This window comes from Lonchura striata, chromosome 11 (assembly GCF_050655825.1).
Source record: "Lonchura striata isolate lonStrDom1 chromosome 11, ASM5065582v1, whole genome shotgun sequence".
NCBI lineage: Eukaryota > Metazoa > Chordata > Aves > Passeriformes > Estrildidae > Lonchura > Lonchura striata.
Window position 1 is genome coordinate 22,090,056 of NC_140713.1, and position 283,243 is coordinate 22,373,298.

The 283,243-nt window shown below is 44.5% G+C and overlaps 8 protein-coding genes and 1 long non-coding RNA gene across 21 annotated transcripts; 6 read left to right on the plus strand and 3 right to left on the minus strand.

The window, feature by feature from the left end:
- The first annotated feature begins 34,769 nt into the window (after nucleotides 1–34,769).
- Nucleotides 34,770–54,033, plus strand: WFDC1 (WAP four-disulfide core domain 1). Its single transcript, XM_021541075.4, has 7 exons — nucleotides 34,770–36,240; nucleotides 43,362–43,557; nucleotides 45,207–45,290; nucleotides 47,662–47,802; nucleotides 49,692–49,733; nucleotides 51,040–51,114; nucleotides 51,919–54,033. The coding sequence occupies exons 1-6, from the start codon at nucleotides 36,121–36,123 to the stop codon at nucleotides 51,096–51,098; spliced, it is 642 nt and encodes a 213-aa protein (XP_021396750.1). The 5' UTR covers nucleotides 34,770–36,120; the 3' UTR covers nucleotides 51,099–51,114; nucleotides 51,919–54,033.
- Nucleotides 53,989–56,523, minus strand: LOC146766445 (uncharacterized). Its single transcript, XR_014957994.1, has 2 exons — nucleotides 56,377–56,523; nucleotides 53,989–56,244 (listed from the first exon to the last, which is right to left on the minus strand). It is a non-coding gene; the product is annotated as an uncharacterized LOC146766445 (long non-coding RNA).
- Nucleotides 56,524–59,326: 2,803 nt separating this feature from the next.
- Nucleotides 59,327–87,085, plus strand: ATP2C2 (ATPase secretory pathway Ca2+ transporting 2). Of its 2 annotated transcripts, XM_021541046.4 has the most exons (27): nucleotides 59,338–59,676; nucleotides 65,132–65,242; nucleotides 65,897–66,013; nucleotides 68,509–68,598; nucleotides 69,263–69,298; nucleotides 69,390–69,451; nucleotides 70,591–70,699; nucleotides 70,777–70,926; nucleotides 71,523–71,591; nucleotides 71,869–71,944; nucleotides 72,165–72,231; nucleotides 73,422–73,546; nucleotides 75,274–75,371; nucleotides 76,385–76,486; nucleotides 77,323–77,412; nucleotides 78,816–78,917; nucleotides 79,479–79,635; nucleotides 81,251–81,421; nucleotides 81,691–81,788; nucleotides 81,880–81,930; nucleotides 83,330–83,496; nucleotides 84,118–84,186; nucleotides 84,267–84,383; nucleotides 84,993–85,140; nucleotides 85,720–85,815; nucleotides 86,116–86,257; nucleotides 86,923–87,085. In XM_021541046.4, the coding sequence occupies exons 1-27, from the start codon at nucleotides 59,578–59,580 to the stop codon at nucleotides 87,033–87,035; spliced, it is 2,832 nt and encodes a 943-aa protein (XP_021396721.2). In that variant the 5' UTR covers nucleotides 59,338–59,577; the 3' UTR covers nucleotides 87,036–87,085. The 2 variants fall into 2 exon arrangements, with proteins under 2 accessions (XP_085446020.1, XP_021396721.2); XM_085589894.1 differs by lacking the exons at nucleotides 85,720–85,815; nucleotides 86,116–86,257; nucleotides 86,923–87,085 and having other exon boundaries at nucleotides 59,327–59,676; nucleotides 84,989–85,139.
- Nucleotides 87,086–87,324: 239 nt separating this feature from the next.
- On the minus strand, nucleotides 87,325–100,161 carry MEAK7 (MTOR associated protein MEAK7). Of its 5 annotated transcripts, none has more exons than XM_021541243.4 (9): nucleotides 99,862–100,161; nucleotides 99,520–99,576; nucleotides 98,217–98,393; nucleotides 95,492–95,722; nucleotides 94,881–95,025; nucleotides 93,808–94,248; nucleotides 92,477–92,595; nucleotides 91,474–91,653; nucleotides 87,325–90,471 (listed from the first exon to the last, which is right to left on the minus strand). In XM_021541243.4, exons 1-9 carry the CDS (start codon nucleotides 100,156–100,158, stop codon nucleotides 90,337–90,339), a joined length of 1,782 nt encoding a protein of 593 aa, XP_021396918.2. In that variant the 5' UTR covers nucleotides 100,159–100,161; the 3' UTR covers nucleotides 87,325–90,336. The 5 variants fall into 5 exon arrangements, with proteins under 5 accessions (XP_021396918.2, XP_085446022.1, XP_085446021.1 ...); XM_085589896.1 differs by having other exon boundaries at nucleotides 99,511–99,576; nucleotides 99,862–100,018; XM_085589895.1 differs by having other exon boundaries at nucleotides 99,511–99,618; nucleotides 99,862–100,018.
- LOC110476365 (uncharacterized) lies at nucleotides 100,134–171,546 on the plus strand. 3 transcript variants are annotated; one of them, XM_085589911.1, is made up of 8 exons: nucleotides 100,134–100,269; nucleotides 106,803–106,977; nucleotides 110,865–115,768; nucleotides 116,580–116,631; nucleotides 118,982–119,086; nucleotides 145,476–145,541; nucleotides 156,243–156,324; nucleotides 162,849–171,546. In XM_085589911.1, exons 3-8 carry the CDS (start codon nucleotides 115,734–115,736, stop codon nucleotides 163,049–163,051), a joined length of 543 nt encoding a protein of 180 aa, XP_085446037.1. In that variant the 5' UTR covers nucleotides 100,134–100,269; nucleotides 106,803–106,977; nucleotides 110,865–115,733; the 3' UTR covers nucleotides 163,052–171,546. The 3 variants fall into 3 exon arrangements, 1 of the variants encoding a protein (XP_085446037.1); XR_014957992.1 differs by lacking the exon at nucleotides 116,580–116,631; XR_014957993.1 differs by lacking the exons at nucleotides 110,865–115,768; nucleotides 116,580–116,631.
- On the minus strand, nucleotides 152,560–172,553 carry COTL1 (coactosin like F-actin binding protein 1). Its single transcript, XM_021541245.3, has 4 exons — nucleotides 172,392–172,553; nucleotides 171,996–172,078; nucleotides 161,786–161,943; nucleotides 152,560–153,901 (listed from the first exon to the last, which is right to left on the minus strand). The coding sequence occupies exons 1-4, from the start codon at nucleotides 172,466–172,468 to the stop codon at nucleotides 153,791–153,793; spliced, it is 429 nt and encodes a 142-aa protein (XP_021396920.1). The 5' UTR covers nucleotides 172,469–172,553; the 3' UTR covers nucleotides 152,560–153,790.
- Nucleotides 172,554–172,765: 212 nt separating this feature from the next.
- KLHL36 (kelch like family member 36) lies at nucleotides 172,766–191,267 on the plus strand. 4 transcript variants are annotated; one of them, XM_077786382.2, is made up of 5 exons: nucleotides 172,766–172,923; nucleotides 177,169–177,250; nucleotides 180,851–181,924; nucleotides 182,804–182,961; nucleotides 189,251–191,267. In XM_077786382.2, exons 2-5 carry the CDS (start codon nucleotides 177,191–177,193, stop codon nucleotides 189,804–189,806), a joined length of 1,848 nt encoding a protein of 615 aa, XP_077642508.1. In that variant the 5' UTR covers nucleotides 172,766–172,923; nucleotides 177,169–177,190; the 3' UTR covers nucleotides 189,807–191,267. The 4 variants fall into 4 exon arrangements, with proteins under 4 accessions (XP_077642508.1, XP_085446024.1, XP_085446025.1 ...); XM_085589898.1 differs by lacking the exon at nucleotides 172,766–172,923 and adding an exon at nucleotides 176,780–177,058; XM_085589899.1 differs by lacking the exon at nucleotides 172,766–172,923 and adding an exon at nucleotides 176,853–177,048.
- A 5,555-nt stretch (nucleotides 191,268–196,822) lies between these two features.
- USP10 (ubiquitin specific peptidase 10) lies at nucleotides 196,823–244,388 on the plus strand. Its single transcript, XM_021541248.3, has 14 exons — nucleotides 196,823–196,938; nucleotides 216,182–216,250; nucleotides 219,295–219,340; nucleotides 223,869–224,894; nucleotides 230,394–230,485; nucleotides 231,996–232,105; nucleotides 232,537–232,592; nucleotides 233,762–233,865; nucleotides 234,580–234,679; nucleotides 235,872–236,052; nucleotides 238,349–238,514; nucleotides 240,296–240,440; nucleotides 241,379–241,444; nucleotides 243,302–244,388. The coding sequence occupies exons 1-14, from the start codon at nucleotides 196,918–196,920 to the stop codon at nucleotides 243,487–243,489; spliced, it is 2,370 nt and encodes a 789-aa protein (XP_021396923.1). The 5' UTR covers nucleotides 196,823–196,917; the 3' UTR covers nucleotides 243,490–244,388.
- Nucleotides 244,389–249,720: 5,332 nt separating this feature from the next.
- On the plus strand, nucleotides 249,721–280,821 carry CRISPLD2 (cysteine rich secretory protein LCCL domain containing 2). 3 transcript variants are annotated; one of them, XM_085589901.1, is made up of 16 exons: nucleotides 249,721–249,851; nucleotides 250,682–250,728; nucleotides 254,922–255,232; nucleotides 260,526–260,644; nucleotides 262,691–262,823; nucleotides 262,923–263,038; nucleotides 264,349–264,449; nucleotides 265,617–265,775; nucleotides 267,042–267,102; nucleotides 267,776–267,842; nucleotides 268,794–268,924; nucleotides 269,081–269,124; nucleotides 270,006–270,078; nucleotides 270,748–270,823; nucleotides 275,405–275,538; nucleotides 277,462–280,821. In XM_085589901.1, the coding sequence occupies exons 3-16, from the start codon at nucleotides 254,990–254,992 to the stop codon at nucleotides 277,514–277,516; spliced, it is 1,512 nt and encodes a 503-aa protein (XP_085446027.1). In that variant the 5' UTR covers nucleotides 249,721–249,851; nucleotides 250,682–250,728; nucleotides 254,922–254,989; the 3' UTR covers nucleotides 277,517–280,821. The 3 variants fall into 3 exon arrangements, with proteins under 3 accessions (XP_085446027.1, XP_021396722.1, XP_085446028.1); XM_021541047.4 differs by lacking the exon at nucleotides 249,721–249,851 and having other exon boundaries at nucleotides 250,354–250,728; XM_085589902.1 differs by lacking the exons at nucleotides 249,721–249,851; nucleotides 250,682–250,728 and adding an exon at nucleotides 250,750–252,218.
- Nucleotides 280,822–283,243: the final 2,422 nt, after the last annotated feature.

Below are 283,243 nucleotides of genomic sequence, written 5' to 3' on the forward strand. Positions count from 1 at the left end.
CCTTCCCTCTGCTCCTCTGCCGTGGTGTTGGAGCCCGAGCTGAGCTGATCACCAGAGCTGCAGAGATTTCAGTGGCTGGAGCACTGGAGATGTGAACACTTTATGTGATCTCCCTGCCTGGTGCTGTGAAGTCTTTGCAGCTGGATTCACATCCAGGGTGTGCAAATGGAAGGGGAGCAGGTGTTGCAGTAGGGTAGAAATATCATCAAGAAAAGCTTCATAAAATCAGGCCTGCTCTCCTAGAATCAGTGTCTTTGCAAGCTCCCCTGTGAAAGCAATCCTGGTGTGAGCAGTTTGTTAACATCACAATCTATTCCTGGGTAAAAAACAGCCAGCACCTCTATAAACTGGTTTTACACCATTAGATAATTTTCATTTTTCTATCTCTCACAAACTGAGAGTTTGAGTGACCAATCAATACAGAATAAAAATTTGTTACTGACCAATAAAGTAATTGGCAAGAAAGCTCCTGACCAACTGGAGTCCCACACCAGGTCTGTAAAACTGTATAAAAAGGAGTTGTGTGAATAAAGAATGGGCTTTTTCCACCATGAAGAAAATGGAGTCTGTGGGATTTATTCACATAAGCAGGGAGTTACAGGTTCATTTCTTTGAAGAAAATCAGGATATGTGGGATGGACTGAGAGTGGTGGATGCAATTCAGAGTTTTATTTTAGAATAAACAAGTCAGAGGACTCCACACTGTAGTTCCCACAGAAATGACAGTGTGTAAAAATCTGACAAGAAAACCCTTGCTTTTCTTGTTACTAGTTCCTCTTTGTTCTTATTTTCAGAATTGTTCTGTTTTGCAAGAAAACACTTAGCAAATATTGAGGGGGAGCAATAGATTTCTGTTCAGGACCAGGAAAAAGATACACTTTTTTGAGGCAAAACAAGCAGCTTGGATTACCAAAGGTAAATGTTCATGACAACCCATTTTCCTTGGTTTGCTGAGACAATGATAGAACAAACAATTTAAAATAATGAGCACATTCAGAAGCATTGCAACATGTGCTGTCTGCCAAGGGGGGAAAGTCTCATCCATCAAAGGAATGATTACAGGTAGTTTGCCCAGATCCTGCTAATTCCAATATCTACCACAATTTCCTCCTAACTCCCTCTTTGTGTATTTCCTGATGGTGAATGAATATTCTGTTGAATCATCTGAGCACTGGGCTTTCAGCTGGCCATTAAGTTAACTGCTGAGAAATTAGAGCTGGACCTCAGAAATGCAGATTCATGGGGGTTATTTGGGAATTCTTTCATCAACTTCTCCTGCTGAATTGCCACATGAATTTTGTTTTACCTTGGGCTGTGTCATCCATAGTTACTGTTCAGATTAACCTGTCAGGTCAAGTAAATGTACTTTTCTAATTAGATTCTTAATGTTTCCTTCTGTGGCTAGGACAAAATATTTCAAGATCCTTTCCCACCTTGGTTCAGAAACTCTCTCCTGGGAGGGGAATTGCTGAAAAAAAGCCAAGCCATCCCCAGCAGCCAATTCCCCCATGCAGATGTGGGTGGATTCAGTGGGGATTCACATCTTGGAGCAGAGATAATGAAAGAGAAGCCCATAAACCCAGTTATTGAAGCCCTGACAGGCAGCAGCACTTCCTAAGCCTAATGGCAGCAGCCAGCGTGTGCTTTGGAGACAATCTCACTCAGTGCTTCCCCTGTAAATAATCATAAGATACAATGGATCTGTGGGAATTAAGTTCTTAGGAGGCGGTGATGTCATGTCCACAGATTCAGGGCACTATTCACTTGCTTTTGGGAAACATTTGATTGTTACATAATATTCCTCAATCCATGTTCTGGATCAGCTTTGTTCCATCAGGCTTTTCCCATTACTTTAATAACTTCTGGCCCCAGCTTCACAAGTTGTTATTTTTTGAAATGTGCCACCATATTTAAAAAGAAAAAAAAAAAAAAAGAAAAAAAAAAAAAAGAAAAATAAAAAAAGCCAGGGAATCCAGCAACTTCTAATTTGTGGTTGTTGCTCACACGGATATAAATAATAGGGGTTGTTTAACTGAGGGCAGCTTATTTCTTATCTGAGGAAATATTAATGCCCTCCCTGTTATCTAATTCAGCATAATGTAAGGGGATTTAGTGGAGATTAAGAGAGAAAGTGGGAGAAGGATTTATATTCTTTAGGGCCGTGCTGGTGCTCCCAGGAGTTTTGGCATCACTTCCATTAGAAGAGGTGATTGCTCTCTGAGGAGTTAAAATAATTGGAAGGAGAGACAAGTTCTTACACTGGAATGAAAAGTCCTGAAGAAAAAAAGAAGCAATTGTTCAAGTTTCAGACTCCCTGCCCTGCTGCTGGAGGGAAACATCTTTGTTCTCAGACCTGGAGCCTGAGCAAAGGGCAGCACCCCAGCAGCAGTTGAATTTTTACAGCTCTGCTCCTCTGCAGAGATTTGCTCCCTCGGGGTGCTCCAGGCTGGCCAGACAGTGACAGAGCACAGTTCTATAATTTAGTGTTATCAATCTCTCCAGTTATTGTGCAGCTCCTCGGGGAGAGCTCTGGGAGAGGCTGCAACACCTCCAGGTGATGGATCCAGCATTCCCCCACTCAATGCATCGAGCTTTATGGATATCTATTGGTTCTAAACAGGAATAATAATAATAATAATAAAATATCAGAAGTCTACTTCTGTTTGCCCTGAATGAATTGATTTGATTGCATCACTAAATTTACCATTGCAGTCAAGAATTCAAGGAATGCTCTGTAGCAGAGTGCCTCTTTCTAGTGACAACATGAAAGACTTGTATATATGTCACCCTGATTCTTAAGATTTTCTAAAGCCTTCTGAGTTTACATTCTGTTAGAAAACTTTCCCACACATTTTCTATAAACAACATATTGTTTTGCATTCCTTTGTGGGGGTGGAGGAAATTGATGTACTGGTGGTTTGTCCAATGTCTTTGGAGAGGTGGCCCATTCACTCTCCAATCCACTGTCACCTTTGGGAAAGTATAAAAGTCGGAGTCAGAAAATAAACCTTCTTCTTTTTTACCTTGCCATCACAGTGGCTCGTGTTGTGCTTTCTCGTGTCCTGTAGCAACATATATATATATATAAGTATATTTATATTCTTTATATTTATATTATTATTATATTGGGCTCCAAGACTGAGGAGCAATAATATTTGCTCCTCAGTCTTGGAGCCCAAAGCATCACCTTATTTCCTGAAGGTCACATATATCCACAAGCATTTTGGAGAAGTGAGATGAATCTATTCATTGCAAACTTACTCTTGATATATACTTTTTAAGCAGGGAAAGGCTTATGTAAAGTCAACCACTTTTGTGATGTTTTATGAGATTCCAGCTGATGCCAATAACAGATTCAAGTCAATTTTGTGGGAGCCTGGTTGTGTTAAGCAGCCAAGTGACAGAAGTTTTCTTCAGCATCTCAATTTGTGTGCAAAATGCAAAGTTGACTTTTCCCCGTGGAGGTGACATTGGCAGATATGTACAACTATACCTTGATGAGGATGAAAATGGGATCCCTCCAGGGCAGTGGGAAGGCACCAGACTATTTATGACATTTGATCTTACAGTTCTGCTGAATGTAATTGCTCCTTTTGGTGCTAACTGAGCAAAGGCAGGTCAGAAACTCAATACATCCAGGCTGTGCAGTGAAACAAACACCACCTTTCCACACAAAGGAGGCTTGAAGGGCAGGAACAATATTGAAATGTGGATTTGAGCTAAGGAAAGTTACATCTGCAGTCATCCTTCATGGAGTGTGGAAATCTGTGTCTGTCCTTCCTGGGACTGCAGGAAACTTCTGGCCATGGACAGATCATGGATATTTGCTGTTTGAAGCAGGTTGAAGGCAATTCCATCCAGACCATTGGGTTTTACAGCCTGCTCATTTTTATTGCTCATTTTTCCAAGCAAAAGGAGTCATCCTCTGGGAAGGGAGAGAGAAAAAAATCCTGGATATAATCATACAGCTGTAACCATCCTGTCCAGTCATTTGCATCCACAAATGGAAACTCTTTGTGAAAGTGAAGGTTGGAACCATTCTCTGGCCAGCTTAATCCAGCCAGTGATCCCATAATCCATGTTCCATTTACTGGCTTCCCCTCCTAACTGGTTTGGAGTCAGCATGATTTCTTCCAAATGCTAATGAAAACCAGGGAGCAACTTAGGCAAGCAAATGGAAATAAAATACATAATTCCAGCCATTATTACAGCTCAGGTCTGACTTTGGCTTCATGTCACAGCATTCAGTTGAGCTCAGCTTCCAGCCTTTGTTCTTTTCTGACCTGGAATATTGAAGGAGTTTGAGATGACCAAGAAAATTTTTGCTTAAGAAATCAAAGAAATAGCTTCCTATTGAATTCTCAAACGTGGACAAACTTGTCCTGTTTGTTTGTTTTGGTTTTTTTTTCCCCAAGAAATAAGAAAATTACATTCCAGATTTCTGAACAACTTCTGTTCATCACCCCACGTGTGCAAACTTTTTGTTGAGCTTCTCCCACGAGCAATTTTGATACCAGCCATGCCTCCCACTCTGCTGTGATTTATACATCCCCCAGCCCTTGGACATTGCTGCATGGATTCTCAGCAGAATCCTTTTTCTGGAACAGCCACTGCTGTTTCTCCCATTGAACAACTCCTCTGGGTGTGTGTTTGTTCGTGTTCACTGCAGCTCAGAGAAAAGGGTGACACAACACAAGGGTGACCAAAACAGGGTGAGGCTGCACTCTCTCCTCAGTCTGTAATGCCTGGAGGTGCTCAGAGGAAAGCTTTGGCTGATCCATTAAACTCAGAGGGAATCCAGAGCTGTGATAAATGAATCCAGAGCTCAAAAATACACATCAGCCACTCCATGCCTTGGTCCAAGACAGCAGTGCTGGCACATAGCACTGAGGACACTCCTGTGTCCATTAACCTGGTGGAAGAGCTGGTTCACTTTTTGCCTCGTTTCCTCTTGATTTGTTTTCCATCTGTTCTGAGGTGATTTATGGTTAATTTGCAACTTTTCTCTGAAATAGTCAGAAATCATGAATAGTGAAATATAATGATCAAAATGAAATCATTTATCAGGATTCCCCTCAAATCTGAAATGGGGCCCCTAAATCAGGCCCCCATGTCAGGAGCTGCAGCAGCTTTCCTCACCACCACCTCACGTCAGCCCTTCCTCACTCAGCTACGTGTGGAGACGCTGAGTTTAATTGTGTTATTCCTGGCAAAGAAGGAGAAAAAAAGCAGAGGAGAACTAGTTCTAACAATCCTATTTGTGAATTATAACTGTACACTCTAATCTAATCATGTTTCTCTTTCCCCAGATGTGGAGAATTTTAAGAGTGCCTCATTACCAACCACTAATTAAATCTACTGTGAAAGAAATGTTGGGTGAAATCCTGCCAGCTTGGAGCTGCTGGCAAAGCTCCCACTGACTTCAGTGGCACTCAAGTGTTGCTTTTTGGGTTTTGGTCTAATCAGAAGATGATCATTGCAATTATATATTATCTGGTAACATCTGGGATCTCCAATTAAATCTCAGGCCTCATGGCACTGGGCAAGTAAAGAGGTTTATTTGGGTTTTAGGTCATTCATCATGGGTAAAATCCTGCAAGTGCCTGCCTAGAACCAAAGGATTTTTTTTTTTTTTTTCCTGGGGGCCCACAGCCCCCTTTGAAGCCAGAGTTTTTCCAGAGTGTGTGTTTGGGTCTAGCAGGATTACCAGCCCCAAACAAGGAGGGCTCAGGGGTTCGTGTAGGAGCCAGACATCCTGGGGAAGGCTGGCTGGAGTTCCAATGAGGTGTTACCCACTCACACAGAGTGTGGCAGCAGAGCAGGAGGGACCAGAACAACACCCAAAGCACAGGAGAAAGGAGAGGAGGGTGTGGGGTCTGCCTTGAGGGGGCTGTGAGAGCTGCTGTGAGCCAGAAATGTGAAAATCCAGCGTATCAGGGTCCTCACATATTTACAGCTGGGGCCTGGCTTGATGGTGACTTTCCGAATTCCTCCCTAAAACTCATTTAAATTCCTTGCTGGTTTGTTTTTCCCTTGCCCGTGGCACTCCTTGATCTATGTAGTTCAATTAAAAGGCAGCATGAGGGCAGTGTCTGCAAGAATTTGTTTATTTCCACATTTTGCCTCCAACAGAAGTTCTCTAAATGCTCCACTTCTACAGCAACATATTTTCCACTTCGTTTTATTTCCCTCTTCTCTAAGCTGCTAAATCTTTGCTTTAAAACTGCGGTGTGAGTTAACAAGTGTGTGCCCAAATCCCTGCCTGTTGGTATAAACTGAATTTCCCATTTGTGACCACTCACCCGATGTGTCAGGCTAAAAGAAAGAGGCTCAAATTTGGTTTCCCGATTTCCATCTTTGCTCACAGAAGCACTGCAATGAAAGGAGACTTTTCTGGCTGTGTTTTACCCTTGTCTTTCAGCAGCACTTTTGTGCTAGATGCCTTCCTGTTTAATCTGTAAGGTTAATTGTGGATGAAAAAAGACAGAATTAGGTCTCTAATTCTGTCTAACACACCACAGTGTGTTTGCCTCCTTGGGGATGCTGCAAATCAGACACCTCCAACCAGCAGGTGTCTGAGAATGAGTAAATAAATACTTTATCTTGTACAAGCTTTCTGAGGAGTTTTTCCCATATTTAGTGCACACCATGATTTTTTCTGAAGATGATTTAATACTGTGAAGTGCTTGTTTACATCAGCAGCTGAAGGGGGGTGTGTGCCCTTAACCTGTAGTGCTTCCTTTGGATAATTACAAACCTAATCAGTAATTCCTTTTACATTTCCACTGAGTTTGCATCTCTGAGGACAGATTTTAAGGTGAAGGGGCTTGAAACACTTGGCTGTGGAACATCAGAGCACAGTCAAAGCACCACAGTCCTTTCATTTCAGCTGGGGCTGCTCTGTGGGAAAGGGATCTCATGGAAATTTATCCTAAGTAGTTTTTAATGATGTAGTGTTAATACAGTGGATGTGCTTCTCCAGGTTACGACTGAAAGATGTTCCTTTTAACATGGCAGAGATTTTTGGGAGAAAGTCCTTTGTCCTAAGCAGCTGCCACATGCAGCTGAAGTGAACAGGGCTCTGTGCAGGGTCTTCTGCTCCCAGATGAATACTCAGTGGTAAAAATGGCCAGATGTGGGAATCCAGGGCTTCCCTCTGGCTGCCCTGGCAGCTCTGGGACCCTGACAGGGGTCAGGAACCCCCTGGACAAAGCCCCCAGAGACACTGGCTGTGATCTCTGGCCATGGAAAAGAGTTTTCAATCTTACAGGATTAATTACCAGCTCTGAGTGTTTGATATCAGTAATAATTAAGTGTGGCACGGGTGCAAAAGTAAAATTTTAGGATTCTAGATTAGGGGTCCAAAGGGGACAAGATGGAGGAAATTGGGTGTGCCTTGTCCTTTTTCTCCTTCTTCATGCCCTCCATGTCTCACTGTGGTGTTGGCATTTTTCTGTTGGTTCAGGCTGGGGACACACTGTCCAACGTAGGTGACAGATATTGGCACGTTCTTGTAAATCCAGCCCAGGGAGTTTCTGGTATTTAATGTTTGTCACATCCCACTGAGGGCAGAGCCCCACACGCTGCCCTGCAGGACAGAGCTGGGCAGGGCAGCAGAACATGTGAGAGATAAACAGAATAAACAACCTGGAAACCAGCACAGACCAATTATGGCTTCTGCTTTGGCAGCGGGAAAAAAGACAGAGACTTTCTACAATCTCAGAATCATCAATACCTCAGATTCTGACAGCCATACATCAATAACAGGCTATACATTTAGAAGAACCAGTATGCCATAAAAAAAAAAAAAATATTCCTTTGCTTTTCATCCGTGCCACTCTGCTGTGGAAGGTGCAGTTTCTGTCTGCAGGGAGGAATCTGAACCAGGGGCTGCCAAGGCAGAGCAAAGGCAGAGCAAAGCCCTGGGCTGGCATTAATCAATGCTGTGAAAGGGCAGGAAAAAAAGCGTTGCTGCCCCTTGTAACTCACAGAGGCTGCACCAGGGGGAATTGCAGGAAAACAGCCTGGAGGGCTGAGCTGTGGCTGCACAGCCCAGGTGCTGCTGAGGGCCCAGTCTCCTCTTTATTGTCAATTAACCTATAGTAAAAATGTGGCAAACCCTGACTCGGGGAAGAAATGATGATGTCTGGCTTCAGATCAGGAGGCTGAAGGATTGCTTTATTAAAACTAGACTATATTACATTAATATACTATTTAAAGATATGCTATCCTATTCTACATACTCACTTCTCACTCACCTATCTAACTCAAATTGTGACTCTGCTGAGAGCCCAAGCCACAGCTGGATCCCACTGGTCACTGACCCCAAACAACTTCACCAGAACCCAACCCAGCCATCACTGCAGGTGAACAATCCCCACACCACATCCCACATGGGCAAAACAAAGGAGCAGAGATAAAGATTGTTTTCTCATCTTCTCTCTGTGCTGAGACAGAATTACATCTCTCTGTCCAGAGAATGTGAATGCCACATTAACCTCTCAAAGCAAAACTTTCCTGCTCTCAGTTTGTTCACCCAGATGTTTCACAACTCAGGCCATGGACAAGTGTACTCAGCCATCAAAGACTCTCCATCCCCTTCCTCCTGTTAAAAAATCATTACATGCATGAACATCACACTGTCATAGCTTAACTGGGACAGCTGAATTCTTTAAAAATGTCCAAAACACCCTGAAAAGTCTCAGCAAAGGCATCTACCAGTGTAAATCTAGAGTGGATCTGACCCCCAGCCCAGTTCCAGTTTCCATGCTGTGCTTTCAGATCCTTCAGCTCTGGATGCTTCTATTGTGACATTTTCTGCACCATAAAAACACTCACACTTTCAAGTTAAATCAACAGTTGTGGCAGAATGGGTACCAGAATTGCAGTCAGATCCTCAATTGCCTTTAAAAGAAGGGAAAACGCTGTATGACATTTGAGGATGACACTAACAGCATCACTAAAATAAATTAAATGAATGTTATCTCTTTTTCTGAGTGGCTTTTAGAGGCTTTATAATGCTTTTTGGATTGTTACTGCAGAGTAGCATTAACAAAGTAGCAAACATCTATTTCCATGTAATTCATCTTTTGTAATATTTGATAGTCCTGGAGTAATGGAGGAGCCATTCTTAACTGGAAATGGAAGAAATGGAGCATCAGAAGAGATAGGATGCTATCAAATAAGAAAGCAAACAAGTCTCTGAAATTAGGAAATGTGAGTTTTCAGCTTTCAGTACCTTCTCAAACAGAACTGATAATGCCATGTGGGGTTACAGGAGGTTTATCCACGGCTGTTAAGCTGCAAAGAGCATCTGTAAATAGATTTAATTTCCAAACAAAATCAGACCCCACTGGAAATGAGCACTTCTCTTTATATTCATTTTCAAATGGCAAATTTCTTAAGAAAGTTTGAGCCCTGACTTCTAAAACTCCACAACTCTGAGATTTACACTTGCATGAGGCAAGCCTGAGTTTGAAGGCAAGGCTTTAAGGCAAGGCTGTGAGTTTAAAGCAAGAATCTCAGAGCAGCTGGGATTCAATGAGTCTGAGGGTTTATTTTGAACTTAGTGTGACTACCTAGGGTACTCTGAAAAAAAGAGAAAACTCTGTGTTTTGACTTATGAGGAGGATTAAAAGCTCAAGGTGCCATAAATCACAGATAAGTGTTTTGAGGAGGAGTTTGGCTCTCCAGATGTGCTGTTCTCAGTTTGCAGGGGCAGAGTTAAAGAATTTCAGTGACCTCCTTTGACTAGAAGCTCACAAGCCCTTGCCCTTGGCCACTTGTCAGACCAGAGCATCATGGAGCTGTCCCAGCGATGGTTCAGGCCATGTTTGTGCCTGTCTGGATGTTCCTTTTGTGTGTTCAGCAGCAAAACAACCAGGAGCTCAAGGCCAGGGTGCCAAGATCCTGTCTCAGCTCACTAACCCAAACCGCAGTGGTTGCTTTCACCCCATTTTCTATATTATCTTGTAAAACAACTCTTTTCAGCTTTTGGTGAAGTCTCAGAAGGCCCTGAATGAACCTTCAGTGAAGGGCCAATTCCCCCAAAGCAAAGGAGTCCCCCAGAGGAGCCTGTTTGTGGGATCACTGAGTTACAATTAGCTCTGCACAATCCTTCTGTGTGGAATTACAGGACCTTACTTGCAGCATCTGTCAAAATAATTGCACCTCTCAGTGATTTTTATCCCTCCATTCCTTGTTTTAAATATGTTCATTAATTAAGTGGCTCAGCTCATTTCAAAGTGGCCCTGAACTGAAATGAGCAGTACATCTTCCTCATTATCCTGGGAGCAGATTGGGAGCTCCAGCAAACTGAAACCCTTTCTGTCAGCTCTTGGAGCCTTCTCTGGTCCCCTGCTTGTTCTGACTATGGAGACAACACATAAAGACAGCACTGTAAAGGGAAAGGATGTAATTTTGGAGCTGTAGGTGACAGGTGGCACACAGAGAATTGGTGTGGTTTTCCTTCTGGAGGCAGAATGATGGCACAGGGCGAGTCAGGGAGCTTGGGTGTGCTGGTTTGGGCTGGACAGAGCTCATCTTCTTCACTGGCATGTGGTTTGGATTTGTGCTGGAAGCTGTTGATAATTCAGGGATGTTTTGGTTCAGCCAAAGGCCTCTCCTCATGGCAGCCTGGCAGCGAGGAGGAGCTGGGCAGGGACACAGCCAGGCCAAAGGGTTAATTATTCCAGCCGACCAAGGGGTTAATTATTCATTTGTAGGGGGAGGGTGAGGATGGGAGGGTGCAGAGCTCTTGCTCCAGGTGTGGCACACATGGCAGGACCTGCAAATGCCAATTCTCTGCGGTGAGGTTCAGGTTTTACAGCCTGCTCATTTTTATTGCTCGTTATTCTAAGCAAAAAGAGTCATCCTCTGGAAAGGGAGAGAGAAAAAAATCCTGGATTAATCATACATCTGTAACCATAATAATAATCATTAATCATACAGCTGTAACCATGCTGTCCAGTCATTTGCCTCCACAAATGGAAACTCTTTGTGAAAGTGAAGGTTGGAGCCATTCTCTGGCCAGCTTAATCCAGCCAGCGATCCCATAATCCACGTTCCATTTACTGGCTTCCCTGTGCTGCTCCTTGTCACTGCAAGCCCCCAGCCAGGTAATAATTGGCACTGACTCCATAATTGCAGAAGGCTAATTAATTGTTTTATTATATCATCTTATACTATATTATATTATCTTTACTAAGAAACCCAGCAACCCTTACAGCCAGTTCGACACAGCTTTGACCTGACTGGTCAATCCATCCAAACACCATCCATTATCCAATTAAGAAATCACCTTGTGGTAAACAAATCTCCATGAACAGCAGGTGCAACAAGTGGAGATAAGAATTGTTGCTCGTTCTTTTCTCTGTTCTTCTCACAGAAAATGCCTGGGAAAGTCTGTGCCTGCTCTCTGTGGGCAGACAGCTGCTGCCACAGCTCCTCAAGCATCTCTGCTGCATCCACTCCCAGGGAAATGTGCATGAGGCAGGTTGGAATCACTGCAAAGAAGCAGTAGCTGAGGGGTATTTTAATTTTTTAGTGCAGTAGTTCTAATGGCTCCCCATTTCCTGCCAGGGAAACGTGGATCTATTTAAGTCTATGATATTCGTTTAACTCAAACAATAAAACGTGTTCCTGTCATCAGAATTATTTACTAAACACACATTTTCCTGGAGGGAGAAGGGGAGAGTTTGCAATCAAAAGGTTAAAATACGGGTTTCTCACCTTTCTGAATCCCAGGTGAAGTTGTCAACACACTGAGGACTTGGGGCATTAATTAATATTTATTTTATAATTAATAATAATTTTAAATTATTGATAAAATTAATAGATTGTTATTTATTTGTTATTAATAGTAATTATAATATTATTTCTTATTAATATAGGAAATAATAATTGTCTGAAGGTTAAAACTCAGAAATATTTACTAAGTACACATTTTACTAAATACTACTAGTGTTTACTAAACACTACATTAATAGTAATTATAATATTGTTGATTATTAATATATGAAATAACACTTGTTTGATGGTTAAAACTCAGCCTCTGTGCTGGGCACTACATGATTTCTGTCTGCCTTCCCAGCAGAATCTGTTGTGTCCAATTGGAGATTATCCCAAGTATCACAACACAGCCCAAATCTGACAGTTCAGCTGAGCACTGGAGTAATGAGTTAAATAATGCACCTTGGAAAAGTTAATCCTTAAAAATCCATTAGACACATCTTGCTTTCCAGGTCAAAGCAGAGCTATATTTAACCTTTCAGAGGAATTCAGGAATTTGGGGATGGGGGACAAAGAGAGGACTAAGCAGTTATTCTGTGGGCTGCACAATCTCATCTCATGGTGCAAAACAAACTTGTTCATTCCGTGGAGGTGCAACAAAAATTGGATTTTGTTCCACTCCTCCCAGATCTTGTCCCAGCAGATGACAGCCAGGCACGGAAATAAAATAAAGCACCATATCAAAAAGATATTAAATCCTGCTGCCAACAATTGGCTTCATTTTTCTAGTTATTGATTGCTGTCAAGGTCCTGTCTGGGGAAGGCTGCAGAGCCCTGGTTTATGACAGCTCACAGAAACAAGGGATCTTCAAATCCTTGCTCTGGGAACATTTCTATTTTGCCACTTAAATTCCCCCACGAACTCTGATATTTTATTCCTTGGATGAAGTGGCCCAGAAAGGCACCAGAAGTTTTCCCTGTCTCCTGTGGGAGGAGGAGGGAGAGGCTGATGGAATCATCCTGCAGGTCAGGCATTGTCACCCAGGGCTGCACAGAGAGCTCTGGCTGTGACCCCTCTGTGCCAGGAGCACTGCAGCACAGCACAGACACTCCCAGCATGTCAGAACTCTCAAAAACAGCTTCATTTTTCATTTCAACAGCAGCCTTGGAGAGCCACACAGCTTAAACCCCAAGCCCTTTGGATTGTTCTCTAAGTGTCATAAGGATGCTGTGAGTATAAAAGTATAAAGTGAGTATAAGAGTACAAAAGCCATCTCATCCTCTCCAGGCTGGAACCATATCTGCCTAACCATTTCCCCCAGAAGGCTGAAAGAATGAATTTTCTCCAAGGAGGTGAAAGAAGTTGGCAGCAAACCACCCAGGCCAGTAGCTGGAACAATTTTGGGGTTTGTCTGAAGCACTCACAGGACAGCAACAAAATTCCTGCATTGCCCTCTCCTTCCTCCCAGGGTTTCTTAACCAAATGTAGGGGATTTATCATACATTGAAGCCCCATTCACAGTTTCCTTCCTTCTGCTCATTTTTCCCCATCAATTTCCCACATGGGGACTCAGGCCAGCCCAGCGTGCAGAGCTCTCTTTGATCTGTGCACCAGAAAATCTGTATCAAGTCAGCTGCACATTTCTAAGCAGATTAAATTTGCCCTTGTGGTTCATCTGAAGCCTGACAGATCTCTCCTTTGTGTGCTTTGAGGTCCAAGATCCCAAACCAGCAAAACCCTACAGCCCATCTGGAAGTTTAAACATACGAGGCCTCCTTCAATGGGAATTATTTAAAGTGCTTAAAGCCTCGTGCTGCCAAAATCCTCTGCTTTTCTACCCTTACCAGTGACCTTCACCTGAAGATTGCTGAAGTGTTCTGGGCTTGTAATTTGGGGGGTTTTTGGAAGATGGTTTTGGAAAAGTGATAAAAGCTCACAGTCTTCATGTGGGGAGGTGAAGGCCCTTTGGTTTGGGGTGTGATGGAGATGTAGGGCCAAAGGTGGGACATTAGTTTGAAAGATAAGCCAATAGTTTTGGAGGAAAATGTAAGAACTGGTGTGGCTCCATGAGGTTACAGGTTTATTTTCTCTCTCTCAGCCCATATTCAAGGGAAGGCGTGCTCCCAAGAACCTGAGGTGTGGCAAAGTGCAAGGACCTGAGGGAAAAGGTTACCAAGGGTTGACATGATGTGGGACCTGTGCTGGCAAAAAAAAAAAAGCCTGTTTTTCCCAGCAGGAGCAGGAGAAGCTCCATCCTGGGGATCTGACATCTACCCCAAGCTCCAGGAATCACTTTTACTACAAAGACAAATCTGAGAGAAATAAAAACCCTGAACCAACTCCAGGCTCAGCTCCCTCCTCTAAGTAAAACCAGAAATTCAGTTTCTCAACTGCCAAACAAAGCTGAAAGGCTGTCATGCCTGGGGAAATTGATGTATTAGTACTTTTTAATACAAATGCCCTTTTTTTGGCAGCTATTCAGCCCAATATATCCTGGGAGCTATATCTGAGTGCCATGCACAGGGGAAAATAGCCCTGTGAGGTCAGGAGCCAAACCCAGAGGGAACAAGCCTCCCAAGTATTCTCCTGGATGGTGCACATCCTCCCTCATCTATGGAAATATTCCCATTTTGGTGCAAATCATTTATCTGGTAAATTGCATATGTCAAGGTAAAATGTAATGAAACAAGTGGGAACATGAGGAAACTCTGCCCAGTTTTCCTGTCCTTGTGCACCACCCTGTAACCTTTTTGAAATGTGAAACTGTTTTCCAAAATATGCTTCTTTGGAATAAACTGCATGTTATTTATGGCTTCTGACAAGATTCTAAGCTACTGATACCCTTGATTTGTGTGTTTAATTTGGGTTTTTTGCAAGAAAAACAGAGAGCAGTTGCTTGTGTGAACCTGAAATCTATTGCAGACATCCCAGTTCTCGACCAAGGAAGTTCAGGGAAATACTTTATCTGAAAAAAAAATTAATTGCTCCTTTTAATCTTTTCAATCTGCAAGGTAAAAAAAAAAAAAAAGGAGAAAAAAAGAAAAATTAAATTAAAAACAACAAACCACTTTTTGATTCAAATAGGACTGAAAGAAATCTAAAATGAGGGGGAAGAATCCTGACTGGTGTTTTTTGTGGGATCTTGGGAAGGCTGAGGGAGGGAATGTCAAGGAGTCATCTCTGATTTAGGTCCTGGGGCGGAGGGGATAAAGGGATCTCCCTGCTTACACAGAGCAGGGATGAGCAGGGATTTTACACCATTTTGTTGACCCTGATAAAGCCATTTTGGCTGCTTCTGGAAGTGACTTTAATGGCTGGGGTGGGACAGCCCTGTGGGTAATGCTGACACAGAGCCTTCAGCATGGATCCCGGCCTGATGCTCCCAGCCCAGGTGCAACAACCTCCTCCTCCTCCTCCTCCTCATGCTCCTGCTCATCCTCATCCTCCTCATCAGCTTCCTCATCCTCTTCATCATCATCATCCTCCTCATCACCCTCCTCATCCTCCTCCTTATCATCCTCATCATCATCCTCCTCCTCCTTCTCCTCATCATCCTCCTGCTCATCATCCTCCTCCTCATCAGCTTCCTTATCCTCCTCCTCATCGTCATCCTCCTCATCATCCTCCTCTTCATTCTCAGCTTCCTTCTCCTCATCCTCCTCATGCTCCTCCTCATCTTCATCATCTTCATCATCCTCATCATTATCATGCTCCTCATCCTCCTTCTCCTCATGCTCCTCCTCATTCTTATCCTCCTCATCATCTTCTTCATCCTCATCCTACTCCTCCTCATCCTTATCCTTCTCCTCCTCATCGTTATCCTCCTCATCCTTCTCCTCCTCATCATCCTCCTTCTCATTCTCCTCATCCTCCTCCTCCTCCTCCTCTTCCTCATCCTCCTCCTCCTCATGCTCCTCCTTCTCCTCATCATCCTCATCTTCATCCTCATCTTCATCCTCCTCCTCCCTCGTGCTCCTGCCCTGCCCCATTAATCTGCTGCAGGGGCTCGGTGGCAGCTGCAGCTCTGCGGAATCAGGAGATTTGTGTTTGCTGCCATCGAGGCCACACCGGCTATTTCATTTCAGCCATAAAAGCTGCAGCCTGTTCCTCTCAAATACTCTGACAGCCCATGGAGCCGTGGCTGCAGCACATGGCTGGGAAGGAAGAGAGGCAACCTGCCATGTTTTTTCCATCCTTGCTCATAAATAAATAGCCTTTGCTTTGATGTTTCAGATGACCTCAGCATCCATCAACAGTTGCAGCCCTCAGCAGCTCATGCAGTGAGCTGATGTTTGTAAATAAAGTGGAGATTTTAATCCACGGTAGCAAAAGGTCAGTTGGAAAAGGGGAATGATTTACCCGTGGGTCTGTCTGCTCTGTCACAGAACTGGGCTGTAACAGTCACAAACTGTTTTTTGTGCAAATCAGAGAGGAATTGATTTAGTTAGACAGTGAAATATCAAGGTAGCAATGACCGCGAGTAATTTCTGTCGATTTGAGTTCTCTTTTTAGTAAAGCATTATTTGTAAACCACTCCCATGGCCCCTGTTCACAAACCTTTAACTCTCTGGGAGCAGATTCATTCCCAAGCATCTCTGCCATCCCTGTTCTCACTGCCCTCCTACTCTGACATCCCATTCTTCCTCACTGATCCCCTGCCAGAGGTGGAGGTCACTGCAGGGGCCCCGTGGGGAGAGGTGCTCCCAGCAGCTGCCTTTCCTTGCCCTGAACCACAAGCTCTTTGCTGGAAGTTTTCTAGCTTTTGTGATCTCTGGAATTCATCATTTTCAGCACCAAAACAAAAAACAAAACAAAACAAAAAAAAAAATCCCCAACATCTGTGCAGGGAAATGTCCTTGGTACTCAGCACCCGAGGGCTGTGTGCACATAACCACAGCAAGCAGCACAGAACTTTCCTCCAGCTCCAGCTCTGGTGACAGGAAAGGGAAATCTCTTATAAATTACAGCTGTGCTTTTAAAAGTTTGCAAGCAAACAGCCATGCATCCCCTTTGTCCTTCACAAGGGCTGTTTGTGCAAGATGCAAGCTGAGGGCAGGCCTTGGGCAAAGCAGGGTGCCCCTGTTCAAGGTCTCCCAGGATTGCCACAGCTGTGGGGCAAGCTGGAAACAAATATTGTGAGGAAAAGGGAGCGGGCAAACTTTCCTAAACCTGATTGCTTAAGAAAGACGCCTGGAGTTTACAAGATGTGAGGGGAGCAGTGAGGCTGGTGCCTTGCTGGCAGACTCAGCCAGTTTGGATGGTTTGTGGAGCTGGTGAAGGAGCTCCCTGTGAGCTGCTCCATCCGACCTCAGTGCCACAGGTTTTACAGCAGCGATGTCCCCTCTAACCCTGACAAGGCAGTGTCCCCAAACCCAGAGCAGCTGCTGGTGCAGCAGGAACCCAGCAGCGCCCGGCTGCTTCTTCCCTCTTATCCCTCAGAAACCATTTCACCGCAGCTTGAGGAGCAGCACGGAGCTCTCTCCCTCCCACAGACTCCATGCATGGTTTAGGGACAGACCCACAGCACCTGCCTGCATGGACGTGGCAACACATCCCTGTAGTTGTATTCACCGCCAGAGCAGAAAATGCTCCAGCTCTGCCTGCAAAGCCCATCACAAAAATACCATTATTTTAAGCAGCGGTGATTTCATTACCGTGGTAAAAGAGATTGTGGCCATTTAAAGGAGCAGGATAGAGTCTGTAATATAATTAGATGATCCTGAAAAAGCAATAGTGGAATTCAATCAATGAGCCATCCACATGCACTTCCTGGAGGTAATCAATCCCGGTGGCAAAGGAAGCCCATTGTTCTCGTCCCCCAGGGTCTCCTGCTCCCACAATGTACAAAGGGCTTCCTTGTCAAGACCAACAAATCTACTTCCCCAGCTTAGTCAGAGATAAGAAAACAATGTCTGGACTATCCAGACAATTTGTCTATCTTTAGGCACTTTGCTTTTCTCTTTCTAAGTTTCACTGTTTCCCTGTTTGGGCCACTGCTGACGTACAGCTGATCATTCTTTCCCTGGGGTAAGGCTCTGCCTGCCTTTGCACAATGTTAAACTGAAAATCCCTGAAGGTCCTTTTGCATTTGGAACAAGACACTGAAATTGGTGTTTGCATCCCGAACTGGCTCACACACAACAGGAAAAAAAAAATTATTCAAAATATAAACCAGCTTCCAAGCTCCTCCTTCAGTGGCCCTAATTTAGAATTAGACTTTTTATTGTCCCTTGCCACCTGTGTACTGTGAGATTTGATTTGTAAACACTGGCTCAGAAACTCGGCATTCATTCATTAATTCTACCAAAAATGTTCTGGTTTATAAGCAGAAAATTGAATTACTTGCTACTTAATTTTAGTACTTCCCACCTTTTGTCTAGGAAATTGAATTATTCTGGTTAGTTTTCGTTCTCCAGTGTATAATAACTCACACATATACAGTTAATATATGTGTATATTAATATATACACTATATATATAGTGTATATAATAATATATATAATATATATAGTTAATATATATATTAACCCCTCTGAGTTAATATATATACTATATATATAGTGTTCTTCTAGCAGGTAAAATTCCATCTCAAAAAGCATCCCTGTCTGAGCTTGTTGAGCGCAATAGCAGTTAACTGAACCAGAATTGAGCCAGTGTCTCTCTTTTGTGGGAGCCCTTGGGGGGCTCAGCCAACGTGGGGCACATAAAAACCAAGTGTCTGCCTCCATGAAGCTGCCATTAGCTAATGGTTCTCGATTGCAGCTGCTGCAGTTTTCTAAAGAGAAAAACTTTCCCCCAGAATCCCATCCCTGGCAGCAGCGGGAGCCCAGCGGGGACCCCGCAGTCAGGGGAGATGAAGGGCATTCCCCCAGGGCTGCCCAGTGCAATCCATGCCTGCTAATCTTTAGAAAATTACACTAACAAGCTCCAGGCAGGAGCTGCAGGAGCCCTGCACAGCAGCCCCTGAAATCACGCACAGCCCATTAATGAATCAGGGCTTTAATGAACTGGAAAATCTCTCCTCAGCAGAGGCCAGAGGATGCTTGAAGGCTCCCACCTCTCCTGGGCTGCTGGGAAGGCAGCTCTGGCAGCAAAAATGCTGCTCTGGGGGATGATCCAGCACCTCGAGTGATGATCAGCAGCTCCTGAAAAACCCTGAGCTCAGAAAGCCCCAAATGGCAGCTCAAGGAAAGCTGCTGCTGCTGTGCTCTAGGTGTGTTCACTGGGTTTTCAGGAAATACCCTTTTTTCCTTCTCTTTCAAACCACCAGGCAGATCTAGGAGGTGCAGTTGGCCAAAATACAATTGCTGGCAAGGCAGATTATTTCAAAATGAATGAAATCTTGCTACAACCAGCATTAAAAAAAAAAAAAAATCTTTTTTCTCCTATCAGTCATAAAATCTAGTTATTTCCTGAGCAATGTTACAATTTGCCTGATGCTTATGAAAGAGATTGCCTGCTTTCTACTCTGTTTCCTATTGGGCAGTCTGCAAGGTTGTCTAATCTCTAAAAGAAATAAGCATCTGTTTCCTTCATGGTCCATGCCTGATTTAAGGTAATTATACTCCTATTATACCTATACATTAAAAATCCTAGGGAAAATAAGAACTGATTTATTTTTTCCCTCAGAAGATATTTTAACTTGTAATCCAAGTGGAATAAACATTGCATCACTCTTTAAAAGAAGTAGCCTCCAAATTTTTTTCTTCTCTCTGGGTAAGTTTGGTGCATTTCCAGTTTCTCCTCATCACTGATGTGTCTTTGCAGAATCTGAGCCCAAGGAACTCCTCCCTTCAAAGATCTCCCAGCTGGCAATCCTGCTCCTCCTGATACACCAACAATCTGAACATCCCAGGAACCATGAAAATAAAAATAAGAAATCTGATTTTTCTCCAATAGAGAGGAGAAAGAGTGACCAAAATGCAGAAGGAAAAAGCAAATTGTTGGGAAAAGGACAGAGCACAGGAGGCAAAGTCTTGGAGTTGATCACATCACCCTGTGGAGGCAGGGGAGATATTTTTTTCTCACTGTATTTTCCTCTCACTCCTCCATATTTTAAAGCAGCTCCCTGGAAGTGTTGGCACTGACAGGAATGGCCCATCAGGGATTTGTGCAGGGATAACAGAGTGACTCCCATGTCACCTCACCAAGAAAGCCACGTGAATCTCCATCTTTATATCTGTTTTTTTAGATTTTCATTAATAAAAAAATGTTTAAATATTTAAAAACCCAACCCAAACCATCTTTACGCTTGTTCTTTGGAGTCAAATATTGAATTTTTGAATCCCTCGGGGTCAGCTCCTCCAAAACAAAAGGTACTTGGTGTCTCCACTGCCCCGAGATGGAGTTTCAGTTCCATTTCCATCCTCAGAGGTTGGGCTTGACTTAATCTCTGTCAGCAGACACTTCAAAGGCTCAAACAAAGCAACTTTCCCATTCACAGAAAAACAACCAGACGTGCTCCTTAAGGATTTCTGTTTTCCAGAGCTCCTTGACCCCTGGCCTCACTTCTCAGGTTTTAATAAAAAATCTTTCTATAACTGGTTTTCATATTTCTGATTCTGACATGGGGAAAGGATAACCACTACCTTAAATCTGGCTCTGAATTAAAGGCCTTGCAGAATCAGCATTTTTTAAATGCAGCCTTTGAACAACTGGAATGTTTCCTTCCATAAAATCCTCAATGAAAACTGTGTCTGGAAGCCAATATTTGCCCCCCCTGCAGAGTGTGAAACCCACAGATTTCAGCACAGATGCTGCAATCCCTGGGCTGTGAGAATGAAGAGCAGCTTCACTTGAAATGGGAACAGGATTTCATCCCAAAATACAATGGTCCCAGAGCAGCTTATTCCAGCTGAGGGGATAAGATGCCATTAAGTGGTGAAATTCAAAGCAGGAGGGACATACCTTGAAAAATTTAATTAGAAACAGTTTCAGGTTCTTCTCTGCCTGTTGTCAGTTTGCTGACTTTACACCTCCCACACTCCTACTTTGTAGGGTCAGGGTTTTGCTTTGCAGCATGCACCCAAACACCAGGGGCAGAATATAATAATATAATAATAAAAATATAATAATAATTATTATTAATAATAATAATAATAGTAATAGTAATAATAATAATAATAATAATAATTATAATAATAATAGTAGTAGTAGTAGTAGTAGTAGTAGTAATTAATGTCAAAATATTCCCCATGTGCAGAGGGAGGCCACACACAGACTGATGCAGAGCCCTCTCATGAAGGTTGGTTTTTTTCAAACCCAGAATCTCAGTCATCCTTTGTAAGCCCTTATTCCCTGTCTGGGCTGGGATGGGGTGAGGCTGTGTCAAATTTCAGAGTGCCCTGACCCAGAGGAGCCCTCAGAGGCTGCAGACACAGCCCTGCTCATCCCTGCCTCTTGGAAGCACTCAGCTGCTGTCAGCACTGCTCTGCTCTCCACCATCACTTGGAAAATTGCAATTCCAAGTGTTAGCTGTGCTTTGGGGTGGGGACCAGAGCTGTGTTCATTTTTTACAGCAGCTGGGGCAGCAAAGTCTGGCTCTGCAATGAGTTACACAGATCCTTGTGATGGCAGCAGGTAAAACCCCCTCAGGGACAGATTTTGGGGTGCACCTTGGCACTGCCCCCATAAAACCTCAAGGCTGGCTCAAACACCAAACCCTGCTGGGATTTGAAGCACTCACGTTGTTTTCCCTTGCCTCATTCCAGACCTCCTCGTAAAACCTTCTCTCCTTTTTGCTTCTTTCCATAAATAGGAGTTCCATCCCCTCGAGGCATGGCTGTGGATTCCAGGGTTTGCCCTGGAGTTCCTGCCCGGGGCTCTCAGTGCGTGTGGTGGGGCAGGATGAGGACAAACAGGGGCAGCAGTGGGGCTGCTCCAGCCCCTCTCTGCTCCATGGGCAGGCTCCAGAGGCAGCTGGATCCATCCCAGGTGGGAAGGGTGATGATCCAGGCTGGCATTTGTGAGCCCAGAGCAGGAGCAGGGCTGCAGACATTACTCACGTCCCGAGATATGCGCGGCCGAGGCCAAGATTCCTCATGGATCTCCAGCTCCGTGGGGCTCCTGGGGCCCTTTCCAGGTCTCTGTGGCTTTGCCAGTAACTCCTCATCTCCTGGGCTCCCAGCTCAGGCCAGCAAGTGCCTCTCTGCATGGTGGCCCCAAAGCTCTGAGCTGGAAGGAGCTCGTTTACAAAGCCCCGTGTCAGAAATGTGTCAGAGAAACCAGGAGTTATTCCCTGCATCCCTTCTGTGGGAACACAAACGCGGCAGAGAGAGAGGACGGAGGGACAGAATGAGGAGGAATGGAGAGAATGAGAGGAAGGAGGGGCAGAATGAGGAGAAAAGGAGAAAGAGAGGAAGGAGGGGCAGAATGAGGAGGAATGGCAAGAATGAGTATTGTAAATGCAGGCGAGCCCAATGGGAAGAAATGCTGATGTCTGACTCAATTCAGAAGGCTGAATGATTTCTTTATTATAACTATGCTAAAATACATCAATATACTATGTAAAAGGAGGATACTAAATCTACACACTACTTTCTCTGACTCTATCGCCAACTCTAACACAACTTGTGACCCTCTCTGAGAGTCCAGCCCCAGGTGGGTTGGATTGGATTGGATTGGATTGGATTGGATTGGATTGGATTGGATTGGTCATCAGGCTCAAATAATTCTCACCAGAATCCAACCAAGCAATCACCCCAGCTAAACAATTCTCCAAGCACATTCCACATGGGAAAAACAAGGAGCAGAAATAGAAATTGTTTTCTCTTTCATTTCTCTCTGTGCACCTCTATGAAAAATCCTGAGAGGGAGAGAAATGTGCTTGCCACAAATGAGAGGAAAGAGGGGCAGGATGAGGAGGAATGGAGAGAATGAGAGAAGGTGGAGCAGGGTGAAATGCCCCAGGGTGACTGGTGGGCACAGCTTCAGCCTTTCAATTCAGAATTCCCATTCCCCGAAAACCATGTCGGAGTCAGATTTGGGTCTGCACCCCTGATTCCCAGAGCTCTCAATAAAAGCACCTGCATAGAATCATATCCCGTGATGATGTGTGTTCCTGAACACTAACATTGGTGCAGTTATTGACGTGAAGGGAGTCACTTTAGTCTCAGTTTTTATCTCTTCGGGTATTCCAGCAAACAATTACTTGCAAAGAAAGCAGAATCAGGCTGTGTTGCACACAATTATAAATCCAAATTGGCGTGGAGGGGGGAGAGCAGCGCGTTTTCTTCCTCAGAGAGAGAGGAAAACTGTAGGAGCTGGGCTGCTGTGCCAGGTCATGTGTGACCTGTGTGTAGGTTATGGAATTTCTGACCTAAATTCCAGTGATTTCTGCTGGATATAATGCTGCCTTCCTATCACATAGACTGATGTTTTATTAGTCTTCATTCTCCCTTAATTTAAGATGCCTTCTATTCATTCAAATAATGTTTAAATCTGTTTTCCTTGCTACTTTGAGTGAGGTGTTGCTCTGTAGTAATTCACAGTTACTGTATATAAACTGATTGTTGAGAGGTCTAAATCTGCCAGTTTAGGTGTGAAAAACTTCCTCTGTGGGAATTCCAGACTAAAGCTTCAAAGAAAACCTCTCCTTGGGGCAGCTCAGCTAAAAATTCTAAGAAATTAGTTGGGAAGAACCTACTCCAGCCCAGCTTTGCAACTTGATTTTTCAACATTGACACGGGGCTGACTATGGAGAATGAAGGGTCGTCTGCTCAAGGAATTGTTGTGAAAATGTTTCAGAGAGGGAGGGAGTTTATTTTAAATTTCTAGAAGCAGAACTACCCAGTGATCCAGTGTTGCCCTGATTTTTAGAAGTGTTTTCTTTTATAGTTCTTTTGAAAGTTTTAAAGTTCTCATAAAACTTCTTTAGCCTTCTGATAATGTTTACATATTTAAGAGTCAGAGTTCCCACACAATTTCATGTCTAAATAGAATAGTTTACATATTTTTCTGTAGGTAGAGAGAAATGATTGATTGACCTTTAAACCAGTGTAGTTAGAGAGGTGGTAATTCCATCCTCCAATCCACAGTCACCTTTGTAATTCTATAAATACCAGATGTTTGAATAAAACTGGGTCTTTTTCTCTTTTGAACTTACCAAACTTCTGTGTACGCATTTCGTGTCCAACAGTGACAATCCAGCTGGTAATTGTCCAAGCAATAGCTCTGCAGAGGGTGCTGATTGTTACTCACCCTTATGTCCAAATTAAAAGTTGTTTTTATTTGCAAAGGCTGCCTGGGATTCATGGCTGGCAGCAAAACCCTGAGGAATGGGGAGCTGGATGGGACTGGGTAGGACTTCTCCAAAGGGGAAGTGGGATTTCATCCCTAGAGCCAAAGGCAGGCCTCCCACCTGAGGAGCAGGGATGAAGAGACACCACTCACACTTCCACAGCTCCATTTCAGGGCAGAGTCTGGAAAAGCTCAGCTGCAAATGCCACAGCTTCTCAGTCACAGTCTGAAACAGCTGCTTCAGTCAGCACGGCAAAGTAAATCTGCCCTGCTGCAAACAGCGTGCCCAGGGCTCCTCTGGCAGAAGTGTTGAGTTAATTGAGACAAAGTTGGTAATAGCTGCCAGCTCTGCAGACACCGAGCCCCAGATGAAAGAGGTCGTACCCCATTTGTCTCCATTACCTTGTCATGAGAAGGATTTTCCCTCCACACAGCCTCAGCAAAATATGGATGTGGGGCTCAGTGCCTCAAAAACCTCCAGCAGAGTCATTGCTCCGATGCTGGGTTTTGGCATTTTTGGAATCCTTCAAATAAGGGCTCTTCCCGTGCCTGCAGCTGCTCATGGGAGCTGTGGGGCAGTCACTCAGCCATCAGCTAAATCAGCTTTGTCACTTTGGCCCTGGAGGATTTGATGGAATAAGAAAGGCTCTGAGTCCTCTGCTCCAGCTACTGAATCCCCAACACATGGACTTTAATGTGGATCACTCCTTTAAATAAAGTCTGAAGGGAAAAAATACACAGAGGAAGAGCCTTCCACCCTGGGTGGAAGAGCTGAAGTTCAGAGCACCCAAAGGTGTGGGTGGACAATAAAGGAGCTGGTCTTTAACCACACAAGCAGCTATGATTAAATTAATCCACCATTCTCCTTTTTGCAGCTCTTTGGGGGAATTAGATCAAGAAAGTAACAAAGGAATGCCACAGTCTGCCAATAATGTAATTAAAGAACCAAGCCTCATCTGAGCTTTTTCTTGCCAAACAGCTTGCTGGATTTGAGTTGGAAAAAAACCTCAAATTCAGGACTTTAAAGAGAAGACAGAGAGATATTGTGAAAAAGTATTTGAATACCCAGCTATTCACTTCCTCCCATTAACACCCTCAGAATACAGAAAACATGGATGATGAAATTATGCACTTAGTCAGGAAGACAAGGCAGGAAAAAAGTGATTTCTTAGGTCTGGTTGCACTCTAGAACAGGATGATGACTTTAAAAGAGAGGTGGAGTTGAAGGGGACCTGAAACTCGTACCAAATCAACTGCAAATGTTTATCCCATCCTATGGAGATGTCTAAAAACCAGCCCAGGGGACCAGTGCACTGCTTTTAGGTTGCTCTTCTGCTCTTAATAATTAAATACAAATCACAGAGGCCTGAGGTTGCCAGGATCCAGGCTGGACAAAATATACAACTGCTTGTTCTGTAGACATAATTTACATTGAAACATGTCCAGCATTGCTGGGCACTGCAAAACTCAGATAAATGCACCCTGAAGAAAGAAAAAAAAAAAAAATTGCCAACTGGTGCAAAACATGAGTGTAAATCTGAGCTCAAACTCTGGCAAGCCCTGGAGCTGCCCTGCAGGTATTAAGTAGACAGTATTAGGAAAAGCTATGACATACTAAGCAGAGAGATTTGATAATTAGCTTGGGATTGGATTTTGAGAATAAATTCCTCCCTGTGATGGTGGGGAGGCCCTGTCTCAGGTGCCCAGAGCAGCTGTGGCTTCCCCTGGATCCCTGGGAGTGTCCAAAGCCAGGCTGGACAGGGCTTGGAGCAACCTGGGACAGTAGAAGGTGTCCTTGCCATGGCTGGGGTGGGGCTGAATGGGTTTTAAGTCTTTTTCAAAACAAACCAGTCTTGGATTCTATGATACTCCTCAATTATTTTTTGAGGGACAGGCTAGAGAGGCATAACACATGAGAAACATGCTGAAGATTTAAGTTTATGGATATGTAAACAAACATAACTACATAGAAATATAAAAATATTTATCTTCATATAACATAAACATAACACTATATAGCATAGTTATACAGTACATAAAGTTTAAAAGGAACATCGAACCAAAGCTGAAATAAACATTTTCCAGCGGTATAAAATTCACAAGGGGAGCAGCAAAGGCAGCTGTGCCCTGCCAAGCAGGGTGTGAAAAACTCATGGGCGTGCTCCCATGAGGGGCACAGGTTTGATTGTCCTCTGCTGCCCCATTCAGTGTCGATTTCTCTCGGGGTTCTGATGGTCAGGGTGACCCCAAGAGATGGAAAAGAGTCTTTGCCTCCCTAGCCCGACACAGCCAGTGAGGGAGTCTGGAATGCTTCCAGTTGTGTTTTCAAGGTTGTTTATTTCTTCTTGTCTAAACATTCTTTCTCTGACCTGCTGAGCTCTGCCTAGCAAGTCCACCATAGCATTCTGTCCTGCCCTGTTGGGCAGTGTGTATCTTTTATATCAAAATTTACCTATAGTCTGTTTATAACAATGCACCAATATCTATCATTTATGTCAGACAGTGTGCCCCTACCTTAAACCAATAGAAAAGTGTCACCATCAAACCAAGACATGGAGGGCAAGAAGAATAAGGTCAGGACATGCCCAAATCTGTCCATCTTCTCCCCCTGAATCCCATTCTAAAAACCCCAAAATTCTACTTTTTCACCCTGTGTTAATTCAACTGCCACACTACTCAAACCCTTGTGGTTTGTAATTCCTCATATAAAGTTGCCATTTTTTTCCACAGGCTAAAATCGAAGCCACAGGTGTTTTTGAGTTTGTGCCAAGGTCTCCGAGCCCCCTGCCAGGGTCTGGAGGCAGCCAGGGCAGCCAGAGGGATGTGCTGGGCTCTGACAATTCAGCTCTGAGTAAGGCCAGAAGCAGGTCTGAAATAATCCTGGTTTGAGCGCTGCTCTTAATCTCTGCCGGGTGCTAACAGCGTGTTCAGGGATCTCCTGCTTTGTGCTCTGCTAACAACATCCAGATTGTTTTGCTGCTCGAGCAGGGGCTCCAAATGCTGCAGTAATCAAACCATGGCTTTGTGACAGAGTTATCCCCATGCCCTCGTTGTATCACATGTGCTTGTCCTGCCCAGGTGATTTAGAGAGCAGAACATGGCAGAGAGTGCCAAGCACTGGGAGAGGTTGCAGTTCCCTTTTATTTCAGGATTGGGAAAAGCTGCAATAGGCAACATTTGTGGCAAAATGCAAGTTACTGCCACCTGAAAAGTGGCTCACTGAAGTGATGTGATCAAAATGATCACAAAATGCACAACCACTCATAGGGTCTAACACTTCTATAAATTCTGCTCCATTGGCACCTTGGAGTTCATTGTCCCATTCCAGCTCCAGCCCAGGCAGTCCCACCCTGCTTGTTTTTCTCTCTCCAGCCCACGCTGTTTGTGCTCCTGGGCTGAGATTTGGATCATTTGTCCTTGGTGCCCAGCTGGAGCAGGAATTGTTTTGTCTCCCTGCTCTGTGCACAGAGCTCACCATCCCTCATATGGAGCCCAGACTCACACACTAAAGCAGCACGGAATGTGAAAAATATAAAAGCTAAAACCTGAGGCATCAGGAGAACAGCAATCCTCCCAATAAAGACACGCTGTTCAGATGGAAAGTTCTGTGCTGAGATAAAAGGTGGAAACTCTCCATGTGTCTGTCCCAGCCTGCTGAACAAGTCAGAAGGAATTCAGCTGGATACTGAATGTGCTGCTCAGGACCTCACACAGAGACACCAGGGGAGGAAACCCCTTCCACTGTACTTCTTCCAGCACCTTCAAAAAATTAAGCTGTGTCTGACTGCTGAAAGAAGTCCCTTGATGAGCTGAGGAGTGAAAGTGGCCAGTATAGAAGATTTATTCTCTAAATTAGGGCTCCAAGCATTAAAAAAAAAAAAAATTACTTGAGTTTTCTTGTTTTTTCTGCCACTCTGATGCTTGTAATATCTGCTCAGAGGCAGGTGTGGATGTCATCAGGCAGTTTTGGGAAGTTTCTTACAGGATGTTTTTGCTTTACAATGCCAGCTTGGCATCTTTTAATTTCTGATTTTGAAATGGGATCTCATTATATCTAATGCCCAAGCCAAGAGAGGATTCCAAACAATGCAAGGATGGAAGCCAGAGCCTGATCTCTGTCTGGGCACCAGGAGCCAGTGGCGAATGAGATCCAGCCCACTTAGCAGAGATTTGGGGTAGGAGAGAGCCTGGATGTCCCCTTCAGGCTGGGTGGGTGATGGAAGCACGTGCACTGACTTCCAGACACTGCTGAGTCCTGTGTGAAATCTGGGATTTGCACATGCCTTTTAGGGAGTTTTCTTGGTGTCCACGCTGCCATGTCTGTGTGGTCCCTGGCTCTGACTCTGCCATGCTCCAAGCAGGATGTGCCGTGCCCCACAATTTCTGGGAACCCCCAGAGCACAGCTCAGCTCTTCCAGGGCTCTGTTACTGCCAGGAATCCAGCCTGGCTGAAGGCAGAGCATGCTAAAGGCTGAGGATTTGTTGTGAAATCCATGTGGATCTGTGGGAAATGAATTTGTAGAAAATTCTCAAAGCCTGGCAGAAGGCTCACATGGTATGCTTCTGTATGCAAACCTTGAGATAAGAAATGCTCCCACCTCTGGGTCAGAAAAGAGCTTAGTCCAACATGGATCCACAGCCAAATTCTCTTGTATTTAATTTTTGGGTGAATCTGCCCACTGGGGAGATTTCTCTGAGGTTTCCAGACTGGGACTCGTCTCCTCTCAGCAGTCCCAGTGTGAGAGCTGCAGTGCACATCCTCCCCTCCCAAAACATGTACCAGTTCCTGCTGGCCTGAGAGGGACAGCTGTCCTCTCCTGGGGACACCAGCAGCTGACAGAAGCCTTTTTGGAGACAAAAGGCTCTGGGACAGCCGTGGTGCCCCGGGGGGAGCTGGCACAGGGGAGGAAGCAGGGGGGCAGTCCCGCCCAGAGGAATTGTTTGGGATTGTCCCCAGGGCACAGGGCTGTGCCCCAAAATGGAGCCTCTCCCCACACTGACAGCCTCTCTGCCTCCTAATTAATGGGATCGTGCGTTTGGAGGCTTCCTGGGAATTTTGTCAGTGGGATGCAGCACTCAGCGAGCGCTTCCCTAATAACTTTCATCTGCTTCCTTTAGACCTCATATCCAGCAAAGCTGGCTAAAAGCAGAGGCTTTATATTCTTTTTTACAGGCCTTCCCAAATGGTCAGGGGCCACTTAACACTGACCTCTGCCAGGCTCTGTGAGGGCTTGGGGCCACATGCTAAAAGGGAATCACCTGTCTGTGTTTTGAATTGCTTTTGATCTTTTATTTCACTCTATAAATTCCCTGAGGAGCTCGCTGGTAGCAAACATCTGGCACAGCTTGTCCTGCTCAGGGAAGGAATGAACCCAATATTGAAACCCCAGGTTTGGTGTCTTCCTGCAGAGCTGGCCAGAAATAAACCCGTGGGGAAGGGGGTGAACCATTCTGCATCCAGGGTCGCCCCTCCAGAGGTGCTGCAGGTTTGGTGATTTTTGTATTCACCCCTCAGGACTGGCACACCTAAGGGACTCCTTTTTCTGATAATCTCTTGTAGATGCAGGTGAATGCAATGGGAAGAAATGCTGATGTCTGACTCAATTCAGAAGGCTGAATGATTTCTTTATTATAACTATGCTAAAATACATTAATATACTATATAAAAGGAGGATACTTAAACTACACACTACTTTCTCTGACTCTAACTCAACTCATGACCCTCTCTGAGAGTCCAGCCCCAGGTGGGTTGGATTGGATTGGATTGGATTGGATTGGATTGGATTGGATTGGATTGGATTGGATTGGATTGGCAATCAGGCTCAAACAATCCTCACCAGAATCCAACCAAGCAATCACCCCAGCTAAACAATTCTCCAAGCACATTCCACATGGGAAAAACAAGGAGCAGAAATAGAAATTGTTTTCTCTTTCATTTCTCTCTGTGTACCTCTATAAAAAATCCTGAGAGGGAGAGAAATGTGCTTGCCACACTAGTCCATGCAGGGAGCAACCCCAATTGCTGGATTAGGAAGGAAAAAAAAGGAACAATTATAATATTTCTGCTTTAGGATACCTTTCACACAGCACTCAGGGACAAATGATGCTGTCCATCCCTGCTGGGGAGCCCAGCACCCCTGGGGCTCTCCCTGCTCTTCATGGGGCAGCTTCAGCTGAGGGAAGCTGAACCAGGGCTGTGATTTCTTTATGTTCATATTCACAATTTCACATATTCATATTCAGAACAAAACCACTCTGGATTTACTTGGGTTTTTTTCTGATTTCCTAAGAGTGAATGGAAGTGGGGCAGAGTCTCCCCTCTTGAGGCAGCCTAGCAAGGAGGAACATTGAATTATTTTTTAGGGGGGATACAAAGCAGATGTAACCTTCCCACCACATTAGGTAACATAAAAAAATCTTTAATAACCCCCAGAAAACCACTGCCCTTTGCTGCCGGCAGCAGAACCTGTGCAGAGCTGGCAAGGAAACAGCCCCTGGAAAAGGAATTGCAGCAACCCCTGGCATGAAGGTGCTGGGACTGTGTCCAGCTAAAATGAGTCACCTCGTGCTGCTGCAGTGGTGCGCTCTGAGGAAACTCTCTCTGATAAAATCTTTCTTTAAAAGTCAGATCTTTCCTCTGGGAAAAGGCAAGTCTTGATTTAGGCTGACCTACCTTGTTTTTGGCTAGAAAATGATACTTTCCCTTGGCTGCCCCCCATGACTTTCACTCACGTCCCTGAGAACATTTTTTTAAATTATTATTTAAGTCATCCCAATCAGGCAGCATGAATGCTGGTTCCAAAAGATGGTTTTATTCCCCTAAGCTGATACAATGCCCATCCTTTCACTGAGACACCTCCTCCTGCCTGTACCAAATGATGCTGAGGGTTTCTCAGGCCCGGGGAGGTGCTCAAGTCTCTCCCATGTCCTTGCACTTCGTGGTACTGCAGAATTTGCCTTATTGACACCATTTGTGGGATGGAAATTCACAGAGATCCGTGCACTTCCACAGACTCAAGAGAGTTGGATCTGCAACCTTAAAAAGAGCTTTGATGCAAAAATTAAGTACGCAGACATTAAGTAGAAAAATCGCAAACTTGTGTTTCTATGGGTGTAAATAGAAATATACCTTAAGCAAATAAGAAATTATATTGAGTAAAATAGTAGAGTCTATAGTATAGTAATATATATGCTATATGTCATATATAGTCATATAGAATAGAATAGAATAGAATAGAATATATAACAAATAGCATATAACATATAGCATATATCATATATAATGTATAATATCCTATATCATATATTTTATGTCATATGTCATATGTCATATATGATCTATGATCTATGATCTATGATCTATGATCTATGATCTATTATACATTATACATTATATATTATATATTATATATTATATATTATATATTATATATTATATATTATATGTTATATGTTATATGTTATATGTTATATGTTATATGTTATATATTTATTATATATTATATATTGAGAGTCATTTAAGAGTTTAAAAGCTATAATAAAAACATGTGTATACAGACAACAACAGTCTATTAAGCAAAATTATCCACAGTACATCAGAAGTAGGCAAAAGCAATAAGTTAGAAAAACAAAATAACTATCCACTTAATTTAAAAGTTATACTTCTTAATTAAATTGTTATTAAAAACTTATAACTACTTTGTACTATAACTTATAGTTATTAAAATCTTACAGTTATTAACTATAGTTAACTTATAGTTAAACTTATAGTTGTTAACTTACAGTTATTAAAAACTTATAGTTAATTTATCATTAAACTTATAGTTATTAACTTATAGTTATTAAAATCTTTTTTAATTAAGAAGATGCGCTTTTTAATTAAATGGATAATAATTAAAAACTTGTAACTACTGAATAGTTATTAGAAACTAAAATATAACTAATGGATCGTTATTAAAAACTTACAACTATTTTGTGCTGTAACCAACTACCTACTCCTCTAAATTCTCCCAGCCTCTCAGACTAATGTTTATGGAAACAATAAATCATTCTTAAGCCAACAATAGTCCCATCCCTTTATTAGAAACAACCCAATCAGCAGCAGCCTTGTGGGTGACTCTGCCCAGGGGTGAAGGATGGGGCAATCTCACTCAGCATCCTTGCAGGCAGCAGGGGTTTGGTGTGAGGAGCTGCCCCACAAATCTCACCGCAGAGAAACCTTGACCTAGTGATGTCAAGATAAAAATGATTTTAACTGCTGGCCTGCTGGCTGCTCAAGATTTCACATAAACTGGAGTCAAATCCAGACAAGGCATTGCAATAATTCCATTATTTCTTATACCAGCATCACTTATTGCCCTGTGCATAGGATGGCCATGCACTCACTCCCTATGGAAGTGCAAACTCCACTTGGAGTAAACCATTTTTGCCCTCCTGTTGTGTGTGGATAAGATGTATTGAAGAGAAAATGGAAGTTATTTTTTAATGGAAGTTATTTTTTACTTTCTTGTGACAATTGCTTTTAAATCACCATTCATCATCAAACACCTGGCATTTGAATTACACAACTCACACACCTGCTTAGCAATCAATTTGAAATTTTTGATTATTGTCAGTGGTTGGGTTTGTACAGATTTGTGCCTAGAATTTCTGCACAAGCTGCTCAGAATGCTTACACTAATAGTGGAGACATAAACCTGCCAGTGTTAAACAAGGAATTCTTCAGAAAGTCAAGGCTGTTCCTTCTCTTTTTTGTCTAAATGGGCCATTCAAAACTGCATTTGGTAGGGCAGGAACTGCTCTGCAGTGGAGGAAAAATGCCTCCATAAGTGAGTGGACTGAGGTCTCTCGTGTTTTAGGTTTCACTGAGCTCCAAATGAGAAGAAAATGTGGCTCTGAATGGCATAAATGATGTCCTGGAGTTGTGCTGTGCCAACACAGCCCAGCCAGGGACTGCCAAGAAGATGAATGTCCAGCAAAGGGGAGAAAAATATTTTTTCCAGTATTGCCAGGGAAGTTTTTTTTTAATCTTGAAAAAAAAAGATACAATCTCTTTTCTAGCTTCCAACAGAGAATGGAGATAGAAGCAGGTGAGGAATGGAGATGGGTGGCAGGAAGAATTCATGAAAGAGTTGTGTGCAGGATGAGTTACAGTTCCATAAGTGTTATGACATCCACTTTCATTTGGATGTAAAGACTGTGACCGGCTGTTGAATTTTGGTCCTGCAGAATTCTCATTTCTTCAGTGCACAATCCACGGACTGCAAGGCACAGACTCTTGTTTTTTCCCAGATAAATGTCAAAGCTGTGTATCTGCAAAAATAAAGGCCAGTAAATGGTGTCTGAAGTAGCTATTCATCTTTGGAATTAGTTGCTCCAAGTCCAGATTGCAAGTATATGAAACAACAAAAAATGGAATTAAATTAGGGAGATTTATCGTGAGCAGTTGGTTTGGGTTTCAGAGCGAGCACAGAGCAGTGAAAGATCAGCACAAGGACATAAATTAAAGTAGGAATACTCCAAGGAAAAATCTTGTTTACTCTGTGCAAGCAGCCATGTCATTTGTCACCTCACAGCACAGGAGCCAGGGCAGGGGTGGATGTGCCTGAGAGGTGCTGGGTCCAGGTGCAGGTATTAATATTGGAACAGCATTTGTGAAAGGAATTGGAGAATCCTGTGGTGCCAGACAAAGCCCTGTGAGCAGTCAAAAATCAAGACAGAGGTGGAAGAGATGGCAGTGGTTCATTCCCCTATGGATGCACTGAAGCTGAGTGAGCCTTTCAGTAATTGCAGCAGAGATTCCAGATGGTTTTGGATGAGATCTGGGTGGAGGTGACAGTGACCTGCAGGTGCTGAGCTCTGCCAGCATCCCAAGGTGACACTTCTGTCCTTAGGGAGTCACTTTTCCATGGGCTGGCCTGTGAGCTGTCCACAGTTACCACTGAATCAAGGGAGAAGCCTGAGGAAAATGGCCTGTTTGGAGGATAAATTCTGCTTTAAATGCAGGGCTGCAGCTCTGGGGGAGAGGAGAGCTGCTGAAAGGGGGCAGAGCAGGTGACAGGGACCTGGAGCTGTGCTCCTGCAGGGACAGCCTTCTCAGCAGCCAGCTGCAGGGGAAGCCTCTGTGACACAAAAGGCTCTCCAGCCCAAATGCTGTGCCCGAAAGGGCTGTACCATGGGGCCACCTCAAACCCTGCCACCCCCCAAAACCCAGCTTGCACCTGTGGGGATGGCTCTATGGACCAAGCAGGGTTTACAGAAATGCAGCAATGCAGGCTCATTGCATCTGCACAGCTCCTTTGGGAATCCCAGACCATGCAGAGTCACAGCATTTGTGCTGTCCCACTGGGATCCCCCACCCTGTTCCTCTGCAGCTGTGAGGGAGGTGACCCTTTCCAGTTTAACTCTTCATTCCCTTTCTCCCCATAAGAGGAATCCCTGGTTTTACTTCCCAGCAAAATTCCCTGGCATGAACTGAGAAGATTGTGTTCCAAATAACATTTTAATAGCAGTAGAGATATACAGAGAACTGCCCAAAGCACAGTTACTGCTAGAAAAACTTTAGGAACCTCAACTCTAAATAAATCAAATATATTCCCTTCAATACTAAGCTTTTTAAGGCACACCTTGCTCTTTTTTCAGGTTCCCATTATCATATTCTGGCAAGCTTCTAGACAAAATCCTTTGGCTTCCACCAGCGTGCAGCTATTGACATTTGGGCATGGATCAAAGTGAATTTCCACAGCTTTCAGGTATAAGGAGTAATTGGAAGTGGTTTTTTTTTTTTTTTTTTTTTGTGTATCCACAGGGTATAACTCCTTCACTCCTCTGCAGACCCATTTTAGAGTGGATATAAAATAAATGAAGGCATCTAGCAGGGCTCCTCTCTGCTCAGCAGAGCTAAAGTGAAGGCAATCAGGGCTTAATGTCTGTATCTTGATGACTTTTGTGGTTCTGTTTCCTCCTTCATTCAGGTGGAGGCTGGACAAGCTGCTGGAGGAGAAACTCAGGGGAATTATAAAACAAACAGCCCCCACATTTGGTTCATAAAAATAATATAAAAATAGTCTAAAAATAATCTGTCCAAGTAATCTTCCTGTCCATCACTCAAGGAGAGCGTGAGCTTTGTGCGAACACGCGAGCCTGAGCAGCCCTCCTGATGTTTCTACAGTCAGATACAAGCAGATATACATATTTATACACAAGAATGTAACAGCTGCCTCTGTCTCCATCCCAGGCAGGATGCTGGGCAGCTTTCAGCCTGACTCCACGAGCATTCCCATCCTCCAGGCCCTGGATGTCCATGGAGATGTCCAAAACCCCACGTCCACTCCTTCCGTCGCTCCCATTGTCAGGCACAGCCTGACTCATGTCCCCTTCCTTGCTTTCTCTGCGTGCTCATGTCATTTCCAAACCACCTTCCTTCCCTATTCCACACCCCAATTTATTTTTTCCTAGCGGTCTTTCCCTTCCCAAAATCGTTTTCAGCAAACCAGCGTCACCTTGGTTTAAGGAAAGCCCCTGGATGTTTATCATGTTGTTAAATCGTTTCCCCCAAGCGGGCTCCAGATGAAGTTCTCACTTTGTCGAGACAAAGTGATGCAAACCCACAGCAGGGAGCGCACAAAGGGAGAGCCCGGCCTCTTGGGAAGTTTGGGTGAACTATTTGCAAAAATCCGCCGAGCCCACCCCTCCGAGACCTTTATTTCCCCCTGCGGCAGCTGTCATCTGATCCCACGCTTCGGCTCTGAATGGGGCTCTCGGAGGATGCCAGATGTTGAGAACAAAGGTCTAAAAATAATCTTTCCAAGTAATCTTCCCGTCCATCACCCGAGGAGAGGGTGAGCTTTGTGCGAACCTGCGAGCCGAGAACCTGATCGAACCGAGAGAAGTTCAACGGCACCTCCCGGATTCTGCCTCTGGTCTCCTTTTTTTCTTTCTTTTTTTTTTTTTTTTTTTTTTTCCCTTCCCTTTTCCCTTCCCAGAAGCCGCTCAGGGAAAAGCGGCTCAGAGCGCTCAGCCCTCGCTCCCCGCCTCCCTCCCTCCCTCCCTGCCGAGCCTGGGAGCCGCCCGCATCCCGAGAGCTGCCGGGCTCCTTCTTCTCCTTCTCGCACCTCTCCCTGCCAAAATCGGGCTCGGGGCTGCTGCCGGAGATGCGTTTGTGTGCAGAGATCCTCGCCGCAGCCCTGTGCGCCCTGGCGGTGCTGCCCGGGCCGGGCTGTGCCAGGGCTCTCTGGAAACGCGCTCTGCTGAAAATGACGGAGAAATACGATGTGAGTACGGCCCGGGGGGCTCGGGGGATGCTCGCGGAGAAAAGGGGGAGTTATCCTGACGTGTTTGGGGATGAGGAGTGTCTGGAGCGGCGGGCTGGCGCTGTGTCACAGCGATGCGGGAAGTTTTCCCAGGCTGTGCGAAACTTTTGCCACCTAGCTGCTGTATGGGGAAGCTTGGGAAGAGCGCTGGGAGCAGGGACGGAGCTTTGGGATGGCACCGGCACTGCTGCCCAGGGAAAAGGGACCGGGGAGAAGGGGGATGCAAACCCTGCGGCTCCGGGGAGACGTTTCGTGGCAGGAAGATAATGGGATTTATTGCTTGGAGCAGGGAGAGTTCCTTGCGCAGCTCCTGCGCTGCCTTTTGGGGTAACTTTGGGTAAAAGTGTGCTGGGGGGAGGGATGGTGGCATCCATCCATCCATGTAAATCCCAGGAGCACACAGAGAGCTCGGCCCCACGCTGCCAGACCGGCGTGCCCATCACCCTGAAGTGGGCGATCCCAGAAATCCATCCCCGAGGCTGTGCCCGGCACATCCCCTGCGAGCAGGGCTGCTGCCCACGCCCTGGCACACCCTGGGTGCCACCCTCTGTGCCTGCCAGGGCAGCCTGCAGCTCCACAGGGCACTGAGCACAGCCTCCAAACCCACTTTGCAGGAGGCTGGGACTGGAACTGGAACTGGAACTGGAACTGGGACAGCAGCGAGTGGAGGGGATGGTGCTGGGTCTTGCCCTGGTGTGTCTGGGCCAAACCACTGCCAGAGATGGCCACAGAGGAAATTGCATTTAAAAAAAAATAATAATAAAATAAGGAAAAGAATTTGATAGTTTGAGGTTTGGGACCTGCTGTTTATAAAAGAAAAAAAAAAGTTATAAATTTGAAATTTTTACTTGATCCATATAAGTTCCTTTAGAAACCAGCACTAAGCCAAGGTTTTTCTGCCCCTTGAATTGCTTGGGTGCAAGCCCCAAACAATTTATTTTCTTATGCTCAGGTCTGATTGCATCTTCCAACCATTGCATGTGTGTAAACAGCACCCTGGTGTCACAGGCAAATCCCTCCATCTGTTTTCTGCAGCTTTTAATTCAAAAAGGATGTTTTTGTGCCCATGACTTTTAGAGTGATGTTTATGCATGGCAACATTTGGTTTGTGCAATTGCTGACTCAGAATTGTGACACACATCCTTTGCCCCCGATGAGCAAACCAAATTCTGTCATGTCTCCTTGAAATAGTGCAGAAAACATTGTGCTGATTTTTGAAAGGCACCTCAGGATTTTTTAAGTAATCTTCTCCATTATAGCCTCTCTTGGGATAGGGTATCCTCTGGTTTGCACTTTAATTGGAAAATGGTGATGTAAAGAGCTGCATTTCCTGCAAAATCACTCACTGGCAAGTGCATTTATATGGATGTTCTTCTGCCATATTTCAATGTGAAGCTCAAAATTAATAGGAACTATGAGATGAATGACCCAGAGAGACAGGATAGGAGCAGAAGAGGAATTTACATGTTGATTTTCAGATAAGGAGCCCTGCCAAGGCACAGCCAGATCCCCTGGGGGATATATCCTCTCCTTTCAACCTGCACTTCTCCAAAGGGCTGTTTTTCCTGGCAGCCCTGAATCCAGGTGCTACTGATCTGGCAAGTTCAGCTAGAATTGCTCATATTGATAAAAACATTGATCCAGGGAAAACAGAAAACACTTTTCGTTCTCCTCCTCAAAGCCTTGTCAGGGGGAAGGCGTCTGCTCTCCATCCTCTCCTGCAGCAGGAGGCAGCTCTGGCAGCCCCTCTGGTTCCTCAGAGGGGTGTTTTTATTCCTACCAAATGCTGTGTGTTCCCTGCAGTTGGAAAAGCAAAGTCTGGGGGCAGAGCAGCTGATTTGTGACTCACTTGGACAGAGGGATGGCAGATGGAGGTGCTGATGGCAACGTGCAGCCAGGTGGGACATGGGCCACAGGCACCCCAAAGGACACGGCTTTGTGTGGGCTGAGCCCAGAAAATCTCAGCCTACAGCTGGAGGAGTGCATCCAGAAAAATGCAGGATGCAGAATGATGGGGAGGCGTGAGGATGAGGAGCTGACAGGGGGTTCTCATTCACCCTGAGGAAGGTGCTGGTTGGCAAGGAGGGGTCAAATGGGACTGGAGAAGGGAGAAAGAAGGATGGCAACGAGGAGAAAAACCTGTCCGACACAGTGAGATGCAAGAGCTGGGCTTTAAAACAAATCCATATATTTTCCAGAGGGATACTTGTCAAGTTTAGTGATTTGCAGCTGGTGTTTGCAGCCCCCAACCTCCAGGGGCTGTTCCCAAGGGGCAGAAGGAGGGTGCTACCTGGGAATGGGTTCAGTTCATCATAAAACACCCATCATGTCTGTTGGGAAAAACTGGGCCAGTCTGGATTTCATTCCACTGTCAACTACAGCAAGTGTTTTAGAAAAATCCCAGCCTTCTTCTAAAGTTTTCCAGAAATGAAGAATTCCTCACAGCTGCTGTAATGTTCTTCCAACAATTTATTTACCCCCCAGCAGCCAGCTGCCATAAATCATCACCCTCTTTGAGTTCTGGCCCCCACATCCTCGGAGTAACCTGTGAGCAGAGCAGCCTCAGCCTCCCCTTTGGAACCTGCACATGCACATACACCTTTTTCTGTATTTCCTTCTGAATGCACCTTTTTCTGCATTTCCTTCTGAATATACCTTTTCCTGTATTTCCTTCTGAATACACCTTTTTCTGTATTTCCTGCTTTCCAGCCTTTTACTCATTATTGTGCATCTTCTTGGAGCCCACCCCAGTTCTGCAGTGTCCTTCTAACTGCAAACAGCAGAACCAAAATGACAAATCCTGAGCTAACAACAGGAGAATATTATCCCTATTGCTTTGGTCTTGTCCTTCAGAGTCTTTAAGCTGCTCTCAGTCTGATATTTGCCACTTTGATCATCACTGGTGGATGGTTTTCCAGGTCGTTAATGAAAATAGTGGAGGATTCAAAATTCCCTCTGACTGTGGGGTTTTATTTTTGTTTGTTTGTTTGATTGATGTTTTTTGGGGTTTTTTTTTGTTTGTTTGCTTTTATGTTTTTTTGTTTTTGTTTTATGGCCAGTGTTTGGGAACACCTGGGCCAGAGCTGGTGTTGGGAGGCTGGAATAAACCTCATGTGTCACCTCGAGGGGCACCATGCAGAACATGAATTAGCAGAGAACTGGGCTTTGACACAAGCTCAGGGACCAGTCCCAGACACAAATAACAGAATAGATCTGGGATTTTTGGGAGGTAGACTGCATCCCTCAGTTACTGTTGAAATTATGGCTGAGACTGGGTGATTCCATCCAGGTTTTTCCTCATCTTTGTTGACTTTCAGAGTTCCTCAGCTGAACTCTGAACCTTTTCCCTTACTTTGTTTCTATCTCCAAGGCAGATATTGTCATTAAATTATTAAATAAGTCGCCCTGGGAAACACAAATTTACCTCCTGCACTGAAAAACATTTGCAAAGAAATTCTGACTGTCGTCACAATCTGCAAAAATAATAAATCAGAGCCAAACTGTGAATTCTGGGAGAGCTTTTAAAAAACCTTATAACTCAAACCTGGAGACATCCTTACCCAGGTTATTTTGGGGGAGGAGGGAATCCTGTCTTATGCACCCATAAACAAGGGGGTTTATTGAACCAAATAAGCAAAATATTCTTATTTTGAAAACAATGAGTTGGGAGCAATAGGTGACCAGAGAAAATGAGCAGGGAGGTCAGGAGGTACAAAGTTATTTGGCTACAACTGTTATATTGTTCCCCAGCGGAAATTTCATTCATGGAGCCAGCTGTTCATTGCAGTTTTGGCTTCTTGGTTTCTGAATCATCTGTGAAGCAACTGCAGTAATTGTTTGGTGGTTTTTTTGTGTATCCATTATTTGCCAGTATGATTTTGGTCCCATTTCCGTCTGCAGATGACCTTTCAAATAGAATAGTAAACTGTGAGCTTCCAGGATGAACACTCCCTCCAGCAAGGAGACCTGTTCAGTGTTTGGAACTGTACAGATTTATTATTCAGTGATCCCTTATATCCCAAAATGATAGCACAGTGATCCCTTATATCCCTATATATATATATGTATATATATGTATATATATGTATATATAAATAGTTATATATATAAAACTATATATACAGTTTGGTGCTCCCTTATATCCCAAAATTATAGCTGGTATGACATTTTTCTCTATTTAAAATCCAGCAACCCCAGGAAAAAAAAAAAAAAAAGTATATTTTAAATATCTTTGATTTTAAAGCATGTTTCAAATTTGGAGTGTTTGCAGCTGTTGAGGAATGGACAAATATGAGAGCTTGCACCTTCAGCATGGACAACATCATCAAAATTGAGTTTTTCCAAACCTTTTTAGTGGTTTAAACAGCCTATCAGTTCATGGGAAAACAATGCCACAGAAGAGTTTTAAAGGAAAAAGCAGGAATTTTTTATTGATATTGGGAACAGGGCAGGAGACTGCCATTAGTGAAAACATCAGGAATTCTCTGTTCCTCTGACACTCCTCTCCTTGGGCAGCTTTTGGGAGAATCCATGTGGGAACAGGCTGTTGTCAAAGGACAGATGCCCCAAAGCATTGGGAGTTACAGCATAAGGATGGAGCAGGATGTAGAGAGGGATGTCAACCTTGATAGTAAAAGGGTTTTAAAATTATGGGGATTTAGGGTTAAAAGGAAAATTAAGCTTAGTAGGCCCTGAAAAAAAAAAATAAAATAAATACCCTAGGTACATGAAGGCCTTGTACCTTGCTAGAACTGCACTGTGTAGCTAGTACATGATAAATTATATAATTGTTAGATGTGATGATTGTTTAGTAATTAAATATAATTACTGTTTAATCATAAGAAAAATAATGAGAAACTGTGATCAGGGGCCTAAGATAGATCACGAGAAACTCATGCTTGAATAAAGTCAATGTATACAATAGAACAATATAAGCTTAATAATTAATATGTAAGTTATATAAGGATAGAATATAAAATACGTTCAGCTTGAAAACCATGTCGGAATCAGATTTGGGTCTGTACCCCTGATTCCCAGAGCTCTCAATAAAAGCACCTGCAGATAATCATATCCTGTGATTATGTGTGTTCCTGAACACTAACAACCTCACCTCAAATTTCTCCATGGTCTGGTGGTGAAATTTCTTAGAAACCCCTAGAGACTGTTGTACCATGTTTATTCTTGGAATAACAACCCCAGTTTCTCATCACTGATTTTGTAACAGACCAATGATTTGGCCAAGTGTATATTTACACATATTTTTATGTATTTGTGACTTTACCAGCCTGCTTGTGAGGCCATGGCAGAGCTCACTTCACACCCCTGGCTTGATGCTGATCTCTTTTAAAAGTGCAAATCCAGAATCCACTTGTGATTTTATGAGAACTTATAAAGGGTTGTTAATAAATCTGAGACCTGAGTGCCCTGAGCACTTTCTGCAGCCCAGAGGTGAGGGAGTGGATGAGACACAGGTGAGAAAAGAATAGGCTGGGGTAATTCCCCTTTCTGCTGGAGGGATTTGGCTTCTTGCTAAAACAGCCCCAGAGTGAAAAATATCTGAATGCTGCCTCTTAAATGTTCCTGGGCCTGTTAATGCACCCTACACCTCCCTTGTCCTGTCAGTGTGCAGGGAGAAGCTCAGCTTCTTTCCACTGCAGAGAAACATGGGCTCATTTTCTCTGGGACCAAGCTGGCATCACTCTCACGGATCTCACCCAGAATGTCCCATGGTTTAGAAACAGTCTCTAATTTAACAGCCCAGAGCTCCACTGTGGATAAACTTGAAAGGCTCCCCTATAAATTCTGGTCCAGACAAAGTGATGGAGATGGAGGGAGCTCACTGAGGAGAGAGGTGCTACCAAGGACATTAATCCCATGCCCCAAAACAGCACAGTGCCCTCATTTCCACTGCTTCCCCAACAAAGTGTTTTGGTGTCCTTATCATGAGGATGCCTGGGATTTTCTCTCAGTTTCCCAGGCAAGTATAAAAGACTTTAAAGGATTTGTTTTTTTAAACCTCCTATTTTTCAATGCAATAACCTCAATTATAAATTGGGAGATTGCAATGACAATGACTTAGTGCTTGTTTGGTGTTTCCAAAGCGCTCCACTGAGGGGATCTGTTGGAGAATGGTTGCAGGAGAGGGGTCATGGATCAATGGAACAGTTATTCATTGATAACTCTGTCTAGGACCCCAGAATCAGAACCAGGCTGTGTCTGGCCTGGGAACAGAGCTTGGGAAATAGGCTCTGTGTCCAGGCCTGGGAAACTGTACAGGGTCTGTCTAGGCCCAGGAAATAGTACAAGGTTGGAATGAGATAATAAGGACGAGCATATCCTTGGAGATTTGCTTGTACAAGAATAGGCTGTGTGACAAGATGTGCCCAGAGAAGATGGGATGTACCAGGACAATGTGACTATGGAGATGAGAAACTTGGCTTAAGAAACCTGGCTATAGTTGTAAATGCACGTAGGCTAAACAGAACAAACACCTTAAATTGACCAATGAGAGCTGTTGCTGACTTTGCTTGTAGCAAACCCTATATAAACTGACAGGATTTTTGAATAAATGAGGCTTGCTTATCAATCATACTGATTGTGCTTGTCTTCCCTCTGCCTGTGGCTTAATTTTGTTTCTTAAGCCAAGTTTCTCATCTCTAGTCACGTTGTTCTGGTACATCCCATCTTCTCTGGGCACATCTTGTCACACAGCCTATTCTTGTACAAGCAAATCTCCAAGGATATGCTCGTCCTTATTATCTCATTCCGACCTTGTACAGTTTCCCAGACCTAGACACAGAGCCTATTTCCCAAGCTCTGTTCCCAGGCCAGACACAGCCTGGTTCTGATTCTGGGGTCTTAGACAGAGTTATCAATGTATAACTGTTCCATTGATCCATGACCCCTCTCCTGCAACCATTCTCCAACAGGGATCCCACAGTGCAGGGGGAGCTGCACACTTATCTCCCCTCTCCGAGAGGAGAACCGAACGCTCAAAAACCCCCTTTGAAACCATCCTCCGGCGGGATGCTCCGTAACTCACCTCACGCCCAACCTGACTTCCTTTTCTTCTCTTTGCAAAGGATTATGAGTACCCTCTTCATTCTCACAGCTCCCAGCAGCAGAAGAACGACCGGTGCCCGCCGCCGCCGCAGAGCCTGCCCGAGCGCGCCTGCGAGGTGCCCAGCTGCCGCTCCGACGCCGAGTGCCAGCGCCACAAGCGCTGCTGCTACAACGGCTGCATCTACGCCTGCCTCGAGTCCGTGCAGCCCCCGCCAGGTACAGGGGGCCCTGGGGCAGCCGGGGGACAGAGGGGCTCGTGGAGGGGATGCTGGAGATCTTCACGCGCCTTGGGTGCGGGGCGGGAGCTTTGAGTGCGAGTGGGGGTCGGGATCTTCCGACAGAACAAGAGGACACAGTCCCAAGCTACGTCAGGGAAGGTTTAGGTTGGATATTAGGAAAAAAATTTTCACTGAAAGGATAATAAAGTACTGGAATTGTCTTCACAGGGAGGTGGTAGAATCACCATCACTGGATGTGCTTAAAAAAAGGCTGGACTTGGCACTTGGTGCTATGGTCTGGTTGTGGTGTTAGGGCGTAGGTTGGACTTGATGATCTTAGAGGTCTCTTCCAACCGCGTTATTCTGTGATTCTGTGATTGATTCTGTGATTCTGTGATTCTGAGTTCTTTTCAGCCCTTGTGGTTTCTGGCAGGTTGATGAGTGATAAAGGTGTCCGAGGCAAGCTGGTGTGGCAAAATTTCTGCTTGGATGAATTGTGGAAGTCACTCAAAGCCAGTTGTTTTCCTGGGATGGCATTTTCCATGCTCCATTCCTAGAAGTGTCCAAGGACAGGCAAACTGGTGTGTCAAAATTTCTACCTGGATGAATTGTAGAAGTCACTCAAGGCCAGTTGTTTTCCTGGGATGGTATTTTCCATGCCCCATCCCTGGAAGTGTCCAAGGAGAGGTGTGGCAGGCACATTTTTCTCTCAGGATTTTTTCATAGAGGAGCACAGAGGGAAGAAAGATAAAACAATTTCTACTTCTGCTCCTTGTTTTCCCATGGGGAATGTGTTTGGAGAATTGTTTACCTGGGGTGAGTGCTTGGTTGGATTCTGGTGAGGATTGTTTGAGCCTGGTGGCCAAACCAACCCACGTGGGGCTGGACTCTCAGAGAGGGTCACGAGTTGTGAGTTAGATGTGGTAGTTAGAAAAAGTAGGTTTGTAGTTTTAGTATCTCCTTTAAGTAGTATATTAATGTATTATAGTATAGTTATAATAAAGAAATCATTCAACCTTCTGAGCTGGAGTCAGACATCAGCATTTCTTCCCACCAGGTTCACCTGCATTTACAATAGTCAGGCAAACTGGTGTGGCAAAATTCCCACTTGGATGAATTGTGGAAGTCACTCAAGGCCAGTTGTTTTCCTGGGATGGCATTTTCCATGGAAGTGTCCAAGGACAGGTTGGATGAGTCTTGGAGCATCCTGGGATAGTGGAAGGTGTCCCTGCCCATGGCAAAGGATTGGAGTGAAGTGATCCTTAAGGTCCTTTCCAACCCAAACCCCACATTCTGTGCTCCTGTGTTTCTAGATTCAGGAAAAGAGGCAAAAGAGGCAATCCTGGCCTGAATTAGTGCTGACAGAGGTGAGGCAGCCAGCTCACCATCCCCTGCTGTGGGAATGAGAATGGGCAGCAGCCATTCTCAGAGCTTGGGCCTCTAGGACAGCAGCTTCTTGTGGCCCTGGATAACATCCATGTCTCCCTTTCCACTGGGACAACCAAAACATGAATATAAATCCAAATCAGATCAATCCATCAGGCAGCCTCCTCACAGGCCCATAGAGGAAATCCATGACTTTTCCATAACTCTGCCCTGTGGCTGCCACATCATGACACTGTGGTCTCTTCTTTCTCTCTTCTGCAGTCTTGGACTGGCTGGTTCAGCCCAAACCCCGCTGGCTGGGAGGCAATGGGTGGCTTTTGGATGGCCCAGAGGAAGTCTTACAAGGTACGGGACATTTTTCTGTCTTCTCTGCAGTGTCCACGATCACACAAATACCTGGAGAATAAATCCCTCATAGACAGAGCTTGCCTGGGATCTTGGGCTGCTGGGGCTGCTGGTATTTGTCTGGAGTTTCCACAGGAATAACTCAGTGTGGTGCTGGGAGCTGCTTTCTGGTACAGTAAATACTTTTTATGGATATGGATTATCTAGCAGAGCACTAGGAATGCTGCAGGGGACTGGGCTTGTACCCATTCTTCAAATAATTAGAGATATATCTTTGTTTTTGAAAAAGGCTTTGTCATCACACACATAATTTTCTGCCAGCTTCCTAATAGACCGTGGGTGGACTTGGAATGGGAGATCCTTTAATCCAGAGTGGCCTCATCACCCAGATGCCTTGGGCTGGGGCTGTGGCTTTTGGATCTGAAGTTAATTTGGACAGGAGCCCTGGCAAAGTGCAGCAGAGCTGTGCCAAGCTGACGTGAACCTGGGGCATCTAAGCTTGGAGACTGACAATGAGATTGAGCTTCTCAGGTTCATCCCATAGGGAAAGGGGTTTTAATTTACTTTTTTCCAACACCTAAAACTGAATTAAGGAAGGAATGGGGAGGTGGGAAGAGAAGTTTTCTTCCATGAGGCATTCCCAGATGTATGGACACCTGAAGTTTTTGGGTTTTACATGGAAAAGTTAACCCAGCTTTTGATCAGCTTTAGTCAGATCCAGGTAGTGCCAATAAATTCCTCTCTTTGGTCTCACACAGATGATTTTAGACTCGCTGAGCTTCAACTCTCATCTATTATGGAAACTCCAAGTTCTTGAAGAGAAAATTCTGCCTCCAGCTCACTTGAGCTGCACAGCTAGAAATAAGATAAAATAGGTTCCTCCTCATCCATCCTTGTCACACTTATATTATTTGTTCTTATCTGAACACCTTCATCTGAGCTTGAGGGAGTAATTATGGAAGTAAGAACCATCAGTCATGGCATGAGAATTATAGCAGAGCTACTTGAAATTAAAAATGAGAGGGAGGAGTGGCCCTGCAGAGTCTGTACATGTAATGGCCACAAACACTTGGCCCAAATCTGCTTTGCCTTCCCGTTCTGAGCTGCACTTGCTGCCTGTCCCAGGTCAAAGTGGTGAAACCTCTCTTTGGGACAGGGGTGGCACTGCCTGACCCTGCAGTGAGTCACACCTGAGGTTTGGATTCAGCAACAGGTTATGGGTGTGGAGCAGAGCACAGAGCAGCACACTGCCAGCTTCCTGCTCACATTCCCAATCCTCACCCAGCCCAGAGTGGGACACACTTACCCCTGATGATCCCATGGGGGATCATACTGCATGGTGGGCAGTGCTGGATGGCTTCTGGGTTACCTAAGAACAGAGGTCAGACAAAATTAAGGGGATAAAAATCAGTTTATTTATATTTATTGAAGGGTCTTCAGGTACATTTAGGGCACCCCAGGGGCTACACCCAAAAATGAACAGCAGATCACAGGGTTTTCACTCTTTTATAACTTTGGTCCATTTGCATATTGGGGGTTAATCTTCCAATTACATCTTCAGGTATGAAGTCTTTTACCCCAAGTTTGCTCCCCCGAACTCACTTTTGTTTCCATCTCTCAGGGCTGAGGCAGTGAGGTGTCCTTGATTTCCAGGGCTGGAGAGGAATTTTGTCTGCCCAAAATGGGAAAGCAGCAGCTCACCCTGGACATGGAGTTCAGAGTTACACACTTGATGCCTAATGAGGCGACCTGGAACAGAGGCTGGCCAGAGTTAAAGGAATAAAATAGGATTTATTAAAAGGCCTCAATGGATACATCTTGGGCAGTACAACAGCCAAGATGGATGATGGGTTTCATACAGTTTTCACACTTTTATAAGTTTTGGTCCATTTCCATATTGGGGTTATTTGTCCAATTACAGCTGCAGGTTATGCAGTCCCATCCTCCCAGTTTGCTCTCCTCAATTCCCTGGTGTTTATACCTTTTGGGCTTGAAACTACAACGGTGTCCTTGGTCCTTGGGCTGGAAGAGGATTGCTGTGTCTGACTAAACTGTGAACAGAACTCTCTAACAATTTCTACGAAGCTCAGAGTCTCACACCAATGCAGTACAGAACCTGCAAAATACAGAAGCTAAAACTTAAGGCATCACACTAAAGACTTGCAGGATTACAAATACATGGCAAACATACAAGCTGAAACCCTACAGCAGGGGTGGCACAGCGGGCTGTGGGGTGGGATGTGCAGGGAACAGGGCTGAGCTGTGCCAGGAGGGACCAGCCCCGTGCTGCCCTCGTGCCAAGGAGCCTCAGAGGGGGTGGTGGCCGTGCTGGGGTCCCCACGGGGGTCACAACTGCAGGTTTCTCTTGCAGCTGAGGCCTGCAGCACCACGGAGGATGGGGACGAGCCCCTGCACTGCCCCACGGGCTACGAGTGCCACATCATCAACCCGGGCAACACGGCCGAGGGCATCCCCAACAGGGGCCAGTGCATCAAGCTCCGGGGCAATCCAGGTAGGAACCCTCCCTCTGGGGGATTATGCCTTTTCCCAGGTAAATCCCTGCAGGAAACCTCCCTTTTTGGGATTATGCCTTTTCCCAGGTAGATCCCTGCAGGAATCCTCCCTCTGGGGGATTATGCCTTCTTCCAGGTAGTAACTGCAGGAAACTTCCCTTTGTGGGATTATGCCTTTTTGCAGTTAAATCCCTGCAGGAACTCTCCCTTTGTGGGATTATGCTTTTTCCCAGGTGGGTCCCTGCAGGAACTCTCCCTTTGTGGGATTATGCTTTTTCCCAGGTGGGTCCCTGCAGGAAACCTCCCTTTGGGGGACTATGCATTTTTTTCAGGTAAATCAGTGCAGGAAACTTCCCTTTGTGGGATTATGCCTTTTCTTCAGGTAGGTTCCTGCAGGAACCCTCCCTCTGTTGGATTATGCCTTTTTCTAACTCAGGCATGGGGTAGCTGAGAGGTGTTTTAAAAACTTTTATTCCATTTTCAGTCTCATCAGAAGGAATACTTCAATACAGATGTTATAATTCGTGCCATCACAATCAGAAGCCAACTATTTTATTTATTACAATACATTATAAGCGTTTCTTGGCCTATCAGCTTTAACCACACCATGCTGTAAATGCCTTAAAGCAAATAATCTAAAACTACCCCTCGTGGGTCCTACTCCAATGCATCTTTCATAGTTCTATTTCTCTAAAGTATCCAGTCTTATTTGCAAGGCCACACTTTGAAACTTGTTTCTGGCTTCATTTCTCTCTCAGCAGTGCCTGTCCTGCTCCATGGCATTTCTAAGTCAGCATTTCTTGTCTCAAAGTCTGCATACAGATGCACACTGTGTGAGCCTTCTGTCAGGCTTGGAGAATTCTCTACAAGTCCATTTCCCACATTTCCCCCCCTCTCTTGGATGGAAAAAAACTTCTCCTGCATGCTGATGTTTGCAGGGCAGAGCCAGGAAGGAAGGGACCAGGACACCAATACACTTGTGCCAGTGTCCTCTGGGACTGTGTCTGCATGTGCTGTTACTACACAGCACAAAAACTAAAAATATTTATAAGTTACTGCACACTTCAGTGAGAAATCTGAGTTTTAAATTCCAGTTTTGTCTTCTGTCTTTGCTTTCTGCATCCAAAACTTTGTTGCCTTTATCCTGCTGACGCATTTGCCCGAAAAATAATTTCATACATGCCAAAATATTTTCCAGGAAAGCTTATAACATGTTTAGATATTCATTGAATGGTAGGATATGTACACTGGCACTGGGCTACAAATTACCTCAATGCAGAGACATGAGACATTAGTTTTGTTGTTTGGTCACTGTAAAAACCAGGGGAAGCATCAAACCAGGTCTCTGAGCTGCTTCCAAAACAGATGGAGAGTTTTTTTTTTCCAGGGCTTTTGAATCCTCTCTTTTATAACCTTTTATTTTATAACATTTATAGTAACCAACATAATGTAGAACTGTGGGGATCCTAGACATGAAGTATTTCTAAGGGCTTAGATAATTATATAAGTGGCAAACAGAAGAAAATAGCTAGAACTTGAATTATGTAAAATACTAATAGATGGTCTGAACTGTTACCCAAATTTTATTTCATTTGGGAAAGCCTCTGGCTCTTTGACTTGTAGCTATTGAAAAGGTTATAAAATGCTAGTGACAATTCCCACTCTTATGGCAAATGGGTTGTGCCCGCAGAGCTCAGTAATCTCAGCAGTTTATAAGAGTTTTACAGCAACCCAAATTACTTCAGCTACAGAGGACTTTTATTTCCCTCATTGTGAGGTTATTATTTCCCTATCTCTAATTTCTCTGTGCTGTACACCGAAGGCCAGAGTTTAACACAAAAAATAAAAGCTGGCTGGGTATGTTCTCACCATGTACCTTCTTTTCCAGATGGACACAACCTGAGGCATAAGTATTACAAGGAATATTTTGGTAAGCTGCTGGCATGAAGTGTTTGTTGTTGTTGTTGTTGTGGTTGTGGTTGTTGTTGTTATTAAGCTTTATCATTTTTGCAATGCTTACAGGGAATTTGCTCCTTGTGAAATTAAGGTTTGTACATAGAAAAAAAGAGATTCTTTATGTTCAACTCTCTATGCCTTGGTCAGAAGATCTTATTTGAAAATCTACAATGTCCTGACTGTGGAGTTGTGAGAACCAGAATTTTCAGCCTTGACAGAATGAGTTAAAAGGTCTTCTGCCAGGGGAACCACCCAGTCCAATAATCTATTTTTATTTTTAAGCATATTTTTAGAGCTTTGCTCTTGGCCCCAGGGCTCCTTGCAGCTGAACACAGAGTTCTGTCAAAAGCAGGTCTTGGGCTGTGGTAAGAGATAAGGGATGGCTGGAGCCAGTGAATTCCCTCAGAGGTGTCAGGTCCCTCTCACAAATCTGGGGCTCACAGAAAGCAGGAGCATCTCCCACATCTTTGTCACAGTTCCAAAGCTCCTGGTTCCTCCCTCTTGGATGTGGATCAGAATGGAAGTGACATTCAGGTATAACCAAACAGCATCTTTGACATAAAATTTACAAACAGCCAAATTCGGCCACTTTGGCTGATAAAACCATGAGAGGATTTCTTTGCTCTCTTCCAGTGTGGGCTAGCCCAGCTCTCTGATAAATAATGATACCATAGGTTGGAATCCTGGATGCTAAGGATTTTAGACAGTACAGTTCTGAATTTTCAGTACAGTTCTGTACTGAAAGGCACAGACCCACAAGAGAACAATACATTTGACCTGAAGCTGTGGAGAAGACTTTAAAAATGGATTTATTGTACTGAGATTACTGAGTATATAGTTAGTTAGAAATGTGTGATATCACAGAGTGAAAAACTTAGGGTTTGGGGTTTTAGAATATAGAAATAAATATGAAGCAAGATAGAAGTTTTAGATTAGAGACAAGTTGTTCTTTACCTTCTTTCTCCTTCTTCTTCATGAGTTTAAGTAATGTTTTGGGATTGGACAGAAAAGTCTGCATTGTGGGCTTCAAAGGATCAGTTATTAGGTTAAATGGAAAAATAATCTAAGTGTCCTTTCTTAATTAAATAATTTTGTTTTAAAAGACCTTGCAACAAGAGTTAGTTAACCATTTTGTGCCTTGCTAATAAAAAGCTACCAAACTCATAATTGTGAGATTATTTCACTAACAAGAAATTATAAACTGCACTGCTGAGAGAACCTCTAGAAACCACTGCCACAGCCCAGCCCAAAACCTGACTTTGCTGATGTTTGTTTTACAGGGAGCAATTCCAACAATTTGGTCGGCTATGTGAAAAACCAGCAGAAGCATTTAGGCTAATTGAAGATGTGCCTGGGTAAGTGCCCTGTGAATAAAGGGAAAGCTGGCTGGAAATTAGAATGCAATTAGAATGCTGCTTAGAATGCAATTATTCAAAGAAACGATTGTGTGAGGGTGATATTTCCTTTAAGCAAAATGCTGGAGTAAGGACAGCACCTTAAAATCCTGTATAGGTGCATGAAACACTCTCATTCCACCACCTGATCTCTTTGCAGAACCTTTGCCTTGCGGGTGTTTATAGAGGATGGAGTGATTTTTAGGATGAAAAATAATTGGTGCTCCTTAAGACTTTAAACTTTGTGTTTAGGGGCTTCTTCTAATGCAGGTGTAACTGGGCCTGCCAGACAAATTAAAAAGCTGTTTATTCCAGCCTGACTGCAAAAAGGGTCAGTATTGCAAATACTTCAGCACAAGGGGGGTTTTGTGGGATAATTTTCTGTGTGTGAACGCTTGTGCTGAGCAGTGGCACCCAGTCATGTGAGCAAAGGAACATTTATCTGGCCAGAGCCAAGCCAACTGCAAAAGCTCTGTCTGTTTTATCAGCCTTGCAATAGGCAAGAATGGAAATATTTATTACACCAAAAGTTCTGTCCCAAGATGGTTTTCTCAACACTTTCAGCTTCACTTTAAAATCAACTTGGTTTAGATGGGAGTTTTGAAAACAAAGCAGCTCAGTGTCGTTCTGCACCTACGTCAGGCTGGTGTTAAGATTACTCAGCTACTTAAAGACAAGTTCAGTGCAAACATCCTAGGAAGGATAAATATTTTAATTCCTCTTTTTTTTTTTTCTTTTTTCTTTTGCTGTTTGGTTTTTACCCAGCTGGACCACTCTGTCTTTACCCAGCAGCTTTCTGGTCCCAGATCTCCACATCTCCAGCACCCCGTGATCCCTGCCCATCACTGACCAAAAAATTCATTATCCAAGGAACAGGATGAGTCCAGATTTTAAGACCACCAGGAAGGGGTGAAATGCAATCCCCTGAAGGAAACCACACTGCTTATCAGCTGCCCTTCTACAAATGAAATGCAAACACCTCCAAGGGATCCCTGCAAGCCACAGTGCCATGGTCAGGCTGCTGACAGAGCTGCCCTTCATGTGCTTGTCGTGTGACCAATTCAGATTTCAGGCCTGTGAACACAACCCAGCAATGTCAGAATTCTGCCTAAATATCATACCTTAGTTGCTTTAAAATAGGTGAGACTAAAGAGGTTCTCTGGACCAAATCCAGTGCCTGACTGTCTTGAACAACCCCTTTAAAGGAGCCTTTTCATCAGCTTAAAATTCAAAGAAACCTGCAAGTTTCTTCTTTTCCTATTTACACCCAGATAAAAACCAGGCTTGACACCCATTCTAAATGGCCAAACCTGAAGTCTTAAGAATTTGAGGAAGTTTAAGCTAGGAGCAAAAATAGCTTTATAAACGTTTTTAGGTTACTTTCCTCTCCTCAGTCTGCTGAGTTGCAGATTGAGAGTTAATAATGGAACAGATTCCTTCCTACAATATCCAGGCAGACACACAAATGCATGCCAGGTTTTGTAATGTGCTGTTTTTAGCCAGCACAGTTAATACTCACTAAATCTGTGGGCTTGTACCTGCAAAACCTCAGCAAGAGGCCTGAAGTCTGGATAATTTGTTAAATGTGTTCGAAAATCAAATCCAGGATAAATCTGTGTGCTGAAAAGGATTGTCTGGGAGGTGGGCCACTGCTCCTCAGGAGTCCTGTACCTTTGTGTTGATTTCCCTAAATCTTTAATGTTGGATGTTGGTATTTGGGCCTCACAGCTTCTTTTAGCTGTTTACCATTATACAATGGAAAACAGGTTTTCTATTAAGGTTTTCCTTTCCTGTGGCAGTCCTGAAGGGACAGTTGCATTTATTGTGATAAACCAGCCAGAACTGTTTGGCAGAAAAGCCACGTTTGCTCCATGTCCCCATCTGCATGCATGAAATTAGCATTTTGATTTGCACAGTAGTAGCACTGCATATAAATGCCCAATTCACAAATACAAGTGCCTGCTTCCACTCACAAGATACAGGATTTTTTTTCCACTCACTAAACAATTTAAGCCAAATCCAAGACACCTATAAAACTCTTGATATTTTGCACATCACATTTGCAGCTGGAGAGAGGGAAGGTGCCAAACTGCACTTTTGTTTCCTATTCTAAACACAGTCCTGGCTGCTTTTCAGAGCAAAGGAACAGCTGAAGGGCTCCACGTATTCTTACATATCTTCATTTGCTGAACTCACTTTTTTCCAAAGATATTAAATGCAGCACCATGTTTGGACAGAGCTATTTCTAGAATTTTATCCTATACACCTTCCTACAGTGAGATCTTAATTCCTGCTTGGACTCAGGAGCCACAGAAGCAGAGAATTGTGGAATGGTTTGGCGTGGAAGGGAGTTTGAAGCTCATCACCTTCCACTAGACCAGGTTATCCAGGCTCCAATCTATATTTTATAGTTCCAATCTGTGTTCAGACCAGAAAAATTGTCACTTATCCTACTGCAGCCTCGCTCCTCAGCGCTGCTGAGTGAAATGGATTGATTTTGTTCAGCATTACTTCCTGCAGGAAAAAATTAAATTCTGATTAAATGAGCAAAACCCTCCAGTGATCACTGCTGGCCCCGAAGGGTGAATGCCAAAATGTTCTATTTTAAACTAAAAAATTCCTAAAACCTTGTGAGGAGCTAGTGGAGAAACTGGTGGTGTGCATTTAGAAATTTGAAAGATTAAAACTTCAGATCTCAACCTAATCTCTCAAAGCAGCCCAAAGTGGACACATTCACTTCAGTGTCTGTTTTCTTTGTAGCTGCAGAAGCTACAAACCACCTGACCTCCTGGGTGGGACAGGTATTTTCTGCTTGCAAAAGGAATTAAAACAAAACAAAACAAAACAAAACAAAACAAAAAAAAAAAAAAAAAAAGAAAATTGACAAATTAATAATTTGATGATGAATTTCCGTTTTACTGGGTGTTTCACAGCCATCACCCTTCTTTGTGGTGCTATAATTCTCAGGGGGCTTTTTCCAAGTTAATTCAAGTTATTAATTGTCAAACTCAGAAAGAAAAGCCACAGAAGGGACTTGACAAAGTGTTGTGTTTTCAACAGCGAAACACTGAAATGTGAAACTCAGCCACTGCAATGAAAACACAGAGCAAGTGAGCTGTCCTCAGCTGCTCTTCTCTCCAAAAACAGGTGCTTTATCAGCAGCACAGTAGGAATGCCTGGTGTAGGACGTTTTTAACATTTTCATGACCACTTTGCAGCGTGTTTGGTGCTCTGATAACCCTCCTGTGTGCCTCTGAGTGCTGCAATGCCCACGGCCTCCCACAGCCCCGAGGATCTGGGCAGCCCTCCCTGGTTTGTGCCGTTCAGGTTCCGATTTGGTGCTCAATAAAAAGTGACCAGTCTATTTTTCAACCCTGCTGAGTTTCTGTCGTGTCTTCTTGGTGTGCTTCCAGCTTTGAATTATGGAAAGAAAAAAAAAAAAAAAAAAGGAGAAAACTTCTAAATTTTAGTTGTTGGGAGAACATAACGCAAGGGTAGGGAGACAAAAGTCATTTTGTCCATGGGAAGGGAGGTGATAGACCCCAAAACACACCAACACCCTGTCCCCTTCCAGAGGGGCCCCTGTTTTGGGTCAGACCCTCAGTTCTTGGCATTTGCACTGCCCACAGAGGGGCAGGTGCAGCCCTGTATAGTAAAAATGCAGCAAACCCTGACTCAGGGAAGAAATGATGATGTCTGCTCCAGATCAGGAGGCTGAAGGATTGATTTATTAAAACTAGACTATATTACATTAATATATTATTTAAAGAGATACTATCCTATTCTACATACTTCTCACTCACCTTTCTAACTCCAACTGTGACTCTGCTGAGAGCCCGAGCCACAGCTGGATCCCACTGGTCACTGACCCCAAACAACTTCACCAGAACCCAACCCAGCCATCACTGCAGGTGAACAATCCCCACACCACATCCCACATGGGCAAAACAAAGGAGCAGAGATAAAGATTGTTTCCTCTTCTTCTCTCTGTGCTTCTCCTGAGAGACAGAATGATGTCTCTGTCCAAAGGATGTGACTGGCACAGCCCTGGGCAGGCTGGGGGTGGTGCCCCAGGAGAAGTGACCTTTCTTTGAGCTGGGCAGTGCTGGTGCTGCCAGCTCAGGTGCTTTGGGCTGCACCAGCAGCTGCTCAGGCAGCTCAGAGGAGCCTCAGAGGGTGGAGAAGCCAAGCAAGGCGAAGGTCAGAGCTGAGCTGTGCCCACTGCAGGACAGAGCTGGCACAGGAGAGGTTGGGCCATTCCCAGCCTCCACCATCCCACCTGCTCCACCCACCCAGTCCTGCTCTACCTGCTCATCAGGAGGGGCAGGAGTCCTGCACAGCAGGGAGAGGAACTGCCTGCAGCTGAGCCACAGGGGACAGCAGCTGTGACATTTTGGGAAGGTCTGGGGTGGCTGAGATGGCCCCAGGCAGCACCAGCTGTCAGGGTAGCTCCTCACTGTGCCAGTGACGTTGTCCTTGGGATCACTTGGACCTCTCATGGTCCTTTAGGATCACTTGGAACTCTCATGGTCCTTTAGGATCACTTGGAACGCTCAGGGTCCTTGGGATCACTTCGATGTCTCATGGTCTTTGGAATCCTTGGGATCACTTGGACCTCTCATGGTCCTTGGGATCACTTGGATCACTTGGAACTCTCATGGTTCTTTAGGATCACTTGGAATGCTCATGGTCCTTGGGATCACTTGGAACGCTCAGGGTCCTTGCAATCACCTGGACCTCTCATGGTCCTTTAGGATCACTTGGAATGCTCATGGTCCTTGGGATAATTTGGACCTCTTGTGGTCCTTGGGATCCTTGGGATCACTTGGACCTCTCATGGTCCTCTGGTTCCTTGGTATTGGAGTGTCTTGGTCACCTTCAGGAGATTTTCCATAGTTTGCTGAGCAGTGAAGGAGCCTCTGAGGTTTGGACAAGCCATAAAAGAGTTTTTGGAGGCTGGAGGTTTCTCTTTGCTCGTGACACAGCCGGGGTTGGCTCATACACGGGGTTATTTTCTTCTCCCACCTCACCCTGGCTGCACAGGCTGGATTCCCCTCTGGAGGTGGGGTTGCATGAGCATTGATTTTCTCTCTATAGCAAAAGGATTTACTGCATCATTTATGTCCTTTAATGGTAAATTAAAAAAAAAAAAAAACAACAAAAAACCCACAACCCAAAAACAAACAAAAAACCCAAAATAAATAAAGAAACCCCAAAACCTACCTTTTTCTGGTGAATTTTCAGAGGCAAATCCTATTTCTTCCCATTATTTTCTCCTTGTTATTTTGCCATACAGACAAAATAGCAAGAACATGAGAAGCTGTGTAAAACAAAAAAGATCTTTAGAGAGTTTCCAGACAGAGCTGTGGATGGTGGGGCTTGCTCCACTCATCCTGAGTTGCCCCCACCTAGTGAGTCTCTCAATTTAAGCAATGGAAACTGTGCAAAAAGAAACCAAAAGCTTTCATTAAATTCCCTCTTCCTTCCCCATTACATACCTGGGGTCAGACTTAAGGATTTTACTCCACCTTTATGAGACAAGATGGAAAAGAACCGTGGCTCTAAACTTTGTTCTTTGGTTTAAAAAGAAATTCTGCCCAGGGAAACCCCAACCCAAAAATGAAGTGTTTGGATTTTTGGGTAGCAGCAAACTCCATTCTACCTGTGCAGAAGAGATTTTTTCCCTCAAGGTGGCACAAGAGGAACAAAAGTGCAACAAGCCCCAGTTCTGGGTGGGGAGCAGGTGAAGGAGCTGTGAGTTTTGAGCTCACAGCATCATATTTTGGGCTCAGGAGGTCTCAGAGAATGGCTCCTTTGCTGTATGTGTCTTCATAACAGATATTTTCTACTTAAAAGAAAAGACAAAAAAAAAAAAAAAGGTTTTCCAAATAATCTCCTTAGAATTGGAGTGTTATTATCCAATTAAATAGGAAATACTGTAAGGGCACTGTAATTGGGCTGTGTGTTGTTTTTAGAGTGTGAAAATGATAGAGGGAAGAAATACAACTTATATTAGTGTTGTTTTCTTAACATTATAGTCCTGATTCAGTCTATTCCCAGCGTTTTCATGGAATAGCAAAATACAATCATTTTTCATTCGATTTCCTAACATGCAGAAAGAAAATGAAAAAACTTGAGTCCATTCAGCAGTTTCTCAGAGTGAGGGGCAAACAGCAACACCTTTTTCCTTCATTTATTCCATGCCATCAAGTATAATTTCATAACAGAACTGAGGGAACACAACGATGAGAGAGGGCCGTGGTCCTGAGCCCAAACCACGCTGTTCCTCCCCAGTGTGCTGGGTAACCAACCACCCTGCACCGATTGTTATGGTGCATTATTACACTCATCAAGGTGTTTTTCTCCTTCCCTGTGTCCTTTTTGTCTTGGAATTTCTGCCAGTCCCACTCAGGGCATGGTTCCCCCTCCCTAAGGCAGGGTGTGGCCTCTTGGCCGTGGTGCAGATTGTGGATTTTGCTCTCACAGCTCCATGAGTCTCTACGAGCAGCAGGGTTGTGCCAAGGGGGTGATGCTAAATAAGGAAAGGATCAGCCTGTTGCTCAATTAGCCACGGTGGCTAATGAGGGCCACACTGGGGCTGCCCAGCCCATGGGGACACCGTGCACAGCACAGCCCCAGGATGCTCCTCGTGGGCAGCAGCTTCATGGATGATGGGTGAGGATTTGGGGTGAGGAAAGCAAAACCAAAGGGAAATTTTCTTCCTACCTGCCTAGAAAGAGGGAAGATATTTTCCACCACTTTTCTGGCAGGATTTGGAGTGATCTTAAGATTGTGGTGGCCACAAAAACAGTCAGGTGGGCGCAGGGAGGGACTCCCTGGCAGGCAGAGCTGCTGTGCCTTGCCAGGAGCTGGCAGAGCCAGCTGGATGTGCTCCAGCTCTTTGGAAAAGATGCACAGGGAGGGGGGGACCACTTCAAGAGCACAGATGAGCTCAGAGAGGTTTCACCTCCTGATTGCCATAGGATAAAGTCCAAATCTCTCTGTATCTGCTCCAAGCCCTGGCTAAGCACCTTACCTAAACCCTGGGCAGGGCCTGGATGTGAGATTCCCGAAAATCAGAGCCCAGCATCAGCCCTGGCTCCGTTCCCATGGGAAGGAGCTCTGTTGGGTGTGCAGGAGCTCCCTCCCTCTGCCTGACGCATCCTGCTCGGATCCTTGCGAAAGCGTTGCACAACCCAGGGAGCCGGGAAGCCTCGGCTGTGGTTTCCAAGGTCCCAGCTCCTTGCAGCGTTTCCCAATCGCTGTGTTTTCTCCTGGGAAGAAGCCCCTCCCTCCCCCCACAGCACCTGGGTGGGTGCTCTCTGTAGCTGCGTGGGACGTCCTCAGCTTTTCCTGGGATGCAAACAGGATACACGCAGGTGCTCCATGGAAAAGCTGCGTTTTGGTGAGGGGTTTTGGCCAGGTTCTGGGTACCACAGGTTGTCACAGAGGTCTAGGGGCTTGGCTTCATCATGGTCCAGAGCAAAATAAATTTGCAGTTTTCTGGACATCGTCCTTGGAGGAAACTTTTCTCCTGCAGAAAACTGCACATCCATTTTTCTCTGGCTGGGAATGACTTTTATTCCCTCGGTGCAGCTTTTACTGTCAAAGGAGGATGTTAATCTCCCAGTTTACACCTCCGGGACAGTTTAAGGGTAAGTGCATCCCGCAGTCACGGTGCCTGGGGGAGGATGTCGCTCTCGTGGGGCAAACCAGAGCGTGATGCTCCCTGACAGGCAGCCATAAATCTTTGGGAATGATGTAACCAGTGCACTTTTATCAATCCTAGAATCACAGAACCGAGCTGGAAGGGACCCACAGGGATTCTTGAAATCCAGCTCTGGACACCGAAGCCCAACCTTAGCTGTGTGTTGGGCTTCACCAGGAAAGCACAAATGAAACTGTGGGTTTTATAAATGACCATTAGAAATCCCCACATGATGTAAACACTTCTAAATCCCGGCGTGGTGCTGACTGGAACATTTGCTAAGGAGAACCATCCCAACCTGGAAGTTTACAAACAAGCTCAGCCGTGCTCGTAACCTGTCCCGGGCGAAACACCTTCCCTATCACCCCGCCGCCGCTCCTCCCGCAAAAATCCTTCGGAGGGCGGAGGAAAAAAACCCAACCTGCTCTTCAGGTGCACATCGAGGTGTGCCTGGTGTCGCAGCCCGGTGTCACACACAGCCAGGCTTCCCGGCCGGCTTTTATGGGCGCAGCTCGGAGGGCGCGCACCTCCGGGGGAAGGCGTGACTTGGCAGCTCCAGGTGCCTCTGTGTCCCTGCAGGTAACCCCGAGCTCCCGGGGAGCCGGAGCCAGCCCTGCCGCTGGTCCCAGCCTGCTTATCCCGCTGTTTCCAAGCTGCTCGCCCCGGTGGTCCCAAGCTCCCGGCCCCGGGGCTCTCCGCAGCGCGGCGCGGCGAAGATGGGCGAAGGGAGCATCACCAAATTCTTCCAGAAAAGGTCGCTCCTCCGCTTCGTGCAGAAATATCAGCCCCTGGGAAGCGGCGAGCCGGAAGAGGAGGTGAGGATTGCCTGGACCTGCTGCAATAGCTGGTGTGGTTGGGGTTGGCTCGGTGCGCTTCTCCTGCTCTGTCCCGCCCGTAACTCGAGATCGCTGCGCTGGCCCCGCTCCGTGCGAGCCCCCGGCAGCGCGGGGATGAGGTGGGTGCTGCTTACCAGGGTCTGCAGTCATGGGGAGCCTTGTTTCTACGCAGGGATCCAAGAGCTGAGGCCCGAATCCTGCCCAGGAGCTTTGCTGCCTGCTCTGGGGAGCTTCTGAACTGAGGAAGAGTGTGGGAGAGCCCTGGAGTGCTGTGGGAGCTCTCTGGAGTGTGGGAACAACAGGGGAAATGGAGAGCAGGGCTCCCCTGTCCCCAGGGCACCCCTGCCACCAGAGCTGGCCACTGGCAGAGGGGCTGTGACCCTGGGGCTGTGACCCTGGGATTTGTGACCCTCAGGCTGTTACCCTGGGTTTTGTGACCCTGGGGTTTGTGACCCTGGGGCTGTGACCCTGGGTTTTGTGACCCTGGGGTTTGTGACCCTGGGGCTGTGACCCTGGGTTTTGTGACCCTGGGGTTTGTGACCCTGGGGCTGTGACCCTGGGTTTTGTGACCCTGGGGTTTGTGACCCTGGGGCTGTGACCCTGGGATTTGTGACCCTGGGGTTTGTGACCCTGGGGCTGTGACCCTGGGACTGTGACCCTGGGGTTTGTGACCCTCAGGCTGTGACCCTGGGGCTGTTAACCTCAGGCTCTGACCCTTGGGCTCTGACCCTCAGTCTCTGACCTTGGGCTCTGACCCCTGGGCTATTCCTGCACCCCTCAGTGCTGTTCCTGCACTCAGGGCTGGTAGCCAGTGGCCAAGGAGAGTTTTGGCTCAGAGCTGCAGGGTCCACTTGGAAATACTGCTCTCCTTTCCTGAAAAATGCTGCACCAATGTCCCCTCCCTGTCCTCGGTGCAGATGGAGTGGCCAGTGGTGGTTTGGGTGACATATTTGCTGTTCTCCTTGGGTTTTCACCACAAAATCCTCCAGGCTGGGATTATCTGCTTATTTGCTCGGCACAAGGTTCCCATGGCTCAAGCCCCACTTTTAATGCCACATGGCAGATGGGTTGGGTGCTCTGCCACGTGAACCCCATTTGTCTAATTCCTTCAGCATGTGGGGTTAACCCTTACTTCCACTCCCAACAAGCTCCATCCACACAATTGGAGAGATTCATGAGCTTTTCCTGAGTGACTGAGGCCTTTACCAGATATCATTTCAGCTAATCCCCTTTTTGAGTCTGGTCTGTCCAGTGTGGGGTGGGTCAGTGTCACAGGGAGAGAAATGAGACACTGAACTCTCACCCTGTGTAGTGCATCGGGTGATGCTGCTCTGCACTGCTCACCCAGAGCTCAAAACCCCAGGAGAAGAAGATCTTGGTGAGGTTACAGAAAGTCCCTGTGGCCTGGCTGGGTGGGAAGCTGAGATTTCTGGTTGCACGTAGGCAGGAGGCCACTGGCAATTAGGCTGGCTTGTTCTTAGGCTGCACATTTGTGCTGTGCCAAAATAAATAGTGACATGTATTTGCTTCCAAAGCTAAACCCCTCTTGAATTTTAGCTCTGGTCCTTGCAGAGAGTGGCCTGTGTGTAACAGGAGAGGGAGGTGAGGAGAGCTTTGGCACGGGCTAGGAGGCAGACAGCAGTGTAAAATAAAAATAAGAACTTGGTAAATCAAGAACATATTCCCAGAGTATGATTTAGGCTGGTAAATGGCTCATTTTTTCCCTACTCGATGGCATTTTGCTTCTTTACTTGCAAACAGTTGTGGAGCACTTTCAATCTTATAAATATTTTAGTCAAAGCACTGTGCTGGGCCATCAAGGTGTGATTCCAGGTGATGTGATGGGACTCCAGGCAGGATAAATGCCCAAGTGATTGTGAGGAAATGCCTTCACAAGTGTCTCCTGTGAAGGAAAGCCCCGGTGCTGCCCTGGCACACACCCAGCCTGTGTTCAGGCTCTGCTGTGCATGGTTTAACTCCCTTCCTGCAGTGCCCCATTCAGAACCAGGGGAATTCTGATTTACAGTGTATGAGAATTGTGTGTTTGCTGCAGAGATTTGAGGAACAGTCAAAGATTTCTCTTCTGAGTATCCCAGTGTGTGTGAAAGTGGGAGAAAATCCTTGGCACTGCTTCTTTACATCCTCCTTTCCCTCTGCCCATGTACCAGGGGCACAGCCCAGGGCAGGCATCTCAAGGGGCTGCAGCTGGGAGCTTTAAATCAGCTTTACTGGAAAACCTGGGGCCTCTTGAACAATCAAAGGCACAATTTTGAGGTTTGTGTCTGCGAGCAGGGGCACCAGATCTTTGCTTCACGTAAGAAATATCGGAATTCTGTTGACAGATGTACAACAGAGGAGTGGGAAATTGTGTGGGAGGTGCAGAAATCATGGTGGTGGTGGTGGTGGTGGTGGTGGTGGGAAAGGACTGGGAGCTTGGAGAGGGAAGCCCAGCAAGGCAGCTCCTCATCTGAGGGTTGCTCTAGGCTGGATTCTGCATTCTGCCTGCACCCTTGGAAGATGGGTCTTTTTTGCCTGCCATGTCTACCCAAAAAAAAGAAACATAAAAGGCTTTGGAGAGAATGGTTTGATTGATTTATTGGATTTTTGGCAGGGATAAAGTTTAATATTTGGAAGGGCTTCATGTAGACTAATCCAGCCCACTCTGGATTGCAGTCCATTAACTGGTCCAATGTAACCCAAGGCAGGGAAAAGAATATGCAGAGGCAGAGGTGGGGGAAAATCCCGAGAACTGATATTTTGGGCTGTTTGCCAGGGTACACAAAAAGGGCTGTGTGCTCTGCAGAAATCCCCGTGCTCTCTTTCTTCCACACGGGCTGCTCAGTGGCACAATTGATGGATTGTTTTGGGATGAGGGATGCTCAGGTACCTCCAAGGTGGCTCCCAGCCACACCAGCTGCTCTTTACAGCCTCCAATATCTCCTGATCTCACAAAACAATAGATAAACTGATCATTCCCCTGTTGTTATTTCTTCCTGTCCTGCTGCGTGGAGCCTGTGCTCCTGTGCCAAAAGGATAAAGGTTGTAAGTGGAAATGGATACTGGGGGTAACCCACATCTGCTTTGCAGGGTAAATGCAAAAGCCAGCAATGCTCCAGGAGAGGTTTGTTTGAGCAGGGATTTGCACAGGACACTGCCTGCTGCCCCACATCCACGGGCTGGGATGGGACTGGGGCACAGGGGCTCTGCAGAGGCAGCACGTGCAGAGGAGGAGGGAGATGGGAGAACAGCCATTCCAGGGGCTGTTCTGGTGGGAAAAGCTGTGCCATGCTCATGAGGGAAAAGCCCTTTCAGGTGTAGGCTCAGCAGTGCACGTGAGCTCACCCCAATACAGCTGTTCCTGTCACAGCAGCCCTGGCTGCCAGGAGCAGGGAGCTGCCAGCGTTTCTGGAGGAGCCACAGAGGGCTCAGACACATCCAGGGCCTTCATTCATTTCCTCCACACCTTTCTGAAGGTAAATATTGCTGATAGAGCCGGGCCCTGCTTCCCTTGGGGACTGCAGGCATGTTATCTGCATGTCCAGGTCTCCCTGCCTTCCAGCTGCTTTCATTAAAATTTAAACCCCTCCAGGGCAGAGCTGTACCTTGATACCTGTGTCACCTGCAGCACAGAGGAGCCTGGAGAGGCCACATTAATCTGTGAATTCCAGGATGTGTCTATCCATGGCCGCCTTGTGTTTTCTTCCCACCAAACCCTTCCATCTTCAGAAGTAGCTCCTGGGGTTTCAGTGTCTGGATGTCAACAAAGTTACAGGGACCTGATGGATTTGTCCAACCAGGACACCCAAGCAGGGATATAAATCATGAGTTTCAAACATGGAAGGGGTATTTTTGTCCCTTCTCAAGAGGTCTGTTAAGGAGATGTGGAAATAAGGGTGATGTCCAGTGCTAGGATGGCTCAAAAATGGGAGCAGTGCTGCAGCTTCTTTGGGCAGAACGGGATCAGCAGTTTGAGGGAAATGTGGGAGCTGGAAAATCCATGGAGATCTTGGGCAAGGTGCTGGGGGTTTGGAAAGGCAGGCTGTTCTTGGGACAAAAAGGTTTCTAAGTGAGCCCTGCCCAAACCAAGGGGTCCCAGGGAGCTGCTCCACTGGGAGCAGGGGGGTGCTGGCATCCCTCGTGTTGGCAGCTGAGAAAATGGCCATAAAAAGGGGCTGCAACAGATGGATATGGCTAAAACCTGGTCCAGGAGCAGGGCTAAGAGATGCTCCGAGCTCTCCAGAAACACCAAGGCTGAAACCAACTCCACGGGAGAAGAGCCAAGGACATTTTCTGCATTTGTGATTTTCTGCATTTGTGATTTTCTGCATTAATAATTTTCTGCATTTATGATTTTCTGCATTGATGATTTTCTGCATTTATCTCGGGCTCTGGATGTTCCTAGAAAGTTCCTGAATATTCAAGGGAGGGCCAAGTTCTCAAATAACCCTGCAGGAGGATGAGTGCATCCCACAGCAAATATTCCAGGGTGCTGGGAGCTGCTGCCAAATGCCTGCCACGCTCTCTGGGGCTTCTTTTGTTAATGAGCACACACTCCTGTGCTTGGTGGATGTAGGGAAAAGGGAATGGAGCTCCTGTCCCTTGGGAAGGGGGAGATTTCTCCCTCTCTGTACTTAGCCTGATCACAGTGCCTCCATCATGGGCCTGGCAGAGATTTTGGGGATGCTGCTGCTCTGGGAAGTGCATTTGAGAGAAGGGAATGGAGGGAATTGAAAGGAGAGGTTGGGATGCTGAGGGTTTGGGCTGCCTGGATGGGGCAGGAAGGTTTTACCCTGCTTGGAGGCATCTGCAGAGTCTGTGGTGGAGCAAAACAACCCTGGACACAGGAGAGGAAATTTTGCTTCTCACTTCACATTTCCAGCTCACTTTTTCACTTCATTTGTTATATTTTTAGAAGGGGAAAGGTGTTTTCCTTGCTCTGAGCATCGAGTCTGGGCTGTGAGACACTGGCAGGGGACAGAGCTCCTCTGGGGCAGGACACCTCAACCAGCACAAACCTTTCCTGATCAGCACAAACCTTTCCTAATCAACACCAAGAGCTTCTCTTTGTGGTTCCCCAGCTCCTCACAGCCTCTCCCCCAGTGAGAACCTGCCCCTGCCTTTAAGGCTGTGGTCAGGGTTAATTAGAGCTGGTATTAAAGCACTGAGATTCTGGACGTGGTGCAGTGACTGAAGGAGCCCTTGTGATTCAGCTAAGGAAGATCGGTCAAACCACTGGTTGGAAAAGAAAAATAAAAACAAACAAACAAAAGGCTTTTCTTGTCTGGTTAAAAGCTCTCAAAGAGAGGTGAAAGACGTATTAAATACGGGCAAGGGGAGGGAGGGGGATGAAGATGAAGGGAAGAAGCAAGGAGGTGCTGGAAAGCTTTAATTCTCACTATTCTCACCCAACACTTGCTTTGCTGTGTTCCCTCAGCCCCAGGAGGAGTGTGAGCTGAAAATCATCCAGCAGGAGAAGGAGGTGGCAGTCCTGCCCCCCAAGGATGCCTGCAAATGCCACAAGGAGGACTTGGCCAGAGCTCTGAACGTAAGGATTTGCCCTTGGGAATGTGGGATCTGCCTGTGGGAAGGGCCTGAGCTGCAAAATCAGCCTCTAAGTGACTTGCAGACTCCTGGGGTGCCCAATTCCTCTGTCTTTTTGTGGGGTGAATCCTCTGAGGGTGCCCACCATCAGGGAAAACTTTAGTGCTTGGTTGTATTTTGGGTTCTGACCTCAGTATTTTTCTAAATCCAGGCAGAAAAGGATTTATCCCTTCTCATTTTGTTCCCTTTGAGTTTTGTCAGGGCATATTTATTTTTATTTTCTCTTTAAATACACAGTGCAAACAGAAATTCCTTCTTTATTTTACTATTTTACATTTCTAATTTGTCATCTATAATATAATTTCTCCCTTTTAGAAATGTCCTTTTTTTTTTAATTAACTTGTGCTTACTTTATGAGCTTCTGTGTTTAACAAAGCACAGTAAAACACACTATAAAAAACTGTGGTTTATAGTTTAACAAAAATACATATTTAAGCAGAAAAATAACAGACAGCTTCATTTTTTTTCATGTGGGACTGAGCCATGAAGATCTTGCCTAGTCTGCTAATGGGTTTTTAATATAAATTTGACATAAGAAGTTTTCTGTAGCTATACTAGGAAATGTTTGGGTTGGGTTTGGGGTTTTTTTCCCCTCTAGGTTGACTTACAGACTGGACTCTCTGAGATTTCCGTGCTCCAGCGCCGGTCAAAACACGGCTGGAATGAATTCTCAGTAGAGAACACGGAGCCAATATGGAAGAAATATCTGGACCAGGTAAGGATTTTCTGATTTTCTGCACAGATCCTCATTTCTTGGCAGAAACAAAGCCTGGCTGGCTTGCTCTGAGCGTGTGCCTGCATTGAAATATTCAGGGTTTCAACTTCCAGAGGCTGAGCCTTGGAACAAGCTGTGCCCTGGGCACAGAACTGCTCCTTCTCCTGGGAAAAAAACCACTGTGAGGCTCCTCTGCAGCTCACCCAGGGTGCAGATAACATCTGCAAACAGAAATGAACCTTTTTATTTTGCACAAACGCTGTAGATCAGGGGCCTGATTGCTGGAGCATGTTTATTCCCTTTGAGGCAAGTGAGAAATTCGTGAAAGGTTTGAGGAGAGCCAGTGGTGGCTGGAGGATGCTCTGATTTTGGCTGTCCCGCCAGAAAAGGGGCAGCTCTGGAGCTCAGGGGGAGTTTTAGGGTTGGTGCCTGGTGAAGGCTGGCCTAGAACAGAGACTAGATGGAGATAAAGAATAAAGTAGGGGTTTATTAGAATGCCTCCATGGATCCACCTTGGACAGCACAACCCAAAATGGCCTCAAAAAAAAAAAAAAAAAAAAGGATGATTGGTCATGGGGTTTCTCACTTTTATAAATTCTGCTCCATTTGCATCTTGGAGTTCATTGTCCCATTCCAGCTCCAGCCCAGGCAGTCCCATCCTGCTTGTTTTTCTCTCTCCAGCCCACGCTGTTTGTGCTCCTGGGCTGAGGTTTGGATCATTTGTCCTTGGTGCCCAGCTGGAGCAGGAATTGTTTTGTCTCCCTGCTCTGTGCACAGAGCTCAGCATCCCCTCATGTGACGCTCAGACCCACACACTAAAGCAGCACAGAATGTGAAAAATATAAAGTCTAAAACCTGAGGCATCAGGGTCTCTGTCAGTGACACACCAGTGACAGGTACATTCAGCAATGGTGCCACGTGCTGTTGACATCCACAATTTCACACCAACTGCCCCCAAAAGCCAGGCAGAAAGTGATATTTGTTATCTTCTCTTTCCCCAGCTGAGTTATCCTTGAGTTTTGCTTTTATTAACTGTTTCTCATCAGTATTTAATATGTTTTTCACCTCTCTTTGAGAGCTTTTAATCAGACAAGAAGAGCCTTTTTTTGTTTGTTTCTATTTTTCATTTCCAACCAGTGATTTGACCAATCTTCCTTAGTTGAATCACAAGGATTTGAGCTGCTTTGAAAGACTTCATTTTTATTTCACGGTTTATCCCTTTTTTGTATGATTGACATTCTTTAAGATTTTGGTAAGGATCACTAAATCTCTCCAAGGATTCTCTTATTCCTGATAAAAAGTGAGATGGTGGGGTTTTTTTGCTCAGCTTTAAGAGCCAGTTTCTCCTACAGGGACACCAAAGGGATTTGTTGGTACATCTCTGATCCTTCTCAATCTCTTGGTGCCTCTGCTCCTGCACCATTCACACCCTGCATTGAGCATCAGCCCTCAGCAGCCCCTTGCTGTGGCTTTTTCCAGCTGCTATTTTTGTAATCATCCCCTTTGCCTCGGTTTTCTAAAGAGAAAGGGAGGGACTTTCACCTTTGGATCCAGCCAGGAATAAAGTTAAACCCTGGCTTTCCTGCTGAGCATCACCACACAATCTGTTGCACAAAGCAGGCAGATTTATCTTTATCCATTTAATTCCTTTCCATCAATTCCCACATCAGTTAAACAGAGCTGTAATTTTCTCAGGTAGAAAAAAGGGCCTCAAAAATCTCTGTTTAAAGGTGAAACAACTGAGCACCTGACTCCCACAGCTCTCAGTCCAGTGGAGATTTGAGCAGATTAATTAAAGAAAAAATGAAAAAGAGAAGATAGAGGATTTTTGGTTTCAGATTCTAAAAAGACAGTAAAGGTTTTGTTTGTCCTTATTGTGCATCTAAGAAGCTTTTAGAATCAGCTCTGTGTCTGCAAAGGGGAGCAAAAAGGAGAAAAGTGGGGGGATTCATGGGGTTTGGTGTGAACTTCACAGAATCACAAGGTCAGAAGCAGCCTTCAAGATCATCAAGTCCAACTCGGCCCCAACACCTGAACTAAACCCTGGCACCCAGTGCCACATCCAGGCTTGTTTAAACCCATCCAGGGATGGGGACTGCACCACCGCCCTGGGAAGCCATTCCAGAATTTTATCACTCTTTCCATGAAAAACTTTTTCCTAATATACCACATATATTTCCCTTGATGCAGCTTGAGACTGCAGCAGATTTCATCCTGCTGCTCCCCAAGGCCACCCATTCTCTGTGGGGCAGGAACTGCAGAACCTGACCACGATGCAAGGAGGGTCCTGCAGCAAAATCACCCAGGGACCCTTCGTGCTGGGACCCTTCGTGCTGGGACCCTTCCCTTCCTGCTGGGACCCTTCCCTTCCTGCTGGGACCCTTCCTGCTGGGACCCTTCGTGCTGGGACCCTTCCCTTCGTGCTGGGACCCTTCCCTTCCTGCTGGGTCTGCAGCCAGCTCAGCTTCAATTCCATGTTTCCCTTGTGTTCTCAGTTCAAAAACCCCCTCATCCTCCTGCTGCTGGCCTCAGCTCTAGTGAGTGTCATCACCAAGGAGTACGAGGATGCCGCCAGCATCACCATGGTACGTGTCACCTGTCCCCCACCACCATCGAAGGTGTCACCTGTCCCCCACCACCATGGAAGGTGTCACCTGTCCCCCATCACCATGGAAAGTGTCATCTGTCCTCTATCACCATGGAAGGTGTCACCTGTCCCCCATCACCATGGAAGGTGTCATGTGTCCCCCATCACCATGGTACGTGTCACCCGTCCCCCATCACCATGGGATATATCACCTGTCCCCAATCACCATGGAAGGTGTCACCTGTCCTGCATCACCCTGCTATGTGACATCTGTCCCCCATCCCCACGGTGGGTGTCACTTCCCCTATATCACCATGGTGGGTGGCCCCTGTCCCCTACCTCCACAGTGGGTGTCACCTCCCCTGTATCACCATGGTGGGTGGCCCCTGTCCCCTACCTCCACGGTGGGTGTCACCTGTCCTTTATCCCCATAGTGGTGGCCCATCACCTAGGTGACAGCTGTCCTTTGTCCCCGTGATGGTGGCCCCTGTCCTTCATCCCCATGGTGGGTGTCACCTGTCCCCCCAACACCATGGCAAGGTGTCGCCTGTCCTTTATCCCTCATGGTGGGTGTCGCCTGTCCTTTGTCCCCACGGTGGTGGCCCCTGTCCTGTCCCCACCCCGTCTCTGTGCCCTCACCTGTCACACCCCTCTGTTCCCAGGCCGTGCTCATCGTGGTCACCGTGGCCTTCATCCAGGTGGGTTGTGCAGAGCTCTGCTCCGTGGCCATGGCCAGCAGGACAGAGCCCTCCCTGTAACTCAGCTTTCTCCTCCCTTCTCCTTTGAAAGGAATATCGCTCGGAAAAGTCTCTGGAAGAGCTCAACAAGCTGGTGCCCCCCGAGTGCAACTGGTGAGACGTGGCTGCAGCAGGGGCTGGGGCTGACAGGGCAGCACCAACAGGAGAAGAGAATCGTTCCATGTTCTTGTGCACACAGTGAGAGCCTGGTCTCTGGAGGCACCATGAATAGGTGCAGCTCCATGTCATAGGGAAATGGGATGAAATAATTGGCATTGGTCAGAAGTTATTAGAATTTTTGTATAACTATAAGGAAAAAATTAGAAATAAGGAGTAGGCACCCTGTGGAATTGAATAAATGCTAAGAGACAGGAGGTCCCAGAAAAACCCTGCTCCACATCCCTGCAGCATCCTGCATGTCACTGTCTCCCCAGGCAGGAAGAACCTCACCTGTGTATTTATTTTTTTTGCTTTAGGGTAGTTTTTGCCCACAAGAGCTGGGCACAGAGAGCAGGTGCAGGAGGGGTGGGGGTCCTGTCCCACCTGGTGTGCACACACGTGTTGGGCACAGGCACAGCCAGGTCACAGCCCATGGGGCAGCTGCAGGGTGGATCAGGCACCGCTTTCCCCACGGCTTTGATGTTTGTTATCAGTGCTGGAAATGACAGGAAACATTTTTCCTATTGATGTCTTTGCAAATCACTTTTGTCATGGCCAGCAGATAAGTTGTGAGGCTCAGGGAAGCCTTGCCCTGCCAAAGAGGTGTGGGGTTTTCTTCTGGTCCAAAGTTCACCCTGGAGCTTACAAACCCCACTGTTGGTTCTTTATTTATTTATGATATGACACCAGAAGCATCCAGCTGCCTGGAAGGCTCCACTTTGAATGCAACAGTGGAATGTCAGGGGTAATTCTAGCTTTAAAAAGCCTCTTTTTAGGTTCAAGAATCTGCAATTCATTATTTAAAGCATGAAAGCACAACTTCTTATTGCTCCTCTACTGTATAAATAATGTTTAAGTCACTTCTGAAATGTAAATCATCCATAACCTGCCCATCTATTTACAAATTAAAACCGAGCCCAAGCTGAACATAATCCTCTGCTCATTGTTATGAATATTTTCTGTTCTTATTTACATTGGAAGCTCTCTGGGGCAAGGCTTCTTGCTTTGTTGCCAGCCACATTCCCAATCTTGCAGAACGAATAAAACCCTCAGAGCCTGGTTCCCTTTCTTTTTTCTCCGTTTGCCTCGTGTAGCCTAAGGGAAGGAAAACTGCAGCACCTTCTAGCACGAGAGCTGGTGCCTGGAGATATCATCTACCTGTCTGTGGGTGACAGGGTTCCTGCAGACCTCAGGCTCATCGAGGTAAATACAGCTGGAAATGAGCCTGGCTGGGAAAGTCCTTGTCTTAAACAGTGCCAGAAATGCAGCTTGTTAATTAGGTTACAGATCTGCTGGTGGATGAATCCAGTTTCACTGGAGAAGCTGAGCCTTGCAACAAGACTGAGGGTGTCCTGCTGGAAGCTGGGGACATCACCACGCTGAGCAATGTGGTTTTCATGGGGACCCTGGTGCGATACGGGAAGGGCAAAGTGAGTTCTGACATCACTGATCTTTTCCAGGGCGTTCATTGCAGATTCTTTTGGTGTGGGCATTGTGTCTCACTGTGGTTTTCTGGAACTGGTGGGGGAGGAGGAATGTTTTGGAAGGTTTTAATTTGGATTTTGTGTGTGCTTTTCTTTTTCTTTTTCTTTTATAGTAGTATGGTAGTAGTAGCTTAATAAAGTTTTTTCCCTTGTTATTAAGCTTGGGCCTGCTCTGCTCTTTTTCCTGATCACGTTTCACAGCATTCAATTGAGGGGCTGCATTTTCATGGGGGTGCTGGCATGGTGCCAGTGTCAAACCATGACAAGTGACAGGAAAAGGTGAATGACAGAGGTTAGGCTGGATATTGGGAATTAATTCCTCCCTGTGCAGGTGGTGAGGCACACAGAGAAGCTGTGGCAGCCTCTGGGTCCCTGGAAATGCCCAAGGCCAGGTTGGACAGGGCTTGGAGCAACCTGGGACAGTGGAAGCTGTCCTTGCCCATGGCAGGGTGGAACAAGAGGCTTCAGGTCCCTTCCAACCCAAACCAGTCTGGGATTCTCTAGGCTTTTCCACCTCTACCTCTCCTTTTTCCCTTTTTCAGGGCGTGGTTATTGGCACAGGTGAAAATTCCCAGTTTGGCGAGGTGTTCAAGATGATGCAGGCTGAGGAGGTAACACAGTCCCTGTCTGGGGAAATTTTGGGTGTCCTGGGTGAAAGTTTGTGAGCAGGAGCAGTCCCAGGAGGCAATGCACTGGGTTCAGTTCTGCTTTTGCCAGAACAAGTGACAGAAAAGCACAGGAGAGGCTCTGCCTGTTGGAGGGTGGGAAAAGCACAAGGGACCAGGGATTGCCAACCAGGACTGTGTGGGACACTTCTTCTGGGCTGACCATCACCTCCTCATCCCACACAACAACCAAAGGAAAACCAGTCATCTCTGATTTTTCCAGACTCCCAAGACACCTCTGCAGAAGAGCATGGACAGGCTGGGGAAGCAGCTCACCCTGTTCTCCTTTGGGATAATTGGTGAGTGGGATGCAGGGCTGTGGGACCCCTCTGTGCTCCAGAGCTGCTCTTCCAAAAGCACTGCTGGGTCTGGGTTACCTGGACTTTGGGGGTTCCAGCAGAGACACTGAAGGAGAGATTCAGGGTGCTTCATTGCCTTTTTAGTTCTGCAACATCAGCTAAAACAGATTAAAGATTTTTGATATTCTTTTTTTAATCATATCCTTTCCTACCCCCCAAGGTTTGATAATGCTCATTGGCTGGCTGCAAGGGAAGCGTCTCCTCAGCATGTTCACCATTGGAGTCAGGTGAGGACTGGAGAGCCCCTTTCCCTTTGATTTCTAATGAAATATCCCAAGGAATTCCCTGTTCGAACCAATGGACCTTTCACATAAGACAACTTGAGTTAAACCTTTCATAAATTACGTATTTCTCATGCACTGGAAAAATTAACGTGAGGTTTAAACAGAGTGCAGAAATACAAAACCAAGCTTGAGGGTTTGTTTAATTTTATAAACTGGTATCCTGAAAATCTTCACTGGCATCTCTGCCTCATCCTGCTGTGAATGCCCTTTTCTATCTGTGCTGTGAATTTAGTGGGAGTGTACAAACAGCAAATATTACTCTTTGCTGTTCCTACTGGATTTACATCTAAAGAAAGGAATGCATACCTCATACAGCATAAAGAAGCATGCATAGCTTCTTAATCAAACACAATAAAAAATGTGGTTTTCAGCAGTGCCCATAAAACCTGATAACATGGTGTTGTCATGGTTCTAAAATCAATTCTTAAAAAATAAAAAAGTGTTCTATGGAAAGAAAAACAAAATCCCAGGTGAAGAGACAACAGAGAAGCCAAACTGAGTCAGTGCCACCCTCCTGTCCCCCAGGGGATGTGCTGGCAAAGGAAAGTGGTTCATTCTGAGTTTTGGAGGGCAGATTATGGTTTTGTAAGGTCTCCTGGGTTACATTTCGCACATACCTAGAAGCATTGAGAGTTTCCTAAGGAATATCTAATGCCCAATATACAGACTGGGGATGGATTTTTCCTGCATATCAGGTGTTGCAGGTTTTGATGGTGGGGACATTTGAGGAGCTGGTTCTGTCCCCCACATTGTGGGGTAAGAGAGGAGGCGAGGGGCTGCACGTGGCCAGGAGCCAGTGGCTAATGTGTGAGCCCTGATGCCAAGGAATATTCAACTCCCATCCTCAGAAAGTTAAATAAATGAAATTAAATCCAGCCTCTGCATCCCTGCTTAGCCAGAAATTACTGCTCTTTGCCAATGTAAAGAATAAAAATAACTGCTCTGTCGAAATCATCCAGGAAGAGGTCAAAGGGCTGGATAAAAATCCTGCTTTTGTATTTCCAGCGTGCCAGGAGTCCCAGTGGTTTTCCCCTTAGGAAAACCCAGCCCTGGGAATGTCCCTTTGGCACCTTTGGGTCAGGAGTTGTGGTCTGGGCCCCGTGTTGAGGCTGTTGTGTCTCTGCTGTCCCCAGCCTGGCCGTGGCTGCCATCCCCGAGGGCCTGCCCATCGTGGTCACCGTCACCCTGGTGCTGGGAGTGCTGCGCATGGCCAAGAGAAAGGTGATTGTGAAGAAGCTGCCCATTGTAGAAACCTTAGGTAAGGCTGCAGGGGGCTTGGTCACCTGCCAGGCTCCAAAATCTGAGCTGGACAGCCACGGGCTGGCCTCGGGAGCATTGGTGTGGTCCAGAAAAAATACATTTGGAATAGGCTTAGTGGGACAGAGCACCCCACTCAGAATTAAATATATTTTCTGCCCTGTGTTTCTCACCCTTCTGCCTTAGTTTGGTGGTATGAACGCAGGCACATGCTTGGAATGGTGCAACACAGAAACACATTGGGTTAATATCTTGGTTTCTCTTTGCTCTCTGTGCTGTGGGATCCTCCTGCAGATCCACCCATCCACTTCTCCAGTGTCTGGCTAAAAAAACCTCCCCAGCCCCTTCCTGACAGCAGAAACAAAGCCATTTTTCCTTCTGCAGGCTGGATGGCCTTCTCCTTGATATCCAAAAAGTCATGGAGAGAGGGACAGAGAGGACCTTGAGAAGGTGTTCAGCGCATCCTCACAGCTGCAGGGCACAACACACCGGGATGGAATTGTTCTTCCTCCTCCCCTTATCTTTAATTTGTCCCTCACTCCCAGGTGGCTTCACCCCAGGCTTTGCTGCTCTGCCCTGGGCCAGGGTGGCAGGGATATGAAGGAGGAGACACGGTGTCTCCTTAGCACCACTCATTAAAGGCACAACAAACACCAAGGCTGCTCCATGCAGCTCCCAAAATCTGCTGCAGCAAAAACCTGTTCTCTTAGGAAACACTGCTATTGTTTGAGCTGCCCTTGTTTGTTCTGCAGTTAAGGAATCTTATCACCCTGATTTTATTGTCTCTGCCCTGACCCAGGACATCTGAAACAGCTTTTCCCTCCTGAGGGAATTTGCTCTGCTAGGGCTGCGCCCACGGAGGCGGAACTGCGGGGCACAGCCAAAACTGCCTGTGAAACTTCTGAAAAGGAGAAAAACAATCCCTCTTCTTTAATTATCAGTCACTGAAAATGAGGTATTGGAGGTCACAGCTTTGCTGTCTGCTAATCCTTCAAAAGTGTGATTCATTTAATTGCAGCCCAATCTGCTTTATTTTCTCCCCAGGCTTTTACCTGGAGGTCATTGTGCTCATGGGGTCTGTGCCTGAGCACTGTGATCACCTCCAGAGCCAGGAAAGATATTCACACTCAGAAGGGAGCTGGAGCCTGATGCTTGTTTTGTATTAATTTCCTCCCTTCTTGGGAGCAGAAACTATCTGGAAAGTGGTTCCTCTGCTAATTGACCCTTTTGTGGTATTTTGTAAATGGGCTCTGGAAAAATGTGCTTTGCTGGATCAGGATTGGCACAAAGCAGAGCAAAGGGGCAGTTTATGCTCTAACATATGCTCTCTGAGTATTTTTTGTGACAGTCTTTACCCTACCTCCCCTCACAGTCCCTTGGTGAGGCAGGGAAGGGCTGCTCTTCCTGATTTAGAGAAGCAAGGCTTAATTGGCAGGGTGGGAATTGGGTCTTTTTGGATTAGAGCAGCTGTTCTGTTGAGAGATAGTGAAACTCAGAAACACTGACTGAGACAATGTGACCCTCCTCAGGTGTCCCCCAGCCCATCTCACACCCAAATGATGCTCACAGTGTGCCCTCAAACCCTTCCCTTCCCTGTTAGGAACCTCACCCACTTCCCCCTTTCACCGGCGCAGTTTAAACACCACGAGTGCACCTTGTTCTCCCTCTCTTCAATCTCTGCTGGGCTGCACCATTTACCAGCTCTGACTCGAGCCATCCCTGCCCCAGGTTGCTGCAATGTCATCTGCTCGGATAAGACGGGCACCCTGACTGCCAACGAGATGACGGTGACGCGGCTGCTGAGCTCGGACGGCTGCCAGGCTGAGGTAGGGCTGAGCAGCTTCCCCAGCCTCTCCTGTGGAATTCAGCAGCACTGAATCTACCTCTGGTTCACTCAGAGCCCAGCCAGGGAGGCTGGCCAGCTCCAAACCCAGCAGTTTCTCTCCCATTCCCTACAGAGAAGGGATTTTCGCAGCCCTGGGGACAAGCAGAGGTGGGGCTGAGGGTCCAGAAGGGCTCAGGTGCCACAGAGATGTCCACTGGCATAAGCTGCTGTTCCCTGCAGTTATTGCAAATATTGAAATCTGGCACTGACCTGTGGATGTGACAGTCTGCTCAGAGAGAGAAAGCCAGATAAACTTTCCCAGGAATTGCTCTGGGGAGTTTTGAGAAAGAATTAAAACAATCTTGCAGCTGGTGCTTTGGACAGTTGTTTTCTCATAAGATGTTTACCAGAGTGTCTTCTTAATTAGCCAGGGGTGTTGATTAAATGACCAATCAGGCCCACCTGTATTGGAATGGTGTATAAAAGAATAGGTTTTCAATAAAACTCAATGTAACTTCCTGAAGAAACCTAGAATCTGTGTCACCTCACTCCTGTTCCTGACTCGAGGTGGACACTGAGCCTTGCTGGTCCATCTCCTGGAGGAATATTTCTTATAAGAGCAGCTCCATTTTCTGCTTGGTTCATTCCTCTCTGTGCAAAATGAGGGAAAATGCAAAATGTGAGGCAGAGGAGGGACAGACAGTCAAGAAGGCAGGGCTTGAACAAACCCAGAGATAACACTGCTGCCAGAGGTCTGCATCTCTCCCCTGAGCTGCAGGAGACCTCTGGAATAACAGCAAACAAGTTCCCCATAGGACAAATGGACTCCTTTTGTCCCTAAAAAGCCATTTTAATGTGATATTGTCACTGTCTGCCTTGCTTTGAGAGAGAAAGAAGAACCCCTGCACTCCTTCAAAATGAGAATTTTCTTGAGTGCAGCCCCCTGCACACATCTGCAGTCCAGTCCTGCCTGGCAAAGGGGAAATTTCCCATCTCTCTCTCTCCCTCGCCCAGGTCAGTGGGGTGGGCTACAATGGAGAAGGAAATGTTTATCTTCTGCCATCCAAGGAGATCCTTAAAGAATTTTCCAACGTCTCCATTGGGAAACTCGTGGAGGTAAGTATAAATAATGAACCAGCTTATCCTAGTTACATTCAGTTTTCAGTTGCACAAATAACTTTGATAATTAGTGTGGAAAAAAACTCCCACTTTTGTAATTCTAAAATGGGCCTGTCTTGCTAAAACATTCCATGGAAAACATTCTCATGGAAAGACTGAGTGTGATGTAATTCCTGAAGTTAGGGGTGAAAAGCAGTGATCATAAGGCATGCAGGGAGAGACCAGAGCCATCAGCTTCATGAGTCAATGATGTTCTGGATAAAAATACAATTCTGTCAGAGGAGAAACCAATAGTTTTCACCCTGTTCAGGTTTTTAATATGCACAGTTTCTAGACATTAGCCAGCTACACAGTCAGTTTATAAATTTATTGTGATGTTCTCTGGGTTTCATGTCAGCTTTATATAAAATTTTGAACATTCAGCTGTAAGCTAAAGTGGAGTGTTTGGGTGGTGAAACAATTGGAGCTGAATCTCAAATGGAGATGGGGTCCTGTTTTATTCATACTGCACATGAGAAACAGTGGTAGGAGAGACTGAGCTTTCATTTTCATGATCTATGAAGCTCACTGGATGTATCTTATGTTTTCTTGATGTTAATTTCTCCAAAGCATAGTATTTTACCAAAATAATGGTGTATGTTATGCATTAAGTATCTTTAGAAGACACAAGAACTGATCTCATGTGATGCTGCTGAGGGGAAACCTTTTCCCAAAACTTTTGGGATGTGGCTCCTTTCATTCCCCAACCTTCCATCAATTTATTTAAACAGATGAAAAAGCTTTGACTTCAGAAATGACAAAACTGTCTCATGTAAACCTATCCCTTTCTCCAGGCTGGCTGTGTAGTCAATAATGCTGTTATCAGGAAAAACAGTGTGATAGGACAGCCCACAGAAGGAGCTCTCATTGCCCTGGCAATGAAGGTAAGACCCTCAGAGTTTAAAATTTCCCTGCAATTCAAATCAATCAATCAAGCAATCAATAAAAGCTGGATTTGTGAGGTCTGGCAGCAGAGTGAGATTGTTTTAAATCCCCCAGACTGGTTTTAAGTACTCCCTTGTCCCCTCTGCCCAAGATCACAGGTGTTGCCTCTCCCAGTCATGCTTTAGTCATGGTCCAACACTTTCCTTGAGCTGCTGACAGCAATCACTGCTTGGCTTGGTAAATCCTGCAGTTAGGCTGGGAACTGCATTTCTTTTGGGCTCAGACAGCACAGCCTTTTTTATATTTCCTGCATGTGCCAATTAAGAGTCCAGGAGGAAGAGAAGAGTTAAAAATTGGTAGAAACAGGCTAGGCCAGATTGCATGGCAGAGGGTCACCTTCATTTTGGGTTATCTGCTGGCTTTTACTTTTTCCTAGTCATGGTTATGTAAAACAAGATGTTTTTATGAATGTTGCATTCACACTGCTGGGCAGAGCTGTGAAACACCCCAAGGTGTCACCTCATCAGTGCCACCCAGGCTGTGGGCTCAGCCCTCAGGTGAAGCACAGGAGGTCCCTGATGGAATGATGCCCCAGAAAACCCCTGACCTTACCTCCTGCTTTTAAAGCTTGTAAGTCTAGCAGTGAAATAGGGATTTGGGATTTTTTTTTTTTTTTGTTTTAAACAATGGCATTTCCTTTCCCCACACGCTGAGTTAAAACCTTCCTCCTGCTCTGGAATTCAGTAGCCAAGCAATAGCAGAATATCAGGGAGGGTGTGTCTCCTATTTTTATTTTTTAATGTTTTGGTTTGGTAGGAGCTGGGGACAAAGGTGATCAAAAGCAGCTTCCAGTGTCTCCCACCTGGAGCACCCACACACTCTGCTGGAGCAGGAGTGTATTGATTTGGACTGAAAGGTTTTGTTGTGAATTGCTTTTTGAATGTAATTCATCAGGAAATAATTCAAAACCACATCCACAACTGACCATTCTATTATTTGCTATTTCCCTTCTTCTTTCCAGTAGAATTGCTGGGAAATAACCCAGAAAAGAAACCCAGAAATCTGCTCAGCCCATTGCTTGGCCATAGGTTTAGGGAATGGACTTGATCCTCCTTTGACCCAAAGCCTCACAAAAAGGCAGAACAGTTCCTTAATTCTTTAAAAGTATCAGGAATCAAGCTCCAAACTCCAGTTTAATTTATCCCATATCAGGCACATCAAAAGGGAATAAATGTTTTGAAATATGAATTTAGCTCTCCTCATGTTATTTTCTCTTGAGCCCTGTGGTATCTGACAGCCTGGAAGGACGCAGTCAACAGTCAATCCCTGTGATATGGGAAATACATCCAGCTTCTGGCAATGCCCACCCTTACAGTGCTCTTTTTGTTTCACCTGGCTGCAGATGGAATTAGCTGACATAAAGGACATTTATGTAAGAAAGAAGGAAATTCCATTCAGCTCTGAGCAGAAGTGGATGGCTGTGAAATGCACACTGAAAAATCAGGTAAAGCAAACAGAGGCAGGGGCTGGTTTCATGTTTCTGATTGTGTACCTCAACAATGGGCATGAAATTGTATATCTTCAGCAAATAATGTTTTCAGGAGTTAACTATGTCGGGAGAAAATGGAACAAACCTCAACCTGTAAAACTGAGTTTGAATGGGAAGGGATAATACTTTTCATATAGTGGTTCGAGCAGGAAAACAAAAACTTTTTCAGAGATAACTGACAGGGAGAGAGAGGTCTGGTGTTTGGGAGAAAAGGTTGGCCCTTTATCCCTTACTGGGTTAAGGAGCTCATTTTGACTGACATTATGCTCTGGTTTAAAAACTCACCAACCTTTTCATTACCATGCTGTCTGTGAGGGCTGAACATGAAAAATGACCAGAGCAAAAAATATCCCATCCTATCCATAATATATAATATAATATATCCTGGACATCTCTTGAAACAGGTAAAAGAGGAAACAGAATTTTTCTACCTAAAGACTTGCTCATTTAAAATGTGCTCCTTTTTTTTTTTTTTTTTTTTTTTTTGATAACATGTATTTTCTCCTTCCTTTCAAGGATCAGGAGGATATTTACTTTATGAAAGGAGCATTTGAAGAAGTTATCCAGCACTGCACTCTGTACAACAGTGGTGGCATCTCATTGTCACTCACACCCCAGCAAAAAGCCCTCTACCAGCAGGAAGAAAAGAAAATGGGCTCCTCAGGACTTCGAGGTCAGTCCTTACTGCCCCTCACAGCTTATCTGGCCTAAAACTTTCCTGCTCTGTTATGGTTAGGATAGGCAGAGGCTCAGTCCTCACAAAATCACAGAATGGTTTGGCTTGAAGGGACTTTAAAGCTCATCTCATCCCACCCCTGCCACGGGCAGGGACACCTTCCACTAGCCCAGGTTGCTCCAATGTCCAGCCTGGCCTTGGACATTCCCCAGGGGCAGCCACAGCTGCTCTGGACAACCTTTGCCAGAGCCTCCTCACCCTTACAGAGAAGAATTTATTCCCAATTCCAATCTAAATCTCCCATTTCACCTTAAAGCCCTCAGTTCTTAGCATCACTTTCATGATCTCTTCCCAGCATTTGTCAGAGTGCCAAGGGCCGTGTCTTACTTAGTTCTGCTAGCTGATTTTTTTTCTTTTTTTTTTTTTTTTTTTTTTGGGCTGGGTTTAAATTGGTGAGTTGGAAAGGAATTGGAAATAAGCACTGGAAATGTGAGTGTTTCTCTTCCATGGAGGGCTGTGGTGTCTGGGACACGCTCTGGGTGCTGCACTGCAGAGCTTTGGGCTGGGCCTGATCTAAGCCCTGCTCTGCCACGTTTTGGTTTTGGAGAAGGCAGCAACAAAAAGCAACTTTGGAAGGAGTTCCAAACATGGATTTGGGCGCTGAGATTTCTGTTTGAAGCTCGGTTCAAGCCTTTGTTAGGCCCAAATCTCTCGATCTGCTGATCCCAGCTGCCTGTCAGTGCACTGCCCACAGGAGCTTTAGCCACGTGTCACCTCCTTCATCACCAGGAACATCCCCTGAGCAACACCTCAGATTTTCATACAGTGACACAGACACCATTCCCAGCCTCTAAGGAGATGAGGAAAAGCCTTGGCAGCTGGATCTTGGAGGATGGTGGAGTTATAATGCACAGATTCTCCCACTCTGTGTCCTGTGGTTAGGAGCTCCTGTGCAGTGCTTGATTTACAATATCCAAATTGTCTGCCCTTGTGGCAATGGCAAATTACTGCTCTGAGGGGAAGGGATTAACTCAGGCAGCTGCTGCAGCTTTTGATTCCATCATCAAAGCAACGCTGACATGAACCCCTGGCAAAATATCCTTGAGTGATTTAAGAATGATTGAATGATAAGGGGTGTGCAGCAGGAAGAGAGACAGAGTGTTCAGAGCCTGGATGTTTACATGGAGGGAGTTTTACTGCTTTAACTGAATTTACATTTCACATTTTTAGGTTTTATAAAAAGTGTAAGTTTTTGCAGGAATACTATTGTTTAACTTAGTAGTTTAACAGTGTCTGGTTTAACATGACACTGTCCAGATTTAATCTAGCTGCATTTAGGGAAGACGTGGTAGACAGCTTAAAATTAGGAAGAAAGAAATCTTAAGAGAAACATGTCAAACAGAAATGCTCTCATTCCAATAAACTACTACTTAGTGGACTGAATTTTTGTGTCCATACAAAATCTGATTGTAATAACTAAAGATCTGGTTTTAATGCCTTTTTCTGCTGGGTAACAGGCAACTTAATATCTTCTCTAAATATTCCTTTTAAAGAACAGAAATACGTAATTAACAATTTACTCTTGTCCTCTTTTTTCCCCTTCTGTTACTAGTACTTGCTTTGGCTTCAGGTCCAGAACTTGGCAAACTAACATTTCTAGGTCTGGTTGGAATAATTGATCCTCCAAGGGCTGGGGTGAAAGAAGCTGTTCAAATCCTGTTTGAGTCTGGAGTGTCAGTGAAGATGATCACTGGAGATGCCCTGGAAACAGCTGTAGCTATAGGTACCAAAGGTTTATCCCTTAATAATCACCTTTGTAATTGCGGTAGAGACTTTAAAGGTCACTGAGTTTTTGCTTTTCCATTTAAATAAACATTAAATGAAGTATAGAGCTGCTACAAACTCTGAGCCAAAATCCAGTAAATTAATTCCACTATTTTAGCACCAGAAATGGCAAAATCTCAGTGTAAGCCTCTTAAAAGACACAGATAGCATTGTTAGGATTATAGAATCCACTAATATTTAGAGTGTGAGTATCTCTTTTCTTTGCAGGACAAAATATTGGTCTCTGCAATGGGAAGTTGAAAGCCATGTCTGGGGAGGAGCTGGACCAACTGGCAGAGGCAGAGCTCTCCTCCACTGTCCAAAATGTAATGGCTTTGATTACATTTAAAAAAGCCCATTTCCAATAGCTTCCATTCTAATATGAGATTATATTTTGTCTTTTTTTTGGTTTTTCAGGTTTCCATTTTCTTCAGAACAAGTCCAAAGCACAAACTAAAAATAATAAAGGTACTGAGAGCCTCTGAAATTCATTGTACACCTCACAAAAATAAGGGGGAGGGAGCATCAGTTCTCTGGATTATCTGGTTTTCCCCAGCAGCATCAGATCAAACTAAAGGATTGTAAAACCCCAGCTAGAGCACTGGCACTGTTTCTCTGAAGGTATTAGCTGTGGAATTGGACTTGATGATCCTTGTGGGTCTTTTCTACCTCAGGAAAGGATTGTACGATTTTATGATTTTTCTTGCAAGTCTGGGCCTGGGCATACAAAAAAAAAAAAAAACCAAACAAAAAAACCCTAGTGAGGTATTAGCAACTACAACATCAGGAGAATGATTTCTGAGGGTTTTACTCTTCTAACTTCTGCTGGAATTGTGAGATTCCCTGAAAAAACAGCCTCCTAATTTTTGGTCTGAGTTTTGTCCTCAGTGTGGTGCCGAATCCGTTTCACCTTTAGAGTCCAACAGACCTTGTGATCTTTCAATACAAAAAGAGAGCAAAGCAAATAGTCCAGAGTCTGAAATTGCCAGCATGGCTCATTCATGTTCTGGTTGAGTGCCAGAGCTCACCTCTAGGTCAGGGGTGGCTCCGTGTGGTGGAAAAATTTCTCCAACCCGAGCTTTCAAAGAAAGGCTCAGCAGTTTTCTGTTGTCCGGTCTCAAGGCAGTTTATTGCAAATTATCTAAAAGATTTTCTTCTGGGGCTGCTGTGGTTTGCTCAGAGCTCAGGCAGAGGCACACACACACCCTGACATCCTCTCTGACTCCCGACTGCTTCTTCTCTCCCACCCAGGGCTGCTGCTGTCTTTTATATGGGACATTACGTGTTACATGGGTACAGTTTCCCCCAATGCCTATTACCTATATTAAATGCTGCTTTTCTATCTTTTATATGGTACATTACGTGTTACATGGTTACAGTTTTCCCAATGCCTATTACCTATATTAAATGGTGCTTTTCTATCTTTTATATGGTACATTACATGTTACATGTTTGCAGTTTTTTCCCAATGCCTATTACCTATATTAAATGGTGCTTTTCTACTCTAAACCAATCTGTGAGTGCCAACGTCACCAAGAACATGGAGGTAAGGAAGAAGGAAGAGGGAGGACAGGGCAGGCCCAAATCCCAAATCCATCTTAAAATCTCTGACCCCCCTGTACAGCACTCAAAAATTCTTCCCTCTACTTTGTGACTACTTCTACTATACTATCTAAACTTTTGTGACTTCTTGTTCTCCCTGCAAGGTTGGTAAATCATTCCATGGTTCAAACCCAAAATCACAGCTGTTTGCAGCTGCCTGCCAGGGTCTCAAATGCTTCTGACCAGGGCCCGGAATATCCAAAAATGTCTGAGGGACAATTTGAGTTCCAACAGTTGAGGGTCTCAGAGCTGTCCCCTCCCGCAGGCCTTGCAGAGGGCTGGTGCCGTGGTGTCAATGACAGGGGACGGTGTCAACGACGCCGTGGCCCTGAAATCCGCCGACATCGGGATCGCCATGGGACGAGCAGGGACAGACGTCAGCAAAGAGGCTGCCAACATGATCCTCGTGGATGATGACTTCTCAAAAGTCATGTAGGTTTGGAGATTTTCTTACTCTTCAGCTCTTTTCTGGCTGGCTGCTGCAGCAAGCCTGTTGTGTGAGGAGGGATGGGAATGGAAGCGGAGAGCCCCAGGGTGGCTCTGACTCGTCTTTAGTTGCATACATGGTGGTGACTTTTCCTTCCAAGCCACCTTTCACCTGAAAGCCCTGGCTCCCCATTGCTGTAGCTAACTGGGGATCTGAAAGCACGTAGGAGTCTGGGTAGATCAGAACATTTTTGGTGATAATTTGAAGCTGAAGGTGATCCTGGAGGTGTTTTCCAACCTTTGTGATTCTACCTCATCCAGGAAGCTCAGAGGAAAAACATAATTTGCAATGCTCTGTTGGTTCATAACAACAGAGAGAGTGGGCAGGGTACAGTGAGTATATAAATAGGTCCTAGGCCTGCTTTATGAACCAAAACCTGCCCATGTGACCCAGGTTTTCAGATCTACTTGTTGATAAAGGAATTGTAATTGAAGAGCTGCATTGACAACCTCCTCCTGAGCTGGGCTCTGAATTTCCATTGAAAAAGACAGTTTGTGTTTTGAGTGTCACAGGGAGTAAAACAGTATGAGTGCTCTTGAGTTAACAAAATTCCCTCTCCATTCCAGGAATGCAATAGAAGAGGGAAAGGGAATATTTTACAACATAAAAAATTTTGTCCGGTTCCAGTTGAGCACGTAAGTTCCTGTTCGCTTCAGCTCCTGTGAAAAGCACCTTCAGGGTGAAGCCCTGCAGAATAATGTTCTGTGCTTTGCAGGAGTATTTCAGCTCTGAGCCTAATTACCCTGTCAACAGTGCTCAACCTACCCAACCCACTCAATGCTATGCAGATCTTATGGATCAACATCATCATGGATGGGCCACCAGCACAGAGGTATGGAAGGGTCCAATGAGAAAAATAATCTTGGGTTTAATATTTGGCCTAGGAACACAAACTGTTGCGATTCTTCATCAATCATCATCAGTGGTTCAACAAACTGTACTTCTGCTCCCTTCTGGTCTTTCAAAAATCACTTTACATTTACATGAGGTTTTCTGTATTTTCCTGGTTTATGGTGGAATCACTTAAATATTCCATTTTTTGACCAGGAATGGCCTGTTATCATGAAAATACCACCTGCTGGTGGAATGGGCAGGGAATAGTGGGGATATGCCCCAAAATCACAAGACTTAGGAACCTCATCCAACTGCTAATTACAACTACAGCTAAATACAATTACAGCTTCCTCATTATGCTTAGTCTCACAGTCAGCTCTCACTTTGGGATGGTGTGATGATATGATGTTATTTTAGCAGCTCAATATGCAGAAAAGACCTTTGGTATCAGTGTCTTGGACAAATTTGGGCCTTATGTCACCTTGCTAGAATATTCACGCTATGTTCCAAAGAATTGCATCCTCCAGCTCCATCCTGGTTTCTCAGGATGAACATTTTGGGATGCCCTGCATTAATTAACACATCCCTCTGCTTCTCTTGGAGGCAGCTTGGGGGTTGAACCTGTTGACAGGGACACCATCAAGCAGCCCCCCCGCTGCATCACGGACACCATCCTCAGCAAATCCCTGATCCTGAAAATCTTCATGTCAGCAATCATCATCATCAGTGGAACTCTCTTTGTCTTCTGGAAGGAGGTGAGGGAAATCTGCACTCGGATCTTGTTTCCATCAGGGTGTGTGGAGCACAAAGTGAGGGCAGTTTCTGAAGGACGTGACAAGGACTTTCTGGAATCTATCTCATGGGAAGGATCAGTGTGGGCAGAGGGGCTGAGAAAGCAGGGTCAGCTCCCAGCTCTGCTCCTGCCTCCCTCTCTCACCTCTAATTTGGTCTTTCCAATCCACAATGGGAAACCTACTACTTGATTTGACATCAATACTTCAAGAGCCTTTTCACCTCTAGCTTTCCATTTTCCCAGCAGAAAATAGCAAGTACAATGGATTCCTGTTGGCACTTTAAGTCTCAGTAATTTAATTTAGAAAGTTCTTTACTCAAAGTCCACCTCAGTTTAAGAATTTAAAACATGGTTGATAAGATCATAAACTTTAAAATTAGCAGAGAAAACTGAATGTTATCTATAACAGAAATAGATTTACTCCTTTGTCTTACTACCCTTTGGTTTGACTAGGCACATTAAAGGGAACATTTAATTCTTCTATTGAATTGGCATATTTTTGTAAGCTTAAACTAACTCCTGATTTTTTGTGTGCTTCCAGAATCCAAAAGGGGGCATAACTCCTCGAACAACAACTATGACTTTCACCTGTTTTGTGTTTTTTGACCTCTTCAACGCCCTGACATGTCGCTCTCAGGTGAGATGGCTCTGTCAGCAGTAATTTCTTGTCTCAAATCACAAACATAAACATTAAAATACCAGCATTTTGCATAGTAAGGGTTTTTTTTTAATGTTATTTAAAGCAGTGTTATTTTTATCAACTTTTTATACAGATAAAATTATCCATCACAAGTGCAACTGCACTTTCACTTACGTAGCTCTAAGTGTTTATGCAACTTAAAAGGTAATGGAGATGAAATGTAAAGAAACAAGGTGACATTTAGCTCCAACAGAGTTTGGGAAAAACTACTTTTTAAATTCTCTTTCCCTTTTCTAGACAAAGTTGATATTTGAAATTGGCTTTTTCCGAAACCGCATGTTCTTGTATTCTGTGCTTGGGTCATTTTTGGGACAGCTGGCTGTTATTTACATCCCTCCACTACAAAAGATCTTCCAGACAGAGAATTTAGGAGTGTTAGGTAAGTTGCAAAATAAATAATGGTTTGTTTTGTTGTGTTTGGTTTTTTTTTTCCTTAAAGTGACTGTAGAAAGCAGATGCTGTTCCCAGTTTGCTGTTAGCTCCCAACAGAAGGGAAGCTAACAGAGCAAGGGGAAGGGGAAATCAACCAACAGCTCCAATCTTTGTGTATTTACACAGAGCTGTACCCAAACAGTAGCAGTATTTCATATTATCCCAGCTTAGATTCTGAATTTTGATTTACTGCACATAAATACAAGTAAATGGAGACATGCCAAGACTTTCCAGCTCTGTATGATGACATTTCTCAGGTCGTTATGCAGACACTCCCTTTGGAAAGAGCTGAGTTAAAACTTCAGTTTCCCCACTGAAATGGAACACAGATTTTAATTTAAATCAGCAAATTGCACCCTACCACACCGTGTTCCATCTTCATTAGGCTGTGTCATAAGCAGGGGGCAGAGATTCCCGTTTCCACCCTCCAAGGGGACAATCCCAGCTGTGGGTGGCCCTTACCTGCTGCAGGGATGTCCCTAATTCTCAGCTGGCAATGGCACAAGGAGGGCACACATACCCCTGGGCTCAGCAGCCCAATTCCCAGCTGCAGGAAAGCCCTGGGTGGGATTCCTGCCTGGCTGAGCTCACCTGCACTCTCTCCTCCCCCAGACCTGCTGTTCCTCACCAGCCTGGCTTCCTCAGTGTTCGTGGTGTCCGAGCTGCTCAAACTCTGTGAAAAGCGCTGCTGCCCCCCAAAGCACACAAAGGGACGTCACAACTGACTGACACTGCCCTAAAGCACACCTGGAACACAGCTGTGATCCTGGAGAATCCCAATCCACGGCTTTGTGACCCACACATCCTTCCTGAAGGTACTCAAGTGCAGCTGTACCAGCAGTGCTTACACCAGAGACTCTGCTACCCCTTCATGTGAGCTGTCTGCAGATACCTCGAGTGGCTCCTGGTTTAAACCAAGAGCAGGTATATTTTTATAACACTGCTCTGTGTTCCAGAAGGCTGAGCTAGTCCCACACAAAAAAAAAAAGTTTCAAACCTGTACAGAAAAATCTATTGTGCATAAACTGAAATTTTATTTATTTAAATCAAAATAATTTTTATTAATAAAATCTACATTTTAAAATGTTACTGACAAGTATCTGAGTGAGACTCATGATTGAGACATGTCCTTAAATGTTTCATTAGAAGAGTGGAAAAGACCTGCTTTGAAACATTTATTTTCCTTCCATCTGTAGTGTTTGTGGGTTCCCAGATATGCAAGCTTGACTCAACAAGACTTTCAAGGAAACTCCGGGGAGCTGCCAAACAGAGCAGGGAGCTGAAGTGCCAACCCTCAGCTGTCAGGTTTTGTACCTGTGTGACTGACAGGAGAAGGGAAGGCTGATCAGACCCAACACTCAGCAGTGGATGGATTTAATGGGAAAGGGACTCACTTCCAGACAGCCTGAGAATAAAAAGCAGGAACAGGAGCAGGACCAGAGCACAGATGTTGGGCTCAACATCTCTGTTGAGTCAGGAACAGAGTAGAGATCTGGGCTTTGCAGCTGGGCCAAAAATGCACAAAAGGAACGGAGCTGTTCAGATCACAGCTATGCCCACTGCTGACAAAAGCTTTCTGGACATTTTGAGGTTCATGAGCATGAAGCCCAGATGTCTTAAAAATTAGGTTCAGGTTAAAATAAAAACGGAGTCTTTCCCAAGCCCATTTTTTGAAGAACAGTTTGGAATAATCCTATCTGCTGGTTGGATCAGTAGTGTCCTAGTAAATAATGCTTCACTGAGACATTTGCTGAAGTGCCAGTGTCAGTTTTCTTCTTGTCCCAGCTTAACATCTTCAAATGAAGAGTCTCAGACACAAACTTGTCAAAAAACTACAATTTCAGAGGTCACAGTGCTATGCTGATAGTCACAAGAAGAAGTTCAAATAGGATTATATTTTGGATTCATAATCTAGAAAGAAATAGCTATACTGATACTCACTAAAAATCAAAGAAAACTTGGCCACTGAAACATTTTTGGTGGAGAGTAGCTTTGTAAAATTTTTTTATACCCTTGCAGGTGGTTTCAGTTCTCAAAAACAAGCTTCTGTCTTGTAATGGGAGGAAAATAAAGCCTAGCAGTTTATTTTATGTTTAATTGCAGAAATTCAACTGTCTCATCCTGTGTGCCACCTACATGGGAGTGTTTAATAGGCTTAGTCACTGCTCAGTGAAAATGACCTCTGAGACTCATGGTGGGAGTTTGAGAATGTTCAAACAAAAGCTGCTATCACCACACTCATAGACAACATCATGTACTTACTACTTCTTACATTGTAAAATTTAATATTTTTAATATTATTTATATATATAGAGAAGAAAACTATACAAAAGTATCAGTGCAATTATTCTGATGCTTATTTTTTTCTCTGTGTTACAAGACTATCTGGTTTCTCTAAGCAAATACAACATAAAAGGAATTCTCCCAGGCTTTTCACAGCCCTTTCTGTACTGGAACAAACAGCACATAAATGCCCCAAGCATTAGCTCAGGTACTCCACAAAACACACAGTTGAGTCCTAGGATACCTGGCTGGAGTGATTTCTTCATGCTCTCCTTTCAAGGCTAAATTAATGTTTAATATAATTTATAAAAGGAGATCTAATTTAAGGCACAAGTGCAGATTGTTCAGAATATTCAAATCTGGCTCCCTATGAAAAACAGGTGGGGGAAAAAATCTCATACAAGAAAACACCAAGGAAAATAATTTGAAGGAAGGCCACATGAGCAGAAATTATATAATTCTATTGTTTTTCTCTAAGCTGCAAAGAAGACATGCCGGGACTGGACACAGCCCTTTTCCTCAGGAGAAGGAAGACTGACAATCAGAGACACTGATAACCAAACACTCATTGCCGAGTTAGAAATTGCAGCCCCTGGTAGAAATCAGGGTTCTTTTTGACAAATTAATTACACTTAGAATTAGCAAGTTAAAACTAATAATTACTGAGAGATGGGAACTTATGCAAGAAGTAGTTCTGAGTATAAGAGACCTGACAAAATTGGTGAACAGTCACAAAAGAGAGCACAAACCCCAACAACGACATTTTACAGTTTTCCACAACAGAGTAATGATTCATTATGTGGAAATAAAGTGTACAGCAATCTTCTTTAAACATTTTACAGATATAACCCTGTTTTTTATTTCTTTCACAAGGTATCTCTAGATCCTGTTCTCAATTAAGTATGGCTGCTTCTTACTCAACCTTTTTTACAGCCTGATCTTTTACTCCAGACTCATGAGGCTTCTAAAGAATGTACCTTCTCTAGAGAATTCTGCTGGAGGTATTTTTAGGATAAATATGGCTCCAATGATTCTGGTCTAAGTTTAAAAAGCAACAGACAAGTTTCTGCAGAAACAGATGAAGTGAGATGCACCAGGGATAGTGTAGTACTATACAACTTGTTGTTGTGTAACATCCTACAGCTCACATGGAATCACTGAAAATCTGACTTAGGAAGCTTGAAATTTAATGCTTTAACTGTAGCAATGCAAACTTATAGCACCCTTCACATGTCATCATGTGGACTATTCTATGTTCACCAGTGTAAGACATTGTTACAGTTTGTAAGCTTTGCTAACTAATTTCATTGCATGCAAATAAATATGTGCAGTTGAGGTATAAGAGCTTTAATCAGTGCCTTAACCAGGCTTTATATGTACATATAACTATGTACATATCAATTCTCCAGGACAGAAAGCCATACTGTCAATAAGTTCTGCTGCTTTTAATTCAGTGTGCAGACATGATCTATGGGGAATGAAAGCAGATTCATATTCAGCTGGAGCTCAGCCATGCCTAATGATTTTGTCCCCAGGTAATTTTTCTGCCCTCCCCAAACAAAACGCTTCAGGCAGAATAGTGCTTTAGACCTAAATATTACACAAGCACAAGGCTTAAGCTTTGTCCCAGACAATTAGGTACATTCAAGGGGAAAAAAAAAAGGAAAAAATATCTTGTCCAAGGAACATCATCACCACTTGAAGCAAATAAAAGTGAAGTTTTTACATGTTTCTGTGGCTCCTTTAGTTCTCATCATCATCACCTTCTTCCTCTTCCATGGGCTCCCGCAGACCTTCGCTCTGACGGCTTTTCCCAGCCATTTCCAGCAAGGCCTGAGCCTGAGGATCCACATCCAGGATACTCTTCTTACCTTTTCTCTTCAAAACAAAATAAAATACAGTCAATTTAAAATGTCAACATCAGGCTACAGGGAAGGGACACACTCAGACGTCTGTAAGTGATGTGGTCTGCAAGCTTGGCACAACGGAGAAGATGTATTCCCAATCTCAAAATTCACAACTACATCAAATGATTTTTACTGCTGCACCTACATAAAATAGCCATAAACTTTTCCTAAGATGGCAGTGAGATATTTCAAGTTTATTCAGGTTATAAGGATCCAGGACATCCTGGTTAACCCCACCTCAGTCTGATGTGCTGATGTGAGGTTTTAAAGAGATCCAGTTACAATTCAACAATTTCTGTCAACAGTTCTGCTTCTACTTAAGAGCTATGTGTCCAGTCAGGGTACATTAATTTAGTATGACAAGAAGTAAAAATTGAAAAGAAATCATTTTTAAAACCCCACCAAACTGTACAGACTAAACAGACAGTTTAATGAGAGAATAAATTGCAGGGATAGAGGAGACTGGAGAGAGGGCTCCTACTCATTCCCAAAAATAAACCAAGTGCAGAAAGACTGGCATAAACCTATTCACACAAATTTATGGTAAAACAATAGTAAATTTAGTTACTGATAAAGAAAGATTTTGGGTCTCTTCTTGAACTACAGCTTAGACTTGAGAATTTCCAGTGCTTTTAGAAACTCTGGGTTTTACTGAGTCCCTCTAAGGAGGTTCCTCCTGGAGGATATTCCTCAATATCGAAAAGGCCTTTTGAAATTCAAAATACTGCTATTCTGACTCTATTACCTCATGGCTCCTGATGTTCTTTCTTGTTGGCAACCTCAATAATTCCACTAGAGTTTTGCTATTTGGTCCTATAAAACACATGGCATCACAGGGCCAGGTAAAGAAAATATTATTCAGTACAATCAAAGACAGTGTTTAAACAGAAAACTTCAACTGTGAGCTTTGCATTCACATCTTCTGTTCCAACCAGCACACAATTTCACAGATTCAATTCACAATTTCACCTACCCCTGCACTCTCAGGGGTGTCTCCCACTGCCCAAACTTCCAAGGCATCCAGTGTAAAATCCTCTTTGGCTGACAGCTGGGGGCTGTTGTAGGTGGTGCAGCGAGGTTTGGCTTTGCTGTGGCCCTTCCCGTAGTCACTGTCTATCCAGAGCCCAAAGTAGCCATGCTGTCCCCCCATACCCTGTGGAGAAAGCCAGCACATGAAACACATCCTGCACAGGGAAAACAGGCTGGGAAAGTTAGGAAACCTGAGAGTAAGCTGCTGTGGTCAGTATTTATGCCACACTTTAAAAAGGTAAGTTAAAAAAGGAGATACCCACATCTGCTATTTCTGAATACTAAAAGTTTACCTGAGTAATACGCCCTACCTCTGTGCTTCACAGAATACAAATATCTATGACTTGTGCCAGAAATTAAGCTCCTGGCTTTTGTTTATTGACTACTAAAAGTTCAATTTCAAAGAGAGTGGCAGTGCTCGGGTTTGCTGCCTCCTTTCCATTTAGGAACGTATCTAGAGAAACCAATAATGTCCAATTTGATGTTGTTCACTTTTTCTTGAGCAAATTAATTCCAGCCTGCTGCAATTCCCAAATTTATGGGCACATAATGCTCCAAAACTGTAAAGCATTTCACAAGTGGTGTGTTGTAGCTCTGTAGAAACTCCTCTGCATCTGGAGAGCTCATTTGTGAATTTGAGTAGGAGTAGCTCCTGCCACTGTCATCACACAGCAGCAGCAGCAGCTACTTGCAATGTCTGCACTCTCATCCTGCTGGGCTTTCTCCTCCGTAATTCCAAAAGCAGTTGCTGTGGCAGGGAGAGCAGCCAGTGGAAGAATCATCAGTTACACAGATCACTGTTTTGTGCTGCTTCAGGCATGCAAATTTCCTCAGAGAATAACAATTGAAATAAATTTGCTCTCAGAAAGAAAAAAAAAAAAAAACAGAAAACACTTCCAAACATCAGCCACAAATACAAATTCTAATCATCATTTGTGAATACTCACAAGTCCATTTGGCATAGTCTGCTGGCCATGGTTTAAATACATGTAGTGCTCATTGTACCCTGTGTATGTGTACACAGCCAGAGTGGGGAAAACAGAAAACAGAAAGCATCTGTTGTCACCTGCAAATAGAGAAGCATCTCAGGTCAGACAAGAGATGAAGCAATAACTTGTCTACATATAGATTAGAAAAAATAATTTAAGATGAAATTCAAAGACAGCAGCTGCCATCTCAGAAAGCCAGTTCATCTCCCATCAAGATTTAGATCTACTTTTTATTTTAAGTGAACTCTGTGCAGTCACAAAAATCAATGCAATTACAGGCTGTGATCAAGGGCAGTCAGAAGCACCACTAGGACATTATGTCACTATGTCACCTACCAGACTGCATTATATCATCTAAAACTGGCCAGCTGACAGATCTGTACAAACTGAATGCAGACATCCCTGGTTCTGACTACACTGATAGATAAATCAGCTCAGTGTCAAAGATTTAGAGTAATTTTCACAATGCTCAGTTCAGGATTCAGAGGTACCTATGGTGTGCTTGCCCTGTAGACTTTGTATGTCTCTCTATAAGGGAAAAATACAAGTAAAGCGATGTGTAATCAAGTGTAAAATAATATATTACCAACTGTCTGAAGTGGTAGATTTCAAATACTCATTTAGAACATGAATTGAGTTTCTAATGTAGCCAGAGTGAGGATTCCCAGCAACACCAAATACCCATAGCCCATGTTTTTTTCTTCACATATCCATCACAAACATTCTTTCCAAAGAGTTCTTCAAAAACCCTCTCTTCTCCCTCAAAATTTTAAGGGAACAAGAAGTTTAGCTTGTCCAAAGAATCCTCTGGCTGCTGGATTTTAGAAGGGGAACAAAGACAGTGTACAAACGGCAAGAGGAGGCTCAGGTGTTCCTGATGGAGGACTGCCATCCTGTGGACAAATTATTCAGACACTAATTCATCATCTGTGCTCTACTTCATTCATTTTCATTTAATTTTCAACCTAAGCAGCTACACGGCTTGATAGATTTCCCTGAAAACTCCTTCTGTGGTCAGTAAGTCCTGCAATTTTAAAAGTCCTATCAAATAACAAGCTATAAAGATTAATCAGCAACATGCCTGACTGCCATGCTAAGAATAACTTTGCATGTGTTTTATATTATTTTTAAAGTAGTGTTATTTTTTGCCACAGAGCAATTCACTTAGAAGTGTAGGAAACACTTTTTGTCATTAAAGGGCCAGTGCCCATTAAAGGGACAGGATTCTTGTACCTGTACAAAAACCAGGGAAATTACCAAAGATAGTAAAGCAAGAAAATGAGTTTTACCTTGAAATTGTGGCTTCACCTCCCAGGAGTGAGATGCAAACCCACCAAAGAGGAAACCATCCAAGTCCCTTATGATCACTAGGCAAGGCCCTTTGTTCACTATGTGGGCACACAGCTGTGAGAAGCTTTCCCCGTGGAGCCTGGAGGAAAATAAAAGCTGCCACTTGTGCTGCATCTCTGCAGGCAGGTGGGAGTTGATGTAGATGATGGCTGGGATGTCAAAGAGACTGACAACTCCTCTTCCTTTGATGCCTTTGCAGTGAGGAACCAGGTTGAGGATGTCGTTGGTTTGGTCTGGGAGGGAATGCAGGACGTGGAGGCCTTGCCTGATGACAACACTGAGGAAAACTGAGATCTGGGGAACTCGGTACACCCAATCCTCAATCACACTTTGGTCAAAATTTGCCTCCAGCAGCTGAGAACCCACAGGTTTTGTCCCATCTAAAGAATAAGACATGAAGGGACAAGTAAGTCTCCCCATATGGAAAGTAATCAGGTGATTTTTAAGTGTAAACATAAACATTATTGTAATGTACAGAAAACCACATATGAGAGGAGCCTGGAACAGTAAAGTGTCAACTACATTAAACAAATGCAACCATAGAACTGAGAAACCTCTACCTGTGGCATGCTTTGCCTGGCTGGGCTGTCATGATTTAGAAACACAGACTTCAAGTTACAACTCATGAAGTGTTCTTTACAAGACAGCAAAATCTGTTATTACAACAGTGAAAAGATACATCTATGCTTTATAAAAGGACATCGTCAAAAATGCATGAGAAATTTTATTTAAATAAATATTATTTAGATGCCCATTCCTATCATTTGCAAGTTAGGTATTTGTAAAATAGACATGCTCCATGACAAACTAAGACTTCAGATCAAATCTCACCCCAATTTAGGGGAGAAAGATGGTAAGGTTAAATAAATAAAATTCCAATGTCATTTTCTAAGCTCTAGGTTTGAAATTTTGGTCTTGCCCTTAAAATTCAAAGATGAGACATAAAGAGAGAAATTCTCATGAGATCACTGATTACACAAGCTCTGGGATAAGCTGAATCAGGGCTGCTTACCTGGAAGCTTCAATTCCGAGAGCAGCTCAGAAGCCAAAGCTTTGACACCACTTGAAGAATCCCTCGTGTTCTCCAAACTCCAACCTTTCAGCTCCTTCCTGTAGCTCAGTACATGGACTACAGATGTGATCAGATCCTCTGTGAACTTAAAAGATTAAAACATCACCATTTTGGTATTTCTTAAGTGAAATTTCCAAGAGTTTCAAAGGACTGTCTGAAGATAAAGTCAAGCAGTAGTGACGCTGTAATCCCAAAGCCAGAAACATCTCTTGCCATGACAAGTCAGGAACTACAGAAATGCTATTTCAGTGTCATAGGCCGAGAAAAGGATCCTTTTTCAAGACATTTCATACATGTCACTTCACAAAGCACCTCCATAAAATAGGGAATGAAAGAGGGAAGGAAAGGTCAAGTTTTGCAGTGTAGGAGCTGCTAGTGAATTACTGTTCTGTGACATCTCAAAAGCTACACAGATGATCCTGCAACTAAAGCTCTAGAAAGCATTTTTCTCAGTTCCCTGAAGCACCAGCCACATCACAGCCCTTGCTGGCTCTTAACTATAGCCCTGCTCTCTTACGGTCCCTCCCAACACACTTTAACTGCTTGTTTACCTCTCGGATTTGTTTGCCCTTCAGAGGCCCTCCGGTCTTGTCGATCATTCTCATTATTATGCTAATCTTCTCATCTGCATTCCCTTTCAAGAGATTTGACATAAAAATTACAAACTGCTCCTTAGCAATCTGTTCACTGAGCCCGGACGATTTGCCAGGCAGGTCAATGCTTTTCATTCCATTGTACAAACGAGCCGTCATTGGCTGTGGCAGGGGCTCCCGGGTGTGTGCCTGCAGTGAGAGAAACAGCAAAGAGCAAGTTTTACAAATGAAGAATAACTCATGTGTTCCAGTTTATCTGTGCTGACATGCAGTATGTAGTATCAGAAATAAATTTTTGTCAGAGAACTGCTAAAAATCTCTATTTTTATAGCGATTTTTTTTTAGTGATTTAGGTTGGTACTGTTTTTCAAGAAGCACCACGGGCTTCAGAAAAATCAACACTGTAAAGTCTTAATAGGATATTAGCAAAGGGCTTCTGGGTGATAACTCTGGTGCAAAGGTTTACAGCTCTGCCAGCAAAACATTCAAAATTGTGTTTTAATTCTGCTTTCAACAGTGCAGCTCACTTCAAAACAAAGTGGAGTGTTTTCAATATCTCAGTTTTGGCCTCAAGGTAGTGTTTAACCCCACATGCATGTGCAGAAACAATCCTGGAAAATTTCCCCCTGCATAGCAGCTAATTGAAGCACAGATCACCTGATTTTTAAAAAGCATCCCTGGTGTTAAGAGAGTCAAAATCAGCACTTACTCATCTGGATTGCATGCTTGGCCCTTTTGAGTTGAAATCTAGCTGTAATATATCATCACTTATCACAGCTCTGTGGGAAAGATCTGACTCTGGATTCAACTTTCAGAGCGTTCAAGTTAATTACACAGTTTAAAAATAAATCATCTCGAGTACATGACAGAGGAGGACGTGATTACCCCGTGTCCTCACTGTGCACAGAGGTGTGCTGAAGACCTGATTTGACTCTTCCACACAGGGTGTAGCTCAGTGGGGACTATGCTGAAATCAGTGGAGCCCCACGTGCCTAAAAGCCCAACTGCAGCTCCACTCAGGGGAGCTGCTATTGCTGATTCCACTCTTGGGAAGCCACCTGGGCTGCTCCTATTTGCTGTAAATGGCTGTTGCTGGGCATGAGAGATCCAACATCCTGAGCTCTGTGCTGCTTGCACTGACGTCAGTGCTACAGCTCCCATTGATTCCAGCAGCAGCAGGAAGAGCAGCCACAGCCTTTCCCATCAGAGTGCTCCACAGCGAGGGAGGGATGCTCACAGGGGGTACAGCTGTCTTTGAGAGGCTTTCTGAAAATCCTGAAGTGGGAGAGGCAGCAGGGGACACAACTAAAACATTATACTCCACACTGCTGAATTCTTTTTACTTCACACTGCTGAATTACCTACTCCCTACCTAATCCCACCACTTCACTGGGATGTTTCATTTTTAGCTATTTCAAAGAGAGGGCCTAGGGTGCAAAAAAATAGGTGTGTAAAAAAGGAATCCTTAATAACCATCTAACTCACACCTCTGACAGCTTAGAACTCCTGTTTTAAAAAGGCTTCATGAAATTATCAAGAGGTTCCTGCTCCACTTGTTTCCCAAGATATGCAGTGCTGTCCTAGCCCAGATGCTTGGGGCCTCACCAGTGGTACCAGATTATTGTTGGATCAAATCTGTCACATCTCAGTCCAGGTCATGAGCATTGTCACCTACAAGGCAGAAATACCACTGCCATTCTCCTTGCACCTACAGGAAGTCTTCCAAAAGATTTTAATTTAAGCTGGTAAACAAAAAGGCAGGAAGGGAAAAGGCAAATGTTCATCAAAAATCACACTGATCTGGGGTAAACCTAGAAAAAACTTCTGCCAGGTCCCAAACAATTAACTGGCACCAAGGACGATGGATGAACTAGTGCTGAAAAACCAGGCAGCAGGAACATCATTTCCAAACTTGGTGTTCCAAAAACTGGTGACAGCTCACAAACAGCCAGGCTGCAGGAAGGCTGAAGCTGGTCTGTATGCACAGGCATTGCTGAACACCTTAAAATAACCTGCTGCTTTCAATGAGTTTTAATTTGACTCCATTATCTCTGTAATATATATCAAACTGCACTTTACCACTACATTCATTTGGCCATTTAGTTCCTGACTAGCTGAAGTTATTAAGGATCCCAATGACTCATTTTTCTCTTTTCTTGATTAGAAAATGAATGCAAAGTTAATCAGAATCATCATGCATGTTAATTAGCTAAAACAGCAAGCCATGGCTTAATCAAGTCAAATTTAATTCTCTCCTTTTAGTACAAGTGAAGAGATTAGAGACACTGATATGTCAAGGGAGACAGGCACAACCAAATAAAAACTGACTTTGTGACAGCTTCTCAAGACAATCTCTAAATGATCCCACACCATAGACTCCAGAGGTAAAAATATTCTTCCCATTTTTCAGGTCTCTGTGAAAATATTTCCATACACCCTAACTTACTTCAAAATTAGGAAAGCTGAAAATTGATCCAAAAGTGCAATTTAAGAGATAACCACAAACCTGAAAGTCACTACTTTGGTTAAACTGCAAGAAAAAGTCAAATAACCATCTTGCCCCAAAATATGAAAAATTAAATTGAGATTAGCAATTTAAAACCACCACATCTTTATAGTTTATTTCTGGAACTCTGTTCAATGCATTCCACCCAGATATATCATGAATAACAGACTGTCTTGCCTGTAGTGCTGCCAGAGTCACAGTTTTCTTTGCAGCTTTGGCATTTTTTGCTCCAGATGAGCCACTGGATCCTGATAAGGTATCGAAGAGTCCATCAATGTCAGACTGCTCCTCAGGAAGAAATCTGGAAAGGTGATTCTGATAGGCATTGCTTTCAGCATTCCCCATCTTTTCAACCTGAAGCAAAGAGAAAAAAAAAATCAAAAGAAACATTAAACACAGAAAGATATCGCAAGGGCCACAAAAGACACATCAAACAGACTAACAGCAGTGCAAGCTTTACAAGAAGAGCAAATTAGTAATCTTACAGGAAATTATTAAAAGTACTGTTTAGTCTCTGTATTCACCAAGGCTTAATGAACCTGGAGAATATCTGTGAATAGTAACTGTGCTTTAAAAGCTGACAGTCTGACAGCTCTTGGCTGAAACTACCCTGGCCACCAATGCCAACCTCAGTCAAGCCTCTATCAAATGGAAAAACCAATATGATCTAACAGGAAAATTAGTTTTACACAAAGTGACCGTGAGTTTGACAGCTGGAACACATCCTTAATATGAAGGGAAAAGCCTGATAATGGATTAGTTATGACAGATTATGCTGCACCTTTCTGGTGCATTAATAGACTGAACCTAAGTTTGCCAATATGATGTGGCACTAAAACATCATCACTGCAAAGTCTCTGAAAAATCACACGAGAGGGGGTTTTTTCATGGACACACTATAAAAATAATTTGAAACAAAGGGACAAAAACATTTAGGAACACAACTCAAGACCCATTAAAACACACAGATTTATACAAAACCAATCAATCAATCATTGGGAGTTGGTACCCACAGAACTAAAGCTGGCAGTGGGGGGTTGGTCTGGGGTTTGTCTGTTTTACACTTTGAGTAGTTTAACTATTTCTATCAATGTCCCAAGATTCACCTGCATTACAGATTAATTTTTAGTGCTGTCTGGGCCATCCAGACAGATTAATTTTTAGAGTTGTCTGGGCCATGTGCTCTGCCCTTCTGGAGCAGCACAGCACAGACCGAACACGCCTGAAACCCCAAATCCCACCATGACCCCAGTGACAGCCACCACTGCCAACAGCCTTCCCACATGTCTGGGGAAGACACAAACCTGGGGTGACAAAATGAAAAATATCAGATATGGAACAAAAACATCATTTTGCAGGGATTTTTCCTGCAAATTCCCTGTCCTTCCTGACACTTCTCTTTTGTAGGCGAGCCCATCGCGCAACCCAACAGCGCCTCTCTTGAGCCCAATGCAGAATTTCTGTCCTTAACTTTGTTTACCGTAGACAAAAGGCCGGGTTGTGGCTGCTTCACCGTCAGGCCTAAATCCTTGCTTGCCTGAGGAAGAAACACGGAAAGGTGAATGGAAACCACTGTAACCTAGAAGACAGACCGTGGAGACGTTGTTAATTTAAACAGAGAACCGCTGGAGAACCGGGGTCCATCAAAGCTTTATTTCAAAGAATAATATTCAACAATAAACCCTGAAAGGTTTACTTCAAGGAATAATATTCAACAATACACCTTGAAAGGTTCATTTCAAGCCCAGCTCGGCAGCAGCTCCCCGGCCCATCCCGTCATGAGGCGGAGGCTGGGGCGAGCCCCCGCCCGCCCCTCGCTTACCGGCAGGGCGGGCCGGCCCCGATGGGCCCGGGCTGCGGCACCGGCCCTCGGTAACCCCGATGGGCCCCGGGCTGCGGCACCGGCCCTCGGTAACCCCCGATGGCCCCGGGCTGCGGCACCGGCCCTCGGTAGCCCCGATGGGCCCCGGGCTGCGGCACCGGCCCTCGGTAACCCCCGATGGCCCCGGGCTGCGGCACCGGCCCTCGGTAACCCCGATGGCCCCGGGCTGCGGCACCGGCCCTCGGTAGCCCCGATGGCCCCGCGCTGTGACAGCGGCCCCGGCCCGGCCGGCGCCATGCGCGCACGGCCGGGGCGGAGCGCGGGGCCGGCCCTCGGCCACGGGGAGGGACGGGCGGAGCGAGGCAAGCAAGGAAGGGATGGAGGGAGTGGAGGAAGGCGTGGAGGAAGGTAGGGGAAGCGAGGAGCGGCGGTGTTGTCCCCGCGGTGCGGAGGGGACAGGCGGGCGGTGCCGCAGCGGAGGCGGTGAGGAGGAGCTCCGGGCGGCAGGAGAGCGCGGCCAGCCGCCTCCATCACGGCTTCCTCAGCCTCCAGGGGACCCTTCCCTCTAAGGGAAGGCTTCTCCCTGAGGAAACCCTCCTTTTTGACCGGACCCTTCCATCCTTTTTGGGGGAAACCTCCACCTTGAGGAAAGGCTCCACTTTGAGGGGACCATTTTCCCTAGAGAGATTTTCCTTTAGGGAACCGCCCTCCCTGAGGAAACCCTATTTTTCCAGGAAAACCTCCCTGAGGAAACCCTGCTTTTCCAGGAAAACCTCCCTGAGGAAACCCTGCTTTTCCAGGAAAGCCTTCTCCTTGAGGAGACCCTGCTTTTCCAGGAGCCCTCTTCCCTGAGCAGACCCTGCTTTTCCAGGAAAACCTCTTCCCTGAGGAGACCCTGTTTTTCCAGAAACCCTCCTCCTTGAGAGACCTTTCTTCCTGAGGCATCCCTTTTCCCTGAAGAGACCCTGCTTTTCCAGAGCATCCCTTTTCCCTGAGGAGACCGTTTCCAGGAGCGCTTTTCTTGAGGACACCCTGCGTTTCCAGAAACCCTCCTTGAGGAGACCTTTCTTCCTGAGGCATCCCTTTTCCCTGAGGAAACTTTGCTTTTCCAGAAATCCTCCCTTCTTCCTGAGGCATCCCTTTTCCCTCAGCCTTCCTGGCCCTAAAACGCGTTTTAAAAACAGTAAAAATTCAGAGTTGTAGCTGGGGCACAGCAACGAGCCTTCGCAGTTCCTGTCAGGAGTGAGGTGCTCTGTGCTGAGGTGTTTCAAAAAGCTTCACCAAAAAGTATCCTGGGAAGGTCCCAGAAAGGTCTGCGGGAGAAGGTGCTGCTGGCCCTGATCTGTGCTGGAAACAGCCTTTGGGAAGGGAAAAGCTGGGTGTGCCTGTGTGTAGTAAATACACACACACGGGTCACTGTCAGGGTAAACGCTCAGGCTCTGGTGAATTTCAATGGCAGTGAGGAGTGGAGGGAAAGCACAACAATTTCTCAATGAATAGGTTCCATTTCTGTCTCCTCCTGACTGGAAAAAGCAGGCTGCTGTGAGCTTGAGAGGTAAAAACGCTGTACATGGGCTAAGGGACAAATGCAAGGTCACAGGGACTGGCCATGCCTTCAGTCAGACATGTGAAGACTTGGTAGAAAAATTATAACCTCAGTGGTTGCAAAAGTCTGGTCCCACAATTCACTTTTTTAATTTTTTTTTTCCAGGCAAATTTTCATCCCATTTGCATTATTCTCCTTGTTCTTTCAGCTCCAGGGTTTGGTTCCTGCAACATACCAAGGCGTTCACATTCAGAGCAGTAACACCATTTTTGCCCATGCTTTGTGTGACTATGGTTGATTTTCTTGCAGCCTGAGCTCAGTGTGAAGCCTACTTCTTCCAGATGGGGGGAGATGGGCAAATTCACATAAATCTGGTGTTGTGAGTGTTCCTGCAACAAGGTACCATGGAACAGGTTAACAGCTTTGGCATTTAACTTTGAATGATAGTCTGATCAGTGTTTTCAACAAAAAGCAGAAATGTACAAAATAAGATAATTTAGGGGAAAAAAATAGTTTCCCAGAGAAGTTACTAATGTCCCATTCCTGGAAATTTTCAAGATCAGGTTGGATTAGGCTCAGGGCATCCTGGGCTAGTGGAAGGTGTCCTTGCCCATGTCAGGGGTTGGAATGAGATGAGCTTTAAAGTCCTTTCCAATACAACCCAATCTGTGATTCTGTCTGTATTAACCATAGCAGAGCCTCACTGCTCTTTTTCAAGAATGAGTAAAAATCTTGATAAAGTTAAACCACACTTTTGAATTGTGGGGTATTTTTTTGTAACCTTCATGGATTCAAAATTTCATAAAATCCTGACGAATAGTCTTCCTGTTGCTGGCTCAGACGTAGAAACAGATTGACCAGAATTCCAGGGTGGATGCTGTTTCAGCTTCTCTTTGATCACCACGAGAGGCACAGGACTTACCCAGCTTCTGTCAGCAGCGTCAGGACATAGCAAGTAAAAATGAAGGAATTAATGGCATGTTCATATGATGTGAATATAACCTGGGCTAGTGGATGGTGTCCCTGCCCGTAGCAGGGTCGAGATGACCATTTTAAAACAGCTCGAAACAGCCCAGGATTCAATGACATTCCTCTGGAAACTGCTGGAGATGTCTTTGCCCACACGATGGCATCGCATGTTTAGGAAGTTCCTCACGCTGCGGGCTTCAGCACCGCTCCGAGCAGTTTTGGATTCCCCCGTTTACACACCGTGTGTTAGAAGTAAAACCTGGTGTAATAAATTAGTTCATCCCTTTCCTAACAACTCTACGTAAATACTGTGAGGGTAAAACTCGGTTCTTGGTGGAAATCCTTCCTTCCAGGTCCTGGAAAAATTCCAGTGTGTTTGTTTCCCATCAGTGTTCATGAACTTCCAGCTGATGCCCAAGGAGAAGAGTGAAACATGCATAATGAGAAAAACTTTTTTTCATTCAAGTTAACTTTTTCTTCTTTAATTTATTTTTAAAGGTTAGTGTTTCTGTGGATATATTGCTTCACATGCAATTGGATTTTTACATTTGTTTGTTTTATTTTTGTGTTTCATTTTTTATCTATTTCTGTAGGACCTCTTTTCAGTCTGGAAATACAATATTTGAGATTCTAGGCTTACTGACCTTGCACTAAGACTGACAACCAGCCAGCTAATTCTGATTGACCAGTATCATCTTCACAAAGAAATTATTATTTCAATACCCTTTTTCTCCAGCTACTGAGCTCAGAATCAGTCAAAAGCTGCTGAAAGCTACTGGCCTGGCTTAGCTCAAATTTATCCTCTCAAGCCTTGGCCGTTTGTGACAGAGCTGACTGTGAGCTGTGGGTTTGTTTGCCCTGCCATCAATCTAACCCGAGCTTCCTGCTGCTCCTGGATGGAGTTTTGTCACTTGCCTGTGACATTAGGCTGTAAACTGCAGGGTAACCAGCTCTTACAGCCACAAGATACTCACACTAAATCGCACAGATTATGCTCCCGCTGCGAGGGAATTTCCAGGTCAGAGGCTAACCACCTTTTCAACTGGTTTTTTTGCACCGAGAGTGTAAAAAGTCAAGCTGGAAACCTGGTGCATAAGGGCAGCAGTTCGCAGCTCTCCTTTAATGAGTCGTCACTTCCTCTTGTGTATTTTCAGCTACTCAGCAGAGCTGGTGAAGTGTCTCGACTGCTTTGCTTCTGCCAGTCAGAAAGAGAGAATACACTAAGATGCCTTTTAAGGACATTCTTAGAGAATGTCTGAATATACTGGTGTTAGAAAAAAAAAAAAAGGAAACATACAAAAAGGTTCTATAAACAATTGTGACTAATTTTGTGAACTGGTGTTAGACATGTGTTTAATTGCAGAGTGAAAAAACCAAAACCACAAAACTTTCTTTAAAAGACTATATACTTTTGACTTTAATAAAATGGAGTAGATTTGGTTTTATTAGTTTGCCAAGACCACAGAAAATTTAGATGACCTTAGTTCCAGGTAATCCTCATTTCATCTCGAGTCTCTCAGTTCAGGTAAGTCTTCTTTAGTTAAAATAAATTATCTCAAGATAACAAAATAGAATATAAATGATGAGCTAAGCAGCTGTGCGTTTACACACACACAGAATCACAGAATAACGCAGTTGGAAGAGACCTCTAAGATCATCAAGTCCAACCTATGCCCTAACACCTCAACTAGGCTATAGCACCAAGTGCCACGTCCAGTCTTTTTTTAAACATATCCAGAGATGGTGATTCCACCACCTCCCTAGGAAGACAATTCCAGTATTTTATTATTCTTTCAGTGAAAATTTTTTTCCTGATATCCAACCTAAACCTTCCCTGACGTAGCTGAGGCTGTGTCCTCTTGTTCTGCCAGTTGCTGCCCGGTGTTTATATCAAGCACATCTGGTTTACCTCAGTTATCTTTTAGTTTCTTTAAAATTATTTTTTTCTCCTCTCTTGAGTTGGAACAGAGAAATTTTGCACCTCATTAGTCTTGTATACATATGTTAAAGTTGTTACTCTCTGCTGTCAGTGACTCAGAATCGTTCTGATTCACCTTTGATATGATTCATACCTCAAACTGAGTTCTCACTGAAGGCCAGCTGAGAAAGGGACCCTGCTGTGCCAAGGACTGTGCAGACAGAGACAGGATTTCTGCTCCAGAGAGCTTATAATTAGCTGCATTCACACATGCAATGAACAGACTCCAGCCTGCTCAGCCACAGGCATCTGAATACTCCAAAAATGGTGATATCACACCAGAGACACTTTTCAGCAGGGTATTTTGGGGCTATGTTCACCTCCTGGGAAAGGGAGATTGGGCCTAGAGGTCAAAATAAGCCGTTCAGTTCCGAGCCTCTTGCAGCCTGGAGTGTAGATAAGCTCTGCTGTTATGTCACGTGGAGGAGACACGGCTGATGCTTTTCACTTCCCAAATATTTTACTCAACATTTCAGTTACATTATTCTGCAGAACTCTGGCCTTTGCAAAAGAGGTTACATTGGAGTTAAAAGAGTTAAATTCTAAAAACCCCCTTCCATGTTTTAGGGTCTGAGCACAAAAGTCATTTCAACTCTTTTAATGCCATTAGGCTCAGTGTTTCCTGTCTTGATGGGCACATGAAGTTTCACAAGCCATCTGCCGGTGAAATCCTGCAATAATGTTACTTGATGAAATTAGTGGGAGGCCCAGCCCCACTGATCATCTGTAGGGTGACCTCATCACAAAATTTCTTTGACTTTAAAAGGTATAGTCCAAACCTACCCCTGATGCCCTTTGTTCAGCTCTGCCTGTAGGAGCTGTAACTCCACAGCTTCTCACCTGATTTGTCATCAGGTTTTTGTGGGATTGCCATATTAGGGTAAAAGAAAGTCTGATTCTCACCCGAACTGAGTCCTTAGGTAGTCACAAAGGAAGTTCTGGGTTTTGCAAGTCTTTGTACTTCCCTTTACAAACCCTTCTGCCTTCTGGTAAGCAACTCTTCTATAAAAGGAGAAGGGGAGCAGTGAACTGGTTAATCTGATTATTGGGGTTGGAACTAGGTGATATTTAAGGTCACCTCCGAACCGTTCTCTTGTTCTGTGATTATCGGTAGAGATTAGAACATGCAATATTTTAGAAAATGTACTTACAGGTGGGATAACATTAATATAAATCACAGCCAATTCAACAAGGCAAACAATACTTAACAAGAGAACCCTTTCCACCAAATATGCAACCTCTGATGCTGAGAAACCCTATACGGCCCCTTTTGTTAATTTTCTGCTTAGCCTAGGCCTAGTTTGAATTAAATTCCAGATTACTTACTGCATTACCCAACTCTTTTGTTTTGTTTGCAAAGGTTTGTAATCTGTGTTTAGTGAAAACTGTAGAGTACAATAAGCCTGTAACTGAGTAAAGGAGTCAAATGGTAGGATTCTGAGTATCAACAGTCTTTGGGTTTGCTTCTTTTTTGTTGTCTGATTGGTTTAATTTTGTGTTTTTTTTTTTTTTATTTACAGTCTGCTTTCTATGAAGGAATTTTAGAATTTATTGAGGGTATTTTTGCCAATGAGGAAATCTTCCATAGAAAATATATAACTTTAGCTGTTTCCATATATCGTACTGCAGGACAGAAAGCAGAGGATCCTTTTGCTGCAGATGGAAACAGAAGGTCTCATTTCCTCAGAACACAGCTCAATTCCATCTCTTTCAGTTGTACTGTGGGCAGCACTACACACAGTAACACTGGCCCAGACTTTTTGTTCTGTTTGTGAGCGTGGATCACCTCACAGGGTGTTATCACAATCGTGTCCTTGGGGTCGGAGTGTTTGGTCTGCCGACCCCAAACCCTGGAAGTGCTACCGCCATCAGAAACAATGAGGTGGAAACAGTGAAAAACATCAAACAGTTTCAGAGCACTCTGTGTGGCTAACAAAAACATGTTTGTGAGATGGGAAAGTTCTGGTAACATTCCTGAACTCATTTTCCCTCCTGTTCACCTCTTTTAATGCATGCAAACTCTTTCTCCAAACAGTGGGAGAAAACCCCTTGAAACATCCTAGATTTGTGAGGGAAGACTTTTTCAGCAGGGCAGCTGTGTTTCTTGGCACTGTGCGCTATTGACACCCACCATGTAACAAGAAACTAGTGTTTTGTCCTCTGTTGTATGGAAAACCCTTAAGTTTTGAAAATAAGTGATGGAAACATGATCCTGGCTTGTGATGTCAAGAGCCATTGAGTAAACAAATAAATTTCTTGCAGTTTCAGGGGTTTGTACAAGTGTCATTGCCCTACTTTGTTACTTGCAGCTCCTTTTCCCATACAGCTTCTTCCCTTCCACCTGGGCTGGATTTGAGCTATTCATTCTTTGTTTGTTCTTGTTTGTGCAGCACAGTTTATTTTCCATTGTAACTCATCTTTTTGACTGCTTCCCATATTTCTGTCCAGGTGTGGAGCATGTCTCTCGGAGTCCAAAGCCTTTGGTTTACCTTTCACAGAGCAACCCAGAGCCCACAATGGCATGGATATTGCCCAAAACAAAACCAGTGCAGGTTGTGGGAGCACCCAGTTGTTTCTGACTGCTTAGTGCTGGGATCTCTGCTCCAAGAGTATCCAGGAAAAGGTGAGACACCGGATTAAAGTGTGGGAGAGGAAGCTGTTCCTGCCTCATGCCTTTCCCAGGGGTGTATGTATATATATACACTATATATAGAATGCAGTCACGTCCTTGTACATCTCAGCATTGCCAAATTGGTCCAGTAAGTTCCAGGTTGTTTTTTTCCTAAACTTTGGGCTATAAAAGCCTGGTTCTGGAGCAGCTTCCTGTGTGATCCAGCAGCACTGCCTGCTGGAGCCATGAGCTGTGGGATAAAATTAGGGCAATAAACTGCTTGTATCTCTGTTTATTCCACATGTGGGTACTCCAGTGCTGTCATAAAACACGTGTGGAAGATGTGTCCCCCACAGATGCTCTCCAGAGCAGAACACAGCAGCTTTCTCTGTGTTTTCTGTTTTCAAGTTGCACTTTATCACAGGAGAGTGAAACCATCATTATCAACAAGCAGTCTTAAACTGCAAAACTCTTCTCCCCAGTACAAAGAGCTGTTAAAGGTCAGTCTGGCTCTTTACATCTTGGGCCTCATTAGGCATTGCAAACAAGCAAGAGGATAACCTGTGCTTTTAAACTGAGTGAGGTAGCAGTGAGAGAGAGATAGTAACAGAGAGCTGGGGCAGCTTTGAAGGGCTGTCTGCAAATCATCTGCTGCTGGAGGTGACTCAGAGTGTGTGTCCCCAGACAGGGCTCAAGTTGCAGTTTAAAGCAGCAATTTCCAGCACTAAACAGAAAATATGTCACAAGGAGATCAGAGTCCAAGCCAAGCTCTACCTTTAGGTGGGGCTCCATGCTGGCAGCTGATGTGGGGAAGGGGAGATTCAAGGTGGTGGAAGAAGGTGAAATGGTGAAATGCTTTATGTAAATGATTGAGATTGAAAAATGAAAAAAACCTTTTTTTTTCTCCCCCCAAGGTCTGTCCTTGTCTTGCTCTATGGCCTCAGGCAGGTTTGTTGTTCACTTGTACATCTGTCCACACAAATACTGAAAGAGTACATGGTGTAATGGCCCTGATTTTATTGCAGTGCTGTAGCAACATGCTTTCTAACAACACAGCAAGGAAAAATAACAGCATTGTTTCTACAAGCACCCCTGGAGCCACGCTTTATTCCCATCCTGGGGAAAGAATCTCCCTCCCTTAGGTCCCTCCTCTCAGAAGCAGTGCCGAGCTGTGAAGCTGAACAGAATAAAACTGGCTCAAGTGGCTTGAGGTGCATCAAAAAACCCCTCACACTCAAAAGCAGCCACAAATCTGGCAGAGTGTGAGGCCACCACCAAAAGTGGGTGTCACACGATGCCTTCTGCCACTCAGGAAGAGCAGGCTGTTTCTATGGCTACTACTGCCTTTCTCTCAAATGCATGAACCACTGGTGCTGATGAGATCATATTGTATTATAGAAAAAAAAATTACTCACATACTGCTTTACACTGCAGCATTTGTTGAGTTAGTAAATATCTGACATCCTATGATAAAGACATTTTCCACTTAACGTATTTTTATAAAAGGGTGGGATTTTCCTCATCTCTGATTTATAAATGCATCCATTTTGGCCTCAAAAATCCTTGTTCTGGTTTCCATGACAACAGGTCTGATTTTTGAGACTATTTCTTCCCCTTATTTCATCTCGGGTGGGGAAGAGTTGCTGTTCCCTTCCAGTAGCCCTGCAAGGGGCAAACAAAATGGTTGTCTTGGAGGAAAATCTGCAGGCTTGAAACCAGAAACTTCAGCCAGTTTTTTGAAACGCAAGTGAGAAATGCATGAGAAGAATGGCACTGCTAACCTAGCACAAGTTTGAGTCAGATTTTTTGTACATGAAAAGTCAATAGCATATGTAATTCCAGGAAATTTTAGTCATATACCACCCAGTCACGTACTTAACAAACTGCTCTGGTATCCCTGAATAGCTCTGTGTTGGCACACAGCAAAATAACCAGACAAAGAGGATCCAGCCAGTCTGTTCATATTGTCACTTTACAGTTAATTAGTACTGAATGCACTTTATTATTTGAAATACACTCTCACCAGCTCTATTTTTTCCCTCAAGACATCCTGTTTTCAGTACTGAACTGCTGGGGCTGTCTGTTTCACAGATCACTCATGGCTAAGGCATATTCCTTCAATGTGGAACAGTGCATTTGAGACCATGGCTAGTAAAGGCACCATAAATAATCCACAGCTGCTCTGCAAGGAGCTTTCCAGTGGATTTTGCACTTTTAACATTTCCAAGAAAAAATTAAGATAGACAGCTGCTGCTATTCTATGGCTGAAGTGGGTTAGTAATTGCTCTTCTAAAGTGATAAAAAGGCCTTTTTTGCAAACTCCTCAGAAAATCCCTGGAGAAATCTTGGTTCCTTTTCCCTGCAGAGAAGAAATTTTTACCTTATTACCTTTTGGGTAATAAGTATCTTCAGATGTGCTGTCCACTCAGCTTTCAGATGAAACTTCTCTCTTTTACTTACTTTACTTCGTTTTCTTAATTTATGTGGGTAAAAGGCATTATTACCAAAGTGTTTAAGGTATTGTATTATGGCATTATAATCTCATTTGACCTGACAGCAGCTTGGTATATCATCTACTCATTCCTTAAACTAGTAAGGGATTGCTCCCAGGGTCTAATCCAAGAGCTGGGGATTCTAGCTCATCTTTTGAAGCAGAAATCCAAGAGTAGGTCAAGTATTCTCCATTAAGACAGAAGGCAGGAGTATCTCATTCAGGATGTTTTATCCACTCCATTGTAACCTGTCTGTTATTTATGTTAGGAGCCGCTCTGTGACTCTGCTGTCCCCACCTGTGCAGTCCCTGGCACATCTTGGGGTAAAGTGAGATTATTGCTGAAAGCCAAGAGCACTTAGGAGTGAATCAATACCAGGGACAACACAGAAGTGATTCAGTGATTGCCTTGAATAACCAGGCACAGGTTTTGCTTTCTGTCATGACTAAAACATGCTGCCCATGCTGAGTCCCTTGGGGTCAATGAAGTCACAGCAGCACCATTTCAGCTGTGCAGCCAGCTAGAGACAACATAAGCACCCTCCTTTTCTGTGCCCTACCATGACATGCAAGGGATTAAAATGTGAGTCATCTGCTGAGAAAATACTGATCCTGAGGCAGTAGGATGGCTCTTAAGAAAGGTTTTGCATTCTGTAAATATTAATTATGAGTGGTAGAGAAAGCAGACACGACTGAAAACAATGAAACTTATGCAATTCCATCTGCACTTTTAACTTTTCAGATATCAACGTTTTCATCTAAATTGCTCTCACACTTAAAACGTTTCAGTGGTTTTATAACCCATTGGAAAATTAATTTTTACCTTTCTGGGTTTTTTTTCATTTCTTGTGGCACAACTTCATGTGATATTGCTCCCACAAAAGTGTTGTGTTGAAATCCTAAATTTTGTTTGTAGTGCTGTCTGAATGGTCCTGCAAATAATTAATTGATTCCTGCTTTTCATATAGCCCAGAGCAAATTTAGAGGAAATAAATGTAACATGAGTTAGTCATCCTTAAATAATCTCAAAGCAGGAGCCCTACATTAACAGCAGGCTGATAATAAGCTGTGCAGTGCTATCTCCAGTGAAGCTTTGCTCGTGACTTCAAATGAATTGATGGCCTGTCATTTATTTGTTTGTTTGCTTTTTCTCAGTGGGTGAATTTACTGTCTTCTTGCTGAAGTATAATTGTAGAATTGAATACTACTGGTTTAGGATTATGCATGTAGAGGCTAAGGTGGTTTGAGACATGATGCAAATTAATAATACACCAACTCTGTTAAGACACCTGTGATAGGTAGTTTTTTTTGTGATAGAGATAAATATTATATTACAGGAACAGCAAAGAATGGGATTAAAAAGAATCAGCAGACCTGATCTCCCCATTTAATTTTTTCTTTTTTGCAGGCTTCTGCTGCTGACCATCTGCAGCTGCTGTCGGTCAGGCATTGATCTGGCCTCTGAGGGACAGAAATCCATTCTGTCCCCTGCCTGGTGGTTCAAGGCTTTTTATCCTGGCATTTAAATTGGATTTTATTCAATTTTATTTAAATCCACTGTATCAACACTTAATGAACAGAAGCCCTCCCACTCTGCTCTGTGGCATCCCATTGTATACCAGCTTTTTATTCTTGTGTGTGTGTTATACATATTCATGTCCCTTAATCTTTCACGCTAATGTACATTTCCCTTTCCTATTCGTTTTCTCTTCTTGATTATCATTAAATACCTGGATGATACTTAAATGTCAGAAAAGCCCTGAGAAATGCCACATACTGGAGAAAAAATAGTTTATGTTTAAAAAGCCCTGAGCATGGGAATATCTCCTTTCCAGGCTGTTCTGGCCAGATCTGAAAAAAAAAGAGATCTCTTGAGAGAAATAGATTTATGTTGCTGGTGGTGTTTTGATTTTGAACTTTGATATTGAAATTGGAGGTTCAGAAATGAGTCCTGTCTTCTCTCTAGTTCATCTCTGCCCTGACATGATAATGGGTCACTTGGAACAATCACCTGGCTTCATTAATTATTAATCCTAACACATGGCAAAAGCAATCTGGAGATTTGCAGGACGTGTGGGGGTCTGTTGATGGAAATGTAAAGGGGACAATTACCAGTCTGAAAATAAATGAAGGTGGCAAGTGCCAACAAGGAGGGGGAATCAAGAGGCTTAAGTATAGCTGGAAGAATTAAAAGATATTTATCTTTCAGTCAGATTTATGTCTTAAGTTACATTAAAGTGAAAATTCCTACAGCAGGGCATGTAGTTCACATGAGGATTGGGTTACTTGGCTGAGCTGTGGTCTAGGCAGATAGGCATTTATAAACGTCCATAAGAGTTTTGATACTTGCTGAGTGCATAGGAAAAGCAGTGAGCTGTTCACTTTTAGGAACTGATACCCAGTTGAGCAAGAATACAACTCTCATCCATACACTGTAGTAGCTTCTTAGGCATTTATGCTGAGGGGAGAAAACAGAAGTCTTGAGACATGGAGTAAGAGCTGCTACCTAACATGAATGCTGTTTGAAGGTGACTTTTTATCTACACAGACCTAGGCAGCCTAATGAATAACAACACTCATTGCCACTGCAGGAGGGGAAATGTGTGTATTTGCCCCAAAGTGTGATGAAATTAGAGAGTTTTTTTCCCTATGGCCTCTCCCTCTGTTTGCTGCACCAGAACGGGAGCCTGTGTCCTGCTGGTTTCAAAGGGGCTCTCTGTACACTTCCTTTCTGTCAATAATACATTGAGGAGGTTTGTACACAATAACATCCTACTTTAATATCTTAAAGAACACTTCCTGGGCGAGTGGTGTGTTCCAAAGCTGCGTGATGCATTGCTGAGGTCTCTCCTCTGGATATTGTCTGGATTAAGCTCCCAGGTGAGCTCTCCCTCCCAACAGCCACAGGCCCCCATGGCAGTGGAGCCGTCTGTGACATCTCCAGATACCTCATCCCAGGTTTTCCTGCATTATCCAGCTGCAGTGGCAGTGGAAGGCAAGGATAGAAAGGTTAACAACTTCCCTTTTCACCCCCAGATTGCTGAGGAGGGCTGACAAACCACAAAGGGCTTTCTCCTGCTTAGACTGCCACAGCTCAAGCAGTGCCAGGGATTAATGGAGCTCCAGACTGTCTGATGGAGTTTTTCCCACAGAGCAAAATATTAACTAAATCAATTGATTGCATTTTCATTTCTTGAGGGAGGTGCAGCCCACACATCCCATTGTGTGTGAGCACAGACAGTCTGCTGAAGCAATACTGTGTTATCTCACGGGCGCTTTGTGCTGCGTCTCCAATCCTTCTTCTGCTGTAAGAGGAAATGGAAATTCTTGCTCACAAGACCTATCTGACAAAGAAATAAATTCAGTGTCCCAAACTTAGGAAATTACAGTATCTGCTACAGCAAAACGCTGTGATAAACCCCCATCCATCTGGAATGTTTCCATAATCCACTACAGATTGCCAATTAATTGCATACTTAGTTCTGTGTAAATAGGACAGATAATAGGCTGTATTAGTGGAAGTCCCTCAGGGGCAGTGAAAATACATCACAATATTCCTAAATAGTGTATTTTTATTAAAGCTGTGCCTGCAAGCTTCTGTTTGGTACTAGAAACCTATTGTGTGGGGAGCTGTACATGTAATGAAAGGCCAGATTTACAGCACACACTCCTATTAAGTGAAGCACTTAATTGCTTACTTCAAGTACCAGTTCAAATAAACTGATCTCATCTATTTTCTAATTAAATGGGGGAAATTATAGTTTGGCTGGTTGGGACACAAGGTTTTTAAACCCTCTTCAAGAGCAGGAGGAACTGTAAACAGTGTCTTATGCTGTTAAGATTAAAATGAGACTGAAATCACAGAAAGATCCTTTGAACAATGGTGTGTGAAATATTTAGGATTTTGCACACATAAATAAATCACTTTTTTTTTTGTTTGCTAGATTACAAAGAATCTTTTGTAGCCATTTTGGATTTAGACTAAAATTCCTATTAATTAAACCAAGTACATAATGAGAAGTCATAGCTTTTAAATAAACTTATATAATTCATTTTATTTGGATGAATTGAGTTTTTCTGTGCTCCACTGAACAACATTACCTTTTTCTGCTCACAGGAGATTTAATGTTTTACAGCAGTGTTTCTGAGAAGCAACTTGGTAAACAGCAATTGTTCTCCAGAGGATAAAAAATGGGAAAATTGGTTTTGAAATTGAGTCAGATTGTTACAGAATTATTAGGGCCAAAGGAAATTATGCATCTTTATTTCATTTATTGCTACACTTAGTTAATCTTGCATATCTGTGACAACCACAAGAGAGTTGTGTACTTTTTCAGTTTAAAATTTTCTGAGCATTTTGAGTGTGTGTTGTATACCTTCAATATTTTAATACCCAAAGTCCTGCTGCTGGGTATAGCTCTGTACCTCCATGTGAAAATCACTGCTGTAGAACCAGGGATGGATACAGAGCATTCATTTTAACTGGATTTACCTCAGGAAAGTCTTGGATTGCTCTGGAATGCCTGGGAGGGCTCCCACTGAAATGCCTGTGCCTGTCACCTGTCCCAAAAACTACCTGATGGTTTTCATGTTGTCTTTTAACACGTTCTCCTGTGCGTGAGTTCTTCAGAAAGGAGAAAGCTGAGCATGTTTAGAACAGTTTGCTGCTATCAAGAACCATTTTGTCTTTGCCGTTTGCTTCTCCTGAAGCAAAAATTCACTCATGAACCACTGCTTGTAAGAAGAGGCAGAATGAAGCTGAGCCTCCCTGCCTCCTCATGTATTATACATGTGAAAGTCATGATAATTTCATAGGATTTCACACTCTAAAAATAATGTCCCCATGACCCAGTGCCTCTGGATCTTCTTTGTAGCAGGCACCACATGAATTAATCACTCAGCTCCACTTTGGTGCCATAGACTCAGTTTAGCCTAATTCCCAGGAGTGCCAGGCATTGCATTTGCTGGTTCCACCAAGGGATATGTTATTTATTACCCCTTGAAACATGTCCACAGGGAGGGTCAGCTTCCATTTAGCCTCCCCCAAGCCCATGTGCAACAGACATTATTATTTTAGACTAATTTAGCTTTGTTATGCTGCTAGGGAGAAATTACTTCAGTAGATTACAAATAGATTAAAACTAGATGTTTTCCTCTCTTAAATGCAAGGTTTGGGGTTTTTTGCTCTTCTCAAATGGATTTGATACTATCAAACTAGAGAATCTCATTCCTGTAATCTAATCAAAGATGTTAATATGGACAGCAGTTGTTACTAACCAAATAGAAATCTGCCACTGTCTCTTTTCAGTCCTGATAAGACTCTTTCCTTTTAGCTGAAAACCATCTGGGAAGTGTTGGTGTCACGTACAGGCACTTGCCTGCCTTGATAAAAGGTTGAGAAAATACTGATTGGAGCCATTTGATCTGGCGTGGAATTAAAGTGCCTATAGAAACTCCCTCCCACAGTGCAAGATAAAACTACTGCTAACATGTAACAGATACCAGGAGGCTTCTTGCACCTTCAAATAGGAGGGAAAGGCTTCCTGAATCTAAAATCTGAATTTTACAACAGAATTTACAGCACAGTTTCTCTGTGCTAGAGATAACTTGTTCCTAGTTAGTATTTTTTTTTTTCTAATTAACAAAAACTTTTTTGTTTTTCTGCCCCAACTGAGCAATACTAAGAACTGACAAACCTTGTTTTGTTTCTTTGGGTTTGGTTTTTTTTTTTTTTTTTTTGTGTGTGTGTGTAGATCTGCTCTGTATTTAACAAACAGCACTTTTCTCGCCCCAGCTCTGCAAACACACTCTTGTAAATTGAATCAAAACCCATTCAGGACGTTTCATCTTAAGTGGTTTCATCTTACTGTAATTACCAAGTCGTGTGAGGAGTAGAGAAACAATTGTCTGCACAACAATGGAGATGAAATAAAGATAGCCTCTAATTAATTCCATCTAGGTTATAATTAATTTTGACTGAGTTGCCCAGGACAATATCCTTACTAAAAGGGGGCTGATCACCAGCTGCTGCTCTTTGATTTTCAGAGCAGATGGGGCTATTTCCAGCTAGTGCTTAAAAGGAAATGATGAGGAGGAGGGTGGGGAGTGATTGATTAGCTTTGAGTAGGCCTTGGGGTGAGACTGCTGAAGGAAATGCTGTGTCTGAAAAGTAGACTCTGATAAGGTCTTTTGAAGATTTTAGAGGTGCTTTGGTTTAATTTATCTTTGGTTTCCTATGAGCCACTTTTTTCTTTATTAACAAAAGCTATGATCGGTGATGGGATGCCGTGTCAGTAAATATTTCATTATATGGTGTGTATTAAGTAGCAGACAAGCATATTAATTAAGCATATTAATAAGTATATAAGACTTTGGGTCAGAGTGTTGATAAAGGTGATGACGGATACAAATATGAATGTTTCTAGTCCTTGCCAATTTGTAGAAACAGAAGATGAAAAATATCTGTTTAGATTGTTACTCTAGTTCTGTCAGCTGAGAAATTGTTCCCTACCTCATTATATAAGAAGCTTTGGTAAATAATGCATTAAAATTAATTTGCGAAATTCTGCCACTTCCTTTGTTTGCTGCCAAACTGCAAAATTCTCAGATGGATTTGTTGTTAGAAATTATTCATAATGTATGAAATAAATAAGTCCTAGTTTGCTAGGAGACTGTACTCATTAGGAGCAATGGATTTGCCAGTCTTGCACTTTCTCGAACACCACAATATGCTGGGTTTCTGACTGGAGAGCATCTAGAGCTCCCTAATACCTGGCATGGGCTCAGTTCTAAATGCAGAAGGTGAAAATGAAGGTTAGAAACCAACGTTGTCTGACTACTTCTAGTAAAACACTTGTGTAAAAAGAGAGCAGATATGTGGCAGCTCCAGAGCTAGTTTTCAAAGCTCAGAAGCACCACCTGTAATTGATAGTGGGGAGGGAAAAGTAAAAATTATTTTCACATTATACATTTCAACAGGAATTAATAGGAAGGTTGGGGATTTAAGTGTTAAATAGTGGTGTATCAAATGTGTTTTCTAGGAATATCATGTTCAATTTGTATTTTCTTGTGCTAAATCTTCTGCTTGCTGTCATTTTGTTTTGTTGCATTTTCATTGTTGTAGTGTACACACCATCTTACTGATTCCTAAAGACCAGTGCCATGTGCTTTTCCAGGTGAGAACCCCACAGAAAGCAGTGTTTAAAATCTTATATGAAGTTCATATGCAAGAAAAGAAATTAGATGAGCAATCTCTGTCTTATACTGGTGTCATGGTTTGACACTGGCATCATGCCAGCGCCCCCATGGAAATGCAGCCTCAATTGAATGCTGCGAAATGCGATCGAGAACAGAGCAAAGCAGGCCAAACTTAATAACAAGGGGAAAGCTTTATTACACTACTACTACTATAAAAGAAAAAAGGGAGGAAAAAAAACACACACAAAATTCAAAATGAAAACCTTTCAAAACATTCCTCCTCCCACCACCCAACTCCAACAAACTACAGCAAGACACATCTGGACCCTTAATCAAGTCTTCACCCCTCCACATAATCAATACTGAGTCCATCAGGGGAGAGAGGAGTTCCCTTGCACCATAGACCCCAATGGAAACACAGCTGCCACCTCTTGTGTTTCCATGTCACACATGGCACCGCCCAGTGTGACACTCTCCTCTCCATGTCACAGTGCTCTCACCACCGTGCATGGACAGAGACTGCTCATAGGGCTCCTTTAAGGATGCTTTGCCAAGGACCAACAGTCCAGTGTCTCATTTTGGGATTACAGTCCCCCCCATTTCCCTGGGGCCAGGGGTCCAAGAACAGAGATCGTCTTTTCTTCTTTGAAGATGGAGGGCATCCTCACACCCTCCTCCACTGACCTCTGTTCATCCCTGAACTGGTAGTTGCTGGAGGAGTTTCTTGGCTCACCATTACATCCCCCTAGAATGCAGTCCCTCTTGGAAGAAGGAGTGGTTCAGTCTATGGTTAACAAGAGTCCAGCCAAAAGCCACTCCATCATCTCCCTACAACTTTCTTTTCCTAACATATGAGGTCCCAGGCTGTCTCTCTTTCCTTCAAATTGAGGAGGAGCAATATTTCACAAAGCCTTCATTTCCCAGGAAAGGGTTAAAAGTCTTGGACTCCCGGACGGCTGAAATTTCTGGCCCAGGACACTGTGCTGTCTCCCACCTCCCATGCTGGGCATCTTCCTCCCCTTCTCCTTCTCCTCTGCAGGCAAACTCCCGGGTGTCTGCAGGCTCTCTCTTTCCCTCTAGGTTAGGGGGGGATCAAAGACATCTCAGACGTTCTCCACCCTTCCGTCTGCAGGAACTGGCCCAGCTCGGTTCCAGACCCTTCACCCCCTGGCCTACCTCTGCAGGCCACATGGCTTTTCCTCTCCCCCACCCAGCTCATGGCTGGGCAGGGGAGGTCTGTACCCTCCACTGACCGGAACCAAAGAGAGCGAGTTCTCCTGGGAGTCCTGCTTTTAACCCCTCTGTGTTCTCAGAGGGGTTAAAATTGGTCCTTCAATTAGTCACCCCAAGTGTCAATATCCAAACCTGACCCCTGACTGGATTGACCTCTTCCTTCTGAAAAAAATCTTTTTCCATGTCAAGCCACAACAACTGGGGTTTGAAACTGGTACAAAATGCTTTCACCAGTAATAATTTTACTGTGAATGTGTGGCTCCAGTCCAAACCAGTTCTTGTTTTCTGTTTAGTCTGAGGGAGACAAGTCATAGCTCTGGTTTTGGGAAAGCACTGGTGGGATGTGTGGAAACACTGCCTTTGTTATCTGTTTGTGTTACCTTGAATGTGATGGTTGTTGAATCATTTTGTACTTTTCTTTTATCCTTTCATTCTTTTGTTTGCCCTGCAAGTAATTTTCTGAACCCAGTGAGTTCATTATAATGCTTTAATCTGCCTTTTCCATAATAGAAGCCATGAAGTTTCACCTAATAATCCTTGTACTGAACCAAATAATCATGTTCCAATTGTAAATTCTCTTTTTTTGCCCTTTAACACAGGTGCCCTTAAACTCCTTGGTTTTTTCAAGTGTATTTTATTAATTGTAGGCATGTCAAGGTAACCCTTGACACTGGCTATGTGGTTCACTTACTCAGTATCACTGGTGATTTCTCAGGGAAGAGGCATGACCCATCTCCTCTAGAAAGCTGCTAAAATCCAGATGAATCTATGTCTGTGTTTTGAAATAAATTAAGACTGAAATAAGTTTTTTTTTTTCCCCACTTCAGTTCTGTCTCTTAAGCAAAATTCTGCGTTCCATGCTTGCAGTTTTAGGGCCTATAAAGCACTGCAGGGCAGCTTCCCTGCTCTCCTGCAATTCCCAGCCTGCCTGGACAACGGGAACATTTTGTCTCCTGAGACACCAATGTGCTGAATCAGTGGAGTCATGGTTTTCAGCTTAATATCTGTCCCTATTAGATTGGGCAAGTAATTCAGCTTTTTGTCTCAAATGAGAACTTTTTAAGTGACTCACGCATTTGTTCCCTTGCTTCAAAGGATTGTTCCATGCTGCCAAAATCTCCCATGGAAAGTCCAAGAGAAAAATTCAAGGAAGATCTGCAGTTTTCAGAGTTTTGCATTGTCTGCTTCTGGCTTACTCAGGTATGTTGTTCAATTCTTAATTCCTTTTTCTTTATTCTTGGAGGAGAAATCTCTCTCCATGTACTAACAAATGGTCAGACATGTCCATGACTCATTACTGAACAGACACAGGAGGCCTGTCCTTTCCAAGGTTTCCAAGATCTTTCCTTGTTAACCTCTTTTGCAGAAAAAAAGAGGGATAAAACCCTGAAATGCCTCCCTGACAGTTCTCAGTGCTAATACAGTTTGTGCATTGGCATATGAAACTTTAGTTTAAAGGGGTTTATGGAGATGTGTTAATGTTCTAAATATTATGTTGAGAAATATGTGTTTGTGCTGGTTCAAGGCAGGTGGGGATTCTCTAACTGAACCTTGTGAGGGTACAACAGCTTTCCACAGCCACCCATCATCAGTATTGGTACATAATTCTGCCTAAAGATTGTGATTTCTGTAGTGATGTTATGACTTTAATACTTTATTCAGTAATAATGCTGGATTGATGTGTTCTTTCCTTCTAGTTTCTTCCCCCAGTTTCACTTTTTTTCTGGTTTTGTCTTGCTCTCAGTTTTATCAAAGGAATTTTTTATAGAGCAAAGTGGATCAGGGAATTGATCAGCTTAAAAATCACCTGCTGTTTAAAGCCAGATCAGGCTCCTGACAGGTTCACATCGTGGCCTCCTGGGTACCCATGAGGAACAAAAGGGTGGTACTGAGCTGGTGATGTTCTGTGCCATCTTTAACCATGTAAATCCATTCTGAGGGTCATGTTTGTGATGTTGGCTGGGCTCTCTGCCCTGGAGAGGGGAAAATACTGCAGCTCTTGTGAAATCTGTGCTAACAGCTGAGCAAGAGGCCAGTCACCCAAAGAGGGAGCACAGCCCTGAGATCAGTCTAGGAAGGGTTGTTTGGTGGGAAGGTGCAACTCTGTTATTGGGAAGAGAGTAAATGTAAAATGTCCACCCCCCTCATTTCCATTGAGCTTCTTCTTCTGATTTGTAGCAATGCCAAATGCATGTGGTGCTGGGAGTGGGGTGTGGGAGCATCTCTTCTCAGGAATGGGTGGTGTGGATTTCTTCTGGGATGACTTTGCTCTAAGCTTGGTAAGGAGCTTGGGCTGGAGTATTGCACTGGGATGCTCACTGAGCGCTGGTTATGGATCCAGCTTGGGATTTCTTTGGTACTGTTCACACAGACTTGCTCTCTCAAAAAAAAAATTCTTGGAAGGTGATAAACTGCTGGTATGAAGGCAATGATCCCTTTCTGCAGTTCCTGCACTGAGGAAATTCTTTTTTGGTTCAATAAGACAAAGTTCTTATTCTCATTTCTGTTCATTGTTTCCCCCACATTTACATTTTTAAGATCTTATGTTCATCTGAACCACTTTTGCCTGCTCTGTTGTTAGAACCACAGAAATGTGGATATAATTCTGGCCTAAATTTCCAACTTTTCTCCTTTCTAGACCTTGAACTATTCACAGCCAGTGGTGGAGCTTGGCCTCCAGAGCTGTAGCATTAGGTTGGTGTGGTGAGGGATCCACTAAATTTCACTTTTAAGCAGGTCTCCATCACAAAAGGCATGGATTCAGGTGTGGGAATGGCTAGCTGTAGGACAGTGGTGAATTCCCTCTGTCACCCAGCTGCTTGTCCTGCATCTACCCTGGGAGCTTCACAGAAATGCTGGGTTTGACCATGAAGCTTCTAAGGGGAATAGCAGTAATTAATAAGAAATAATAATAATAAAGCTTTCGTTTCTAGTCCTACCAGGATCAGTTTTAAGTGCTTAGGCCAGAATCTTCCAAGGTGATCTTAGTGTGGCTAATAATGAGACATTATTTACCTTCTGACTTCTTATTCTGGGGGAGTGTGGGGTGTTTAAGGGGAAACTGAGGCACACTGAAGTGACCAAGTTTGCTTGAAATGTTGTAGCCAAGAGGAACAGACCAGCAGGACTGAGCAACAGCATGCAGTCTCTTAATGTCTTGCTTAGCTCTTATTTTTTCACTCTTTTTTTGTTTCTGAACACTTGATTAATAAGTTTAGCAAAACAATGGGCTTGCTTTCTTTAGTTCCCTTCTCACTCCCTTTGGAGTAATCTACAGAGCCCTAGTGCTTTATGCACTGCAGTTTAAAAATGCACCAGGAAATCTCATATCCTGTTCTCTGACTTTCTTCAACTTTCCTTTGAACTGCAGCTCAGATATAATTACAACAGAAATAAGCTGTGTGCGTGTCTCTAGAAATGTTTTAGTACCAATGAGACAGTTTCAAAATTACTGGCTATGGAAATGATTGCAGTTGATTCTTCTATAGTCAAGATCTTGACCAGTTTGTAAGTTTTGAGTATTGATGAAAGATACAGAATGGATTTTTTGTGTTTTCCCTGTGATTAATTTTTCACAGTTTCCAGTTAGGCTTGAAAAGGAACTTAGCCTGATCTCCAAATGCAGAAAGGAGAAGCAGAAAGCCCACACCCTGTTCATGCTCCTTGCAATCAGTGTTGGTTAGTTCCCTCTTGGACACAGAAAACGAGACCAGGGTGGTGTTTCAAGTTGCAGACACTGAAACCAAAGCCTTTTTATGGTGTGCCACTTCTGTCTCCTTTGTCCACTTGAAACAGGTTTTTCCAATATAAGAAGCTTACTTGACTCAGGGTTTAAGGCTATTTTTATCCAGTGTGAAATGTGCATGTAAAGAAAGCCTTTGGAGATAGAGGACAGCACTGTTTGTTTTTCCTCAAGGTCTCCTGTATGTTCCAGAAAGGTGTAACCATTTTCTGGAAATATAATATTCAGATGTCCTGCACACTCATAGTGCTTGGGTCAATTCTTTGAGGGGTGAAGCAGCAGTTAAATCTGTAAAATCCCACTGGTGCAGTAATTTAAATGAAGTGTAATGTCATTGCTTTGCATGATCCTGATTTCTATGGAGATTCTGGATCCTTATATCTGAGATCTTACTGAATCCTGTCAAATACATGTGGAAATTTCTCCTTCCCTGTTCTGTTTGAAATAATAAATAAGGACCCTCCTGTGTTCACCTCACGCTAGCTACTAAAATTGCCACTATTTCATTATATATTCAAGTGGAGGATCTTTTTAAAACACAGCTCCTCAGCACAGCTTGGGGGTCAGCACATCCTTTTGTGCTGCTGCTCCCCAGCTTGTCTTGGAGGTGTTTATATAGGTGCCAACTGGTGGGGTCAAGGCTCCAGAATTTAAAATATTGGTGCAGAGATGACAGAATTCCACAGAGTTTCCCAGAGCATTGTTACAGGACAGTTTCACTCCACCTTAAATGCAAAAGCATTCTGTAACCACTGTGAGCTTTTAATCGCTCCAATTACCCTGCTTTCCCCATCCTGACAGCTGGCATGCACACCAGGCCCTTGTTAAGGCTTGCATGAGAGGTGGATTTCTTTTTTTCAGTCCAGGATATGACCACAGTCCCAACAGCACCCAGCAATTTGCTCAGCTGGAGTTTTCTGATTTTTCACAGAAGCTGCTTAATGCAGAAACCATTATAATGTGCAACATCACTGCTCTTGCAGAGGATGCAGTAACACAGAGCAAACTGAATCCAGGGGGCTATCAAATAAATAAATAAAATCAATGATGCCAGAGTTATCACTAAACTAGAGGTTGGTTTAAAAAGCTGTGCTAGTAGCTGGAGGTTTAGCAACACAGTCTGTTTGGCATTTGGAGCAAAAAATGAGTAAACTCTATGGTACCAGATTAAAAATGTAAATATATTGAAGAAAACATACTCTGCCATCCACAGAAGCCATAGAAGCCTTATTGCCATGGAATATTCGGAGTTGGAAAGGATCCACAAGGATCATGAGTCCAACCCTTAGGTTCTCAGCTTTGCTTTCTTGCAGCCCCTGCTGAGTGGCCACTCTGTGCTGACTGGTCAAGCAAGATTATTGTGGGTTTTTTGACTAATGGAGGTGTGGACTCTTTCCTTTTTCTCCCATCATGAAAAATCCTGCCATGCTCATTCAAAGTGTTCCTTCTCAAGTACCTGATGAGCAAAGAGACAAAACCCAATCCTGGCTGCACTGAATTCTCCCAGCAATCATAACCTGCCTCTTTAACACCTAAATCCCACAAGCAGCTCCTGTTACTCTTACACAAACTGAGTACCAAAGCCTGAAGGAGAGCTGTGGATTTCACCCTCTGGGAGGCCTGTCCTGACTTGGGATGGGTCAAAGATGTAGTAACTTGGCAAAGACCAGAGCTGGGCATGTGTTTTTGTCTTAGCAGCAATGCCAGCTCTTGCCACTCTCTAATTGACCATCCAGCATCCTGAGCTGTGGAACTGGTTAGGCTGAGAACTTGCTTTCTAAAGAAAAATGTGGGGTTGTTGGGTTTTTGTTTCCTTGTTTTTTTTTTCCCTAAATGTCCTGCTCCTTTCCTTCACTTGGCTTATCCAAAGTCTGACAGGTAGTTGTTGCACAGGGATGGAGATGGTTCTAGGTCATGCTTAGTAGTTGGTTCCTGCTACTGTATTGTACAAGATCTTACAAATGCTGCAATGTCACCAAATTTCTTCAGAAATGTGCTCTCTGCAAAGCCTCTCCAAAAAGCACTGAGTTGAGAACCCCCACTTCAAACACCCTGTCAAAACTGGATGCAAAAACCCTATTTGAGAGGAAACACTTGAATTCATTTGCCAACCTGGCCCATTAACATGAATTATTTATGCTCCAAAAGCAGCTGCACTGCCAAGTTCTCCAATGGTTTAACAGACAGCTGCTTCTTCTCTGTGCTGAGCTCGAGCTGTGGCTGCTGGTGCCTTCTCCAGTGATAGAAAGGCTGGCAAAAGTCTTGGCTTCAACTCCTTTACAAAAAACAGTGAAACCAGGAGCCAGGAAATGTGAGCACAAATGTCCTGGAGGGAGCTGTCTCCTGGCTGTGGTTTTATACCCACCTCCCATCTCTCCTTGCTGTAGCAGTTTGTTTGAAAGCAGCAGAATAAAAGTTGCCATGGGATCTCTCTCCATTTCTACCAGTGCAGAGCTGCATGGTTTCTTTTGTGTTTGACTCCACAGCAACTGCCTGCAGGGCTGTGTGCTCACCCTCCATGTGTCTCTGCAGCTCTTTGGAGCTCCTCTTTGGAACTCCAGCTGTGCTTCAGTGAGCAAGTGGGTGCAGGCTCTCAGCTCATTGCAGAATAACCTTGGTGTGTTGTGGGAAAGGAGAGGAAATTTAGTATTTCCCCTCTCCATCCACAAATCAGTCATATTCTCCTTGATTTAGGTGTTTGAGGGTCTAGATTCCACGTTTGCTGTGCCCTCAATCTCCCCAGCCACACCACTCCTTTGCCCAGCAAGCCTTGTCCCTCTCCAAAGCCAGGAGCTGAGCCTTGGGAACAGCCTTTGAAACAAGAATCTGTTTTCAAAAGACACATTTAATGGTATGAAATAAAAAGCTGCCATTTAATTGTGCTAATCCTTCCCCAAAGTTGATGTGGCACCTGCTGGGTGGTGTTTCAGCAGGTGGATGTGCCCAGGCAGCCCCAGAGAGGGCACAAACCCTGCCCACCTGAGTGTGCCTTCAGCTCTACTTTTATCAGACAGGCTCAGGATTGCTCTGGCAATCCCAGTCACAAACCGCAAAGGATTCATCCTAAAACCCAAAAAGGTTCATGCTTTAAGGGCTTTTCTCCCTTTCTCTCCCTCTTTCTTATTTTCTCCATCACAGATGGGCCTACAGCAGGGACCCTTTGTGTGCTGGGAGCCCTTTGTTCCCTGAGCTAACACAGCTGCTCTTGGAGTCAGTGGGAATATCAGATGTTGGTTTTCCAGTGCCTCAGAGCAGAGGAATCCTTGAAACAAAACCACTAGTCTGGTGGCTCTTGTCAGCTCCAGAACATCCCAGTGGAGTGAGGTCTGTAACTGCTGGTCTTGCCTTGCTCTGCTTGGAAAAACTCTCCCTTGCTGCAGCCAGAAAAGCATTGGTGCATTTTCTGTGTGCCACAATTTCAGAGCCCTGGAGAAGAGCTCTGTTAAATCCCACAGGAGTGCTGTGGGAGATTCTCTTATTTATTCCGTACATCCTGCTCTGAAAGGTCATTAATCTGGTGGCAGTAGCAGGTACTAATTAGCTGTGTGCACACCTCCAGCCTCAGCTGAGGTGAGCACTGAGAGCTTCCATGGATAAGAATTTATTTGGCTGCTTCTTGGGATGGTTTTGTCTCTCTGGCTGCTTGCTTGGTCTTGTCTTAGACATCTGTTTAAAGTGATATAAATAGATTTTTTTTTTTTCTGTCCTTGTCCTACTTATGCTCATTACGTGTACACAAAGATCTGTCCATCAGATGAACTTTGTGATGAACAGGAGATTTGTGGAATCCCTTGGTGTGCCCACAATAAAGCAAAGTAGCTCAGGGGATCTCTTATTATATTTTATTCTCTAGATGCTGAATGCATTTCAGAACCATTTTCCTCTCCCAAACTGAAATGTGAAAAGCAATTCTGTTCCACCCACTGACCTTCATGTCCTTGCCTCAGGTGGAGCAGGAATTCCTACAAAGCTGATATTTTCTCTGCTTCTGAGGAAAAATTTCTCTATTTGCTCTGAGTCACATTGGACATTTTTTGTGGCTGTGTGGTTACACAACTCATGATCCCACTGCCTGCCTAGAATTTGCCACAGGATTATCAGAAAGCAGAAACTGGAGAACCTTTTTAGGTGTGAACACAAATTTCCCTGATTTATCAACTTTTTATGGCCATTTGCTGAAAGCAGTCTCTCTGAGTCCAGCTAAGATTTTACACAAATGAATGTGGTGTGCAAAACTTAGAGCTATACATTTGTGCCTGCATCCTTTGGCTGAGAGAGAGATGAGCTCTGTGTCTGTGGGGAGTTCCTGGATCATAGCAGGTGAATAGGGAAAATTGAACCAAAAAGACCTTTCCAGTTCTCTAAAGAACATGTCTTGGTGAACTCCCACACATATCTGGCTTTTATTGCCTCTTACTTGATATAATGAAGAGAGATCTTGGTTTGGTTTTTCTTTTAATTTTATTTTTAAGAAGTAACAGATGAACATGGCCAAAAGTGAATAGGAACAATCTAAGGAATTGCAAAATGCTAATAGAAAGTAAAAGCACAGTGAGGGGTTATATTATTGCCTGAGCTGTAAAGACAGAATGTGCAGTATTTAATCATAGCCTTACAGGATTGTGCTTGATGAATGCATTTGTTGAATAGTGAGGTTGGTTCAGCAGTGCCCTTGGTGCTCACTGTGAGAAGAATTCCTGTTTGCTTGGATCCCAGGTCTGATCCCAGCAGCTGCAGCCTCTCCAGTGCCAGTTCTGACACTGAATAAATTGCAGTGCATCTGAAATGGCTGGTGCAGCATGAGGCTCTCGCACAGAAATAGTTCACGAGTGATTACCCCCTCTCTGTCTCCAGCAGACAGCACAGCAAATGTTTGCAGAGCCCAGCAATCATTACAGTACCAATCCTATTGCTTCTGAATGGAAACGCACGAGAGAACTCTATGTACAAACTCCAAAAATATTTTCTGGGCATAAAGCCAAAGCAGAATAATTTAACTGCATTGAAGTGCTTCATGTTTGGGGGGAGGTTTTTTGGGTTTTTTTTTTGTGCCAACACATGAAGATCAACATGTTTTCAAGGAAAGCAGAGGTTTTGTAGAAGCAGTGGTGGTAGAATATTTTTTCATTGAATTTTGACCCATTTTCTTGAGGCATGCTGTTCAAAACTGGGGGGCACATGCAAATTAGGGGCAAAAGTCTAATTGGCACATGCATTTGCCATAGCTGGAAGAACAGAATGGAAGTGATTTGGTGTTAGGGGATTAATAACACCCTGGGTCTGAACAGAAGGGGAGTGTGAGGAGGTGGGAGGTGGTTCCAGTTCCACGATTCCTGCCAATGTCAACTCTGGCATATATATAATTAGCCTACTTGATTAACATCACAGAATAAAAATGTGAATAGGGGAGCTATTCTACTCTGGCAGCCCCAGGCTGAGGAGCTGGAAGGTGCAGACAGAGAGGCTGAGGGTGGGCAGCAAAACCTTGTGGGTAGAACCGCTGGAAATGAACTTTTGCTCACGGGAGGCTTAGCATGACTTCCCTTTTCCTTGTTCATGGCAAGTCTCCAGTCACAGCCTCCTTCCTGCAGTCGTGGTCGCTCTCAGAACCTTGTACAGTCCTGCCCATGGCTGCTCTGCTTTTCAGTGTGCTGGGGAGGCACAGAATTCACAGCATCACTGGGTTGGAAGAGACCTTAAAGATCACTGGGTCCAACCTCAACTCCATGATCTAAAGATCATCGATGATGTAGAGATCGAATCCAAGCCCCAACACCTCAACTAAACCATGGCATTGAGTGCCACATCCAGTCTTTTTTTAAACCCAGTTGGGGATTTGTGCTCCCTCAGCCTCTGTGGAGCACCACAACCCTCCAGGAACTGCTGAATGCCACAATTCACACAAACAAAGGAAGGAGCATTAGCTGCTCTTTTTGTTTCTTCTGCTCACAAGCAAAATAACCAAGGGAATCCACCCTTCCCCAGAATGTGGAAATAGGGATAAGTAGCTGTAGAATCCCACAGGGCAGATGCCTGATAACAAATCCATGCATAGCTCTCCCTCATGGAAAATAAAGGAATATAAGAACTTATTATTACCCGTGCCCCAAGCAGAAGCTTAGCAGCTCTCAGGAGTGACAGCTCAGATTATTGGAGTATTTATAATAAAGTCTTCTAAGTCTGCCACATGGATTTGTGAGTCAGCAAAGAGAGCAAATAGGTCTGTAAGGGACAGGCCAGCACGGAAGGGAAAACTGTCAGGGATTACTCAACCTTGAACATGCCCCAGTCTGCCTCCGTTTCCTTTAGCAGGAACTATTGTTCTGGGAATGAGAGATTTATTTTTAATTTCTTTGAAAGCAAAGTGCAGGGAAGGCAGTGAGGAGTGACAGATTGTGATGGAGCAGGTCAGGCTGCCCCAGCTGGCACCAGCACAGAGGTGAGCTGTGCACACAGGGGTTCTCCCAAATCACCCTCCAGGCAAAGGCTGGTAGCAGCTGTGAACCTACATCTGGAAATACACTGTGCTGTTCAAGTGCATGATGCAGTAGGTTTGGGGGAACTGATTGCCTTTCTAATAGGTTTACAACTGGAGATAGCAATTTAGGGCTCCTAGGAAGAAGAGTCCTTAATCCTGTTCAATCTGGAGGCTCCTTGCAAGGCTGAGACCACAAAGAACCCAAAAATAAAACACAAGAGATGACTAATTGCCAGTGTTTTAACATTTAGTAGTTTTTATTATTTATCTAATACTGAAATTTTAATAAAAAATAAATCACACTGGTGTGACTGGCCAGAAAGCAGCAGCTGAATGCATGGCATAAAGGGGAGATTTTAATGAAATGGATGCACAACCCCTACCAAAAGTTGGTTGGAATGGAACACAAATTCACGTTAGGATCTTCCAAAGCCTTGCTAAACACAGCTCCTAATCACTCACTGATGGTCCCACTCTGCTTTTTATAGCAGTGGTAATCCAGGTAACCTGGACAAGCTCCAACTTGGATAATTATGTTCTCCTGACCTAAATTCTCCTTGGTGTTTCAAATGGATGCTATTCTTGGGCTGATATCCTTAATAAGCAGTTGCTGCTTTGTGCACTCTAAAGGCACTCCGAGTTTCACCTGGGTGAGCTGTGCCTCACTGGACACACAGACTGTCTGAGGGACAGTGGGGGAGGTTTGTAGACTTTAAAAGCCCTTTGGAGGAGTAAAGTGGGAGAGAATTTAGTGTATTTCATTTACAATTTACAGCATCCACTTAAAAATATTTGGTTGATATATATCAGATGTAGTAATTAAATCAGATATTTTGGCATGCATACACGCTCTGGGATGTGGGCATTGGAGGCACTCTAACAGGCAGTCCTAGAAATTCAGCTTTTCTTGGCATTTATCATTGGTTTCAAAGAATGAATGCTCATAATTCTGCCAAACACTCAGTAATGAGGATTTCAGCTGAGCATTTCCAGCTTGTTCTTCCCAGCTCCAGCTGGTCAGCCAGTACCTGAAACAGATCAGTGGTGCCTGGAACCACATCTCCTCCAGGAAGGCCCAGCACAGACTAAAGAACACTTGCAGATAAACCCTCTGGAAGTTTTGGTTTATATTTTTTGGTTTTTTGGTTGGTTTTTTTTGTTTTTTTTTGAGGGGGAAAGCAGCAGGTGGGGGGGTGTTTGGGTTTTTTTGTTGGTTGAAAGCTTTCTTTAATAGACTCAAATACGAGGCAGCAGCCTGAGGAAACTGTAAAGCAGATCTAGTAGATCACCCTGGGGACATCAGCTGAGTCAACCTTAGCTAAATTTACCAGACTTTCTTCCCCATCTTGATTTCAGTCTGCTCTGTGTGAAATACTTCTCTTCACTGCTGTCACTTATCTGGTTTGTGTTTTAATCAAAATCATTTTACTCATCCTTCAGCTGGTGCTTGGGCCTTATTTCACTACGGTCACATTTTTCACATGGTCTGAGCTCCTGGGACATTCCTGGACAGGCTCCCTTCACCAGTCAAACAAGAGCAGGAAAACAACAAAGCAGAACCAACATTTCGGGGAACAAAGGAATGTGTGCAGGAAGGGATTAGAAGGGAAACTGGGGTCAAACCCCCAGGTCTGAGGAAGGATGGGACAGGAAGGTGGAGGGTGGCTGGAAGGAAAAGCAAAGCTGCTGCTGCTGTTAAAGGATGTGTCAGCAGAGCATGAAAAAGCAGGAAGTGGGAAGGTGGAGTGTCAGTGGGTAAGGATGGAGGCACCAGTGGAAAGGACAAGGACTGGGAACAGAAATAGCACAAAGCCCCTGCTCAGAGGAAACAGGCACAATTCCAGTGTCCCCGGCCGTGCTGACATTCCCACTCTGACTCCTGGCACAGTAGCACTACAGTGAGCTCCAGCATTCCCAGTGAAACCCCACGGTTTACATCAGGGCACAGCCACTTTGCTTTTTCATTGTGCAGTAAAATCCACAAATTGCATATCATTGACTGTGCAAGTCCTGTTCTTTGCTTGGACACAGGCATAGTTGCTGTTTTAAGCAGTCAGACAAATTGAGATGCATAGCATGGGCCAGATCATTCCCCAATGCATTAAACATGGATGAACTTGACCTAAAATCTTTTAAAATTGCATTAACTTCCCTCTGTTGCTAGCAAAAATGTGAGTTATAAATGCTGGAGCCAACTGAGGCCATCATTCCTCAAAAAAAGGACATTATACATGTAAACCTTTTTGTGATAAGCACAAGAATAATTGCAGACTTCAGCTCAGGATCTTGAATAGAGAATTCCTGTGATTTCCAGAAGGACTTGGTGTTACTGTGCTGCTGCAGCCACTTTGTGGATGCCTGAACCCAGACCAGAACCCACTGAGATATTTTCCAGACATGTTACAAGAATCAAAAAGAGAATACAACATCACTTTCAAGTGGCTTCCCAAATGGTTTTATTAATGATTTCAGGATGTGAATAAACTAAGCAGATTAACTGGGGATTTTTTTCCCTTGTATTTCAATGGAAAGAAAAGTAGGAACCCCCTTGCAAATGAAGCTTCTGTGAGCTCAGTGCTTCTTAGCAGAATCAATTTTGCTGCTTTTCACTCTTGTTTTTGGGCTAATTTCATGTTTCAGTCTTGGGAAGTTTTTGGAGGTAGAAGCCCCCTGACCTCCCAGGATTCATGTTGTGCTGAGCCCTTTTCTCTGTGTAAGCACAGACTGGAAATGACTGAGGCAGCCTGGGGCAGAAACAGTTTTGGAGAGGAACTGGGACTCTGTCTCCAAGGGGAAGTGGATACTGAAGGAAATAACCAAAGCATGGTCAAAAGGCCAGTGTTGCAGCCACTGTTGAGTATTGGATAGGAGAACTTTTGTCCATCTGTATCACTGCTTTTAATCTGTGATTTTGCCATCACCCTCTCCTTCCACCTCTGCACTCTGAAATGGATATGAAATACCACTCTTTTGTCAGGAAAAAGAGCTGAAGTGCTGAGGAGCTGAAATATCTGCAGATCCAAAGCTTTCCCTTGGGGTCAGATCTACAGAAGTCCAGATGAGTCCCACTAATTCCAGAAAGATCCAGTGAAAACTCAAATATAAATATGACCAGCTGGAGGCAAAGGCACTCTGGCTTTGGATAATGCCCAGAAGAAATCATCATTCAGAAAACAAAATCTACACCTCCTTAAATCCATGCTTGAGACACAGTGGGCATATGAAAGAAAAAAGAGACACAGCTCTAGCACACTAAAATAAATAAATAAATTCTTCCCCTGCCCACAAAAGACCTTTTCATTGGAGGGAATTTCTCTCTCCCATTCATTGTTTATCCCACCAATAAAAACCTGGTTCATTTTTAGGGTTTTTGTCAGTCTAGCACCAAAACTGAAATCTGAAATAAGTCAACTCTGATTATTTTTGCACATCTTCTGCTAAGAAGTTGGTGAAATGCACCGATGCTGGAGCTCATACAGAAGGTACAGGAATTTATTTCCTGTGCAGTGCAAAAAGCAGTGAGCAAATCCATGCAGTGAGAGCCCTGTTGCACAGTTACCATAGAGACAGCACATTAACAGAGCTGGTTTCCTCATCCCTACCCGTGGTGGAGAATTAGACACAACACCTTTCCTGCTCTTTTCCCTTTTGGTGCACACAGATAAGGAGCTGAATTGCTGCTTCTATCTTTGTGTTTGCCCCTTCCATGCATTTTTCTCTGAGCTGCTGAAAAGCAGACTCAGTCCCACCACCTCTGGGGTTGAGCAGAGTTCACACCTCAGCTCTCCCCACTTTGTTCCTCAAACCATGCTCACACAGTTTCCTGTTTAGAAGCAAAAAGGGGGTTAAAGAGCTCTTGGTGCTTCCTCTCGTAGCTCAGTGCAGTGGTTTCTTCCCCAGAAGCAGCTGACAGTCAGGATATTTCTCTGATGGGCACTTGAGCTATTTTTTCACATTCTCATTGGTTCAGATGGCTCTTTGTAAGAGCAGTTGCAAACCCTAATTTCAAGTGGCTGAAAAATAAAGAGATAAAATAGGTTCTTTGAGTTGTAAAAGCATTAGCTAAGCAGGCTTGGCTCAGTGTCAGAGAAGCACAAGGAACAGAACTAATACCCGAGAAAAGTTCTGCGAGCTCTGTAAAGAAGGTACAAGAAATCTGAATCACATTTCTGCAGACATTGCTGTTCCTGTGCTGTATTCTCTGCACTTCTCTGAGGTCTAAAAAAGGCTTCTGATACTTATTAACTCCTTCAATTTAAATATTCAGAGTTCAGAGGTGGCAGCTTTGCAGATGAAACCCTTTGGTTTTTCATTCCTCCTTTCTCTTTGGGGAAATTAAGTGTCACAGTGACCAGGGCTAACAGATGCACCAAAAAGTCAGCAAGGCACGTCACATTGAGCAATGAAAACCAAATCTGTCTGTGATGGGTTTGATTGAAGTCTTTCCAAGATGTCAAGAGTCAAGAGAAGGTCTGGAGAAGCAAAAAGGGAGGCTTCTGAGAAGAAGACAAGTTTTAAAAATACACAGGGAGGTCAGTGCACTTGCAGGTGATGGAGGATTCATATTACAGGAGCCTTCAAAGGCCTGGCTGCAAAAACTGCTGAGTGAAGATAAAACCCTTATTCCAGAGTATATTCCTTTCCCCAGGATTGATTCTGTCCAGGAGATAAAGGGACATAAACCAAGTGACATTGTGGTACCACCTTCAACATCCCCTCTCCTATGTTAACATCTAACCTGAATCCATTTCCCGCTCTGTATTATTTTGCCACTAATTGCACAATAATTCTTCAATTACTGTGGACTGGAGAACAGGGAAATCCATCTGTCGAGTGTTCTGTGTCCTTATGACTCTTCCTGGCCTGAATTTGGAAGGGCTGCACTTTGCACCTCCTTTCCATTCCCTCGGGGCATCAGCTGCCAGGCACTAAGAGATTAAATTGAAACTCCAAGCCCTGCCCTGCCTAACTCCCAGCAATTTATGGGCTGGCAGAAGGCACAGATGAGCCACATATGAAGCAGCATGTGAATCAGGCTGTAATTTGTAGCCCAGGATGTTCAAGTTGTGAAACCAGAGCTGTCTGCCTACGTACGCAAGGCCAGAAACTGGTGATGTAAAATTCCCTTTCTGCTCAGAGAAAAGCAAGCTTTGGATCCCAGGGGATTTCTTTAGGATGAAACAGGGAATTTGACTTAGATGATGCCCCTTGTTTTTTTCCTCAGCTGGGCAGTCAGTGGGATTTGGACAGTGGGATGAAGAGCAGCACATGATCCAGGGTCAGAAGGACTCAGCATCCAGCTGTGTTGATGAGTCAGGAGTGGTGTCTGGGATTTATTCTTTTCTAATATATATTTTTACCCTGTAACTTTATGATTCTGTTGATTTTTCAAATCCAGTAATAAGCACTTCAGCATCTTCAAAGTGTGTACAGATACTATCTCTCTTAATCTCCCAGGGAAAGAACATAAGAAAATGATCAGTAAGAGATAAGAAAATTATTTAATTTTATAAAAGAACTTAAAGGTTGTGATGGATTAAAGACCTGATGTTGAACTAAATCAAAGCAATGGAAATGAGCTGGAACTTGTATCCATCCAAGGTTTCTGGTATCCACTATGAACTTGATCTGGGTGTGGAGTCCCTTGTCTGGTGAAAGGGCAGAAGGAAGACAGAATTACACAAAGAGCTGAGCTGATATCCCTGGGGGAGAGGGCTCGTGGCTCCATTGCCAGCAGGATGGTGGGGTTGCTAGAGCAGGGAACTTCTGTCCCTCCAGCCCCTTGCAGTGGCCATTTGAGCCCTTCCACTGGGGCAGGAGCTTGTGGCTCTCTTGGCAAGTGCCCACATTGCCCTGGCCAGAGCCTGCTGCAGCGCAGGCCAGTGTCACTGTGCTGGGAATAAATGTCATGTGGAGAAAGAAATTACAGCTGGGAGTGCCCAAATCCCAGAGAACTGCCCACTTTGCAAATTAACACAAAGATTCTGGCTTACTTTGTTACAGGGGAGGCCAGCTGGATGAAAATATTTCTTTTTGGATAGTAGTCGTAGGAGAATGGGAGGACTGGGGTCACAGAAAGCCAAAATCTTTGCAAGTGCCAAGTGCTGGTTTGAATGCACTCTTTTCTTTCCAGACCTTCAGCTGCTCCCTGCATGCTGAGAAACTTTCTGAAGGGCCATTTTCAAGTAGTACAGCACAAAAAAAGCATTCCTCCTTCAGAGAGCATGGAATACTAATTTAGGCTTGGCAAGTTGTGGGGGAAAAAAGGTTCCTCATGGTCCCCTTTCACCAGGATATTTTTTCCCCTGTCCTTTTTGAATTTAATAATGTGTCTAATTAGGGTTAAAGTGCTCCATTTCCTCTGCTCTGCTCTGACTTTGATGCTGTACAAGACCTCCTCAATTCTGCTTTTCTCTGGCACTGCTCAGCACGTAAACAAGGCAGGCATCACATCCACCCCAGCATCCCACACTGCTGTGAGCACCAGTCTGGCATCACTAAATGATCCTTGCTTTGGGAAAGTATCTTTAATCCTCCTGTGCCTGGCCAGCACATTCCAGTATCACACAGACTGGCTTGGAAAACCTTTTTTGTCACCTGCTCTTGAATAGATTTTTAGTGAGGCCACCCTGTGATATTAAACATCTGAGCTCTGTTTGGGTGAGGGATGTTCCTGCTTTAGATTAGAGTCCTTAGATGCTGAGTGTTCAGAATTCTGCTCATGTTCAGAATTCCTTTAGAATAAGATGGATTTTGAAAAAAAAAATTAAAAAATAAGATATTTCCTTCACAGCTCCTCAAGCTTTCCACATCTAAAATCTCCCTCTGTCCTTGTGGGACAGGTCAGAGTCCTTTTGAAAGTACCTGATGTGTGTATTACCACTGCACCTGAGGCCCATAAAATCCCCTTGGTGCAGAGCTCAGTCCTGCCCTTCCCCACAGAAATCTTCCCATATTGCCCCAAACCCATACCCACATTGCCTTGCCAATACAGACCCCAGGAAAGTCTAGACTCAAACTGGCAATAATTTCTGTGCCAGGCTGGGTTTTATCTTGCAATGATGGTTCATTACACTAAATTATGCCCTTAATGACATATATGAATCAGTTTATTCTGTCTAAAGAATTAATTATGAAGACATTCTTGATTTCTGGAGCTTAAGTAGGAAAGTACATCTACATATGTCATCCAAAACTTGGGTTATAGGATTATATATTAATTTTTTAGAGCCATGAAAATGTGGAAATTAGTGTTCAGGCTTTCCCTTGGAGCTCATCCCTACCTCACACAGGACAATCCAAATGTGTGAAATGCCTTGGGAAGGCTTTAAAAGTGCTGTGTCAGTGATAGGGCCATAAACCCTGTATTGATTCACTGGATAAAACAGATCCACTGCCCTCCTAGACCTCCATAAATCTCCAGATATTTACAGGAACAGTTTCCTTTTCTTACCTGTGATCAAACAGTGCTTTAGAGCAGGGCTGGCTGCTACTTCCCTCAAACCTTTCACACAGACAATAAAACTGATGTACTGTCAGAAGCAGGGACTTAAATCCCTTCTTATGAGATAGTGAAATGACTCTAAAAAGCTGTCATTGCTACAGCTGGTGTGACCCAGGTATATTCAAAAATCAATCAAAATAAACAAAGCTTTTGGAGGGAGATAAATGTCAGCTGGTGTTTGGTTCATGTGCTGTGCATCTTCCAGGTATGGGATAAATAAAGGTTGAATGAGGAATGATCAATAAGAGAGTAAATAGCAGGTACCAAACTAACTCACTAAATCCAAGGTTTTTGGTGGCATTATAACTCTGATGTTATAATCTTCTATCTTGCACAAGCAATGTCAGGAAACACAGATGACAACCTGGTATTCATTATATTGATCTGAACTCATGCACCAAGTATTTCAGATCCTGTAGGTTTTTGGAGATGGATTGTACACTGAGATTAGAGAGAATGACCCTGAAAATTGCTCTTTGAAAGCCTGCACTCTACACATGGCTGTGGAAAAGTTACCTTGCATTTTTTATCTTTTCTTCTCTGGGGGAATTCCATTTTCACACCTGGAAGTGTGTCAAACCTGGAATTCAAGCCTGGAAATGTTTCCCAGTTCTGAATGGGCTCATACTGGAACATGCAGCTCTAATGTGCACCAAGACTTCTCTGATCTTATCAGAGAGACTGGAATGGCACCAGGTTTTGTTCTAAAATTCAGCAGAGCCTCTCCCTGGCCTTTGGCATGACTCCCATGTTTATATTCATCACCATATGTAGTTATTGCATGAATGATAAATTTATTTACATAATTAATATCCACATATATAATCTGGAAGGAATCACAGAGAGCAGCATTGTATCATCCCAGTGTTTAAAGCTGCCTTTTGAAATGATATGTTGTGCATGCAGATATCCTGAGCTGAAAGCAAGGCTCAGCCTGTGTGTCAGGCTGTGGCCTTGGCTTTGTCCTGCTCCCAAGGACAGTCACAGCGACTCTGTGGGATATGGGTAGGAATTGTTTGGGTTAAGAACTTGCTTTTCTTGGTGTAAATCAGAGCCCTGCTCTTAGCTGCAGCAGAAATTCCCTTAACCCAGCAGAGTGTGGGTTCAGTCCTGTTCTCTTCCATCTTGCATCTCTCAGCGTTACCTCAATTCCTTTGGGACCTTTTGAAAAATACAGAAAAACCCTCATTCTCTCCTTCAGCCCTTTATTTAATAGTTTTTTCTTCTTTTCCCCCCAATGCCTTCTCAGTCTCATTTTCTTTCTTCCTTCCTCATTTCATCTACACTCTGTTTCATGTTGAATAAAGTACATCCCCTGTAACAGGCGATTTAATTTAAAAAGAGATAACACCTATTTCATTTTTCCTTTTTGTAGCAGTCTCCTTCAAGTAGGCAAAGGTTCTCTGCACTGTGTTCTGTAATTAACTTGTCTTTGAGTCAACCCATATGCTCAACTAATGCAAATTATTTTCTGGCTAAAATTATTTATTGTTGAAAGAAAATTAATATTTTAATCAAAGTAACACTAAAAAGCAATTCAGCTGGTTTTATGATTCTGAAAATTTGGTGAAAAAAGTGAAAATTTCCAAAGGATGTCAATATTCAGGGAAGCTTTGATTGGATCTGGATGGGGTTGTGTTCTGCATCCTGCAGTTTTATATAAGCCACATTATATTTCATCTTCCAAAATATTCCACACTTCAGTAGGAAGGATCTTGAGCCTTTCAAAATGTCTTGGAAAAGAATCTGAGGGAGAGATGGGAGAAGTGGCTTTTATCCAGCTCTACTACTTAGTCACTGGTTGGAAGGACACCAGTGGCAGACACAGGAGGATTAAAGATCCTTTTCCAAAACAAAGGTCATTTTAGTGTTCCTGCCTCGTGCTTGAAGCAGGGTAAAAGTGGGAGCATCAGCTGCAGCAGCGGAGCAGAGACACTGCAGAGTGGCTTTGTCAGGGAAGGGAGGAGGGAAAGTTTAGGATGCTCGGGATCCTGGTGTGAGCCTGCTCCAGCCCCCACCCCAAAGGAGGTGGGATGGCCTCTCCATCATTCAGAGAATGAATATCCTCTTCTTGAAGCCTCAGGGCAGAAATTCAAACCACGCCAAACCTGGTCCATTTGTTCTCACAGAAAGTTCACGTTTCAGAGATCAAGTAGGATTCTTTCAAAAAAGAATACAGAGATTTGCTTTGACTTTAGCCTGACCGAGGTTTCACTTGTAAACTGCCTTAAAATCTCCAGCACTTGGCTGCAGTTCATTTCTCTCACAAATCCCTGAGGTCATGATTCAACAAAACAATAAATCCAGCTTAAGGGCTCCTTGTGCCAGCTCAGAAAAGTCATGACACAGAATCACATCACACACAGCACTGATCCAGAGCAAGCAAACTTGCCTATTTGAATGTATTAAAAAGTAATGAGAAGTTTATGTTGGACCAGAAGTCTCTGTCCTAACGAGGCATCTCCTGCAGCTCCTGCTCCAGCATTTTTCCTCTCTCAGTAATGGTCTGTCCTCTTCTAGGCAGGGAAAGTGAGAGTGAATGCTGTGTCCTGCACTCAGCATTTCACCAGAAGACACCCAGTGTCTGATCCACATCCAGTGGGTATTGATGGCACATCAGCAGAGCTCTGCTATTAATGATCCCAGAACCAGGGCCTTGTCCCAGCAGCCTGGGAAAATGCTTGGGAAAAGCAGCAGTGCTTTCACAGAGGCACCCAGAGAACATCAGGGCACTCATTTTTCCTGTTCCTTCCATCAGGGAAGTCAGCAAAGCTGCAAGGGCAAATCACTGCAAAGAGTTCTTCCTGAAGCACAGAAGGATTCAAGAGTCCAGTGAGATACCAGCAAAAGGGAAAGCAGCTGTGGAACATTCCAGCTCTGGTGGAACAGAGAGCTGTCCCTCCCCAGGGAGGAATTCCCCAAGGGAGTCTTCATCCCTGAAGATTCCCTCAGCTGGCCCCTGCCAAACACACCTGAAGTCAGGCATGAAATAGTTTAAATTCTTTGTCCCAGCAAGGAGCTCAGCAAATCCTGGAGATTCATTGTTAGAAGTTCCAGACTGAGCTTCTTTTGGGAAACAGGATTGATCCCTGATAGCAAATTTGCTTGAGTTTTCTGGATTTTTTTTTTTTTTTTTTTGGTGGTCTGAAGCCATCATACATTTGCCTTAACTATTTCAACACCTTTACTCTGTGAGTTGTGTTCTTGTGTCATAAATTTTATTATCCATTTCCATCTGGGTACTTTCATACAGGCGTCAGGTGAATATTTCACACTAACTGGGAACATTCTTTGTTGGCCCCTGAAGCATCCTGCTAAATCCTCTCCCAGCTAGAGAAATAACAACTAAAACATCTGAGTCACATTCACAATAGCCAGAACAATCCCAGAGTCTCTTCCAGAAAACAAGGAATTGCAATAAACAAGGGAGAGGCTTCCCAGAAAGTCATTTCACAGTGAGCTCAGAGAGCTGGAGCAGTTTGTGGCAGCCCTGCCTGCATCCCTGATGGAGAGTGAGCAGGGAGCTTTCAGTGACATTTTTAGGGCCAGAGTCCATTCTGAGCTCTGCTGTTATTCGCCCACAGCTGTTTTGGCTTTATAGCTGTTAAATATAATCTGTGCTGAAAGGGAAAAGATGGAGATGAATTCATTAGTGGTAATGCTCATTGTTTTCTTGCACAGTTTGTGTGCAGAGCACACAGCTTAGTGCAGCCCCAAGTCTTTGCCCACTGGAGGAGAGCTCCAGAGAGGAGCTTTCCCATGCCATAACACTGACCCCCTGGAGCACACAGGGTGTTTTGTTCTGCTCAAGCCAAGGTCAGCAGGCAGATAATCCTAAAACCTTTCCAAAAGCTAACAGAATTAAATTGTGTAACAAAAGACAGTAGTTGAATTTCTTAGAGTCAATCAAAAATTGCAGAACTTCTGGGGTGGATGGATTCCTGGTAATAAAGCAAAATCAGCAAGGCAAGAAAAATAAAAGAGATAATGACACCTGAGCATGTAAAATAATCACAATCAATATTTATTTATTTATAAGGGAAGGGAAGGGAAGGGAAGGGAAGGGAAGGGAAGGGAAGGGAAGGGAAGGGAAGGGAAGGGAAGGGAAGGGAAGGGAAGGGAAGGGAAGGGAAGGGAAGGGAAGGGAAGGGAAGGGAAGGGAAGGGAAGGGAAGGGAAGGGAAGGGAAGGGAAGGGAAGGGAAGGGAAGGTTACCGAAACATTGGGGTGGTCAAGATCTCATTGCATTCTGACAACTGCATCCAAGCTAATTGTACTTCCTTTGGAACCCAGGTCCCTCAGGATATTAACCTTAAATTAATATTCCTAGGATATTAACCCTACATTTGGGGGTCTTGAGTGAGGCTCAGATCAATAGTGAAAACATTTATAGTGAAACCAGGAATAGGTATTTTAGAAAGCTCCATGGACATATTGTTATGGCAAATTAACATGCCTAGTGTGTGGCACACATTCATATTAATGCCTCTAATTAATCCAAAATGTCATTTTTCCATTCATGCAGCATGCTAGAAAAAGCTATGTTGGATGGGATTCTAATTGCTAGCAGAATACTCAGTTGTTGACAGATAAGGCTTCCTGTTGGAAATAAATGTAAACCAGAATAGGAAAGCTGACCTGATTCAGCTGAGGTCTTTTTGAGGTGAAAAATAGAACAATTACCGGATGCAGGTAGATAATTTTTTTTTCCTATGGAACAAAAATTCTGTGGGATGTGCTGATTTTGCAGAACTAAAACCTTTCCTGGGAATATATCAATTCAGTTTAGCAGGGAAGAAAAAAAGCTAAGTTGAATACATTTTTTATAACGCTTGTTATTTATTGCTCTTTGAAGAATTAGCAATGAAAGAAATGTCAGTCTGTAAGGCAAAATTTCTTATACATATTCAACAGTGTATCAAAATCAACACAAAATGGTTTGGTTGTGTAAAAAATACTTCGCTTTGTTGTAAACATCACAACTTTTTGTGTTTTTTAATTTTTCCTCTAAACAATGAGTATTTTTTTCAAGTTTTGGCTGTGTTTAAAAAGTTTCATCTTTTGAAATGTGGTCAAAATAGAATAGTCAATAGATCATATATAGTCAATAGATCATATATAGTCAATAGAGAATATATAGTCAATAGAGCATATATAGTCAATAGAGAATATATAGTCAATAGAGAATATATAGTCAATAGAGCATATATAGTCAATAGAGAATATATGTCCTGTTGTCCTTTTATCTTGTGGGTGCATGGGGCAGAGAGAGCAGGATTGATGAATAAACTGGAAAGACTTCCAGTTCCTGTTTTCTGGTACTTTGGGCTGTTGGACAGCACGTGAGACCTTGAGCATTTTTGTCTTTGTTGATTTTCCTGCCCCTGAAGGGTCATGGAAGGCTGAAGATTTCCTGTCTGACACAGATTGCTCATCTGATGGGGGCTGAGGTTTCTCCTCGGTGTGAAGTCCAGCTGGAGAGAGAGGGGCAGCAGAGCCAGGTCTCAGGAGAGCCACAGCCCTGGTTTCCATCAGCTGGGTGCTCACATCACTCAGAACCCAGGAATAAACACCTGAGGGCAGCTGTCAAAATGCTTCTTCCTGGCTTTTAAGAAAACAAATTCTGAAGGCTGGAGAGAACATGCTCAAAATCAATCATGACAAATAAATTAACAGCTCAATTACCCAAGTGCCTGACATGAACAAGGATGGTTCTCCATATACAGAATGAAATGAAATTGAATTAAATTAAATCCCCTACCACTATGGGATTTTATGTTGCAGGCTCACTCAAGAGAGGAGTATGTTGAGACACCAAGAGAGGATTTTGTGTTAAACTGGAGCAGACAATGCAGGTTCCTCTGTTCCTTGCCCTGTTACTGCCTTTGAGAGGCTCAGGAAGGCAAACAGAGGAGTTGCAGCATGGGCTCCAGCTCTTCTTCAGGTCCTTTGGCAATCAAATTAAGTTGACACACCCTCAGACAGGTCATAGGAGGTACAAGGATACTGCAGGGTCAGTGGGAATGGTGTGGAACAGAATAATGAAATTCAGGGATCTCCAGATGAGCCTCAGTGATTGCCATAATCATATATCACACAACTCTGTCACTGCTGTGCCCTGCAGTAAGGAGAAAGGGACTGGAATGATCAAAAAGGGGTTTTCCACAGCAAAATTCTCTTGTTCTGCTTCCTTTGAAAAGGACTGTAGGTATAGCATTATTTCCACCTTTGTAGGAATATTTTATCTTAAAAAGAGTCTTATTAAATAGTCTCCAGCTGGGATTGCCTTACAGAGGGGTGTTATCTGAGCACTCCAGAGGGCTCTGAAAATAGGAGAGGGAAAATGCTTCAATGAGAGAGAAAATATATCTGCTCATAAACGTTACTTTGAAATGTCCCAGTGTGTTGGAGACACAGAGAATTGTGGCTATTGAATTCATTTTCTCACTAAAAATATTCCAGTCAATTCCAAATAGTTTCTTCTCCTCACCTGTGTTTCCAGAAGCCTTCTAAAGATTTTATCTTTGAAACCAACTTTCTTTTCATCTTTGCTTTCGGGGTCAGTTTTTCTTTCTTAGTTTCTTTCTTTGTCAGACTGCCTCACGTGTAGCTATTGCTGTGTCTTCCACTGAAAACACACATTGCTTGTGGAGGAATCTCTGAGAACTTCTATGTTCATGTGTTTTCAACAGCCTGGGGATCCCTAACTGATCCCTGACCATACCAGTGTCCAAAGAGATTATCACGAGCACCCAGAGAAGGGTGAAATGCTAATTTAGAGGCTCTGATTGTGTTCTCTGAATTCAGCTGCCTCTCCCCACTGATCCAAGTGTGATCCAAAGGGAGTAAAACCTGGACAGGAAGGTGATCCAGCCTGTGCCATCATTTGTCCTCTGCTACACTGGGATGTCCAGGTGTACAGGAAGTACAGGAACTCTGTGTGTCCTTCCCTTTATCACTGGGCAGCCAGCAAATATAGAAAATACTGATTTTTTTGAAGCCTTTCTCAGGCACAGATTGATGACTGAAGAAAACAAAACCCATCATCACCCTACATTCTTCAGTTCTCCTCAAAAACAACGTTTTCATGTAGGATGCTGCTCCAAGAGGAGATTGCAGCTACAGAGCAATGCCACCAGCAGGGATGGCCCTTTGCCAGTGCTAAGCCTGAAGTTAATATACAACTGTCACACAGAAAAGAGGGGTAAAAATCCAACCACAGTGCAGTGATGAAGCTGCCACTGCCAGAGCAGTGGAATACATTCCTTTTAGGGATCATTTCTTCACTTTTAGAGATCATTTCTTCACTTTCAGGGATCATTCCTTCACTTTTATAGATGATTTCTTTCCTTTCAGGGATCATTCCTTCACTTTTAGAGATTATTTCTTCCCTTTCAGGGATAATTTCTTTACTTTTAGGGTTAATTTCTTTCCTTTCAGGAATCGTTTCTTCCTGAGCTCAACTCGGAGATCCTGGCCTGGTGACCTTGCAGAGAAACACCATTTCCATTGAGCCCAGGATTCTCCCCAGCGTCCCCTTCTGCATCTCTCACTGCTTGAAACCAGTTCAGGACACCTGGCCTGTGCTGGGGATTAATTGGAATTTGTTTTTAGCTGGCAGAGCAGGGGAGCTCCTGCTCTGCCATGTATCTTTGATGCTCTGTGCTTTTATTAATGATGGTGGAACCAAATGCACCTTCTGGTGTGAGGGGAGCTGGAGGAAAGATAATGTTATTTCTGAATCAGATTATACTTCCTCTTTATACTTAATTAAGAACACAATCTCGCTGGAGGCTGAAAAGCTTTGGCTTCAGTTTGTACAGACACATCGTATGTGTCTGCCTGTCCAAATATTTTACCTTTACATTTTACAACAATGTCTGGGCCTATAAAAGTTATGGCAAAAAGCCTATTGATTTCATCTGAACAGGAGCCAGTAGAAGCTGATTTTACCTGGACAGTGTTCTCTAACAGATGTAGCTCAGTAATAATTCATGTTCTTGAATACAACATAAAGCTATGAAAGCACAATAAAAAAAAAAAAAATCACAGTTCTGAGTCTGTTACTTTCCTCTCTGCTTAATCAACAGGAACAGAGAGAAGGAGCAGATGACCTGTAATAAAAGATTTTTACCATTTCTTCTGCACTTCTTTTTTGAAATGAAGTCATCTTTCACTCTGGCAGAGTGAGAGGGTAACACAGCACCCTATTACTATTTATGAGACATTTTCTTTGGTGATGCTTTCACCACACCACATTTGTAACTGTTGAAACATAACCTGCACCTGGAGGAGTAAAAAGCCTGGAGGAGTAAAAAGGTTGTTGTTCTGTAGGAAAGGAGAGTGAGGTACAATTTCAGTCCTGGGGTAGCAGAGCTTGTCTCAGATTATACCAGCAGAGGTGGTGTGGCTGTAATTTCCTTGCGTGAAGTAATTTGCAGAGGCACATTAATTAGTCACTGCATCAACCTGCAGTGTGTCCAGGCACAGGGAAGCTGTGAGTGTGTGAGGAGACAGACAAGAGCTCCCCAGTTCTGTCCTGGAAAATGCCAGAGGTCCCTGGGAGGATCTGGGTACTCCCAAATCCCTCAGGAGGAGAATTTTCAGGGTTCCATGGAGATTTATCCCAAATCCATCTCATGCCCCAATGAACCTTGCACATCAGGCTGCTGAGTGGGAGCTCTGTGTCCCCTCAGTGTTCAGAGAGTTCTGAACACAAACTATGGATGTCTTTTCCTCCTTTCCCTTGGAACAGAGGAGAAGGGCAGATCTGTGGGTTCAAATACTGAATTTCAGGCCTAGCTATGATTTGTGTTGGTCTGTCATGCTTAGAACATGAAAAGTGCTCTGTTTAATGGGAAAGTGGACACTGTTTCTATTCCAGCTCCCAAAGCCCTGATTCCATCTGGACCACATTTGCCTCACAAAGAACCTTTCAAATGCAAAGAATTTCAAAAATCACTGCTATGAGTTATCTGAGAATCTACACACTAAAGAAGTCCCCAGACAATCTGTCCTCATTGCAGATTTGTTTGTTAGCTTGAATTTCTTGCTCCAGAAATGGGTCAATATTCACACACATACAAAAAGATCTTTTGTTTTCCCAAGTATGTGTGAATTTTGTGGAATTCTTTTAGGATACAGAAAAGCATATCTTTATTTTCAACATCCAACATGCCAGAACCAGTTGCTTTGAAAACATCCTCGCCTCCAACGTGGTTTTCATTAGGAGAATGTACTCCCAAACTGAAATCAGTGCCAGTTTTCAGGAAGCAATCCAGTGTGTTCTTGCCTTGACATCTGTTGGTATAAATAATGTAGTAAAACGTGAATTTGGAAGAATTATTTATGTATATTTGAGAAGAGTTGCAACTGGGTGGCAATTCTGACAATCTGCTCGTACAGGCAGAGCTGCACTCAGTTCAAATACTGAAGCCAGCAAGATTTACACATTTGTGTAATCTCAGATTTGTGTAAATCTCAGATTTACACATTGCAACCAAATAAAAAGTGACAGACTGGCACAGAAGTGTCACCAGGAGCAACCTTGGGAACAGTTAAGCCTGGAAAGGAAGTTTACAATGAAAGCTGTTTTGTTGTTTGCTGGGATTTACATTTCCAATCAAGAATCCAAGAGGATTTTGGCCTGTGTGGGGTGTTTGCAAGCTGGTGAATGCAGAATGGGGACTTGCTGCACTAAGCAGATTTTAAATTCACCAAAAAAATATCCTTGTGGGGCAGAAAGCTGAGACCTGTGCACTGATACTAGGGATAATTGCATTACCAGGCCAATATTCAATTGGCAGTTGCCATAACTAGACTTTTCTGAGCTTAATTTGATATTTATTCATTATCATTTTGCACAGGATTTGCCATGCAGAGTAACCAGTGAGCACCTCCTCCCCTGCCCTGCTGTGCTGCCCAAGGGATGGGTAAGTAATTCTCATTCTTTCTGCAAACAGACATCGACTTGCTGGGAGCTCTTTAAAGCCTTGAATGGAAAAGTCAGAAAATCTAGCAGACATTTCACTGCTTTTACTTCAGTTTTTGTGCCCTCCTGCCTTGAGGGAAGTGTCCTAGTCATGGTGTGTGGAGCAGGAGTGGAGCAAGAACCCCTCACCAGCTCTACAGGCACTGGAGTGGCTGCTCTGGTTTGTGCCTCTCTTAAATGAAGTATTTGTTATTTCTTGTTATTTATCCTGTTCAGAAACTTTCTGTTCATGTGCTGAGAGGAACACTCAGTGATGTGCAGGCAGGTTCTGAGCTCTTTGGGGTGCCAGCAGGGCAGAGCTGGGGCCACTGACCAGTTCCATACCTTGTTTTAATTTGTCAGCTCTTTCCCAGCACATCTTGCAGACTCTTTTCTACATTTTGGTCCCACATGCATTAAAATCAAACTTTCTTGGTTTCTTGCCTGGTTTACATTTAAGGGGATGAGCTTGTGCTGGTTTATTTTAATACAACATCAGTTCTAAAATACTTTTTCCACTGGAAGACTCCAGCTTTTCTGGCTGTGCTGAAAGCAGCATTTGGTATAAGCCATAAACCCTACTTCAGACAATTGAATCTATTCAAAATGAGGCTGAAAAGGAAAAAGAGCACTACAGCAAACAAAGGTTTGTGTGTCCCTGTTTAAGCCTTGTTTAAGGCTGAGAATCCCATGGCTCTGAGAGATGAGCTTTGCCTTTGGAGCACTCTAACACTTTAAGACATTTTTTATTCCAGCTGTTTGCCCAGTCTGGAGCAGAGCTGCCTCACTTTCTGCCTTGCCACTGAAAATGCATCTGAGCTCTGTGAAAATGCACTTTGAATCATTTCTTCTGTTATTGCACCTGAGACAGGGAAGATGCTTAAAGTTCATAAGGGAGCTGAGATCAAATCTAATCACCTGTGCACTGCAGACAATTGTATTTCCCATTTGCTAAATCCAATTGTTGGTTTTTCATTCAAGCATCTACTGAAGAGAGTTCTTGCTTTGCCTTGTAGTAAAAAAGTGAATCAGTCAATTGTTTTATTTCTTCTAGAGGTTAATCACCTTCCCTTATGAAATGTTTGTGTCTATGTTGATGTTTCAGTTTATCTGTCTTCAGCTTTTTCCCACTGGTTCTTGGTCTGTCCTGCTGTGCTCAGCTGGAATAACCAGTTCAGCCCCCAGTAAAATTCATCTTCTCACCCCCAGCCTGGGTCCCAATTACAGCCTGCTGTCCCACCCCAGCAGGGTTGAATTGGGTAAAATTGTAAGTTGAATCTCCTCTATGTCCCAGGTCAGTGATTCCCAGAATATTCCACCCCATTCAGTGCAATTAAATCAGCAGCCAGGGCAAAAAGTGCTCAGTTTATGACTGACTCCTCTGTGCACCCGTGTAATAATCCTCAGATAAACTGATCATGAGATTGTACTGCTTAAAGCCAGTGTTTATCTTTCCAAGCACTTAAGGCATTAAGTGTCAGTATGAGAGGAAAATGAAACGTTGGCAGAGAGTTTTTGGAAACAAACATCAACTGGAATATTAAGAAGCTTGATGCAAGGAGCAGATTTAGGGTTTCCTCTGACAGGTTCGAGCTCTTAAATAAGGGAGATAAAGATAATAAATGTTGTAGAATATCTGATTTAGAGCTCTGATGTCAGATTATCTGACTGCTCTGTACAGATCACAACTGAGATTCCCTATCACATCACCCCATAGCTGTACCCACATTAACCCAGTGAGAATCCAGAAGTGGGACTGTCCAGAAACTTTGTGTTTTAGAAGGATGATACAGCCAGATGCAAAACGCTTCCTGGAAAACAGCTTAAAAGAGGAGGAAAGTGCTGATTTCTGATTTAAAAACTAATTTTGGGATTCAACTCAAAAAGTTTTTCATCAACCCTGTCATTCCAACTGAACTAAAAGTGTTTGGGGAAAAAAAGGCAAATAATTCTCAAACAGAATGTGGTATCTGGTGACAGCCAGCACATGGATATGGAAACCAGCTGCTTGTCTGGGTAGTACAGGCAATATTGACACACAGATATGGGCACTGCAACCCTCCCACTGCAAATTAGACAAGAGTAACTTTGCATCTAGAAAAGAGAACAGTGCTTCTCTTACTCTTACGAGGTGTTTCTAATAGCCCGCAGAATAATTTGTGACTTTGTAATAGGAATCTGTTTTGGGACCAAGAGTTATGGTTCTTGTCTGAAAAAATACTGGGAATTTTTGCATAAAACTTTAGGGAGTTTTGCAGGATTCTTGCTCTCAAGAATTGTAACAGCTTTTAGTTTTGTCTTGGTTTGGAGCAAAATTGAGACACTGACATTTGAAGTTAAATACACTTCTTTGTTATGGTAACACACCCTTCAGTGCTACATTCAAGAAGAGAGCTGAAAATTCACACTTTGCGCAGCACACTTTAAATTCTGTCTGAGCCCTGTATTCCGTAGTCAGATTTCACCTAACTTTCCTCACATGGAGCTTTTCTTGGCTCGTAGTAACGCAGAAATCCCGGTGAGAAGTTCACACCTTCGCTCGGGGCTGATCTCACCGCAGCTCCTTTGCTCTCACAGTCTCACCCTGCTGAGGACACCCCTGAGACCTCTTGGATTCCTGATTTTGGCAAAACACTTCTTCCCACGAAAACCAACATCGGGATTAACTTCAGTGGGACAACATTCAACTCTTATTATTTTTAAATCATGTCACTAATATACTTATTGGAGCCTTGCCCTGGTGTAATAAAAGCACGTTTAAATTGCTGAAGGGCTCAGCTGCTGCCTCCAACAGCTGCATGGCTGTAATTTGCCAGTAGGATGTATTACATCCTGATTGCAGTTTCTTTTGGGAGATAGGCCAAAATTACAAGGCCAAAATGTGGCTAATCATGATAAAGGAGATAAGTCTATTCATCTTATTCATCTCCTGCCTGCATTTAATATTTGCACAGCAGATGCTGTTTGTTCCCTTCAGCTTCATTTCCATGGAAATTCTGAAGAAGGCATAAGGTTAATAAAAAACTTTATTGGACATTTTGATGGCGGAGAGAGGGAGAAAGGTGAAATATCTTGGAAGGCTTTTCTTTGTTTCCCAGCCCAGATAAACTTAGACAAATCAACCAGCCCTTGAAAGACAAGCAAAGTGAGCTACTCCAGGCCAGGAACAGATGTCTGGGAAAGATGAAGAGAACAGAACAGGGATGAAGGCTGAGTGGGCTGTGAGTGTCATTTACTGCCCTCATTCCCACCAAGCCATACACAGGCTGCAGTTAAACCTCCTCTGCTGTTTTGGCTCACCAGAAAGCCAAGCCTGAGACCACAAAATCCCAGACTGGACTGGGATTGGGAGGGACCTTAAAGCTCATCCAGTTCCACCCCTGTCATGGGCAGCAACACCTTCCACTGTCCCAGGGTGCTCCAAGCCCTGTCCAGTCTGGTCTGGGACACTCCTAGGGCTCCAGGGGCAGCTGAGGTCTGCAATAACACACACGTTTCACCCTTGCAGCTGAGGACTGCAGTAACACCCACGTTGCACCCTTACAAAGCAGAGAGTGCCCAGAAGTGTGTGAGCAGGGAGCAGAGATCTGGCTTGATGGCTCAGTAAGAGATGAACTCCCCTTCTACAAGCCCTTGGTTCCAGTCTGGGGAAATCTGTGGGACATCCCCCAGCTCCTGCTTCCATTCCTGCTTCCATTCCTGCTTCCAGCACCTCCTTCCATTCCTGCTTCCAGCTCCTGCTTCCATTCCTGCTTCCAGCACCTCCTTCCATTCCTGCTTCCAGCTCCTGCTTCCATTCCTGCTTCCAGCACCTCCTTCCATTCCTGCTTCCAGCTCCTGCTTCCATTCCTGCTTCCAGCACCTCCTTCCATTCCTGCTTCCAGCTCCTGCTGCAGTGTGAGCAGATGTGAGTGGATCTGGGCAAAGGAGTCTGGAGCTGAGCTTAGAGCCCCTGCACTGACTGAGCTGAGCTTAGAGCCTGTGTCCTGACTGAGCTGGCTTACAGCTCATAGCCTGGTTGAGCTGAGCTTACAGCTCATACCCTGGCTGAGCTTAGTTTACACCTTGCAACAACGTCCCTGCCTGTGTCATGTGGTGGAGCACTAAACTGAGCTGAGACAAATTCTAATTTATGTCCTGTGCTCCTGTGATACACCAAGCGTGAGATCCCAATCACACCACAAATAATTGATCTTAAGCTTTTGCTCTTCGTGTCCCAGCCTTTCTTCTGCTCCATTTTGCCCAGTTGTTTTTCTTGCATTATTAATTATAAGCCAGTCCCATCCCATAACTCCCCAAATATCCTGTGTGTCCCTTCTCCTCTCTCCAGACCCCTCTCCTTGGTGCCCTGTTGCTAAACCACTGCACCACCTGGAGCTGGAGAGGTTAAATTCCCCCGGGATGCCCACGGCAGAGCCTCCTTAAAGCCCGGGCTAATCTGGCATTACACACCCTTGGGAAGAGCAGGCTGGGAAAGCCCGGTGCTTTCCAGGGGCCAGCCTCAGCTATTCTCTCACCTCCAAAGGTCTCCTTCCTCCTCCAAGTGGGAATTTGCTGCTCACGTGCTGCTCGGACTCACTGCAGCCTGGTTTTCTGGCATGACTTTACCCCTGCCTACCAAACCTATGCCCTAACACCACAACTAGACCATAGCACCAAGTGCCAAGTCCAGTCTTTTTTTAAACATATCCAGAGATATGTTTATATAACATATATAACATATAACATATATAACATATCCCTAAGAAGACAATTTTAGTATTATATTATTCTTTCAGTAATTTTTTTTTTTCCTAATATCCAACCTAAACCTTCCCTGACATAGCTGAGGCTGGGTCCTCTTGTTCTGCCAGTGCTGCAGGTGGAAGAGCCCGACCCCACCTGCCTGCAAACTCCCTTCAGGGAGAATCTTTTCCAACCTGAATGATTCTGTGATTCCAATCTTCCTGAAACGCTCTGGGAACTTCTGATGAGCAGTGTCACAGCAAAAAATAGGCATTATTAATTCCTTCTTTGTCTCCACCACTGTGGGTGAAAATACAACCCCCAGCAGAGTCCCTGATGCCTCAGATCCGAGCAGCCACTCGCAGCCCCTCAGCTCCCCTGGGCTCTCAGAACAGAGACAAATTCCAATTTGTTTTGTGCTCTTGTGATATGCCAAGCGTGAGATCCCAAACACAGCACAAATGATTGATCTCGAGCTCTTGCTCTTCACATCCCAGTCTTTCTGCTGCTCCATCTTTGCCAGTTGTTTTGTGCATTATTAATTGTAAGCACAGAAGGAGAATGCCTGCAAACACTGTGGGGTAAATACTTTTCCAGCTCCCAGAGATGAGTTTTAGGCTGCAGGGCAGATTGTGAGTTATGCCAGGCTTGTGCAGCCCCTGGACCAGCTGAGCTGCTCCTATGTAAGGGTTTGACACAACACCAGTGAAGTCACTCTCCTGAGGGAAATGAAAACCATTCCTAACACTGGAGTATAATCAGCATTCTAGAAACAAAGCCATTTAGTGCCTAATTCAGATTACTCCTCAGGAATGGGAAGTAAAGAGAAAATGAAACATTTAATTCTGGAAACACATTTTTACCCCAAACACTCCCAAGCATCCTCCTGGGATGTGCACTCATCAGCTTGGGCTGGGTGTGTTTCCAGGACATTCTTTATGACCAAGATAATCTCCAGTTTGACTGAGGCTTTGACAAGCAGGGGCTTGATTAACCTGGCTCCTGCAGTGCTGCCAGAGGGGCAGGACAGGACAAACAAGAGCTCCCTGGTGGGTTTTCAGCACTGACCCAGTGGGGCCAGAGGCAGAGCAGCAGCAGTGCTCCCGTGCTTCTCACCCCAGCTTTTCCCCACAAAGTTCTTCATAACATCACCAGAGTGGTATCTCTCGTAGCCTGCCCTAAAAGATGAAATTGAGGTTGGAAAAAATCCAACCCCACTGATTCTTTGCTATGACTCTCATTCATTAAGCTACTTTTTTTTTTTCTTTTCCCACAAGGATTTATCCTCATTTTACAAATCAGTAATTCCTTCTCATTTTTCTCCTGTGTTACCATCCAATGCCTGCAAACTTGATATTCCTGTGATCACCATGAGAGTCCATGTGCCTGTACACCACAGAGATTATTCAAAGAGGGAATATGGGATTTTTCATGTTCTAAGAACTGGATTAAGGATAGCAAAGCAACCAGAGCCAGGGTGATGCCTCCTCTTCCTCCATCCCTGGACCCACTTGCCAAAGGCAACACAAGTGCTCCATCTGTCTTGTTGAGATGCCTTTGAAGGCTGAGAAAGCTAATTTGCCTCTGCTGAGCTCTTTCTTGAGCCCCCACCACAGCTGGTGCTGATGAATTTCTTGTGATGGTGCTGCCAGGCTTCAAAACCAGGCAGAGATTTGTGCCACAGGGCATCAAATTAAAGTTTATCGTGGTCACTGAACCAGTAAGGCAAAGCCTCAAAGCATCACAAGCTCTCTGCAAAGCTCCTTCCCATTAGTTCTGCCTGTCCCTGCTGTCAGTCCTGTAAAAAACATTTTCCCTTCTTTCAGTGCAAGGTTTAGGAAGTCTTGTCCAGAGCTGCAATGCCCCATGTAACTCTGTGCAGGAAGCTTCAAAAATTGTCTGAAAGTGTCATTCTTGTTCCCAAATCTGTTCCTGACCTCTCTACATCTCTTTTTCATGGCTGTGAAATTCTCTTTGACCTAATTACAATTCCCACTTGGTATTTTGCCACTGGAAATGGAGAAGCAGAGCTGCTGAACAAAAAGTGTGTCAGGTGCACTGTGGTCACCTCTGCCTCTCAGAGCTGAGACGAGCAGACAAGGGCTGCAGGGATCATTTTACATCTGAGCCAGTCTTTAATTCTCCTAATTAGCCCCAAGATTGCAGGAGCTCAAAGCTTCACAGCAAGGATTAAGAAACCTCCTAAATACAGGCTCGTTACAGGGAAGGTAAAAGAACAACAGAGTCGCTGAGAATTGTTCTTGAAAAACATTTATTTCTGTAATGGATTTATAGCGCTGACTCCCAAGCCCCACAGTCCCTCCCAACATGTAACTCTGGGGACAGTTACCTTGGATGGACAAACAAAAGCCAGACAAAGAAGCCCCCCAAAACAAACAGTTTGGTACCAAACTGAGCCCAGGTTCTCTCTGGGCCTCTGCTGTTATATATTTCACCCCAGCTGGGATGGAGCTGCCCTGCTCCATCCATCCCTCGCTCCCAGCTGGAGGATGCTCACTGCCAAAGGCCCCAAGGAACTGTAGCTGTCGTGTTTAACTGCAGAATAACCAAGGGGGACAGGGGCAGGGAAGGATTCAGCAGCTGGCTGTTTTTCAGACATCATTGAAAAAGGAAATCTATGCATTTCAGTTTCACCTCCTGAGCCCCAGCATTAGCAAAGTCAGATACAAACCCAGAGACCAACGTACACAAAATAGTGACCAAGCGTCCAGACATTTCTAAGCCCCTCAGTTTACTGTGCTGTGATACCTCCAAAGAGCAACAAAACCCACTTTAGGATTGTGGTGGATCTTATTTTTAAGAGAGAGGGACAGAGATGCAGCACAGAGGATAGCAACTGTCAAACAATGTTTAAGGCAAAATTATTCCCATTTATCAGGAGTCAAAAAATTTTTTTTGTTTGTTGGCTTTGTTGTTTAAGCTGTTGGATAACATCTCAGCTGGACGTTTCTGCTGAGATGATTTAATCAAAGTTTGAGGGAAGTCATCTCAAGCTGATCTGAGCCTAGAACAGCAAATAATGTTATTCCCAAGAATATCAGTCAGAAAAAAAATTCAAAAATTAAAGTAATCGTTGTTCAGAACTCCCCCAAAACTTTCTTCCCTCAGAGACCAGGCTGAGCCCAAGTAAAACACACAGACATGAAGAAGGACACAGTGGCAAGCCTCTACAAACACAGGACTGAATAGGAACAAAGCAGAGCCAAACCTAAATTCCACAGGTGCGAGGACACAGAGAGAGTTAGGAGTAAAAAAAGGGGGAAAAAAGAAAAACAGAGCCCCAGAAAGGAATGTTTCATGAGAGAGAATGGAAAATAAAAGTCTTCTGTATGCAAAAAAGGGAGTTCTTAGGTGCAGCCACAGAAAGCTGGGGAGTTCAGTTGCCTCATCTGTCGGGTGTGTTAGTTTGCTGTGCCTTTGCCCTCCCTCGGAGATCCAGGTGATGGTGCCAGGAGGTTCCTGCCTTTACTCAGTCTGTGCATCATAATTAGCCCCCCCTGCTTTCTTCAGCTCGTTCTTGATGTAATCCTCGTCCAGCTCTTTGTGGTCACTGATCACAAATTCTTTGGCAAAGTTCTGCAAAAGAGAAAAAAAAAAAAACAAAACATGTTAACAAAGGATATATTTTAAATTAGCTGAATGAAGATGGGTTATCCAGCTTCCCTGGGTGTCTGAGCTGCATCTCCTGATCTCCTGTGGCTGGGATGATAAACAGAAAGCTGTGGATGAGACAGAGGGACAGTGAAGGCAAAACACAACACTTCACGTGGAAAAATGTTATTTATCTACTTCCACAGCCACTGGCTGCAGACCCACAAGATGCAGGGGTGCAGCAGCTCCTCCTGGAGATGCACAGGCCAGGTTAGGTCCAGTTCCCTAAGCAGTATGTGAACTGAAACACTCAAAACTATTGACTCCTGACCACCACTGACCCTCAGCATAATCATGGGCCAGTCACTAATCCTCTCTGTGCCCTTTTTGGGGCCCCTTCTCCTGAAAAAAGAGCAGCACCACAGCAGAGTGCACTGCGGTGTCACACCTGTGAAGGACTGAGCAGCACAGGAGCAAACACAGCTCCTTCCGTGGATTTAGTGCCTCATGTAGTGCCCCCTCATCTCCAACACACTCCGTGGCCAAAGCCAGACACTGGCCCAGACAGGCTGTGCCCAGGCCCTGTGTCCCAAGTGCCCCCCTGTCCCAAGTGTCCCCCTGCTTGAGAGCTCTCTGCAGCTCCTGGGAGCTGGGCAAGCCCCTGGGATGTCAGGCTGGGAACACAGAGAACCTTTCTGGGAGCAGAATGGGATCCCAGGGTGCCTTTAGGGCTCTTGTCAGAGCAGTGGCAGCTCAGGGATTTTTTTCCCTTGCTGGGGGCTGTGCTTCCTGCCTGACAGCAGGGCTGGCATGGCATCCATGTGTGTGCACAGCCATTTCAGCAACCAGCCTGTCTGCTGCTTGAGCATTTTCCTCCCCTTCCTATCCACAACTGAGAGCACGGCATGAGTCTCCCTTCCCCCACCCCACAGACATGACCAACACAAGCATCCACTGCACTTTACCAAAAATATGAATTAAAATTCCAACAGCTTTGCCGTGGCATCTCAGGAAATCTGCAATGCCCAAATCCCTGGGCATTCACAGAGTGAATTCCCCAAAAGGTGATGCAGAAGGAGGGAATGCTTTGGGAGAGCAGCAAGCATCTTGTGTGGGTCTCCCTGGCACTGGCACAGCCCTGGCACAATGGGAAGGGGGCTTCTGATTGGGTTCAGACTCTAAGCCATGGCAGAGCTCTTTATTTGGCAGCGTCTCAAGGGTCTCAGTTTGGATCTGAGTCGGGTAAAGGAGGGGGTGGAGGAGGATGCAGCTTGAAAGAGCCTCAGCACCTCTTTCATGCACTGGCAGGAATGGAAAGGAGAGGAAAACAGCTCCCTCCTCCCCCTCTGAGCTGTGGCTGATCCTGTTTCACACTGTAGGAAATCCTCAGAGCCTTGTCTGCTCTGCTCGGGCTGATGGGCAGGCACACAGAGTCCTCAGGAATAACAGCCCTGCTCCACTGCTGCAATTCTCAGGTTTTCTGGCCATGTGGACAGCACAGGCACTCATCCACGGCTTGGCAGAGTCCAGGGAAAATGGGAAAGACATTGCTTTTTGGAGAAAAACAAATCCTTTCCTTTTTCTTTTTTTTTTTTTTTTGAGATGGGAATAAAGAGGCAAACTGCCCAAACCATCAGATTTAGTCATACTCACGAGTGTCCTACTTCCAGGTCTCCAGGGTGATCTCTGCAAAGCTCAGCTCTTGCTAAGACCAACCCCAGGATTTTCAGCACTTTGATACTCCTATGTGAGTTTTGAGCTGAGCCTTTTCAATTCCTTTTCCATGGTGCCAGGTTTAACAAATTTTCCTCACCTTGGGAAGCAGATTATCCAGGACTACCTGATTTCAGGGCGAGACTTTGCCCTGCTTTAGTGAGAACTGAGGCAGATCCATAAAAGCATTTCTGAGAGGGATTCCATGAAAAGTGTATTTTAAAAGTGTGGGCAGAGTTTTTTCAATGCCCACTTTGCAGGATCCAGCTGATTCTGAAATTGAAACTGCAAGTGCACTCGTGCCCAAACAGAGGAGAATTAATTATATGTGCCACAAAGTAAATAGAATTACTCAGTAATTCTCAAGTAGACACTTCTCCAGATGACTCCTGGGTGAGTCTGTGGGCATCAGCCACCATTCCACACCAGCACCACCAAGACACCTTGCAAGGAATGAACAGGATCCCCCTGGCAGTGGCCAGTTGGGTTCTGCTCCCAGCCACTCTTGGATATCCTCTTAGCTGACTGGGCCACCTCTTGTGCCAGATTTGTACCCTGGGAGTGCAATCTGGGTCACTGCTATTAATAACTCTGCTTTATTCCATTCCCTCAGGGTCCTCCTTGGTTCCTCACACCAGCTCTAACCCACCACGGTGTCTCCCCAAGCCTGGCCCTAAGGAGGGAAGATGCTTCTGGTGAGTTTGGTGCCTGGAATTTCTGATTTTAACATCCTGCTTGACCTTCTCCAGCCACAGCCTCCCTCATCACTCTGAATTTACTGTCTGAGCTCTCTGGGGCTGAGCTTTTGTTCAGGGTGCAAATCCTGAGGCACAGTGCATAACTCTGGTGCTTGGGCCCCTGATTTGGTGACATGTGTCTTCATCTTACATCCTCCACTTCCTTTTCCCTTCTCCTCCCCCCAACCCCAAGCTTTCTACAACCACAGCAAGCCCTGCCAGTGAATTCTAGCCTTTGTCTTCAGCCCAGTCACCAGCAGCCTCCAGATAACAAAAACAATGATGCCATTTATCTTTATCACTCTCACAACACAACAGTGACCAGAGTCTCTTTGCTTTGCCTCTCAAATCAGTGAACAGCACACAGAAATATTGAGATTCACTCCTGGCTGTCCAATGCACCTTTCTGGCACCAGCTCCTCTTTGTGCCTGAGGGTCACAATTTTGGAATCCCATCCCCTGTGCCAGCCACACCAGGCACAGACTGAAAGGGCTCCAACCATGCATGAGCAAAGAAGCTTGCATCCCTCCCTGGGAATAATGCAATTTGTGTGGAAAACTCAATCCTTCTCTTTCAGCCAACTTAAAGGGGGAAAAAAAAAGGGTGGAGTAGATATTCTTCCTCTTCCAAGCCCTGAATGTTTAGCATATGGGCCATAAAATTTCCCTAAATTGCCCACGGGAAAATCTGTGTGGTGCAGATATTGTACCAAACTAGGTCTGCAGAGGCCCTTTTAAATCCCAGCTTGGGAAGTCTGAAGCCAGGAGTAAAATCCTTGTGTAGTCTACAGACACTTCTCAGCAGCTACAGATGGTGCCAGGTAGCTGAACAGCTTCTTGAAATTTTTTATTTATTTTGTTTTTACTGGGGTTTGGAGCAGCCTCTGCTGACGTTCAGAATCCTCAGTTCTACTGTGCTTAATGTCACCACTCCCACCCACTGGTCACCTCATCCTCAGTGCAGAGGAGGTGGATTCTCCCAGGTTTCTTTTCCAGCATGGTCTGAGCCCCAGGCCCACAGCAAACCTGCTCCTGCACTCAGCTGTCAGACTCCAAGCTCAGCAAAAACCCTCTCTTCAAATCTACTCCTGCCAATTTGACATGGAGCCGTTCCAGGCACTGAGAGAAGCCAGCCCAAACCTCTGGCAAACACTTGTCTCAGCCATGGGAGCTGCATTTCAGCTGCTCTGCAAATTCTCCCTGCTGAGCTTCATCCCACTGGAAGAGTCACAAGTCTGTGTGTCAGACACGGAGAGAGGAGAAGCTGCTGATTCTGACCCTCTTCTCTAGACCAGGAGTTCTTGTAAATCCATATCCATTTGGTATGGTCATTCCAGTAAACCAGAACAAGGAAAAACAGCCCAGTAGGAGAATTTCAGAGAATTTCATCTGCCTTCCCAGCAGGATCTCACTCACCCTCATGAGTAACTCTCAAAGCCACTGTGACATAGCTGCTCCCTGTGAATTGGATTTCCTGAGTGCCTCTAACAAAGCTATTAAACCTTCTGGTTTAATTTAGCTATTTCATCTTCTGGTCAGGACTCTGTACTGATATGAGAAAACCAAAGCACACAGAGGGAATTCAATTTGATCCCAAGATCAGGGACAGGGCCCACATCAGTGGGTACTCCCTCATGGGACACCATCATCGGTGCAGTGAGAAATCCAGAGGAAAAGGGAAAGGTGAGCAAAAAAGAAAAAAGATCTGGGTGTGAGCTGCAAAACAGGAACCCAGTAGAGCTGTTGACATCACAAAAGCCAGATGAATTCCTCAGCAAAAATAATGATGAATAAAATGCCTCGAATATTTGCTCACAGAAACAGAGCTGTTTTACCCTGAATATGAATTAGGGAAATAACAGAGCACATGACTTTGTGGGGGAAGGAGTGCTGATGAAAACAGAAAAGAATCAAAATCCATGGAAAATCTGACAAACTGGCAAAGATTGGGCAGTCCCTTTGCTGGGAGAGTCCTGCAGGACATGAATTCAGCCCTGTCAGGAAAATGACCCCAAAGGTGCCTAAGGAAGAGTTAAAATCTCCTGGAAGGAAATGCAGTCATGAAGGGGTGAGAGTTCAGAGAGGAAGGAACACTCACAGGGAAGCAAGTCCTGTCTCCATTTCTGTGGTGTTTACATCAAAACCACCCCAGTGCAGCACCGGGTGCCACTCCCAGTGCCACAAGCCCTGTGCCTGGGCTCGTCCTTGCTGTGGGGTCTGTGACCAAATGCAGCTCGCAGGGCCACCAGTGCTGGGGGTGGCTCTCTGTGCACCTCTGCCAGGGTGCACAAGGTGACACAGGGCTGCTGCTGCTGCCAAACAGATGCAGCCTTGCAGAAGTCACTGCTCCATGATGTGACAGCTGTGAGCCCAGTTGTTTACATTGTTCTAGGGGTAGGTTTAGACTCTGGCCCAGAAATTCTCCCAAACATCTTAAGCAGCTGCCTGCAATGGGAAATTCTGTGCCACTTCTTCACCCATTAGACCTGTCCCTGATGTGGAGAGGAGCTCAGTGGATAGAAGGTGGGATGTCCACCCCCTGTCTCACATATAGGACTTAGCTAGACCCTTGAGAAGAGACAGATAAATACTTGTCCCCCATCCTGGCCTTATTTCTAATCTGCTCCCAGCTGAACTGCTGCAGGCTGGAGCCAAGATTTCCAGCTGAGTTAAGGAGGAAAGGATGGAGAAATAAATGGCTCTGGGGAAAAAAAAAAGCTCCTGATAGTTCCTTAAATGGCTTTTCTACAATCCAAAAGAAATACAATAAACTCAAAACCCATTTTCCAACAACATTAAAGAGCTAATAAGCACAGGGCCAAGTAGGGCCAGAAGACTTGGCTCTCATCTAGCACAGATCAGAAGAACTACAGATATTTGTAGCAGATGAGATCCATCCCTGTCATTTTACAGTTATTACGGCTAAAAATCAATTGTCCTTTCTTCCTGAGAGGTTTTCTGGCAACCTCCTGCACTCACTCATCAGCACTGCTTCCAGAGCCACCTCCCCACGGATTTCACAGCACCTGTTCCTCCTTCCAAGGGAGGAACACAAAAGCCAGGGCAGCCCAGTTCCTCCCTCTGCTTTGTAACAGTTCATCCCTTTGTTCACAGCCCATCATCCACTCCCCACCAGTTCATGTCCCTTGTGTTTTCCTTCTTCTGGGAGCCCTTTAACCATCCCTGGGTGGGATCCTCTTTATCCCAGGGTGGGTTGTGCTGGCAGGAGGTGCCAGAGCTGACTGGCTTTCACTTTGACTCTCAGAACAGCAACATTTATTGGTGTTTGCTCAGCCCTGAGCAGAGCTCAGCCCCAGCTTATCAACACAGCACAGGATATAAAGCAGGAATCTCCTCACACTCGGGTCTTAAATAAATATCCACAGGTGCTTTGGCAAAGAGTACAAGATTGTGAGAGCCCTTCAGGTTTTGCTGAGGGCTCCTCAGAGTGAAGAGCTGCTCTTCTGGAATCCCAGGCTGTCCCTTGTGCAGATCAAAGCTGTACAAAGTCTCCTTGTGCCACCCTTCCATGGGGTGAGTGCACCTGCACCCCTTCAGGGTTTGCAGACTAAAAAACTCCCACCTTAAGGCATTGTTTTTTCCAAATGATGAGCCAACACTGGCTCGGATTTGTAGTTCATTATTACAGAAAAAAAAAAAAAGAAAAAAGAAGTTTATTTTTCTGTGGATAATTCACATCTCAAATAATAATTTTACATCTCTAAAAAACTGAACGCTGAGAATGTACCTGAAGGTCAAGGGAACTACTGAAATAGCTCTAGGATAAACTCCCTCCATTAAATTTCAGTTGGACTTTCTTGTCCTTGTTTATTTTGACAGATTACCTGCAAGGTCACAGGCATAAAAAGGAGAAAATAGTTCTGCTTTTATCTCACTGCACTCAGCGGGATTCAGTTGCATATCAAGAACTATTCAAAATACTTGTCAAGATAATTTTTTCTGGAGAGGAGATCACCATTAGTGACATTCAGAAATGCTTTGCAGGGGTTTATAGAGAAGGTTGCTCAGTAAAAGTGTATTGAGCACCAGTTGTATTGTTTTTATATTTTAGTACAGACTAACTAGAATATGAAAGTTTTTAAGTAACAGCCAAGAATGGTTAATGCTCCACCAGATTATTAACTTGTACAGACTACTAATCAAAGATGAAACAAGTGAAATTGCAAATTATATGTAACAGACCTAGGGACAGATCTGAGCACAGTGCTCAGGAATGCTATTCAACTCAACAGGAATACATTGTCTAAACAGATTTTCAAGAAAACCTTGGGCTTAGTGACTCATATAAGAGTCATTCATTAGTACTCTATAATTTCATCTTCAGCTACAATTATGCCATTTCAGCTGCTTCCCATGAGCAGAAACTTGCTTTCCTATCTCTCAGGTGTCATTCTGGAAGTTTCTTTGGAGAACAGGCCCCTTTGAATCGTCATTCTCAAACGTTTAGCACTAGAGTTTATCTTCTGGAAGGACAGGAATGTATTATCTTCTTCATTCTTCTTCTCTAAATGTAATCATCTGTATCATATAAACTACTGAAGAGTTGAGGGGGGGCTTCATTCTCACCCTTCACAGTGTCCTCCTGGGAGATTTCTTTGCACTGGCAAGAGCTCAGTTATTGAGGGAGATTAATTTAATCATCAGCCTGTTCCACAAGAGCATAAACAAAACCATTTCTCAGGCTCTGGTGAGCTGGTTCTATTGTTTCGTTGGGAGAGCTAACCTTGCTTTAAATACTTTAAAGATTCCAAACATCAGCATCCTCTCCATCACAGCCAGGTCTCAGCTGTGGCTCTGTGCAGCCTTCCACGAGTCACTTCTCTCCTGGCTGTTGTTTGTTCTCACTTGGACTGAGCACATTTCTCTTTCCCCTGCTACGCCCAAGGCCAAACAAAGCCTGTTCACATCTAGTTAGCTGTTAAGAGCCGTTGGTTAATTGGTACCATAGGGACTTCAGACTTTGGGTGATTAGCTCCACAAATTCACTGTGCAAAGGCAAAAGGCCTCTGGAGAAGTTTAAACAAGGGTGTGGGTTTTCCTGTTTAATTTTACCTGCTTAACTTAACCGTGATCATTCAACAGTGAATTATTTCAATATCAAGGAAGGGGATGGGAGACATCTCAGTGGTGAGGAGGAGGGGAGTGCAGCAATTCCCTCCTCATGAAATAGCTAAGGCAGCCTTAAGCTCAAAAGGTGCTTCTTTATGTCTGAGTGCTCAAAGGGCAGATGTTAAGCCTTCCTAAGAGGAAGACAGGCAATAGGAAACTGTCTTCTTTTTAAAGGATTAACTCCTAAGTTGGAGGATGAGTCAATCCTTCCCTCTCTCTCCCTCCTGCTGGTGTTGGCACAGAAAAAAGCGATGGGAGCTGCAGGTTAGGAGCATAAGGAGGAGGTTACCTGTACTACTTCCTTGACCAGAGTCTTGTCAGTCCCAGTTTTGGCTCTCTGCAGGCCACTGACATCCTCTCCAATCCAGGTGATGAGGGCAAACTTGACTCTCTTGCTCATGGCATCGCCGGTGGTGAATCGGACAAAGCCGAACAATCGCACATCGTCTGCGGAGGCAAAAAAAGGGACAAAGAGATGAAAACCAGGAACATCCCTGCCTTCCCCTTCTCCAGGGTGAGCCTACTGCTCTCAAACACCAAGGCAAGGCACTGATCCCATGATTCAGTGCCAGCATTTGGGAATCAGAGATGGCACAGGGCTCTGTTCATATGCCCTGTGCTTGCAAAGTGTGCTTTGCCCGTGTTGGCTCTGCCTCTTCTGGGCTCTCTGAGTTACTGGGAGGAAACTGGCTGTGCTGGACACCCCACATCACAGTGGAAATGGCTAAAATACAGTCAGCAGGCAGGTCAAGAGCACAGAGCTAACCATTCAGCCAAATGATTCATCTGCAGGCCTGGTGCAGAAGGGAAGAAAGTGATATCCTGGTGTCTCTTACAGAACAGCAGGATTAGGGTCACATTTTATAACATTACCAGAAACTGGCCATTGTGCAAGTCTGATCTTCCTCCCTCCTCCCATCCATTTCTGGCTCACTTGCAGTATGAGTTTACAAGAAGGAGGGGAGAAGAAGGAAGAAAAGCAAAATCTGCAATTACTTGCCCAGGTATGTTTTTCTATTCCTTCCAAATCCCTGGAGGGAAAAGTCCTGGACTTTAGAGCTGTACTGATCCTTGTTTCACAGCTGGCTTGTGCTACATCACACCAGACTAATTTAGTCTGGCCATATGTGTGACAACCTTGCAGACTCTTATCTCAGAGAGTTCCTTCCTCCATCTCCTGGTGACTCATGGAGCCAGGCAGTTGGGAGCCTTCCTGATCAGGAGCACCATCCCCCTGCATCCCCAGGCTCCAAGGGATGCTGGAGCCTCCCACCAGGAGTGGCAGAAAGCAGAGCAGATGGACACTTGTGCAATTGTGGAATATTCCTAATCATGGCTTTTTTATCTCTCAGAGGTCACTGGAGGCCTTTTAAAGGAGGTGACTCAAACGAGAAGAACAAACCTGCTGTTTGAGAAGACTCCTGGTAGTCCTGGCACACTTGTTGTGACCAGTTCCACATGCCTTAGAAGGATTTGCTGGGTTGACAAATTGCCAGGTGAAAATGGAGGCTCCAGGTGTAGGAATGCCTGCCAACATCCCCAGCTCGCTCCATGAGCAGCCAGGACAGCCCCAAGAGCTCTGGAGACAGGGGAGAAGCAGCTCTAAATTGCTCATCCCCAGAAAATAAGCTGCTAGAAATCAATGTTAAAAAACATTGGGATGTTCTCCACAAGTTAACATATCTCAGAGTTTCTCTAACATTTTGATTTGCCAAAGTGTTCACAAAGAAAAATTTGCCTTGTTAAAAGTGAAAACTTTTTTAAGTCTGAAAAAAATCCACCTCTGCTGTCCCTGTTTTGTTCTCTCTGTTCTCTTTAATTTTATTTTTGTCACTGACTGAGTAATACTGGGCAAACTGGAAAATGGATGCAGGGGGGTGAGTGAGCCAGTACAATGCTCAAAACAAACTCCTCTGAAGATTTCAAAATAGAAACAAAAAGAAAGATCTTATTCACAGGAAAAATCCAGATGGATCTTTGGAAGGAGAGAAAGAGTCGTGTATCAACAATGCAGGCTAACAAAACTTCTCTCTCAGTTGCCCTGCTACTGGTGAGTGTAAGAAATGCATGTGGGGGCTGCTGGTTCTCACAATCCTCTTCCCAAGATTGATTAGAACCATAAATGAAGCGACAGCCAGGAAATACCCAAGGTGAAGTGAGACAGTAAATCCCCTAATGTTACAATTAACAGATCCAGGAGCCAGCCTTGCTCCCCAGCTCTGACAGCAAAGGAGGCCACGCTCTGCCCAGAACTGTCCTGTGGCTCCTCTGGGAACAGTCCTGGGAATCCCTTTAGTGTCACAGAGTGCTGGGAGCTCCTGCACTGCAGTGGTGTCACTGCCCTTCCCATGGAGCCCTCTGTCCCCACCTTGAGCCTGTGGGTTTCCATCCCTGTCCCTTCTAACAGAGGCTGCCACAGAGAGTGTGGACACTGGAATGTGCCCCTTTGTAATAAAGATAATGGAAAAAAGATCATGAAGGTGAAAAACCAGTGGTTTTTCACAGCAGCACAGAGAGGAAGTTCCAGGGATGCCCCATGCCTGGACGTGTCCAAGGCCAGGTTGGATGGGGCTTGGAGCAACCTGGGATAGTGGAATGTGTCCCTGCTTATGATGGGGATGGAATGAAACAATCTTTAAGGCCCCTTCCAGCACAAACCATTCTGGGATTTCTGTGAATTTGTCTGTCAGAAAACTTCAGTTTGACATTAACCCACAGCTCACTGGCAGCAGCAGGATTTGCTTCTCAGCAGAACTTTCAGCGCTTGCCCATCCTGATTGAAAGCAGCTCCATGACACTAAAAAGAGCCAAATCCAGCAATTCCAGCTGTTATCCATGAGATCACCTGGGCATGAACCACCCTTACTCCACCGTGTTCAGTCCCAGTAAGTATAATGAGCACCTGAGCTTGGACTGGGGCTCTGAGTCACCTCTTGGGCAGATTTTCCTGGAGCTGCTGCACTTGTGGGGGCTTGCAGGGGTCACACCCCAGCTGGGTCCTGTCTCCTCCTGTCTCCCCACAGGATTTATATCCCTACTGGAGGCACAGCAGGCTCTTCAGCCCAGGGTATTTAGCACAAACAGGATGCCTTGAGTCGCTGTGCTGGGTGTAATCCTGCTGCACACAAAGCCAAGAGCGAATGTGAATTGGAGCCCTGAGCAATTAACATGTCTCAGTTCCTAAAAGGGCACCAGGGACGGATGGAGAGGTTTTTTAGCACTAGCTCAGCCTGGGTATAAGCCTCTCCAAGTGCAGGTCAAAATCCCTGAGCAGAAGTGGCTGAGTTTCACAATTAGTCTGAAGCGTGTTCAGAGTGATAAGGGGATCAAAAGGCAAGTTCTTCCCTACTCCCAGATTTCCTCTTTCACAGTTAATCAGTTCTAGCCTGCCACATCGACTCCCCACGCTGGAAGTCATCAGTGCCATCAGTGCCAATTCCCCGAGAAATCTCAGGGCATTAACATCCACCGCCCCCTTCTCACACAAAAGTGCTCACGGTGGTTTTAGGAATTTGCTGGGAGTGAGGGGAGCAGAACAAATCAGAGAGAGACAGCACAGATTTCCCCTGAAAGAGGAAATCCTGCCTAGTGCTGTGCCACCCCCTTCCCAGCCACTGAGGCATGAATTTCAGGGCAGACTGAAGTGAATAACTGATCTGGGGAGAACGGAAATAGCAGCTTTATTTGAGACCGCACAGGATCCAAACAGCAGAAATTAACAATGTTAATTCAATTAATACCACAACTCCCTTCACAATGGCTGGACAAACAACGAGCAGCACAATGAATGCCTTAACGAGCATCACTTGGTATTTCTCTCCAAACTCTTTATTTATCACTAAGGCAGGATTTTCCAAATATTCTGATTAAGCTGCCCTTGGCTGTCAACAAAGCTTGGTGCCAGACTACAGAGATTTCCTTCATGGTATCCTTCCCTTTTTCTACATCCACTCAAGTGCTTTGTTTCAGCTGTACTGAACAAATCCCCATTAGATTAAAAGGCAGTGAATCATCAGTAAAAGATAATAGCTGCAGGAAAGGAGCACACTGCCAAACCCTCACGGTTCTGGGGCTGAGGGATGTGAATGGCCAAGCCAGAGATGTGCCACGATAAAAACGCTGCTGCCAGCTCCACCTGCCTGCTGAATCAAGGTCACAGGCAGCAAGGCAGGTGATGGACTGACCTGCTTTTCTCTTCTGTCCAACATGGATTACTACAGCGCATGACAGCTTCCGTGAAAATTTAATTCATTTGCTTCAATTGGATTAATTTTAGATTAATTTGTCAATTTTCCACCTCTTCAGTCAGCTCAGTGGTCACAAGTGCAGACAGAAATGTTCCTTACCTCTTCCTACACTGTTTTTTCCTCTTAAACCCTGCACTAAGCCCACAGATCTCCTGCAGGGCTGCCTTGCTCCACCCCAACGAGTTCATTAAATCATTAAATCATCTCAGACGTGGGTGACCCCAGGGCCACCACAGGGCTTTGCTGGGGCACCAAACCTCCTCCAGGTGACCCGGGGTGGCCGATGTGAGTGCGGGGACACAAGTGCACGGGGAAATGACCCCACAGTGGCTTCTCTGCCCCACTGAAGCCAGCAGGGGGGTGCTGCTAGCCCAGTGACGTGGTCATGGTTCCTCTCCTGACCTGGGCAGAGGGAGAGCAAAAGGGGACCCAGCTCTTCCCTGAAGGAAGGGATGGTGCTGGTGGTTGGCAGAAGGGCCAGGCAGGCCCCAAAACAAAGGGCAGGCAAGAAGTACAAAAGAAAAGCTCTTCTTTCCCTGCTCCTGTGCCCACCATGGGATGGCAAAGGCAGACCCACAGCCATGACATCTTAATCATCACAAAACCGAAGAGTTACCATCAGTTACTGTCACAAAACCAAAGAGTTACCATCAGTTACCATCAAAAAACCAAAGAGTTACTTACCATCAGTTGCCATCAAAAAAACAGAGTTACCATCAGTTGCCATCACAAAACCGAAGAGTTACCATCAGTTACCATCACAAAACCAGAGTTACCATCAGTTACCATCAAAAAACCAAAGTGTTACCATCAGTTACCGTCACAAAACGAAAGAGTTACCATCAGTTATCATCAAAAAACCAGTTACCATCAGTTACCATCACAAAACCAAAGAGTTACCATCAGTTACCCTCAAAAAAACAGAGTTACTGTCAGTTACCATCACAAAACCAAGAGTTACCAAGAGTCACCACAAAACCAAGAGTTACCATCACTGCAGGCCTTGACCTGTTGTGTTCCTGCCACAAAAATCAGTGAGAATATTCCCTGAACCCACAGCCTGTCCACAGCAGGGCCAGGCTAAGCCTGGGCTCCTGCTGGGAGCAGGGGATCGCTGTGACCCTGCCAGGAGCACGTCCAGGCAGGCAGGGAGGGCACAGGGGCAGCGTGACAAATTCCATAAGTCACCCATGGCCCCAGGTCTCCCTTTAAATAGCCAGTAAGGGAAAGCAGGAGAGATGAACACTGAAGAGGAGAAACAAAAGCAGTAGGAGATTGATTTACAAGGCCCATTTTAGCAACTTAAGATGCAGCCAAATGCAGCTAAGCACCTATCTCATTATATGTCCTCGTGTGTTTTCACAAATCTTTCCTACAACCTCAGGTGCCAACGTAACCTTGGTGATCTCTCAACTCACAGCTTCTACATTTTTAATGTGCAGCCCAGGCTTTCTGGGACAATTGAGCTAAACCCCAGAAAATTTGTATTTTTATTAGGAACCAGTTATGTTTCTAATTTCTAATATTTTATGTCAACCCCAAATGATTTTATAGGGTATTTATTTTCTGTTCTTCCAAAGATTTTCTGTTCTTCCTGCTGCTGAATGCCCAGTGTGGTTTTGGGCTGATCTTTTCAGACACATGAATAACTATCCCATTTCATGCTGTCATTGCAATTATTTATCTGCTCTGAGGCTTTCCAAATAAAAGGCTCATTATTTCTTTTGTCAGAGATGCATTGAAAACAGCTGTTCACATATGGCATGGGGGGGAGGTGGGGGGAAATCCAGCTTTCTGACCACCCCGTTTTTTTAAATGGCAGAATACACACTAAAAAAAATTAAATTAAACCACAGACAGAGCCAATGTGATGCTCTGCTGCTTCATAATAGGGACACTGAGGCAATGTCCAGGTACAACAGACAAACACAAAAGTTTCACAGGATGTCATTTCAGTTGTAACTCATCCCCCTCTTCTCAGCAACAGCATCACCAGCCCAGTTATAAGACTTTGAAATTAAAAACATTAAAAAAAAAAATCCTAAGAGCTGTCACATCCTTCCATACAGTAACCTTCAACTCTTATCTCTTTCTGGCTTCAAATGCACCAGCTCAGCTGTTTTTTCTCAAAGTGTACTGATGGCACGTAGTACTGACCACCAAATTAATGCTTCCTCTGGAGCCAGGCTGTCTGCAGAGGCAAGAGCTGGAAGTGGGAAGTAAAATGGATCAGAAGCCTTGAATCAAGTCCTTGTTTAATGCAGAGGTAATCTGTGCTGTTAAGCTCAACCAAAACAGTCCAACAGCCAGAAGACACAGGGGGTGTCTACACGGAGTGTTCAGTGACCCTGACACGGTGAATGTCCTCAGCTTTGGTCTCCAGACTCTGTGGGTCAGAGCAGGGCCAGCACAGGCAGGACATTGGCCATTAGACAGGACATTGGCCACCAAGCAGGACTTTGGCCATTAGGCAGGACTGCAAGAGGAAGAGCCCCCAGCAGCCACCTCCGAGTCACCCAGGGATGTTCCTTAAACCAACCTCCTTGGCTTTCCTTTGGGATAGGCTGGAGCAGAGGTGCCCACCCACGTGGGGCTGCCCTTTGGAGGCCAGAGAAGATGAATGCCTGGCTCTAAGACAGGGTCTGCTGCCTCCCAGGCAGTGTTGGAGTTGTCTGAGACAAACGGACCTTGGCAGGGACAGCACGACAGCGACTGACACACAGAAGTTCAGGGTCAGGCTGTGTTTGCAGCATCACCCCACGACCCTGAACAAAAGGCACTGAAGAAGCTCTTCTTTCCATGCTTCCTTCCTCTAGGAGTGGCAACTGCTGTCCTCAAACAGGGACAGGAAAAATCTGATAGTTTAATGATGCTGCTTGTTCAACCTTTCTGTTCCTACACAAAATTTAGTGAAGATGTGAGGAAGAAAAGGCCCCACACCAGGATCTGTAAGATGCAGGTGTGATGGGGGACTGATGTGTAAGATGCAGGTGTGATGGGGGACTGATGTGTAAGATGCAGGTGTGATGTGGGATGTGCATCTGAGAGTACAGCAGAGGAGGAAAGAAGCCACAGCAGGGCCAGCAGCAGCTCCTGGCTCAGGGCACGGGCCTCCCTGCCCCAGCTCAGCATCTGTCTGTGTCATGGTGCTCCCCCAGCAGTGGGGCTGGAGGTGTGCAGAGCTGGATTCTGACACAGCCTCACTCAGCTGCTACTTCCTCTAAAGGAAGCAATTTCAGTTTCTCTCCTTTCCCTTTGTCCCCAGCCACACTGGAACCCTGAGGAGGTTTGCAGAGGCAGTGATGGGCATGGAAAGGGTTATGGATAGGGGGGAAAAAAGCAAAAATAGGAGCTGTTGCAACAGCCCCTTGCAGCCCCCTGACCTCTGTCACTGCACAAGGCAGGACATCCACCACAGGCAAAGAGATTCCAAACTGGTAAAAAGCCCTTCAGGGTCCCAAAGCCACAGGAACCAGCACACAGTGACCCTGCCCAGTGCCCAGCAGGGCAGCAATGTGTACCAAGGTGCTTTTCATAAGAATGGTTCTTAAAGAAAGCAGGGACACGATGTTTGCACCTCAGAAACAGCTGCAGAAAGTGGAGCAGAGCGAGCTCTGATGGTGACTCTTTGCACGCTGAGATTGAACTCCCAGCTCCTGCTCTCACCTCCAACCACCAAAGGATGCTCAGCTTCTACCAGAGGCAGCTGCAGCACTTTGTGGCTTTCAGGGCAGTGTTTCTCACACAACAGGAATTCAAAACAAAGAAGTTTGTTCTGACACCAAGGTTTTTAAAAATTTTAATCACATTTTCTGAAGCTGTTTGCATTGATAGCAGCTCTTCTCCCCTCCAACAAAATGTAAAAGGAGACGGAAGAGACCAGGAGGAAAGAGATGTAGCCACAAGAAAAAATAATATTCAACAGCTTTTCCTATCCCTTGCTACTCTTTTTTACTGACTTTGTTTCAGTAGAAATATTCCAACCAACTCTGCTTTCTCCCAGATGGGAAGGAAAGCTCCAACTTCACTGCTGGCACAAGGTTTGATTCCTGACTGTGTCTAGCGGGCCAGGTGAAGGTTTGCTGCGCAGATGGAGGCTCCAAAACTTGCATCTCTTCCTTCCCCAATTGCAGCACTGAAATTCGTGGGTGGAGGAAGATCCTTTTCAGCTCTCAGCCAAGGACCAGGCACCTCAATTTGCCTTTTTTTTAAGCCTCCAGCAGCTGTGCTCCAGAGGTGGGTTTGAGGACAACTTCTTGGCCCAGGGAACAGCCCTCAGCAGGTGCATGCCAAGGGAAAGGGAAAGAAGGAACAGGGAAAGGCAGCAATGGAGCAGCTCTATGGGATTTAGCTCCCCATTAAAGGCTAACAATAGGCCACAGACTACCCCACAAGTGCCCTATATTTAACTCTTTCCTTACTGAGCTTATTTCTAAAATATGGAAAATTTCCTTTTTTTTCTATCTTGGGGCCAGCTTGGTTTGAGCACCCTGTTTCTAAGCCCTGTAAAGAACACAGATGTGGCCACACTCAGAGTGCAGTGTGTGCCTCCACTATTTGTCATCCTCATCCTTCCCAGCCCAACTCCTGCCTGTGCTCTGCCAAAGCCCCTCTGCCTGCTCAGCCTCTCTAGAAAAGGATTCCCTTTGCCACAGAATGGAGGAGAGGAAGTTCTCAAGGGGCTCCCATCCAGAAAAAGCATTAAAAGTCAGCTCAGACAAAAAGAAAGACAAGGACTGTGTAAAGGCAAGGAGAGAAAATAAATGAGGAAGGCTCCCCCACAAGCCTCAGGTGTTTGGAGACACCAGAGATGCTCAGTTACGTTGGCCAGGAGAGGAGATGAGAACGTGGCACTCAGATCCTGAAGTCACTGACCTCCCAAGGGAACAATTAACCACTGCCATGAACTTCCAAAGTGCTGAGCCCCGGGATTCCCTGGGTTCCAGGTAATTGCTTCTCCCTTCTGTTGCCCACTAAAAAGAGTTGAGTGGGAAGGAGTTCCTGCAGAGCAGTGAGCAGCTCTGCTGACACCAACCACAGCAGGACCTTTCCTAGTGCTGAGAATTTCCCCTGCAGGTTCTCAGGAACAGCTGGAAATGAGTGGCTGCATTTATCTCAGTGAGACCCCACTGCCAACATCCCAGCAGAGCAGCCTAAATCATCTTCGTTTCATAGCTCCTTTCCAAGGACTAAAATACACTTTTCTCCTGTCAGATCAGAGCTGTCCTGCCCTCACTTACATTCCTGGGAGTTCTCAATAAAGCACAGCCAAGCCCTGGGACTCCCAGCCCACGGTGTCCCCATGAACTGTCCCACCCTGAGAGGGCAGAGACTGCTCAACACAATTCCTCCACAGCTCAGACACAGAATTTTGAAAATACAGGTGAATCACAGCACTCAATCGTGCAGTAACTGTCTCAGTGAGTAAGACTTGGTTACAATCCAGTATTAGTAAAAAACACTCCATATCTCACCTCACTTGGTGACATTGTTAACTAGCAGCCAAGACAGGAGGAAAACTGATTAAAACTGAGATAAAAATCAAAACCCGCTTTTGTGAAACTCATCAAAAGTCACGATCAGACACAGTTAAACACTCCCGGATTTATCTTCCTGTTGCCCAGGCTTTGTTGCTGCCCTGAATGTTCCACAGCCGGCAGCTCAACAATGCGCTGCCACGTTTAAACCTGGAGCAGCAACAGTTGTGGTTGTGCAACGCCGGATCTGCGATTGTTCTCGGGGCCGCATTGTTCGAGCCCCGCTTTGCAACGACCACCCTCCGCTCTTAAAAAAATCCCAGCAAGCCTTCCAACTCCAGTCATTTCAGTGCTACGATTTTCAGAAGGATTTCATGAGTATTTCACTCTCAACGATCTGTACGATCGCATCTTTCTAGCCACGGCAGCGGAGTCGGTTTTGCTGTGAAATTGCATTGCCAAACAAGTCGGCCGCTGCCTATCACTCGTTTTACTCGTTTTATCTGGTTTATAACCGAGAAGCACTGAAAGATTGTGCGAAGAGGGGAGAAAGAGCCCAAAGGATGTGAAGTCTAAGGGCGAGACAAAGGAGCCGCTGGACTATGGACTGGGGGGGTTGCACTCTGTGGAGCTGGAGAGGCGATCCCGCAGGACAGGGGGGCACGGCGGAGCAGCAGCGCTAATCCAGCTCCCCAAGTTTCCTCCTGTCCTTTCCCCCTCGCCCCGGGCAGCGGGAAGGGAGGAAAGGGGCCAAAGCAACGGAGAGGGAGCTTACCTGTGCACTTCCTCTTAAAGGTTTCGTAGTCTACCCCTTGGTCTCCAGGGACGATTGTAGAGCCATTGTACTTAAACGTCACCCTTCGGAGAGGGAAAAGACAAGGGGAATAATACAGTTAAAAGTCAGCTTTCCGGATGGGGGAAAGGAAAGGGGAACAACGCATTTAAAAGTCACCCTTTGGAATGGAGGAAGGGAAGGCGAAGAATACACTGAACAGTCTTTAGGAAGGGAAAGGAGGAGGTGGGGAAGAATAGGCTGTGAAAAACCCATCCTTTAGGAAGAGGGGAAGAGGAGAAGGGGGCAAGGTCTGTCCAAGTCACCCTCTGGGGAGCGGGGAGAGAAGGACGAGGACCCCCAGCGCACCGCCGCCCGTGCGGGGGGATGCCGACCTACCAGTTCACCTCGGTGGCATCGTCCCTGACGAGGTTGTACGCCTCCCTGCACGCCTCCTTGTCGATTTTGGTGGCCATGGGGGCGAAGGGGAGGGGGGCAGCGCGGAGCGGCGCGGAGCTGGGGGGGCCGCGGCCGCCGCTGCTGCCGCACCGCGCCGAGCGAGCCGAGCCGAGCCGAGCCGAGCCGAGCCGAGCCGAGCCCCGCCAGCCGCGGCCGTCCCGCCCCCGCCGCCGCCGCCAATGGCTCTGCGGGGCCTGGCCCGGCCCCTCCCGGCGCGGGGGGACCGCGGTGATGCAATAGCCGGGGGGACGGGGCCGCGGGGCCGCGGGGCTCGGCCCGGCCCGGCGCGGCGCGGACCCGCCGCGGGGATGCTTCGGCCGGCCGCCGCCGCGCCGGCGGGCCCCCGGTGCTCTGGCTGAGCGCCGGGAGGAGGAAAGAGGCAGAGGCGGCGCCCGCGATGGAGAAGCCGCCGGCGGCGCGGCGGGGCCGGGGGCCGGGCCGGGCGCACGGGAGGTAGCGCGGAGAGGAGCAGGTGAGCGGGGGCGAGGGGCTGTGCGGAACACCGGGGGCTGTGCGGAACACCGGGGGCTGTGCGGAACACCGGGGGCTGTGCGGGGAACCGGGGGCTGTGCGGGGAACCGGGGCTGTGCGGGGAACCGGGGCTGTGCGGGGAACCGGGGCTGTGCGGAACACCGGGGGCTGTGCGGGGAACCGGGGCTGTGCGGAACACCGGGGGCTGTGCGGGGAACCGGGGGCTGTGCGGGGAACCGGGGCTGTGCGGAACACCGGGGGCTGAGCATCCCCCGCATCCCGGCCCCAGCGCTCGGAGCGGCCCCGGCCCCGAGCGGCGGCTCCGGCGTGACTTTGGGTGGTGACAGCCGCTGCTGAGACGGGTGTGTGCGGGTGGCCGTGTGTCTGTCCGTGTGTCTGTCCGTGTGTCTGTCCGTGCCTGTGTGTGGGAGTGTGTCCGTGTCCGTGTGCGAGCGGCTCGCCCCGTTCCAATGCAGCGATCTCCCCCTGCCGGGCTCCCGGCGCTGCCCAGGAGCGAGCCCGCATCCCGGCGAGTCCCTGCGCTCCGCGGAGATGCTGGGAGGCTGAGGCTGCCTGCAAGGCTGCGCTTCAGCCCCACAGAAATAGAGATTTTTCGGGCTTTGCAGAACCCTGCTGGGAATAAACAGTACCGGGTGATGTCGTTGCCCAAGGACTGGAGTTTTACAAACCAGTCCTTAGGCATTTTAGTGGATTTCTACCCAAAACCCGTGTGACATGCAATTTAATAAAAAAAACTGCATTCCTTGATAAAAAGCAACACAATTTGTTTCTTTTGCAGTTTGCAGGGGATGACCATTGCTTGTTTCCCATCAGTGTTGTCCATGTGAAGGCTGAGCAGTAGGGGCCTCATTGCCACACTGAGTGCTGTCAGACATGAGGGACAAGACCTGCAGAGCGAGCCAGGACTGCCAGGGACCCTTTAGTGGCACCGAGGCCCAGTGCTGCCCGCAGCTCCTTCCAGCTGCAGCCCCGGCCCTGGGTGACGTGAGGCTCCCGGAGCTCAACACGGGCGCTGCTGCAGTGCATCTCTGATTCGATGAGGTCATAGGGAACAGGGAAGGATTTCTGAAGTCAGTACAAGTGTAGGACACCGGGTGAATCACACTCGGTATCTGTAGGCTGCAGGCTCTAGATGATAATATAATCACCCATTAATACGTCTGGATTTATATTGATTTTCTTTGCTTTTAGGAACACTTCCATTTTTCAAAAGCCTTTATGCAGAGCATTATCTGCTCATGAATGTATTTTTTGTGGTCTGTGTTTATCATCCTTTGGCACTTGCTGCTGTTTATACCTGTAACACTGCTGCTTGTCCTCGTCCTTGTCCCTTCAATCCCTGACCCTCAGCTCCTGATGTTTGCTAGTGTAGAGGAGGGTGACTCCAATGTCATCCCCTTAGGAGGAGAGAACCTCATCCTTGTGCACATCTCTGTGACCCCAGTGGCTGGAGCATTAATTCTCTTAATTAGGGACTTCATGCCTCACACTTTTCAGTGCCAGATCCGAACATCAGAAATGCACATCTTCCTTGTGGGGCCAAAAATCTTCTTCATTTTGCTTCTCTTTTTTGTCTTTTCTCACTTTTCCATGGATTTTTTTTTTTTTTTTTTAATGCATGGAGGGATAAGTATTGTGCTCAGTTTAATCAGGCTGTAACTGGAGTGAGGAAATTACCTACATTTTGAACTTGGTGAGCTCTGGTTTGCTTTTCATATAGCAATTCTGAGACCTCCAGAACATGGGGCTTTCGTTCTGTGAGGAAGATGTCAGTGGCCTGGCAGAAATACCTGTCCATGTCACATGAGTCCTTGGAGAGGAAGCACAAGAGAAAACGAGGACTTATGGACCTCCTCTAAAAAACATCTCCAGCAGGCATGGAGTCCTGGGAGTCTGGAGTGACCTTCAGCTGTCTAGAATGTACCATGAGGTTCAGAAAGGGTCTCAGAGAATTTGGAGGGAGCTGAACAAACAGGATGGCTTTGCACAGCCATGGGCACTCAGGAACTTTAAAAGACACCCCTGCAAGTGCCTTGTTCCTGTGTCTCTTTGCCATCTCTCCCACTTTTTGCTTCTTCTCCAGTCTTTCTCTATGTCTGTCCCCAATCCTGCTTCTCCATTCCTGGCTTTTCTGTGCAGAAGCAGGAATGGAGAGAACAATGCTCTCCTTCAGGAAGATGCTGCCCTGAATTTTCAGGTCACAGTTAGCATTGGCATTGTCAATTTACAGGTGACAGCATCGGGTTGTCAATTTACAGGTGACAGCATTGGGGTTGTCCATTTTCAGGTCATAGTATTGGGGTTGTGAATTTACAGGTGACAGCACTGGGGTTGTCAATTTACAGGTGACAGCATTGGGGTTGTCCATTTTCAGGTCATAGTATTGGGGTTGTGAATTTACAGATGACAGCATTGGGGTTGTCAATTTTCAAGTCACAGCATTGGGGCTGTCAGTTTTCAGGTCACAGTTAGAATTGGGGCTGGCAGCAGAGTGGGTTTTCACTCAGACAGTCGAGGGTCTTTACCCAGGTCCTCATGGTCACACGGAGAGACCAAAACTGGCAAAAACACTTTTTATCTCCAGACTCAATAATCAACAGATGAGTACAAGTCCATCATCCTCTCTGGTTTCCTGGGGTGTCCTTGGCTGCTGCCCCAGCCCTGGAGGGTGGCAGAGGCTGGGCAGGTGGAGGTGCTGGCACCAGGCAGTCGTGGCACACTCCCCTGATGTCACCCTCTGTGCACATCATCCTCTGCCAGCCACGGCAGCCCCCAAGCTGGGCTGACCTTGGTGAGAGCAGGTGGAGCCTGGACACACCCCCAGCCTTCTGCCAGCGATAACCTCCAGGGAGTGCTGGCCCAGCAAAGGGCCTTTCCCTTGGGGTGCTGTGGGGGGACCAGCACCGACACTGGCCCCGGTGGGTCTGTGTAGTGTCTTTGCTTCTGACTTCCCCCTGAGGCACGGAACCTTCAGCCTGCTGCTCACCACGAGGCTGTTCTTCATTTTAATCCTCCTGGGCTATAAGGAATGAGGGAAAGTCCCACAGAAGCAGGGAAAGCCCCACTGGGTGGGTGAATTTCCCAGGTCAGGTAGCGTCATGCCAGGTAAGCAAGAGGAGATGGTGATGGGGTTTCTGGCTGCACCTCCCGCAGCCACTGCACAGTTTATTACTGCTGTACAAACAAAACACACAAAAAAACCCCCTGCATTCCCTGCAGCTAATGCCCCTGGCACGGCTACCCATGTCCCGCCTCATGCCCTGCCAGCACCATCCCTGACCCGGCAGGAACAGCCCGGAGCTCCCGGGATGTGTCCGAGCATCCCGGGACAGGGAACAGCCCCGAGCATCCCGGGGCAGGGAACAGCCCTCATGTCCCGGGATGTGTGGGAGCATCCCGGGACAGGGAACAGCCCCGAGCTCCCTGGATGTGTGGGAGCATCCCGGGACAGGGAACAGCCCTGATCTCCCGGGATGTATCCGAGCATCCCCGGGCAGGGAACAGCCCTGATCTCCCGGGATGTATCCGAGCATCCCCGGGCAGGGAACAGCCCTGATCTCCCGGGATGTATCCGAGCATCCCCGGGCAGGGAACAGCCCTGATCTCCCGGGATGTATCCGAGCATCCCCGGGCAGGAAACAGCCCTGATCTCCCGGGATGTGTCCGAGCATCCCCGGCCCGGCTCTCGGTGTCTCCCGCGGGGGATCCCCGTCCCGTCCCGCCCCGTCCCGTCCCGCCCCGTCCCGCCCCGCCCGGCGCCTCCCCCGCCGCTCCCGGCCCCGCTCCGGTCCCGCCCCGCTCGGGTCCCGCCCCGCCGCCGTTTCCTGCCCCGGCCGCGGGGCGAGGGGCGGCTGCAGCCTCCAGGAATTTGTCGCCGCTTTGTTTTGCCCGCTGTTTTCCCCCGGGGCCGGGGCCGGTCGGTCGGCGCGGCCGGGGGGCTCCGGCCGGCCCCGGGCAGCGCTCGGTGCTCCAGCGCTGAGTCCGGAGCGGCCGCCGGCGCTGGGCTGGGCTGTGCCCAACTTGTTGACACAAGCGACCTTTGACAACGGCGGGGAAGAGCAGCGAGGAGGGAAAATGAATGTTTTTTAAGGCGGACATTGCCGAGGTGCGGCTCGGTACGTGCCGGGCTGGGAATCGCGTTCCCCGCTCAGCCGGAGATGCGTGCGGGCGCTCAGGAGCGGCTGGCGAGCTGCTGAACATCTTCCTGTGTGTGCCTTTGTTGCAGAAGTGCTGCGGATCGGGCGGTCATGGAGGGAACCCGGCAGAGCAGGATCTGCCGCCCGCACAAGATAAGTGAATCCTCGAAGGTTCGTACGATCTCTGTGTCCCCTACCAAAAAAAAATCCCGCCGCAGGAACAACGAGGGTGGTGGGGGTAGAGGGTTTGGTTGGGGGCAAGGTGAGAATTCAGAGCTTTTGAAAAGAGGGATGGAAATGGTTGTTTACCTGCTTAAATATTTTTGGTAGAAGTTGCTGCCTAGTGATTAAGGGGGGGAAAGAAAAAGGAAAAGCAGCAGCAAATGGGCATCTGCTCATCATGACTCATAACTCAGAAACCCACATCATTGCAGCACAGTAGTTTCTCTATACTAAAAATTCAGTTATGAAATGTGGTGTGTTTGTTTTTTAGACTGATCCATCTCGTAAAATCCAAGCTCGTTACAAAAGCAAAGCTGGGATTACTCTTTAGATTTAGTCCTGGTTTTGTTCAAGATAGGAGATCCTGCAAACTGTGGTTAGCCCAGTGAGCTCACAGAACCCGGGTTGCTTCCTTAAGTTTGTGGGGTTCATTTTCTTTGTATCAAAGTTCTGTCTGGCACAAATGCATTGTTTTTATTTGTGAATTCACGGAAATCCATCTCGGGCAGCTCTTTATGCAGGTCCTCAGGATGACTTATAAAATGTTAGTAACAGCTGTAATTATATGTTCATTTTGTTTCATGCCAGTGCAAGCTGCTTTTGTGCTATAGTTACAGGAACTGCAGAACAGGCACCTTGTAATACCAGGAAAAAAAAAAAATACAAACCTGGAAAAGAGAAACTTTTCAGTGCCTTCTTACCAAAGCTGAATGAGCCAGATCTCATTTTCTTTTGCACCATTGATGAGCAGCAGTGCTGCACTAACAGTCTGAGAGAAATTAGATCTTTGAATCCAAGAGAAGCTGAAATTCTGCTCTGACACAATTGATGAAAGATAATAGGACTAATTTTTAAATGCATCCCTACCAATATAATCTTTCCCTCAGTGCTGATCCTGTCTGCCACTTAAATGGTTTAGTCTGAATGTAATGATAATTCATCACATTAAAAATTAATTAACTTGACAGCATTGTTTTATTTGCTTTCTTAGACAGCAGCTGTCACTATCTGTTAAACTTAGAATCACTGGATAATGTGAAGGCTGCTCTACAGAATATAAATAGCTCGAGGAAGATGTTCAAGTTCAGTATGAAATTAGTCTTGGTTCTGAAATGTGCAGCTCTCAGCTCCTGTATCTTGCTCCCTGAACAAATGAACTCGCCAAGTGGCTGAAATTCCCAGTTGCTGTCCTGTGAGTGCCTCCAGTGCAGTGTGGAATGGGTTTGTGCCCCATCCCTGGAGCAGCAGCAGCAGTCCCACATGGCAGCCAGGATTCCAGGAGAGCGAGTTGCCAGGTGGATGTGAGAGCAGGATTAGCTGCTGACTCAACATCCAGCTCAGCAGAGAGAGATCCCTGGCAAATCTTACATTCTGCTGTAATCTCGTTATGCACGATGGTGGTATTAGGGAATATTAGAGAGAAATGATCAGCCAGCTCCCAGGGATGAGAGGGAGGATGGGTTAGGTTCAATCCAAGGATTTGGTTCAATCCTATCCCCCATGAATCAGATTTAGGAGAGGGTGCTGCAAGTTGTTATTTCTTGTCTGTTCATCTGCCACCATCAGCTACCCCTGATTACAGCTGCCACAGAAGTGTGGTTTATCCTCTGCCACATTTATTCTTCACCCCCTCCTCTCCACCCCCTGGTTTCTGCTTAGGCTCCTGTACAACATCAGCTTTTCCTAGCCTCAGGAAAATGCAGATAAAAAGCTTTATAGTCCTTAAACACCTTTTTTTTTTTCTATTACAGATCTCTGGCAGTTTTATTCCTCAGTAAAAGCTACTTTGTTGTCTATGCCATAGATCCCTTTTTAAATTCAGAGGTGTGCTCATGAGTATAAGGTAAATTAAAGAGTTTTGATCCAGAAACCTTTTAATTATTGAAGCCTCTTCCCTTAGACTGTTTAACTCCACACACTTGAGTGTTCAGAGCCATTCTAACAGCAGGATTTTTGGCAGCCTGGGCTCCATTGTTTAGAAAAGAACATAAGGAAATAAAGAGAATCTGCTGGGATGTCACACTGAGAGGAGTGCATTTGGTTGTTAATTTGGGTCTCAAATCCTCTTGGCTCTAAGAATCAAACCTTTTCCACCCAGGTGGGCAGAGAGGGTCCCACTGTGGTTTAACCAACCCAGAAATGGCTTTTCCAGACTGCTGTGCTCATGTGCTCTCTGTTTGGGCAGCAGGAGAGCCACAGGTCATTGGGATTTCTAGGAAAAACAACAGTTTGGGGGGGAAGGGAATTGGGAGTGTCCGGGAGGCTCAGGTCACCTGTGTGACCTTTTCAGGTGTCACCTCTGGAAATGCAGCCTGGGGGTTTAGGGCTGGGCAAGATTCAGACAGCCAGGAGTGTTCAGAGGTGCCTTAGGAAGGACACAGGGATGTGCTTCCATTCCACCCCTTTTCACTGCTCTTACAAGTTCTTACAGGCTCTGCCTGGCTTGGTTTTGGTAATTTAACTACTTGGTATTTGCATTTACCTTGACCTGGCTTTTATTAAGAGGCATCACAAGGTACCTGACTCTGCCATCGCACATTTAATTCCTCCAGAGGGTGGTCCTAAAATTTCACTTGGCATTCTGGACTGACCAGCAGCGTTCAGTTCATTTCCTGTGGGACATTTGAGGGGTAACAAAACGTTTCCATCTTGGTTCATCCTAAGTCTGGTGATGTGAGTCTGTGAGAAGATGCAAATACTGGTGGCCTCAAAAGCTCAGTGATGCATCCAGAGCTGGTGCTTAGAATGTGAGGACCAGAGGGATCCCAGAAGGGCACTTAATGGATGTGTCCTGAGGGCATTTTCTCTTTTCTTTAAAAGCAAAATATCTGCTGCTTATTCATTTAAACAAAACCTACCTCAGCCCCTGGAAGCGAGGAGAAGCCTTGTGGGAATCAGTTCTGCACATGTGTGGCTTTGCACATAAATAAACAGCTATTACTTCTGAGTGCAGTGTGTGTGTGCCTGGAATAAAGTGGGAAGAAAGAGAGGGATTTTACCCTTACAAGCTTAGAAATGCAGAGTTCTGGAAAGATTTAAGAGGGGGTAGCTGTCAAGCAAGCAGTAACCCAAACAATACATGGGCTGAATGAAAATTCAGAGTACTGCTGCATGTGTGCTTCCCACTCTAAATGCTCTGTGAGTAGCTTAGCTGGGAGAACTCTGTAAGGAGTCATTTGGGGGACAAGGAAGAAAGGAAATGTCAGCAAGATATCTCCGAGACAATGAGTGGAAGAGTTTCAGAAAATTGTGCCTGTATAACTCATCAGGGAGGAGGTTTCAATGCAGCACTGTGGGGGAAGGAAGAATAAATTATTAAAGAAAGGGGAGTAGGAAAGCAGTAAAAGTCTCCATAGGCCTTTCAAAGAGAAGGTGAGAAGCTCAGGCTCGTACTGTGTCACTTGCCAACTACTTCATGTCAGAATTTATTATAAATGTGAATGTGCAACACAAAAAAAGCTGGGTCTGCACTTAGTGGGAAAGCACATTCCACTGTGGAGCTGATGGTGGCGGAGGTGCCACCTGCCTGATGCCGTTTGTGTTTTCCAGGTGTACAGGTGGGATGACCACTCCAGCCTGGTTCTGCAGAGCCTGAACGAGCAGAGGCACCGAGGCCTCTTCTGTGACATCGTGCTGGTGGTGGATGAGCAGAGAGTCCCGGCCCACCGGAACCTCCTGGCCGTGTGCAGTGACTACTTCAACTCCATGTTCACCATCGGCATGAGGGAGGCCCACCAGAAGGAGGTGGAGCTCTTCGGAGCCTCCTACATCGGTCTCAAGGCCGTGGTGGATTTCCTGTACGGCAGCGAGCTGTCTCTGGATGGAGGCAACATCGACTACGTGCTGGAGACAGCTCACCTGCTGCAGATCTGGAAGGTGGTGGACTTCTGCTGCGAGTACCTGGAGAACGAAGTCAGCGAGGAGAATTACCTGTACCTGCAGGAGCTGGCCTCCATCTACAACCTGAAGCGCCTTGACTCCTACATCGATTCCTTCATCCTGCAGAACTTCGGCACGCTGTCCTTCACCCCGGACTTCCTGCAGAACATTTCCTTGCAGAAGCTGTGCCAGTACCTGGACAGCAGCGAGGTGCAGCAGGAGTGCGAGCACGACCTGCTGCAGGCCGCCCTGCAGTGGCTCACGCAGTACCCGGAGCGGGAGAACGAGGCGTACCAAGTGCTGGACAACATCCACTTCCCCCTGATCCCCAAGAGCGACCTGCTGCACCGGGTGAAGCCCGCCGTGTGCTCGCTGCTGCCCAAGGAAGCCAACTGCGAGGGCTTCATCGAGGAGGCCGTCACCTACCACAACAGCGTGACGGCGCAGCCGGTGCTGCAGAGCAAGCGCACGGCGCTGCGCACCCGCGAGGAGCGCCTGCTCTTCGTGGGCGGGGAGGTGTCGGAGCGCTGCCTGGAGCTCTGCGATGACACCTGCTTCCTGGACACCAGGAAGGGACAGTGGGTGGCAGAAACGCCTCTGCCAGCCCGCCGGAGTCACCACTGCGTCGCCGTCTTGGGAGGATTCATCTTCATAGCCGGGGGCAGCTTTTCCCGGGACAATGGAGGGGATGCGGCGTCAAATCTGCTATATAGGTATGATCCCCGCTGTAACCAGTGGATAAAGGTGAGACTTGAGCTGTATTATTTCTCTTTATGTTTAGAGCGTTTTCTCCTTTGCTGGTGGATTGACAGGGCTTGTTGGAATACTTAGCATGGCAGCACTTCCAAATGAAAAGTCAAGTTAGTTAAGTTGAAGCAGCTGCTTGAGTCCTTTGTGGAAATGTTTCAATTACACAAAGAGCAAAAGAGTTTGGGGGAGATACTCAGCGTCATTTGGGATTTGGGCATCTCATCTGAGAAATTCCTCATCAGCATCCGCCTGCAATTCTTTAGATTACTTCTGGGAATAATTCTGGAATGGACTGCTTGGTTCATCTTCCTCAAGCAGTAGTACATACAAGTCAGAAATGGGTGTGATGTAAAAAGGAAATTTCCCTGACAATTGTCAAGTATCTCTGTGCTAAATCTCCCTTAGAACAAGCTCTTTGCTCCCAGTGCTGCCACAAAACCCTTCATTTGTGTGGGTTACTGTATCAGCTACTCCTTGTTCCCATATGGACTAATCATGGTTCCTATATGGACCAGTTATGGTTTCCATATGAACCAATCATGGTTCCTATATGAATCAGCCATCCTGGATGGTGCACTTGTGCTTTTCAGTGATTCCAATACCTGTCCTTGCAGAGCTGGGAAGGAGTTCCTATAAACACCAACATTTCTAGAGTAACCTGTCTCTTAAATGTTTCCTGGTACCCCCTTGTTTGAAAAATGGATGCTACTGCAGAAAAACAGAAGTTTTTTATGAGTATAATGGTCAAAACCAGAATCTTTCCTTACCAAATAAAGGGGAAGGAGCAACTTCCCCATCCTCAGACATGAGTAGCCCTTAAGCCCCTTGCTTACCAGACACTGGAAGATGCCAGCAGGTCATTTTCTTTGCCAGGTTGCCTCCATGAGACAGCGGCGAGTGGATTTCTACCTGGGAGCGATCACTGACATGCTGGTGGCTGTTGGTGGCAGGAATGAAAACGGGGCTTTGTCTTCAGTTGAGACCTACAGCCCTCAGAAGGACTCCTGGACCTACATAGCAGGACTGCCCAGGTAACCGAGCTGTGTGGAAGCTCCCCTGTGTTTGAAGAGTGGTAGTAAAGGGAGTTTGTGTGACTTTGGGAGCCCTGGAAGGGAGGGAAGGGGATGTAAAACCAGTGTGGCATCAGCCACGCCAACCACAGCAGCAGCTGGGAGCTGAGCAGGCAGCGTGCCTCAGGTCAGCGAGGTTTTAATTTTCATCCCAAGGTGCATCTGGAGGATGGCAGGGAGAGCTCTGATTTCATTCTACAATTCTTACAAAGCTTTTCCTGAGGCCACGTGGAGTTGAATATTTTCAGAAGCAATCTTCACATCTTGGTCAAAGGGCTTTGTCATTTCTGTGGCCTTACTTTGTCACCTTGGTGTGATGATTTTCCTTGTAGGGTGTTTCTCTGTGTTGGGTTGTCACAGCTAAACACATTTAGCTGTATTGGAAATACAGAACCTTGCAAATGTGAGCTCTCTCTCTCTCTGTCTGAGTTTAAATTTGGCTGTTCTGCTTTTGAAAGGTTTAAGCCCTGCAGCTCTTGTGGTAGCAGACAGGACATTGCTGTGTCTTGAATCAACGTCAGAGCAATGACTTTGTCAGGACAGCAGGACAGCATTTCATTTACTAACAGTGACTCAGATTTCACATTGTTCCACATTTGTGGCAATCTCAGGGACGTTGGCTGTATGGATGGTGTTTCCATGATGTCTGAAACCTCAGCAGCAGTGCTGGCTTTCCTGGTGCCATCACAGAGCAGGTTCCTGCAGTTTGCTTTGAGAGTTCAGGGTTTTTCCCTGGTCCCTGAGCTGCAGAGCTGCAGAGCCAGAGGCAGCCAGTGAAGGCACAGAAGCCTGTTGCCCAAATCTATTTTGGGCAGGTGCTGCAATGCAAGGCTGATCCAGGCTAACAGCTGGGCTCGAGTGCTCTTCACAAGCAGGATGCTTCTTTATTTCTGCTCACTTAGGCAGATCCAGCATCTGGGTCTGAACACCACAGTCTTTCCTGGGAAGCTGTGTAGGAGAGTATCTTCAGGTCCTAAATCCTTCTGTTAACTGGGGTCACCTGTGAGGTATATCCTGTGTGGATATTTTTACTCATAAATGATCCTGGGGAAGTTCACACAGTTGATTTAATACACCCAGACTCTCTAAAAAAGGGCAGCTCGTCTGCATATTCCAACTGCTACCTGTGTGCTGGCTTTGGGAATTCTGCAGCTGCAGCATTAAAAGTGAACTTTGACTTGTGGGTGTTAATTTCTTATTAGATTTCCAGGCTGGTCTGCTTGGATGAGGCAAAAGTCCCCCATTAGGTGACAGACCCCTCTTAGGATGAATTATTCCTGCATCCAAATAAATGATGCTGCATCCTCTCTTCCTGTTGCTCTGTCCTTGTGTCAGCTCAGCTGTGTGGGGAGCTAGACAGCTCCCCACTTTTCCATGCAGATGCTGTTTTGCACGTTTAGGTGTCTTTAGTTAGAGCTTAGTGGACTCTTGGCACCTTTGGATTTTTTTTTTTTCTTTTCAGCCCTTTTTTTCCATTTGGTGCTGAGCAGTGAATTGTTTCAGTTTGAATTGTTTCTGCACAGAAGGAATAAGGCAAAAAGAACTTTATGCAGGTTGCAAAGGGCCAGACTCAGAGGTGAGCAACAGGAACCTTTCTGACACACGTCCACTGCTTGAACTGGGTGGCTCTGGCAGATTTGGGGCTGCTGAAAAGGCTCTGGGCAGCTCCTCCTTGAGGCACTTCAGGTGGAGCTGTTAGAGCAAGACCAGAGGAGGCACCAGGATGATCAGAGGAATGGAACAGCTCTCCTAAGAGGAAAGGCTGAGAGAATTGGGATTGTTCAGTCTGGAAAAGAGAAGCTTCATGGTGACCTAACTGTGGTACTCCAGTGCCTGAAGGGAGCCCACAGGAAAGATGGAGAGAGAATTATCAAGGGCCTGGGGTGCCAGGACAAGGAGGAATGGCTTCCCAGGGGCAGAGGGCAGGGTTAGATCAGATATTAGAAAATAATTCTTAAATGTGAGATGATAAGGCCCTGGTATAGGTTGCCCAGAGACGCTGTGGCTGCCCCATCCCTGTGAGTCTGTGATTTACTGGCAGTGGAGGAAGGATAAGAGAGGATTCTGTGATCCATTCAAGACTAAAAGCATTCCAGCTACAGTTCCTGCTGCCTGCTCCAGCCTTCCCTTCAGTGCACTCCTCATCTGACCTCTGTGTTCCTCCTCACCACATGGTTTTGTTCCTCAAACAGATTTAAGTTCCTGTTTCACCCAACATCTCCCCCAGCCCTCTTCTAGCAGCAAGACTTCTCATGTAGAGGAAACCAGAAGCTCCAGTCCTCTGCTTCCTGACTGCCTGATCAGGCAATGTATCCCAACAAAACCTCCTCTTTTCCTGTGTTTTTCTGTCTTCTTCCCTCTGAAGAGAACATGTAAAGGTGTTTTGGTCCTCTTGAGAGCATGACCACCACCAGCAGCTTTTTGGTGCCATTGCTTGGTGCCCCAAGCCAGCAACTGCCTGGAATCCTGTTCCCTGCTCGAGTTGAGGTCATTCTGGGGTGTGGGCTCATGTTGTTCAACTCGAGCTGTGTGGGGTGGGACTCTCAGAGGTTGTTTGCTAAAGCCTCTCTGCTGAACATCCAGAAAATGGGTTTGTTTTGTTGCTTCCCAAGGGTCAGAGCTTGGCACGTGTGTGGAGATTTGCAGGGGAAAGGCAGTGGTTGTGTCCTTGAGCACACATGCCAGTGCCAAATCCTGTGTCTGCACTGCAGTTCACAATGTTGCTCCTCTAAGGAAGAGCTTTACAGGCTCTCCTTTATCTCCTCTTACCCCCCTCTCCTTCCCACCCTATATGGTCAAAACAACACGTTGTTTTCCCTAAGCACTCTCTTGGAAGGAGCTGAGCTGTTTTGACTCAACTAAGGCTGTCTTTCTGGAGAAGCAAACAGCCTCTCGGGGCTGATGCTTTGCAGGGAAAACTTCAGCCAAGTTGTCTAAAGGGTGGACCTGGTCCAAGCCTGCTACAAGGGAATTCAATTTGCCTGACGCTCATTAGGGTCCTTGGTTGTGGAATACCTTTCCCTTTCTTCAGAGAGATCCTATATTTTTTGCCCTTTTCCCCAGAAACTGGGAGCAGTTTCTGTCATAGTTTCTAGCCCGGCAGGGAGCGGTGCTGGCTGAGGAGCTTGGCAGAGCAGGAGGTGGAGCAGTGTGTTCTCATCCTGAACAGACCATGAAAAGGTCTGCTGCAGACAGCAGTGAAATTAATTGAGTGGCCCTAGGTTAAAGTTTGGCAGAAGAACTGAAAGCTGCTGTGTGAGGAGCTGTGTTGGAACAGGCTGGGGAGCGATGGTATCTGCTCTGCCAGTTGGGTCATGAACGATCTCACAGGGCTACAACAGGTGGACACCAAGATTCAGAGCAACCTCAGCTCACCTGGACTTTGGTTGGAGTAGGGGATTCCCAAAGCTTTATTGAGTTATGTGTTCTTCTGTCCTGGGCAGTAAATGGTAGGTTTCCTAGCATCTGAATGGTGTTACTGGGTCAGGAACTAATTTTTCAGCATATCTGTATCTGGGTTAAGGCATTCAAAATCAGTGCCAGGCTCCAGCAGATGTTAAAATCAAATCTCCTTTCTCTAAATACCTCTGCTTTTTTTCTGGCCACTTTTGCAGATAACACTGCCAAAATGGTCAATGCTCTCTGTTGGAGGATGTCTAGACCCACTCTATTGATGTGCTTGTTCTGTTGCCCATTTAGAAATGCCCCTCTGTCAATCCCAGGGCTTGTAGAAAGGATCTGTATTGATTGGTTTCAATTTATGCTTCCATTTCATGCAGTTCCTAGGAAAGTGATGCTATTTCAGGTGAGCTTTCAAAAGTGAGGCAAAGTGAAACACCTCTGGTGCCTTTCAGTGGGTAATTGTCCTGTACTGGCCAATAACAAATTGATGGTCGATTTGGTGCTTCAGATCTGATGGTTTCTGTGAAACCACTCTCTTCACTGTTGCTGTTCCCTGGACACAGCCATTGACTGAGGCAAAAGAACAGATCAGTGCTTTTTCTGCAGCTGCCTGTGCTGGGCTGCATGCCTGTGCTTGAGAGACAATGGCTATTGCTTGCTTGCCTGCACAGAACTCCAGAGTAGAAGAATTTTTAACCTACTTCTCCAAAGGCCATGCAGGTTTGCATTAACGTAGGGTCATTTTTTCCCTGAATGGTGGATGCAGTGTGATTGCCACCAGCAGTGCAGGGCTCTGGGGTGCATTCCATGTCCTTGCATTGTCCTCCTCCTGATTCCTCCAAACCCCCTGGTACAGCACAGCCTCCAGGCAGCTTGGTTTCATGTGGCTTTAAAGTCTGCTGCACTTTGAAATGAACTGAACTCAAGCTGTCCATCCCATCCCCAGACTGAGCATTTTTAAACCCACTCCTGTGTATGTAGAGAAACACAGGCTCTGACAAGTAGCCCAGGAGCCACTGGAGATGGACAGTCTCTGTTCTTGCTGGAAGAGCCCTCATCCAAGGAGCAGCATCTCTGGGTGTTTCACCTGCCATGGTACTTCTGTCAGGGTGAAAGCCAGGGGTTCATGTGCTCAAGGTACATCATGTCCACCAGAAGCACTGAGCTTGAATTAACTGCTTCCATCATGAGGCACATTGAGAGCTGTGGAAATTCTGAGTTGCCTTTTTGGATAAAGTCAATAACTATACCAAAGTTCTCTCCGTTTTGCTTCCTGTCTTTTCCCTGAGAGGCCAAGAAGCAGAACAGCCGTGAAGTCACCTCTGCAGGATCTCCAGGGCTGGAGCTCCAGCCCCCATAGTTGAACAGACTGTCCTGGTCACTCAGCACTGTCAGTCCAAGCATGTCACATGTCAGGGATTTTTCTGCTTCTTGTAGCAGGAACCTATTAAAATATCTGATTCAGACAGGGATCAGTGGTTTCAGCAGGCATCTAGAATAATAACCACCTTTCAGCTCGTCTCAGAAGCGTTGTGCTTTCAGGGTAAATGTGGGGTTTCTTTCCTAGACCATCTTTTCCCTTGGCACAGAAGTGCTGGCACTCAGGTGCATGGAAGATGTTCCAACAGCATTTGTGTGGCTCAGAGAAACCATTAGCCTGCGAAATAAAAACAGCTCAAGGTTCTCTCCACACGGAGCTCCAGCGTGTTCAGGCACGGTTCAAAGGCTAAAACCATGCTCACAGAGGTTTGTCTGCCGTGGAGGCTGCGTGGTCTCCAGTGCCTGACTACAAAGGATGGTGGTGAGGCTGGTGAGTGCAGCGTGATGAGTACATTCCTCTGTGCCCTGTGGCAATTGAATCCTTCAGAGTCCTTGTGAGAGCCAATTGGCTGGTGCTGCACCTTTTGACAACCCAACTCCCCCAAAAGAGGGAAAAAAGACATCTAGAAATGATGTGTTCAAAGCAGCTGATGCTGTTCATCACCTTGTGAGAGCTCAAAGGGGTTTGGTCAGGAATAGCCTAATGTGAATTTAAGAATAGCCTGGAGATTTAGGTTTATAGTGGGTTTATTATGGATGATCAAAGGGGGTTTCTCTCTGCCCTGTGGATGCAGCATGCATGGTGTTGCTTCTACCATCTCAATTTCTCTTACGTCACCATGATCTGTGATGGGCTGGGGTCTCCTGCCTTGTCCTGGGGTGACCAAAGGAGTTCCCAGATGTAGGGCAGCGGTGGTAGAGCAGACAGATGGCTCATGGAAAGGACACTGCCTGAGTTAGGACTGCAGGTGAACTGGGCAGAGAGCATCCTTGGTTACCCGTGTATCCACTGATCCTGAAGCTGTGCAAGGGCAAGGCAGCAGCAGTTTTCTTCTTGGTTTCTCTTGGTTTATCCCTACTGGTAAGTCTGAGAGGTGTCATGATTATTTCCTCTTTCTGTCACAGCAGCCCTTACTGAGATGTGGATTTTTTCCCTCTCTGGCCCTCTCAGACTGATGCAAGCCAAGCACTGGAGCAGAAGTACGGGAGTGAAGGTCATGACAGTAGAGCAGGATGGGCTATTTCTGTTGTGTGACACACTCCAGAGGATGCATTAAAAAGTGATTGTCATACCTTAGTGCTCTGTAGCAACCAGCTATGGAAAGGGTGATTTAAAAGTGGTTGTCAGGCTGTGCACTCTGCAGTGCAGGGTGAGGCCCTGGGAGTGAGAGGAGTTACTGGGTAACCGCCAGGTCATGGATTCTCCTGGCTTTAGTTACTGTTTATTTGCTTCTTTAGCACAGTCCTTGCTGCATGCTTGTGTGCCTTGTTCAAACCCCTGAGGACTGCTCGTGTTTGCCTGCCCCAGGTTTACCTACGGCCACGCTGGCACTGTCTACAAGGAATTCGTGTACATTTCGGGAGGCCACGATTACCAGATCGGCCCCTACAGAAAGAACCTGCTGTGCTACGATTACCGCACGGACGTGTGGGAGGAGAAGAGGCCCATGATCACTGCCAGGGGCTGGCACAGCATGTGCACCCTGCAGGACAACATCTACTCCATCGGCGGCAGCGACGACAACATCGAGACCATGGCTCGGTTTGACATCCTCAGCGTGGAGTCCTACAGCCCCCAGTGCAACCAGTGGACCAGAGTGGCCCCTCTGCTGCAAGCCAACAGCGAGTCGGGGGTGGCAGTTTGGGAAGGCAAGATTTACATCCTCGGAGGCTACAGCTGGGAGGAGGCTGTCTTCTCCAAAACGGTCCAGGTCTACGATAAGGAGAAAAATAAGTGGTACAAAGGGACGGACTTGCCCAAAGCGATTGCCGGAGTGTCCGCATGTGTCTGCGCCCTGAAACCCAAAACAGAGGACAAAAAGAAAAAGATAAAAACAAAAAAACATCCAGATCGAGGAAGATGACCACTCCTGGATAGCCACCCTTGGATGGTGGGTTCCGAAGGGACCTTGTGTTTAGACATTTCTATCTAACCTTTATTCTTTTTCTTTTTAAACAGGGTGGGGAGGGCATCTTCTGAAGCCTAAGAAAACGTACACTTGAATGTGGTTTTTGGATTAAACTCATGTTTAAGGTAAAAACAACAAAAGAAACCAAAAACTCCCCCTCTTGCTATACAAAGGGTGATGTGGCCAGAGAGGTTCTGCTGCTCTCCTGAATGTTAAGGTTTAGGCTTCTCCTTCTGTGGTTCATGGCATTTCCACATACATCGTATTATATCGACGTTTTAAGGAAGTTTTTAAAAGCAACTTTTATACTTTTTTATACCACATTTTGCTAACTCACTCTCTCGTTTGCCATATATCACGTTGTTGACTATAGAAGCTGCTGCTCTGTGCTCGTGACCCCGCTGTTGGCGTCAGGAACTCCTCGTTGGATGATCTTTGGTCCCTGTGTGGCTTGGCCAGGCTGTGGTGCAGCTGTGGGAGCAGCACAGGCATTCCCAGCATTGTCAGGCCGTCAGCTGGAATTGGGACTATTGTCACAACTCCAGCTCCCCCAGAGCCCAGCTCGCCAGCCATGCCCATAAACACCCTTTATTTCAGTGGCTGCTGATCTGCTGGGTGGATTTCAAGGGCTTGGGTTTAAGGTTCAGCTGTTGATCATCGCTGTTATTTTTCCCTCAGTCTTCCTCTCCCATCTCCCTTTCCATGTATTTCAGATTTGCCTCTTCTTCCATCTGGTGTACGTGCAGGTGATATCCTGCTACCCTTATTCTTTTGTCTTATTTTCCCCCCTTCAAACTACTTACCTCAGTAATTGGAAAACACTAAGAAAACATTTTTGCACTTAATTTCATTTGAAACTCTAAGACCTACTACAAGCATATGTGGATCAAAAGACGTAACAATAAATTTCTGGAGTGCAAGGAGGTTATAGGTTGTTTCTTCAGTGCTAAGAAAACTAGCTGGAATTAATTTTCTGAAACTCTTTGAGGGTTTTTTTTGGCGATTTTTTTTAATTTAAAAAAAAAGCCTCAGGAGTCAGCCTTTCATTTGCATTAATGGATTTATTTTAAAGCCTTTGTATACTGCATGAGGTAATGGTTATTCTTTTTTAGCCTAAAAATAAATTTAAAACAAAACCAAAAAAAAACCCAAATGAAACATTTTGGTTATGACAAACTCATAGACAAGTTTTTGGGTTTATTTTTTTTGGCATCTGAAATCCTTGCTATGTTGACTGACAATTACTTAACTTTTTGGGTACATTTTCATGTGTTCGTATGGAACAAAAATTTCAAAGACTTGCTTTTTTTCTGTTACTGGGTTGCTTGTTAACTATATCCCCTCTTTTAGCGTGTTTATGTATTACATTAATGTCTGGGAACAATAAATCCAGTTTAGAATATTCTATTCATCACAGTTTGATGTCTTGTGTATTGATTTCACTGAGGTTTTCCTTTTTGATTAATTGAAAAAAAAAACTAACGCTGTAATAATTTTTCAGTGAAATTCATAATGGTGGAAACACTTTAGTAGGAAGGTAATTTTAACAATATTAAGTAGAAATAGAACTTATTTAGATAATTAATGTTTTCTACCTTTTTCTCCTCCACAGAATCAGAAGAGACAAGGGGGAATTGCTCCCCACTGCCAGAGGGCAGGGTTAGATGGGATATTGGGAAGAAATTCTCCCCTGGGAGGGTGGGCAGGCCCTGGCACAGGTGCCCAGAGCAGCTGGGGCTGCCCCTGGATCCCTGGAAGTGCCCAAGGCCAGGCTGGACATTGGGGTTTGGAGCAGCCTGGGATAGTGGAAGGTGTCCCTGCCCATGGCAGGGCGTGAAACAAGATGAGTTTTGAGGTCCCTTCAAGCCAAACCATTCTGTGATTCTATGAAATTCCTTTTCACGTTTTTGCAGGTCTGACAAAAGATCCAGTCCAGTTTGTAGGGTGCTTTCAATGACAGTATTTAATGGAGTGTAGATAAACAATCTACAATTTCTCGACGTTGAACATCGTTGCATGAACAAAAGGCAGCTTCAGTGCTCATCAAAGCAAGCCTTGTTTCCCCTGGTGTGTGTGTTGGGGAAAATACCAAAGCCAGAGGCTCTGAGCGAGCGTGGGACATGTCCTGTGTCATTAGAGGTCATTGGGAGATGTACCTGTTGTTGCCAGAATTATTTTTCCATTATTGAAGGAACAAGTGATCCCCATTTGTATCTCCAAGCCCATGGCAGGGAGCACTTCTAAAGGCACAGTATGGCAGAGTGCCCCTGGATTTGGGATGTTGTGGATCCAGATGTGGCTGATGACCCCTATATTTAGGATGTTCTGGATCCAGATGTGGCTGATGACCCCTATATTTAGGCTGTTCTGGATCCAGATGTGGCTGATCACCCCTTGGGAAGTGTCAGCAGACAGCACAGGGAGCTTGGAGATCACCCACGCTCCCCAGGGCTGCATAACTTTGGGGAATTGGTGTGCTGGGATTTCTGAAAAATGAAAGGGAGGATTTGTGTGATGCTAGTGGATTTTTTGCTGATTTTTGAGGTCTGAACAGTCCTCTTGGGGAGGAATTGCCAAAGGTGTATTCTCTTACTTCAGCCTGGCTCTTGAACCTGCACATCCCACTGCCTTCATCCCTAAGCCCTGTGAAGCATTTTACTCTTGCCAGGAAGCACAGCTCTTTCTTCCTGCCCCAGGGAAAAATAACTGGTGCTTTACCTCATTTTTAAAAATGTTTCCATTGCCAAATTCTGAGGAAAGCTCGTTTTACCTGAAACAAAGCAGCTACCAAAACCCTCAGGTTTGCTCTTCCCACACTTCCATGCCCGTATCGTGGCATTGGCACATCAAGGAGCTGCTCCTGTAACTCTGACATTAGGGAACAAATCCCTCGAGGTACCCTGAGGAAAAATCACAGCCTACTGTGAGATGCTGTTGTTTTGAAGGGCTGAGAAAGAAGATGGAAATATTTTTGTTCTCAAGTCGAAATTTTAAATTGAGAAAAATGTTCTGGTGTCTTTCTGTGTAAAAGATCTGAGTGCTTTCTGTGGTTTCTTCAAGGACTGCTGATTTTCTGGGCGCTGTTCAGGATTCCAGATTCTTGCATGACAGCAAAAAAAGGGGTTGTGTGTCTAGGGAATGTAAAGAAATAATTTCACCTTCAGTACTCTTTCTGAGAGCAATTTAACTTGCAGAAAACAAGCCCAGATTTGAATTGTGATTCTTCCCTTGCTGGTATGTCTTACAGAAGCTCTGACCAGTAAGACAAAATAAAAGCTGGCGTGACAGGTTTTAAATATTATTTTGTTTCAGCTTCTTGAGCTATTTCAGTTCTCATGAATGTAATAATGAGCGAGATGCTAATTATTCCTTCATGAACTTATGGCTCTGGGGTGTCTCAGGGATCAGGTCAGGGCAGATGGAGAGATTTTGTCACCACGCTGTGAGAGTCAGAGCACAGCTCAGCCACTCACAGCTTCCTCCTCCATCCTGGTAACTGCACACAGGGAGGACACAGCCCAGTCATGGGGTTGTTGGTGCTACACACATTTCTTAGTTCCTCCTGGAACTTGGAATAGCTTTGGGAAAAAATATACCTTTGTTCTATGGTGATGGGTTTGGTGACAAAACACAAGGGGAAGGTGAGATGGAGACTTGCTGGTTCTTTTGATGCTACAGAACTGACAGAGATGATTGAATGAGAAGAGGGAAGACTTATATTTAAGATAAGGATGAATAAGTCACAATTAATTAGCCAGAAGTTCGGCATAGATAATTGAAACACTGAGTCAAGCAGCCACATGATCTACTGAAGGCTTGTCCATTCTTCAGATGTGTTTCTGCTTGAACTAGCCCATGCTTAAGCTTTTTTACATCAGCAAATCTTTTACAATTGTTCCGAAAATTTAGGAATGTGGAATTTGAAATCAGGTTTGCATTAACCCATTTTTTTGGAACTAAATAGCTGCAGTTTGTGTCCTGTGCTACCTGTCTAAAGTCTTCCACCTGCAGAACCATTCCTGCCTTTCTGCTCTCAGGTTCCCTTTGCCCACTCCCAGTGCCTGCTGCTGGCCTGGGGCATTTAGGGCTCAGAAAGTTAAAAAAATATTACCAAGGTTGATAATTCTACAATCTCCCGTGCTGACCTAGAGCTGGCTGGTTCTCTACTGAAAATTTAAATATCCTATTTTAAAGATGAGCCAACTGACACTCCCTGAGATCCAGCCAGGGCTTGCAAATGCTTTATGTAGGCAAAGCCCTTATTGGACTTAGAAATTGCTGGGATAAAAGTTCTGCATCTCTGAAAACAAAAAGTCCTGGGAGCTCCTGAAGTTCTTGGCACCAGGAGGAAGTTCTACAAGGGCAGTACTAAACCTCCTGAAGTATTCCCTCTGTCCCTGAAAAAGCGGGTGTGAGGGTCCTGAGGGCTCCAGCTCCCCAAAAGTCATCCTGAGAAGTGCTCAGAATACATGTGTACACATCTGGCACTGTCACGAGCACGGATCTCATGACCTTGTGAAGTCCCAAGGAGTCCCCAGCGCTTTGCATTCCCAGCAGGATAAGAGCAATTACAGCAGGACCTGGAGCCAGATACCCTGGGAGTGGTTTATCCTTTATTTCCACAGCCACGGACCTCATTTGGTTTTGATAAATCCACACGTTGGTAAGAACATTGCTCCACGAATCTTAAGAATGTGTATATGCAGAAAGAAAAAATATGACACTGGTTATTTTTTTTAATTTGGAAAAGCAGCTTGTTGATTTGGAGGGATAATTCACAGCCACTGGCATAAAGGATGTAAGAAAATACAACTGGTTTATGCAATGAAAGCAGTAATGAAATAACAGGTTACTAAAACCAGCAAAAATTAATAAAATAGAACCGAGGTGAAACTTTGCAGCAGGTAAGTTTCATCAAAGCACTGTATTACAAAAACAAACAAACAAACAAAAAAACCAAACCCTTAGATTATTAGGAAATATTACGGTTAAATGTTAACAGATATATAACTAAACTATACTAAGATGGGATAAAATTGAACATGTTTAAAATGTTGCTGAATGAGACAGTGATATCCTTTCTCAGTTTTCAGCCTCAGCTCTGGGCTTTAGCAGTTTTGGTATTTGAACTCTCTGCTTTCCAGGCTGAAGACACTGTGTTCATTTGTATTTTGAAACAGTCAGTTTACTTAGGCAGCATTGTGGGCAGAAGGGAATTTTGCCTTCAACCAGATGAGCCACGTAAGGGTTTTCATTCCATTATTTACCTTGTAAATTAGACTCCCGAGGGGAGAGGGGCTTTCAGACGTTTGAACTGCTGTATGCAAAAAGCCTGAACATTTGTCTCCCTTTTTTGTTTCTCCCTTTTAATATTAACCAGCCATTTTTACTGCTGGTTCTCTGCCTCAGGACAGCACAGCAACACTTGCGAGAGACAAAAGCGAGGGAGCGGCAGCTGGGTGTGTCAGCTGGGAGGGTAAAGGCTGATAGAGAAAATCATTTATTGTCATTAGCACACGGCAAGTGTTGCTCTTCACAAAACAGGAGGGACGTGTCCTTGTCGTGGAGACGGGGAGGAATCTTCTTCCCACTTTCCGTGAACAGCCAAAGACACAGAGTTCTTGTGTGCTCTTCCTTTTCTTCTATTTAACTTTCTCACCGATTTAAAGTTGTCTCTATCACTCGCTGCCCAGCCGAATTAGACTTTCGCAGGACTTGGTAGTTTGTGTAAGGGAAAAAAATATGGACTAAATTAGTGATTAATTTGATGGATTCTTGCCTGGGGGTTTCAGTATTGTTATGACTCAATCCGCTCAAAATCATGAGATTGGCTTAGTCATTGCTAATTTTTTTTTTTTTTTTCCTCTCCTAGATACAAACTCTGAACCCATTCCCATCCTGGTTATTTGGGACAGAGATGGGACAGCTTCGCTCTGGCATCATCTGGGCACACAGCTTTGCTTGGAACTTGCCAGATTGACCCTCAGCATCTGTAAAAGCCTGAAATCTGGACAGGTGAAATCTGGACGTTAGGAGGAATTTATTCACAGAAAGGGTGATTAAACATTGGAATGGACTGTCCAGGCTGGTGGTGGAATCACCATCCCTGGAGGTGTCCAAGGAATGCCTGGATGTGGCACTCGGTGCTCTGGGCTGGCTGACAAGGGATTGGTCACAGGGTGGACTAGGTGGTCTTGGAAGGCTTTCCCAACTTAATCAAGGAGTCATGTAATTAATTCTTTGGGTTGGAAAGGAGCTCTGGAGATCACCCAGCCCTGGACCTTGCCAAGGTAAGGACACCCGGAGCAGGTGACACCGGAACTTGGCCAGGTGTGCTCGGAATGTTTCCCTCAAAGAGACTCCAGGCCCTCCTTGGGCAGCTATTCCAGAGCTCTGCCACCTTACGTGAACAGAAATTCCCTCTCATGTTGAGCTGAAACTTCTTTATGGTTTAGTTTATGGCCACTGCTGCTTGTCCTGTTGTTGAGCACCAGCCTGGCACAGGCGCCCAGAGCAGCCGTGGCCGCCCTGCATCCCTGGCAGTGCCCAAGCCAGGCCGGACAGCGCTTGGAGCGACCTGCGATAGCAAAAAGCGTCTCTGCCCATGGCAGGGGGCGGAACTGGATCGTCTTTAAGCTCCCTCCCAACCCAACCCATCCCATGATTCTGCGATCCTTTTGGCACCCGCCCTGCCGATATTTCTTCACACGCACTAACGAGATACCCCTCTCAGCCTCCTCTTCCCCAGGCTAAACCCTCCCCGCTCCCTCACCCTCCCACAGGGGCGATGCCGGGCGCGGCGTTGCGGAGACGCTCTCGGGGCTCCCCGCCCGCCTTCCCGCCCCGCTCCCCTCAGGGGGGCGGAGCCGCCTCCCGCCCTTTTCCCTGGGCGCCCTCAGCTCCCGCCCCGTGCGCGCGCAGCGGGCGGGCGGGGACGGCGCATGCGCGGTGCGGCGCGCGCCCGCCCGCCCGGCCCGGCTGGTGCGTGCGAGGGAGAAGATGGCGGCGGCGGGGGCGGCGGCGTGAGGGGCCGGGACCGCCGAGCTCCCCGGGGACGCGGGGCGCCATGGCCCTGCACGGCGCTCAGGTACCGCCCGGGCCCGCGGGCAGCCCTGCGCCACCGCGCCCGGACCCCGCCGGGCTCCCGGCGGCGGGCGGGCCCCGGGATGTTGGAGGAGGAGGGGGGGGAGCGTGGTGGCCGGGAGTAGGCCCAGGGTGATTGTGCACGTTCATTGAATGTGCCGAGGGCGGTGGGGCGGCCTCGCTGCTCGCGGGGGTGGCGGATCCGGCGCTCCCGGGGCGGAATTCCCATCCCGGAGGGGTCCGGAGTGCGGGGGGCCGGCCCCGCTCCGGTGTCGGTGTCGCCACGCCGGGGCCCGGGGCGGGGGTGTCGGTGCTGAGCCCCCGCCCGAGGGCGGCTCGGACAGAGCGCATCGCTCCGGCTGCGCTTTTTAATTTTTTGGAGTGGGGGGAGAGGCAGAAACGTTTCTATAACGAGAAGGGAATAAGGAGATTTGTAAACTAATCCTCCCCCCTCCCCCCCGCCCAAACACTCGATAAACCCCGGCGCATCGGGGTGCAAAGGGCTGAGTGTTGCAAGATCGCCGTGCACGGGGATGCGTGTGCGGATTCCATGGATCCCACTGGCTGAACCAGCCCGGAGATTTGTGCACCGAGTGGAAAAAAAACTGCAGTCGTGGTGGTTTTTCGCTGGAACTTTACAGCTGGGTTCCTGGGCTAATCCAGTGTGTGCTTAGAGCGAATTATTGAATGGGTTCGCTTCTCTATTTCCCTTAAGGTTTTTCTCCCAAAGAGATTGGAAGCAGGAATGTCAGGAAAAGCGTGTGGAGCTCTGGAGTGTTTTATTTGCAAGGACTTTGAGCAACTTTTTTGTTTAGCAAATAATAAAGTTTAGAAAACTGTGGTGGTGTTAAACATAATTTTGTTAAGGATCCGTGTCTTCTGTCATAGGAAGCACGTTTCATAAAATGTAAGTAATTTCGAACAGGGTGATGCTTTATTGTAAGTTCTGTAGGTTTCAGGGTTTTTTCCTCCATTAAGTTAAGTTACACATCAAATAAAGATGTGAACTGGTGGCACTGGCATTTCCATTTTAAAAAGTTTGTAATTGGTGAAAACTATACCGACATTTCTTGTCCAGCTTGATTTATTTATGTTTGAGGGCAAAACGTGAGTGCCTTTGTTAATGTGGGTGTTCTTAAGGCAGCTGCAGTGTCTGGAGTTTGTTTCAAAATTAAGACTAATTTTAAAAATTTGCGTCCTTCTAGTTTTATTTCAAAGTAAGGGAAACTCACTTACTTTTGGACCTTTTTTATTGTCCCAGTGAATGATTTTTGAATGCAGATACCTCAGGAGGATTCAGTGTCCGACTCAAGAGTTGTTTCACTGCCTGCTTTCTCCCCTCTCAGCCATGCATGTGGTCAGTTTGATAACTTGGGGGTTTAAAATGCAGCTATTTTCATGATTCAGCAGAGTTAAGGATGTGTCTTGGTCTGTACATAATTTTGCTGGTGTACTTGAAAACAAGAAAACTTAGGCTGATGATTTAGTTTATGGTGAAATGCTCCATAGCTGAAATTAAAACTGGGCTGTAAATTCATCTTTAGTAGCAACTTGAGCATAGACTATTTTAAATCATCCCCCTCTGTAGGTAAAGGTGAATTTTAGGCCTCGTGTGGTTGCTGCTGAACTTATATTATTTGTATTAGATAGTATAAAATGTGGAACATATATATTGTGGAAGCACATTTGTAAGATACTGTTTAGCTAATGCTTTGTTCATATTACTGGTTTTGGGGTTTTTTATCCATTTTAACCAGTTTATTGAGATGATGTCTGGGATTTATTTGAGTACATCTTCCAGAACAGTGCTGTGATGCTGAATTAAGGTAACAATGTTTTGCAGCCTTTGGGATGAAAAGCCTGAAGATAATAAGTTCAGGGATGCAGTTTCACATGTAGATGTTTCCTTTTTGTTTTAGGATGGTAGTATTGCAGATGAGTAGAAAAAGTAAGAAAGTTTTGATAAAACTTGCCTGTTCTGAGTACAAGATAAATAAGATTATTGAGTCATTATGTTCATGTCATGATGCAGAAGTAGACAGAAGTGTTTTCTTCTTCCATATCTCTAATTTGGGTGTACCACCATTGAGGCATTTTTTGTCACACAGGGGAAAAAACATCTTCAAGAAAATCCCGCTGCTCCTCCAGCTAAAATGCAGAGTCAGATTTCTGCCAATGGATGGATTCATGGAATAGTGGGCAGAAATATTTCATCAGTCAGTTTGCACATTGTGACAAATGACTCCTGAAACCCCATCATATTGAATATTTCCATTGATTTTGGGTGGCCAGCTCAGCAGGCGCAGAAGCGTTTGATAGCACAGTTCAGATATTGCTGGTGTTTGTGCCTCTATTCCATGTCACTATTTCATAATCATCTCATGAGGTTTAAGTGTTGCTGTCGGTCTGCTGGGTGTGTGCTGACTGTACTCACAGTCTGTCCTTTTTTTAAGGTGAGCTACAAGTAAACCTGCTGTGTATTGCTCCATGACACTAAAGATGTTAAGCTGATCTAGTTAAAACCACTTGTCATCAAGGGCATCTAAAAATCTCTTGGAAAAAATAAAAAAGGACAACTTAAAAACTATTTCTCTGTAAAGAATAAAACTCAGTAGGAACTGTATAAACAGTTGTTTCAGCCACTTTTTCTATTGTTTTTCATAGAAAGAATTAATACAGGCGCATCATTTGTAAATCCTGTGAAAACAAGTTAAGCAGAAGAAAGGATACCATAGCAGAATGAATCATTTATGCTTGTTTTGCTCTCCCACCATTACTGTGGTGTCAAATGAACTCGGTGCCATTTTAAATGTACCACGTTGGCCCCAAACCCGGCTGAAGTGAAAACCAGGCGAGTTTGAGCTGAGAAAAAAAAGCTGAAACAGCTCCTAAGCTGCTCATCCTCACCCAGGTTGTGTCTGGCCTGGCAACCAGAAGAACTGGAACTCAGAACATGGCATGCAACCTGACTCCCTGAAACACTGCACTGCAAACTGCTTCTTTTATGGCCGGCTTGGAGGGCTGCTCCCTGGCAGGGTGCAGTTTGATGTTTTCTTAAGCCAGGACTCTTTCTAGAAGACCAAAAAAAAAAAAAAAAGAAAAATAAAAAAAAGCAGCAGCCTGCAGGCATTTGTGCTGTGCTGTCTTTGCAGTGTCTTGCCTGATGTTTGTGGTGATTAGGAAATCGATGTCGTGAAAATAATGTCCAAAAAATGGTTGTTATGCAGCTGGATGAGTTTCTTGTGTACAGATGTGTAACGTTGGAGTGTCCTCACGGGCAGAAAGAAATGTTTGGGGATGGGGCAGTTGGATTGTGTCAGGTTTGTGAAATCCACTGAAGATGTGGGGGACACCCTGAACACAAAATAAAAGGTGGCCGTGGGAAAGAGCTGCTGGGAGTGGAATTGGAGGGAGGTGTGTGAGTGCCCCATCTTGCTGCAGCTGCTCAGTTGCTGTCGTCTTTTAAAGGTCTGAAAAAGCTGAATTTGGCTTTTTTTCATTGCTCAGAAGGGTCTGGGCTCATCTTTTACCCATGGAGTGAGCAGTTATTCCAGGCTTCTGTGATCTTGGGAATTGGGGCTGCAGCTGAAACCGGGAGTTTCGGTAGCCAGAAGGGATCATTTGCCTTTCTAAAATGTGAATGGTGAATCCACACAGAGTAAAGTGGGTGAATGTGGGTTGGTTGACTTAAAAAAAGGAAGTCTGGGAAAACTGACATAGAACTTAAATTTGGAACTATATGGCAGCATGCAAATAGGCTAAAACCCACAGGTTTTGTGAATCACTGCTATTTATTCTGTGTATTCTAGACTATAGCACTGATCTGGAGACTTCTTAGAATGGATCCAGCCGTTTACCTATTAATAAATCCAGTTTCTGTAGGCAGTTGCTCAGACATACTGGTCTTTCCATTCATGTAGCTGTTAAAATACTTGTAAAGTTAAGTGGGGTTTTGTTTGTAGGTAAACTGAGCAGTCTCATTTCTTAGTGATCGACACACAACGTGCTGTGTTGTACAAAACTGCCAGATCTGTTAGAATAGAAGTTGCTGGCCTTGGGCCATTGGATTATAGTCATTTGTCACTCTAATGCCATTTCAGCAATGTAGATGTTCATTTCCAAAGAATTAAACATGCTGGAACTGCGGTTTTTCTTTTTGATGGAAGTGTTTTATGTGTGATCATTAAACATACAACTGGGGATTAGGGAACAAAGGGTAATGCTTCATGGTGAAAAAAGTGTGTGTGTGTGTACATGTGTGTGTGTTTGTATATTCAGACATTCCATAATAGAATAGTCTGATATTTTAAAATTGAGGTTCTGAAACCTATTTTTGTTTTATGAAATTGTGCCATAGGTATTTAAGACTGTGTTTTAAGTATTTCCAATAATGGGACTGTGTTGGTTATTTTTAAAACACTTAAAAGGATTCTGTTTTGTTAGTGCTCATGTTAATATATTCATTAATGCTTTAATAGAGTAAAACTTTGAAGTCTTTTCATTTTGTATTTGACTCTCTAATACCTAATTTATTTCCAGATATTCCTGATATTTTAAATATGTGTAAGAACTTTTCCTCCTTGTTTGGCAGCATATGATCTATTGATCTTCAGTGTGTGCTACAAGGTCTGTTTTTCTTCACCAGTAGTGTGCAGGAGGAAGATTAAATCACAGTAGCCTTAACAAAATGTTTGTGTAAGGCTTCTTTGAATCGTACACCTTGTGGAAAAAAACATCTGTTCTTCAAATCAAGAAAGGCTTGTTGAGATTCTGTGGTAGCCACCAATGTCACTGCCGTAGGAAAGAAATGTACCAGGAGCACTTTGGGGAATTTGCTGCTTGTAGTATTAAATGTGAATTCACATCATGGATAGAAGCTTTAAAAGAAGCACCGTGTATTATTTGCATTGGAATTATAGTAGGAAAGAAAGGGATATAGATGGGCTGCCATCGATGGTAATGTTAACACAAACTGGAAAACCACTTAAGGGATCTGAAATTTTTTTGCTTTGTTAAAAAAGTAAATACCCCAAGTGAGGCTCTGCTTTGAGGTGGAAGAGAAAACTGCACAATCTGTAAGAAGCTGTAAAGAAGAGCTTGTCTCTAAAGGTTGTGTGAAAAATGCATTTAAAAAAACATGCAAGAAAGTAGGTTTTCTTCAAAGAATTTTGTGTATGAAAGACTTCTTATTTTGTTTGAAATCCACTGGGCAGACCAGCAGAAATAGTTGAGCTATTCCCTCAGTGCACTGGGCATATTTTTTCATACAACGTTTAGAGCCTGCTCAAGTGATTCACATATTTCCTGCCTCATTTTTCCCCATGAATGTTGCACACTGACAATGGATTTGCCACTGTAACTCAAAAATACAGAAGTCGTGTATCATCCATACAAATAAGTGAAAGCTTCTGGTCCAAAAATGTTTTGTCTTGATGGAGTGGGATGTCTTTGTAGGTAATAGAACAACCTGTTCAAATAGGTAAGATACTGATAATCCCTTGAATTCTTGGTGTAAGCTTTAGGCTGGATGGAGAGGGAAGCGACAAAAGTTCAGTTAATTTGTTTAATGGTAGAGGCAGGCAATTAGATTAGTTGTATTCAAATAATGGCTTTGGACTATGTTACTTAGGGAGGATATTCAGTTCAAAAGGAGGCTGGTATATAGTGTGGGATGGCCTTGTCATTTTAAATGTGAGTAGATAGGGTAAAAAGGAGAGGGAAGTCAAGCAGAAAGGAAAAGAGTCATTGTCAGCACAGGTAACAGCTGAATTGCAAAAAGAATCGAGTTCTCTTGAGTTCCAGTCTACTTAGTCTAGCCATTAAATCTCATGGGTTCTAATAATAGCTAGCTGACCAAAGAAAGAAAGAAATAGCACTCTGATGTCCTTACAGCATGGAAAACCTCACTTTCTGTTCTGCTGCTGCCTTTGGGATACAAATCCAAAACCACAACAGTTTGAAAATGCCTGTGGAGCACTGTCGTTAATTGATAGAAAGTTGGAAAAAAGTCAAAGACAACTTATTGAGGCAATTTCCACTTATTTAGGCAGTACTCACTTTCTTCTCAGTTAAGGGCTGTGACCATAGACCATTGCCGTTAAGAAGTTTAGGCTTCCACATTTCATCACACATGGTGAGAACTCCCCAATAGAACTTGAAACAACAACAACAAAAAAAGAGTTTATGCAGTTAGTGTGCTTTCAGAGCAGACAAAAACGAGATACATAAAATTGTCATCCTGGCATTGCAAGCAACAGAAAATGTAAGTGCAGCAGAGTCAGAAGCGTGAAAGAGGATCAGTCAGCTTTCAGAGCAGAAGAAATAAAACTGTTGAATTTGTTCCTGTCAACAGGTTCATGGTCTCAGTCTCTTGAACTTCACCGTAGTCCAGACATAGTTCTGGGCTGTGGTGGTCACCAGGCTGTGGTGGTCACTCTTGTTGCTGTGAGTCCAGGTGGCAGATGCTGCCGTGGTGTTCCAGGTGTTGCCAGAGCTGTTTCCTCAACTGGAGAGGATAAAGGCAGTGGATGTGTATTACACTTGACACTAATGATTGTCACATTAAGGCTGATACGATTTTCTGATTTGATCCAATCACATCATTGAAATAGAGATTTCTCCAAGTTATCATTGGCGTTGAGCCCTGCAGAGTGGTGTGGTAGGGCAGCTGTGCACATTTTTCCCCTTTGCTTTGTGCTGCTGGCAGTGGTGGGTGCCAGGGGCTCGGAGGGGTCCCTCCTGCCCAGCAGCAGTGCTCCAGTGGGGCTGAGCTGTGGAGCCTGTGTTTTCATGGTAGTGTGACTTCATAATTGGTCTGAATTCCTCCTGGATTTTTATGGTTAGGAAAGAGATGAGCTAAGAGTTAAGGTGGTTTTTAGCCATTTGGTATTCAAACCATACCAAAGCGTGTGTGCTCTAAATTTATTTGTTTTGTGACAGCTTGAAAAAAACCACTTGTAATTAGTGAACAACTGCTTATTGGCGGGTCTGAATGTCTAGCACATCCAGTGTGTTTACTGAGTAGCCAGTAATATTTGTTAATGACAGACATCTCTAATGTGAAATTTAAATCAGTTTGTATTTTCTAGTTCAGTTTGTGTTTTCTGCCTTACTTGCAAAACAACCATTTTGAACAGTTGTGCAATTCATTGCTTTACTGAATGTCATTATGATTTGCAAGATCTCTTAATTAGATTTGGGACCAAAGGAGGAAGTGAACAGACCTATGGGGAGCATGTTCTTCCAAAAACCACCAAAGTTGGTGTTGTTCGGAAGTGGAAAGTCTCACAGGTTCAGAGTGTGCAGAAGAGCGTGAGGGTTGAGGGTGTGGTCTCATCATTGTTGCTCAACCTTGTCTGCATTGTGGGCCAGATGACGATTTGGTGGTACTTCAGTGGGGTCTCCAAAGCCACGGATGGGTGAGGGAGAGGAGACACGGGGTGCTGGAGCTGCAGACGAGCTGGTGGAGCTGTGGGTGAGAGCAGGGACACTGCAGACAGAGCTGCTCCTGCCTCTGGCCCTGCACTGAGGCAGCTGAAGAGCCAGAGCAGAGCTGCCTGTGCTCCTGCTGGTGTCGATATTCCCGTTCCGAGCTGCTCATCCAAGGAGGTGGTGACTCAACTCCTGCCTGCCTGGAGGGTACACGAGCTGCGGGTGTGCTCTGCTCTCTGAGCACTGGGGGCTTCAGCAGTTTGTCAGAATATTCTGGTTTGATTGCTTTTTTACCTTCAGAAAGCAAAAGAATTTCAGTATCTTTGAGACTCTAAATGTGTTGGGAAGTATCTGGAGTGCTGTTTTGTGCATTCTGTTCATTCATATGTGCAAAAGAATTCTGAATGCTGACAGAAGATGTTGTACAAGGAAAGACATAAAGTAGCAGCATTATCAGTGGTAGTCTTTTGGAATGAGCTTAACTTTGACAATTTTAAGATTTTTTTTCTTGCTGTATACCTGCTGCCATACTCATACCCAATTTTTAATGCTGTCACTTAAAAATATGAGTATGTACTATGCTTACTGTTTGGGCTTTGGTGGCAGCAGTGTATTAATCTGTGCATTTGTTTTAACAGCTGTGTTGCATCTACATAAAGTTGTTTTGCAGACACTTAAGCTCTAAAACTGTCTCGGGAGGCGGTGGCATATGTGTGGTGTCCCAATTTTCATTTTAACTTGCAAACCCCTTCAAAATACAAAGTTGCTGTCACAGGTTTTGCCAGATCCATGCAGGTTTCCACCTGCCATGTGTTGGGCTGGTATAGGAGGTGGATGGCTGAGAATGTCCTGGGAATCAGAACATGGGATGCTGTCCTCATGGGACATCCCACATCCATGTGGTGTCCTGGAAGGGGCTGGAGTTCCTTCAGGAGAAAGCACAGCAAGAACCTCTGCAGGTTCAAACTTCAGCTGATACAGAACTTAAAATATTGGTGACTTTATTCTGTAGTGATAGTTGTGTTTTGTTTCTGTGATCCCCATGAGTCATTTACCAATCATTGTGTTTTTCACATAGTCTCTGGTTTATTTTTGGCTGTTTCTCTATGAGATAACCCATTTTTGACAGGTCACAACTCGCAGAGGGGAAAGTCTCATTCTTCCTTGTTCCTGGCCACTTGTATATTCTGCTTGGCTCTGGTTCCTCACTTCTTTAACACTCCTTCCACCAGCGGAAAAAAATAAATAAAAAGTCATCTGGATAAGTTTTTCTCAATTTGTCAGTAATCACCTCGCTGATCATTCGGCCTGTGGAGAAGAGATGAGATTGTCAATCCAGCAAAATGTTCTAAGCATTCGGCTTTTCAAAAATTTAGGGTTGAGATGTGAAGTTAGGCTATCAAAAGAGGCATATGAGTCCTGGGCAGGTGGGCTTAGCTGCTTTCCAAAAGTGTTAATCTGTGTTCCTTGTCAGGATGGAGTCCAGATAGCTAATTTTTACCTCACCTAATCTTAGCTATCCTAAATCCTGCCCTGAGTAATTGCTTGTGAAAAGCATTGTGTGGGTGATTCCTTTGCTGAGCTGCTGTTAGAGAAAGATTTTAGTTTTCCACAATTTAGCTGCAGTAATTCAGAGGCTATGCATTCTTTTTCCCACTTTTCTTTATTGTATTAAGAAAACTCTATTTCCTAGCTTGCTTGACAAATAGGAGCAGCAATCTCCTCACTGCCCAGGTTGGAATGGTTCCCTTGGATGGTCTGGATTGATCCTTTGAGGTATTTGTCCTCTGTGAAGATGAGAGTAGTGGAAATCAGCAAAGAAAATATCAAACATACACAAACTAGTGGGAATCTAATGAAGATGTAAGCAGTCTAAATTTTGCAGCTTTGCTTTTGATTGCTGTATGTTAAAAGCCTAATTTTTAGTGTAATTTCCATATTTAAAATAATAGGGTGCCATCCTGAATACTGGCTGCTGTACCTGCAAGGTTGGCACCTTCACCTGCATGGGGAGGGCACTCACTGTCCAGTCACATGGAGCAGCTCACAAGAGAGGGAGTGTGAGATACAAACTGCTGGAACTGAATTAAAGAGATTCCTCTCAACAGTAGGACTAAGTCACTCCAGAATTTTGGGTGATAGTTCAGCTTTTGGAAGGGAGAGTGGTCTGGGAGGCACAAAACCCAATTTCAATTTTTTTTTCTCCTTTGCTTTCTCTACCAATAACTTCAGCTCCTCTGTCAGCTCTTCATCTAACTCTTGTTCCTCATCTTTGGCCTCTTCAAGCCAATTGTAATATTTTTGAACTACTTACAGCATGCCCATATTTAATCTATTTCATTTCTTTAATGTCAGATTCTTCCTTTTTTTTACTCCTAGAGCTCTGCTTCTGACTTCTCCTTTTTAATAACATCACCCAAGTCTAGATCTGTTGGTTTTTCTTTTTTAAACCATGAATTTGAAGGATAAAAGCAGCCTGTGAGGTAAACTCAGATACAGCAAGATGGGCAGAAAGGCTTTGCTGTGGTAGTGCCGGTGCCAGGGCAGCTCTGCAGTCTCTGAGCTGGAAGCCATTCCAGGAAAGCCAGGCTTTGTTCCCTCAGCCCAGAGCATCCTGCCTGGCCAGGGCAGGAATGTGCTGGCTCCTGGTACTGCAGACTCTGGGGATGGCAGGGAAGATGCATCTGCAGGTTTTGCACATTGAGGAACTGAGCGAAGCTTGTGGAAAACAATCCTTCAGGATCTTAGCTGCTGGAGTATCTGCTAGATAAAGGTTTTGTAAACCACAGAAAAAGGATTTATGGAATGTGCTTGGACAGCTGTGAGGTCTTCCAAGGCAATTTGCTTTTAAATGTGACTCAGTGTTCTCCAGATGCAGAACTGATTTTACCACAGTGCTCTTAGAACTTCATCCCACTGAAGGTATCTGGCACTGAAGCTTGCAGCTCTAATGATTTTAGTTTGGCAGAGCAAAAAAAAAAGGCCAGCACTAAGGGTTTTCTGCTGGGAAGTATTAGATAAAATTACTAAGGGATTGTTTTGCCTGCTCCACCTGTAATAAAAGAGTAGTTAAACTGGCTGTGTTCTTGAGGAACTTCATGTTCCAGCTTCTGTTTCCTCAGAGCTTATCATGCAGTGACAAATCAGAATAATGCAAGTCTTAATTATTTTTGCTCTTCATTATAGAGAGAGTTTCCAATTTGCACATAGACTCAGTAGCTAGTTCAGTGCAAGAGGAGCCTGCAGAGCTTGAAGTAAATGTGTTTGCTGAGTTATGAGCAACCAGCCTGGAGCTGGTGTTTCCAAACTTCTAGAGGGTGTGAAGAGATAGAGCCTTGGCCAGAGGTTTTTTACCAACCATGGTGCTTGAATTCAGAACTGAGGAAGGACCAATCTCCTTGTTTGGGAAGTATTTCTTTTTCATTTGATATTTGTGAGGACTGCCAGCTTGGAGATTATTATAGGAAAATATTTTTGTTTGGCTTGTATTTAGATTTAACATAACAAGAAAACAGGAAAATGTTACTACTTTATCACAGGCAGATGTTCTGTGGGTTTGTAGTGGTGGTGGAAAGGTGTCAGTAATTCCTACTTTTGCTCTCCAAAGAGCCAAGAGTTGATGTAATCACCTCTCACAATTCAGTTACCTCCCTCTGCTCTTGCCTGGAATGCACTTTGCAGGTACTCCTGCTGTAGTCCCCAAATGCCTGCTCTTCATGTGTGTTCCTACCTGGAGTGCCAGGGGAAGGTGCAGGGGAGTTGTTTTCTCATCCAGAACACTCGATGGTGTGCCACGGGATGCAAATTAAAAGTTGTATATAAAATGTAGATACAGTTCTCCTGTCAGGGGCCATTGCTTTATGGTCATGTACGAGTGCTACAGTTGCATTGCCCGCCTTATGCTGTGATTATTTACAAAATAAGATCGTGCCTGTTTCGGTGGGCTTTTTCTTTGTTTTCTGGAACAGGAGAATATCAGCTGGGGCAAATCTGAAATGTGAAGCAGCAGAGGTTTTCTGCTGGTGCAGTTCCTGCACGTGGGAAGATAAGGAGTCTTTGTGGAACAGCTCACTCAGAAATGCAGTGGTGCCTGTGTGACATGGGTTGGTTTTTATTCTTCCACTCCCTTTTTCTCCCCACTGCTCACTACACTGACCATTTTATAGACGACTTCCTTGGGCTGGATGCACTTTGTGGCAGCTGCTGTTTGAAATAGAGGAGTGCCAACAGGCACCTCATTATTTGAAACAGAATGAGGAGCATACATAAACAGAACTTGTTTGGGTGTAAGCAATTGGCAGGATTTTCTATGGTTGTTGTTCAGTTTGTTGCTTTGATTTGAAGTATGTTATATAATTGATAAAAAGAGTACAACCTGCTCTGCTTTTGTGAATATTTGAGTTACAATATTCAGGATAAACTGGTGAGTGCTCCCTTACTTAATCAGGCTGTAAGGGGTGATTTGGTCATGAAATGTGTCCTTCCAGTAATGTGACAGTCACAACTGTGCTTCCCTACTAGCCAGAGATCTGCCTTTTCCTCTGACCAGAAAATGACTTTTTAAGGATGATAGTTCTTTTTTTTTCATGAAGGAATAAAACCCATCAGATTAATTTATGTGAAACATATAGAAAATCTGTAAATTTCTTCAGCTGTAAGAATTCTATAATAACATCTAAAAAACCCCTGAATTGGGGAGAAAAAAATAAAAGGAAAGGTTTGGTCATGCACTATATTTTTGAGCCTTTGATAGCTTAAATGGTGGGCAGGTGGAGTTGCACTGACTCATGGGCTTAGGTGACCTACATTTACCTAGCTCTGATCTTTCTCCAGGCACTATGGAGACGTGTTAATGTTCTAGTTTTGAGCTGCAGGCTAATGATAAAGGGCTGGCAGCTTCACTGAGAGTTTCCTTGTGATTTGTTGCATTTTCAGCCGTTAAAAGTTTTAATATGCAACTACCCCACCTTCAAGTGTGGCTTCATTTGCATACGTTTGTTTTTATAAAGTCGACTTTTATTTTTTCGTAAAGAGGGTATATTGACATATGCTTTGCCTAAAATATTATTTACACTGTGGTACAGCTGTAAATACATGGCCAGTGGTTTTCATAGCTCCTGGTTATGGGATGCTGATTACAAATTCAAAATCTATAAAAAGCCCGAGCAGCAAACCTGTTTTTCAGTTTCACAATTTGGCCGTGTTTTTTTTAAGCATGTCAGCAATAAGTTTCTTGAGATTTGTTAGTTTGTCAAACCTCGTCTCCAATTAAGTAATCACCTCTGTAGTAAGACTTGATGAATTTCAGCTCAGAGGAAAGGACAACCTGTGGGAACGCTGCTTTTGCCTACATTTTCCATAAAAATAACTTGAGAAATTGGGAGAGAAGTAAAGGGTGAGGAAGCAATGCCTTGTTTGCTGCGGGGATGACTAATGGGAGAGTATTTTCTCTGCTAATAAAACCCGAGTGCAGTCATATGCATGTGCTCTTTTTTTCCTTGCCAGAAAACACACTTCTGTCTGAATGCTTCCTTTTCCTGCTCTGCTGCAGCCTATCCCAGAGCTGTAAGAGTAAGTCCACTTTGTAGGAGTAACCTGGTGGGCAAGATTATATATTTAATATATATATATAAGTATAGCGTAGGGTATACATCAGCTATTTCATCATTTCAGTTCAAGTGTGAACTAGTTTGACTTGTTTGGCCTTCTGCTTAGACATTTAGTGGTGGCAAGGAATAATCCAGCTGTAAAAGCTGGATTTTTAACTCCTTTATGGAAAAGCAGTTGAAGTGGGAGTATTTGCAGCTTAAACTAGTTTGACTGAAGATCTGAAGCTCTTGGGTGGTAGATGAAAGCCACGTTAATGCTTTCTGAAAGCCAAAGTTGACACTTCATTTCCCTGGCGTTCTTGTAGCACAGGTGATCCCAGGATGATGATGCAGCAGCAGTGCTATTTCTACCTATTTTTCTAGGACAAGCAGCTGTGGAACACGTACTCACCCTCCTTTTATTCCTCCAGGACAGCCTTCGTGCTGCTAGACAGGAACACCAGTGGAGATTTCATTACAGGCAGTGGGGTGTAACATTAGCATTCCTTTTTAAAGTGGCTAGGGGGACCACAGCGAAAACCAGTCAGCATGGGCAGAGCTTGCAGCTCAGGTATTTTAACACCCTTGGGGTCTTTTTCCCCTCCTTGGAATTATTCCTGTTGCTGCTGCTTTTATCTCATAGTTAAGATGTTGCCTAGTCATCAGAGCTATTACACAAATATATAAGTACTTTTACTTTCATTCCTGAATGGTAGAAAATAAATCTTCTTGGATAGATTTGTTTGGTTAATTCATTTTATGTAATTTGTGTTAAAATCTAGCTGCAGTTAATATCTTGAAGATGTAATGGGGATGTTATTGATGAAATGATTTGTTCCAAGTGCTGTAGAATCTCCTGGAGTGCAGCTGGATGTTATACTGCTGTAATCTCATTGGAGAGATTAACTTCGAAACTGATTCCAGTTTTGTTGTGACTGGAAACATCAGCGACTGACAATCAGCAGGATTTGGGATTTGCTCTAAGGAAGGTGTTTAACATGAGTATTTTTCTGAAGAGAATTAGTGTTGGGAGGCAGGGATTCAATACAGGGAACTTGATTCTTTGCAGCATGTCAGAATGAACATGGAAATTAGTGCCAGAGGCTCAGGAGTGAGCTGGAAACACTGTTCCAGCTTTAATAGTCTCATTCATTCAATATTCCTAACTTGTATTATAGAAAAAATATATTTCAAAAATGCTACGCTTTTAAGAATATTCTCATCTGCAGAGTATTTGTGTAATTTTAAAATTTTAACTTGGATAAGAGAGTCAAGATGCAGTTGGTTTTTTATCCTATTCAGTCACACAGGAAGCATTTCAGAACTACAGTTTTAACTGGTTCTTTGACTGCTTATTTTTAAGGATGTAGTTGTGTAGCTTTTTTTTAATAGTCCCAAGAGTATGACAGCATTTTGCATTCAATGCCCAAACTTTATTGCAGAAAAATCTTGATAGGTGCAAATAAGACAAATAAATTAAAGTATTAGAACACCCATGTCACCAGCAGCTTCATGAGAAAAATGCCATTTTAGAATTGCATAAAGTATGTTTAATTTTGCTGGTTTTGTTTTAATTATTGTGCTTGGTTTTTTAGTGTCATTATCTGAAGGGAAAGATTTTAGTAATGTCCTCTCTAAAACGACCTCATTTTCAGGTTTATTCAAGTATTGTTAGTTTTATTTTCATCCTTGATCTCATACATGTGACATCTGGAAGAAGACATTCACATTTGAAAACTCACAGGAGTTCAGACTTGTGTATGTTGAAGCCAATGTTTAAAAACCAGGGTGGAAAGCAGCCCTTAGTAATTGTCTCTTTAAAGTGATTGGTTATGGAACCTCAGGATGCTGGATGGAAAATACATAAATACTTGATTGTGTAGTGTAAGCAAAGCATTTTATTATGTTGGTGTTTGCTCGCATTAGTTGAACCATGGGTAGTGTAGATTGTTTTTAACACTGTACATCTCTGGTAAATGGTCAGACTAGGTTACTGCTGAGAGCTGCAGAATGGAATATATCCTTCAATGTGTTTGGAGGTGTTTATCCATCCCAAAGGAGAAGTTTGGTAACCTTGGTGAGGATGTGGAAAGGTAGCAGAGGTACCTGTGTGTCACCCCCTCTTGGCAAGAATTCCAGGGAGCCTCATTCTTCCCACACATCCCTGCCTCCCCCCGAGGAGGTTCTTCCCCATCTGGTTTTTATACAGTTGCAAGTGGAAGGTCCCTGGGATCTGTTTGATGCTGTTCTGACACTGCTTTTAAGGTGTGACAGAACCGAAGCTCCCGGGGCTGAGGCATTCTCAGGGACCCTTGAGCACACTCAGTGCAGGGGCAGTGGTGGCTCTGCAGGGTTCAGTCCTCCAGGGAGAGGGAGCAGTGAAATACTGCTCCCCAAATTGCCAGAGATTCCTTCCCAGGAGCCAGGACGCACAGACAGCTCTGACAGAGGCTGTGGAGAGGGTTTGAAAGGAGAGGGAGGGCAGATGGGACTGAATTAAGCCTCTTAGGGATTAGGTATCTTTAAAAGTAAGTCTGGGGGTATCATTACAGTTGGAAATTTTCAGAACTTTCTCCCAGTGTTCTCTTTAGATTTTCTTCCACATTCAGTCTTGGTTGGAGACTGGATGCCCTAAGCTTTATCCATGTGTTCCTGTGAGTAAACACTGGCACCACTGACTACTGTTTAACATGATTTTCAAGCAGTTGCATTTTTGTCTGAGGCTATGAATCAAAATCAGTTTTTGAAATCAGCAATTGAATGTTAAACAGTGTTAGAGAATATTCTTTTTTTGTCTTAAAATATTTGTAGAGCAATTAATTAAGCCTCGGCTTTTCATAGGTAATATTTTAAAATACTTTGGGTTTGCATGTTGCCAGATCCCCTGAGTTTGTGCTCCTGATGGAACAGGCCTGGCTGTTGCTGCCTGGGCCAGGTGAGCTCTGTGCTCACGTGCAGTGCTCGACCTTCTCTCAGGGCTGTGCAGTTGCTGGTGCAGGTGAAAGGCTGCTGCTGCCTTGGCACAGCAGTGATGGAGCAGGACAAGCAGCTTATCTCCAGCACAGCACAATCTCACCTGCTCCAGAGCTGACCCTGAGCTGTCTGTGTCTCACTCCCACTTTTCCTTGGAGCTCGTGAATCTCTTTGTTATCCCCGACCAGGACCTTGAAGTGTTGTGGTGTACAGGATCAGAGGTTGAGGCAGCGTGGGGCAGGTTAGCAGGGCATTAAAGCCATCACTTCTGTGGAGTTGTAATGGCTGTGTGTTTCTTGCATACTTGAGAATACTAAAATTGGAATTGAAATAATCTGAAACGAGTTTGGCCAAGCTTTTAACACGTGCTGATGTATTTCTGTCGTGTTAAAATGTTATTTATGGAGTGGGGGAGAAATTAATGCTGATCATGAGTAAGTAATTTAATTAAATGTTTGATGTGCCAAGCATTAGATTTTATTTGTCAGTTTGAAAAAGAAGGCAACTTTGAGAATTTTGAAGTTAGGTGGATTAATTTTGAGAGGGCAAACAAGTAGGACCCCAAAAGCTCATGCTGATAATGAGGTTATTCTTGTAAGGGTGTGCTACTTTTTATAAGATCTTAGCCTGCTGTTGCTTAAAACTTCTTATTACTTGGGCATTTAAGATGCTGTAAAACCTTCAAAATTTGAATTAATAGTACAGAGTAAGTACTGCAGCAATGCTGATGGTGTTTCAGAACTAAACAAGTACTTTCTTACACAGGTAAATTGTAGAGCGCCAGGTACACTGATTCCTTGGGATGGATGGATGGATGGACAGCAGGCAGGCAGGGAGTTACGGTGTCTTTCAAATTGCTTAAAATACATTTTTCCCCTCTGAATCCTGTCTTTTTTTGGTAGGGATTGTTATACTTGCCAAGGGATGTGATATCACGGTTCTTTTTCACTCAAGTGCGTAGTTGTGTCTCGAAAAGAGTAGAAAATTCTGTCCAGCTTGCAGAAGTTATTTCTGGAGAGATGAGGCTGACTGGAGGCAGAGGAGGTTGGTTAAACTGGGCAGGTTTAATGGCATCAGTCCTGTGGCCTTAAGTTTATTTGGAAACATGATTTCTCTCAGTTTTCATGCCATCTTTTAACTGGTGACTTAATGCTGGTGTAAAGCACTGGTAAATAAAATCAGATCAAATGATCAAATCCTGTTTATTTCAAGCCCAAATGGGTTGGGTTTTTTGAGCTTTAGTCGGACTAGGATGAGATGTTGGTAAATATTTAAAGCCCTGTTTTATATTCTACAGGAAGAGTTGCATAGACACCGATTTCTCTATATGGATGTGCCATTAAAATAGTTAATTAATATAGCATTAATGATCACTTTGTTCAAATTTTGTCTTGTATTTCCTCATTAAAAAAGAAGCTCAGAAAGAAGTACCAGGCCTGTGATACTTAGTTTAAAAAATGTTGGTTAATGAAATGACTGTATTATATTATTAGATGCAGAAATTAAGGTTGGATTTATGTAACTTTCAATAGACTGTGCTTGAGATGATTGTTTTGTTCTGTTGCATGACAGCATCAAAATTACCTCCTAAAAGATAATTTTAGTGATGAGTGAGCAAATGATTTTCTTCTGTTTAAATTCTAGTTCCTGTGTTGCTGAATAAAAATGCCTTGGTTATACCGAAAGTATAAACCAAACCTGAGTCCTGTGCCAGGAGCTGTGAACACTCGGGTACAATTTAGGGATCTGTTGGGTTTGGGTGTTGGATTCTCCCTTGGTGGGCAGCAGTTGGCTGAGGGAGGAGTTTTTGAAGCATTAAATGTTTAACTGTGTTTGAATCACAGATGATCCAGTTTGTTTTGACTGTTAGAGTTGTTTGTAGTCTAAACCAGATTACATTGCTGGGGCCATTAAAATGGGCACACTCTGCCACACGTAAAAGTGCTGCATGTATAAATCAGTTTTTGTGTAAGGAAACGATGGTTTGTAATGGTTGTGGAATTTTTCTTTCAGTTAAGCTTTGAGATTTATAAATGTAGATGGCTGTGAGTCATGTAAACAGCAAGTTCCATTGGAATAAACCACCTAAAGCCTGGAAAAAAAATCCTATGGTTGGGTTATTGTGTGTGCAGTTTGTGGCAGCAGCCTGCACTTCAGAAGAGATGATGTCCCAGATTTTAGGAATTCTCTTCTCTGGCCCAGCCCCAACTCTGGTTTGTTGTGTCTTGATAGAGCCAAGCCAAGGATTTATCACAAGCAAGAGTCGACACTGCTGAAGAAGCTTTTCTGGTGGGAGGCTGGAGGAGAGCAGAGAATTGTGCAGAATGGCCCTGGGAGAACACGGAGATAAATGGGAGTGGGGGCTGTGATGTACTGGGCCCAGCTGGCCTGCCTTTATCTACATGCCAAGAGTGGTGCTTTTCAGTCCTCTCTGTCTATTTTGTCAGTTTATTCAGCTCCTTGTTTAACTTCTTTCTGTCCTAATATCTCTGTCCTGAATGTGTGAGTGCTATTCAGTCAATTACAGCTGGAGGTGGAAGTTTATAGAAACTTCCAGGTGCTGTGACTTTTTATTGGGAATCTTTTGTTTTCTGTAAATTAAATTTCTCATTTTAGTGTAATTTTCTTTGTTAGGTACTTTGTTTTTTTTTTTTTTTTTTTTAGAGATTATCTATATGCAAAGTATCTGAAAAGCTGCAGCAAGATAATGTTGGGGAAAGATGTTTTATCCTAGGTTTGTTATGGAGAGTTTCAGGCACAGAAATAACAGAATTGATGATTTTTGTGTGTTTTCCTATACCTGAGCAGTTTCAGTTCTTTGTGCCCTCAGGTACATTTAGTCATGTGTAACTCCTTAGATTAGCAGAACTCTGGAGAAGTAATTCTTGGGTTTTTTTTTCATTTTGTAAGGGGTGAGCTTAGAAGGCAAACCAGCCTTTGCCTGGGGCTTGTATGAACTGATACAACTCTACCCAAAACATGGTTTTATAATGGTCACAGGATGAGGAGCAATTTGTGATCACCTCCAACAGGAATTTGAAGGAAAATGTTTTGCTTTCAGTTTCAGAGCTTAAAGTTCTTTGCTAAAGATGTAGGAAGGAACCAAGATGGGAGTTGGGATGCAAGGTAAAGTTTCTGACTCCCAGCACATGGGTCTTTCTGAATTCTAATATCCTAATGGATTTTAATATGAATTTATTAATTGTATTGACTATAAATAGTTCTTTAACAAAGATCCTTCTCTTTTATTTTTAGTATATTTTTGGGGAGTTCAGCCCTGATGAATTTAATCAGTTCTTTGTGACTCCACGATGCTCTGTTGAGGTAAGCTCTACTTTAAACTTGTTTTAGAAATAACATTTGAAAGCTCCATCTCTTTGTGTGAATTTGAAATACAACAATACAAATATTTGTCATTCACTTGGCTTGCTAATTTACAAACTGAAAGTTTTATTCAGTAGTCTTCTTTCCATGTATGTGGATATTAAGTCAATTTTTAGACATAAATTAATGATTCCACATTCTGCTTGTCATCTTTCAGAGCTGGAGTAGCTGACAGTAGTGGTGGGATGTTGATGATGAATTTTCCAGCCCTGTACCTCAGTTTTGATCTCTTTTTTAACAGGTGGATACTGAGAAGTTTCCCAGCAGAGTTGTTGGTTGTAAGGTGGGCTTCTAAGTCTTAGGAGCCTTTGAAGCACAGGGATTGTTAATATTTTTGGCCAGGTGGAGCACTGCTGGCCCTCAGAGCTGTGCTGACAGAGAAGGCTGTGTGTGAGGTCTGAGAAGTGCATTAATAATGAATTAATTAGTGACAGAGAGAACCACAGAGTGGGAACAGTTGTCTTTGTGTGTTGGAGTTCATTACATACTCACATTGTACTGTAGGCTCTTATTCTCTTTAATTCTTGGTAGACAATCATGAAACCATTTTCCTTTATAGGGAGGAGTTTTATCCCATTGTCATCATCTCCAGACTTGAAAAATTATTTTCCTTTGGGTCCATTTCCATGTGTTTCCTCCAGACATTTCCATTCAGACATTTCAGTCATGCTTCCATCCTGCCCTCTCAACATAAAGGAAACGAGCACTTGAGCCGTGGATGGGGAAATCCTTTTGTCACAGTTTAGAAACCATTGTTAATGTGACTTACTTTCCTGTAGCTTAATTTTCCAAGGATAATTAGTGTAATAAACTGCTGAACAATGAAAGGGCACGAAGGGAATGGGGTGGGGTGGGGAGTGAGGGAAGTTCAGACAGGAAAAAGAGCATTTCTTCTTTTTTGGGGGAGTGCTATGTCTGTGGGAAGCAGAAGAGATCTTTATGTAATTCCTGTTAGCTGTGATGATCCTGCTGTTCTCCCACCACAACTGCAGTCAGAGCAGGGGCACATTTTCATCCCCTGTTGTGTCACCTGAAGTGCCCCCATCAGCTTTTTCAACACTTTGGGGATGATGAAAATGTCATATCTTGACTTGTGCAAAGCTGTTCTCAAAGTACAAACCTGCAGCACCAGAACCAGTGTGACTTCATTTTCTCAGTGTACCACTTACTGGTTAGCTATCAAAATAAAGAGCTGTTGAACGATGTTCCTTAAGTTTGTCCTTGATCTGGTTCAGTTCAATGTTTTAATTACCTGGATGATGAAATAAAAACGATGCTTATTAGTTTTACACTAATTGGTGTAAAAAAATTGGTCTGAAAAAGACAGGGTGAAATTCAAGAAGGACGAGCCAGAGATGATAATGCTGCAGTGATGTTTGACACACATTGTGCTGGGGACAGTCCCCACATGTGCTGCTGTCCCTCTGAGGTCCCTTAACCACAGACCCAAGGGGGACTCTGGCAAGAGGGTGGTTAATTCTAAAGGGTAATACAGGCTGGATATTAGGGAGAAGGTTTTAATGGAAAGAGTGATAAAGTTCTGGCATGGCTGCCTGGGGAGGTGGTGGTATCACCATCCCTGGGTGTGTTTAAACAAGCCTGGGTGCCAGGGTTTAGTTCAGGTGTTACAGCTGGGTTGGACTCGGTCTTGAAGGTCTCTTCCAACCCAATATTCTGTTGTCTAAAATTTCTCTTTTACATGTGACATTTTTGACACGTTTGGTCTCTTCCCTGTTGGCTGGGATGGTTCACATGACCCAGTTGTATGGAACAAGTCAGCTTTGCAAGAGTGCTGTTGGTTAATCAGATATGTTGGGGACCAAGAGGCTGACTACTTTCTTAAAATATTCTTATTCTCTGAAGGCTTTGCTTTGGATTAAAACAAAAATTGCAAGGTGTATCATAAACTGTTACAGACATTTAGAGTAATTTTTTTAGCTCTAACTAAAATTATATTGAACCTGTCTTCAAAATTAATATGGAGCTTGGCCCACTGATTGTCATTTTTGCTTAAAAAGATGATATATTAAGATGCATTGAGGTTCATAAATGGATTTATAGCATGTGGGGTTTTTAACATACTTCTGCAGTGGGATTTCAGGGATACTTCTCTTGCTGTTTCTGATGCAGTGGTGTCTGCAGTGCATTAAAAGGTGATATGTGAGTATCTGTAGCTTGGGGAATTGAAAGCCTCAATAAAGAAGTCTTTTATTTTATCAGCATCGGAGTTACTGTTGAGAATAGCATTGTAAAGCTGCACTGTCCCACTGCAGAACCAGTTCCACGTTCTCCAGGGGCTGCTGGAATGCAATGTGGCAATGGCTGCCAGTTCTGCAGGCACTCTCAGCTGCTCAGGAGGTTTAGGGGCGGGTGAGGGGGGATAGGAATTGCCCACCTGTGGTTACACCATAGCAAGGGTTCTGTCAGCCCCGAGTCCATGAAATCACGGCAGTGTTTGTACAAGATGTATTCACACTCTGTGCTCTGGGTACTTTATGCTTAGGCTGATCAGAGTGTTCAAGCATCCACCTTAGCTGAAACATTTCAAGGGCCACCCTGGAGCAGGTTGGGAGTCAAAAGCTTTAGGTGTGATTGTTGGCTGTGCAAAAGTTGGTTTAATCCTTTCCCAACTTGGTCTGTCTTCAGCTTTTGTCTAAAAAGAGGATATGTTCCTCATCCTGAAATGAGTTGATGAAGAAAGATGCTGATGCTGGGATGTGAATTTATTGAGAGGTTGGTGAGCTTGTAGTGTGTACCCAAGATAATCTTTATCTCTCAGTGCTTGTGGTAATCTGCAAGGACGCCTGGAGCTGCAGTGTAGGATTTGATAAATATAGAAGCATGAGTTCAAGGCATCCTCTCCGAAAATCAAATCTCAATTATGATGTTATTTTTAAAGGATTTGGATGTTTCCTATGAAACTGATATGAAATGTTCATAGATTTGCTGTGCCTTTAAATAAGTTTCATTTCTTTTTTGTACAGCTCCCCCCATACAATGAAACAGTTTCATGTGGTATTAAATCCACAGGTAAGTTTCATGATGGTAAGAAATCAAGATCTTTTTTTTTAAACTTCAAGGTTGTGACACTTTCCTGAGATTTACTGTAACCTCCCTTTAAATACAATTGTTACAACGTGCTCAGCACCTACACAGGCATATATTAGGCAGGTTTATATACTGGATTTTTAAACTTTATTGAATGAATATCTGTGAGAGATTTTGAAAATCCTGCATTGGACTTCAGCTAATTACAGTGGGCATCTTATTCCTCCTTCACTGTGCTACCACACAGTCAGAGTCCTGTGGAAACTGTGGGATGTGGCTGTGAAAACAAGGGGGGCTGAAGAGCCATAGCATGAGTATTTTCTAACAGTTACGACTGCGCTGCAAGCAGTGCTCTGTTCTGTGCTTCCTTTGACTCTTGTTTCTGCCTGGCTTGGCTGTTTTTATGAAGAATCCTGGTTTGTTTGTTTTTTTGTTTGGGTTTTTTTTTTTTGGTATTTTTTAAATCTCTTGATGAAAGTGTGACTTGATTTAAAAATAAATTGCAGAGTTCCCCTTTTAAAGCTGTAACACTCACAGGTCTCCTCTGCCTCAACCCATACCTCTTAAAACCTGACCTTACTTCAGAGTTGCAAGAAGTGCACAGGTAGGTGGGAGCTGCCTGGGGATCCTCACTCTAAATAGTTTTAACCAAACTTCCACAGAATTTTTAGCTGCAGGTAAATTAGTTTTTGGTTTGCTCCCTGAACCAGAGGAGAGCAAGGAAGCTGAGACTTAGACAGATGTATATGAAAATGACTCCAGATCTCCTTGGAAAATCATGGAAGTATCTGACTGAACATTCCTCAGAAGAGGATCAAACTGCACATCAGTGTTTAAGAATGCCTGATCATTGTGCTTAGAGACTTTGGCCTTCCTTTTAAAGATAAACAAGAAAGGCAGTCAGAAAGAAGGACCACAGGTCTCATTTGAGAGCAGATCAGCAGCACTTCTGAGAATTCAGGAGTTTTATTTAGTACAGGACCAGTTTTAGGACCCTGAGTAGTTCTATATAGAAAGATTCTTTAAAAAGACCATGTGGTGTGAATTGTCTGTTGGTGACAGGAGCATCCAGTCATATATTTCTTTGTCTAACTGGGTTTAAGTTTTGTTCTTTCAGACTGAGATTTTAATGTTCACAAGCCATACAGAAAGATGGTTTGTACAAATGTCTTTCAGACCATTCCTAGACCTTGAGAGAACCCCTCCCAGCTCTGAGATTAGGTAATGACAGCAAATTAGGTTTTGCTTGAAAAATGTCTTTAACAAGCTTGCACTGTACTGTGCATGCACATTATCACTGTGGTGGCTGCATAGGAAGCTGTGCAAACTAAACTGGAATGCTTGGTTATGCAGAATATTTATATCTGATGACACACACTTACCATGTTACCATTCCCCATGGTCTCCATTTTTTTTCTGTACTTATCTCTTCAGTGTTTAACTTTATTACAGAATCAGAATATCTGTTAGCACCTACTAGGAGTAATCAAATCATGGCTTAAGCTCTAATATGCAGAACTCTGTTCACACTAATTAGTACTGTGCATTCACAGATTTTGGGGATGTACATAGACTGTCCTTGGAGCATCTGTTGGTGCTTGTTTCAATATGTGTGCCATGTTGTTCATGGCACAGAGATCTGTTTCAGTCCATTCAGAAATAGAGCTGTGAACTAGATTGAAACAAAGATGCCCTGAAGCAAAGTGGAAAGTCAAAACAAATAAGAAAAAAAATTGCCTCTTATTTTTCTCAAATGAACTTGACACAATCTTACAGCAAATGAGCTTCTGCCAGTCATTCCACAAACTAACTGTACAATAGCTACTGGTTTTTATTATTCTAATCCTGCTGTAAGTTACAAAGATAAATTGCTCAGCTGTAACTTTCTAATTTGTGTGTTAAATGTTACATCAGTTATGTTCCTGGCAAGATTTCAGCCTATGATGTTCTGTAAGGGATCTGTTTTCTGCTCTCCACTAGCCCTGAGTGGGCTCTTGTGATTCTTTAGTGTACAATTAACTGATAAATTCACCAAAACTAGAAAAAATGCTCCCTTAGATGATGTTTTTTGCTAGGTTAGTTTTGGGTCACACAAATGCTGGGAGCTTGCTGAGGAGAAAGGAGCAGGACAGGGCTACAGAGGTGACAGCTTTTACCTTGGCCTCTGATAGACTTGACTGCCCATGGAGGGAAACCACATTCTTTGTTTTGAAGCAATTACTAGTTTCTTGAACTTGGATTTTAGAAAAGAAGTAGTCCTGGATTATTTGAACTGGCAGGGACTTGAAATGTGCCAAATAAGTCATTTGTATCAAGGTTGGAGGAATATTGGATGTTACCAGTTGTTGCCTGTGTTTTGTGCTGTTGTAACAAGGGGTAGAAAGAACCAGCTCTTGGCTCATGCTTGAGCTGAGGGGTCACTCCAGAAACAGATGAGCTAGTGAGGAATGGTTTTGTTGTTGATTTATATCCCTTAAAGCCCCTAAAAGTTTGAATTTGCACTCAGATGAAGCAGTTTGGAGCTGTGTGTGCACAGCCAGCTCAGGCCCTGGCACTGCCAGCCCCTGGGGCAGGAGGTGCTGCCTGAGCTCTCCCAGAGCACATCAGGCACAGCTTCCCCCCTTCTCTGGCTCCAGGCTGCTGATTTTTTAAAAAAGGAACTTCAGCCCTCTCTTCTGGGTGCTGATGGCTCGGCAGTGATTGCAGAAGTGCTTGGTGAATGGCAGGCAGGGTGTTTAAAATGCTTTCTCACTGGGAGAGGGGAAAAAGAATTAGAAATCTGAAATTCTCTCTCTTCCTAAGATGATTTAGAGAAACCAAGATGTGTGTGGAATTCCTACCCTTTTTTGTTTTTTAAAAGAATCCTTTAGTCTGACTGCCAGCAAGGTTGAAATTGATATGTGACCTGTTTGCTTCTAATTTAGTCAGATTAATTGATCAATGCAGAAAAGCAATTAACATCTTTATAATTTGTCCATTAAATCATAATATGTTGGTATTGTATGGATAAGTTAGACCTCAACACACATTGAATGTTTGTTACTCTTCATTTGATATTAAAAAACACAGATTCTTCTTCCTTTCACATTTTTAAAGCTAAAATAATTGTTAACAGATTTTTCTGGAAAATATCCAGAACTGCAAAACTCTTATATTGACAGTCATATATCAAAATATTCCCTACTAGATTGTTTTCCAAGAGGATTATTTCCTTAGGTGTGTGAATAACTTATTTTCTGGGAATTGTTTGTTGCTTTTTGTTGTGTTTAAAAAAAAATTCATTTCATTTTTAAGTGAGTCTGTGATGTACTTGAAAATATCTATTTGTTGATGTCATGCATAATGTAAGTTGCACAAAATCTTAAAAGTTTAGTGCTGTATCCACTCAATTTCTTTGGAATTAATACCTAATGTTGGTTGGTTCTGTAGTAATTCTTAAGAATTGGAAATGTGTGGTTTAGCTCCCATCGTTGAGGAAACACAAAATATTAAAATGTAATGTCTTTGAAACATAGCATGTATATCATAAAGACCTGCAGAGATTTAAAATTCCAGCTTACTTTCAAAATTCCTGAAGCTGTTTGATTAATTTTATATCTTTACTTAGTAGTTACAGAAATAGTTGTAGCTGAAGTACTCAGTGTTGCCACTTAGCACACATACATTATATCAATAAATAAATTTCAGGAAATTGCAAAACTTGGTGACTAAAAATATTTTGTGATACTGCATCCTGCCTTGAGAATATTTCGTTCCAGGGCAAATAAATAAATCAATAAAAGGAAAAAACTGTTCATAAGTTTTCAGTACAACTTCTGTGTACAAGTTGAATGCTGATTTATGTTGAGGAATGTGTTATATTTTGGGTCATAAAATCCTGGATTCATATGTATCATTACTCTTACATAGTAATCAATTTGTGATAAAATTAAAGAAGTTACAAATGAGCCTGGAGGCTCAAAAGCTTTAATTGCACTGTGCCATGCAATTAATAAATGTATTTTTCAGTTATGTTGGGTTATGATAAATCCCACTGGAAGAACCAAACCCAGCCCCTTAAAAAACAAGCCTCACATATGGAAAAGTTAAAAAGGGAAAGGCTTGGATTTTGTAATTGTCAGTTGAACAGACTGGCTTGAAAAAAGCGTGGAATTAAGTATTACACCATATTTTATAGGCAATTATCCAGTAATTAATTTGATGCAGGTTATTCCTATATACACTGGACTTTAATAGTTTTTCTTACAAGGGGAATTTAATAGAGATTACATGCAGGAGCTGTGCAGTGATTTGGAAATTACATAACTCTGGTTAAGAAAGCCTGAATCATGCTCTGCTATCTTTAAGAAAATAATCTTTTGAAAGTCATGGTTGAGAATGAGAATTCCTTTTGTTTGTGGAGCGTACTTTGTTTCCTGAGTTATGGGAAAGTAGGAGAGTGTTTTTGTTGCTTTTATAGCTTTTTGATTCAGTGTCATTCTCTAACTGAGATCTGCTTTCTCTTGTCCAGGGGAAGAGTATCAGAGAATTGAATTTGGTGTTAATGAAGTTATCGAGACTCAGTCATCTGTCCTAAATAACACCGACTACAGTATTTCGAGTACTCTGAATCCTCAGGCTCCAGAATTCATTCTCAGCTGTGCACCTGCTCAGAAAACCCCAGACGATGCTCTCAGCGACACAAACTACAACTCCATTGACTGCCAGTTCAGTGACCCCACCCTGGCTCTGGACAGCGGCTCCAACGCCGAAAACGACGCCTTGGCTGGGGGCCTTGGGCAGAGGGAGCGGAAGAAGAAGAAGAAAAGACCCCCTGGATACTACAGCTACTTGGAAGATGTCCCTGACGGCGTGGCTGCCCCAGAGGCGCTGGTGAACGGCCACGCCTCGGCCGCGGGACTCAACAGCCTGAGCGCGGAGGACGCGGAGCTGGCAGGAGACCTCCCCTGCCTGGCCACGCCGAGGACTTGCAGCAGCCCCGCCAGCTCCGTGGACTTCCTGGCCGGAGCCGCGTGTGCCGAGCCCGGCGCCGGCGCCGCAGCCCCCGGCAGGACTGCGGGGCAGCCCGAGGTATGCCGCCTTGCTCATTCTGAACAGTTCTGCCTCCCCTCGGAGGCCGTCAGAGAGAGCCCCCTAAGGACAGCTGTTGTACAGGCTTATGCTGGTACTGATACTACTGAAACTCTTGGCGTTACTAATGGACAAACACTTGAATCCTCTGGTGAGGACACAGCTGCCAATGGGGTAGAATTGCACACTGTGGAAAGCACTGACTCAGACCAAGCTAAGCCTGAGGAAGCTTCACCTACTACTGAGGCAACGGTCCCACTTGCAGGATCGGTCCCTGTTAATCAGCCTGCAAAATCGTGGGCTAGTCTTTTTCACAATTCCAAGCCCTCTGCCTCCACATCTGTGGTCTATGTTGAGACTAAGTATACCCCTCCTGCCACATCTCCTTTGGTCCCTGAAAAACAGGTTGAAGTCAAAGAGGGACCTGTTCCAGTTTCAGAGGATCCCGTAGCCATAAAGATTGCAGGTATAGTTAATACACACGAGTGGATGTTACACTGCAAGGGTGTTAGCTCTGCTTGTCAACAGGAGTGTGCAGTATTGATAGAGAACATTCCTCTGGTAATGAGCTGACTGTTCAAACACTGCATGAAGGATGTCATTTGAATTAGACAGTTTGTATCCCCCTGAGTAAACATTCCAACCAGGCATTGCCATGTTATTATGCTAGATACAGGGAAACTATTGCTGCTTCTCAAATAACTTGTCAAACAGACTGTGGAAGTGATATGTGGTTTCAAACAGGCTGTGCTGCTATGAAAAGGAGAATATATTAAGTTTGTTCAGAAAATGGTGTGTTATATTATCCACTATTTACAGTTTCATAGTGTTCCATTACAAGAAGAGTATTACTACATTTATACCTAAGTAGCTGAAATTCCTGGGCACTAAACAGCAGTTGAAGTGTAATGGCTACATACATCTTGCTTCAGAAATTTCAATTTAGGAAATACCACATTTACTAATATGCTTCTCGAGGAGTCTGTCCTTCCAATTTAACCATTATTAACAGTATTCTTTATCCATAACCAATGCTAGCTGTTCCAGTTCAAGAATAACCCTAGGGAGCTGTCCAGAGGGGACATCAGGACAGGAAATGAGTGATACAAAAGCTTTGACTCTTGGTCCTGTCATATTTGTGCTCCTAATGGGAAATGCTAGAAACTGCAGGAGGCTGGTTGTGCAGATTCAACCAGAAATGGTGAAGTTCTCCCAGCTTGGGTGCATTGGTAATTATTTTGAATCTGTGAAGTGGTCAATGTGTGAGAAGACTTTGTGCAGTGTCCTGCTGTTTATGCTACAAGCTAATTTACAGGTACAATGCTGTTTTGAAAGTGACAATTTCAAGTCAGGTTTCCACTCTGAATACAAGCTGACCTGGAGATGGTGCTCAAAGTGCCCACAATTGTGTGTTGTCTCTCCTTCCCTCCTTACTCAGCAATGGTTTCACTACTCAGAATTGTCTGTTGAGAGAAAAGCTGTCAGAATAATTTATATTTCAGTGTATTTCCCACTTAGGTGTCAAAAACACTGTATTAAAACTATATATATATATATATATATATATATAAGAAGGTGAATACAGTCTGTATGAACCCATATGGAGAATGTTGTCTTAAAATCTCAAGCTATCACTTGGTAATGATTTTTAACTTAAAACTTTTGTGACCATCATAAAGCTAGGATTGCTTGCCATAAATGGAAAAGGTTTTTTCTCCTGTCCAAGTTGTTCCAGCTGTAAGTTAACTTTCTAGACTTCCACGGTTTCTGTACTATTTTTTGCCACCAGGTGGGAGCAGAGCTTTTTATTTTGTCTTCAGTGTAGTAAAACACAAATGTAACTTTTTCCCAGTTTTGGCACCTTCACTATTAGCTTGCTGCTTGGGCAGAGGAGTAATCTGAGTATAGATAAAAGGAATGCATCTGCTCATTGTAGCTGATTTAGGTAGGAGTTACTGCTGCAATTCCTGTAATTCAGATGCTGCTGATACCAGTGTAAAATGTTTACTTGAAGATCTGAATGCCATGTGATCACTGCTTTGCTCTGTGGAAAAAGGTGTTCTTCTTTATTTTCTTTATATGTACTTGAGTGTTCTCTGTCTTGTTTGGAAAACAGGTACCTGAACACTTTGTTCATCCACCCGCACTCAAAAATGTGTTACAAGAATTTCAGTTCATGATTTGCTCTGTTCTGTATTTCATTTCAAATCTCCTGCCTCAGTGATCATCACTGTGTGAGGCTCTGTGTGTTTGTCAGGGGTGTTCCTTGTTTTCCCTGTGGCTGAGTTGAGATGCTCCTGTTGGATTTGCTGGGAATTCAGCAGCTTCAGCTCCTGCCAGTGGGAATGAATTTTTGAAAACCACAATTGCCATAGGGTGCTGGACACAGGTAAACTACACCTGAAGCATCTTGAGTTAGCAGGCAAAATCAACAAATCAAATTAACAAACAACCCAGTGCTAGAGTGCCAAGGTCCTTGTGCACAGTTTGTATTTGGAACAGATGCTCAGCACATGAGAAGTTGCTTTTCCAGGGACAAATTGTTGGTTTGTAGTTCAGTTTCAGCAGTTACTACATGGGCGGTTAGTGATTCACAGGCACCCTGAAGATAATTTAATGCTGCTTGATTCAGCCTGCAGACATCAGAGGTTCCTTTAGCCTTAAAGACAGAAGCTACATAAGGTAAGGACTAGAAAATAAATAGATCAGACAAATTTCACGTTGATCTTCATGAGAAACAAATACTGAAGAGGTAATTTTAGCAAGTGTCCAAGATGTATCTGCTTTGCAGGTGCTGCACTTGCATGTTTAGAAAGGGACAGGTGTAGTAAGTATGCACCACAGCCTAATTTAGATGCTAGGACAAACATTTTAATAATTAATACCTAAGGGATAGTAAGGTTATAAGTGATATTGGTAAAAAATATGACTCTTCAAGGCTTTACTTGCCACATTTCGGAGTTGGTCCCCTACAATTATAACCTGATAATTAATAATGCCTTATGTAATGTTGGAAATAAGCTAAGGAAATAAGTAATTGGAAAAATACCAGTTATCTCAGTATTCTTTTAACTGTTCTTGATGATCTTAGGAAAAATTGCAGTGAAGGAATCTAAAACAATTTTCTGAATAATGTGGTTTTTTGCAGTGTTTTCACTGTGGGTGGTGGAGGTAACAGTGCCCATAAAATCTATTTACAGCAGCAAGATTTGAGATGAATCAAAGAACAGAAACTTCTAAGATCTGACTAAATCTGGAATGATTTTAAATTAGGAGGAAGGGAATCCAATAAATGGAAGTATGGAAGGCACCGGAACAGAAACAAAATGCGAGCACAATGTGAAGAACTAGTGGTAGATATATTAGAGAAAAAGATCTAGAAGTTCTAGGGAATTAATGAGTGTCTTTAGTACAGCTGAAGAAGACAAAATATTTTTTCCCCCCCACTGTGTGTTAATACCAATTTATGTGGAAAACATGGAAAATAACTAATTCTGCTGTTGCTGTTGAGGACTTGATGCAGTGGCTGTCTTTGGGCATTCCTTCTGAAGGAAAATTTCATAGTGCAGCAGCAAAAATGGAAATAAGATTTAAAAACCATATGGGCAAAAATGAAATATTCAGATTTATTTTGTCTCAGATGATACTGTTGGAACGACCATGGTTGTAAATCCGAATTTACAAAACAAATTCATAAAGGAGATGGTGATTCACAGTTCTCCAAGGCTAATGATAAAATGAAATTAATTCAGATTGTATAAAAGGTGTTCCTATGTTATATAGTAGAACATTTCTCATTGTAAAGGCAGGTAAATGCTAGAGCAAGGAGTTGTGGAGACATCCAGGGTCTGGGGGTTTTATAATCTTCAGAAATACAACCTTTTCTACATTCAGACTGCATTCTTACAGAAATGCTTTTGTTTAGGGTCATCCAGCAGTGTTGTCCTGGGATTTTTTTAGGCATTGTCCAGATTTGAGGAAAGATCAGAGTGAGAGAGACAATATTTTCTCAGTCAGGGCCTTTAGCCAAGTGTTCAGTTCCTAATTTGTAACCAACTTATCTCTTCAGCATGGACACCATATCCATGGGGCTTCTCTTGCCTTAAACTCTGGATTTGCTTTGTTAGGGAATCACCTGGTTAAAAAAATTAACCAGGTGATTTGAGAATCACCTTGTTAAAAAAAAAATTGAAAAAAATTATAATAACCCAATGAATGAGCTTCAGCAAAATGCTTTTCATTTGCCAACAGAAATAGCTACACATTTTCTCATTTCACAAATCAGTACACTCCAAAAGAAGTACGTTTTCTGGGAGATGACATGAGCTTTCCAACAGGTTTTGAAATATTAAAATGTTCTCATGGTTGTAAGTCTATTTTTATTCTGATACACTTTTAGAAGTTCTTTAGTTACTGTGTATTTGATGTAAGCTGGAAATGTGCTGTTGGATGTAATTGCTGTACACAAACCCAAATCTTTGTTAAAAGAAGCAAAACTCCCAGGAACTGCACTGGAGCCAGTTCACAAAGCTGCTTTGTGACCACAAGAGGATGCTAAAGGTCCTCTTAATATCGTGATTGAGCATGATGCAAAAATAGGGAAGAAAAGAGTTAATGTAAAATGTTATTGAGAGACACAAAAAAATAGAAACTTTTCCCGTTACTTTTATCCTTGTTTTCAACAATGATGAATTATGTTAACAGAAATATTGTGTGTGAACACAATTCAAATGTTGCTGCTCTAACAATACAATCTGAAGTACTTGAGCAGTAATTTAATAACATATTTTAGCCTTCACTAGAAAAGAATCTTATTATGCATCTGTGCTATCTCATATTCCATTTTACATTTCTTTGCTGTCTGCTCTTTCAGGTGGCACGTTCTTTATGTAATAGACAACTGAATTATTTTTTTTGTCAATTTTGCTTAGAACTGATGTTATCTGCAGGAAATATGATCTTATAGATAGGGAAATAGCTTGGCAGTAGATGGATGTGGATTTTGTTTGCTGTTCTGCCATCTCCTCTGCTTACTTTCAGCTTTATACCTCTGCTTTTGTACCTACATCATGTTACTGTTTTAGTCCTGTAGTGAACAGCTCAAACTCTTTCAGTTTATAGCACATAAGAGCTTTAGAGCCCCTCACATTGATTATAAAAATAGATAATCCCACTGGTACACAATTGCTGTATTTACTTGCAATTTGTATTTTGTCTTGCATACACCTTATTTTGCAAGTTTAAAGTATATATGAGCTCCAATATTTTCTTTAAACAGTTCTTATTTAGATTTCTAAATAACAGGTCAGGATTCCTGGAAAAGCTCCCTTTGTTGTTCTTGGTTTCATAACTGGGGCAGACTAATGTGCAGTGGTTTCTAAGTTTTAAACTTGGGTTTTGAAAGCAGGAAAGAGTAGGAATTACATTATGTAGGACTGTTATCTCATAGATTTTGGAAGTATTAAATAAAACAGTGTGTTCTGAAGAGCGGAGCACATCAGTCTGTGTTTGCACTGAAATGATTTTGTTGTAAGATAGTGGATGGTGAAACTTCTGAACTGAGACTGCTGCGTTGGCTTCATCCCTCTTCAAAGCAGAAAATTGTGGGAAATACTTCATAAAACTGGTGACAAGTGATTCCAGCTAATGGCATTTTATATGTGTGTATGTATCTATGTAGCAACATAAATAAAGTACCTGGATTTAGGAAAACAAACATCCAGATCTGTAGGTCTTGCTATCGGTTTTGTATCAGCATCTCCTGATCCAAATCCCAGGATCTTCAGTGGAAGAAAAACGTCTGGTTTGGAATGTGACCAGTGGGTAAATGGAGTGGAAATCATTTGCTGAATGTTCTGGGAATCTTGTTCATTGATTTGAACTGCTCTGCAGTGCTGCAGCAGATAGTTGTTTGATGGCCATGAGAGTTTTGTTGATGCTCAATTTACTGTTTCTCATTCTGCAGAAATACTGGAAAATGTAAGACTAATACATAAACCAGTGTCTTTGCAACCCCGAGGGCTGATCAACAAAGGAAACTGGTGCTACATCAATGCTGTATCCTTCCCTGGGAAAAAATTAATGCTCTTAAGTTGATATTTTTATATTATATCTGTCAGAGGTTTTTTTGAATGTTCTGGTAAGTATTTTATGAAAGCATTTTGTTTTCCGTGATCCTGCTCCTATAGTTAAAATGTTGAAGTGTAGCAGCCAGAAATCCAGGGGGATTTTGGATCATTGAACTTGGTGTGCAGGGTTCCCCTGCAATCCTGTTTGCAGCTTGTTACCTGTGTCAAAATATTTCAGAACTGTAACTCCTGACTGAAACCCTTGTGATTTCTAGCAGTGTTTCCCCATGACTCTGTGCATCCATTTAAATGGTTATTTCTCTTTTGTACTTGAAGTAACTGCTCTTACACTTGAGCTCTGTTTTGCAGTTTTAGAGTGGATCATTTGGGTTTGTGCTGAGCAGGTTGTCACTGTCATATCATCTGTATAAAGCAGCATTTAATTTAAATTAATCCTACTGCAAGCTTACATATGGAAGATGAGTTTGCTCTTAATGAATTGGAGTTGTATTCCCTTGCAAAAATAACTTCTACCCTGAGGAACAGAAAGCACCTTCCCTCCATGGTATATTATGATGTTAATAATTAAGAAAAATTGTCTCCTGTGTCAGCACAGCTGACTGCAAATGATGCTTGGGATACTGCTAGTAAAAAATGGTAACACCAATTTCAAGGCTGATCATGGCAGATCCTAATAAACTATTTCTAGGCTAATGACTTTGTCTTAAATAAAGCTTTCATCTTACATAACCAGTTCTGCACTCCTTTAGTTATATACACTATACATCTTAGCTCCCATTTTTTCCATCTTGAAGTTTTACATTGGAATTTATTATTCAGTTTTTGCACACTGTAGGGATCAAATTAATTTCTCTCTTCAGCTGTTGAGATCGAGGTCTTATTTATCATTTCCCTTTCCCTCCAGTTCTTTGGTGCATTTCTGTTCACTGCTCTCACCAAGTTGTGATGTTTTTAGAGTATTATTCTTCCAGCATACTCTGGGGTTTTCCAGGTTGTTCCCGACTCTTTGCAATGCAGAATGTCTCACACATCTCAGCAGGTTTTGCTTTGGTTGTGGGGGTGACTCAGCACCATTAAGTTTCCGCTGGTTTCTTCCATTCTTCTCAGAAAAAGTGTTCCAGGTTATCTCCTGCCAATTTTCAAATGGTTAATTCACTAAAGTCTTTCCTATGAAAGTTCTTTTCCTCTCCTGCTCCGGGTGAAATGTTTCCTTACCCATGAATTAAAGTTTTTGCCATGATTAAAATGTCAGTGAAATCAGTGCATGTTACAAGATGCTGAGGGTTTTTTTAATACAACTTTTGTACATTATTGGTTAACATTGTGATAAAGCTTCATCCCCTTTTCCAGTTAAATTCTTGGATTGATCTACCTAATAAAAACACAGCTCTGTTTTTCCTATGGTTTTGCATATGACTGAATATTTGGTTAATACACAGATGCCATTTTCTGCATATTTCCTTAATGCCACTGCATAGACCCTGCAAGCCTTGGTTGCTTGCCCTCCAATGTATCATTTAATGAAGTCCATTCCAATGTATTCCAAATCGCAGAGGCCGTGCACCTCCACACCAATGCTAGACAGTTTGTAAGTAGCTTGGGAAAAAAGGAATAAAATCTGGGATCTGGCTGAACTAATTCAGGAATACCTAACAATGGCTGTTGATAGAAGCTGATATGTGTCCAGAAGTTTTTCATGTACTTTTGGGTGACTCTTTTATAATGAACTTGGTGTTTTACAAGTGCTTGGATGGTCAAGAAAGATAATTCCTGTTGCCTTTGGAGTATCAGTTTTGTGTAGTGTTTAATGTGCAAAAATGAGCTGTGAGAGGTGCAAGGACCAGCCCAACACCTGGGTTTTGCTGCAGTATTTTTATGTCTCAACGTCACCCAAATTTCTGTGATATTCTTTGATTTTGTTTTGTTTTGGCAGTCAGAATGACAATTATCTAATTTTATTATTTGTTCTTCTAAGTGTTAAATTGCTGCTCATGTCCAGTTGCTTCCCTTCTGTTTCAGTGTTCGTTTAATGAATGAGTTCACTAATATGCCTGTACCTCCTAAAGCAAAGCAAGGTGAGTTGGGAGCAGGGGACAAAGCAGAAAATGCTGGGGAGAAGCCTTTGGGGTAAAGATCTGCATGGGGGGAGATGTTGCACCTTGGATTTTTTTCTTCTGTTTGGTGGACCAAGTGTACAACTGCAATAAGAACAGATTTTGTTGAAGGTTCATTTGATTGTGAAAATGCCTTCTAAGAACATGCCCTTTCTAAGAAAATGAGTTGATATTCCCTATATTTTCCTTCACTTCCTTTTTTACATAGTTCCAGCTGTGTGTTTATCAGATTGCTCAATTCTACTCCTTAAATCCTGAACACTCACTGATTTGGAACAAAATGGGGCCATAACAGCTCCTTTAAGCAGTTGGAGATTGCCTGCAGGGATATTATCCTGGCTTCTGATTCCAGTGGGAAAACTTCAGACATACCTGATTTTTCCTAATACATATTTAGGCTCAGTGATGATTATGGAGTGAGGAATAGCATATTTTTTGGATGCAAATAAATTATCTTAAAAGGTTTCAGTTCTTTAATCTTAATTTTAAGCCAAGTCTGTTGTATTGCAAACTTGTAGAAACAAGCACATTCCTGAAACTATTCTTTATGTAACATGATAAGGAAATTTCAGGAGGAACTGGTTGTTCCAGTGATTTCCAAACAGTTCAGACATTTCTGTGGTTTCTTTCTGTGAAACAAATCATACTGGCTTATGCAACTTATTTTACTTGTAGGTTATTTTCTTGTGTAGTTTTCAAGGACAGTTCTGAGGCCTTGTATTGCCATTAGGTGGAACATTTTGTCAGGCTGTTCTTGGGCTTTTTATTCTGCAGTGAGCAAAAGTGATCTGTTAGAATTGCACATACACAAAGGATTTAAGGACGTGTTCTTCGAGTACAAAAGAAATGCAAAAATGCAAATAGCACTAAAAGTGTTCTTTTATGATGGCTGTTGATATTCTTATCTTTTTAGAAGTTTTCCTATCTGTAAGTTTATGCAGGATGATATGTTTTAAAGCAATAAGAGTTGTATCTTATAATTTCTAAGCTCAAGACTCCAAAATTACAATTAAACTATTAGTGAAAAAAATGCTGCATCTTCACTGTGATCTATGAAGAGACTATTAAGGTATAATGTAAAAAAACCTTTTATTTATTATTACTTATATTAATTCTCTTTCACCTTGCAGCTTTAGGTGATAAAATAGTGAGAGACATCCGACCAGGAGCTGCCTTTGAACCAACCTACATTTACAGGCTCTTGACGGTTATAAAGTCAAGTCTGTCAGAAAAGGTGGGACTTCAAATCCTTGACTTGTGGAATTGCAGGGCAGTCCCAGTCCTTAAAACTCTGCAAGGCCAAAGCTCAGGCTCTGCTCAAATGCCACTAAAATCAGCTCATTGAGAGTTCATGGTAATGAAGCTCAACTGTCTTGGGACCTGAATTACAGGAAAATCTTAATTACAGGTTTGGCAGTTGGATATGTCAGAATAAAGGAAAAATTACTGTTGGAATAGAACATCTCTTTTTATAATGGAGTTACCAATTGATTTACATTTAAGAAATGAACAGTTGTTCATTTTTATTAGGAATTCAGCTAAGGCTGATTGAAGGTCAGGTTTAATTTCAATATAAAGAAAAGATAATAACTCAAACCATCCTTTGCTTTGGCCTTGGCTTGACAGCAGCTTTTAATAATGGCTGTAAAAAAAATGAAAAAGAAAAAAATTCCAACTCAAACATTAAATGGAGAAAAATGCAGAATTCTTGTAGCCATTGTGGCATTGACGTATGTATTTACTGCTTAGCACAGTTTGGGTTTAACTGGTTAGAAAACAGTTTGTCTTATAATAAAATTTAAAGTTTATTTGACATAACTTTAGGCTGACTATTTGCTAAATTAATAGAAGAATGCTGGATTTGTTCAGTGTCATTAACCGTCAGTTAAAAGAACACCATGAAAATATCACAGATCTAATTTTGGTTTTTTTTGTTTTTTTTGTTCAGGGCAGGCAAGAGGATGCTGAGGAATACTTGGGATTTATCCTCAATGGACTACATGAAGAAATGCTAACCCTCAAGAAACTTCTCTCTCCACATAATGAAAGTTAGTGGCTTTTTTTTAATAGCAAACAATTAATTTCAAATACAGTTTTTGTGTGGTGATTCCATAATAAAGAGTAATGCTTGAAGTAGTTGCTGAGATAGGGACAGAATGCCAAGTTTTAGAGGACTGGCATATAACCAAATAATATTTTGGTAAAATCTGGATACAGTGGATCCATTCTGCCCAGTTTATGAATGATCTGAAGAGGTACTGAGTTTCTGGAAAGGCATCATGGTTCTGTCAATACTCTCAATGACAACAAGTCACATCCCTGGTTCTCCTAAAAAACAAAACTCAATATTACTCATTTTTCTGAGTCCAGCTGAGCATTATTTGGGGCTAACTCTAGTTGATCAGTCTTGTTTGTCATTTATAACACATGCAATATCAGTGGGTTTTGACTCTTCTTGGGAGTTCAAAAATACATCAGTGTGTTTTCACTGATCTATAAAGCAACTGTTAAGAGCTTTCTTTTTCCATCTAATATAACCCAACATACTAAATTATATGAAATTATTGCTGACAAAGTTGGAGGCGAATTTACTTTGAAAGAATTATTAGAGTTTGTATGCAGAGTAAAATGTCATTTTACTTTATAGAGGCTTTAGCTTGAGCCCCTTTTACAAATAAAATCCTGCAAGCCTTAGCCAAGTAAGAATTCAGATCAGTTACCCAATTTCTCTTTGGTAGGGTAAATTTTTTAGGATATAAAGTCATACCGTATTTTGTTCCTTAGCTATGTGCAGTTTATAACTTGAATTTGGCACAGGCTGGGAAAATATTTGCTAAGCCTTGGGTTCCCTGTAAAATACCTGTGCAGAAAAGGAGTTGTATTTAATAATGGCATAATTCTGTTGCCAGAATAACACTTGACTTTCTAATTTTCTACCCCATAAATTTACTACTAAAAATATATCAAACGTTGCTGTTTGCATACAGTCATCAGTGAGCTGCCTTCTGTTAATACGTGGATGTGTCATGCTGGGAGCAAACCTGGAATATGCTTGTTCGCTTTTTTAAATTAAAACGATGGTGCATGAAAACATTTTATCCTCAAAAAATTGTGTTGGGCTTTTTTGCCGTTTGTAGTGTTTTGTTGGTTTGGTTTTTTTGTTTTGTTTTGTTTTTTTGCCTTTCAAATCCTTTATCAGTCCGGATTCTTTCTTTGTTTTTTTTCCTTGGTTGCTTGAAGAAGTGTCAGTGTCCAACGGCCCCGAGGCTCAGAGTGTTCCCAGGGAAGAGGAGCAGGAGGAGCAGGGGGAAGGCAGCGAGGACGAGTGGGAGCAGGTGGGACCCCGCAACAAATCCTCGGTCACTCGCCAGGCTGACTTTGTCCAGACTCCAATCACTGATATTTTTGGTGGTCACATAAGGTACAGTAGTTCTTCCTACAAGTTCTTGACTTGCAGTGGCTGAGTCTTTTAAAATGTCTTAAATGAACACACTGTTCTGAGATCCTAATCTTTGAATTGCATTTGGAAAAGGAGTTTGGGATATTTATGCTTTGAATATTATCTTAAAAATTCCAAAGCATTTTAGAACTGCCTAATTTTTATGAACTCTGAGTCATCTTATCTCATGTCATAAATAAGGATACTGAGAGAGAATGAGATTCAGTTTAATCTTGACAGTAAAACAGTGAACTAAAACATAAAACTGTGAATTTTAGGTTATTCAGACCCTTCATACTTCCCAGAGTTCAATAGTAAAGAAATGTTAAAAGGCAAAAGAAGTCTGGAAAAATGTAAATTGCTACAAGATGTTACTGGAATGAAAAGAACGTGGCGTGTCGCTTATGTGCAGGTCTGATACCAGACAAAGGCAGAAAGTAGAATCTGAATATTTTTTGGAAAGGAAGCCTCCTGGCTTGTTTGGAGAGATGTATAATTTAAAATGAAAGCCAAGTAAACACTTGCTAAAAGCATACAGCAGAACAAAAACTGCTAGACTAGAAGAATTATTTTTAAATTGGAGACAGACACTTAATTGCTGGTGTTGGACTCTCTGTGTTGCCAGATATTGAGTCTAGAAGTGTGAATAATGTGAGCTAGTGCCTTCTGCCTTGGAAATGCTCTGAAATTATTTATTCTGCTGGGTTTTGAGCCAGACAGCTGGTAAATAAAATGATGTTTTCCATAGAATTTGGCAGACAGATGTTTGTAGGTATTGATGGAGTCCTGCATCAATGGTTCACATACCCAAGGTGCTGTTAATACCACAGGTATATTTACCAGAATTTGTCACAATTGTTTAGATCATATCTACGATTCCATTAGTTTTTATATTAAAAATACTGAGATGATGCAGTTTTCTGCACACAAAAAATTATATGAAGCAAAGGTAACGCTGGAAAAAGGGAAAACCTTGCACTGAGCAGCAGAACCACAGGATCCAATCCAACATCTGGCACCACAACCACTTTATTTATCCTTCACACCAGGGCACAGCTCACCACAGAAACAGCATCCCGTGGGATGTGGGAAAGCTTCATCCTCAGGGGTGGAGATAGGAAGGACTGAATAGAAAATTGCCAGTAGAATTCCACTAAATGAAAGCTTCAGAAACTGGAAAAATCCAATGAGAAAAGCAGTGAGGAAAAGGTGATTTAAATTGCCATCTTTTGGCTGAGGAAACTTCAGGCTTGGGAGTTTTTAGGCTGTCCTTGAGAGGCTTGAGTCTATTAAATATCTATTTAGGCATAATTACTTAAAAACCCCAGCCTATAAAGCCTTTCTAAGCAACCTGAGACTTAAGTGGGAAAGTACAAAGTTTTCCTAGGAGGGAATTCTTGCAGTGCTTGAGTAATTTTTCATTGAAAATTATGCATTGTCACATGTCCAGCTGAGATTTGTAATTATTCTAATAAGGGACATGGTTGCAGAGAAATCATAGCCCATAGGATATATATTTGGCAATATTAAACTGCACTGGCTTTGTGTTGGTGCTTCAGGACTTTGACTGAATAAAAAAAGTCTCTTGATTATCCTGAGCATTAAAATTAACCTGAATATTAACATTTCCTACCTGACCTGGAAATATTCCAGCATGGCCAAATGGGTCAGAGCTGTGTTAATTATAATTCTGTTTGGATATATAACAACATAATAATTAATATACATGGACAAAGTCTGAATACAGAAAATGATGGGAAGAAAACGAACTGCCAGTCCTCAGTGGAGCACAGTTTATATTTGCTATGGCAAGATTTAAGCAAACACTTTAAAATCACTGTAAAATTTGTCTTAGAGAGGTGACTGAAAAAATGGTGTATTTTTATTGGAGAATCTGGAATCAGCTGTGATTTTTATAGTAGAACACAGATAGTACTGACGCTTTGCACTTCTGAAGAGCTGTTGGAAAACTAAACTAACAAAACGAGCCAGGAGGTGAATTTTTAAAAAATGCTTATCAAAATTTTCAGGTCTTTTCTTTAAACTTTGCATAAATAAAACAGTTCAGTTACAGTCCCATTCAGAATACTCTTAATAGATATTAAAATCACTTAAATTGGAGTAAATTGTTAAAACTTGATGTTTAATCTTTATATTTCTATGTGTTTCCTTGAATTAAATATGAATTGAGCTATATAAGTAACTCGTTCTTCCCTGAAGGTTTTGTCTGGTTGAAAATCACTCTTTATTTCATTTTGCTTTCTTTATTTCTCCACAGATCTGTTGTTTACCAGCAGAGTTCCAAGGAATCTGCCACACTGCAGCTTTTCTTCACCCTGCAGCTGGACATCCAGTCGGACAAGATCCGCACCGTGCAGGATGCCTTGGAGAGCTTGGTGGCAAGAGAGTCTGTGCAGGGCTACACCACAAAAACCAAGCAGGAGGTGTGTTCTGCTCACCCCTTCTTCACAGCCAAGTGCTGCACTTTTAAATTAAAAGGGTTTTCAAAGAACTCTGGCTTTACAAAGAGTTGTTGGAGCGTGCTTTAACAAAAGAGGTACAAACTTTTCAGAGCGTCCTGGAGCAGTGAGATGGCAGCTCTGAAACAAAGCCAGGCCTGTAAATAGCTGGCTTTGAGTAAATAAATAAAAATAAATAGGTGGCTTTTGAGTAAGTTTTGTAAATAGCTGGGGTTTGAGTTTATGTAATAATTTATTGGGGATTTTAATGGAGAATATACTATTCTCCATATTAATATTATTATTACTATTAATATGCCATTATTACTATACGTTTTATAATGTAACGATTAATATGCTATTATTATATACTACTAATAATATGAATATTAATAGGCTGAACTGTGGTAAAGATACACAATAATACTAATAATATGAATATTAATAGGCTGAACTGTTGTAAAGATATACAATATTATGTTCCATATCATTACTTACTGATTCCTAGGGATTCACAGATGCTGTTAGTAAAGGAGCAGAGTATATACTCTTCAGAGTAAATACTTTTTATTTTACATATAATACATTATATTAATACCTACAATAAAAAAGTACTTACAAGGAGGAAAAGCATGCCTTTGGTTTGGCAGTTTGGAGGATAATAATTAAACTTCCCTTACTAAGGCCTTGCCTTTTTTCTGTGGTGAGTGGTAATAAAGGCATCTCTGGTGTGCAGGGGTTGCTCACATGGGAATTCCGTGTGCACTATTGGAAACTCTGGAGTTGTAGGTGTTCCCTCTGACATTCATATCTGTGAGTTTTCAAAATCCTCCAAGTGAGAACAGGATTTGATAAAGAAAAGCTCCTTTTCCTTGGAAAGCTAAAGATCGATAGCAGAAATTTGTTTACCTTGAATATTCAGAACATATATTCCTCCAGTTGTTTTCCATGTGAAGGAAACATTTGCAAGCTGATTATGATTTACCACAAAGATCTTGTTTTGCTTGCCATTCATTTTTTTCTTTTTTTACTGCAAATGGTTTAAGGTTTTTGACAGACAACCCAGTGCTGGGTTGGAAGAAATGGTTGTTCAAATTAGGTGCTGCAATATTTCAGAGTTTGGATGGAAATGCAAGCACACACAGTGTCTTCCAGATCTTTTTTTCCAAAAGAAATCTAAATTGAAATAGTTGAGTTTTGTATTAAAATTGTAGTAAACCCACTGAACATACTGTCTGTAGAACCTTGGAAAGAGATGATACTTTTTCCCCATGAGTGTCTATTCAGCACATGGGTTCTTGCAGAATCAAGCCATGTATTAAAAAATAATACGCTCATGATTATCAATAAAAAGATTTTTCTCAATTTAAAAAATGGAGAAAAACCATAAGCATTTATTTTGAGAAATATTTACATGTCTTCATTTCTAGGAAGGGAAAACATTTTTGTTCCGATATTCTGAGCTCAGCTCCTGGTTTCCAGGCAGAAATTTTGTGGATTGTTTGATTATAATTATATAAAAATCACTATTTAGTAGAGAAAAGTTTGGTCATAACTCACATTTTTCTCTTTGAATATACCAAGTTCTCCTCCTTTGAAACAATGCTAGGATTGAAGATCCAGTGGGCTTCGAGTCACAAACAAGAGTTTATCATAAATTAATACTGCAAATCTGGAGGATTTGCTGCTAATGTGTTTAAATTTAAATACGTATATTTAAAATTATATTATTATTAATTTGATTTCTAAAAATTAAATGCTGTCAGGTGGAGATCAGTCGAAGACTCACCTTGGAAAAGCTGCCCCCCGTTCTCGTTCTACACCTCAAACGCTTCGTGTATGAGAAGACTGGTGGATGCCAGAAGCTGATCAAGAACATTGAGTACACTGTTGATCTGGAAATCAGCAAAGGTAAAAGATTTAGGAACAGAATTTCCCTCTCCTCATGGGAAAGAAAATGTTGTGTTTCCTATGAGTGTCTGTGTTTTAATTTCTCCCACACAAGTTTTAGTTCTCCTCATCGTTGTATAAAAATTTGGTAATTTGGGTGAATATTTTATGGGGTTTTGTTATGAAGAAAGATCTCAAAGCCTTTGGCACTTCCCAGGCAATGGGTTGGCCCAATGAGAACTTCTTGTGGCTTTATAGAGTAAGGATACAGGCTGCTGAGGGCAAATATGGGAAATAATCATCTTGGATCAGTGTCCCTGTCTGTACAAGACTGCTGCCAGTATTGGATCAATACTGGACATCTATCACAAATTTAATTCAGAGGAGTGTCAAATTATTTAATAAGTGGCAGGTGGAAGGAAACTGGTGTTTTATTGAAAATGCAGCCTGAAGGTAGAGGATCCATAGTGCAGAGATTAAACAAGAATCCTTTATTTAACAGGTATCCTAGGAGATACTGACTTTAAATAGTGTGAGATTGGAAATGGTCCAGCATCTGAAGCTTGCCAAAATAATGCCTTTTGTGTTGAGCTGACAAATGGACTATTAGCGAGCTAGTAGCTCAAATAGGAATAAATAAAATGAATGTATACTCATATCTCAACTGAGATCTGAACCTTGTCAGGCAGTGCCCTTTTGTTTTACTTAATATTTTATTTTGCAATATTCTTTTAAGAATGTAAGCATGACTTGGAATCTGAACTTGATTCATTGACAGATTCAGAGTGACAGTTGATGCTGTCCTACTGACAGCAGGAATGAAAAGGGGAAAATGGAATAGTCTGATCTTTTACTGTGTCTTTTAAATGTTTTCCTTTTTGATAGTGTTGGCTTCTCTGAAAAATAATCAATCCTCTTGCTATGGAATTCCTAATGTGTGGCTGTTTTTCCTCCTCCAGAGCTACTATCTCCTGGTGTGAAAAGTAAAATTTCAAAAGGCCAAAGAACCTACCGGCTCTTTGCAGGTATTTTATCTGTGTTTTATTATCCGTGTCTTTTACTTACTGTTTTATTTATCTGCATGTTTTTATCTGTGTGGTTTTATTTGTGTATTTTATCTGTCTTGCAAGTGCAGATTCTGCATATGGAATTATAGAAATACTGGGTTACATTAAGTTTTCTTTTAAATTGCCCTGAAGTAGCTGTGCGTTTGAAATTCTTGTGTTTAATGGGGTTTGTTTAAAACTGGGAGAGGCGGTTGTGCTGGAGAAACACTGATTTGGGCAAGGGCTGGGAGTGCCAGGACAAGGGGAATGACTTTGCAGTGCCAGAGGACAGGGTTAGATGGGATATTGGAAGAAATCTTTCCCTGTGAGGAGGGTGGGAAGCTGCCTGCCATCAGGATGGGGTGGGGCACAGGGACCTAAATCAACACCTTGATTTTACAGCCAAATCCCAGGGCCCTGTCCCAGTTTCCTTCACTTTTTCCAGATCTAAAGATGATTTGAGCTGTACAAATCCAAGATGTTTATCCCACCCGAGCCTCTGGATGTCATCCCATTGGGATTGACATGGACCTTGACTGCAGGCAGCTGGAACATCCCATTTTCCATTTCCCCATGGGCAAACCAGTCCCAGTAACCGTCAGAAATTCCACCAGGGGAATATTTGGGATGGAGACATGTCTCCTGGGACACATGGAGACTTTCTTCCCTGTGAGGTGGGCACAGGTTCCCAGAGAAGCTGGAAGTGTCCAAGGCCAGGTTGGATAGGGAGCAATTGGGATAGTGGCAGGTGTCCCATGGCAGGGGGTGGGGTGGGATGAGCTTTAAGATCCTTTCCAATCCCAGACCATTCCATGATTGTGTCTGTCCCACCTATGGACTTCTCCAATGATAAGGATCCATTTTGAGAAAAGTAATACGGGGGAAAACATTCATTGAGCTAACCTGCTTTTTGTTTGATCAAGCCTCAGAGAGTTCAAGGCAGCCAGGGATATACCTCTGCTAGGATCAATGGGGCGAGTGGTTAACAGCGATAGGACATCCTCAATCTTTCATGCTCAGACTGGAACTTTGAAACAAGAGCCCTTCCCTCGCCTGTCCCACATCAGAGCATGGAACGAACCAAACCTGTTCCATGACCTGCACATCCCAAAGGCAGAAGCCCCAAACCCCAAATTCTTTTACACTTGTGGGCGGGATCTCTGCCTACCACTTACCCCACACTGTGCCATCTCTGATTTATTAAAAAAATATGGATATCGATCTAGTACTGATATCCAACTGTGATGGACAAAAACTCTAGGAGTTTAAAGTTAGAAAGTGTGTGTTTATTGTGTGTGGGATCGCTCCCAAATCCACACCGCAGCTTCCAAGTGGTTACAGAGTCTTTTTATCCATACAAGTACTGAATACCCAAAATAGAAATACATATTCATCATTTTGGTACATCCCATTCCTTGCTTCCTATGCTAATCATTTCAAAAGCTATTCAGCATGTGTGGTTTGTTCCTTGAAACGGGTTGGTGTCCCTTTCATGAGGAGGGGTCCCAAAATGAGGAAGTCAATGAAATCTTCCTCCTTCTGACCTTTCTACCTTTTCAATGCAAACATGACAAATGAACTCTTGGTAGAACTCCATTCCTTGTCTTCAACTGGTTTCAGAACAGAGGAGGCCACAATTGTCTTACGTTCCTAAAAGCTCTTTGTCAGTTTCTATATTCTTCATTATAAACGCAAATGTTGACAAGCAATCAATTATTAGTTAACTCTTAACTCTTCATCAAAGCCTACTCATTTCTTTCAATTAACTCTAGTAAGGCTTCTTACTCTAAATTCCTAATTTTACGTTCCACCTCCGCCCCCCGCGTGTCCCCACAGTTGTGTACCACCACGGCAACAGCGCCACGGGCGGGCACTACACCACGGACGTGTTCCAGATCGGCCTGAACGGGTGGCTGCGCATCGACGACCAGGCTGTGCGGGTCATCCACCACTCGCAGGTGGTGAAGGCGGCGCTGGAGCGCACAGCCTACCTCCTGTACTACCGCCAGGTGGACCTGCTGTGACCCCGCCGCCCCGCAGAGCGCCAACATCACTTTTTCTCCTGTAAATGCTCTTCTGAGTGAATTTTTTTTTTGTTGTTTTTTTTTTTTTTTCCCCTATTTTTCCCCCCCTTTTTGTTATTTTTTTTCGTCCCCTCGCAGCTATATGAGTGCTAAAGGAAGCTGCCGTTTGTGCGCAACGTGGTTTGATTTTTGACTTTGCAGAATGAAGTCGCTCGGTTGGAAGCCTCGTGAATCACAAAAGAAAAAAAATATTAAAATGAAATAAAGTTCGTCCGAGTTAATGCTGAATCCTAAGATAATAAAAGGGGGATTTGCATTTAATTCCCACTTTCTAATTGCGTAGTAGAAGAAAACCCTGCACCAGCAACAGAACTTGTAGATTTCTGTGAAAATGTTTTATCTTTACTTCAGTAAAAAAAGAAAAAAAAATTTAAAAAAAAATAAAAAGCTCTCTCTGCTTCCCCAATAGTTTTTTGATAAGTGGTAAAATATGAGCCGATGTGTATGAGATGGAAATGGTCCTTTGTGCTTCAGAACATGTGCAAACTACAGAGTTGCTGGTTCCTGATAGGAAGACACATTTTAATAATTGTGCGATGAGAAACTGCTTAAGTACACATTGCAGATCAAATATTTGGAGTTAAGATGTTAGTCTATATAGATGGGTGATTGTAACTTTATTGCTATTAAGAAATTTCAAACTGCATTTATGCTTCTGTGTACATGAAATTAAGAAAACGGGCAAAATAATTAAGGTTGATATTTCTTTAAGTCTGCTTTGTTTAATTTTGCTGTCTGCTCTCCCATAATGTTGAGTTCCTAATTGTACACAGTTTAGTGATACCTAGAAGTATAAAGTTGTCGCCCATCAATAAAAGTCACAAAGTTGGTTTAAGGTGTGTGTGTGTGTGTGGCTTTTATTTTTCCTCAGGTGTAATCCTACCCCTGGAAACTCCAAAGATTTCTGTGTAGCACTTCTCAAGGTGTAGGGAGCCTTCCCCAAATGAAGTGGAGACGATTTTTCTTTGCTTTTACAACTTTTTGAAACTTCAGAAACTTTTTGAAACTGTTCTACATTCAGGTGGAGCTGAACTTGAAGGGGAGAGGGAAAGGGATGTGGTGGTCCCAGGGCTGAGCACTGAACAGCCAGGAGAGGAGATGGAATTCTTCTGTGTCCTCCTGGAAACCCCTGCACTGTTGTTTTGGAAGCAGATGATGTTTTGTTTGTCTCTTCTTTAGCCAGCTGACATTGCCCTGGAGAACTTCTGGTAAAAATATTTCCTTGATCAGCTTCCTGTTGCTTTCTCTAAAAAACTCCTATACATTATTTAACTCTTTGGTGATAGTGGTGTTATGTCTTTATTTCATCATGGGATGGTGGAAGCTCCTTGGCTTGTCCTGACTTTTCTGCTGTCCCACAGGAAGGAATTTTCCTGCCCAGAGCTCTGGAAGGAGCATCCCAACCCCGTGGCTCTTTGGGGTGGTCCTGCCCTGCTCAATAAGTTTAATGATGCTCTGGCATTGTTTTGGATGTCCAAATGTATTGTTGTGTTCTGATTTACAGATGGTGACCGCTCATGATTTTGGTGACATTCCTCCAGTTCCAAAACAATTTTCTGTGCTAAGCTCACTTGGATTTTGGCTGTTTGGCTCCTGGAGCTGAGGCTGCTGGAGGATTGGTGCTCCCAGAGCATCCCTGTGATGGGAGCTGCCCCAGAGCCCCGCTGGTGAGAACCTGAAATCTTGAGGTTGTTCCAAGAAAAAAGAAACCAGATTTTGAACTTACCCGTTCTGTGCTGGTTATTATTCACATCTTGGTTGAAGTGGTTTTCTGTACAGCAGAAATCCTGTTTTTAATTAATCCTGTCCCTGTGTTGGGTGTTTATTTAGCTCCATCTCCAGTGTATTGTGAAAAAGTGCATTTCTGATAGTGCAGGTTAACCTGAATAGTGCAGAGAAAACTGCAGGTGATCAGTAATTAATATATTACTTAATAGAGGTTATATATGTTACCATTGTAAGAAATGGCAATGAGTCATTGCCAGTTTAAAAATCAAGTGTTGAAATTCTCTCAGTACGACTTGAAATTGTCTCAGTATCACTTAAAAGGGAATTTTTGCATTTTTTTACTGAGGATGTTACAAATGTATTTGTCACTAAAGTCCTTCTTTTGCAGTATATTAAAAGGGAAATAAAAGTATGTGGCAACAGTGATGTGGACACACAGCCAGTTTGTATTTTCTGTATTAACTCCTCCCATTGTTGCAAAACAAGGGCTTGCAGCTTTTGATCATTTACTGTGGGTGTAATTATGTAAAAAAAAAAAACCAACCCAACACCCTCGATGATACACTCTGAGTCTGGTGGTTGTTTACTGAAGTTCAAACCATATTTTGAGAAATGTTTGGGGTTTTTTTCTGAATAAGGCCTGAAGTTCTCAAAATGAGAAACTGGATGTGCAGGTCCAAAGGGCTGTGGGGAAATCCTTGTGCCATGAAACAGATGTGCAGGGGGAGGAGGGTTATTAAAGCCACCAGGTGTTTGGGGCTGGGGGAAGGTGTTGTGAGTAGGAAATTGCTGTTTTCACAATTCCCTCTGGAGATGATGTCCCTGAGGGCTGGGCTGGGCCAGGTCTGGGGGTCCAGCTCCAAAGCTGCTGCCAGGATGGATCCTGAGCTGTCAGCAGATGGTTTCTCTCTAAATGTGCTATGAATCTGCTGCTTCTCACTAGGAATGAGGAGGGAGCCTTGGACGTGCAGGGGATGTTCCCGACACGCTGGAGATTTGTGCAATGAATGGGGGTTTATTTCAGGCTGTCTCAATGACCCAGAGGATTTTTTGGAAAGAATTCCTATTGGTGAGTAACCAGATGTGGTGGCTGCAGAGCTTGTGACAGCACTTCACCTTCTGGTCTGGGCTGAAATCTCCAAAGGTGGGTGCTGGGTTAAGGGTCCTGAACTGTTCCAGTGTGCAGGTGTGACAAGGGAATATGGGGAGCTGTGGGAACAAGGTAAGGGGTTTTCATGGAATCCCAAACTGATTTTGATTAGAAGGGACCTTAAAAATCTTGTCCCACCCCCTGCCGTGGGCAGGGACACCTTCCAGTAGGCCAGTGTGCTCCAAGCCCTGTCCAACCTTGCCTCAAACCCCTCCAGGTTTGGGATGTCCAGGGACAGGGCAGCCACAGCACAGCCTGTGCCTCACCACCTTCATGGAGAAGGGATTTTGTACATTCCAGTTCACATTTGACTTGTGCTTACTGCAGTCAGTGGTGTCCCCTAAATTTTCTGAAATTGCTGCAGCTCGTGGTCTTATTTCATTGTTTTACATCAGCTTTTTCCCTGGGCACTGGTGAAACAGGACAGATTTATGGAGAGTTGTTTTCCTGCTCATCATCATCTGCTGAAGCATTTGGGGGAATGTTCTTGAGTACAAGAAGTTGGAGAAGCTGCAGATGGACCTGGGTGGTCAGTCCAGGCTGTCCCAAAATGGGAGAGCAGCAGGAAAAACAAACAGGGGCTCACAGTGCCAAGTAATAATTGTGTTTGGGAAAAAATCCATCAATGCCTGGCTTTCCCTCCTGTGATTTGGATCCCCACACTGTTAATTCATCTTCTGGAGTGCAGCGTGGTCGAGAGAGGGGCATCTCCAGCCTGCTGGGGTGGTGGATGTGGCAGGGCTTGGCTCCCTCAGGTAAGGACCCCTGTGTTCTTCCTGCTGGTGATCACTGAGAAGCTCCTGTGTGGCAAGCACATTTCTCTCTCTCAGGATTTTTCATAGAGGTGCACAGAGAGAAATGAAAAAGAAAACAATTTCTATTTCTGCTCTTTGTTTTTCTTACGTAGAAAATGTTTGGAGAATTGTTTACCTGGAGTGAGTGCTTGGTTGGATTCTGGTGAGGATTGTTTGAGCCTGATGGTCAGTCCAACCCACCTGGGGCTGGACTCTCTCTCTCGAGTCAGGAGTTGTGGAGGAGTTGAGTCAGAAAAAGTAGTATGTAGTTTTAATATCCTCCTTTTACTTAGTATATTGATGTATTTTAGCATAGTTATAATAAAGATGTATGTATGTAATATGTAGTTTTAATATCCTCCTTTTATATAGCATATTGATGTATTTTAGCATAGTTATAATAAAGAAATAATTCAGCCTTCTAAATTAAATCCAACATCATCATTTCTTCCCATTGAGTTTGCCTGCATTTACAATACTCCTGCAGATCCCTGCTGCCTCTGGCTGCTCTTCACCCTGTTCATGCCCGTGTGCTCCAGAGCAGGAGCCAAGCCAGGGGATCCCTGCAGCTCTGTGCCTCTCAGCCTGCCCTGCTTTGGGGCCATTCCTGCCCAGCTCTGTTTGAGGAGGAAATAAAGGAGCATTAATTCCAGTGGAGATCAAGACTCACTGTCTGCCTGGTCAATTAGGAGGGCATAGGGAAATCTGTGTCTCTTCCCATTCATTGGCTACTCCATTAAAAGCCTCTCTGCTAATATATACTTATATATGCAGCCTGCTTTATGTGGCTTTTACCACATATGAAATGGAGACGTTATAATCAAGGCAGTAATAACGAGGAATGATTAAAAGTAACTTCTGATTGTTTTGGCTTTGGTGGAACATATGACCCCAAGCTGCTGACTCAAGACAAAATGAGGTGGGTAAAAATTCTTGTTCCAGGCTGTGCTCATCCCTGAGCACAACCAGGCCCTGTGTATGTCTTGTACAGTGAAGCCATCCTGGTGTATATTAAAAAAATAAATTAAAAAATCAAATCTTTGTAAAGCAGCCAGGTTGATGGAGCAATGAGACAGCCCAAACCATCCTACAGGGATTCATTTCCCATAGGGATATTTGCGGAGATTACAAAATACCAGATTCCTCTGAGGTCTGGAAATTATTTGTACGTTGGTATGTGAGATTTAAAATGAGTTAATTCAGCTTTATGGTAATTGGAGTGAGCAGCACCTTCTGAGGGCTGTGAGTCAGGGCTGGGGAGTTGCGTGGTTTTGGGGTGGCAGCCTGTGTGGGGGCACCAGGGTTCACTGTTGGGGTGAAATTCACTGTGTTTTGGGGAAATCAGAACTGGGGGGGGCTGCATCATCTTTCAGCTAATTAAATAAGCCTACAGCAAACTCATTGATCCAGAGGGAATCAAAAGAGCAAGGGGAAAAAAAAAAAAAGAAAAAATAAGAGGATACAGTGATTTTACAGTAAAGCAGTGCAGAACCTCCTGTCAGCCCAGTTCTGGGTGGTCTTTGAGTTGCCTGTGCTGGTGTCAAAGCCTGAGCTTTTTTTAGGAGCAAATTGCCCAAACTGCACTGAACAGCTCCTGGCAGGGCAGAAGTGCCAGGTCCAACTGCTGGACCACGTGTTGTTGGTTCCCATACCCAGTTTGTTTGGAAATAAATAGAAAAATAGAAACTCTTTGTAAATACAGCTGGGAGAGTGTGGGAAGAGCAGCCAGAGGGGCTGCTGTGGCTGCACCAGGCTGTGGGACTGGGACTGACTGGTGAGCACTGCCTGCCCTTCTCAGCTTGAAACGGGCTGCAAGATACAGCCCCGGTGATGACAATCTGCCCCTTCTTGAGAAATTCTCAGGAAAATGGTGTCAGAGATGGAATCAGCCTCGATGCTGACTTCAGAGAGTTCTTTCTTTGCTCAGAGCAGTGGTGCTCTCCCAGCTGCCGGTATTTGCTGCTCTGTTGAACGAGTTTGATAAATGTCCCTCTGCTTTCTGAGCGCCGCTGGGCTTAAACAAACCTCTGGGAATATCTCGTAAACTCCCTCCTAGTAAACAGTAAATAAAAGTGGTTGGTGTTTTGCCTGAAGGAAGAAATAAATATTGACTGCTTAGAAGAATGGAAGGACTTTTTTTTTTGCCCAAGAACTTTGGAAAGAGGACAAGGCAGTGCATTTGGAAAAATCAGAGCTGCTTTCCTTGGCTGTGCCAGCTCCCAGATGGGTGCTCCCCTGGCTCGGCGCTGGGTGTGGCTGGTGCCCCTCCTCAGGGGACATCCCGGGGGATGCTGTGGCCCCGCGGTGAGTGCGGGATGCGGATCCCGCGGGAATCCCGAGGATGCTGCCCCTCCTCAGGGGACATCCCGGGGGATGCTGTGGCCCCGCGGTGAGTGCGGGATGCGGATCCCGCGGGAATCCCGAGGATGCTGCTGCCGCGAGCAGCGCAGAGGTGCCGTGGCACACTCGCGTTGTTACTCGCGACAGCGGTTTGGCTTTTCCCCGTTTGTTTACTTCGAGAAAAAGGAAGGAACTTTTAGCTTGTCGTTTGCTCAATCGTTTCCTTTCACAGTGAGTAAAACCACGGAGCTGGATGCCAAAGCCGGAGCTGTTGGGACATCGGCAGAGAGGTGAGTCCTGCCTGCGTGTTTCACCAGCTCGTTGCGTTCCCTGGAGCTCCCGCTCCTGCACCGGAGGAATTCAGTGCTGGGAGAGCTTTGGCAGCAAACTAGAGTGCGATTAATCTCCTGTTCCCAGCAAAAGCCTGGCTCTGGAGAAGAAAAAAAAAAAAGAAAGAAAAAAAAAGGGGGATGCCATGGGGTTTACTGGAGGGGCTGGAGCTGGCTGGGATTTCCCTGGGAGGAGCCAGGACTGGCTGAGCCGGCAGTGGGGAGACAGAGAGCTGGCTGCAGTCCCTTACAGAGAAATACAGAGAAAATTCCTTTCTGGAATTCCCCCTCCCTCGGCACCGGTGCCCCCTGTGCGGGGAGGATTCCCCGTGCCCCTGGAATTCCTGGCTGCGAGTCGCGGAGCCGACTGCTGGGGACAGCGCGGCTTTTATAGCATCAGCGCTGCCCTCCTCCTCCTCCTCCTCCTCCTCCTCCTCCTCCTCCTCCTCCTCCCTCCCTCCTTAGGGAGGATGGTCCTGCTCCTCTGAGCCCCAATGCCCGCCCGTGAGCTGCTGCGATCCCAGCCGACACCCCTCTCCTCCCGGCTTTCCCCCTTTTCCCCTCCCTCTCCTTTTCCTTGCTCCACGCCCGTTGTCGCAGGGATGATCCAGGGTTCCCCTCTGCCTGCAGAGCATAAATACCACTGGGGAGCTCTGGGAGACTGCAGTTGCTCCGAGTTGCTGAGCCGAGACCTTGCACATCTCGCCCCTCCTGAGGCTTATTCCATCCTTTTCCCCCGCATCCTCCTCGTTTAAATATTTCAGATTAATTAATTTATTTTCCACAAGCAGGCTTGGAGGAGCTGCAATTACCTGGAGACTTGGAAGTGCTCAGCAAGGTAAGTGCCTGGCTGCTGAAATGTGGTTTTGAGGGTGGTGGGAGTGCAAGAAATGACTCTTAAGAAGGCACAGTTTTAGTAACTTCTTCAAAAAGTTTCCTGGATGGTATAAAATAACACAATACTCTCTGAGCTTCCCTCCTGTGTGCCCTGCAGAATTGAATGCAAGATTAACAAGCATAAATCTGGAATGAATGGGAGGAGTTTGCAAGTACAGGAGTTGATTTCTATGCAAATAGAAAATATCCAAGGGATGCTGTTGGAGTCATCAGAGCTGTGGGCACATTTGTGTGCTCCAGGCTGCCTGTGTTTGTGCAGCTCTGCTCTCAAGTCCTGGAGGAAAGGAATTTTAGCATCACCACGTGTGGTTCTCCATGTGGTTTTAGGTAGAAACTCACCCACTTGGGTTCTGTGGGACTGAAATGGAAGATGCAGAGGTTTTAACCCATGGCCTTGAAGATGCTGAATCTGTGCTGTGTCCAGGGCAATGTGCCACTGTTGTCCTGTGCCTGGGAACTTGTCATCCTCCTTGTCTCTGGAAGATAACACAGTTGTGCAAAGCTTGGGGTGTGTGCATCCCAGGGAAAGAGATGGCCTGGGGTTTAGGGCATCATCTTGTGGCTTTATCCCTGGATTTCTTTGCACAGGTTAAAGCTGATCCCAGGCTAACCCAGGCTAAAAGCTGATCCCAGGATAACTCATCCTAGATCCCAGGCTAATTCCCTTCTGCTTTGCTGTTCTAAATGCTCTCCTGACATCCTGAGCTAACTTTTCATTTTCCTTCCTTGTCAGCTGGTGCCATGAGTTACCCTGGGATGTTTTAGCTGCAAATGTCACCCATAACCCAGGAGCAGGAGCCCACTCGTGTGCTTCACCAGGGAGGCACTCAAAGCTCAGTGTCCCTAAGGAAAAAGGTGACATGGGGATGTGAGTGCAGGATCAGCCTGCATGTGGCCTTAGCAGTGTCTCTGCCAGGCTTCAGATGTGACCAGCTCTCCTGCTTTCCATGCAAAGCAGATGCCATCCATTAGCTGGGGAAATAGCTTTCTAAAAATAATCTTTCCCTAAGTCCAGTGCTGCACTTTAACTCCCTCAGAGCCCAGAAGAAGGCCTCCCCTTTCTCCCCACTTTGGATAGGCTTTCCAGCATATTCAGGAGTCCTTTTCTGCTGACTCAGTCATTTCTGATGGCTCCCAGATGTTCACCTGGCACCAGTGTCAAGGGCCTGATGTGTTTAAAGGGAGGTTGTGCTCCTCTTGAACCCTCGAAATCAGCAGCAGAGGCTTCCTCAGCTGACTGTCAGCTGAGAATTTTCTGTGAATAATGTCAAACCCCAGCTCGAAGGCAATGTGATTTCAGCCTCCCTGGGTGAGGCATTGCAGGGCACTTGGGACAGGCTGGGCTGGAGCACACATCGAGTGTTTATCTGCACCTGGGCGTGAGGATATTGATGGATGGACATCTGAAATCCCATGACAGCTTTCTGAAACGTGAGCATCTTTCAGCTGCTTTCAATTCATCTGGCCAGGGAACTCCCTGCTCCCCGTCCCTCTCTGGTCCCTTTATCCTTCCTTGGGATGCTCAGCGCTCCTCACTTCAAGCCGAAGCAGAGCCAGGGACTTGCACACCCCGAGTGAAACAGATTAAGCCAAAGTGACCTAATTCTGAAGAGAAGAGGTGCTGGTATCCTTTTGCCGGCGAGTGGGAGCGAGGGAAGCACATCCCGAGGAATAATGCCCCGTCTGTTGGGAGGGCTTGGCTGCCGAGCCCAGCCAGGCGCGCTGGCTTCGCTGCGGAGCCGTGAGCGGGGCAGCTCCTCCGGCTCTCAGATGCTGCAGCTGATTTTTTTCAATCTGCCCTTTCTGAAAGTTCAGTGTTTGCCTTAGATGGGCGGTGGATTTGGGCTCCTGTTTAGCAAAGGGCAGCCGGCCAAACGAGGGGTGCAGCGGCTCTGCTCCTGCGGGGAGAGCCGCCGCGGCTAAATGGCCACATTGTCAGTGGCCGTGGCGATGAGGCTATTTTTAAACTCTCAGGGAAGTGCCTCAAAGTAGGAATTGTTCCCTGAATTTGGGTCAGACAGTCTACAAAAGCAACTGCTGCTTCTCCCCTACCCCTCCGGAGCCGGGTTAGAAAGTCGGGCTCCTGCCTGGGGGGAAGCGGGTGCCGCAAGCAGGGCTGGGAGGAGGATGAGGGTGAAGGGGTGTTTGTCGCCGTGCCACCCCAGGTCCAGGTGTGCCTGCAGCTGGCGACAAGGTGGGTGTGTTCACTTTGCTCCGCGGAGCAGGAAATGATGAGGAGCTGCTGCCTAAAGCGAGCAAATCACATCCCGCATTGTCGTACCCCGGCAAGGGCTGAATGCGCTGCCTGGAGAGAGGCTGAGGGCAGCTGGTTTCCATCTGCCTGGGCGTTCAGTCCAACAAAGAAGCCTCAAGCAGGGACTCTGTGTCTTTTGTGCAGTCAGCCAACAAGTTTTCGAGGGTTCTCGGCGTTCTCAGAGTTTTTCTGCGGTCCCTGCCTGTGCAAAGCACCTCGTGCTTGCCGCGGTTCTCCTCGGATGCTGCTGTAGGGGCTTGGGGGAGCAGAGGTTTGGGGTTTTGTGCTCAAGTGTAGCTTTTGCAGCTGGGAGTTAGATGGCTCTTCCCTGCTCTGGTTGGCTTCCAGCTCCTCTGGTCTCAAATCCCGTGTCATTGGATGAGATTTCTCCAGTAATTCCGGCTAATCTGGGGTTGTTGCCGCTGCAGAGGAATGCTTTCAGCGTGGCTTTCGACAGCGCTGTCAAAACCAGATCCTCACCTCGTGTTGGAGACAGGGATGGGGAAACTCTTTCCCAAAAATGAGCCCTAAGGAGGGAGATCCCGCGCTTGCTCTGTCTGTACGGATGCCTCTTGCCCCGGCTGGATCGATCCCGCTCCAGGGGCTCTGGGATCCCACTGGCGAGCAGGGAATGCTGCACAGCCTCCCGTGAATAGCTGCTGATCCACATAAAACCAGCCAAGCGCAAGGATCGCGAGGTGGATAGACCGGAGCAGGGGGGCTGCAAGTGCTGGGCAATGACAGGTGGAGCGGGAGCACCGCGGAGCAAGGGATTAAACGGAGCTGCTCAAAGACCAAAGGCCACTCGGTGCTGGCGGCATCCCAGCGCCTGGGAACGCCTGATCTGGCCGGGGAGGGCGGCTGCTCCTGCTGCTCCCTAGCTCACATCCCCGGCGCCGCTCCCGCCCGCTAGCGGGGCCCCGCCGCGACACTTCCCAAAATCTGCGGCTCCCACACGGCCCGCCAGCTGCTCGGAGCAGCCTCAGGAGCAGCTCTTGCTGCTGCCCGGGGGTTTTACTTTCTCCTTTATTCGTAAAAGAGTGAATCTCGGCGTCAGCAGCTGCTCTTTCACAGAATAACGGGGTTGGAAGAGACCTCTGAGATCATCAAGTCCAACCTATGCCCTAACACCTCAACCAGACCATAGCACCAAGTGCCACGTCCAGTTTTTTATTAAACACATCCAGTGATGGTGATTCTACCACCTCCCTGGGAAGACACTTCCAGTACTTTACTATTCTCTCAGTGAAAAAATTTTTCCTAATATCCAACCTAAACCTTCCCTGATGTAGCTGAGGCTGTGTCCTTTTGTTCTGTCAGTGCTGCAGGTGGAATAGATCAACCCAACCTGTCTGCACCTCCTTCAGGAGCTGTGGAGAGCAATGAGGTCACCTCTAACCCTCCTCTTCTCCAGGCTGAATAACCCCAGCTCCTTCAAACGTTCCTCACAGTCCAAGCCCCTCACCACCTTGTTGCCTCCTCTGGATGCACTCAAGCATCTCAACATCCTTCTTAAACTGAGGGGCCCAGAGCTGGCTGGATAGCTCCAAGTGTCTCCCTGTGATGGGATGGAGCTGGGGTTACTCAGAGCTGCTGGGCCTCGCAGGGTGGTAGCTCCACCAGGGATGCAGAAGGTATCTCCTGCATGCCTGGGAAGGGTTCACTCCCAAATCAGCATCAGTGGAATGCCCAGGTGTAATAAACTGAGCCTCCACCTCCTGTGGTGCTGTTTGGGTCACCCTGTCTTTGGGGTGAGCAGTAACTTTAAGCACCACTCTTTTCCAAGCTCAAATCTGGGCTGTGTGACCTCCTTGTTGGGGGACAAATGCACTGAGAGCTCCTGTGGCACTGCTGACTGCTTGTTTCCCCCCAAATTCCAGATCTGCACTGAGCCACGGGAGTCCCTGCACGAAAACCCATCACCTTCATCTCTGCTTCTGCTGGCAGCATGAATCCTGCCCTGCCTTGGATCATTCCTCTTGGATGTGTGCTGCTGCTGACAAAGGCAGCTGAGTGCTTCATCTTGCCCAACTCGAGTCACCTGGAGAACATCCTGAGTAAATATCAGGATGGGGAAGCTCACTCCAGGTCCAAGAGAGCCATTCTATTCTCAGACAGACAGGAGATACTGATGCTCCACAACAAATTGAGAGGTCAGGTGTATCCAGTGGCCTCTAACATGGAATACATGGTGAGTCTAGAGCCTGATACATTACTTTATTACTACTTTTTTTTTTTTTTTCCTAACTGTATTTAAATTTTCCTTGTGGTGCGAGAGGTGTGGTGAATTTCCTCCGAAATAAGTTTCCCTCAAGAGATTTTCTGAAGACTTTCATTCCAGAATGAAGGATGCTTTAGATCAGTGGCCTGTTTTGGTTGGAAAGGGCTGCTGATGGGTCATCCAGTCCATCCTCTGCATAGTTTCAGAACTGGTTCCATTATTCATAAAGGAGCATCTGGCCCAGCCCTGGATGCATCTCCGGTGATGGCAATTCCCCAGCCTGCCTCAGCAGGTTCTTCCATTACCTTCAAGCCATAAAAACAACATTTTTCCCCCAGTGTTTAACCCCTGCTCTCCCTGTGAAAGCTTTCAGGCTGCTGTGTGGGGACACCACAGTCTGCTCAGGGAATCCTCTGGCGGTTTTTGGGTGCTGGAGGTGGCGCCTGCCCTGAGTCACACACTGATCACCTGAGCTCAGCAAAGTGAGCCAAACCTCCACGATGCTCCTGGGAATCTGTGCAGGACCACAGGGAAACGGGGCCTGAGGAATGTGGCTCCATCTGCAAAGCACTGGAAATAGCTGGAAAGGCTTTGGGAGTTCCTGGGTGGATGGGTCAGTGCTGTTGGGTTTTGTAGTTCAGGAAACCAAAATACAAGTTTGATCAATGTATCCTCCCACTTCAGAGGGAGAACTTAAAACTTGAAGGAGTATGAAATATGACTTTGCCACCAACAATTCACATTAATTATTTTTTTACCTGATACCAGAGACTCTACTTTGAGCTATTTTTGCCATGCCATCAAAATATTACAGGGCCACAAAATGATGTAGGCAAATAATTGCTTTTTGTGTGCCTTTTCCCAGTGTGCAAATACAGTTCTGATCAAAACTAGTCTGACTTCAGCCGTGTGCTCCTGCTGACGGATCAAATGATGGATGACTTGTTCAGTCTGTGTTTGAAAGGGTAAAAGAAGAGTACATTTCAATGTAATATAAAATTGTTTGCCAGCTGTGCTGAAGTGAGGGCTGCGAATGGAAAATCCTGCCTTTTGTGAGTGCAGGGAGAAAGGAAAGGGAAGGGAGGGCAGGGGATGCTGAGGAAGGACAGCTGTCCCTTAGTCCGTCCACACCAGCTGGGTTTTGGTCCCGCTTTTTGCCAGAAATCCTGTGCCTTTCTAAGAACCAGGGATTGCATCCCTTTCTCAGCCTCTCTCGTGCTATCCTGCAGGGAAGCACTGCCAGAAGAGGCGACTCGATGGCTTTGCAGAGGGTAAACACAAAGCATGAGCAGGCCCAAGGTGTTTGGGTTGGCCATGGGGCCGGCAGAGCCGCCGATGCCCGCGGCCCGGCCGCTGTTTGCGCTCGCGGCGCGGTTGCACTTCTGTGTTTGCCTTTGCTCTGGGAGCTTTTCTAGTGGTTTTTATGGGTGATGGAGGGCAAATGAAAGGGCCTTATGTGCTCTGAAGAAAGGAGCTGAGTATGAGATGGTGCTGCTTGGAAGGGCTATAATCAGCCTTTCATGTGCTGGTGTTTACCCAGTATGACTTGGAAATGCCGTCTATATGCTGAACGGGAATTTCTCTTTAATCCTTTGTCCTGCAGAGGACATTTCTCATTTGGACTCGTTTAAGAGGATGGTCTGTCTTTAGAACCATGGATAAACTTTCCTCTTTCCCTTTGGTGCCGGAGTGGAGCGCCACTGGAGATCTGCTGGGATAATTTGTGGATGAGTGGGTAGAGCTTGTTCTTGCCCATCAACCTCCAAATGCTCCCTTGTGCAAATCCTTTCTCCCAGCTCCATATCTGATGTATTTAAGTGGTCTAACAGGGAAATGGCACCTAATATATTCCAGGAAAGGGACATATTTAACTGCTACTGGAGGAGCTTCAGTTGTTGGACACTGTTAATAAGAAAGCAAGAGCACAGTGAGTCCTATGACTTATCTGGAGATCAAAAGAATTCTTATATACATACGGGATAAAGGCAAAGTGGACTGAAAAATGAAGAAAGAAACAGTTTAACTGCTGGATCTGTGTAATTAATTGAAAGCTGGCACAGGTATTCAGTGCTAATGGAAAACGAATGAGTAGGGCACAACTTCCTGACAAAGCTGGGCCAGTTCAAAATTACCTTAACCCCTCTACCAGCTCCATGACTGACACTTCCAGAGTGCATTTGGACTGTTTAACAGAGGTGGATGGGTGCCAAGGCCAAAACAAACTCCTTGTTAACAGTCCCAGAGTAAAAAGGACATAACGGACCCAGAGGGAAAAGGACATAATAGATCCTAAGGCATGGTGACCTTTTAAGATGGCTTAGTCAGATGCTTTCAGCAGTGATGAAAGGCAGAAATCTTTCCTCTTGCGGCGGCCTCCGAGACAGCTGGATAAAGCAAAATTGTTCTCAGTGCAGATTGCTGGAAGGAAAATAGTTTGTTTTCATGTATAAGGTATGCATCCTTCCTCTCAACTGTAGGGTGGTGGCTTTCCCTGTCAGGATGGGATAGTGTTTCTGTGGGGGTTAGCAAAAAGCATCTCCAGATCTCTGCCAGGACATGTCAGTCCTGGAGTTTGATGGCACTTTTAGAAGGAAGCTGCCAGTATTGCAGAAAGTCTGAGCTGGGGAGGAAAATGAATGAGTAACCTGATCACTGCAATTCAGGTGTCTGGCTTTGGGCTCTCAGGCTCCTTAGCCAGAGGGAGCAGACTCCTTGTGGGATGCGTTATTAAATCTGGACCTACAAGTTGTGGTTTGGTGTCTGTATACCATGCATATATTTTACATGTACAGTGTCTATTCCACTTTGAAAGGCCATTAGAAATTTGCAGGAGTAAAAAAACGAGAGTCCATGTGCTAACCCACTTGGAATCACACACACCCAAAAAATTTTCAACCTCTGCTTCTGAAGGAAGCTGAGCACAGGCTTGTTGCCCTTCTGGCTTCAGTCATCTTCCTAGATGCTGCTTTGAGTATTGGCATAAAGAATTCTTGCAAGTATAGCTGGGAAAGTCTGAAATCTCTTTTTTCCCGTGATGTTTATTGCTGTGAAATAATTCCACTTTCGCATCTGAGAAACAAGAGGCAAAGAACTGCTCTAATTTAGACGGGATGGCTTTGCAATCTGATGCCTGCAGAAAGGAGCTTCTCTCCTCATGCAGCAGAAAGCCGTGCAGAGATGGAGCTGCTTCCTAATTACCTGTTAAGTGTCTTTTGTCCGAGTTCATTTATTTTATCCCTAGGCATCAAAGGGAGATACAATGCGTACGCTGGCATTAATTCCCATTTAATTACTCAGGATGTCTCTGCATTAAATTAGGAGATTTGGAACATCTCCACCTCCGGAGCTGCAGGGAATGAAGCTGGGTAGGAAGCCTGAGGAGCTCGGAGTGCAGAACATCTTGGGAGAGTTTCTGTGGCTTTTGTGCTGGATGGGAGGGCAGCTGTGGCCGGTCGCTGCTGAGCCCACAAAGTGGGAAACCACAAAAAGCTGTGTCTGGGCACTGCTGCAAGAGGCTGCCTGAGCAGAGGGTTGGAGATGTGTGGTGGGTCTGATCCCATCACTTCCAAGGAGCTGGAGGGCTGGGAAGGAAAATGGTTTTGCTCCCTGTGTCAGAGCTGTGTTCACACGGGGTTTGCAGGCTGGATTTGCTTGGTCACTGCTCAGTCCAAAGCTGAGCTGGTGAGCTTGGGCAGCTCTGGGATGCTGCTGGAATCTGGGCTGCCGAGAGTGCTCCATGGTAAGCTGTTCTGGGAGGCCTGGGCTGTGAGCTCATGAGATGAGGTCATGTTTGCCTCACTGAGCTAGTGGAGACAAACCAAGTTCCAGGAGACACTGCATTTTCCTGTTGTGTTACCCAGGGATGCACAGTCCTTCCCCATCCCAGCTACAACTGCCCCAGGCTGTGTGCAGATATGCTCAGGATGATCACTGGATGGTTTGTAAGTGTGTTTGAGAGCCTGGATGCCCTGCAGCCCTCCAGGCTCTGACAGGTCCTTTGAAATGTCTGAGATCAGAAGTTGCCTTTCTTCTGGAGGAGACAGGACTTGGAAAGAGCAGCTGGTTGTGATGGTAAATGTCCAACGAGGACAGTCTCGTGCTGGCATGTGGATGGGCTGGATACACATTACAAGACCTCTCTTCTCTTTGGTTTTATTTGTAGGAATGTGCGGTAATATTTTAATCCCAACGAATTATCCTCTGAGGGCTGTTCTGAATAGAGCAGCTGTCAGTAATTACACAATGAATTCAGGGCACTAGCTGCTGGGCCCAGCGAGTCTGGCCTTTAGAACAAATACTCTCCTGGGCAGCAGAGCCAGCAGAGCTGCTTTCCTGTTTGCCTTTGTGTCATGTTGGAGCTCTCCTTTGGCTCACAACTGCGTGACATTCGATGAGGAGTGATCTCACCCCAGCATCCTGCCCTCAGTGGGAGCAGAAATGGGATTTGTCACTTCTAACATGATGCCTGCTTCAGTGAGAGTGGAAAAAGCTTTAAAAACCCTGGGACATTGCCACCTCGGATGTATTTGACTGGACCCACTGGTGGACTCTCATTTATTCTGGAAGGAGAAGGGGAGCTGAGACTGAGAGCCTCAGACTCCTTGATTAAGAGGTTGGATCAAAGATCTCCAGCTGTGTGGTGGTGGAGGTAGTGGAGCTCTCCACTCCAACAGCTCTCCACTGCTGGAGTTCTCCTTGGTGGGAAAGCCTGGAGACACCCCAACAGTAAGGACAATGGGTGAAAAATCATACTGGAATACATCAAAGCACCGAGATACGTCAGAACCCTTGCAGGACTCAGAAATATGTGTCATGTTGGAGATCATGGGATCTCAGAAATGTGTGTCATGTTGGAGATCATGGGATCTCCAACCTCGAATTTTAATTTTTAATTTTTTAGAACACACTAGAAAAACAACTGCCAAGAATATCGTGTGGTTTAGGGTGGATGGTCTGGATGTGTTCCTGAGGTCTTCCCACGTGTGTTTATGTGTTTTCTGGTGACATGAGTGAAGCATTTCCTCAGAAGCATGGCATCAGCTGGGGAAAATCATAGACACTTTAGTGCCCTGGACTTTCATGGCAGTGTTGAGAAACGTGATTTTAGCAGAGAAACGTGGTGGCTTCACCAGAACAAGCCAGAAATTGTGGGGATGATCTGTTCATTAGTCTTTCTCCACTAATTGCTGCTGGTTTAATCTCCTGATCTAGCGAGTTTGAGATGAAAAGCTGACCTGTTCTTTTCTCTCCCCACACCCTGAAGACCTGGGACGAGGAGCTGGAGCGCTCAGCACACGCTTGGGCTCAGCAGTGCATCTGGGACCATGGGCCCAGCGACCTCATCAGGTCGATTGGGCAGAACCTGGCGGTTCACTGGGGCAGGTAAGGCTTGGGGTGCCACAGGATCATTGCAAAGGGTGGTTTATGGGTCCTTCTTTAGAGACAGCTGGAAAGATTGGCTCTGGTGCTTGGTGGAGCACTGGGGAGACGGTAGAAAAGCTGGGGGACATTAATTGTCATGACTTGGGATGGTCATTGTGGTAAGTCACCTGCCACTGAGACTTCCCAAGAAACCAGAGCTGATTTGGGCTCCTCCATCCATCTGGATCTCAGGGTAGCACCTCTGGAGTGACAAAAGTCACTCCTCCTTGGGGAGAACAGCTACAGAGGTCTGAACCCTCCTAAATGTGCTGCTTCAGGGCAGGTTCTGGCATCACACAGCCGAAGGCTGAAGTTTCTCAGGAGCAATGTCTGGATTCAGCTCAGAATTTGTGTCTCGGTTCAGTTCAGAACTGAATTATCTCTCGCTGTGTTTTCCATAAATATTTATCTGGCTCCTGATTTTTCTTTACTGAAAACACTTTGTAGGGTTTTTTTTTTTTAAATTCCTTGGACAAGCTGTTAAACTAGAGTCATTAACCCAGTTAGGAAAGCTGACATGAAGGCTTCCAAAGGGATTTTCCTTTCCATCTCAAGATGAAATTTGTTTATTGTTAAGCCCCTGTTTTTAAGCTTGTTATAGGTTAAACCTGCTTTGCACAGCAAACATTTTGTACTTGCTCAGAAGCCCTGAGCTTTTTTCCCACATTTCCTGGGTGGAAGTCCAGTTATCTTTGTTGTAAATCAGGTAGAACTTGGTGGAAAGCAAAGGAAATTTGCTGGTGTGAAATTAGCCGGATGTAAAAATTTGGCTGATTTTAATGTTTGGAAGGTAGAGTGGTTAATTCATTGGAAACAAAAATCATAATATTGTGCTGTTCTTGGCTGTCCTACAAGTGCTCAGGATGGCCATGGGTTCCTGATGGAGAAAGATCCAATCTTGGTCCCTGAGAGGAAAGAAAAATCAGATTTATCTCAGCTTTTTCAGGAATGGGCCATAACTTGATTGCCTCCATTTCCTCTCCTGTAAAATAGGATTCGGAAAGTATTTGCTTCATGACATCATGAGATGGATGTTTTTAAAATACTTCTAATGAGTGATTTTTAATGAAAAGTTGGCTGAAAGGATAAGCTCCAGTTGGTAATGATATCATTTGGAATTGTGGCAGCTTGCTTCGTACGAGCTGTTGAAAGCAATCAAAAAGCAGTGGGTTTGGTACTGTTTGCAGATCTGTTTGCTCACTGTGTGTAAAGTGTGTGTGAGTTTCTACAGGCAGTTTTGACACTGTTTGTGCTCCCCCAAACAGCACAAGCAGCATCAGCACTGCCTCAGATTGTGGTACTGAGGCAGAGGTTAAACACAGGGTACAGGGGAAAATTGCTGCCAAAATGATGTAGGATAGGAGTGCAGTGCACCAGCTACTCCACACCAGCTCCTGGTGGGATGTGAGTGAGGAAAAGCCCACTCACTTTCAGAGATCTTACAGTCTGGCTGCGAGTTAACTTCCAGATTTAGCAAATTGCCCCGTGGTAAAATAGGTACATGATGGCTTTTGGTTTAAGATGTTTGGCAAAGCCTAACATCTGTTTACTTTCAAAACAAAACTTTCTGCCAAACTAGAAGTTATTTTGTAGTTGAGTTGAAAAGTGAGAGGGCGTTTCAGGTCGGCAGCACTTGAGGATCTTGTCAAACCTATAAATAATAGAGTCAGGTCAGGCTGTGAATCTGAGGGAAAAAATCATAGAAACACACAACGGTTTGGGTTGGAAGGGACCTCAAAGATCTTTCCAGTTCCAACTCCCCTGCCATGGGTAGGAACACCGTCCACTGTCCCAGGCTGCTCCCAGCCCTGTCCAGCCTGGCCTGGGACATTCCAGGGATCCAGGGGCAGCCACAGCTGCTCTGGGCACCTGTGCCAGGGCCTGCCCACCCTCCCAGGGAACAATTCCTTCCCAAATCCCATCTAACCCATCATCTTTAACATTTTAAAACCAATTTGAAAACTTCTACCAGAGCATCCTGATTCCAGCTGCCTTTCCCCCGCCCAGGTATCGATCTCCAGCGTTCCACGTGCAGTCCTGGTATGATGAAGTGAAAGATTACACGTTCCCATACCCCCACGAGTGCAACCCGTGGTGCCCAGAGAGGTGTACAGGTGCCATGTGCACACATTACACCCAGGTAAAGGACTCCAAGGGGTCTGTGCCCACACTCCCCACACCCCCCTATGTCTGGATCGGGGTAATTTGGTGATTGGCAATAACTGCATTTCCCTTACAGATAGTCTGGGCCACGACCAACAGGATTGGCTGTGCTGTGAATGTCTGCAAGCAGATGAATGTGTGGGGAGAGATCTGGGAGAACGCTGTCTACCTAGTCTGCAACTACTCCCCCAAGTAAGGCAGAGCAGCTGGGCTCTCTCCAGCTCTCCCAAAACTGGCAGAGTGCTTACCTAGCTCTGGGGAAGAGATTTCGGGCAGTCTAGACTGGTGGTTGTGGCTTTAAATTTTTTCTTTAGACAGCAGCGCAGGGCTGGTTCAAAACTACAGAGCCTGGAAAACTGAATGAGAGGCTGGGGCCAGGCTGGAGCTTTGATGTTCCTGCCACGGGAAGGGAAAGGAGGAGCAGGAGATGGCTGGGATGGAGCTGGCGTGTGCTGCTGAGCAAGGCTTGCTCTGCTGTCAGAGGGTGGGAAGGGATGGGGTGGTGGTGAATGCCAAAAAAACCCTGAAATAACTGCAGCAGTCAAGATTTCACTAGCTCGACGGTTTGATTAAATTTCAAAATGAAAATCATATTTCTTGCCTACTACATCCAGGAGAAGTTTACGACCTGGCAATGGCAGTTAAGATTTTCTGGTTTAATGGCTAATAGGAGAAACATTCTCACTCCAAGCCCTTGGCAATTTAAAACTTCAAAACAAAATAAAATAGGGAAATCGCTCTATGCAAAAGGAGTGGCTTGGGGAGCACCTGACTTCAGGGGATCACAGTGCAGAATAATGCAAAGGAAAAAGAAGTGTGGGGCTGCAGCTGTCGTGTCCCAGGCAGAGCTCTCTGGGTGGGTTCTCTAAGCCCCTCTCCCCACGTCAGATGAGCACATTTTGCTCCTGGTTTGGGTGGATTTAACAACCTGCTCCTCCTGAGGAATAACAGCATCTCCCACAGAGCCCCCACAGCAGGCTGGGAGATTTACACATCATCCATTCAGAGCTGCTGGATGGAAAAATACTCTATTTCTGCAGTTTCTGCTTAATCTTTTCTCTCTGGCATCGGTGCACATTGTCCTCATGTAGCCTTATAGGTGGAGACAGCTGAAAGAGCATAACCCAGGAGTTTATAGCACAGCTTAACTCCGTCTCCTTCAACTTCCCCATCCCCTAAAACTTGCAGGAGAGAAAGCCAAAACTAGCTGTTGTTTCTGGGGAGTTTCTCCAGCAAAATCCAGTAATCCATTTATTTATTTCTGTTTATATAAGACCCAGGTGTTTATATTGGAATGTAATTTAAAAGCGATACGGCACACGATTTAAGCAAACCCCTAAAAAATGTCATTTTAGAGATGGAGCGAGGAGGAGCATCTTTCCTACATGGCTTGTTGTTTAGTCTTTATTTAGTTGCTCGAGGCCAGGATGATGTTTCTGGGTTTGGAGGCTTGGAAGGGTGTTTGTGTGTCTGATGGGTGCTCATTTCTCCTGTGCTCCCAGGGGCAACTGGATCGGAGAAGCTCCGTACAAGACCGGCCGTCCCTGCTCCGAGTGCCCGCCGAGCTACGGGGGGAGCTGCCAGAACAACCTCTGCTACAAAGGTACCTGCTGGGGGCTTGGGCACCTCTGGGGTGGGGGACAAGGCTGGAGCAAACATCTGGAAGCTTCTAATTGGAGCCAGTCATGGCTTCGTGCCCCTTTTAATTAGCTATCCTCAATATCCCAACGTTGGGACACGTGGGAAATCGTCAGCCACTGGAAGCAAGAATCCCTGAGCTGCTGAAAATCTGGGGCTGGGATTCAGCACGTTTTCCTGGGGAAAACAGAGAGCTTGGATGGGGAGAAGCAGCTCTGAGCTTCCATGGGTTTGGCCCGGGAGCTGCAGGGGGTTTTGAGCGCCGGCGGGTTGCGGGCAGGAGCGATCCCATCCTGGTGGGGTTTTCTGGGGAAGGGAATGTTCTCCAGAGCCTGGCAGAGGCATCGTGGGTGGGCAGAGCTTGGCCACCTGCCCTGCTCCTTCAGGGGCCACAGATGGAGCCCCTGCTCCCTCCCCACCTTTCAGGGTGGGGGATTCAAGGAATGGTTTTCAGGGATGCAAAATGAGCGTAGCCATTTGTGTCCCTTGGAGGAGAGGAGGGGGATCCTGAAGGTTTTTTCCTGATCTGTGGAAAGTTTTAGGAAGAAAGGCCAATAGGATGAAATGTATTATTAGGGTGAGCCCTCCAGTGCAGCAGTGCTACCCCCAGCATCCAGGATCTCCTGGGGTCATTTCTCTCCTCCCAGGAGTTTTGCTTCCCAGAGGGCTGGGCTCTTTGAAAACAGGGAGATTCCCTGGAGACTTGCCCAGGATGCAGAGGCTTATTTTGCTGCCACCATGCATTTCTCATTTTTTATCTTGTGGGGTTTGATGGAGGACCTCAGGGTGCAGGTGGGAGAAAGGAGGGAATATGAGCCCTTCAGCAAATTTATTTTCCACCAGAGGGAAGAGCTCAGTGGGAAACAGAGGAAGGAATATCAGCTCCTTTTTTCACTAATTAATGGGGATACCTTCAAATCTTTATTGTGAGATGCTGTAAATGCTGCTTCATGTGCAGGGGAGCAGGAGTGTCCTGGCAATATCCCTGTGCTGCCTCCAATGGGCATTTTTGATCTCCCAGCTGTTCAAAAGGAGATCCTTGTCCAGCTAATCATCCCCACCAAACATGAACCTGATTTGCCCACCAGTGTGAGCACGCTGTGATATGTTTTTAATCTCCTCTTCTACCAAGATCACCGTTATGAAGATCCCATCCTTGCCGAGACAGACGAGACCAACGAGGTGGAGATTCCGCAGGTGGCGGAGCAGAAGCCGGTGCAGTTCCACCTTCCAGAAAACAAACCCAGCAAAACCATCAAGTCCAAGAAAATCACCCCAGAATCCTACATGAGTAAGGCACAGCCTTTCTCTTTTTCAGCCCCTATGGGTTTTGAAGCACCTCTGTGGGGAAAGGTGTGGGAAGTGATGAGGAGGCTCTGGGATGAAGAAACTGGGAAGATGTTTGAGAGGAGGAAAGGTGATCTCTGTGAAAATTCACTGTGTGAAAATTTCAGTTGTGCAGAAAGCTGCTAGAAGTGGTGAGCAAAGATCTGCAAAGGTTCTGTGCTTGTTTCAGTCACTTCATAGAATCCCACCAATGGTTTGGTTTGGAAGGGACCTCAAAGCTCATCCAATCCCACCCCTGCCATGGCAGAGACACTTCCACTCTCCCAGGGTGCTCCAAGTCCCAGTGTCCAACCTGGGCATTCCAGGGATCCAGGGGCAGCCACAGCTTCTCTGGGCACCTGTGCCAGGGCCTGCCCACCCTCCAGGGAGGAATTCCTTCCCAAAATCCCATCTAAATGCACCCTCTGGCAGTGGGAGCCATTCCCTGTGTCCCATCCCTCCATCCTTGTCCCCAGTCCCTCTCCAGCTCTCCTGGAGCCCCTTCAGGCCCTGGCAGGGCTCTGAGCTCTCCCTGGAGCTGCTCCTCTCCAGGTGGGCACCCCCAGCTCTGCCAGCCTGGCTCCAGCTCTCAGAGCATCTCCGTGACCTCCTCTGACTGACTCCAGCAGTCCATGTCCTCCTTATCTCAATTAAATATCAAAAGTCCCCTTAATCAGTAATAAATTTAGGAAATACTGGTTTTATTTCTCCTTTAAAAAGCTCTATACTCAGCGCTTACCCTTCTTCACAGCTTTTCTGGGGTTTATGGCTCGTTTCCTCCTTATTTCTTGTTCAGGAATATTTCTGAAGTTATTTGTGGAGCTGCTGGTACTTCCTGAGTTGTTTTCCAACCGCTGTTAATTAAAAGACAGTTATTGAGAAAACAAGGTGGGGCAAGCCAGCGGGTCCTTTTCAAGTTTATCTGCCAGCATCTGGAGAGTCTGTAATTAAAAGGAGAATGAGAGCTCTGACTGCAGACCTCGGGCTGTAAATCAAAGCCTTCAGCTGTCAGCTGCATCTTCCTGGCTAATATTCCAAAGACACCTGTCTCAGGTGAAGGGCTAAAGAGGCACCAGCTGCTCCAGGCTGGATAAAATCAGATTTTATCTTGCTGCACCGAAGGCCTCCAGGAAAGATGTCTGGAGGTTACTCATTGCTTTAGCTCAAGAGCAGGCTGAGCAATTTCCTTTTAAAAAAAATGTATTTATTAGATTTTTTTTTTTCTCCCCAGCACAAGTCATTACCTGTGAAACCAAGATGAGAGACAAGTGCAGAGGCTCAACGTGCAACAGGTAGGATTTTGTTGATACTTCTTGGAGTGCTGAGGGAAAAAGTAAACAAATGTTTACTTTTTATTATTCAATATTTTAAATAAATATTTATGTTTTACTGCTAAATATTATTCAGTTCTTGCAAACACAGGATAGGTTGCATTATATATTTTTGGGGCCCCCCGGGTAGATCTCTTTGGGAAAAGCTCCAAAACCCAACAAAAAATCCCCAAAATTTCTATTAATTCAAGCCTTCAGCCAAGCCTGGCAATAAGGTGATTTGGATGATTTTATTCAGCCATGATAACCCAGAGTTTCAGGTGTCCAAAATAATTTAATACATTTCAGCAGAGTCATTTTTCGAGCCTTTTTCATGCATTCCACTGCTGTCCAAGCCAGACCAATAATTCATGACTTATCCCTCCCAGCCAGTCAAGAACTTCTGGTTAAGGTTTCTGCAGAGAACAGGACAGTTTATCACTTGGAGAAAAACCAAATCCACAGAACCTAAATATTGGTCAGGCTCTTAAGGAGGGTGGAGCAACTGTTTTAAAAAAGTAGCTGTTTTGCAATCTTGTTTTTAAAACGGGAGAACTATGTGAAATGAATGGAATGGCTATTAAATGAAATAGAGTCAAAGTCTGTTTTTCTTGAATTGTTTTTCGCCACCCTCAAAGATAAATATCTTTCCTAGGTATTTGTGCCCAGCTGGCTGCTTGTACAGTAAGGGAAAGATCTTTGGAACATTTTATTACGAAAGTGTAAGTACCTTTTAATAACTCCTGGATGTAATTTGTGGGAGTCAGTGGGAATGACAGAAATGGGAAATGCCAGCCATTCTGGTGTAATTTGGCTTTTCATGTTCCCTGGCTGTGCTGCTGTAAAATGGTGCTAATAAAGGTTATCTGCATTTTCCTCATCTTGGTGTGGAAAAAAAGGGACAGACTCTGGGAAGGCAAAGTGGTTCCAGACGTGATTTTGTCAGGAATTAATGAGGACACCCAAGGAAAGTGAGAGATAAGCTCCTACAAACATCTCTTTACTCCTGTGGGCAGCTGTCATCTGAACAGAGACTTTATATAAAAAAAATACTGTTAAATTTTTTAACTAAATAATATTTTGGGCTGATTTTCTTGATCTTAAAATAGTAAGATAATTTATAAATAAAGCATGGCACCATTTTCCCATCAAAACTACTTTTTGGGGTGAAGGGAGTTGGAAGATAAAAAGGTTTTTCTGGGTAAAATCAGGTTTTCTTTCCCTGTTCCAAGTGTTGGTGCGTGACTGCATCACTCCTGATGTGTCTTTGCCCTGGAAATTCTGTAATTGCAGACACCCAACCCCTCCAAGTGGCGTCAGCAGAAATATTTTGGGTTTGAATATTTTGTCGAGAACTGGAAACATTTCAGACTGGTCTCTCACTTCCAACGCTGCTTTTCCTCTAAATTGTATTTAAATGTATGGTTTTGTTATTGAAAAAAAAAGCTTGCCGTTCAACCAGGCAGTGCTTAAAATAATAGTAATAAAAGAATCTGTATTGGGAGAGGAAGATTTAACAACCAGATTCCAAAGGAGTGTGCTCAGCTTATTTTCCACTTGGTGCTCTGGTGGTGGTTTCATTTCTTCTCTGTTTTTCACGTAGCACTTGGGCAGCGTTGCTCTGTGAGTTTTATCTGATTTATTTCCCACCCCATCTATTTATCTCCCGTCAGTCCTCCAGCATATGTCGTGCTGCAATCCATTATGGAATCCTGGACAACAAAGGAGGGCTGGTGGATATCACGAGGAGAGGGAGGACACCTGCTTTTGTGAAGTCCACCAGGAACGGTGTGGAGTCATTCAGGTACTGCCCTCACCAAAATCTGTTGGTATCAGCTTTAAATACAAGCAGATGTTCAGTCATCTTTGTTGCTCTCATGTAGACACAACTGTCCAAATAATTCTACTCTGCTTATTTTTTTTAATAGTTTTTTTTTTTGTTTGTTTGCTTGTTTTACAGGAAAAGCAAACCTTCAAATGCATTCATGGTTTCCAAAGTCACAAGTAAGTTTTAAATGTTGAGGGGAAAATATATTGTTGCTGGGGTTTTGTGGGGTACTTGAAAACATCATTCCTTTCGGGGCTCTTTTTCATTTTCAGTGGCTGTGTCAAATGGTTCTGTGCCACAGCCAAGCCCTGGAGTGGTGGTCTAGGGTGATCAGAGCCTTAGAGTGACTGCCCACCCACCGTGGGCAATTCCACCATCACCCACCTCATTTTCCTGGGGGCATCTAAGAGGAAGGTAGAGAAACAGGTGAAAATGGGCCAATTCCAGCAGCATCTCCTGCTGATGGATCATGGTGGCGTCCAGACTTCAGCTGCTGATAGTGGAGGGATGGGAGTTGAGCCATCCATCTCTGAAAGGCTCAGTCAAGTGTCAACACTTACAAAAAAAGAAAAAAATATAGTGGCTAATGTCCTAGTGCAGTAATGTAATGAAAAACACAATACATGTGAAATTAGTTTTTAACACTGCGTCATCACATTTCTGATGGGCATTTAAATAAACACTGCTCTACTTTTTAAACAATTTCCACTTTCTGAATGTCTTTGAAAAATTCCTCCAACACAGAATCGTCCTTTTGATTAGATCCACCTGAGAACTGTAGGTGTCAGGATATTTGGGCTCCACATCTGGAGCTGTAGCAAACCCACGTGCTGTGGATCAGCTGCTTGTCTCTTTTGAAAGCTGTGACATTTTAAGGCCACTCTGTAGTGTGGTTGTAGGATTCCTGCTGGAGAGCTGGCCAGCCCATCCTGGGATCCTGCTGCTCTCAGTTGGACAAGGGTCTCACCAAATGCATTGTGTGGCTCTGACTTGTGTTTTCTGCAGCAGACTGAGATTTTGGGTCTAATAATTTGCCTTTCCATGTTTATCTTGGCAGCACAGACTCTGGATTGTTACACCACAGTAGCTGAACTGTGCCACTTCAAAAAGCCAGCGAGCCACTGCCCAAGGTAGCACAAATCTGTTGGGTTTAAAACCTCTGTCCCAAGGGAGGGGCATCTTAACAGAGGTGCTGAGGCCCCTGAATTTGAGGGCTGGTGGGAGAAGGGCTGATCATACTGGTTGAACTGGAGGAGGGAGCTGGGAATGACGTGTTTCCCCCTGTCCCCATGCTTTTCTTGGCATCACTGTAGAAAATTCACTTTATGTTTTTGGATGGCTTCAGTTACGTATCAGCCAGACTGCACAATCCTGTCCCAGCACACTCTCACCTTTGAGCACACTCTTTGTTTTTTACTTCTGCATTTTCTGGGTTTTGGATGTGGTTTTCCTTTCCACCTTAAAACATGGAGGAAATTTGTTCTGGAAACTGTGCAGGAGTAAGTGATAGGGCAGGGGGGCAGAAACACTTGCAGAGATTTATGTGCACAGAATTGACCAAAAATACAGATGGTACCCCTTGAAAGGGCCATAAAAGCCCAATCCCTCTTCTACTGGTCCAAACCCCTCTATCTGCAGTTCTGCAGCAACAACCAAATGTCATCTGAGGGGAGCAAATAATCAAATTCACTGTTGTCACCTGCAGACCAGATGCAGGCACTTGAAATCTCCCAGGAATGCAGCTCACCTTCCTGTCCAGCCCTGCTCTGGAGAATAAATCTGCATACATTGTTTTCCAGGATTTACTGCCCAGCCCACTGTAAGGACGAGCCGTCGTACTGGGCGCCGGTGTTTGGCACCAACGTTTACGCGGATGTGAGTACAAACCTCTCCCTGCGTGTCCTGGCTCTCCTGTCCCAGAGCTGGGCTCACTCTGGGGTTTAAGGGGAGAAATTCAATCTATCTTGTGGTTATTCCACGTGGGGATGGGTAAAAGATGGGCTTGGGGAGCCCTTTTGGTCTCCAACACTGATTTATTCTGAAGGATTTGGGTGTGTCACTCCACAACTCCTTGAGTTGTGGCCACTGGGTTTGGTGTCCCCATCCACTCTCCAGCACTGACTCCTTCCTAGAGATTTGGTCCTGTCCATTAACCCCCCCAAGCCTCTGGGCTCTGGCTGTGAAATAATGGCTGTGCTCGTTTACCTTTGTAAAGCATTTTGGGATTTATAGATGAGCACCAAAGGGTGTTTATTCCATCCTGTCACACTACAGAATTGACAGAAAAAGACCTCTCTTGCTTTTCCTCCTCTTTCTGGGAGATGAGCAGCTTCTGAGCAGCCAGGACAGAGCACAGAGCAGTGGAAAGAAAGAAAGTGTGTGAGCTGGTTTTATGGGTTTGTTTTTCTGAGCTTTGCTCAAGGGGATGAGCAGAGACTTGATGCTAAAACTAGGCAGAGTAATTTTCTTGAAATCTCTTAGTATTAGGCCTCTAAAAACTGGTTCTCAATGCTTTTCTATTTGTGGGTGTCTGGTTATTTTGGTTTCTTTCCTCATTTTGTGTTTTCCATCGGGGGCTGTGTTCAGGAATGCCAGCTCCCTGGTTGCCCTGTAGCCTGCAGGATTATGGCTTTGAAAGCCTGGGAAAAGCAGTCAGCAGATTGTGGAGCCCTGGCTTCAGGTCACTGTGGAGCTCCGCAGACTGCTGAAGAAAATCCATCCTGCAGGAATCATACAGTAGTTTGGGGAAGCAATTTTGAAAGCAGTTTAAAAAACAAAACAAAAACCCACACTATTTTTAATTTTGTTCCAGACCAATTTTTTTGAAGGTAGAGCTGCGCAAACAGGTTATCCTGGACTAGCTCACAGGCAATTCCATGGGGCAGCTGCCTCCCTGCAGTACCTGCCTCCTGCATGCTCCCACCTGCAGGAAATGGGAAATAGTTTTCTCTTTTTTACAGAGGACAAACCTCCCTCAGATCACCCCTGTGATTACAAAGGAATTAGGTGAGGAGCAGCATCCCAGGCTGGCATTGCACTGACGCAAAAGGATTAGTGTCCTGTAATGAACCCATTTCCTACTGTCCCTCCTGGGTATTGTTTCATAAACAGGGGCATGGATGGTGGAGAAAAACAAAAAGCAATAGCAATAAAAAAGCATTTGGCCCCTTTCTCGGGGGTTTGGTTAACCTTTTTTTGGGCTACTGTGCTAGCAGGGCGATGTGGAGGTGCCAGGAACGCATTGAGGTTGGTGGCAAAGCAGGTGAAACAAAGAATTTGGGGTGACTCTGAGTGGCACTGCAAAGGGAGAGGTGGGGATGCTGGGAATGCTCAGAATGGGAAGTTGAGAAGAGAAATGACCACACCACTCAGGATAATTTGGGGAAAGATTTCTCCCAGGGAGAAAGGCCCATGCAGGGTGTGTGGCAGGCATGTTCTTCTCTCTCTCAGGATTTTTTCATAGAGGAGAACAGAGGGAAGAAAGAGAAAACAATTTCTATTTATGCTCCTTGTTTTTCCCATGTAGGTGATTTTTCCCTTGGGGTGATTACTTGATTAGATTCTAGTGAAGATTGTTTGAGCCTAATGGCCAATCAGCTCCACCTGTATCTAGACTCTTGCAAGAGGGTCACTAGTTGTTAGTTAGATATAGTAATTTAAAAAAGTAAGTATATAGTTTTAGTATCTCTTTTAAATAGTATATTAATGTATTATGGCTATGATAAAGAAATCATTCAACCATCTAAAAAAATAAATCTTTAAAAAAAACCATACCTGCCACAAGGGTGCTGGGAATTAACCCAAGCCCACTGCCTAGGAATAATTAAAGGAAGCAATGAGCTGGATGAGACAAGTGCTGGTCTTCTGGGAGGGCTTTGGGATCCAACTTCATGTCTTGTGTGGCACCTTCATGGCCCTAGGGCACCTGGGCTCCACATGAGTTTTCTTAAATAAGCTGTCTAAAAGACAAAGAAGCATTTAGCCCCATTTCCAGTCTGCACTTTGCTGTAAAAAGCAGTTCAGGGGATTGTTCATGGGGAAATTAGTAAGACTGTGGAACAGGGATGTAGAAGAGACTTGGATTTTGGGGTAAATGAATAAAGTGCAAGAATTATGTGATGGTAAAAGTGGACAGGCCTAGTTCTGTGATGATCATAGAGCCATGGAATGGTTTGGATTGGAAAGGACTTCAAAGCTCATCCAGTTCCACCCCCTGCCAAGGACAGGGACATTTTCCATAGACTGGGGTGCTCCAAGCCCTGTCCAACCTGGCCTTGATGCTGGAGCTGTGGGAACAGCCAGGGATCTTTATGAAGGTTGTAAAAGAGCTTTTGACTTCCATGAGACTCTGTCATTTGTCACTCTGCCTGGCTCCTGGTGTGACAGAATCCTGCAGGGGAAACCCATCCCCATCCCTGCCCAGGAGCCCTGTGGAGCCAGGAAAAAGCAACTTCCCCACCTTTGAGATAAGGTTTTACCCACAGTTGTGCAGTGATGGATGGATGGATGGATGGATGGATGGATGGATGGATGGATGGATGGCCTGCATAGAGGCAGGAGTTTGTCACCAGAGCAAATTGAGTTGGGAGTCAGCTCCCGGGAGATCTGAACTTAGTGATTAAACCAGCCACACTAATGAGGAAATTCTGGGTGATTAAGTTCATAGTCAGACAATACTGTTAATGACACACTACAAAGTGTGTTGTCATTTTATGATGTGTGCCCTGAGGCTTGTTTCATCAAGAATTGGTCTCAGAGCATCCCTAGGGGCTTCACTGTGGAAAAGTGTTGTATTGTCCACATTGCTGTACTCCTGGACCTGGAAGGGAAGGCTTTATTCTTGTAATAGCCCATCTTCCAAAAGCTCTGCAATCAATTAATCAAAGCACAGCCCAGCCGGGAACATGAGAGGGCTGCAATCCAACAGAGTGATAAGAGGAGGTTTGAGGTAAATCTGTTGGTCAAAGCTTTGAGCGTCGGAACAGCAAGTCCTGGAAAAAAAAAAAAAAACAGGAATGCTTTGAAAAGAACATTGTTCAGGACATCTCCCAGCGGAGAATGTTGCAAATTGATCCAGGACAGTTTAATTTTATGAGGCAGATTTAGATTTATAGATTTCCCACCACACATTAGGGAAAATTCACTGCATATCTTCCAAACACAGCATTCCCTTGCTCCCTTGACCATATATAGAAGAAAAATACCAAACTGGCACTCCAAACTCTGAGGGCTGCCAAGAGATAGGCCATCCAAAGTGATAAATATATAGGGGACAAGGCAGAGCTGCCATATATGGCTGTGGCAGGGGAGCAGCATGGGCTGTATCGTACGTATGCAAGGGGAACTTGGCACTGGTTTTGTGGTACTTGGATTTTTAGCAATCGGGGCATTTCTGGGGTTGGGATTTTCACCTGCTGCAGTTTGCTGAGCAGAGTTGGTTTTTCCTTTCTGTTCTTCCAGCTTGCTGTGTGTAAACCTTGCAGAGAGCTGATGGCCAAGTTTACACTATCCCTCAGCCTTCTCAGCTTTTGCTCCCTTTTCCTGGATGCTTTGGGGGCTTAGTCATCAGTTGTTACTGGTTTGTGTTCCTCCAGCTCTTCTGACTCTGCACATCTGGGATGTGCAATTGAGAAACTTCAATCTTTCCAGAAGTGTAATCTCCCTCCACATTTGGTGGTGTTTTATGAGGTAAAGCCCATCCAAAAACTACACCAGACAAAGGGGACAGCCCTTCTGTCTTTCCTAGAAAGAAGGATGTGAAGTGTCCCAGATAATTAGTGATCATTTACCATAATTCAGGAGAAGCATTTCTTTTCCAAGCAACTTTGGAAAACCCCCAAAAAAGTTATTAACCTGTGCTGTCAGTAACACAGAGTTTCACCTCGGAGGTTTCTCTGGTGCAGTCCCAATAGGCACTGGGTGGAAAGTTGTCCTCAATTCAGTCTTGGCCCTGGATAAGATGAAGTGTGGCTTTAGACTGGACATTGGGAAGGAATTGTTCCTTGGCAGGGTGGTCAGGTCCTGGCACAGGTGCCCAGAGCAGTTGTGGCTGCTCCTGGATCCCTGGAGGTGTCCAAGGCCAGGCTGGACAGGGCTTGGAGCAACCTAGGACAGTGGAAGGTGTCCCTGCCATGGCAGGGGTGGCACTGGAAAGATCTTTGAGGTCCCTTCCAACCCAAACCATTCTGTGATTCTGTGATGAACTCACAGGTGCAGCTCCAGCTCAGAATGATGGAAAGTCTGCTTGCTCTCTGTGGTGATGGTGCATCTTCTTTCATCCAGGGATTATGTCACACCTGCAAGATCTAGTCCATAGTTTGTCCAAAAGAAGGACAAAACTGTTTCATAATTGTTTCTTTGTCTATTCCCTGTTTCTCTTGGTGTTGATGGAATTGCTAAGTCTTCATATATAAAATACAGACAGCGCATAAGTCAAAATAATTAAATATTTTTCAGAGCTCCAGTATCTGCAAAACTGCAGTGCACGCAGGGGTCATTTCAGATGAGAGAGGAGGCTTTGTGGACGTGATGCCTGTAGAAAAGAAGAAAACCTACGTTGGCTCCTTAAGGAATGGCGTCCAGTCAGAGAGGTGGGATTTCCTTCCTTTGCACTTCCCTCTCCTTTTCCACAGCGGGTTCAGCTGCCTGGGAGAGTCAGCAGGGATCAGCTCGACAGGCTGGTGGCTTCCCAGTGCCACTGTGAGCTGTGACACCCAAACAAATGGAGCGTGTTGTCCTGCTCTTCCCTTCTCCCAGCCCGGAGCTGCGCTCAGGCTGCTGAAATGTTGTCAAACCCTGTTAGATTTCTTACAGCACAAGCCCATGGGAATCCATTTTGCTGTGTGTTTAACACATCAGGAGATAAGCACAGGTATTTTCAGTTTTCAGCCCGGGTCATGATTTGGGGTTTGTAATTTGGATTTCCATTCTGTTCTGGAGTGTGAGACTCATTTTTATTTATTGATTCATGTCCTCTATTCTCTTTGAAATAAGTAAATTAAACCCTTGAAACATGATCAAACACTTTTTGAAGATGAATTTGCCACCCTTGAAGGTTTTTTTTGGTAATTTCTCTTGGGCCAACCATGCAGGTTTCGGTGACCAGTTGCAAATCTGTTCTTCCAACATCCTTCACCTCCTCAAGATCACAATCCAGTCACAGCTCATCCAGTCCTTCCTAATTTGAGACTTCTCTTTCAATCAGTTATGTATTTTTTTCAGATATTGGTGTGATGGCACTCATTTCTCAGGGCTATCTTCACAAGAATAGAATTTCCCACACTTAGGGGGGTTTTTGGTCACTGCTAACTCTGTCTGCTCTGTGCAATTCTTATTTTTTAAAGATAATAAGGAATTCTCTCAAGTTTGCTGGTTTTGTTCTAATAATGGATATTCCAGCATGCTTTAGAGCATCTCAGGAAATAAAACCAGACTAAGACAGGAAAGCTATAGCTGTTAAGTATGGGGGTTTTAATATAGATTAAAGGATCAGTATTTTCCAATTGGATAACCTGCATTTAGGTGAAAAACCTCCTGTTCCTTTGTTTTGTTTTGTTTTGTTTTCTATCTCAGACTTGCTTTCACTTATATTTTATACTAAAAGACAACTTTTTATTGGGATGGCAAACTGTGCCCTAGTTAAGAATAAATCCCACAACTCTCAGGGATGTGCAATGTGAGCAGCCAGTGCTGATCTGAGGGGTGAGGGAAACCAGAAACCTTCTCACAGCAGAGATGAAGATTTGGAAAATGTTATTTACACTCTGCAGTAAGGAGCAGCTCCATGCTGTGAGATCCACCAGGCAGTGAAAGAGCTTTTCCAAGACTAAGGTGAACCTTTACCCTTTAGGACATTGGAAATAACCTTGGGTAAAGATACACACCCAAACAGGTATGGGAAAAGATTGCCTTGAGGATTTACTAGGTCCTCACTCATGTTGCAATGTGATTTTTGGGAGAAGATGAAATTTTATATTTTTCCTGGTTTTTTTCAGTGCTGTAGGACTTGGGAATAGAAACATCCCCTTTCCCCTGCACACAGCCACCCCAAGCAGCTTGGAGTCTGCAGATAGAAAAGGAATATCCACATTTATTGTCATTTAACATGGGCTGATCTGGCCATTCCCACTCCCAGCACTAGGAGCCCAGCCAGACAGGCCCTGGGAACCTGCCAACTTATCTGACAACTGTTTTTTAAGGAAAACATATTCCTCTTTATGCCTGAATCTCTGCACGAGGGAGCACAGTGTTCCTTGGATAAAAGCAAGGATTGTAAGAGAGTCTGTTGTCTTCCAGCTCCTTTTCTTGGCATTAGCACTACAGATTTGGATTGAAAATGTAAAAAAAAAAGGTGCAACCATGGATTTGTGCCACTTCTTTTTCATCCTTTATCTTCCTCCTACTCCTGGTAGGAAAGAGATAGAAGCAATTCAGAGCTGCCTGTTTGGGTTCTGCGGTGTCTTCACTCGGTTCATCCCATGTTTGTTTTCTTTTCCTCTTTTCTTTGTCTCCAGCTTGAAGAATCCTTCAGATGGGAACGCCTTCCGAATCTTTGCTGTGAAGCAGTAAACCCCCAGGGAAGGTGCAGGTTTCTTTGGGAGAGCTCTCTCTGCTGATCTCCAGAGATGCCAAAGCTCCTCTGAACGGCATCAGCTCTGCCCGTACCCTCCTCGCCGATCTCCTTCAGGGAATTCCAAAAGAAAAGGGGGGAAAAAAAAAACCAAACCAAAAAACCCCAAAAAAAGACCCCAGGTTCTGACTCAGCTGTTGGCATCTCATCGCACCCGTGCAGCGTTGTATCTTTTTGTCTCGTGTCTTTGTTTCTCTAGGGGCATTCAGCGACCATAAACTGTTCTAAGTTTCATTTTACCAGAGGTGTTGCTACGCAGGATGGCAGTGGCTCCATGAGCAGCAGATTCAGGGATCTCAGCCTGGCCCTGGATGGTGTTTTTAGGGTGTGAAGCTTCTCCTGAGATGGGTGTGTGGATGAGCAGACTCGGGAGTGAGCGGCTGTCCAGCCGCTGGACACTTTGAAATGAGAAACTCATTGAAAAATTGCATAGTTGGGGGAGAGGATGGGCTTTGACAGAGTGATTTTGTGTATGTTGCAAAAAAATGTTGGTTTCTGTGCAAAAAAAGGATAAAAAGTGGTGTTTTCCCACTGAGGTGACGTGCAGCAGCACTGCTGTGTGAGGCTGCTGGGTACCTCGAATGATGGGGTTTGGGGATGTTCTTGGCAGCCAAAATTGAGGTTTTGTGGGCCTGGATCAGGGTGTAAAATGGTGGCAGAGATCCTCCCTGCAGAAAATGAGGCCACCAGTTCATCCAAAGAGCAGGTTTGGTGTTTGCTGGTCAAACACTCCCAGGTATTTTGCAAGTCTGGCAATCTCTGAGCAGTCAGAGAATTGGGGCTCCTGTGCTGGCACATCTCATCCTATACTCCATGCCATAATTCAGTTAAAGGCAGTGTATTGGTTTATACAGCAGTGCTGGTTGTTTTATAGTAGTTGAGTAGCGAAAAAAATAATCTTATTTCTGCTAGGAATGGTTGCATCTGTAAAAAGCAGGTTCACTTTCCCTTTGTGAAGCTCCTCGTGGTGTGTGCAGTTTTGAGACTTTAAAGATGCAGCATAAATTGGGGTAATTATTTTTTCCAGGAATTTCCAATTTTGAAGACCAATAGATCCCCACTTTCATTGCAAATGCTGTACCCATGAGCATTTGATATCCAGGATGGTAGGTTTTGCAAAACTCATAAGGTGTTGTAATGGTGTTAATTCCATATTTTGATATTTTTGTCTTGACGTGTACCAAAATGCATTTCAAAGCCAAGAGAAGGGCTCAGCATGGGCTGCTTTTTTAAGGCAGGAGGATATTCTCTGCTGCATATTGGAAATGAATTTTTATGATTGGTCTAAACACAAATCTGGTGGGTTTTGATACACACACATCCAATAGCTTCATCAGTCATGAGAAGACAAAGCCAAGAGTGGTTCTTCAGTTTTTGTAAATGCACAGTCCTTCCGTTCAATAACTGAATTGTAATATTGGATAACAAATGGGAAAATATTTCCCTCTGTTTGGCAGATGTTTCACAGCTGCTCTTTTGCCCAGAACATGTTTGGTTTAATCTAGACATATATAAGAGACATCTCATCAAACTCTTTCAAAACACAGACCAAAAGCATTTATATGATTAAATGCTTCTTTAATTCTGTAAACGCCATGAAATCAGCAAGGAAATGACATTTAAATGACATTTATCGCTCAGTTTGTCCCACCACCGGGATTTATTTCTCCATAAAATCTGAATTTGGAGAGAAACCTTTTGTAAAACCTGAAATTGGAGCTGCTTTTCACTGTCTCCAAAAACACTGCACAGAAAAGCTGCTTTTGGGGCGGATAGAGAGAGGTGACCCTCCGTGTCATCTTTGTTTATGTAGTATTGTCGTCCAAGGTGTACAGTATTGACTTTAGACAGGAAAACCGAACCGTTTCTTTTTCTTGCTAAATAAATTGATGTTAAAAACAGCTGGAACATATCCTAGAAAAGCTGCTGGTTGGGAGCTTCTGAGATGTTGGCAGTGAGGAAAAGCTTCCCTGTTTCTGCCCGCTGTGAAGTGTGCATGGTCTGGTTCGAGCCCTTCCAACTCTGCAGCAAGAATCCGGGACATCCTGGGCCAGGTGGGCTGGGAATGGAATTGGAGAGAGTGAGAGGTGCAGTCAGGTTCATGGGGACTGCAGGAGCACATAAAACACCTCGACTCCAGTGTAGGATCCATGAAAATTTCGAATGGAAGGTGATGGAAAGGACTCTTGGAGTAAAACCCAGGGGATTACTGAGAGCACATAAAAATCCAAACAGCTGGGGATGTACCTAGGTGACAGAAAGGGGACAGGGGAAGGGTTATTATTCCAACAGAAATATCCTAAAATGCTTAATTCAAGTTACAATTGCGTATTTTTATCTTCAGCCAACTGGTTTGGATTTTTAGAAACCGATGTTAATTTAAGTCTGTATCTGTTTATTTTTGTATTTGTTGTACAAAAGAGAAATTGTGACTTTACTACACAAATATTTTTCGAGTCCTGGGTGCTATTAATTTAAACATACCTCCTCCAGAATTAGGGGTGATCAAGGCAGTCATGACCTATCAATGACTTGCAATCATGTGTGCTAGCTATTAATGAATAGGTGGGACAGTACCAGTTTTTAGCCAAATATTGACAGATTTTATTTCTGATACCAAGACATTTCTCAGCCTGCTATATTTCAGTGCAGCTTAAAGATGCATCACGTCTGTATGTCACCAGGCCCTCTCCTCCTCAGCCCCAGCTCAGCACATCTGTAGGCACCTGAAGCATCCAGGTGTAGCCAAAGCTGATGCTGCCTGGTTGTTCTTTCCCAAGAATTTGGGGTTTGGAAGCAATGGCATGGTCCTTGCAGAACACCTGGCTCAGCCCAATCTCCAGGAAACACAACCAGGGTGACATCCAGAGCCTGTGCTGGTGGGGCTTGGGCTCCACTCATTCCTTCTTTTTAAGACTTCCAGCCAACAGCTGGTGGAGGAGGCTCCAGTTCGTCACTTGTGCAGTCTAAATATTTAGGGCCAGTTCATAGAGTTGCTTTTCTTTTCTTTTCTTTTTTTTTTTTTGTTTTTCTATGAAAAATGGTGTATTTTACTTCCTATGTATAAAAGTTACTTGTAAATTTTTGTGTGCCTTTGCATGTTTTCCAAGGGGCTGTGGTTGTTTATAAACTATATTTTTTTTTTTTTGTCCAAATACAGAATTGTAAAATATCTTTTCCTCCCTACCCTTCAATTTTCTTTCAAATTCTGAATTATTTGTGAAATAAAACCTTCCTGGAATGAATGCTTCCCTTGTCTTTAGTGCTCAGCCAGAGTTGGGTTGGGTTGAAGAGTTGGTAGAAGAGTTATTTGGGATTAATCCTGGGGACTAGAGCATTCCCTGAAGACTCCAAAAGAAATAAGTATGTGCAAAGCCTATTCCACAAACAAACTGCCCACTACCCAGGTATTAAAACTCAGTCTTTACCCCATCAAAAATAAGAATTATCCTTAGTGAAACATACTGAGAGTAAGGGAAAATCACTGCCTGTCTTTGAATGCCTGCAGCATAAGGCTGAATTAGATTAATGGGTTGGAAATAGTGTTTAATGATTTAGTGCTATAAAATACAAGCGAGGTGAACTCCTCCCCACCTGAGCAGGCTGGTGTGAATTGTGCCCTTATTTTTTGAAAGGAAAAGTATTCAGATTTTGTAATTCCCTTTGAAATTTTCTCCAGGCTCATCCTTGCTGACAGCACCGCAAATCAAACCAAGATTTTTCCTGGTAATCCAACCCCATTTGGTCAAAGAAGCAACACAGGGAGGTTCATAACTCATCCTCCAGACAATGAGCACTAGATGGGTTTTGACCAAAAATGTAGGCTGGGCCATGGGATGAGGTCCTGATTGACCAGGCCATGAAATTTGTGTTTTTCATTACCTATACAAGAGGATTAATGTTAAATCCAGAGATGTTTGCTTTAATTCAGGGCTGGGCTGATGCAGTTCTGGTTGAACAATATTTCCCTGTAAATAGCCCCAGCCTAGGACTGATGAGATAACCTCATTATTGCCCTGCCAGTGATTTCTGTCAAAGGGGATCTTCATGGCTCCTGCATTCTCTGCAGTTCCAAACTGCCCATTTGAATTTACTTTGTGCTCTCCTTCCCCCATTTTTACTGCTGCAAAAATATCTCTGCTGAATATATTTGGGAGGATTTTCCTAAGCAGAGCTTAAAGGTAAGCAGAGGGGGGAATTCAGGCTATTGGTTCTTGTGAGGCTGCCTAGAGCATCCCATTAATGTCAATAGTTGTTTAATATCTTATTTGTTGGCATCCCATTAATGGCAATAGTTGTTTGATATCTTATTTGTTGGTGCTACAAAATGCCCCACTCTGTGATTTGGATTTTTGATATTTAAGGTCCCTACCAACTAAATCCATTCTACGATTCTGTGAGTTCTGTGGTAAAATTAAGGTCCTGGTTGGCCTAGAGAGCAAAACAGCATAACACTCAAAATTTGGGGCTGAACCTAACCCATCCTTTGGGTCAGTTTGCCATTCTTTGACACAATCTCTGGTTTTGTCTCCTCCTGCTCGAGCCCTGGGCTTTGTCCTCTGCTTGTCCACCAGAAATTGGTGTTATCACAAGTGCTGTGTGCCAAACAAAGCTGTGCCTGTTTCCTGTACAACAGGGATGAAAACCAGGTAAGGGAAGGCTCAGGGGGAAACACACAGGCTGGAGAAATAATAATTATTTTTTTCCCAACTGGGGTGGGATCCAGATTCTCTTTGAGCTGAGAAGACATAGAGATTGGCAGGTCGAAGGAAAGTTGAGGGGAAAGGAAGGAGAAACCCACGTGGAGCTGAGCGAGGGTGGCAGATCTGATATTCCCACATTGCTGGGAATCCTTGGGGATCAACAAGCAGCTGAGCTCTCTCTGCTTGCTGCTTCGGGCACAAATATCTTGTTGCTGGTTGTTTTGCCTTCTGCTGGCTGCTCCTCAGCCCGTGCTGAGCTCATCAGAGCCTATGTATAGCACGGGCATACCTTGGGGTGGGTGTCCTTCCAAAAACCCACAGTCATTTATAGGATGCACCCCAATGTTTTCAAAGCCATTTTGCAAACGATGGGGTTGGCTCTCATTTACACTAAGGACCTACTTTGAGGCACTTAGGAGGCATTTATGCCACTTTAGGGTGTGGGGAGAGCAGCGTAAAGAAGCCTCAGTGTAAACAGAAACCACCCTTCTATCTTGTTGACAGTGGTTAAAATTGGGTTAGGGAGTTAAGTCAACAGACAAGGTCTGCCTTGTGTTGCTCCCTCTGCTCCTCACCCAGGGGAGGGCTGTCCACAGTGTCCCACATGTCCAGCACATGGCAGGGAGATTCAGTGTCAAAAGGAATACAAGAATATTTATAGCGGGTGAAAAGTCAGGAGGCGCAGGTGGAACATGAGAGCAGAAAGGAGAAGGGAGCAAAATAAATCCAGAGCTTTGGGATGTCCTCCAAGGGCTGATTCTGTCGGGTCTGAGCTCCTGTGGTTTAGGGGCTGTGGGTGACTGTGACCCCGAGGGGGGACCTGCCAACACATACAACTGTCCTGAGGAGTGCTTGACTGAGAGCTGAAGTTTTTATTTAGTAGCTGCCTCAAGGCTTGTTTCTGCACATCTGTCTTTTGCACATGTGGAAACTGAGAAAACGCCACCTATGAACTAAACCTAG

Excerpts from the sequence above, each read along its gene's own strand:
- WFDC1 (XM_021541075.4), top strand. The coding sequence starts at position 36,121 with ATGCGTTTGTGTGCAGAGATCCTCGCCGCAGCCCTGTGCGCCCTGGCG. Across the intron at positions 36,241-43,361 it reads AAATGACGGAGAAATACGAT|GATTATGAGTACCCTCTTCA; the intron begins GTGAGTACGGCC and ends CTCTTTGCAAAG. Across the intron at positions 45,291-47,661 it reads CCCAGAGGAAGTCTTACAAG|CTGAGGCCTGCAGCACCACG; the intron begins GTACGGGACATT and ends TTTCTCTTGCAG.
- ATP2C2 (XM_021541046.4), top strand. The coding sequence starts at position 59,578 with ATGGGCGAAGGGAGCATCACCAAATTCTTCCAGAAAAGGTCGCTCCTC. Across the intron at positions 68,599-69,262 it reads ATGCCGCCAGCATCACCATG|GCCGTGCTCATCGTGGTCAC; the intron begins GTACGTGTCACC and ends CTCTGTTCCCAG. Across the intron at positions 79,636-81,250 it reads GGGCTCCTCAGGACTTCGAG|TACTTGCTTTGGCTTCAGGT; the intron begins GTCAGTCCTTAC and ends TTCTGTTACTAG.
- MEAK7 (XM_021541243.4), bottom strand. The coding sequence starts at position 100,158 with ATGGCGCCGGCCGGGCCGGGGCCGCTGTCACAGCGCGGGGCCATCGGG. Across the intron at positions 98,394-99,519 it reads AACCCGGCCTTTTGTCTACG|GTTGAAAAGATGGGGAATGC; the intron begins GTAAACAAAGTT and ends TCTTTGCTTCAG. Across the intron at positions 95,723-98,216 it reads TGACTCTGGCAGCACTACAG|GCACACACCCGGGAGCCCCT; the intron begins GCAAGACAGTCT and ends CTCTCACTGCAG.
- LOC110476365 (XM_085589911.1), top strand. The coding sequence starts at position 115,734 with ATGGGATGCCGTGTCAGTAAATATTTCATTATATG. Across the intron at positions 116,632-118,981 it reads AGTGCCATGTGCTTTTCCAG|GATTGTTCCATGCTGCCAAA; the intron begins GTGAGAACCCCA and ends CTTGCTTCAAAG. Across the intron at positions 156,325-162,848 it reads AAGGAGGGAAGATGCTTCTG|AGGTCACTGGAGGCCTTTTA; the intron begins GTGAGTTTGGTG and ends TTTATCTCTCAG.
- COTL1 (XM_021541245.3), bottom strand. The coding sequence starts at position 172,468 with ATGGCCACCAAAATCGACAAGGAGGCGTGCAGGGAGGCGTACAACCTC. Across the intron at positions 161,944-171,995 it reads CTTTAAGAGGAAGTGCACAG|ACGATGTGCGATTGTTCGGC; the intron begins GTAAGCTCCCTC and ends TTGCCTCCGCAG. Across the intron at positions 153,902-161,785 it reads TGGTCAAGGAAGTAGTACAG|AACTTTGCCAAAGAATTTGT; the intron begins GTAACCTCCTCC and ends TCTCTTTTGCAG.
- KLHL36 (XM_077786382.2), top strand. The coding sequence starts at position 177,191 with ATGGAGGGAACCCGGCAGAGCAGGATCTGCCGCCCGCACAAGATAAGT. Across the intron at positions 177,251-180,850 it reads AGATAAGTGAATCCTCGAAG|GTGTACAGGTGGGATGACCA; the intron begins GTTCGTACGATC and ends TGTGTTTTCCAG. Across the intron at positions 182,962-189,250 it reads TACATAGCAGGACTGCCCAG|GTTTACCTACGGCCACGCTG; the intron begins GTAACCGAGCTG and ends TGCCTGCCCCAG.
- USP10 (XM_021541248.3), top strand. The coding sequence starts at position 196,918 with ATGGCCCTGCACGGCGCTCAG. Across the intron at positions 196,939-216,181 it reads TGGCCCTGCACGGCGCTCAG|TATATTTTTGGGGAGTTCAG; the intron begins GTACCGCCCGGG and ends TTTTATTTTTAG. Across the intron at positions 238,515-240,295 it reads CCACAAAAACCAAGCAGGAG|GTGGAGATCAGTCGAAGACT; the intron begins GTGTGTTCTGCT and ends AAATGCTGTCAG.
- CRISPLD2 (XM_085589901.1), top strand. The coding sequence starts at position 254,990 with ATGAATCCTGCCCTGCCTTGGATCATTCCTCTTGGATGTGTGCTGCTG. Across the intron at positions 260,645-262,690 it reads CTGGCGGTTCACTGGGGCAG|GTATCGATCTCCAGCGTTCC; the intron begins GTAAGGCTTGGG and ends TCCCCCGCCCAG. Across the intron at positions 263,039-264,348 it reads GTCTGCAACTACTCCCCCAA|GGGCAACTGGATCGGAGAAG; the intron begins GTAAGGCAGAGC and ends CTGTGCTCCCAG.